Source organism: Monodelphis domestica, chromosome 4 (assembly GCF_027887165.1).
Source record: "Monodelphis domestica isolate mMonDom1 chromosome 4, mMonDom1.pri, whole genome shotgun sequence".
NCBI classification, from domain to species: Eukaryota; Metazoa; Chordata; class Mammalia; order Didelphimorphia; family Didelphidae; genus Monodelphis; species Monodelphis domestica.
The window spans coordinates 25107371-25395728 of record NC_077230.1 but is presented as its reverse complement, the minus strand read 5'-3'; the positions used below and the strand labels follow the sequence as shown (position 1 = coordinate 25395728).

General features: G+C 37.0%; 1 protein-coding gene across 1 annotated transcript; it reads left to right on the top strand.

Annotated features, from left to right (window-relative positions):
- Window positions 1–69496: 69496 nt before the first annotated feature.
- TSPAN7 (tetraspanin 7) lies at window positions 69497–192121 on the top strand. Its single transcript, XM_001366966.5, has 8 exons — window positions 69497–70189; window positions 168201–168389; window positions 171143–171217; window positions 173496–173591; window positions 175912–176067; window positions 182913–182996; window positions 190378–190453; window positions 191062–192121. The coding sequence occupies exons 1-7, from the start codon at window positions 70109–70111 to the stop codon at window positions 190444–190446; spliced, it is 750 nt and encodes a 249-aa protein (XP_001367003.1). The 5' UTR covers window positions 69497–70108; the 3' UTR covers window positions 190447–190453; window positions 191062–192121.
- The last annotated feature ends 96237 nt before the right edge of the window (window positions 192122–288358 follow it).

Sequence of the window (288358 nt, the reverse complement as noted above, 5' to 3'; positions counted from 1 at the left end):
TAATTATCATGCAAATCATTCTTCTGGTTCTTTTTATATCTTCATCAGTTCATGAAGATCTTCCCAGATTCCTCTGAACTATGTAGTAAGATTCATTATCTCTTATGAAGCAATAATATCTATATGCCATAATGTTGTTCACTATATGAAATTTATTGCTGATCAGTTGTTTCAGCCATGTCCTACTCTTTGTGATCCCATTTGGAGTTTTCTTTGCAAATGTACTGGAATGGTCTGCCATTTCCTTCTCCAGTTAATTTTATAGATATGAAATTTGTACACAATATAAAAAGTCATATCAGTTAAAAATAGATGATGACAATAATGTAAATAATTAAAACTAGCAGGAGATTCCTGATGGACAAAGGAATAGAGTTGTTTATATGAGATAAAATTGATGATTTTAATTATACAAAATGGAATTGCAATTTTACAAGTAAAACCAATATGGTTGGAATTAGAAAGGAAATAGTGACCTTTTACTTTATCTTCTATGATAGCCTTTATCCCTTGTCTAGTCAGGAATCCCTCCCATAACCATAATTGTGAAAGATATTTTCTTCTCTCCCCCTACTCTAATTTTTATGTGACTTTTTAATATTTTATGTCCTTCTTTGTCATTTTTAAAAATTCTTTGCTATTATTATGAACCTGACAAACATTATCAAAGATGAATATTTCCCTTTAAAAAGAAGAAAAATAAAAAGCTAGCATATAAAACCATAAATCTCTACCACATAATGCTTACAACACTACTGTGCTTCTCTGTCATTTTGCTTTTTCTTTATTTAACTTCCAACTAATATTCCCTCCCACAAAAAAGAAAAAAAAAATAAAATAACTTCCCTGTAACAAATAATTGTAGTCACATATACAAAATCCCCTCTTTGGCTGTTCCTAGAACATATTTCTCATTTTTCACCTCTAAAATATTCCCCCTTTACCAAGAGGTAGGAAACATGCTTCATCATTATTCCACTAGAACTCTATTTGTCACTATATCTATTATAATAGTAGCTAGCATTTTGAAAAGCACTTTGAGGTTTTCAAAACACTTTTACAAATGTTGTCTCATTTATCCTCACAACAACCCTAGGAGAGAGGTGCTATTATTATCCACATTATTTTTAAACCCTTATCTTCAGTCTCAGAATCAATGCTGTGTATTTGTTCCAAGGCAAAAGAGGGATCAAGGCTAGGCAATGGGGGTTAAATGACTTTTCCAGGTTCACAAAGGTAGGAAATGTCTAAGGCCAGATTTGAAACCAGGACCTCCCATCTCCAGGCTTGGCTCTCTAACCACTGAGCAACCTGGCTGCCCCCTTAATTTCCATATTTTACAGATGAGGAAACTGAAGCTATCTGAAGGACAGACACAGCTAAATGTGTGTTTTATGATTTGAACTCAGGTGTTCCTGATTCTGAGTCCACTGCACTAACTGCCACATACTCCTTAAATCTTTCTAAGTAGATGTCCTTTGCAAAGAAATTGCTCTCCTGGTTCTTCTTACTTTATTCTGTATCATCAGTTCGTACAAGTCCTCTGAGTTTTCTCTAAATCTGTCTTGTTCCTTATTTCTCCTGATACAATAAATATTGTTCAACCATTCCCCATATTATGGGCATTCACTCTGTTTCAATTACTTTGCTAAAATAAAAAAGGGCTTCTTGGCTCTTTCCTGAGAACCACCTTTTATCCGTTGACCATTACCTATTGCAGAATGGCTTTTGTTCTTACACAGAATGGAGAACTGGGCCTTCAGTGCTTATCATCCCATAAGAAGTCCAATGCATTTTATCCTCGTCACTCTAAATGAGAGAGAGAGAGAGACAGAGAGAGACAGAGAGACAGAGAGAGAGAGACAGAGAGAGACAGAGAGAGAGAGACAGAGAGAGAGACAGAGAGAGACAGAGAGACAGAGAGACAGAGAGACAGAGAGACAGAGAGAGACACAGAGAGACAGTGAGAGAGACAGAGAGAGACAGAGAGAGATAGAGAGAGACAGAGAGAGACAGAGAGACAGAGAGACAGAGAGAGACAGAGAGACAGAGAGACAGAGAGACAGAGAGAGAGACACAGAGAGACAGAGAGAGAGACAGAGAGAGACAGAGAGAGACAGAGAGAGACAGAGAGAGAGACAGAGAGACAGAGAGAGAGAGACAGAGAGAGACAGAGAGACAGAGACAGAGAAAGAAAGAGGGAGGGAGAGAGAGAGGGAGGGAGAGTCAGAGAGGGGGAGAGCAAGAGAGAGACAGAGAAATATAGAGACAAAGAGAGGAAGAGGAACAGAAAAGAAGGAGAGGGGAAGAGAAAAAAGAGATCAAGGGAGAGAGAAAAGAGAGAGAGAGACAGAGAGGGAAGCAGAGAGAGAGAGAGGGAGAAAGAGACAGAGATAGACAGAGAAAGATGGATAGAGAGAGACAGAGAGAGGAAGAGAAGAAAGAGAGGAGACAGCCAGAGAGAGGGAGAAAGGGAAAGGGAAAGAAAGAGAGAGAGAGAGAGAGAGAGAGAGAGAGAGAGAGAGAGAGAGAGAGAGAGAGAGAGAGAGAGAGAGAGAGAGAGAGAGAGAGAGAACAGAAAGAGAGAGGGAGAGATACAGAGACAGAAAGAGAGGGAGGGAGGAAGAGAGAGAATGGGAAGGACAGAGACAGAGGGACAGAGACAGAGAGACAGAAAGACAGGCAGAGACAAAGACAGAGACAGACAGAGTACAATTAATAAGAAGAGGTGGAGAGGAGAAGGTGTCTTTATTATGCAGAGTTCCAGCCCAGCAGCCAATAAAAATGTCTTCTGTTTTTCTTCAAAGACACAGGGAATACCTGTCTAAGCTTCATGCTTTTAAGTGGAGAGCTGGGCCCCTCCATACTTAATCATCACAAACCTCCATAAGCAGGCTCACCACACATACATGGTCCCATGATTGGGTCCATATTGGCCAGTCTCTCTACTATATATATTTGTATCAATCTTCTATATATCTTGGATGTCACACATTTATCAAAGAAATTTGTAGCAAAAATATATATTTTGCCAATTTAAAGTTGGCACAGTGAATAGAGGGCTGGTCCTGGATTTAGGAAGACCCGAGTTCAAATACAACCTCAGACATTTACTAATTGTACTAGCCTAGGCAAGTCAAAAACCTCTGTTTGCCTCAGTTTCCTCACCTGGAAAATGGGGGAAACAATAGCACCTACCTCTCAAGGTTTGTTGTGAACATTAAATGAGATAATATTTATAAAGTGCTTAACATAATGCCTAGCACATTGTAAGTACTTACTGGCCCTGTGACCCTGAGTGAGTCACAGCTTCTGTTTGCCTCAGTTTCCTCACCTGGAAAATGGGGGAATAGCACCCACTCTCAGGGTTGTTCTGAGATAACAATTTCAGCCCAGTACCTAGAACATAGTAAGCATTTAGTAAATACTTCTTTCTCTAACTGAAATGATTTTGTTTGTACAAAAACTTAAATTTCATATAATAAAAATTTCTATTTTATCTCCTATGAACTTTTCTTTCCCTTGTTTGGACAGGAACTCTTCCTTTAAACACAACAGTAAAAGGTATTTCTGTTCCCTGATCAGTTTACAATGTGACCTTTTATATGTAGGTCATAAATCCATTTGGAGCATGTAGGTGTGACATTCCATTTTCTCTCCTCCAGTTTCTCTTCCTCCACTTTCCCATGTCAAGTCTTCTTGTCGATGGCCCTTTGGGAAGAGAAGCTACGTCCGACTTTACGACTTCAAAGAGACAGAAACCATTTCTTTTGGTGGCTGACATCAGGAAAGAAGATACTCTGCTAACATATGATGCCAAATAGATCTTTACTGAACTAAGCAGCGAATAATAAGCTGAATTTTAACTGATTCATGCTCAGATAGAAACATTCCATTTCTAATGTTTGCCTCAAACACCCATCCGTGTCTCAAGTATTCCTCCCCACTCACTGAGCTCAAATCAGTGATGGGAGGACATAAACATTCATGACCCAGCCTAGTCTTTGCATGGCGATGACTCACAGCGCACTAAGTGACTGCTTCCCTTCAGATAGGATTACCACCACCAGCTGTTGTGCTAGTAAAGAATATATAGGAAACTGCAGTAGCCTCCAGTGCTCTCAGCACTCCAAGAATGTCTTTCGTTGTTGTTGTTTTTCCATGTAAGCCAAAAGACAACCAAAGAGGCCATTTAATAAAAGCATCTGCCCTGAACCAGAAGAGGAAGGAAACAGGAAGGTGTCAGGCTGCCTCCCTGGAAGCCAAGTCTCCACGGAAAGCCTCCATCAGTGCTTGGAGCAACAGAGGAGGCTGCTGGGGATGGAGTCCACATGGGAGATCTTAGATGAACTGGGCATGATTAGGACAACAGTGATGATAATCATGAGTAGGAAGAGAAAAAACGGGCTAAAGATGTAACGATTAAATTAGTTTCTCTACTAAAAGTGTTATATTTTATAAGGTTTATTAAAGATTACAAAATAAGAAAAGCACGTGTCTAGGAGGGCTGAATAGCCCATTCAATTTCACTTACTACATCTTGAGAGACGCAAGCAGAAGCAGAGAGAGCAAATAGGCAGTACAGTCAGTTTAAATACCCATTTTGTTCTCCGCCCAGGTGAGCACTCAGGTGAGATTATAGGGAATTCTGGGAACTACCAAGGACTTCTGGGAATTGAAGTATGGGGTTCAAATCTCCATTTTTACAAAGCTAAAATGCCTTCCTGAGTGCCTTATTATATTAACATTCAGTATCACACAAATTGGATCTTTAATCTATACTCTATTTACTTTTTTCTTCCTTCATGACTTATTTGTGCTTTTTATTATTTTATTCTACATATCTCTATTTCCTCCTTCCTATTTCCCATGGAAGCTTCTCACTAAGGAAGGAGAAATTCTTCAAAACAAGATAACCATGGTTTGTATGACATTCTGCACCCGAGGTCCTCCACCTTTCTGTTAAGAATCAAGTCAAGTCAATAAGCATATAGTAAAAGAAGGGAAATAGGCTTCATTATCTGTTCTTCAAGACCAAGATTGCTCATTGTAAGTCCAAATTATTTCTTGTGAATAAATGTTATCCTGTCACTAATGAAAACTTGCATAATTATAGTTGTAGTTAGAAAAATTTGTTAAGTTCTTATTATGATAGTGTGCAATTATAATTTTGTACCCCAGGACTCCACTTCCCAGAATCTCACTTTCATCCTCACTTTTGGTCTTTACATTTTGGAGATAAAGTTTGTATAACCCCGCCCTCACTCACTCTTCTCCCACTAACAGGGTCAAAAAATTTCTTTTTACTTGGGTGTTTTACTTTAGTTTTTTTTATTTCCTCTACTCCAAGTGATTATTAATAAATCTTATAAAAATAATAATTGGAGTTATTGGATATTAATTTAAATCTTACAATAGCTGGAGGGAAAATGGATAGAATGTTGGGCCTAGAGTTAAGAAGATTTATCTCTCTAAATAAAAATCTGGCCTCAATCACTGCTAGCTGTGTGACTTTGGGCAAATTACTTACCATTTTTTGCCTCAGTTTTCTCATCTGTAAAATGAACTGGAAAAGGAAATGGCAAACTCCAAGATCTTTCCCAAAACAAACCCAAATAGAATCATGAAGAATCAGAAAAACTGAAATGACTGAACAACAACTATAGACTAGACACTCACCTAAGAGCTGTAAATATAAATATAAAAAGATAGACAGTCCTTGCTCTCAAGGAGCTTATAATGTAATGGGAGAAGCCTAAACACAAAAGAAAAATGAAAATGGGGGAAAGGAGAAGGTGCTTGACACTTAGGGCATGGCAGAGACAACAGCCAGAAAAGTCCCAAAGTAGTTCAGCCAAGTGAGAAAGTTATTATGAAAATGAAATATACTGCCAGGAGGTAGCTAGTGGCTCAATGGATAGAGAGTCAGGCCTATAGGTAGTCCTGGCCTTCATCCCCCATCACCATTCCTGACTTACTAAACTTCAAAACTATCCATCCTCTGCTGCTGGGGCATCTTGGAACTTCCCTAAATTACTGGAGCCTCATCACCTGAAATGCTCTTACTTCCCTGGTAGTCTGCTCAGCTGCGATATCTCTCTGCACACCCCCCCCCCTTTCTTAGAGACTTCTTTGCCTTCATTCTCCTCCTAACCTTGTTCCTGACTTTCTGGACTTCAAAATGTACCTCAGTTCTCAGGACAGCATCGATACTCCCTCTGTACTCCCTTTCCAGCTCCTTTTTGTATGTTGTCTTCCTCCAGTAGAATATGAGCTCCTTAAGGGCGAAGTCTGCCTTTTTTCCCCCTTGTATTTGTATTCCCAGAGTTTGGCATTGTTAAAATTAAATTAGTTTCTCTACTAAAAGTATTATATTTTATGAGGTTTATTAAAGATTATTAGAATTAAGAAATAAAGAACATACAAAATAAGAAAAGCACATGCCTAGGCCCAGAGCCCACTCACAACCACTTACATCTTTCTTTGTTCTTGGCCCAGGTGGGTATCTCCGGTGAGATTTTAGGGAATTCTGAGAACTACCAAGGACTTCTGGGAATTGAAGTCCTGGGTTCAAATCTCCATTTTTACAGCATGATGCTTAATTAGTCCTTCCACCTCCCCTCCCTCCTTCCCTTCTTCCTTCTTCCTTCTTCCTTCCTTCCGCTTTTCTCTATCCACCCCCAACATGGTGCCTCTCTCCATGAATGTGTTGCTCCTGAAAATACTTTGAAATCAATGACAATACAGAAAGAGTGGGATGGTGAGAAAAGGGTAAAAGGAGTCATTTTAAGCACCAAAAGCTGGTAGCAATTACATAGATACCGATTAGAAGGGTAGGAAAAAATGGAAAATGTAGCTACATGGAATCCAAATGTTTCTCTGTTCTTGGGCCTTTCTTTATCATGTCTTATGAATGATCTAAAGGCCAGATCCTCAGAGGATGAATAAGATGTGGCTTTTATCAGAAGCTTTCTAAACTTCACACCCAACAGGCAAGTATGATTCACCTTGCTTTATGACAGAGAACCAAGACATGGCAAAATTAAAAGGCTGAACTTAAGCACAATGACATTTATTTTATTTTATTTTGAAGACTGAGAATCTCCATCTTCTCCAAGGTATAACTAGTAGAGGGACTCATCATGGACCCAGTCCCACTACTGGTCAGTGATCAGCACAATTCTGACCCATGCTAATTAGCTCCTCCTGAACAACTTGATCCCCAGCACCCCACCTAGACCTTCCCCTGGGAGCTCATCTAATGATGTAAAACCTAGTGCAAAAATTCATCAGCATAGCCACTGCATCGCCGGATTCTGGAGCTCCCATCATTCTTCATCTAGGTCACCACCATGCTCAGCTAAATTTTTAAGAAGTGATTTATTCATCTTTTAAAAATCATTTTTATTCATAACTCCCTCATCTAAAAGCTGTACTTATAACAAAGTACAGTTAATCAAAACAAACCAACCCACCACAAATATGCTTCATTCTTGCCCCCATAGCCTACTACCACCTCTCTGCCAAGAGGAAAGGGCAACATTGGACGGTTAATGCTCTGGGGTCAAGGTGGATCATTCAATAACACTTTTCCCAGTGGTAAAAGAACAGAATTCAGATTTGCTGCTCCCTGTCCCTGCTTGAAGTAGCTGATATTTGGAGAGGGAGGCTAAATGATTCATTCACTGAGCATTTATAAAGTCTCTGGAATGTGCAATAATACACTCTTCAAGGAGTGCTGAGTGGCACATAGATAATAACAACTTAATCCGCAGTTCCTGTTCTTCAAGGAGTTTACAAAGATATAAATAATTCCAAGTCTTTCTCCCATCCCCACCCCCAATATCTGGGGATTTCATGTAGGCATAAAAGTTTTGTAGCTCTGGGGCAAAGAGTCCAAGTCTTCAAGGTTACCTTAAAGCCCATTAAATCATGCCTATCAAGACCTGTATAGTCAGAGCGTAGGGAGCTGCAAATATGTAAGAGAGTCATTCCCAGAACTGAAGAACAAGGTCAAACTGGGGGATTATTCTCCAAAGATACCTTACTACCTTAATGAGTCCTCAGCCCCAACTTCATTTCTTTAGCTGGCAGAGAGTCAGAGGTTGTAAATTAATTTTTAATATTAGACAAAGCAAAACAATTAAAAAGGTAAATCTACTGGTGCCTCCCACTATAACCCCTCCTTCCTCTATCCGCAGCACCCCCCCAAAAAAAACACCAATGACAATAATAGCAACAACCCATTACATCGCATTATAAAGACAGCTCTAAGCTAGAGGCAGTGTGATGAAGAATACCACCCTGGGAGTGGGGAATCTCAGAATATCATGGAAGGAAGGAATCTCAGAAACCATCCAAGTCTTTGTGATGCTATTTGGGGTTTTCTTGGTAGAGATTCTGGAGTGATTTGCCATTTCCTTTTCTAGCTTATTTTATGGATGCAGAGACGGAGGCTAAAAGGATTAAAGTGATTTGTCCAGGGTCACATGGGTTGCATATATCTGAGACATGACTTGAATTCAGGTCTTCCTGACTACTGACGTGGCACTCAATCCATTTTGCCACTTAGCTGCTTTCAGAAGTCATCTAGGTCAGAGACAGGAGGTCCTGGGTTCAAATCTAGCCTCAGATACTTCCCAGCTATGTGACCCTGGGCAAGTCACTTGACCCCCATTGCCTAGCCCTTACCACTCTTCTGCCTTGGAGCCAATACACAGTATTGACTCCAAGACAGAAGGTAAGGGTTTAAAAAAAAAATCATCTAGGTCAACCCAAAGCACTCTCCTTCGCACCATCAATGATTTATCCAGCCACCAAGATACTCTAGTGATTAAATAATTCATTTCCTAGAGAGATAATCTATTTGGGTTTTTGTATAGTTCGCTGTCTTGTATCTTCCATTTGGACAAAAATCTTTTTCATGCCACCTTTTACCCTTTACTCTTGCTTATGCCTTCTGGGGTCAAGTAGCATATGCCTCTATGACTTTTGAATTCAACATCCTATTGAATTATCTCTATTGGCCCAAGAAATTGGGAGCTGAGTATTGGGTGCTGTGTAGGTAGAGCAAAATGACCACTGGACTCAGATCTCAGTTCAAGTCCCAGCTCTGCCATTTTGCCTCCATGTCTTCATCTCTCAAATGTGGATAATGGTAATTATGCTGTTTATCTTATTGGACTGTATTCTGAGTCTTGAGATAAGAAGACCTGAATTCAAATTGAACCTCAGACATTTATTTGCTGTGGACCCTGGGCATGTCATTTATCTTCTCTGTGCCTTAATTTCCTCAAATGTAAAATAAGGAAAATAATGATATCTGCCTCACAGGTTTCTTTTGAGGATCAAACAAGATATTTCTAAAGTACTCAGCAGAGTGTCTAGCATAGAGTAGGGGCTTAATAAATATCCCCCACCCCCATTCCTTTCTCTCTAGAATATAAGTTTCTTGAAGGCAGAGCCTGTTTCATTTTTGCCTTTGTATGTTCAGGACCTGTACTATGTGCCTGGAACATAATAAGGGCAATGAGTGCTTATTGATTAATCATACAGAACTTTGTAACTTTAAGAGGGCAATATGGACGATAGAACCACATGGCCAAGAAGCCAGGACAACGTTGGTCCAGTTCTTGCTTCTGACACCAGCTGTGAGACCCTGCGTAAATTGTTTAATCGTATCATGTCCCAGGAAACTCTTGAAGATTACAAATTTCTGACAAATTGTTGATCTGTGAATTGCATTTATAGACTGAATTTTAATTCCAGGGGCTTCCAATATGGAAAAAGTCATAAATTTGGATAAAATGACAAAGTACTATGTAAATGAATGTGGAATATCACAGTTCTAGTGAAGTATTTGTTTCTGAACTATCTTTAAAAAATTCCTCTCTGAGGGATTAGCTAGGTGGCTCAGAGGATAGAGAGCTAGGCCTGGAGACAGGAGGTCCTGGGTTCAAATCTAATCTCAGACATTTTCTAGTTGCATGACTCTAGGCAAGTCACTCAACCCTAAATACTTAGTCCATACTTCTCTTCTACCTGGGAACCAATACTGGTTCTAAGGCAGAAGGTAAGAAAAAAAAAATTTAAGTCCCCTCTGCCTCTGCTTCTCACCAGTCAGGTACCTTGACTCCTTCTATTGTGGCCCCTTTAGTCAGTCAGTAAACAAACATTATTAAGCATGGATGCTAGGCGGTATGCTAAGACCTGGGGATACAAAGATTAATAAAAACAGTCCTGATCTCAAGGAGCTTACTATTTAATGGAGAAAACTATGCAAATAACTATGTATACTCAAGATATACAGAGTATAAATGGAAGATAATTTTGGAAAGCGGGAAGAAACTAGAGGGTGGCAGTGAGGAGGAGGCTTACCATAGAAGGGATTTGAGCTGAGTTTTGAAGAAAGCCCAGGAAGCAAGTTTCTAAGACTCTCAGTTGGTTTTTCAATAAGTTGGCTTGATGATAAATTCTACATTAATTCAACCAACAAATTTATGATGCATATGTTTATTTTTTTCTTTACCATTTAATGCCTCCATTCATCATTAGGAGAAAAAAAATTGCTCATTACAAAGAAAAGAATTGCTTTAAGAAGATGAATGGGATGAGAGTATAGTAAAGACATTTCTCCTTCTCCAAAATTAGAAACATCCATTACCCAATGACTAAGAATATTATACTTTGATTCTAGGAAGACTCATCCTCCAGTGACTAGAAAAGCCCACAAAACACAAGAGTTTTTAAAAGGGGTTTATGTGTCCAAAAGTTCATGAGTCAATTCACCATAGCCCATGATTTTTACTGGTCAATTCATTTACTCCTCCTCCCAGTGTAGGAGAGAGGAGCATTATGTGTGAGAAGGAAAAACTCCTATCAGAAAGTGCATTCAGTAGCAGGATACTAATTAGACTTGGCTCTGTAATGACATTTTTATTCAGCCCTCCACCTGTGAAGAAGAGGTCAAAATATTATTGCATTTGTTCATTGCTACGTAATTCTTTAAAGCATGATTTAAAATTACTGTGTCATAAAGGAAGCATCTTGACAATAAGGCTTCACCTTAGCAACAATTTAGCAAAACCTAGAGAAGCATAAAATGGTTTTGCTTCCTGACTCACTGAGAAAACAAGGAAATGAATGAATTTTCATTTGAAATAGGAAATTCATTGCCATTGACTTCAAGAGCATCAGATATGCATTGAGTGAGGACACTAATGGAATAGAATACAAATTTAGGTTACATATTTCTCTAAAATGAATTGATGATCGTATTGAGTACTTGTTCACAATACACCACACTGGTTTGGGAAATACAGAAGTATTTAGGACTTGATTCCTGCTCTCAAAAAGCTTCAAATCTCACAGACAAAACAAAATGAAATTGAAGAGGTAACAGAACAAGGTAGTGAATGATTAATGCTTAAGGGCTGGACAAAACTGTAATTGCTGGAGTTCAAATGAGGGTGAGAACACTTTTTTCTCTATAGAGGAGGTGGTATTTGAAATGATATATAAAGGCATTCCTAGTTCATCTTAGCAGAAAGGAGCAGAAAGGGGTTTCTCACATTCCCTTTGGCTGACAAAATCTACATGTGAAAGATCAAAGAATTGCCTCCCTCCCTTTAGTTTTATTTTAGGAAAGAAGGACATTCCCAGCTTTGGATACTTAGGGAATGCCATTGAATTCTGGAGTACCAATTGATAGAGTTTCCAATCACAAAAACCTTCTTGGTATCTCCCTCCTCCCATCCTTTGTTAAGTTGAAAGATATAAGACATACATATATAAAGGGAACATGAACCCTTTTTGACACTATGACTCTTTAAAGAGATAAGGAAGCTTGTGAATTTCTATCAGATGAAGAAAACCACTCAACCACTCAAGGTCTTTGAAATTTAAAGTAGACAGGCCTAGCTGGGTCCTTGAAAATATTGGGGTACAGGCTGAAAAGACTTAAAGAAATACTTCTTATGAGAAAGGCACAGGTTTTATCCCACTTGTGTATTCTCCACACATATTCCTTATATTTGTCCCCAATTCCCACTGATTTTCTTCCCAGGTATTCTTTTTAAAAAATATTTTATTTTTGGGGGCAGCTGGATGGCTCAGTGGATTGAGAGTCAGGCCTAGAGATGGGAGGTCCTAGGTTCAAATCTGGCCTCAGACACTTCCTAGCTGTGTTACCCTGGGCAAGTCACTTGACCCCCATTGCCTAGCCCTTACCACTCTTCTGCCTTGGAGCCAATACACAATATTGACTCCAAGATGGAAGGTAAGGGTTTAAAAAAAATTATTTTCCCAATTATACATAATAGCAATTTTCAAGATGTATTTCCCAAAATTATAAGATCCAAATTGTTTCCCTTCTTCCTTTCCCTCCTACTCCCAAAGATAATAAGCAATTTAATCTGAGTTATACATGTATTATGCAAAACAAATGTATTCTTTTTTAAAACAATATTTTACTTTTCCCCTCAACTACATATAAAAACAATTTTTAACCTTAGTTTAAAAAAAATTTTTGGAGCCAAATTCTCCCCCCCTCCTGTCATCTTTCTCCTCCCCACTTTCCTGAGACTGTAAGTAATCTCATATAGATTTTATACCCACAAGTATTCTTGAGACACTGTGCCCCAGTTAATGAAGTAAATATTTTGTTGCTATTTTCATGCAATGCCATTTCATTACCTAACCAGTTTACCCTAATTGTATCCCTTGGCTATTAGAGGTAAACACAATGATGGGAGCTCATGAGCTATTTAGGAGAGAGGTATCAAATTCATGGCCCTCTGGCCCACACTCCTGAGTGTTACCAGAACCAGATTAAAAAATAACTGGGAAATGTTTAAAATAAAAATATAACATAATCTAGATAATGTTGATTTGTGGTTTTCTAAGCCAATATGATGCCAACAGAAATCCATTTCAATTTGAATTTGAAGCCACAGAGAGAGGAAGGCTTTGCTAGGGTATGGAGGGAGGGAAGATAGTGTGGGAAAAAGGAAAAGGAAGAGTAGGATGGAAAAGTTTGTAAAAAGACAAGGTAATGAGGGGACATGTTCTAGGACCAACAAATGGCTCAATCTGACCATAGTAGAGTGTTTATGTGGGAAATTAGTGATAGAGAAAGTTGGAAAGGCAGGTTGGGACCAGATTATAAAGGGTCTTGTCAGACAAAGAAATTATGGTTTTATATTATTAGCAGTGGAGAACTAAATAGGATTTTGAGCAAGAGGATAACATAAAGAACAATGTGTTTTGGAAAAATAAAATTGCCAGTCACCCAACTCCTACTCTGCTGCTTGCTGCCTTTTGCTACAGAAATTACCCTGATTTCTCAGAGACAACATCCATGGAGCATAAGGTCAAACAAGCCCTACCAAAGTATAAAGGTTTTAAGTATATGGATCTGCCTAACAAAAGATTGTATATTAATTGCCTGTGGACCAGCCTGGCCATGTGGAAAGAAGCCATAAGGACTGGCCATAAAGTTTGGTAATAACTTTTGATGTTTTGGGGGGGCACAGAAATTTATTTGCATTTATTAAGTAGAGAAGGGTTGCAATCCATGTGAGCAAAGGGGTTATCTACCCTGAGGGCAGCAAAATGAGTTCAGCCTGGAGTCAGGAAGTATCTTTGCCAAGAAACACAAATGGGATCACAAAGAGTCAGATGCATCTGAAGCAACTGAACAACAACTATCTACACTGGTGAAATAATAAATGCCTGAAGTATTAAGATAATAACCTGGGAGCAATAGGCAGGCCAAGAGGCAAAGTGAAGGATATAATAAATGAATTTGTATAATAAGAGAGCAGATTTCCATAAAAATTTTACTGATAAAATCCAAAACATAATAATAGAGAACAAATGTTTATAAAGCAGGTCTACTAATGAGAAGAATAGAATTCTTTTTAAAAATAATATTTCAATGAATTGGGATTCAAAGTAAGTGTTTCCTATCATTAAAATCAATTCAAAAATTTCTTCTGTTAATGCAGATACATAATGAGATTCTACATATTTTATTTTTGAAAATATTTTTTCACACAGATATGTACTGTCAAATATTGGTATTAGTTGATGAGTATGTGATTAAAACTCCATAAATATTCTAGGTCTAAGACAGGAAAATACATATTTCCGATGGCTTTAGCCACTGAGAAATCATGCTACTTTACAGCAAGATCTCTGAAAGAACGGGGACCCTACTGCCCACACATTGTACTAATATTAGTTACTTATCAGCAGCCCTCCCCCTATGAGGGGCAATGGATTTACCCTGTTGCCTGGAGACCGGACTCAAACTGAGACCCAGAGAGAGCCCTTCCCACCCCCCCACCCCCGGGTGCTGGCTCTGGAAGGGTTAAGAACGAGTCCTGGAGCGGATAACTCCTGGAGCAGATAACTGAGCTGAGTAACCCCAACAAAGTGAAGCCTCAGCTCGAGCTGGAGGGAGAAGACAGGAAGAAGAAGGCAGCATCTGTGGACCCCCTCCCCAGGCAGGACTTACCTCCCACCCCAGCGCTCAGGCTGCCTCCTGCTGGATTAATATTTCTCAACATATAATTAAATATTGTTTTTGTGATTAATCACTATGTTTAAATTATGTTTGATCTGTAGCAATGAGAATACATAATGCATATCAGGTATTTACATTCCAAATCATAACTGTAGCAAAATTATAGTTTTGAAGTAGCCACCAAAATAATTTTTTGGTTTGGGGTCACCACAACATGAGGAACTATATTGCGGGGTCACGGCATTAGAAAGTTTGAGAACCACTGGTCTAAGAGGACTTAGGAAACTCCTTTTTGCTTCCAAAAGAAGTATCCAAACCACTTTGGACTTTCTCCTAGACCTTCAATTAACATAGATATGCACCTCCTAATTCTAAGCTGATAAAACACCTGGATGGTACCTAATCCAATCATCCTTTGCATTCTATAGACCATCCCATATACCCCCAACCTCAAAGAAATTACCTCATTCCTCACTCACCCTATCCCCCTTATTATCCTGTAACCCCTGCTATGAAGGGGGCATAAAATCCCCTTATTCCATCTCCTCAAGGAGGCCAGTGTCAACCCCTGCACACTGTCTCCCAGCCAATTCAACATGACTTTTAAATTAATAAATTTATCTTTTTATTTTTAAGCACAGTTTTGGAGTCTTGCATTCTTGTAAACCCTAAACCTGTGGTTTTTCAACCCAAAGCTCTTCCACAACAATTTTAGTTATATTCATAATTTGGAAGGCATTTCTAGAATTCTTGTTAGATTCTTCTCTTATTATTTGCCTTTTAGCACACTATTATACTGAAGATTAATCACTTACTTTTAAAAGTTCCTCAATTTTACTGTTAAATAGATTTTGCTACATAGAAATTTCTTTTACATTTGTATTAGGGTCCAAAAGACATTGTTGGAATTAGTTTGAACTCAGTGCACTGTGAACTTGTGTGAGAATAGAGATCATATTTCTTGTTTTAATTTTACATCATGAGAGGTTTATATAGCCTCTCTTGTGATTCAAACAATGCTAGTTACCATCAAATTGACTTTATTGCAGTATATATTTCACACATATGCACTATTTTGCCTTGTAATTTTAGGCTGAAATCATCAAGAAACATGATCAAGTCTGCAGCAAATGTTAATTCCTAAAGCCATTCAGTACTCAATAATAGTGGCTGAGGCTAGTTCTTATTCAGAAAAATTTCAATCTCAGTCCTGAGCTTTAAAAAATTGTAATAAAACTTATTTTTTATCTTCCTTTCTTGTTTTGACATGACGGACATGCACTGATAACAAAATAAAAGAAAATGTCATATTACACTGATACATGTGGCATTCAAAACGCTGTTAGGAGTGTCACTGCAATTTGTGGTGTGACCAACCAGATCTGAATGATGAGAGCACCAACATACTGTAGCAACTACTTCCCTCTGAATCAGGAAGGCAGCCATATACAAATAATATGTAAATGAATGAGCATGATAGCTATATTCCAATAAAACTTAATTTTAAAATGTAAATTCTTAGTTTTTAGGTGGCACAAAAAGAGATGAGAATCTAATAAAAATGGTTATTTTTCCAGGCTAATTTACAAATTTGGCATAGTGGGAATAGCAGCCATTAGAATCCAGATTATCTGTGTTTTAATCCCAATTCCACAATTGACTTTTTGTGTGACTTTGACCAAACTATTTAACTTTCCTAAACTCGAGTAAAATGAAAATAAAAATAAAATAAAAGAGTTTGGAATAAGTGATCTTCAAGTGTCTCTTTCTGAATCATAATCCTCCTCTAATCCTCAGTGAAATCTTTCCCTCATATTTGAGAAAGGAGATCAAGATTGATAAAGATGGAAAAAGAGGCCTGTGTAGGACTGAAAATCATTCTGGGTTTTAATTTGTTTCTGAGGTTGACATGGTGAAAACTGCATGGCCAAGTAACCAGCCTTTCTCTTGTTAGATAGGCTGGTCCTTCCAAAGCAGAGACCATACTCAAAGCTTTTCCATCATAGTAGGACCTCTTGGACCTTTCTTTCCACTGCCATATCCTTTGAGAAACCAGGGTCATATTCACATCCTAATGAGTGACTGAAGAGTATTTTGCAAAGGAGAAAATTCTGTAAGATGCCTAGAAGAGGACAAAAACTAATTTAAGACTAATAATAAAAGCTAGCCTTTATATGATATTTTAAAGTTTACAAAGTGATTAAGTTGGGTTTTTTTTAAATAAAGTTTTGTAGGGGCAGTAAGGTGGCTCAGAGGATTTAGAGCCAGGTCTATGGAGGTCCTGAGTTCAAATTTGAACTTAGATACTTCCTGGCTATGTGACCCTGGGCAGTCACTTAATCCCAATTGCCTAGCACTTACAACACACAGTACACAATACACAGTACTGATTCTGAGATGGAAGGCAAGAGTTTAAAAGAAATAGTTATCATGTATGTAATATTATTTATATAATGTTTGACTTATAGAACAATATATAACATATAAATACACATATATTACTCATATATTTAAATACACATATGATAGCACTTATATGTTTTAAAGTTTGCAGAGCAATATATATTCAAGCCTTAAAACATTGTATAAATGCTATTAATACTTTTAAAGTAATAATATACATTATATAATATGCATAGGTTCTTATATACATTTATTCTATGTATATATACTGTGAAGGTAAATTTTGGGGGGCAGGAGTTTGATCAAAAGCTAGTGCACGGTTTATTAAATGCAAAACATTTAGTTTATTATTAGAACATGTGGACAGGAAATAGGAAGGAGGAAAGTGAAAGTAATCTTATAATAGATTATAACTATACCCAAGATCCCAATCCTAACTAAATTTTTCTAGAAAACCCTACATCTATCTGCCTCAGAGGGCAGTGTCTACTGCTAGGCCAAACCCTCGCCTATTCTCACTACTCTCTCTATCTGATAATATAACCACTATCTATCTACCTGTCTACCTAAGTTATTAATAATCAATAAGGCTGTTAATGCCTTATTCTGTTTCTCTGTCTCCAATCAGAGAGTGCTAGCAACACACCCTCTCCCTAAGAGAGCCAAAGACAAAAGCCCTTTCCAAGGGTCTGCAACTTACTAACCACAGTCAGCCACACCTTATAAATGTCACCAATTGTCAAGCAGCACAGCAGGGGGTCTCTAACTGCCAAACTGCACATTAGGGGGTCTCTTACTGAAAAATATTACTGCTCCTTTTCCTCTTAAATATATATATATATATATATATACATATATATATATATATATGTATATATAAAAAAGGAGAAATTAATAAAAACTCTCTTAACATATCCCTCCCTGAGATCCATTGGGAGACAGGTTTCCCCAATGTATCTTTCAAATAAAACTATTCTATACTCTATATTATATACAGGGAGAAGTAAAAAGAGAAAGTAAAAAAACAAAGCAATTCTTGCAACATGCAAATCTCAGATAATATACAATTCCAAATATTTACAGTTACAGAAATTACAATCACAAAATTCACACTATACATAAACCTATTCTTATTATACTTTATAGAAATAAGAACCTAAAGATATTAATTCAAATACACCTTATAATTACTATACACTCAAAAACTTAAACAAGAAAATAAACAAGAACTATACCTCAAGACTTTTGAAAGTTGGTGTTGTCAGACGAATATTGTTAACTCTAATTCCTTACAAGTACTCCACTCTGTTTCTGTTTGCATTGGATTCACAAGAAGCTTATATACATATTATATACCTCTAAAAATAAACAAGAACCTTATATGCAATTAATATATATATAATATTCAATACATATAATGTTCAATAATCATCAATTATCACAAACCTTTGAGGATACATATTGAATAACATACATTGAAAACCATATATATATATATATATATACACATATATATATATATAAAATTTATATATCTAACATGCATATACATTTAATATATCCCCCCTGAGGCAGATTTAATCTCAATATATGCATTTATATGATACCATATATACTAATATTGTTGATTCTATTATTTTACTATAATATTAATATAGAATTATATATTATATAAAGATGTATATGTGTATACATGTATGTATATGTATATCTACATAAATGTGTATATATTTATATACATCTATCTCTCCATCTATCTCTCCATCTATCCATCTGTCTACCTCTTTATTTATCCATCCACCTAGTCATCAATCTTGCTCTCTTTCTCTCCGTTGATCGATCGATCTATCTATCTATCTATCTATCTATCTATCTATCTATCTATCTATCTGTCTGTCTGTCTGTCTGTCTGTCTGTCTGTCTGTCTATCCATCCATCCATCCATCCATCCATCCATCTATCTATCTGTCTGTCTGTCTGTCTATCTATCCATCCATCCTTTCATCTGTCTATCTATCTATCTATCTATCTATCTATCTATCTATCTATCTATCTATCTATCTATCTATCTATTTCTCCATCTCTCCATCCGTCTACCTCTTTATTTATCCATCCACCTAGTCATCAGTCTTGCTCTCTTTCTCTCCTTTGATTGATCTATTTATCTATATATCTGTCTGTCTATCTATCTATCTATCTATCTATCTATCTATCTATCTATCTGTCAATCAAACCTTCACCAGTCTATGGAATCAGTGCTATTATTATCCCTATTTTGCAGATAAGGAAGCCAAGTCTGAGAGAGATAAACTGATCTCTGTCCAGGTCCATACAGTGAGTATCTAAAGGCTGAACCTCAGGCCTCCTTGTGTCTGGGGTTTTGTTCTAGTCTCTGTGCTACGTAGCTATCTGTTTCCGCAAAAGAAAAAAAAATGGCAGAAGTTGAGTTTCTTGTTAGTTCTCTTCTCTGTTCTCTGGGTCTTGAAAGGTTTGTGATTGTTGATGATTTTTGAATTCATAATAAAAAATTTTAAAGAAAATTATAAATTGGAAAGCATAATTAGCAGGAAAATATTATTTTGACACATTATATATCCATTAAGCTATTTTTCAAAACATAAACATGTACCATGATAATTTCATATAACTTGACAACATTATAAAACATCTTCCCTCTCACGTGTTTTTGTTTTCTCTTATTCTTTCCAACTTTCTTTCTATTCATACACATATATAATTATCTAGTATGCAGGCATGCCAACAAGAAGTCTTGGTTGACTTAAGATTTTTTTTTCAGTTATCCTATGTAAACTTTGTATTAGTAGAACACCAAACATTTTTTCCTTAGGTATATTTCTTAAAAATTTTAATTCTAAAAAATAAAAAAAAATCTTTTCTCTGATTTATTTACATTTTAAAAGTCTATTCAGCATATTTTTTCTCTTTTGAAAAATGTCTGATATTCAAAATTCATGTTAGGCTATTCATATCTTGTTACATATTCCTTGTGGGTAACTGAACTGGATTTTGTCCCGTACTTTTTTTGTAGCATACATAGAATTTAGCACAGCGTCTTGCATCCATGAGGTACTCACAAAACACATAATTTATTTAGAAATCATTAGCTTAGATTCTGGAATCTTCTTTCTTTTTTTTTCAAAGTAAATGAACTCAATTGTGTTGTCATTAGACCCAGGTATATTCAGCGTAGTCTTTTTCTCTCTCTTTCTTTAATTCAGGTGCATATGTATAGCTACCTGTATAATAATTAGAAAATAATTCTGATTTTAAGATAATCTTTTGTACAATTAAATTAAAGACCTTAGATCAAGTTGAAGGACATTAGACATCTGAAAAAGTGGTTTTTAAAAATTTCTTCATTTGAGGTTTACATCACAATTATTAACAATTTCTAGTGCATTTTTGCCAACTTCCAGAAAATGTACAAAATCTATTTCAATCTAGAAAAAGTAACATGCGTAAAAAATAGGAAGATGATTTTTTAAACTTAATTCATTTAGACTTATCCAAATCTCTGAAAAATATCCTATTTGAATTTCTCAACACTCTCCAAGAAAATGCTGTATGTTTTTGGTCTTCCTGTTGTAGATAGGAAGGATTTTAATACTAAAAGGATCTGCTTATTCTGTATTTGCTTCGTTTTGACATCTGGGTGCCAGCTTCTCAAATTACAATTTAAATGACATTCTTACTAAATGACTAACTGTGGATAATGAATATATAAGATGTTGGAGCATTCCTCAACCCACCAGTACTTAGACCCTCTCTAAGGATAACTCCTCCCACCCTGGTCCAAATGATTGGAAGTCAATAAATTAGAAGGCTAGGCAGACTAGATAAAAGCTTAATTTGCATCATCTTATGGGTATTGGACAAGTGAATAGTAATGGATATAAACAAAGGGAGATATTTGTATGTATGTATTATTTTATATATAGGGTTTGAGTGTATGTATATGGTTTTATGCAATTTTAGGGAGACATTTCCGGGCAAAGAGTTCCAGGCAAAGTTCAATAAGTCTTTCAGGGGAAGCTATTTGGCCATTTTCCTTATTTGGGAAGTTGAGGAATAGGAACAGGATGTCAGACAATCTGGGGGAGAATGTGTTAACTCTGGAGTCTTAGGAGTAGCCTAAGATTAGGTCTGTTTCAGTGAGATAAAGTTTTCTTTGTCCTTAATCTCATTAGAATGTCCTGTTTAGGCAGTAAATTTCCAAGCTAGTGGAGGCCTCCCTCTAAGACAGAATCAGTTCATGCTCACTCTGTCCTTGCCAGCCTGAGGGCATCTATTTACTAGCATTCACAGTGGTAGAAAACAGTGACAGAGGAGATGAGGAGAGAAGTGTGAAATTGGTCAAGCAGGAGTATAAAGTCACATAGTGTAAACCCTTCCAGGTAGGGTTGGGTGGTTGTAAGATAAAAGCCTAGAATTGAACCCCCCCCTGCCCCAAATCATGCCCTAGCACCTCAGTTTTCTTCTATCATCTCTTCTGGTTGGTTGGATCCAACCTCATTATGTCCACTAGTTAAAAAAACAATTCTTACCTCCTTAAACGCCCCCATACTCCATCAGGTTAGTCTTCTCTCTGTGTAATAATAATAATAATAATAATAATAATAGTAATAAAACAGCAACAATGAGTGATTATAATAATAAACTGGGTCAGGGATTAGTCTTTATTAATTAAATGACTAGAGAGCGATTTATTAATTTATAATATGATGTTCTCATCCCCTCATTGTGTATTCCTTAATTATTAGGAGGCTTTGCTTGCTTTTTGCACTGCTTTCCCTAATTTCCTGGATTGCCAATCTCTGACTCAGAAATCAAGGACACTTGTTGGTAGAATTACTAGTATCTGAGTTGTTACTGGACTGGAGTGGAGGACTGCAAAGGGACTTTGCTCAGGTATTGAAATTTAGAGTGTTTGTAACTTGTAATACTTCTAATTCTTTAGCATGTAGAAAGAAGTGAGTTTATCTTCTAATTAGCAGGATTAATTAGTTAGCTTTTAGTTGTAGCTCCTTTCCTTTGGTTCTTCAACATCAAGTAAGTTCCCTCTCTTGCCCCAGCAGACCAACTCTGAGATTCTGGGGTCTTAGCCCACAGGGCTCAGCATCTCATTGTCTTTTTTTCACTTTATAACTGAATTTTTTTAAAAAAAATTGAGTTGAGAAGACTTTCCATACTGCTTATTTCCATCACATTTTTGTGGAGCTTGTCCCAGAAACTGAATGTGCTAGTTATGCTCTAATCCTTGTCTCTTCACTTCTGTCTTGGCTGCTTTGGCTTCCTTAGGAAGCAATTTACAGTCCCAGCATACACATAATCCTGTGGCAAAGTGGAATGAACACTAGTATTAGCAACAAAGGATGTAGGCTAGAATCCTGTCTCTGCCACCAGTACTTGTATGACTCAGAGAAAATGACTTAACTCCTCTGGGCCTCAGTTTCCTCATTCATTAAATGATGGATTTGGACTAGATGATCCCTAAGGGCCCATCTGGCTCCAAATCCATGATCCTATGAGGGTATTTATTATTTATGTTAGAGCCAGCTTGAAATAGCTGGTGAGAGCTAATGGTTAACTGGATGAGCATTTATACCTCAGGTATTGGGAAGCACTACACATGAGCTTGACTTCTTCCTTCCTTCCTTCTTTCTTTCCTTCCTCCCTTCCTTCCTTTCTGTCTCTTCCTTCCTTCTTCTTACTTTTCTCCTTCCTTCCTTCTCTCCTTTCTTTTTTCTTTTCTTTTTTGATTATATAGTCTTAAGAATGAGTTAAGAATGCAAATTAAACTTAAGTGTGTCATAGGTACCTTTTTTGCCTCTTGGAGAAACAATTGTTAAATATTTACCCTCATACTCCTGGTCTTGAGGGAACAAAGGAAATAGAGCATAATATGTAATACTACAGAAGTGAGATAATTTAAAGATTAGCTAGTCTAAGTGCTTCATTATACAAAAAGATAAGGCTTTTTCGATAGAAAACTGAGGCCCAAGAAAGCTGGGTAAATTACCCTATGTCACACAACTAATAAGCAGCAAAATCAGAATAAGGCCAAGGTTGGCTAATTATTGATCCAGTAGTATTTCCATTACACCATTTTCTTTAAAGACTTGCAATATGGTTCCCGCTTCCTTTTTCAGTCTTATTTCATATTATTTCCTTTCCATATCTCTATTCTGGTCAGAATGTCATATTAGCTGTTGTTCAGTCATTTTCAGTCATGTATGACTCTTCGTGATCCCATTTGGAGGTTTCTTGTCAAAGATACTAGAATGTTTTGCTATATCTTTTTTCAACTCATTTTACAGATGAGGAAACTGAGGGAAACAGGGTGAAGTGACTTGCCTTGGGTCACACAGCTAGTAAGTGTCTGAGGCTGGATTTTAAACCAGTTTTTCCAGACTCCAAACTTTGCACCTTATCTACTATCTCATCTGGTTTCCTGTCATGTTAATTATTCCTCATCAATTATATTTATTCTCCTACCTCCATTTCTTTCCACAGAAGCTTTCTTCATATATGGGATGCACTTCTTCTTTCACTCCTACCTCATAACCTCCCCTGCTGATTTTAAAGCATATCTCAAACACCATCTCTTATCAGAGATCTTTCCTGCTCCTCACGGGAGAATATGAATATTTGGGAATATCGATTAATATAATGGCAAATCTTGGTTCCAGACAGCTAAAGCTAAACATGGTTCTTATTTCATGGTTAACATTCTGATTATTGAATTGTTCATTAAAAGCATACTCTCTCTCATAATTAGAGAAATGCAGATCAAAATAACTCTGAGGTACTACTTTATACATCGCAGATTGGCCAATATGGCAGTAAAGGGGAGGAGATGTGGCGAAATTGGGACACTAATACATTGTTGGTAGAGTTGTGAATTGGTCCAACCATTCAGGAAGGCAATTTGGAATTCTATGCAAAGGCCTTTAAAAGAATGCATGCCCTTTGATCCAGCAATACCACTGCTGGGTTTGTACCCCAAAGAGATAATAAAGAAAAACACTTATACAAAAATAATCATAGCTGTGTTTTTTGTGGTGGCAAAAAATTGGAAAATGAGGGGCATCCATCACTTGGGAATGGCTGAACAAATTGTGGTATATGATGGTGATGGAATACTGTTAGGTGCTCTAAGGATTGATGATCTGGAGGTTTTCCATATGAGCTGGGAGAACCTCAGTGAACTGATGCAGAGTGAAATGAGCAGAACCAGAAGAACATTGAACACAGAAAGTAAAACACTGTCGAAAAATCCAATGTGACAGACCTTGCTACTAGTAGCAATGTAACAATATACACTCCTGAAGAACTTATGTAAAAGAATGCTATCTACATGAGAAATAACTATTTATATAAATATTTTTATAAAAAAATATAAAAAAATTTATATAAATATAAAAATAAATATAAAAAATATATAATATAAAAATGCAAAAGCAAAACATATGACATTACTTGTCACATGTATATATGAGTATATGATTTGGGATCTAGGCTTTTAAAAAACCGCTCGATAGCAAAAATGAATAATATGGAAATAGGTATTAAGGGACAACATTTGTACAACCAGTGGAATTGCTTGTTGGCTCTGGGAGTGTGGAAGGAAAAGGAGAAGGAAAGAAAATTAATCATGTAAACATGGAAAAATATTCTAAAAAATAAATAATTAAAAAAAAAAAAAGCATACTCTATTGAATTCATTCCAGAGAGCTATTTTTGCAAGGATTGGGGAAGATCAGAAAATTAGTCCTAGAAAGATAGTGGCAGTTCTTTTATGAAGACTCAGTTGTTTTCATAGGGGCAATGCCCAAATTTGATTGATCACAGGCCTGTTATTTTATCCCTTGGTTAGTATGAAGAAACATTTCATAAATAGATAATTCTAAGGCCAAATTTTACCCCAAGATTAAAACAGCATTAAAAGAAACTAGGCCATGAAAAAATATGCAGTCAGTCTGTAATTCTCAGTCTAAACTTGGCAAAACATAATCTACAGTAAATCTCTCTAGTTCATCGTCTCTTTCCCTTCCACAGTAAACTAAAATGGTCCTTGAAGAAGATACTTTAGTGCTCTATAATGATTTTTTGTACAGTTATTGATCTTGTTTAAATAGAGAAAAAAAAAACCAAATGTTTGCAAAATCAGAAAGAATTAAATAGACCAAGATATGCCAAAATAATAAATATTTCTTTATGGATACCTAACCACAAGAAGGAGTCACAATGATACCTAAGTATTCTGTAATTTCAAAATATATACAGGTAAGGGTAGAGTTTATTGAGTAAATTAATTAACAATTTACTCACCTGATTTTCACACCTTCAGCCACATCAGTATTTTCTTGCTTAACTACATTGTTATTTTTAGGTATGTCATGTTGTGTGTTAATATATTTGCCAGTTTGTTTCTCCTCAGTCAGTTGCTTAATCATTTGCTTTAGTTGCATCATCTCCTCCCTCATGGCTAAAATCATCACATCCATTTCATTTTCATTTGCTTTTTTCTCATAAATTAGATGCACACCTTTTTTAGGGCATAGTATAATTGGATTAAGAAGAATAATGCTCCAGCATATGTGGGAATGAATGAAATCAAACGATTTACACTTATATTCAGCCATTGCAAACTTTCATAGATCCTAAGCAGAAAATAAATATAATCTGGAATCTTGACAAAAAAATAAGTTGTAAAACATATAAAATAAATGTCCAATCAAGGCTAGCTAACCCATGGCAAGTAATAGTTTCTTTGCCGTCTTGTATCTTTAAAAGCCTTTTGCAACAGAAAAAATGTTTTTAAGTCTGGCCCTTTAAGAGTTGCCTCCTCCCTTCAGAAGGAGTGGTTTCTTTTGGCTGTGGTGTTACTAGGCAGATTAGTTGCAATCAACACTGCTCTCAAAATGGCTACTTTTCACAGTCACACAGGCTTTTGAAATGCATGTAGGCCCGATTTATCTGAAACTTCTCTGACACCTCCAACTGAATTCTTCTTACCAAATTCTTGACAAAATAGGTTGGAAAACCTAGCTGGCTCTGCCAAAAACTGTAATATTTATAGTGGAAAGATGGGTGGATATGAAGAACAGAGGATACGGAAGGTTTGTGGCAGGGAAGGGAGGAGTTGAAGGGAGAGGGAATATGGCTACTGGTGAGGCAAAGGTGAGAGATGCCCCCTGCCAAGAGGCTATTTTTGACAAAATGGGGTGTCTGAGAAATGAGCCACTTATGATAGCCTGTGGGGATGTCTTCTTTATGGACTGATGCCACAGATACCCCAGAGAGGGTAAACACAGACCCTCCTGAGGGACAAGTCTTTCCCCAGACTTTGGTCGCCCAGCAGAAATCTGATAAGTACCCTTTGTCGTTGAATGACTGAACTGAGGTTCAGCTCTATGTCCCCTGAAAAGATAATCCTTTTATCTGACTGCAATATTCAAATAAGATAAATGTTAATAACCAGTTTAGATTGGAGAGGCATCAGGGAAAAAGGAAGAGGAATGTCCCTAAATAAGGTTGGAGTCTTTCTCAGCTTTGGAGCGGGTGGAGGGTTTCCCTTATTCCTGTCTATGCTATATCTGTGCTAGTTTTCTTAATTTCAAAATCTTAGCAGTAGACAGCAAGCAACAAGAAAAGTTCTGACTTTCACAGCTGGTTGGGCCTGTCTCTTCAGGCTGAAGAAAATAGAGGCACCTCTATCCAGAGTCTCAGAACAAAAGCCCCTCCCACTTCCCATGCCAGCAGGAAGTGCTAGTCACAAGACCTGCTGCCACTCCCAGTTTCCCCTTCCCCCACCAACTGTCAGTCTTGTCAATTTCCTCTCTCTCTAATATTCCCACTGTTGTTTGTTCTAACACAGTGGCAGAAAGTCCAGAACTTGTTCTAGTTTCCTTTCCACACCCCAAAAGGACAAGAATAAACAAAGAGGTCAAGAACAGAGGCCCTTTCATAGAGTCATAGGGCGTCAGAGGCGAAAGGGCAACCAGGCTTTTCCTCTTACATCATTGTCTCTCACCAGAAGACATCAATGAATGACTTAATAAAAATTTCTAAAGAAGTTTATAAATCAAAAGTTTTCACATGTTGCACTTAGAGGGTTGCAAAAACTATTAAAACTTCCTCAAAAGAAAATTTGAAGAAGAGCTTTTTTAAGTGTTTTTGGATTGTTTGGATTTTTTTTTTAGGTTTTTGACCTATAGGGAATTATGGGAAAAATTTAGAGAAATGAAGTGGCTTTCCTCTTCTTGGCTATAAGGAAAAAGAAGAGAGGGGAGGGAGATAATGAAAATAGGGAACATCCAACTCTGAGTAAAGTTATTTGAGACTTTAAGGAACTAACTAGACTGAAGTATATATTCTCTTTAGGACTAATATAAATGTTAAGTGCTTACCCTAATGATTAGTAAATAATAAGTGCTATATAAATTATAGCTATTATTATTATTATGCTTAGTACAATACCTGGCATACCTTGTTGCTCTTCCATCTATAATTGGTCCCCCAGTAAGTGGGATTATCTCCCAGATGTTTGTTAGCCAAGGTGAGTGAAGGGAAAACGCCTATCTACTGAACCTCCTTCCTTGTGGAATCTAAGGGTGAGTTGTAAAATAGTCTTACCCCTTTGAAAATTCCTTTTTTCCTTTTCTTGTGCTTTCCCTCCCTAGAATTGCCAGGCTTAAGTGCTGTAATAGTGGAGGGAAAGGGATTAGTCCTTTGATGAGCTCCCAGGAAACAAGTGAAAATAACCACCTTGCAAGGAGAGCAAGTACATGGCAAATGCGAAGTAGGGTGGAGACTAATGAGACAAGTGAGCCATTGGAATATCTTTCTTGTATTTATTTATGTGTGCCTATAAACACATTCCAGTTGCTCTTATCTTTTATCTAACTATTTTTAACAAATCTTCATTAGGACATACCATTTCTAATAGCTATCATCCTATATTTTCCCTTCTTTTCTCCAACAGTCTTGAAAAAGCCATCTACATCTAGGATCCCATGTACATATTCATCATAAATAGATAAAAATATTTGTGTAATTAGATTTTACTTCCAGAGCTTACAGGTTCATTAGGTATTCCATTTTTTCCTACAAGTTTTCAATAAGTTGCTTAAGTTATAATTTCAAAAATAAAATAAAAGCAGAGTCAAGTGATAGGGAAAATGGAATGACATTACTCAATTGAGTATTGAAGGCAATAGAATATGATTAATCATTCAATCAATAAGCATTTATTATGTGCCTATTGAGTGTCAAGCACTATGCTAAGCATTGGGGATACAAAAAACAAAACAAAACAAAAGACAGTCCCTGCCCTAACAGAGCTTACAATCTAAAGGGAGAGACAACACACAAACAAATATATATATATATATATATATATATATATATATATATATATATATATATATATAAGCAAGCTATGTATTTAAGAGAATTATCAGAATTATCAGGAGGCACTGGAATTTAGGGAGGTTGGGGAAGGCTCTCCAAAGAAGGTGAAATTTTAATTGAGACTTAAAAGAAACTATGGGAATCAGTAGTTAGAGCAGAGGAAGGAGAGCATTGCGGATATAGGGGACAGCCAGAGAAAATGTCTGGAGTCAAGAGACAAAGTGTCTTGTTCATGGAATAGCCAGGTGGCCAAGGTCACTGAATAGAAGAGAATGTGTTAGAAGATTAGAAAAATAGGAGGTGAGTAGGAAGATTATGAAGGACTTTATTTTTATTTTTATTTTTTAAACCCTTACCTTGCATCTTAGAATCAATACTAGGTATTGGTTCCAAAGCAGAAGAGTGGTAAGGTCTAGGCAATGGGGGTCAAGTGACTTGCCCAGGGTTACACAGTTAGGAAGTGTCTGAGGCCAGAATTAAACCCATGACCTCCCATCTCTGGGCCTGCCTCTCAATCCACTGAGCCACCCAGCTGCCCCCTATGAGGGACTTTAAATGCCAAACAGAGCATTTTGTATATACTCCTAGAGACAATAAGAAGCCATTGCAGTTTATTGACTTGATATAAACAAAAGAGAAGTCTGTGATTTTTCTAAGCAAATATCTAATATATTATGGATAGCCAAAAAAGAATAAGCAGGATAATCATCTCTTTGACCTGGACATCGCACTTATCTTCATATGATTTATCATATTACACTATTGACTCATACTGAAATTGCTGTATTCTCAGATGCCCAAGAACATTTTCTATTCAGTTTTGTAGCCATACTTCCATCACCCTGTACTTGTAAAGCTGACTTTTTTAAAAACATAAGCTTAGAGCTTATATTTATCTCTAAGAAATTTCTTCTTATTAGATATTGTCAAATAGTATAACTTTTGAAGAACTGTGTGGAGCTTTGTTGTCATCCACTGTGCTAACTATCCTTTTTAGTTTTGTGTCTTTGATAAATCAGAGGAACATACCATGTATTTCTTTATTCAATCACTGATAAAAATGTTGGGCAGGACAGAGCTGAATACAGATGTCCAAAACACTGTACTTGAGACCTCCTTCTAAGATGATATCAAATCATTAATGACTTCGCTTGGAGTCCAGTCATTCAACCACAAAGAGCATATGAAATTTGATCAAATGGCTTGTTAAAATTGATGTAAACCATATCAATAACATCCCCTTGGTTTACCAGCCTAGAAATGCTGCCAAGAAAGGAAATATGGTAGATTTAGCATGACTCATTTTCCATGAAGCCATACTGGTTCTTCATGATTATCTTTTTCTTTTCTAGATATTCATTAACTATTCCTTTTATAACACATTCTAGAATTTTTCTAGAAATAAAAATCAAGCTAGCCAGCCTATAATTTTGAGACTCCATTCTCTTTTTTTTTTTAACTGGGAAGAGAATAAATATTGATTAAGTGCCTACTGTGTGTCAGGCACTGTGCTCAGCACTTCACAAATATTATCTCATTTTATTTTTACAATGACCCTCAGTTAGACCAATTATGGTCTTTATTAAATGAGGAAACTGAGTCAGACAGAGGTTAAGTAACTTGCCCAGGGTTTTATATCTAGACATATCTGAGGCTAGGTTTGAATTCAGGTCTTCTTTACTCCAATCTTAGCACTTTATCCACTGTTACTTAGATACCTTTCTGCAACTTTTCATCACTCTCTTGCTCTCCAAAATTGTACTCTGCTCTTATAACACACATGTAGTATAATGTTCAGTATCAAGAATCACACTTTATGAAGTTCATTGACAACCCAAAGTATATTTAGAGGGTCAAGATGTAGCTCAAAAAACCATCTGAAGCCTTTCCCAATTTTTCCCAACTGCTTGCTCATTGTGCTTACAGCAGAAAGACAATAGAAAGGAGAAAAGTTGAGCTCATGCCATAAGAAAATCACTTAAAGATTACCTGAGAACATTTGGGTGGGGATAGCTTAGGGACAGGGTATCTGTCTTCACATATTTGAGGGGTTGACAGAGGGGAAAAGAATGAGGTTTGATTTGCTGGTACCAGAAGGCAAAACTTGAAACAGTGGGTAGAAATTGCAAAGAAACAATTTTCAGATTATTGTAAACAAAACTGAAACACAATTAAGACACAGAATAATAAGAATAGTTTTAGAGTTAAATGAGTGACCTTCAGAAGTAATAGATTCTAAGTAAATCATACTGATAACATTTCCATTGTGAAGATTAAATTTAACACTCCCCTAATTATAACAATGAAAACACTTAACTCTCCCCTGATTGTGAAGATTAAAGTGTAACCCCTGTCTATTTTTAGAACACGGTACTTAAAAGTTAAGTATGGAGATCTACCCGTTTTTAGATTTAATCACCAAAGGTACAAATACCCCTTTTCACACATTGAGTGGGGAAGGTGGGGAAGACTCACGTGGGTGATAGTGGATGAAATATCAGAATTGACTGACTGCCTTCTGGGCAGCCCTAGAGCAGAGTGTCAACTGTGATTGGTAGACGTAGAATTAGGGGAAAGCACAGGAAGTGACACAAGAGAAAACGTCTTTAAAAGGAGCTGTTACTTCCTATGGGAATTCAATTCTTCATGCTTTCATGGTGAAGAGGGGCAGAAGAATCTGCTGACTGGACTGACACATGGTGAGTGAAAAAGTTGACTCTTAACTGCAGGTTTTTCTCTGAAGATATCGGTCTCAGGAAAGACCTATCCTCTTGAGAAACTTCCCAGTTCCTCCACTTTGCGGAGGCTGGTTGAAACTAATTCTCCCTGCCCGGAGGGCCTGGGAGTAAATTACTTAGTACTCAGGCTAGATATCTTACCTTATCCTCTATCTGATTTCTTGCTTCATTCTTTCTACATTTTGTAAATAAATTGTAAATAAAATCTCTTTGGAATTAATTAAATTCCTGGTGACCACACTCTTAAAATATAAAATCCAACCCTTACACCTTAGTCTACCAGTCTAGAGAAACTACCAAGAAAGGATATATTGAGGGTCTATCACTTCTTTGTGATCAATACTTTCTTTTCTAGGTGTTTACTAATTACTCCTTTTATAACCCAATCTAGACTTTTTCTAGAAATAAAAATCAAATGATTAATAAAAAATATTGAACCCTTGGACCTCATCTCCCGGAATCCTTATCTCTTTGTCCACCTTGCTTTCTCATGTTTGGTAAATAAGCTGTGGGTAACTCCACCCTTTTTCTCTCTTCTGATGGTAGTCTGAACTCGCACAGCCACATGTGGGATTCCAGTAAGCTTTCTTTCTTTACTGAGGCTATTATTTTCCTTATGTGTCAAGTATTCATTAATAAACTTTATAAAATATAATACTTGGAGTATTTGGATAGTAATTTTTAATCCTACATGAACTAACTGGCCTACAGTTGTCAGACTCCTCTCCTAGCACTGGAGAAACTCCATTTAGGTTGAAATATTGTATGATGACTTAAATGGCACAGTAGATAAAGTGCTGGACCTTGAGTCAGAAGAATCTGAGTTCAAACGCCATCTCAGACACTAACTAGTTGTGTGATTCTGTAAAAGTCACTTGGTCTCTGTTTGCTTCAATTTCTTCATCTGTAAAATGGGGATAATATATCTATAATACATCTACACATATATAAGCACGCATATGTAGTAGAAATATAAAGAGAACAAATAAAATAAAATCAAAGTAGCTAACTATAAGTTTGGTAGGAGGGACATTAGTTGGGGTGAAATTGGAAAATGTTTCATGTAGAAGTTGGTACTTGAGATATGTCTCAGAGAAAGAGAGGTGATTGTAAGAGGTCAAACATGAGAAAGGAGTGAGTGTATTCTAGACATGGGAAATAAAACGCAAAGGCATGGGGATGGGAGAATGCAGATTGTCTAGGGAGCACATAGGAGGACAAGTTGGGTGGTCTGAGGACAGGAGAAATAATATTCAGCAAGGCTGAGAATAGCTTAGGGTCAGGCTATGAAGGGTCTTGAAAACTAAACAAAGGAGGGCAAAAAGGAGACTTAGTGTCTTGAGAGCTAAGCCTGGGGCCTGGAGGTTCTAGTTCAATTGTGGCCTCAGACATTTTCTAGTTATGTGACCCTGGGCAAGTCACCTAACTCCCATCACTCTTCTGCCTTAGAACTAATACATAGTATTGATTCAATCACAGAAGATAAGGGTTGAAAAAAAGTGATTCAGAACAATTTATATTTTATCCTAGAGATAATAGGGAGCCAAAGGAATTGATTCAAAAGGGAAGTCACACTTGGTTAGATCTTCATTTGAGGAAAATAATTTTGTTAGCAGGCTGTAGGACTGGAATGAGGCAGGGAGTCAGCTCAGGAGATTTCTGGAATAATCTAGATGAGAGGTGATAAGGATCTGAACTAAGGTATGTGTGTGTGAAGAGAAGGGATAATGAAGGAAGAAGGGAATATGCATTTATATAGCATGCATGACTTACCAGGCACTAGACTTTACAGATATCACATTTGATCCTCACAAAAAACTTGCAAGGCAGGTGCTGTTTTTATCTCTGTTTCACAGTTGAGGAAACTTGGGTGAATTTGCCCAGGGCCACATAACTAATAAATGGCTGAACCTGGATGAGAGAGATGCTGTTATGGAAGTAATAGGAAACGTCTTCCCAGAAAGTAGGGGGGGGGGGGAAGCAATCATCTGAGACTGAGGAAACATATTTATTGGGTTGTGTAAATAGAGCCCCTAAATAAATGTAAACAGAGCAGGATGTCCTTGAACTGATACTTTCCTTGAGGGAGGCCTCCACTAGCCCAGAGATTTATTGCCCAAACAAGACATTCTATGATATTTACTAGAGTCAAAACTTCATCTCATTGGGGCATACCCAGTTTGGGGCAATTCCTAAGTCTCCAAGGTTAATATGTTTTGCCCAAATTGTTTGACCTCCTATCCCCATTCCTCACTTCTCAAATTAGAAAAATGGCCGAGTAGCTTCTCCTAAAAAGTTGCATAAACTCTTTACCACATAATGGTTCCCTCAAATCTCATAAAATCCTATATGTATATGTCTGTTTCCCATTGTTTAGGGCCATCACTATCCACCTGGCAACTGCCCATCAGCTGATACACATCAAACTTTTTCTCTTCTAACCTTGCCTCCTGATTTATTGACCTCCAATCAAATGGGCTGTTGGAGTGGGGGTAGAGGTTTATTCTTCTGCCTTGGGACCCCTGGACTAACTCCCCATCAATGTGGAAGTAGCAATGGCGAGATTTGACAAGTAAGTGGGGCATCTGGGATGAGGGGCAGTGAGGAATCAAGGCTAGATAATGCCAAGATTATGAACCAGGGAGGCCTTTGAAATTCCTACCAACTCTGAGATTCTGTAATGAAGGTCCAAAGAAGAAGCAGGACCAAAGTCAGTGCAAGTCTTAGGTCATTTACAGGGAGGTGCTTAGTAAATACGCCTGGTTACTGCCAATAAAGGCAGACAAAGCCACTTCTATTGGGAATCTAAGAAAAGTCAGTGAGGTAATTTTGTATAGTTGTTCATTTAAAGGCTCAGGACTCACTCCAGGGTCTATTTGCCTCCTAAGAATTCTGCTCTTTCTCCCTCTCTCTCACTCTCTCTGTCTCTGTCTCTGTCTGTCTCTCTCTCTCTGTCTCTTTGTCTCTCTCTCTGTCTCTGTCTCTCTCTCATATTTTACACCCCAGGAAATCAGTAGGGAAGTAGTTACCAATGAGGCATAAAATGTATTTTTTTTTCAGTTCTTTTGGGCACCATCGAATCATAAATATAGAGGATCAAACCTCTTATTACTCTGTTCACATCTTCCCATAGTAGGCAGATGGAGACAAGGTTTCTACCTGCCAAAAGCTTGCTAAGCCTGCATATAGGTTTGGTTTGGTTTTCTCCCCCCAGTATTCTTCAGAATTGGCCACCACTGAAATATACAGACGTGCCAGCTTTGGCTCCCGTGTTCCAGCAAAGGAAGAGTCTCTCCCTTTAACCTGGATTTCAGTGCCAGTGGACGTCCTCTTCGGAGCGGAGCCACATATTGATTTCTTCTAGTGGCTCCACACAAGTATTTAAGAACCCAAACATGTGAGGCAGCTCAGGAACTGACAGGCTGTGAAATGTTTGCTTAACGATATGCAGAACAAACTCATCTCACCTGACAATGATGTTACATAAATACAAAACAGTTTCTTTACTACTGTCATTTTCTAAAAGGAACAACCCAGGATGCAGTGAAATCTTTTCTATAGCTTTTCTTTGCTAAAGAGCAGGGTTGGCATTAAAGCAAATTGTCTCCAGCATCACCTCCCCTTCTCCCCGTTCTCCCTCCACTCCCCCACTCTGGCATGCAAACACATCCACCCACAAATACATTCTACACAAACATCCTCTTCTGGCATAAACGAATCATTGGATCTTGGCAGTGGAAGGGAGCTTGAGGTGATGGGGTTCAGCCTCTACAAATCAATTTACTGCAACAACAATGGCACCAAATGATTAATCAAGTTCTATTTGAATAATTCTCCAAATATGGAAGTCATCATTAGGAAGCAATGTGGGGATAGGGTGATGAAATTAGAAAGACCCGTTTGAATTTTGATTTTGACATTAACTGTAGGACCACAAGCGAGTCTCAGTTTCCTCATTTGTCATGTATCAGAGGTCCCTATTACAGAATGAAGCTTCAAGAGATTATATATGTAAAACCCTTTGCAAACTGTGAAGAACTATAATAATGTCAGCTATTATTAGGTTGATCCAAAGCTGTTTCCATGTAATTTCTACTCATTTGTCCTATTTATATACCCTCTGAAGTCTCACAGAATGTCTAATTCCAGTTCCCCAAGACACTCTTAAAAATATTTGTAAATAGCTATCATTTCCTTCCTAGGATTAGAGGATTCAAAACTAGAAGGGATTTTAGAGATCAGTTCATACAACCCCCTCATTTTTACAGATAAGGAAACTGAGTCTCAGAGAGGTTGTGACTTACCTATGGTCATACTGGAAATAAACAGTTATAGAATGGAGTCATTGTAGGGAAGGGTCTGGTGAATAGTACTAGCCGGGATTTGAGTAAATCAACAGCCTCCAGTAGATTGAGAACATAATCAAAGATTCAATCCAAGCCAGACTCAGTGTCTATGATTGTCTATGATTTAAACTTGGATATTAATGATTTTCCCAAGGAGGCTGTTATGCTGGAGCAGATTGACTGTCTTTCCTTCCTCAACAGCATATCTGACCTGTAAATGATTGATTTTGATTCTGGACTCTGCCTAGAACCACGCTTTGGTATATCCACAAACACACTCTGCTTTATTTACATTCTGGCTTTGGGTCAGTTTTTATGTCCCTGTCCCATCCCAGATATTCTATTTTCCTCTATGGAGACTACTTGGGATTCAGAATTGCCCATGCCATATAACATATATACATATACCATCTCTTGGGGATCTTTTGATATTGTCTCAGGATGCTGGAATTGCTCGATGTAGGAGGGCACTCAGATGCAGTACATTCAATCTCACTGATCAATTGCACAAGCTAGGACTGCCCATCTGTATTATATACACTTAGCCTCATTCTATAAGATAGTCTGGTGGTACAGTGGATAGAGAACAGGACCTGAAGTCAGAAAGATTAGAGTTCTATTTGTTTATTGTCTGTAAAATGAGGATAATAACAGCACCTATCTTCCAAGTTTGTTCTCAGGATCAAATTAGATAGTATTTGGAAAGGGCTTTTTTTGTTGTTCAGTCATTTAGTTGTGTCAGATTTTTCATTAACTCATTTGGTTTTTCTTGGAAAAGATTCTAGAGTGGTTTCCCATTTCCTTCTCCAGTTCATTTTAAAGATGAGGAAACTGAGACAAAATATAGTTAAGTGACTTGCCCAAGGACTTATAGCTAGTAAATGTCTTAGGCCACATTTGGACTAAACAAGATGATTTTTTCTAACCCCAGGACCAGCACTCTATCTTCTGCACCACATCTATCTTCTGCACTGTCCAAGGAAAGTGTCTAAAAACCTTAAAAATTATAAATGCTAGCTATTGTTATCAGCTTCCACTGATGGGGAGTGACACATAAATACACTCAGATGTCAGCTTTCACACAATCTTTTCCCACCCATTACATATCCACATCATATCTATTCTCTCTCCTTTCTCCCTACTGCACACAACCAGGGGCATTAGGCCATACCTATTCCACTGATTACCAGCATTAGAAGAACATAGAGAAAACCAATTAAAACTTGCTTATATTTACATTTAAGTAAATGAATTGCAAGTTAAAATGTTAAGAAAGATTAGAAGAAGGACCTCAGAATATTGAGTAGATCACTTGTAGAAAATTAATGAGAGGACTTGGACAACAAAGTCATTCGACATGATTGGGTTGTGATCCATGCCACTGTAAGGAATACTAACACTGATCACAGATTTTTTGAAGGATCTAAAGTATTCACTAGAGATTGTTCAAGAATTTATTTTTTAAATGTTATCTTTAAGTCTTAAAATCAACCTTATAAAAGGTGATCATGCTATCTTTCCCTATGTTCATGAATACTCATTTGAAATAGGGATGATTTGTTGACGAAAGGATTAAAAGAATTCATTGGTGAGTCCATCTGGGACAGGTCAGTCTTTTTTGTGGTGCATTTTGCTGTGGGGGCAGCTAGGTGGCACAGTGGATAGAACATTAGACTGGGAAATTTGAATATTCATGTTCTTGAGTTCAAATCTGACCTCAGACTCTATATGACCCTGGGCAAATCACCTAATACTGTTGGTCTCAGTTTCCCCATTTATAAAATAAGCTGGAGAATGAAATGGCAAATTACTCTGGTAACTTTACAAAAAACCTCAAAACCAAACACCTTAAATAGGATCATGAAAATTCAGAAATGACCCAACAAATTTTACTGTGTTATTTCTTCTCTGAGATTGTTCTATTTAAATTATTAGTTTTCTGTTGCATCAATTTTGGTAATTAATATTTTAGAGGAAATTATGTATTTTCTTTCATTTCTTTAATATTTTTGATTATATAAATAACTAATATTCACTAATGATAGCCTTAATATATTTTAAGTTTATTTCCTGATTCTTTTGAAATTTTGTTGATTTGCATCTTCTGTCCTTTTTAAAATTAATGTTGCTATTATTCATTTCATTGGACCTTTTGGGGGGAAACAATTTCTGGTTTTATTTACCAAATTAATTATTTTCTTTTTAAAAATTCTATTCATGTCTGCTCTTAGCTCCTTAACAAATTCCATTTTATTATAGTTATTGTTCCAGCCTGTTGAGATCATTTTGGCTCCTGTTTCTGTCAGCTAATGAGAGAGAGAGAGGAAGAGAGAGGAAGAGAGAGGAAGAGAGAGGAGAAGAGAGAGAGAGAGAGAGAGAGAGAGAGAGAGAGAGAGAGAGAGAGAGAGAGAGAGAGAGAGAGAGAGAGAGAGAGAGAGAGAGATGCTCCTTCTTTGAGTGTTCTGGGGCTTAACAAACAAGATATCCAGGAAGTATTTCAGGGGTTAGCAGAATGAGATAATAACTTCTCTGTTAAACTTTTCTTGTTTTATTTTTTTAACTCTTTCTTAAGATTAAGGTCAAGGGCTAGGTAAATGGGATTAAATGACTTGCTCAAGATCACACAGGAAGTATCTGAGACAAGATTTGAATTCAGGTCCTCCTGACTCCAGACCTGGCTCTCTATCCACTGTGCCACCTAAGTTCCCCTTAAACTAACTGTAAGCTATCTTAGAGAGAGAACTGATTCCTGAGCTCTACTTAAGAAAATAAAAAGGTAGTTTTAGGCAGATGGAGTCTCAATTATAAGAAATCAATAGAGTATAAAATCGATTGTGTTGTAGAATCAGCACAAGAGACTCAAGGTTATATTACTTTTGATCTTTTCAAGAGGTTAAGTAACTTGCAATTAAGTGTCTGGGGTTGGATTTGAAACCTGGAACTCCCTGACTAGACCAAACACTATCTTCCGTGATATCTAGCTACTTCCCTGGGGTGTAAATTATGGGTTGGTGCCCATGCCCACCTCAAGGGTTGTTGTATACTAAACAGAATTGGAAGATGCCTTAGAGTCCTCTGGTCCAACCTCCTTCATTTTACAAATGAGCACATTAAGACTCAGAAACATGAAATGAGAGGCTAAGAATCATTCAGATAATAAATCATAACAATAACAATAATCGTTGTAGTATTACCAGAGGCTAACATTTCCACAGTGCTTTAATGTTTTTATAAATAAGATCTCATTTAATCCTTACAAGAACTCTGGGAGGTAGGCACTACTATTATCTTCATTTTATAGAAGTAGAAACTGAGGCAAACAAGGTTAAATGACTTATGCAGGGTCACAAGATAGTAAATGAACTCAGAGAGGAGTCTTCAGGTTCAGTGCTGTATCCACTGTACCACCTAACTGCCCTTCCATGTATACATCTGGCAACTTGGATGCCTGATGGCAACCTGGAATTTACTAGAGGCTTTCCATTTTCCTGGATTTGCTTCTCCTGCTTAAAAAGTCCCACTTATAGGACTGAGCTGAACTTATTTGGTATATCCTTTATCTCTCCTTCCATATTATTCCAATCCCTCTTGGTGTGGTATATGGATGCAAATAATGATTTCTTATCAAATTATAAAAGCCTGCAGATATAGATAAAGACAAATTCATCTAGTCACGCCTCTCTAGATTCAGGGTGGCAATAATAAAAATTCAATTAGTGGTCAGTAGCCAGCGAAGGGTGTGAATTGCTTGTCCAACCTCATCTCCCTGGGCTTAGGCCAATGGCAGCTGCTACAGATTGCAGCCAAAATACCCCATAGTGGTTAAATTATGGCCTAGTTCTCCTGCTGTGGAAATGGCTATTTGATCAACTGGATTCAATCCAGGTATGTCTCCAACTGAATGTCCTGATTCACAGGCCTCAAATGGTAGCACATTTCATCTTTTCTTGCCAAATTCCAATCCAGCTTTCCCCTGTACTCTAAAAGTAATTGCAAGTTTAAAATTAGGAAATGGGAAATCTGACCCTGGCATCAGAGACCAAGAAAAAAATCCATTAAAACTGCACATTCATTTCCAGTTCTAAAGACACAGCAGAGACATAGTTTGTGGCATGCCCAAGCAGTAACTGGCTATCAAATAGCAAAAAATCCATTGTGTCATATTTTAAAATTAGCCTTCTGTCGAGTCCTTTTTCTGATGAATCTTAAATTTTAGATGATGCCTCCTCCATAAGCTGATCACCTGAAATTGCATCACCTTGCAGATTGCCTCAGTTGTAGTTCCTCAACACCTTTCTTGGCTTCTTGAATGGAGGGCTGCAGGGCAAAGCAATAAACTTTTCCCCAAAGGGCTCAGAATTTTCTAGGTAACTTTTCATTTTCTGCCAGCACCAAAGCTTGACCTCCAAGGAACTCCAGGAACATCATGCCCTCATGCTGGTACTCTTTGGTTCTACACCCTCCCTCCTTTTTCAGCTTCTTTTGCTTATTGTCTTCCCTCTTTAGAGCATAAGCTCCTTGAGGACAGAAACTGACTTTCTTTTTCTTATTTGTATCCCCAGTGCTTAGCAAAGTCCCTAGCACATAGTAGGCACTTAAAAAGTGTTTGAAATTGAATTGATTCTTTCTCTGGATATCCAAATGCTATCCTGAGTTCATTGTTACAGTCTCCTTTCTCTGATTCTATAACTTCAGTTCTTTGCACTTATAAAATATTTTTCATGAAATTTTCAAGCTGCTTTGTAAATATTCCTTTATCACAAATTATCTCATGCTGTCTATAAATAAGAGAAAAGGTTGAGTTAAAGGTCACAAAATAAAGATAGAGCCCAATTCTCACTATTGATTTAACTCAAACTGTCACTAACTTCCTCAAATTATTGTTCGAGTCTCCATATTGTATGATCCATGAATAGAAGCCAATGGTTTATTTTAATCTTTTGCCTCATTTTTTTGTTTCTGGAAGCAATTTGCTCTCTCCTCAATACGTGATCTATTTTTTGTTTACTGTGCCTCTAGTCAGCCTTTTGGTGATTGCTTTCATTCCAACATATGAAAGATCTTCTTTGAGGTGTCCTCAGTGGGGTGACCCCCTTCGCTTTACAGATCAGGACCCCGAGACCCAGAGGCATGAAGTAACTTGCCCAGAATCATTCATGCAGTCCATGACAGAATAGACTCTATCATACCTGTACTTATTAATACTCCCATTTTATAGAGGAGAAAACAGAGGCTAAGAAGAATTTTGCTTATGGTCACAGCTAGTGTCTGATGAGTTCAGACTCAGACTTATAATTGCATCTCCAGTTATCGCATTTGATTCTCATCACAATATAATGAGTTTGATATTCTAGACATTTCCAACTCCATTTTATAGATAAATAAAATAATTTATGTCAGTCATCAAATCAAATAATCCACAGGCATTTATGTAATTATGTGTTGGGCCCTAGGACTAGTGGATCACAAGACTAATTATTTTAATTCAGATCTTCACTTGGACATTCATTTTTTTTTAAACCTTTATCTTCTGTTTTGGAATTGTAAAGATTAAAATTTAGTAATATGGGGAGACTGAGGCAGGTAGAAATTAGTTTCTCTCTGCAAGGAGTATTATATTTTTTAGAGGTTTATTGAAGATTAAGGATTAAAGAAAATACAGGTTAAGAAACACGTGTCCAGGCCATAGAGTGGCCTAGACACAACCTCACCTACATTATGAAAAAAACCAGGCCTGCCCCAAAATGGAAGTCCAAGAGTGAGAGAGAGCCCCTCAAAAGCCTTTGAATCAGCTTAAATACCTTCTCGATCTCGGCCCAGGTGAGATTACAAGGCATTCTGGGGAAGTGGAGCAAAGGCTTGTGGGGATTGTAGTCCTGTATTCGAGTCTATTTTTACAGAATCAATAGTAAGTAATGGTTTGAAGGCAGAAGAGCAGTAAGGGCTAGGAAGTATCTGAGATCGTATTTGAACCCAGGACCTCCCATCCCTTTGCCCGACTCTCAATCCACTGAGCCACCAAGCTGCAATCCTCCTCTACCCACACACAACCACTTTCTAAAGTCTTTTAATTCATGTGTTTTTTTGAATTTAGTTTTTGGTCTACAAAGAAATATATCCAGTTTGAATAATTTTTTTTTCCATTCACAAGACTCTTTTGACATTGTGTTTTCATTGGAACTTAATAGTATATCAGTGGATAGCTAGGTGGCAGGGCCTGACATCCAGAAAACCTGGTTTAAACTTAACCTCAGATACTTACTAACTATGTGACTTTGGGTAAGTCACTTAACCCTATTTGACTCAGTTTCCCCTTTTTCAAAATGAGCTGGAGAAGGAAAGTGTGGACTACTTCAATATCTTTACCAAGAAAACCCCAAATAAAGTCACAAAGAGCCAGACAGGATTGAAGTGAATGAACAACAAACAAACATATTCAGTTTCAACTAATTTTGGGGGGCCCCTCTCCAAACCTTAATTCCTCCCAAATTAACAACAAAACAGCAATATTTAGAAGGGCATTCCTTTCCTGTAGCAGTTGGGTTGCCATTATCAGATTAGACTTGGCCAGTGAGGATGGTTAGATGAAGGAGGAGCATCAAGTTCTCTCAGATGTATACTGCTCCTAGGGGTAGCTAGTTGGCTGGAGATAGGAGTTCCTGAGTTTAAATCTGATCTCAGATATTTCCTAGCTGTGTGCAAGTCACTTAACTGCCATTGCCCAGCCTTTACTGCTTTTCTGCCTTGGAACCAATATTTAGTATTCATTCCAGGGATTTTTTTTTAAGTATACTGCTTTTGAGATTCTACCACGTGGTTTAATCAAAAGAAAGAACCAAGATAAATAAGACGCACTGCATTTCAAAATTGAGTCCTTGTTCATCTGATCATGCCAATATTAGAGGAACTATCCTCATTTTGCAGTTGAGGAAACTGAGAGACAGAGGTTAAGAGACTTGCCCAGACAGATTCCACCCATCTAGTAAATGTCTGAGGCTGGATTTGAACTCATATTTTCCTGAGTCCAGGCTTAGTGTTTTGTCTAGCTGCCTCTAGGCTGCAGTGCATCTGATCTCAGAGTTCGGATTTAAAATAATAAGAGAGATCTTGTGAAGGTAGGAGAGTTAGAACTGGGTCAGCCAACAGGAGATCCTTCCATATCCAACAAAGATATGGCAGCACCAGCCCCTTCAATGGCCCCTAGCCATCTAATGTGATGATCCTCTCCAGAGCAATTCCCCTCCCTCCCTTCCCAGCACAGTCAGACTCGGAGAGATGACTATAAAATTTTCCCGTGCTGCTACCATGGCAACAAGAGTCTGCTTCCAAAGTCACCGGATGGGAGGGGGGCTTTAGGGGCAGGAACCCACATTTAGAGTGAGGAGGAGGATCTGAGAGGTTTTTTCAGGAAGAAGAAGCCCTGGTGGAAAAGACCAAACAGGCTGCCACTGGAAAAGATCCCCAGAAACAGAAGGAACCCACAGATTACCCTTCTTGGGGAAATGATCAAGATACAAAGCAGGCCTGAGGGGAATAACGGAACTGGTCCTGAGCTTGAGCCAGTTCTCCAAGAGAGGCATCTGGACCCATGGCTCACACACTGCTGGAAGTGAGAGCCCTCAAGTGCATTGCAAGAACACTTTCCTATTTGTATCCAACTGCTCAGCAGAAAACAGATCAGCAAGTGCCCAATGCACTGAAGAAAAGGGCATGCTCAGCTGCCTCAGGTCCTGGGTACCGTCATCCTCTCCTCGAAGAAGGAAGTGAAAATATGGTTTTTACAGGGGAAAACCTGTAAATGTCACGGCCCAACTAGGGCATTCCGGTGAGGGGCGTAAGAGCCCAAAAAGGATGGTAATGGAATGATGCACATTCAACTTGCTTTTTAAAAATGTTTGTTGAATGAATGAACAGCTGAAGCAAGTGACTGTTGACCACCTTCACACTTTAATCAGGCAACCAAACAACAAGCATTTATTAAGCGCCTACTATATGCTAGGCATTGTTCTAGGCACTGGAATATAGATGCAAAGAATAAAACAAAGGGGGTAGCCAGGTGGTTCAGCCAGGCCTTGAGAGGGGTTTCCTCAGTTCAAATCTCGCCTGAGATATTTCCTAGTTATGTGACCCTGGGCAGGTCATTTAACTTACCCTGCTTAGCTTTTACCATTCTTCTGACTTAGAACCAATATGTAGTATTGATTCTAAGAGAAAAGGTAAGGGTATACAAAATAGAGAGAAAAAAACACCTATTCTCAAGGAGAAGAGAGAAAGAAGGAAAGAAAGGAAGGAAAGAAGGAAAGAAAGGAAGGAAGGAAAGGAAGGAAGGAAGACAAAGGAAGAAAGGAAGAATGAAAGAAAGGAAGAAATAAATCTATAATTACATATAGTATAAACCTAAAGGGAATAACTACAAGGTGGTAAGGGAAGGAGGGCACTCACTTCAGGAAAGACTTCATCCAGAAGGTGGTACTTGAGTTGATCTTGAAGGGAAAGAAAGTTTATGAGAGGAGGATGAAGAAGAAAAGCATTTGGGCATGGGGGACCACCATCGCACAGCCACATATGCTAGAGATGGTAGTCAGTGTTCTATGTGAGGGGCAAGAGGGAAGAGCAGTTTGGCTGAATCCCTAAGTATGGCAGGAAGACTGACATCTGGTGAGGTTGGAAAGAGAGCTCAGAGTCAAGTTCTGTAGGACTTTAAAGACTAAATGGAATTTATATTTGATCACAGAGACAATCGGGAGCCTCTAGAGCTAATTACAAAGGGGAACGGCATGGTCAGATCTGGACTTTATGAAATTATATTTGTAAAATTTATAAAATTATGTTGACAGCCTTGTGGAGGATAAAACTGAATTAGGTGGGAAAGTGGACCTTAAGGAAGGTAGACCAATTAGGAGGTTGTTATAATAATCTAAGGGAGGGAGAGATGATGAGAGTTTGAACTTATAGGAGTAGTTATATAAGTAGAGAGCTGGATGGCAGAGTATTTAAAGGTAGCTTTATTGAGGGTAGTTTTATCACCTTACCATGGGCAACCAGGTGGCCTAGTGGACAGAGTGCCAGGTCAAGAGTCAGGAAGATCTGAGTTCAAAACTGGTCTCAGCCACTAGCTGTGTGACCTTTGGCAAGTCCCTTAACTCGGTTTTCTTTACTATAAAATAAGCTGGAAATGGCAAACAAGTCCAGTATCCCTGCCAAAAAAAACCCAAATAGTCTCACAAAGAATAGGATGTAACTGAAAAATGACTGAACAACATTATCGTCTTACCTTGCCCAGAATCAAGACACAAAATCACTTCCCAGTCACCATTTCCAAAAATTGTTCCCTGCCTTCTGTCCGTTGTTCTCAACCCTTTCAGCTGCTCCTACCAGAACCTTGGATTCTGCCCATGAAACCACCCTGGTCTCTGATGGGTGAGTCTTTGTCTTGTCCATAACCAGGCTTCCACATTACTCCCTGGCCACCATTTCCAAACCAAAGTGCTGCCAGCATACCCTCACAACCTCCCTTTCCAACTCCTTTCATGTGTTATCTTTCTCCACCAGGATAGAAGCTTGAGGGCAGATACTGCCATGCTTTCTTATATCCTCCCACTTGGTTCAGTGCTCAGGGTCTGGAAGCCCTTAAATGCTTTCTCCTTTGTTCATTAAGCAAATGGGAAGGGAGTTGGTATATCTGGGGCATAATTGTTGGCGATAAGGAATGTGATGAGAGTGAGACAGGTTAAAGGTAAGCAGAGCAGCGAAAGGAAGTGTTGGCTCCTGGGTCTTTGTCCCCGGAGCTGCCAGGGTGGTGTGGGGGGTGTTCACTGATGTTTTGGTCAGTCTACAGCTGCAGCTTGTGCTACTACAGATTTTTCATACAGTATGTGTTTGAATTATACCAGCTGAATCTATCTATTCTCAATTTTTCCTCTCACAGGAATAGTGCCCAGGAATAAGCAGAGAGTAATATTCAGAGACCCAGCCTCCACTCAGCTGTGGAAAACTACCAGACCCAACACACTAAATAGGCATAAAGTAACATAGCTACAAGGGACCTTAGAGTGTCATCTTAAGGATGAGGAAACTGAGGCCAAGAGAGTTGATAAAAATCACAGATCCTGGCAGAATTGGGACTAGAACCAATTTTATTTTCTGACTCATTCCAGTGCCTTTTTTTTCACTCCACTCTTTACAGCAAAGCCTTACAACATCTTCCCTAATCATTTCTTTGATATTCTTCAAAGGTGCATCTCAGACAGCTAGGTGGCACGATGGATAGAGTGCCAGGCCTGAAATCAGGAAGACTCATTTTCCTGAGTTCAAAGCTTCAAAGCTTCTTAAGAACAGTGACTTATTCTTTAATTTTTCCACCATATGAAAACAGTAGGTGCTCAGTTGTACAATGGTGATGATTTCAAGCCAAATAGGCAGGGGTAAAATAATGCTTTGAGGACACACTGAAACAACTCCATTTGATGAAACAGCTGCAAAATGTTAGAAAAAAGAGGCTCATGTAATTGGCAAGAAGGCAGAGTAGTTATTTTCTGCAAACCTCTGCAACCCAAACATTTCAGAAAAAGAAGCGAGGCACCAGATATAGGGTAACTAAAGCTGAGTGCATATGCTAAGGAGACAGAAGCACAAGCAAGGTAAAACCTCATTAAAGAATACTGGAGAACTTTATATTCTTAGAGCTCCCACTCAGCAACTCCACACTTCATCTCATTCTACCACTAAGCCTGGATTTGACACCTGATTCTGCTACTTTTCATCCACCTTGGAAAAATCATTTCTCTGGGCCAAAGTTTCCACATCTGTAAAATGAAGGAGTTAGACTAGATGATCTCTAAGGAAGCTTTCAGTTCTAAATCTATAAATGTATGAAAAGAGATTTGAATAAGGACCTGATGTAGAAAATTTTTTTGGTCCTAGCAAACTTTGAGTCTTGCCATACTTAATGAGAGTGCTTTTGATACTGAACTGTTCCTAGTGATCTATCTATCCGTCTGTCTGTCTGTTTCTCTCTCTCTCCTCTCTCTGGAATATATTATCTATATATTTGTCAATACCTATCTATTATCTATCTGTCTGTCTGTCTGTCTATCTATCCATCCATCCATCCATCTGTCCGTCCGTCTGACTGTGTGTCTGTTTGTTTCTCCTCTCCTCTCTCTGGAATATGTTATCTATATATTTGTCAATACCTAGCTATCATCTCTCTCTCTCTCTCTCTCTCTCTCTCTCTCTCTCTCTCTCTCTCTCTCTCTCTCTCTCTCTCTGTCTCTGTCTCTCTCTCTCTCTCTGTCTCTCTCTCTCTCTCTGTCTCTCTCTCTCTCTCTGTCTCTCTCTGTCTCTGTCTCTCTGTCTCTGTCTCTCTCTCTTTCTCTCTCTCTCTCCCTCTCTCTCTCTCCTCCTCTCTATCTGTCTGTCTATCCATCTGTCCGTCTGTGTGTCTGTCTGTTTCTCTCTCTCTCTCCTCTCTCTGGAATATATTATCTATATATTTGTCAGTACCTAGCTATCATCTATCTGTCTGTCTATCTATCTATCTATCTATCTATCTATCTATCTATCTATCTATCCATCCATCCATCCATCCTTCTGTGTGTCTGTGTGTCTGTCTCTCTGTCTCTCTCTCTGGAATATATTATCTCTATATTTGTCAATACCTAGCTATCATCTATCAATCTGTCTGTCTATCTATCTCTCCATCTATCTGTCTGTCTGTGTGTGTCTGTTTCTCTCTCTCTCTGGAATATATTATCTCTATATTTGTCAATACCTAGCTATCATCTATCAATCTGTCTACAAACTACCTAACTATCCATTTATCCATCTTAACATTTTTTAAATGTCTAGAATACTTTTGATCTTTATGTTATGCTTAGTGACTGGCTAAGTATTGATCTTTTTCTGACTCCTGTTTAAAAGTACCTGCTGTTGTCCTACAAACATGTTTAAAAGTCTGTGTAGACTGGCAGGAGTTGCCCATCTTTCTCCTTTCCTGTGGTAAGAAGGAGCCTTAGCTGAGGTAGCAGTCAGTAGTTAACAGGTTATCAGACATCAGCCTCGGTCGCAGATCTGTGAAAATGGACAATCTAGAATAGACGCACCTTTGTTATTTATTTCAGTTGTGTCCAAATCTTTGTAACCCCATTTGGAGTTTTCTTGGCAAATATATTAAGTGATTCGCCATTTCTTTCTCTAGCTTCTTTTACAGATAAGGAAAGTAAGACAAACAAGGTTATGTGACTTGCTGAGGGTCACACAGCTAATATGTGTCTGAGAGAAAAAAAATGAGGGGGCGGGATTGGAGCAGAAGAGGAGAAAAGAAGGGAACGAGAGAGAGGAAAGATAGGGAAGAGAGAGAGAGAGAGGGAGAAAAGAGAGAGGAGAGAGGGAGGAGAGGGAGGGTGTGCACTTGTGTAAATGCTTGATCTGAAAAAAGAAATATCCCTACCAAAAAAACAATGACAGTACTGAAGTGTGTACTTTGTCTCCTCTTCCTTCATCTGACCGTGCCCCTTTCTTCTCTTTTAGCTCTCCCTCTCTGCAGGACTCCCATGCTCTCATCATATATTTATTAAATTGATCAGAAGACTCAGTGTCAGCTTAGTGCCACAATGAATAATGGATTTAAAGTCAGGAAAACCTGAGTTCAAGTTCTGCCTCAGACACTAGCTGCATGACCCTGGGCAAGTCTTTAGATCTTAGTCTTTTCCATTGTAAAATGGAAGCAATAATAGCAACTACCTTATGTGGTTTATTGTGGGGATCAAGCCATAAAGTGCCATATAAAATGCTAGCTGTTATTATTATTATTATCATTAAAGCATATTAGATGTCTTATAGCCAACAAAGTAAAAAGATTTATCAACAAGTGATCCACTCAGAAACATCAACCTGACTGGAAAAGTCAGTCAGAAAAAAATAATGCTTCTTTTTTTAGAAATTTATCTTTACTGATGGGTTGCCTGATCGTCAATGGAACAAATTCCTGTCCCTTGACTGGCCAGTCGTTTAGACACCCTAACTGCAGACACAGCACCAGACTCCTAACATCCATCCAGGTCCAAAGCCACTGAAAGTGAATCCAGTGACGACACTGTCTGCTCTTGCAGTGAGGAGCTCAAGAAAGTGGGACCTTAATCTGAAGGAGGCCACGGAATGGACCAAACGGATGCTACACCTATTTCTAGTGTTTCACCAGAAATCAAACCAAAGATGATTGACCCCATCCATGTCATGGGCTTTGTCAAATATGTAAGAATACAAGCCATTCCCCTATTGACAAATGATCAAAAGATATGAAGAGAGTTTTTGGATGAAGAAGTCAGTTATATATAACTATGTGAAAAGATGTTCTAAATTATGATTGATTAGAGAAATGCAAATCAAAACAACTCTAAGATATCATCTCATACCTATCAGATTGGATAATATCATAAAAAAGGCAAAATGACACATATTGGAGGGAACGTGGAAAAAAGGGGACATTAATACATTGTTGGTGGAACTGTGAACTGACCCAACCATGTTGGAGAGCAATCTGGAATTAGAGTCAGAGTTATAAAACTTTGCATACTTTCTGACTCAACTATACCACAATTGGGATTATTTCCTAAGGCAATCAGGGGAAATGGAAAGGAATCTGTATGCTCCAAAATACTTATAGCAGGAATCCATCCCTTTTCATTTCAGGGTGCCCCAGGTTTGCCAGGTTTGGGGCATCCAAGTGATTCAGCAGCATGTGCTCATGACTCAGAAGCCACCGAATCAAGCTTTCTTCTGTAGGAGTTTAAGGGAATTGAATAAAATGATTATCAGCACAGCACCAGGAGAAGCAATCAGCATACACAAAATGTGTTTCTTTCTCAACATTCTAGGCAAATAGCTGAAGGGCCAAATAACTTCTATTTCAGGAACTGTAAGTGGGAGGGATTACAGGGCCATTTTTGTTCCTGCTTTACTCCTTTTATGCAATGATTTCCTTTTAAAAATTAGGCAAACATTCTTTAGTGTGCTCCTTTCCTTATGGCTGTGCATTTTCCGCAGGTGCTAACATTTCAGGTGCGTGGTTGCCTCTACTCATTTAAGAGAAACATTTCAGGATCCCCTGAGAGAAACACTTCTGCCCAGGGTCCGAGACCAGACATAGTATTCTCCTTCCAACCTCCAGTCCTGATATTTGGACATCAAAATCACTAAGATATCGGAAACTTCTTTAATTCCCTAAAATATTGAGAATTTATTTATTTATGGTGGGAGAATTGATCCTTGCAAATGTTATTCCTCCAGTTCCATTTGCCATATAGAGTAAAACAAAAATAAAATTGTATTTTTTTAAGTTGACATTCCAGAACCAGCCCTTGTGGTATCTACGTGGTCTAGCAGAATCCATGAAAATTTGTTTTGATTGGTTTTCTATTAGTCTGCCTAATCCACTGGGAATCCCTAATTACCAAGATAAGTCTTGACTCCCCACAGCTCTAAACATGCCTCGCTGACTGCCTTGCATCATTATTCTTCCTTCTCATCTATTTCAGCCTAAAATGGGACAAAATGAGCTCCTTTTACCGGGTGCTGATTATGAGCTGACCTGGCAACTCTCCAGCTGGGATTCATGGGGCAATTCATTGCTTGCCCTTTCTGAACTTGACCCTCTAGAGAGGACCATTTTAAAATTCAAATGCTGGGAGATGACTATTCATCATCGTGTTTTTAGCAATGACATAATTGCCCCTTGAAGAAATGACTTGGCAGCCTCCCAAAAGAGGAAGAGATTATGTCTTGGAAGGGAGTTTGCTTCTGCATACAAATCCCTCTGACTACTGAGGCTTTTTTTAAAAAAAAAATTCTGAATAACACTCAAAAGAACACACAAAATGGAGTCCCAGAACTCCTGTGAGCTGGAAATGGAGGGATGGCAGCCAACATCCTATCAACCCAGATGAAGTTCAAAGCAAAGCAAAACATGGTTTTCTGGGCCAAATGAGGTCTCTGAAGCCTTTCCCTCTGAAGTATGAATACTTAAAAAGCCCACTTCATGGTAGGAGAAGAAGCCTATGGTTTAACTGTATGGCCACTGTGTGGGTTAGAGTCCCAGCTCTGCTATAAACTAGCCAGGTGGCCTTGGATTCCTCATTTACTGGGATTTTAATTTCTTGGTGGAGTGACATAGTCAGGAAATCTCAGTTTCCTTGTCTGCTCAATGGGGATAATTTTACTGGCAGTACCACTCCAATAAGATAACAGACATTAAATCCCTTGCAGACGTTTAAATGGCAGCTATTATCAATATTTCTTCCTCTATAAAATGTGGGACTAGACTATCTATCTAAAGCCTTTTTCAGTCCATGGCCACAGTCTCTGAGATGTGAGCCTGCCTCATCCTGTTCAAGACAAAAGCGACATTTCATCTCCATGGTTCTTCACCTTCTTGGTGTCATGAAGCTCGTTAGCAGTTTGGTAAAGCCTATGATGGTGAAACTAGGTGAAGCTGGGCTTAGAGTCAGGAAGTTTCCTCTTCCTGAGTTCACATCTGGCTTCAGACACTTATTAGCTTTGTGACCCTGGAGAAGTCATCACTTAACCCTGTTTGCCTCAGTTTCCTCATGTGTAAAATGAGTTGGAGAAGGAAATGGAAAACTACTCCAGTATCCTTGCTAAAAAAAACCCTAAACTGAGTCACAAACAGGCAGAACCAACTAAATAATAATGTATACAAAAGCCCCTGGGCCCTTTTATAGAATAATGTTTTAGGTTAAAAAAAATTGAAAAAATAATTGTGAATAATTTATAATTGAAGAATTTAGTTGAAGATTAGTGAAAATAAAGATATAATTTTATTTCCTTCCAAGTTCACAGACCTCCTGAAATCTATCAACAGATTGAGCTATGAACCTTTGGTCTAAATGATTTTGCTAGGAACTGGCTTAGCTTTATTACAGGGTGGTGTGATTTCAGAGCTAAAGTGAAAGAAAGCGCACTGGTCTCCCTCCAAACACATCTCTGCCTGCTGTATAATGAATGTTTTGTAAACCTTAAACTAGCTCTATAAAAGTGAGCAATCACAGGAGGTGGCATTGTGCAATGGTAAGAGCAAGGCCCTCGGAACCAAATGACCCATCTCTGGCACTGCTTTGAGTGATTGTGGTCCAATTACTCCTGTAAGCCTTAGTTTTCTGGCATGCAAAATGGGGATAATATTACTTCTTCTTTCATATGAAAGTATGTTATGTCAGAAATTTCACAGAGATTTAGTATAAAATTTGTTTCTTATTAAAATGCAAATAGACCTCTGAGGGGTAAATACCATGACTTCCCTGTTTTTTACAAAGCTTATTGATATTAAGTGCATTCACAATAATTAGACAACAGAGGGATTAAATATTAGTCTTTAATATTTCAGTGTGATTCATTTATATATTTTTTCTAGAAGATTTCAGGGAGGCTTAGAAACACGAAGCCTTGGAGTGAGGAATATAGGAAGAGATACAAGAAAAGTAGGAAAGGGGGGAGATGTAGACAATTAGTGTACCAGACCAATGACACCTCCTTAATGGGTTGTGGGTTGGTGGTTGTTGCTGGTGGTGGTTTTGGAGATGGGGTTCTTCTATCTTTACTGAGAAGGAGGTTCAGGGACTACTCATAGAACCCCATCCCACTAGGATCTGCATAAGAGATTTTGACTTACTCTATTTCCTGCCTCTCCTTAGGCATCATTGGGACCCCTTCCACTCACAGTTGGCCACCATATTGGTACTGGACTTAGTGTGGACACCCAATCAACTTTAATCTTACTTAAGCTCAGAACTTCTAAGGAGTGGAGATTTTAAGTGTTCACCGCTATCCCATATATATATGTGTGTGTTTCTTTGTATGTGTGTTTATATATATGGATGTATATTTACAGATTACTATCCCTGTTATATATTTACATATGCATATATAGGTGTTTATATACACAGTGAGGCCATTGATTACCATGGACATTGAGGTTCAAGGAATAATTTGAGAGGGGAAAAGGAAGGGTCATGGTGTACATCTTGCTGTAACCTTTTAAAAAATATATTATTGTTAAAGCATGTTAGATTAGGATTGGAGAAGGGCACAGAAGTAGCTCCTATAGAAAAATGACCAAAGTTTTGGACAAACAGGCTGAGTTAGACAATGACAACTCCATGATACTACTTTTATCTTTCCTTTCAGGATATGACAAAAAAGAACAAAGAAAATAAATTTCAGACATCCTTTCTGATATGGTATTGAACTCCTGGTCTGAATCTCTGTTCCTGCCACTGTTTTTACTTTTTTAAGTGTCCTCCCCCCCCCCACTTGTTCCAGCACCTTAGATTTCAGTGCTACAAAGATAACTCTATACCAATATGACCTAACTTTTTACTTTATGTTTTTTAACTCAGAATCTGGACCCAACTCCCTCAGGAAGGCTTGTTCATCTTCACCACAGTGTTTGCTTGATTTTTGGCAAGAGGAAGTCCTGCTTAGTTAGAGCGGGGTATGACAACAAGGAACAAAGAAAATAAAATTCATACAGCTATCTGATATAACTTTATGGCTACGTGCATTGGTTAGGATTATGGAAGCAGCCAAAACCAAAGATCAGGAGCAATAAAGACAGATGAGAACGCCTGAACCACCACCACCAGGACCACCACCACCATCACCATTACTACTCATACATACCACAATTGGAACAAAAGAGAATATTTAACTAAAGCTTCAGGGATTGCAGCCAACACACATTTGCAATCTTCATCATCCTCCCCCAACACTCAGAAAACAATCTGCTCACTCCAGTTAACAGACTCCTTCTACTCATTCTGTACCCCAAAATGCCAGCTGGATTCTTTGTCTATTAACCACTCATGAACCAGCTGTCGTCTTGCTTCTTGGAACCCATAAATTCCCCTTTTGGAAAAGCCTATATAAGCAGCCATTCTTCTCTTCACCTATTCCTGTTAGAGTGGTAAGAGCTGAGGAGGGACCATACCCTGCATGCTGTGAACAGCAATAACTGTACCTCTCACTCTTCTAGGCCAAAAACACCCCAATCTTTCAGCAGAAGCCTTATTGCTCTCCCCAAACCCTCTCCTTTAACCAAATTGGAACCTTCACTATCCCTAGAGCATGCCATGGGGCAGTCTCCTCCAAGCTGGCATGGCCCACACCTTCTCTCCTCTTGCTCGTACAACATCAAAGTCATAATTACAGGTGTTGGCCAACTCTTTCCATTTTCATGGGAGGAGACATAAAAATGTGAAAGTACAAGAATTATTATTATCATTCACCTATGTGAAAGCCAGGACTCATCCCACTCAGTACTCCAACTTTAGAGTACCAGGAATACACTATAGAAAGAAGATATGTTCATCCAATTGAAGAATTGTCCATCCTAATATCAGCCCTAACAAATCAGGGGTCTCTATTCTAAACATCTAAATCTTCAAAATACTGTTCCCTGCCCTCCAGTCCCACAAGTGGCACCTTCTCCTTTTAGATTCTAAAGTTTAGAATATAGACTTCTTGATGGAGAGGACCATCCTACTTTTTTTTTTTTGTAATTTTATCCCTAGCACTTAGAAAACTACTTGTCACAGAGCACGTACATGCTTGTTGCATTCACTCATTCATTCATATGTTGCCTATTAATTAGTTCATGTTTTTACAATTTTATAATTTTTTACAGTTTTACTTTTCTGGGGTTTTCTTGTCAGAGATACTGGAGTAGCTTGCCATTTCCTTCTTCAGCTTATTTCACAGATGAGGAAACTGAGTCACAAAGACCTGAATGTTTTTTTTTAATATTATTTATTTTCATTTTTCACAATACAGTCATAAACCAATGATGTCCATGTACCACAATTTGATAGGCATTCTGTGAAAAGTGGAGAGCTATTTCACCCCCACCTCCATTTCTTTATGGTAACAAAATGTGTTGCTATAAATATTTTGATGGATATAGGAACTTCTTTGACCTCTTTAGAGTACAAGATCTCTAGATCAAAGGGAATGGACATGTTAGTCACTTTTTAAACATTATTCTTAAATGTTTTCCCAAATGACTAGATCAATTAACAGCTCCATTAACAGGGTATTAATGTGCTTGTCATTGATCAAACCAATATTGGTTATTTTAATCATTTGTCATCTTTGTCAGTTTGGTGAATATGAGATGAAATGATTTGAAGCAATCATTCCAATGGTTCTTAATAATTTTCAATTCTTTTGAGAACTTCTTTATAAGTACTTGGTCTTATTTATTTGTTTGCTCTCTCTCTCTCTCTCTCTCTCTCTCTCTCTCTCTCTCTCTCTCTCTCTCTCTTTTCAGCCCCTCCTCACAGATATTTGGCTTACAGATTCCTCCCTACCCCACCACCATCCCCCTAGTTGCTGGAGTCTCTTGTTTTTCAATTGCATTGATTTTTGTTGTTCTTATTTAAGGCTTTTTCTTTGGGTCATTTGTATTTTTATCTTGTAGCTTCTTCTGAAGAAAGAAGCTCCATAACCTTCCTGCTTCCTAAATGAAATAGTTTAACTCATTTAACTTTAAGAGACACTGCAGAGTTTGAGAATTCTGAGATTTGAGAAGCAAATCTGTGTTTATCCTGTCTGTAACCACCATGATGGGAATGATTTTGATCCAGTCCTCTCTGAGAAGTATGATGTGGAATCAAAGTGATTGAAAAGATTGAAATTTGATTCCTGAGCTTTTCTGGGACTCAGTTTCCCAATTTTTAAATGAGAGGGTTAGATTAGATCTCTAAAATCCCTTCTACCTCCAATCTCATCATCTCTCAGGCATGGGGGAAAAAATGATACTTTTACCATGCCATCGTATGGCAGATTCCCTGTCCTCTTATCATCTTCAGCTTTATTATTATCTCTTTCTTCTGCTCAGAACCAGAATTGCTATCAGTATCCCCGCTGTAAATCATGTAGTTCTTTACAAGGACAAAATAATATTCTTACCCTGGATTTTTACATCTTTTTTTTTTTAACCTTCACTTTCTGTCCTAGTAAGAACTCTAAGACTGAAGGAAGGGCTAGGCAAAAAAGGGGTAAGTGACTTGCCTGGATCACATAGCAAGGAAGTGTTTAAGGTCAAATTTGAACCCGGCACCTCCTTGCTCCAAAACATCCTACTTAAAGAAAGTCAACATAGAGTAGTGGAAAGAACACTGAACAGAAGTCTAGGGTCAAGTCTCATTTGTACCACTTTAAAACGCAGTTAGGGCTGGAAGGAAACCTCTGGCCCAACCATTTTATATTACAGATAAGAAAACTAAGATCTATTGAGACTAATGACTGACCTTCATTTTGAAGATGAAGAAACAGACTCAAAAGCTGTGGCTTGCCCAAGATCACACAGAAGAACTGAGACTCTAACCTAGCTGCTGAGCCACCTAGCTGCCCCTCCTGTTCACTCTTCAATCCAGGGATGAGACATTCTGTCTCCTCTGCCCCCTATGCATGGAATGTTCTTCCTCCTCATCTCCATCTCCTGGCTTCCCTAACTTCCTGCAAATCCTGGCTAAAATATGACTTTCTGGAAGAAGCCTTTCCCAATCTTCTTTAATTCTGATACCTTCCCTTTGATGATTATTTCCAATGTATCCTGTATATAGCTTGCCTTATACAAAGTAGCTTGTATTTTGTCTCCACTATTAGACTGTGGGCTCCTTGAGATTAGGAACAGGTTTTCTGACTTTCTTTGCCTCCCCAGAGTTTAGCACAGTGCCTGGGGAACCTAACTTAATCTGTGTTTACTAACTGACTTGCTATTAATTGAGTTTAAGAAATATGGTCAACTCTTTTCACAGGATCATAGATTTTACAACTCAAAGAGATCTCTGAGATCTCTTGGCTTAATCCTTTTATTTTCAGAAATGAAATCAGACTGATACAGTACTTTGTCAAAGCCCAAACGATTAGCCTTGTGACTTTACTTAGAATTCAAACTCAGTCCTATGCTCACTGTGTCACAAGTCATCTCTTCTCCATGTAGAGGGGCGGAGGAATGTAAGAACATGAAAACCTAAATACTTCCCGCCTTTGTGAGATCTGTACTCTACGTAGCCCATCATCTCTAAGCACCACGAAATCCGTCCTGGGAGGAAAATAGAATTGTCCTTCCTTGATCTATATTTTTTCTCTCTAACTTTTCCCATCAAAACACTACGATGAAGAGGGAAATGCTCTGTCATCCATGTATCTGTAAATATTTGTCATGTTTTAAAGAAAAACTCTTGAGATCACTATTTTTTGGACCACTTTTCACCTGAACTGTCAAGAGAATGCAGATTTTGCCTCTGGCAAAATGATATGCTCTAAATCTCTCATGAATTAAATCATGAATTAAAACAAACTTTGACACTCTTCCATTAGATATGATTAGTATTATAAATAATTTTTGAGCATTTGTACACTTGGCAAAATGAAGATATTGTCTGTCTTTGTATGGTTTTTTAACAGCTCTGTTAAAATGAAATATTTATGTCACAGAATATAAGATTTCTACTCAGAAATGCACCACCTAGAATTTACCTGCTCTCAAAGAAAAATAAAGAATGATAGTATTGTTTCTCTCTGTTTCTTCTTCTATAAAATAAGGGAGGATGGAATGATCTCTGAGGTCTTTCTTCATTATAAATCTGACATCTAAGAAACTGAGTCTAAAGTATAATTCAGTGTTGTTTTAAAGCAATATTTTGCTTCTATTCATATTCTTGTTGCATAGTTGAATCACACTATACATTAGTTGGTACAACTCCTTATTTAGAGTATAGCAGTCTACTAAGAGTATCACCCCTCCTTTCCTCTTTGGTCATATCCTCCATAGTGTAATTACCACATTTTCTCTCCCTCTGCCCTGCCCCTTGTTCAATGATCTCTGTCATTGTTTCTAAATAGAGTGTGTCCATCCACTTCTTTATGGTCCCATCCTGTAACTTTCTGGTCCAAAGTGCACTGTCCTTGGCCACTTGCCTTTGTGGGATGTTTCCTCCTTTAAAATGCAAGCTGACTGAGGATAGGGTTGTCCTTGTTTTTATACCTATGTTACAAGAGCTTAGCCCTGTGCTTGGCACATAGTGAGCACTTAATAAATTCTTTTTCATTCATTTGTTCACTATTTTTGATTCATCCATTCAATGCCCTCATCTGTATACAAGTTGATGGAGAGACTCTTTCCCTTTCCCTCTTTCTGGTTTATCAACTAGAAGAAGAGTCTTCCTAGAAAAAAACTTAATAAAATATGATTTTGACTCAAAGGGTTGGCTTTATGAAAGGTAGGTTAACTGATGTCATTAACCAGGAATATCTTCCCTAAAACTTATTAGAGGTGACCACAACATATTGTAGGTGAAAAGTAATCATTGGAGATTCATTCCTTTTTCCAGATTTCCATTCATACAGAATCATCCACTACAAATGCAAATAGCAGAAGAATTTTGGCCATACAGACTTGTTCATCTATTCTAGAAAGTCATTGTATAGGTAAGTAAAACAACAGGGAAATATGCTGAGCTGACAGGGTCTTTCCTTGGACAAAGAAAATGATAATTTTAGATGAAAATGTGTGTGTGGAAGGCAGTATTAGAAGGACAAATATAGTTAGTGGCACAATAGAAAATGGCCAGGGTGATGTTTAGGATGCACTATCCAGAGGAGGTCAGACCTGAGTGATTTGGTCCAGCTCCTTCTGAACAGCAACACGATTGTCTTTGCTTTATTTCAGTTACTTGATATCAAATGGTTGTGGATAAACCAGAACTGGGAGGAACCAGTGGGTAGATGCATATGTTTAGAAAAGGAGATCCTATAGCAAAAATGAATAAAAAGCAAACAGGAATCAAGTGATAACATTTGTATAACCCAGTGGAATTGCTTGTCAGCTCTGGAAGGCTGGGAGGAAAGAGGGGAGAAGAGAATAAATCATGTAAAAAAAATCAGAAAAAACATGGCGAGACTTAGATGAACAGATGCAAAGTCAAGTGAGCACAACCAGAAGAACAATGTACATAGTAACAGAAATATTATACAATGATCAAGTGAGGGATAACCACGAGGGACTCATTCAGAAAATGCTATCCATAGCCAAGGAAGGAACTATTAGAATCTGAGTGCAGATCAGAATGTGTCATCTTATACCTTATTTTCTTCATGAGATTTCTATCATATGTATGATATGTCTTCTATCATGACATGAGTAATATGGAAATATGTATTGCATTGAAGTATGGGTACAACCAAAAAAAAGCAAATATTCTTTTTATTCTGAAGTCATTGATAGCTAAAAATATCTTATGATTCTCACATTTTGTTGGTGCTTTTTGCTGAACTCTTTTAACAAAATCAAAGTTAGTTATCAAGTAGCATCTGGAGGGATGGGTTGAAATTATTTAAAGATAATAATTTTAGTTGTGGGTAACATATACTAGTTTGGCAATCAGGAGTTCTGGATTCTAATAATTAACTGTGTGCGTGATTTTAGGCAGTCTTTTAAGTTTTTTTTAAACTATAAAATGAGATTAGAATAGCTACTCTTTTCATTTCTAAAATTCTCTATATGATCTTGATTTGAATCCTAATAAACTTTAGAGTCATCCAAATATTAAATTAATCTTATAACAATTCTGTACCACAGATCTTCCTACTGTCAGATTGGGAAAGGAAGAGTCAAATTTAGTGGTCTGGCTTGCGTTGCATAGGGATAGTTATTAATAGATAAACCGGTTGTATTCATGTGTATATAAAAGCTGGAGGAAATTTAAGACAAGTATTTGATGGTATTTTCTGTTAAATTAAATATGCCAGAGTAAACATTTTACTTTCGTAGACAGGCAATCTTAGTGTGACTTAGCATATACAACAAAGATGATCAGAAGCCCATGTATCCTGTTGAGAGGTAGGACCGTAGAAGGGGATTGAAGGCATGATTTCATTGGTAGAAGAAGCTTCCCAGATAGAAAAACTCTGTCTACCCCTGCAAACTGGCCTCTTCTAGGAAGTCTTAGAGAGTTTCCTAGAACCCTGAGAGGTTGAAATTATCCTAGAGTCTCACAGCTGATGGCAGAGCTTAAACTTTAGATGGATAGCTAGGCAGTGCAACAGATAGAGTGCAAGGAAATTGCACTGGAGTCTAGAAGACTCACCTTCCTGAGTTCAAATCTCTCAAAAGGAGGAATTACAAATATCCCTTCACTCTGAATTGTAAATTGCTGACATAACAATGTTTTATTTCTCCCAGGGACACTTACTTGCCTTTTCACTAGAGCCAAAGCCTTAAACCAAAGGAAATATCTTTAAAGGTAAAATATAAGGCAACTACCAATTAAGTGAACAGATATTTTCTAGAATGTGGGAAACAAAAATGGAAGAGGGAAGGAAGTCACTCTCAGAGATCTACCTCTAAAGACTTTGACTTTTTTTTTAATTAGATGTTTTTTTTTTAAATTATCATGCAATACACACTTATATTGGTCATTATTGTAAGAGCACTAACACCTCAAAATAATAAATTCACTGATGTGAAAGAAAATCTGCTTTCACTTGCATCCATCTGACTCTAACAGGTCTTTCTCTGGAGGTGTATAGAATTCCCCATTATAAGTCCTTTAGGATGTTCCCAGATCATTGCATTGTTGAGAGTAGCCCAGTTCTCACAGTTGATTATCATACAATATTGCCGTTACTGTGTACAAAGTCTTACTGGTTCTACTTAGATTGCTCTGCATGAGTTCCTGCAGGTCTTTCCAGCTCTTTCTGGAATCATCTTGCTTATCATTTCTTATACCACAGTAGTATTCCATCACCAACTTGTACCACAATTTATTCAGCTCTTCTCCAATTATTGGACATCCCCTCAATTTCCAATTTTTTGTCAGCACAAGAGAGCTTGACAGTTTTAAAGATGTGCCCTACATGTGCACTTTCATTCCAACTACTTTTTAAAAAATCCCTTACCTTCTGTCTTAGAATTAATACTATGTATTAGTTCCAAGGTAGAAGAGTGGTAAAGGTTAGGCAATTGCGGTTAAGTGACTTAACCAATCACACAGCTAGGAAGTATCTGAGGCATCCCAGTTTCTTTAAATGTTTGAGGATGAAACAAAATAATTATTTTAGGACAAAATCAGGAATGCCTTTCTTGATGGCCACGCAGCCAGAGAGGACTAGAACCCTGTTTTAAGTTGCTTTAAGCTCACTTCTCTCTAGCCCACACCAAGATGCCTAAGTGGATGGTATGTTTTTGGCACCTCAGCCTCCACTTTTTCACCTTTCCCAGCATGTGTCAAGTATACCCAGTCTCTCTCATTTCCAATAAATTATTTTTTCCATACCTCCTTTTCTTCATCTGGGCATTAGTTACATGACCAGAGAGCCTTCACCCCTCTGATCTGTTTCTCTTATTTGTAAAATAAGGTTTTCACTGCATGATCCTTTCCAGCTCAATTTAAATCCTTTGAAGATTTACTGACTTGGTTCACAATGGTATTGCTTGAATTATGTAATGAATGACTTAGAAATCCTTGGAAAATACAAAGAGGTATTTCAGTTCTAAGAATAATTACATTCTGAGGTTTTAAAATAGATACTCAAGCCTAAAACTGGATAATCAGGGGCAGTAAGAAAAGATTCCATTTCAATGTGTAGCAGTCTGTAACTTGAAGCCTCACCAATACTGCACCATCTCAAATTACTTCATTTCACTTATAAATTTAGTGTAATCTGAAGCCATGAAGCAAGCTGGAAGAAATCAGAAGTTATGATTGCTTTAGTGTTCCAGGTTTTACTTTTCATGTTGGGACAGGAATTAATAACTGTAGCCATCAGATATCTGTGGATAAATTAATCAATTCTGAGTGCTGGTAAAACTGCAGAATGCCCAGGGAGGGGGGGTGGATGACTCAATTTGACCCTGAGAAACTAAATCAAGATAATTAATGCAAATCTTTTTATTTTTGAAATGAATACCTTTCAGTTTTTCATCATCTTCATCTTCAAATTCATCATTCTTCCCCTCTTCTATCCAGAGAGGTTTCTCTTGTAACAAAGAGGAAAAAAATAAATAGAAAGCAGTTAGTGAAATTGTCATACTTCAGCTGAGTCTGAAGGTATATGCTGTCATCTACACCCCTAGATCACCACCACTTCTAAGAAGGAAGTTGCTTTTTTTTTTCATCTCTTCCTCAGGAAAGATACTGACTGATATAATTACACAGCCCTGAGGAGTTTTGTTGATTGCTATTTTGTCTTTTATTTCCCTCCAACAAAATGTAAGTTTCTTGAGAGCACGTGCTGTTTCTTCCTTTTTGGGGGTGGGTTTGTTTTTGTTTGTTTTTTGTTTTGTATCCTCAACACCTACCTCAGTGCCTGGCAAATAGTAGATATTTAACAAATGACTGATGAATTCACAATATTATAATCATTTGTTTTCCTGGTTCTAATTTAGACTTGCAAATTTCATGTCCCTCCATCTTTCTCTACATTCTTTGTGTTCATTTCTTATATCTATGTGAAAGTGATTTTGCTCTTCATGTGGAAATCTTCTAAGATAAGGCATCCATGTGGGAGACAGTAAGCATCTCCTCCGGGAAGGCATCTTCTGTTCCCCAATCAGGTTGTATAATGTTAAGGCAGCTAGATGGCACAATGGATAAACCTTTGGGCACAGAGTCACTTCACCCTGTTTGCCTCAGTTTCCTCATCTGTAAAATGTTTGAGAAGGAAATGGAAGACAACTCCAGGATCTTTGCTAAGAAAATCCCAAATGAAGTCTCAAAGACACTGAAATGACTGACCGACAAAAACATGGGAGGAATATTTATAAACATAAATATTTAAATCTTAGGATTGTGCAAGAATCCTCTTTTTCATGATATAGATTCATGATGTTGACACATATAGTTCTGTACGCTCCTTTGTTCTGTGGAGGATGAAAAACAGAGAGAAGAGCTTTCCCCCTGACTTTCCTAGATTCTCTCTTTAGCTCATGCTTATACCTAGAAACTGGGGAAAATCAGATGGCTGGAACAAAGTTACTTTGCATACAATCCATGGAGTATTTTTCACATAGTGTTGCAGTTGTTTTTTCTATGTCCATATGTTTAATGTAAAGTCAAAAACAAGGACTGTAGCATCTCTTTGTACATATACATAAATAGTTCTATAGTACTAGTATCTAAGGCTAAAATCGAGTATAGGTCTGGGCAGTATGAAGTGGACAATCTGAATGACCTGAGTTCAAATTCGGTCCCAGTGTGACCTTGAGCAAGTCACCCTTTTTGCCTCAGTTTCCTTATCTATAAAATGAACTGGAGAAGTATCTTTGCCCCCCAAAAGCCCCCCAAATGAGATTATGAAGAGTTGGACATGACTGAACAACAAAAAATAGTAGTTAACATTTCTATAGCCCTAGAAGGTTTGCTAAGAGCATTACAAATAGGATCTCATTTGACCCAGACAAGAGCCGTGGGAGGTAGGTGCTACTTGAGGCAGACAGCAGGTTGAAGTGACTTGTCAGGGTCTTAGTCTACATTTGAACTTGGATCTTTCTGACTTTAGGTTGAGCACTCCACATATTTTGCTGCTTCATTGTCCCTATATAACGTGCATGTATGTGCATCAATCCGTCACTTAGCATTTCTCAAGTGTCTGCTATATGCCAGGCACTCTGCAGGAGCAGGAGATAGAAAGACCTCTGCCCTCAAGGAGTTTACATTTGAGTAGGAGATACAGCTTGTACAGATATAGGTATATGCAAAACAGAAAGTGCTTTTGGAGGAGGGATACTGTCAGGGAAATGGGGTTGGGTTAGAGGATTAGGCAAGGCTTAACATAGAGAATGAACCCTGGAGTTAAATCTAAAAAAAGGAATCTAAGGATGCTAAGACATAGAGTCAGTCCAGGAAGCATTTCATTCTCTTCAAGGGGATAGTCACTGCAAAGACATAGAAATGTGAAATTCAATGCCACGTTGGAAGAAGAAAAGAAAGAAAAAAGCAACTGTTAAACACCTACTCTGTGCCACTGTGCTAAGCCCTAGAGAGTATCTAATTTAATCATTTCAACAACCCTGCTAGGTAGATGTTGTCATTAGCCCTATTTTACAGTTGAAGAAACTGAGGCAAGTAATTTCTTCTTGCCCATGGCCACAGCGTCACGCTGAGATTGATTTGGGGTCTTTTCTGACTCCAGGGCTAGCTTGCTATCTGCTGTAATAGCCAACTTTCAATGGAACTAGACTCTAGAGTGTGTAAAAGGGAATAAGGCTGCAAAGGTAGTTTGGGGCCATTGTATGAAGGTCTTTAAAAGCCAGACAGTGGATTTTAGAGGGATCCTAGAAGTAAGCGGGAACTGCTGGACTTGACTGAACAGGGGAGGAACACGGTCAAACCTGACTTCAGGGAAATCACTTTGGTAGATGTGCAGAGACTAAATTGGAATAAGAGGAGACTTGAGGCAGGGTTATAAATTGGTCTTGGCTAAAGTCCCCAGAGCCTGGCTATGTGAATGGAGAGAAGGAAATGGGGGATGGGGATGGTTGTAAATGGAAGCAGATATGGCAAGATGTGGCCACTGATTGAATGGATAGGCTGAGGGAGAGTGAGGAGCTGGGGATAGCTATGAGGTGGCAATCTCTGGTCACTGGGACTGGAACTGGGATGTATTATCTACAAAAATACTTATATGTGTACAGATCCTGAGGGGGTAGTGTGACATGGATAACAGAAGCCTGGCTCTGGAGTTAGGAAGAACTTCCTCAAGTCCTCCCTCTGAAACACGAAGACAGAGACTTCGGTATTTCTTATTACGTATATATATATATATATATATATATATATATATACACACACATATATATATATATATATACACACACACATATAGGATGTGTATATACATGCATCAATCAATTAACAAGCAATCATTCACCTCACTATACTCAATGGCACTTGTCAAGACTTGAAAGTTTCTAATGAGCTGTCAATATGTATCAAGAGCAGAAATAATCTGGACTCTGGGGATGGAAGCAACATGATCTACCACAGCAAAGTACAGAACTAGACACCCCTACATGCCTTATTCACTTCTATGAAGTGGGCATGGGTAGCTTAGGAATGCCCTCTCTCATCTCTCAAGATCTAGGATTTGAACTCAGGTCTTCTTCCTGGTCCAGTGCTCTAATCACTGTGTCATCTAGTAGCCAAAGTTACTCATTTCCAAGCCCCTAGTTCACCTAAAGGCTTAGCTCAGCTGTGTACTTTATCTTCTCTTATTCATTGATATATTTTTTATATTCTCTTAATCATTGCTCTAAGTGGTACAATTTTCTCATTAAATAAGTTTGGAATCTGGCTAACAGATGTAGCCTTGGCACATTTTAAAATGTGATGTACATTTCACAGTTAACTAGTCAGGACTTCAACAATTTTGTTTTTATGCACAAATATATTAGAAAAAGACAACCAAAAATAATACCAGAAATGGACACATGAACCCAACCAAAACCACGGCCCTAGATTTTCCATCACTCTGTAGAGAGAATCCCGGTAAAGATTTCAGATGTTTTTACTTGCCAGAAAGAGTCAGCTAACGCCATGCTTTGAATAAATGAAATCTGGGAAACAGGGCACAAAGGCGGGGTGATTGGCAATGTCAATCTCCAAATCTCCATCAATTACATTCCCTTTATGTGGTGACTATAGCAGATACAACAGGTGCTGTAGTGAGTATAATAAAATACCATTAAATTTGAATAAAAGATTCCTACTCAATGAATATTCATGCACCTGTTACATGTGTTTTCTAGAGCTGGACATGTGCAAGGGATAAATGTCAGCAGGATGCTTCAGCAGCTGCTATGCTGAAGAGTCTTAGACTAATTGGAAGGACAGCAGACAGAAGAAGTGCTTTAAGCTTCATTTTAGATGATGGAACATAATTGTGGAGTATTTGGAAAGAACTGTGGTTGACAGACCTGCTATATGGTAATCAGAGAGAGGGCAGAGTTGTTGGTTTGTGTTTTTTTTTTTTAGAAAAGATGTCAGGACCACAAATAGTGATGTTCCCTGAATATTAGGATAGTCTACATTGTGTGTGCAATTTGAAAAGGACAACTCATAGCAATTAGCCGTGTGCGTACGTGAACATGGCATTATCTTGGTGCCTGAAGGATGATGGAATATTTTCCAAGAAAAGGTTCATTTACCTTTATTGAAATTATGTTATGACTTCTCAGGAAGGATGAGGGGGCAGGGATTTCTGCCCCCAAACAAACAAGCCAACCTTTAGGTAACTCTTCTAGGACATGTTGGTATATATTTTATTTTTCAATTAAAAACAAAAAGTATAAAAGTATAAAAGAATTGAGACTAAGTGTAGATTCTAAGGCAGAAGAGTAGTAAGGGCTGGTCATTTGGGATAAAGCGACTTTCCCTGGGTAACAGCTAGGAAGTGTCTTAGGCCAAATCTGATCCAAGTCCTCTTGACTCTAGCCCTGTCATTCTAGTCACTGTACTACCTAGCTGCCCTTCTGGTATGTATTTTAAAAGAATACCAAAGTTACTAATATGCCCAGGCAGATTATCTTCTTCACCATAGATTACTGTTCTCTCCCTGCCTCCTTAGAAGTTGGAGATCTTCAAAGAATATTCTTAAAAAACAAAACAAAACCCAACAACTTTATTTTCTGAAAATTTTCTGTATGTATAAAAATATTATATACACATATGTGTATAAAATACATATTATGTACAGATTAAGGGGGGCTGTTAAATATTTAACTAGCTCTTTGACACGTGATATACTTCTTAAGTGGAAGCATTGACATCTTCTCTATTATGTTCTTAAGACTAGAAAATCAATAAAACTATAAATCAAGCCCTGATTTATAGTGTTTGTTGATTTCTAAGGTGGAAATATTCACATTAAAAATTTATCAATCAGCTCTCAAAATGTGGTTAGAGATGGCTTCAGAATACCACAATGTACATACACATTTACTTACACATTCATACACAGGGAATGAAACCTCAGGCTTTAGAGAAGATTTTGGGCTCCTTATTTATCACTATTTATCAGGTTCAAATCCTTCCTCAAACAAACTTCCCTCTTCTTCACTTGAATATCTCTTCTCATCTATTTATGTGATAACCTCACCAGGCAGAGACTCAGCTAATTAGGTAATAAATAACAACTAGAGAGATTAAGTTGTTTTTGATATTCAAGAATTCCAGATACCTGAATATTTGTCCCTTTGAAGAGCAAAATGAAAACTTTCAGATGTTTCAGTTGCAAATCTTTCTAAAATGATAATAATATGATTTTTACAGTACATAAAGTCCTGTTACAAATAGGATCTCATTTAATCCTTACAACAATCTTGTGAGATTGGGCAGGACAGATTTTTTTTTTCACTACAGTTTTGGGTATCTGAGGCAGAATGGTTTCATTCATTCTTAACCTTTTTTTTGTGTGTGTCCCAGGCCCTTTTAGCCAACTGGTGAAGCTCATGGACTCCTTAGAATAATGTTTTAAAATAAATAAAACTTGGGGATTACAAATGAAACCAATTACATTAAAATACTGTTATGTTAAAAAAAAAGTTTATGGGTCTCTGGCTAAGGACCCAGTAGATAAAATGGAGACCATGAACTCAGGGACATCTGGATTCAAATTCTCCTCTAATATATTCTATCTATAGGAGCATGGGGCAAGTGATTTCACCTTTTAATGCATGAAGAAACTCTCCAAGATGACAAATTGCTTTTTTAAATTGATGTAAGGAGCTCCCTATATTGATGAAATAACAGATCTGATAGTGCTTCCCCCTCCAAAAAGAAAGGGGGAAAAGGCTACCTTATTTTTTGATAGCTTTAATTATTAAGAAAATTTTCCCTATATCAAGCCCAAATATGAATCTTGGCAACTTGAATTTAGTTCTGCCCTCTGAGGACAAACATTATAAATCTAATCCTTCTACCCCTTGACAGTTTTCTGAATATTTGAAGATGGCTATCAAAGTCCTAATTAGGTCTTCTCATTTCCAGGTTCATCTTCCTCAGTTCTTTCAACCAATCCTTGTCTAGTATAATCTTGAGGCATTTTATCATCTTCCTCACCCTCCATGCCACTTGTCAATGTCCTTCCTAAAATGTTGATTTCCAGAATTGAACACAATCTCCCAGATGTGCTCTGAGGGGGGCACATTAAAGCAGACCGTTCCCCTATAATTTCCTGTACTTTGAGCCCTTCTACCTGCAAGCACTTCATTAAAAAGGCTTCTGGGTACTTATTTTGAGCTTTGATTTAGTTGAAATTTTTCATAGGCACTGCCTCTCCCATCTGGTTGTCACTTATGAATTAGTTTTTTAAAATAAAGGTAGCATTTATATGTATCTTTATTGAATTTCATTTTATTCGTTTCAACCTATCATTTTATCTTAAAAATAAAACAAAATCCAACCTAGTTTTGTGTCCTCTGAATGTTCTCTATATGTGTGTGTTGCACACATGTGGGGCTTTTAATATATTTTTTTGGTTGTTAAAGAGAGCCCAGCAGATCTTGATTCTTCATTATCTTTTCTCTTTTGCCCCACTCCTCCCACTACAATTAAAGGGTTCATTCTGGTAATTACAAAAAAAGACTAGCCAACTCTTTCATGAAGTCCCTGTATTAACTATCGTATCCATTTTGGCTTGGGAGGAAAGGAGGGATATAGAATTTATTTATCTCCTTGTATCTGTCCCTTTACTCTTCTCCCCCCACCCCATTCTGCTTTAGATGGTAAGAATTAGTCTGATTCACCTTTTCCTCAAACAACCTTCCATCTTCCTCACATGAATGTCTTTTCTCCTTGTCTGTTTATGCGGTGACCTCACCAGGCAGAGTCTGCATCTGATTCAGTGATAAATAACCCATAATAATAACCACCACAGCAACCTACTGCGGCAGGCTTTTCCAAGGCTTGTTCATTCTATTTTTACTCCTAGTTAGCTTCATAAAGGGGATTATTAATGTCCTTAATAGTTGAGTGTGAAGCCTTGAACATGCTTCTTCAAGAGTTAATTCCTAGTGGGTTTGTAACAGGTAACATCACATGAGGTCTATCCCTTTCTTTTTCTGCTTAGAACAACCTATAAACCATATTCTCTCTGTGTATAATAGCTAAGAAAAATGCCTCATCTTTTTCATGGATTGATGGATTACCCGCAGGTTGCATTAGGGTGAAGCCTCATCTCTCTTTTACTCCCAGGCAAATGTACTTACTCTCTGATACAAAATGGTGTCTTTTATGGGTAGCTAGGTGCCCATAGACAGCATTTCCTGAATACTTCTGTTGCTTTAATGCCCAAACAAGGAATAATAAGCCGGGCTTGTGCTTGTGGAGAAACAGCATCAATATATTAAATGTGCAACTAAAGGTAAGTGACAACCTCTTGGAGCTTGTTTCTCCATCTGTAAGATTCTGCAGTACCTCCATTACTGGATTCTTGTGAAGATCAAATAAGATCTGGGTTAAAAGCATTTCGCAAACCTTCAAGTGCTTACATAAATGTCACGTAGCATTATCAAAGCCCAGACAGACACTGATAGAGGCAGACCTTGATCCACGGGAAGGATTTAGAACAGGAAAGGACCCAGTCATTTATTCGAATTCCCTCGTTTCTCTAAAATGATGATATTATCATTATGATCCCCTAGCTGTCGTTGGATAACAGCAAGTCACGGAGATTCCTGTTTCTCTCCTCTCAAATCAATGCTCCAACTTTGCTTCCTCTCAACCTATTAAAGGCTGCTTTCCACCAGACCCCTGCTTGGCAGCACCCATTCCGTTTGCCCACTGCCTGGTAGGATAATCAGTGGAAGGAAGTGCCTGCCATGTGAGTAGGGGCCATGAGAAGGCACCTTTGTGTGGGCAGAAATCTAGGCTACATCTACGACCCAATCCCCTGCCAGCTGGTCAGTTTAATACAAAAGACCGGGGCAACCTCCAAATGCAAAGTCCCCGTATGCTCCAGCCCAAGCCCATGGACCGCTGGGATTCAGACCCGCACCTTGTTCTCCCCTTTCCCTCAGGCGCCCCTCCTGCGCCCATTCATGCTGGAGATGAGCAGGCAGGCAGATGCCCAAGGTCGGGTGCCCAGGTTCCTAGCAAGTCATCTGGGCATGCTCAGTGCCACGGAAGGGTTGGTGGGTTGTTGTGGGAAGGGAGATTTTTGGGAGGGGGCTGGCTCCTAGCCTGGCGTCAGCTGCGGGGGCTGCCGCCACAGCCGCCGAGAGCAGGGCCGGGCCCAAAAGGGTGGTGGGGCTTTGGCCGAACCCAGACAGAAAGCAAACATCGGACACGCTGGTGCTTCGGGGAGCAGAGGGAGCAGAGGAGCCCCGAAACCCGAGGGGCGCAGTACCTAGCTAACCACAGAGTTGGGCTCGCGCTCGCGCTTCCCCCTCCTCCCCCTTCTCCCCTACCCGCCGCGCGCACGCGCACACCTCACACACGCGCCCTCGCGCTCCTCCCCCCCTTCTCTGGCGCGCGCGCGCACACACCCCACACACGCGCTTTCGCGCTCGCTCGCTCCCGCCCCCACCCACCCACCTCCCCTCCTCCCGCCCGCCCAGCCGCTGCCCGAGCTTCTGTAGTATGGCATCGAGGAGAATGGAGACCAAACCCGTGATAACCTGTCTCAAAACCCTCCTCATCATCTACTCCTTCGTTTTCTGGGTGAGTACCTTCTCCGCGTCCCTAGCCTTAGGCTCGGGGAGAGGTGAAGAGGTGTGGGGGGGGGCGGGGACGGTGTTGCCCGGTCTGTCCGTCGGTCAGTCCGTGTGGGGCTTGGGAAAAAGGACAGACTCCCGGGGGTGGGGGTGGGGGGTGATAACGGTGCGCTCCGCGCGGGGGCTGCTGCTGCTATTGCACGGGGCGGGGTGGGGGGCAGTTTGCAGCTAGCAGCTTGCAGCAGCAGCAGCCTCGGCAGGGGGTGGCTGCGCTAGCTCCAATACCAGCACCAGCGTCTGGGTGGGTGGCATTTGGGTCGTCTGGCTGCATTTCTGCAGCAGCCGCCGCCGCGGGTGCTCACCTTGTCCAGTGTCCGGGCACTTACGGGGGGTGGACCGAGCTGGGGTGGGGTGGGAGATGGTGCAATACTTGTGGGGTCTCGGCTATTTCCGAGGCTGTTTCTTGCTCCTTTGGGGGAGGGGTGATGGTGGAGAAAGGGAGAGTAAAGATGAGAACAGCACCTCCGGAGAAAGTTACGAGGTTCGATTTTATTCCCTCCACCCCAACCTGACCTGTAATGGACATCCACCGGCGTCTCCGCCCCTGCGTTTGCTCCTAAAAAGCCCCAGTTAGGCAGATTCCCCTGCCCTCCCCCCCCCACAGGAACTGTTCCCTCAGAGAAGACCCTTTTAAGCAATTGTCCTGGGTATTACCGATTCTCGGGGACTCTCGGGTGTTAGAAGAGGGGAAACGGAGAACCTTGGATCCAGAGTAGGAAAAACCAGTTCTGCGGAGCCCTCCTTAGCCGAGGACCATTTGATTAGGGGATTTGTTGTTTTTGTTTTTCCTAGAAACGTTTGCAGGTGCACGTCGAACATCTTCAGTAACTATAAACAGTTACAGTTCATAGACATCCCCGCCTCCGTCCCTAGTCCCTACCTCCACCACCTCCTCCTGTTTTTTTTTTTTTTTGTTGTTGTTGCAAATAACAAAATTTCTCCACTCCTTCCCCATTAATTGCCCTTTTCCTTCCTCCATGGTTAATAAATCGTGGGTCCCTAGTCAGCTGGTGACAGTGGTGGCTTCTCCTTTCGGCTAGGATTGTCTCGGGTGTAATCCATCCCATTCCATTCGGTGCCGCCGGGTTTCAGGGTTTAATGCAGAAAGGTGACGTCATATACGGACTGAGCTTGGGTGCCGGGGGTAGGGGCCGGCCTTTGGAAGGTACACCTCCTGTGAAGCTTATTACAGATGTTGGGGGGTGGGGAGGAGGAGGGGGGGCGGCTTAGTGGCGGTTAGAGCTTATGTCTTATCTCATTCCAATCTGCTCATGTGACAGGTGCAGAGGTGACATTGCAGAGGCGCTTTTTTGGGGGGGGCGGTTCGAGGGAGTAAATATCATCCAATGAGATTTAAAGATTTCACATTTCTTATTTGCTCAGATTCAGAAAGCCCAAACTGATACTTGATGTCTCAAACCTACAAGCTGGCTACTAATAATGTAAAGCTCAATGATTCTTCAATGGGAATAGATGTAATCCGACCTTTTTCTTACTGCAATCTGGGTCATTCACTCTTCCAGGCAGTGTTCTTGTAAATCGAGACTGAAAAAAAGCCAATATTATCATCGATTTGTTTGGCTAACATTCCTCCATCCCCTCCTCCCTCAATTTGTCCTAATTTTGGTTTGTGACTTGGTGCACAAAGATGTATCTGAGAGGTATAATTCAATTTCAAATGAAGAATCCATTATAATGGAAGAAAAAAATATTTGCAATGTATAGAAAGAAGGAAGATACTATGTTGTAATTAAAAAAAAAATCTATCTTCTCCCAGGAATCACAAATCTTTTATAATTGTAATAATCTCTCCTTTAGATCAATGACATAAATGTTACAGCACCCTTTTAGCAGTATCTAGGTGGCACACACTGTCTCTCAGCCCTTTGATAAGGGGGAAAACATACTTAACGGGTATATGGCAAGATGAGCAAAAAATGATTTTGTTTGAGCCCATAAAGACATGTGTTAGACTAATTTTGATAGTTATGTTTGCCCTAATAGCATCATTTAATTTAGTTTCCAGAAATATAGACTTATTGTTAATGTTTAAGTTTATATCAGCCATTTCCTTGATCTGTTTTGCATACATTTGAAAAAATTAGTAAAATTCCTTCTTTTTCCCACTACATTTTGCTTTCAGATTTAGATCTGATATAATTAATTTATGTGGCTGTGTATACTTCCAGTAAAAATAAAATTTATGATAAGATTATTGTTAATAAAGGCATCCTCATAGACTGTCTGTATGTTATTACTCTCTTTTACATTGTATATATAACCATCTTCTCACTTCCTTTAACAATATTTGTAAAATTGGTCTTCTCCCCTCTTTCCCCTACATACTTCTATTCCTTTCCTTTCTGGCTCCATATCTTTATTCTTTTTCCTTTCTCACTTTCAGTTTTGTGGCAATTAATGTCATGTAAGTTATCTAAAAATGCCATTTTAAGTATAATCTAGAAAATTTGAAGATATTTTAATAAAAATGATTTAATATTCTCCAGCTGAAAATAAATCATTATTTAAAACTAAATCATTGCTATTTCTTGTATTTCTTTGCAAAAATGATTGTTATTATTTGCATTTTTTCCTAAAGGTATTTCTCCCCCAGTAGATTTACAATAAGTAGTAGAAGGATTTTACATTAAGTTGTTGAAGTGTCTTCATTTGAGATTTTTATGTGAAGGGTTGGTTTGACTAAATGTGGATATAACAGGAAATTAATAAACAGATATTGCAGTGTTTTGTGTCTTTTTTTCCCCTAGAAAAATGTGGTGAAAAGATTGGTTAGGGTTTACATCTTTGTGTTGTTTGTGAATGTTTTGATCAGATCCCCTTGGTCTTAAAATAGTGTAATGACTCTCAGTGGCATTGGGGAAGTTGAGATCAATGGAAGGGCACTCTTTCATGTGGTTTTCCTACTGTCCTAAATGATTAACTTTCAATACACGGCACCTTTAACAGATTTTTTTCTTCAGTGATTGGCCACCTGCTAGCAGCATCTGACATAGTTATTGTGCCAGCCTGTGTAGGTGGTCTGGTTGAGGTGAGCCTCTGTTATATTTCTTTAGGGCTTGGGATCGAAGCAAAATTTAGCCTTCTGCTCTCAAGTCATTTATTATAGAGATATTTTTTATTTCTGGAAAAAAAATTTAAGAAAACATTTGTGCAAGCTATACTCCATGGCTGGTGTAATTCTTCATTGTTTTTCAAAAACCTTCTTCCTTCAATCAGCTCAGGTGCTCCCATACACCACATGATACTTCTCTGAATCCTCAAGTTTGAAGATGTTATCTTCCCTCTCAGATTTTCCCAGAGCCTTTTGAATGCTTCCTTTGCCCCCAAATTTGTGTTATTCTTTTCTGTGTTCAGGTCATTTTCTACCACCCACCTTTCCCCACCAACATTGTAGGCAGTTGTCTGTCCTTTCATTTTAAATGAGACTGCCAGACTTGCCATCCTGTGTGTGGAGCACAATGGCACTTGATAGATGTTTTTGACTTGGGAGGTAGTACTCATCCTACAGTTAGTACAATCCTGGCTAAAATAATTCAGTTCTGGTCTCACAGTATACAAATATAGCATGCTCTTTAGGCATAGGTGTCAGTGTAGCAAGAACCAGACCTGGCTAGAGTATAAAAGATAATGCCCATGAGTCTTATTATATGTGTGGGTTTGTGTATTTGGTTGCTTGCCTTTTGTAGTTCCAGAATTGAATTGACTCTTGATTTTCTTGGAACTAATTTTGTGTTAGTAGATAGTGTCGTCTTTCATTCAACTCTTCTATGAGATTTCAATCTGAATCAATATTATCAAAATTCTGTACACATTCTGCCCTGTTTGTAGCAAGGTGGAATATATTTATTTTCTTAGGTGGTATGAATGGTTTTCAAGAACTCTCCTTGTGTAATTAGTTTGTGCCAAAGCAGACAAGTTAAATAGTGTTAACAGTTTTTCAGTTTAAATATCTTCTTTACATGCTGTGTTAACTGATAATTTATTAAACTTAGGCTAATAGATAATAAATCTCAGATAGTAGATAAAAATAGGGTAACAGAGAACTCAGGGACCATTTATTCAGATGAAGAAAATGAGTCCCAGACCAGTAAGTAGAAGTGGGATTTTATTTAAACCCCAGTCCAAAGGAAGTGCTCCTTTTGTGGTACCATTTATTTGTGTTTTTGTTTTGATGTTTACTGTGGAGGAAAAACATTCTAATAAAGAGAATAGTTGTATTTAAATACTAACAAATGGCTTCTTATTTATAGTCTAATTTGGCTTATTTATCACAACAGCTTCTGGTTTAGTTCACATCCTTGGGAGTCAGGAGTGATTTTAAATTTTAAATTTTAAAAATAGAATTGATTCCAGTATGGCTGAGGTGACTTAAAGGTGATTGCTACTAGGAGTTTGGGGGATAAAATGACTTTCTGAAAGGCTTTCAATCCTAAATAAGTGATAGTACTAATTAAATGAATGATAAAATATATGATCACAACCAAGAATTTTGTGGAAATCTTCACATAAGTAATTGCTGATTAAAATGTTAATAATTTTTATATGGTTTGATCTAATTTTCAGAAAAATTTTTGAAAATTTTAGGAAAAAACCTCTAATTCCAAACCTCTCATGATTAAGAGTAGGGATTTTAAGTTTCCCAGGACATATGAAAATTTTTGGATGTGTAGTAAATGATTAATATTTAAGGTTTTGCTGGTAGGCATTCAAAATAAAATAAAAATAAAAAAGTTTTGTTTTTAAGGCCAACTTTTTAAAGCAAAATTTTCTATACTTAGACACATTGGTTTCTCCCACCTTGCAAAAAATGAAAAAAATTAGAATAGTCATTGAATTTGAAATGTAATATCCCATGTTCATCTTTCCCTTAAGAAAAATTGATAGTTTTCTTTGGAAGGTCCAATTTTTAAATTAAAATTAAAACTTACTTAGAACATTAGGGAAAGAAAAGCCTTGGTTTCACTTGTCCATCCTTATTTTGTTTCTTTCTAGCCTAAAATATTAGAGTGCATATGTGCATGTGTGTACAAATATTTTATATAGTTATAATTTATCAGATTTTTATCCCTGCTGCATTTTATAACTTTGCTTTTTGTTGTTCCCCTTTTCATGAGAGATTTCTTTTCCTTCTCTGTTGGATTTTTTTCTACTTTCATGTAGATAAAGTCCTGAATGCATTGGGGGATAAAATTTTTTAATTATTCAAGAAACCCTTACCTTTTTGTCATCTTGTCTAGCCTTCTGTTAAGAAACATTCAAACTAAAGAATGTGAAATAATAGAATTCTTGTGTTACAGCAATTTTCTTTTTAGCACTGTCCCTGAGAGGTATGAGAGACTTTCTTGCTATGATGTTGGCACAGAGGTAAGCGTGATTCTGGTGTAAGTTCTAACTACAATCTAGAAAGAGCACAGAAGTCAAGAGAAAAAAAGAGTAGGTCTGATTAAAACCACAAGTTAGTCTTGACTGTAGGTTGAAGGTAGTGTTCCTAGAGGCCCAAATGTATAGTATGGAGGCAAGTAGGGAACAGATTCTGTTTTGTTTGTAAAGAGGGTTCAGAGAATTTTTTAGAGTATGTTTGGGGAACAGATGGAGACAGCGGTGTCTGTTGAAAGAATCCCTGAAGGGGCTCAGACTAATTTCTCATCTCTCTATTCCTGAGTTCCCCAGTGAAATGAAGCTGATTCTAGTTCTAGTTCTTCCTCTAACTGCCACCAAATCGAGTGGGACCAGTAAAATGGTTCAGTTGGACCTCGCAAAGGTACCCTGAAGTCCCATTGAATAGTAACCCAAATTTATAGACTACACCTGTGATTTCATTGGCATGGAGAACTCCTAGGTGAGGACATAGCCTCTTCCATTGTAGATTGGCCCCTTCTCTGCCACTTAGTCTTAGACAGTGGCCTAGACTATTTAGAGATTAAGTTATTGTTCTGTCACATAGCCAGGATGTGTCAAGAGGTAAGACTTGACTCCATATGGACTTTTGGGCCCTCTCTGCATCCATTATATCTTGAATCATGTTTCCTTCATCCTTGTCTTTGACCCAGCTTAAATTCATTGTCCCCATTGAAACTTTGTATTACCCCCCTAGACCACACAGATTTCTTCCTCTCTCTATGAAATGGCCTTGCCTTTTGTACTACTCAGTTAACATTTAAGACGATATTGCCTTTTATTATAGTTTTTTTTTTATTTCTCTAGACTTTCTAGCTAGCCTCTAAGATCCTTGAAAGCAAGGTAGTTTATATTTTTAAAAAATTCCCACAGCTCAGTCACAGTTTTGTACATGCAGCAATTTGAGTAAATACTTATTGAATAAATAAACTGACCTAGACTTTCTGGGGTTATAGCAAACAGGGATAACTACTTTGAGTTGAGGCTTCCTGATAAAGAGATGGGGACTCCCAGCCTAGAAGGATCTTAATTGGAGACCTTTGTGTTTTTTTGTTTGACCCACCAAGAAAGTTGTGAACAGCTGAATTTTTGAATCAAATTTAGCTATGAGTTCTTTGAATTTGAGGATGGGAAGGAGAAGATGGGATGTTGTTGCTCAGTGGTAGGTATTTAAACATTTTCATTTTCCTGTCTAGAATAAGTAAATATTATTTAAATTCTGATGCAATATCTATAAAACAAAGGAAGAATTGAGGATTCTCTTCATAATCCTTTATATTCTTAAGAAAATGCACACAAGAAAAGCAGTGGAGATTCAGTGGGTTAAACAAAATCATTGGATTTGAAGGTAGTGGTACCTCCATTATGACTTGAACAAGTTACTTTGTCTCATTAAGATCCTGATTTTTCTCTAAAATAGGTATAATACTGTATATACTATGTACCGTAGAGTGTTTTGGAGGAAGAACTTTGCAAATTATAAAGGACTATATAAACACGAGCTCTTAATGTTAGAGTTGATAAATGAGATTCTTTTAAAAAATTACATTTTTCCAATCCACATGGAGTGATACTTATTTGCTTGTTGAGGTCAGGAAGGTCTGAACATCCAATAGGAACCATATTTAGGTGATTCAGAATTTTAATTATGTTCTGTGTATTAATCTTCCTGGTCTTAGCTAACCTGTTTAAGAAAATAGAGCTAGTAATTTTTTTAGCTTATATAACATGTCTCAAAATGGATGTGAGGTTTATTATTTTTAGATATGGAAGGACACATCATCATCAAGAGAGAGACAAGGAAGAAAATATCTTTCACAGTTAGAGATAGGGGAAGAATTCACGATAAACAAGAAATAGAGAATCACAGAAGAAAAAAATAAACTTATGACATGAAATTTAAAATTTTTCACACATACAAAATCAATGCAGCTAAAATTAGAAGAAAACCTGTTAACTGTGGGAGAAAAAAACCCTCTGCTGCATATTTCTCTGTTATATATCTCATTTCCAAGATGTATAAGGGATGTATTAAAATTTATATGAACAAGAACCAGATCAAAATATGTGAAAAAGCAATTAAAAAAAGACATCCACACCAAACAATATAAAAATGTTGAAAATAACTAATAATTAGAAAAATTCAAATTAAATAAACTAAAATTTCATCTTATACCTATAAAATTGTCAAAGATGACAAAAATGTAAAATAACAGTGTTGTAGGCAAGGGTATAGTAGAGCCAGTTTGATGATTAAATTTTCAGAGTGAGCATTTACACCTTGGAAATCAGCAAACATTACAAACCAGGACTCAATTTATTGTTTTGTTGATTGTCTATACCTGAGAAAGTGATGGAGAAAAATATTCCTCATGTAGGTTAAACTTACAAGTGTATCATTACTTCAGAGAGCTGATTGTTACAGTACCCCATTACCCAGGGCTTATGAGGCACAATAATGATAATATCTAATATTTACATAGTACGATGAACTAAGTGTTTTATAATCATTATCTCATTTGATTCTCACAACCAACCTGAAAGACAATTATCCTAATTGTACAGACAAGTGAAATGAGGTAAACAGAGGTTAAGTAACTTGTCCAGGGTCATGCAGCTAGTAAGTATCTGAGGCCAGTTTTGAACTCAAGTCTTCCTGAGCCAAGGTCTTGTGTCCTACCTATTGTACCACCTACCTGCCCTCACTATTTCACTGTTGCTTTTGTTTTAAGTATTCTAGAAAACATTTAGTAATTATACCCTCAAAGCCATCAAACTGTGCTTATCGTTTGACCCTCCTATTAGGCATTTATCCCAAGGAGATCAAGAATAGAAAGAAAGGATCCATCTGTATAAGAATTTTTATAGCAGTACTTTTGTTGAGCTGGAGACGGAAAAAAATAGGTACTTATTATTTAAAGAATGTTAAAAAATTTTTGTCAAATGAATATAGTGGAACATTATTTCACTATCACAATGATAAATATGATAGTTTCAGAAAAATATGGGAAAGGTTGTGTGAACTGCTGTAGAACCAGATGAGCAGAACTGGAAGAATAATTTGATAAAAATAATAGGAAGAAAAGCCAATTTTGAAAGAATTTAAAATTCTAAACAAAGCAGCAAAAAATAATGACCTCAGATGTCTGATGGTGAAGCATCCCAATACTTGACAAAGAAGTAATGACTCCAGGTGCAGAATGAGATCTGCATATTCAGATGTGACCAATATGTTGATTTGTGTTGCTGGACTATAATTATATGGAAGAGCTTCCAATGAAGAATTGGATGGTAGCTAAGCTGGTAGGCAATAGAGAATCAGTAAAATATTTTTTAATTTAATTTATTTAGTCAATTTAGAACATTATTCCTTGGTTAAAAGAATTATATTATTTCCCTCCCTCCCCTACCCCCATACTTCCCACAGCTGACGTGCAATTTCATTGAGTATTACATGTGTCCATTGATTCATTTAGTCTACACCCCAACCATATTCCCTCGACCCCTGTAGTCAAGCAGTTGTTTTTCTTCTGTGTTTCTATTCCCACAGTTTTTCCTCTGAATGTGGGTAGTGTTTTTTCTTGTAGATCCCTCCAAGTTGTTCAGGATCACTGCATTGCCACTAATGGAGAAGTCCATTACATTCGATTGTACCATAGTGTATCAGTCCCTGTGTATAATGTTCTCCTGGTTCTGCTCCTTTTGCTCTGCATCAATTCCTGGAGGTTGTTCCAGTTCACATGGAATTCCTCCACTTTATTATTCCTTTGAGCACAATAGTATTCCATCACCAACATATACCACAATTTGTCCAGCCATTCCCCAATTGAAGGGTATCACCTCATTTTCCATTTTTTTTGCCACCACAAAGAGCGCAGCTATGAATATTCTTGTATAAGTCTTTTCCCTTATTATCTATTTGGGGTACAAACTCAACAGTGCTATGATGGGATCAGAGGGCAGGCAGGCTTTTAGCACCCTTTGGGCATAGTTCCAAATTGCCCTCCAGAATGGTTGGATCAATTCACAAGTCCACCAGCAATGCATTAATGTCCCTACTTTGCCACATCCCCTCCAGCATTCATTACTTTCTTTTGATGTCATGTTAGCCAATCTGCTAGGTAGGAGGTGATACCTCAGAGTTGTTTTGATTTGTGTATCTCTGATTATAAGAGATGTAGAACACTTTTTCATGTCCTTATTAATAGTTTTGATTTCTTTGACTGAAAATTGCCTATTCATGTCCCTTGCCCATTTATCAATTGTAGTGTTGTATTTTGTCAAAGGCTTTTTCTGCATCTATTGAGAAGATCATGTGACTTTTGTCGATTTGCTTGTTAATATGGTCAATTATGTGGATAGTTTTCCTAATATTGAACCTCCTTGCATTCTTGGTATGAATCCTACATGGTCATGCTGGAGTCTTTTTGCTAGTATTGTATTTAAATTTTTTGTATCTATATTCATTAAGGGGGTTGGTCTATAGTTTTCTTTCTCTGTTTTTGACCTGTCTGGCTTTGGAATCAGTCTCATATTTGTGTCGTAAAATGAATTTGGTAGAACTCCTTTGCTTATTCTGTCAAATAGTTTGTATAATATTAGGATTAGTTGTTCTTTGAATGTTTGATAGAATTCATTTGTGAATCCAACTGGACCTGGGGATTTTTTCTTTAGGGAGTTCTTTGATGGCTTGTTCAATTTCTTTTTCTGATATGGGATTATTTAAGAATTATATTTCTTCCTCTGTTAGTCTAGGTAATTTATATTTTTGTAAATATTCATCCATGTAACCTAGATTTGTTTGCTATATTTGTTGCCATATAATTGGGCATAATAGTTTTTAATGATTGCCTTAATTTCCTCTTCATTGGAGGTGAGGTGTCCCCTTTCATCTTGGATACTGTCAATTTGGTTTTCTTCTTTCCTTTTTTTAATTAGACTGACCAGTACTTTGTCTATTTTATTTGTTTTTTCAAAGTACCAGCTTCTAGTCTTATTTATTAAATCAATAGTTCTTTGACTTTCAATTTTATTAATTTCTCTTTGATTTTTAGGATCTCTAATTTAGTCTTCATCTGAGGATTTTTAATTTGTTCACTTTCTAGTTTTTTAATTTTCATGCCCAATTCATTGACCTCTGCCCTCTCTAGTTTGTTAATATATGAACTCAAGGATATAAATTCCCCCCTGAGTACTGCTTTGGCTGCGTCCCATAGGTTTTAAAAGGATGTCTCATCATTGTCATTTTCTTCAATGAAATTAATTGTTTCTCTGATTTGTTCTCTAACTGATTTTGGACAATCGTATTGCTTAATTTCCAATTAATTTTTGATTTGCCTCTCCATTTACCCTTACTAATTATTATTTTCATTGCATTGTGATCTGAGGAGGTTGCATTTATTATTTCTGATCTTTTGCACTTATTTGCAATGTTTATTAATTTTTGTGAATGTACCATGTGCTACTGAAAAGAAAGTGTATTCCTTTTTGTCCCAATTTATTTTTCTCCGCATATCAACTAACTCTAATTTTTCTAAGATTTCATTCTCTTCTCTTACCTCTTTCTTATTTATTTTTTGGTTTGATTTATCTAGTTCTGAAAGAGGAAGGTTCAGGTCTCCCACTAGTATAGTTTTTCTATCTATTTCATCTTTAAGCTCCACTAGTTCCTCCTTTAGAAATTTGGATGCTATGCCAATTGGTGCATACATGTTGAGTTTTGATATTTCCTCATTGTCTATACTGCCTTTTATCAGGATGTAATTACCTTCCCTTTCTCTTTTAACTATATCTATTTTTACTTTGGCTTTGTCAGATAGTATGATTGAGACTCCTGCCTTCTTTTTATCTGTTGATGCCCAGTTGATTTTGCTCCATCCTCTTACTTTCACCCTATGCATATCTACCTTCCTCATGTGTGTTACTTGTAGATAGAATATGGTAAGTTTTTGGATTCTCATCCACTTTGCTCTTCGCTTTGGTTTTATGGGTGAGTTCATTCCAATCACATTCAGAGATACGATTACCATCTGTGTATTTTCCAGCATTTTGATTTCTACTCCTAGTCCTGCCTTTTCTTCTTTCACTTTTTCCTTCTACACTAATGTATTGTTTTTAATCAGTTCCCCTAATTCTCTCCCTTATTTTATTTCCCTTTATACCCCCCTCCCTTTTTCTTCCCCCCTTATTTTCTTTACAATCTTTTTAAACTACCCCCCACCATCTCCCTCCCTTATACTGCTTCCCTCCCCACCAGTCCGTTTGTTATCCTTCTACTTCTCTATAGAGCTCAAATCAATTCTCTGCCCCAATCGATTGGATTGTTCTTCCCTCTTTGGGTCAATTTCAATGCACGTAAGATTTGAATATTTCCTATCTCCAACCTCTTTACCCTACCAGTGTATTGATATTCTCCCCCCTCCCACCATGAGCTTCTTTGTGACATATACATTTACCCCCATTTGTTTCTTTTCCCATTTCTTTTAGTATTAACCTGTCTTTTTTAGCTCTAGTTGTATATATAAATATATATACACACACATATGTATTTATGTATACATATATCTATATACATATTTATATCTTGTCCTTTCATCCTATAAAGTTTGTCATTCCCTCTATGTGTAATTCTTCTAGCTGCCCAGGTGATAACAACAGTTTTTAAGAGTTACCAATGATCTCTTTTCTTATTGGGATAAATATCATTTTACCTTATTGGGTCTCTTAAAAATTGTTTTGTTGTTTTATTGTTTTTGCTTTGTTTTTCTTTTTTCCTTCTTTTTAAATTACCTTTTACTGATTCTCTTGAGTTCTGAGCTTGGGCATCAAATTTGCTTTTCTGGTATGGTCTTTTCTTTACAAATGCTTGGAATTCTTCTATTTTGTTGAATGACCATACTTTCTCCTGTAAGAATTTGGTTAGTTTTGCTGGGTAGTTGATTCTTGGTTGTAGACCTAGTTCCCTTGCTTTCCAGAATATCATATTCTATGCCTTTCGGTTCTTAAGTGTAGATGCAGCCAGATCCTGTGTTATCCTCATCTTGGTTCTATTATATCTGAATGACTTCTTCTTGGCAGCTTGTAATATTTTTTCTTTGGTCTGATAGATCTTGAATTTGGCTATAACATTCCTGGGTGTTGTCAGTTGGGGATTAAGTACAGAAGATGATCTGTGGATTCTTTCAATCTCCACTTTTCCCTCTTGTTCTAGAATATTGGGGCAGTTTTCTTGGATAATTTCCTGTAGTATGATGTCCAGGATTTTTCTTTTGTCATGGTCTTCTGGTAGACCAATGATGCTTAGGTCGACTCTCCTGGAACGATTTTCTAAATTGTCTGTTTTGTGAATGAGATGCTTCATATTTTCCTCAATTTTTTCATTCTTTTGGTTTTGTTTTATAGTGTCCCTCTGCCTTGTGAGGTCACTTGATTCTAGTTGTTGTATTCTGGTTCTTAAAGACTGGATTTCATCCCTGGCTTTTTGGTCATCCTTCTCCTTCTGGTCTGATTTCCTTTGGAGCTCATCTTTCATCCTCTTTACCTTATCTTTCATCTCCTTTGCCTCATTTTCAAGCTGGTTGATTTTGGCTTTTAGGACACTATTTTCTCGTTTTAGTTCAAGTGCCTCTGTTTCCAGATGACTTATCTCAGTTTTTAAATTCTTTTCCCAATTGTCTTCATCCTCTTTTAATTGTGTTTTGAATTGTATTTTGAGTTCTTCCAAAGCCTGTGTCTAATTTGCCAGGTTTTCTGTTTTATTCCTTGATGTTCCCTCCTACTTCTCTGTTCTGATTGCTCTTTGCTAATTGCCTGAATAGAAGCTGTTGATTGGAATTTCTTTTTTCTTTTTCTGTTGTTTGTTCATATTTACCCCTTCTTTACTCTCTGCAGTTGTCTGTGCTCTTGCTCCTCTCATTTTTTTTTCTTTTTGTATTGGGCTTTTCTGCCAGTCTTCCCTCTTGGAGTTTTGTCAGCAAGTCTCTCAGTGCAGTCTGTGGGGGAGGGGTATTGGAGCTTGAGCTTCTCTGTCCTCTGGAGACTTTGATTGGATTAAAGTCTAGCAGTCTGTGAGGGAGGGGTGTTGGAGGTTGAGCTTCCCTGCCTTCTGAAGACCTTTGATGGGATCAAGTTCATCTGGGTTGGGGTGGATGTGCCTTGAGGCCAACATTTCCTGGAAAGGGGAGCAATATGGTCTGCTGCTGCAACTAGGCTGCCTGCTCTGCGCTCCTACTCTAATTCCTTCCCCACCGCCAAATATGCCAGATCGTGTTTGACACTCTTATCCTGGCACACCTTTGCCTGCAAGTTACTCCCTCCAAACTAGCTCCTTTGCCCGTCCAGAGGTTCCTGCTGCCGTTGGAGGCTTAGCTCTCTGGGTGGGGGAGGGCTCCTGGGACCTTCCTTCTCCCTTCCCCTTAAACAGGAGTATTCTCGAATTCTGGCTTTTGGGAGGGTGTACCTTTTAAATTGAATCCAGCTGAGGAGTTCCTTGTCTCTGTCTTGTTGTTAGGTTTGATTTTCAGTCCCCCAGGAGCATTGGGTTTGTACTTAGGGTTTTCAGAGGTCTGAACTTTCGCCACCATCTTGACTCTGCCTAGCAGTAAAATATTTTTAAATGCAGAGGAGAAAAAAATGCAAAATGGGACACACAACTAGAATAAATTTATTGCTATTTTAAAAATATTTAGGTGTGTATAAGTACACATACATACATACTTACATATTTTCATATATATAATCAAACTTACATACAAAAGTTTCTAATGCAAGACTTGTTAATTTTTGTATATTGAAATGCTGGTCCTTGTTGAAAATTAAAAATAAAAAAGGCAAGTTATTTTAAAAAAAACAACAAAATGAGGGGGCTTTACTTGCTGACCTCTGAGGCACTTTCAGCTCTAAATCTAGGATCTCACTTCTTACAAATATGGTAGAGATGTCTCAATCTTCAAATCAGAAGTGGATGGCGTCTTCAAATTATAGATTGATGAGTTTGAATTAGATTTCTTCTAACATTCTAGGGCATATAATTGAAGGAATGGTTTATAAATATTGTAGGAGGGAAAAAATAGTGTTTTCTGAAAGCTACCATGGCTTTATGAGGTCATATCAAACTCACTTTTCCTTTTTTTATATGGTTATTAATTTGTTACATCAAAAAAAATGCTGTATGTGTGTATATTTGCCAGTTTCTCACATTATCTTTGTGGTCTGGATAGAGAAATTCAGGCTGATAGTAGTTAGATAGATTTAGAACTAACTGGATGACCAATTGGACCCAAAGCGTATTCATTAATTAATCTATGTCAGATTAGAAGGAGATTCCTTAAGACTGTTCTTGGCTCAATGCTATTTCAACATTTTTAATCCATGACTTGGATAGTGACATGTTTATCAGATTTTCCAAGGACAGGAAGCTGAGAAGTCATTAACAAATTGGATGACTCAGAATCTGAAAATATTGACAGAGTTGAATGATGGGCTAAATTTAATAAAGTTAAATTTAGTAGGGAAAAATGCAACATCCACCTTCTTCCATCACCCTTCCCAATATTTCACAAGTCTTAATCAGTCAGCATATTAAGTGTTTACTAGCCTGAGGAAGCATGACTAAACAATAGTTTGTCTGAAAAAGGCCTACAAATAGTGTTGGATTTCTCCATTCAGTAATTGTAGTAGGACATGGTAACCAAAAAAGCTCCTGAGATCCCAAGCTGTCCCAAGGAGACAGTGTACACTACCTTGGTGACACTACAGCTTGAATATTGAGTTCTGTCCTGGATATCCTGTTTCAGAAAGAGGTTTGAAAAGCTGAATGAATGGAACCCACACATGCAGTTATCTGAATGGTCATAAGATTAGAGAAGGTTCTGCTCTGAGCTAGCCTCATGGGAGGAGATAACAATGTCTTGGAAGAGTCATCTCTACCCTTCTCCAGAACAGAAAAGAATCTTTGACTTTCCTTAAGGTTTAGTTTAGATGCTGTCTCCTACAGTCAACCTATCTTGATCCTCATAGTTTTCTTGTAACTTCTCTTAATCCCAATTAATTAGAAGAAAAACTACTTTGTAGTAATTTTATATAATTTTTTTTTGTGTATGCATTGTTTTCTCCAAATAGAATTTAAATTCATTAACGGAAGCAACTTTTTTTTTTTGGTCTTTGTGTACTTAGCATCTAGCAGAGTGCCTCACATATAGTAATAACTTAATATATTGATTGTTGAATACAATTTTCATTGGGATGCCCAACTTGTAAAACCAATGAATTAATCTTTTTATATGAAGCTGATTACTAGAAAGATATGGTTAAACAGTGCCCTTCTGTTCCATCCTAGTGCTAGACCCACAGTAACTTTAATGGAAACCTATTCTATTTATTTAGAAAGCCTTGAGCCTCTTTCTTGAGAGTTTCCTCATCTCTCAGTCTCTTCATTTCAAAACCCTGGACATTATCCCCCCCCCATCCTTTTCTCCAATCTGTGACAATAAGATGGCCCTTCTCCTTGTCAAGACCCTCCCCCAACATACACCTTTGAGCTCACATCTTTCCTCTCCTTTTTCTTCAGAAGATTATAGCTTCAGTTGTCCTGTTCTTTTAACTTTAGTCTCTCTAAATCTGTGGATTTGGATTGGAAACTATTACTGTTGCATTCAAACATGTCTAAGTCTCATAATCTATCACTAGATATTAGTTATCTCCTTAAACTATCATTCTGTATTTTTTTCCTTTTTTTCAGTCAACTCCTAAAAAAAAAGCTGTCTACCCCATAGTGCTCAAGAAGCTTGTACATCAAAGGCATTTAACAGATATATGAATTGAATTGAATTGAATTTTTCCTCTTAATCACCCCTCATCAGGTTCCCATTTTGTTCTTTGGGGATAGCGATGTTCACATCTTACCCAGACCTTGTGAAAGTTTGTATCTTCCTTTCAGATCTACATTGGTGATTGTTGTCCTTCACTGGAAATGTAGTTATCATACTGTTCATAAGAAAATTGGTGGATTAAATTACTGTAGTCTCGCCTCTGGGTCATCTCCCTCCAAGGCAGCTATTACACTTGGCTCTAGTGATTACTCATTGGGGTTTTACTTCTATAATAAAAGCTAATAAGCTCTTACTGACATGCTTCCCATTAACAGGCAGTCAATACACAAACTTTTTTTTGAATTTTTAAAACATTTATTTGTTTGTTACATTGAAATTCCCAGGTATCTGTCACCTTCCCTCCCTTCCACATACTAGAGAAAACATCATTTAACAAAAAGATACATGTATAAAACTCTCTGGCTATGTTTTTATTATATCAATTCCTTCTCTAGAAGTAGACATACATAAGTCATTCTTCAAAAAATATTTCTGTTGCTGTATGTAATGTTCTCTTGATTCTTCTACTCATTTAACTTTCATGTAAGTCTGTCCATTAAAAAAATAACCTGCTCATTTCTTATATTGCAGTAGTGTGTTCCATTATAGTCAGATGCCACAACTTGTTCAACCATTCCCCAATAATGGACATCCCTTCAATTTCCAGTTCTTTGACACTACAGAGAAAGCATATAGATTCTTTTCCTTTTTCCCTGATAATCCTAGGAAATAAACCCAATAATGGTATTGCTGCAAAAGGAATTTAAAAGGATGGCATAATAATAGTAGTTTTCCCTCCACCCTCCCATAGGGGCAACTCTTCCTAAAATACATTTAGAGCCCATGAGAAGAGCAGATTCAGAAGTAGGTACAGTGATAATCAAGTTCAAATGCAGGGAGCTTGTATGGCTGAAGCACTGTACACCTTGTGGTATTGAGTCTGGAAGTACCTTCTCCCTGATTCAAGTCTTCATGTATCCCCCCCTTGAGCCCAGGATCTTTGCTACATAACTAGATCTATGAGGTCTTCTAAGACTAGATATTCAAGACCAGGTTTAGCTCTCTTTGGAGTGTCCCTAGCCAGCACTCTTGGTTATCAGGGGACATTCCTCAAAGCTACTTCTTCTTTTGAGTGACAGCTTTTTTGTATCCATGTCTCTCTGAGCTCTTTTATACTGTGCATCCAGAAATCTCGCGAATGTAGAACTGCTCGGTGGAGTGTCTCCCACTCTTTTTCAGAATAGTAAGGCCTCCCCCTTCTTCCTCTTACCTTTACAAAGTCCTCCTGACCCTGCACTCCTGGCTTGGAACTACATCTCTGGCTTCGCTGTTACAGAGGCTTATTCAGTTTTTGGTCATCAAATGAGGTTGTTCCCTTTTATTTTATTAGAGAAAGGAGTTCATACTTTGGAAGGGAATATGGCTGAAATGCTACAGTTAAACATATACCTGAGTTGAAGAGAATTTACAAGTTTACAGCCTCCCTTACACTATCTTTATTTGGCAGGCAAATAATTAAATTTAAAGGCTGTTTACAATGAAAATGAATTATTGGATTTTATCTTTATGAGAATTTTATTTATTTAAATGATGACACTGAAGCATATGTTGCTTTGACACAAGGAGAATCCTCAGCTTTAAGTTTGATTATTATTGATGCACAATTATCAACTGGTTGCATTTCTTCTTTAGTAAACAAACGTTGAATACTATATATGCAACCAGTTTTCCATTCGAGTCTGTATATATATGTACATATATGTATATATCCAGATTAGTATTCATTATGGAATTATGTTTTTAATTTGCCTCAGATAGCTCATACACATATCTCTCCATCTATTGTATCTAATCTTTCTATTTTATTCCATTTTATTAATTTATTTGTTTATTTTTAGAGACTAGGTCTCCCTATTTCTCTAGGCTGTAAAGGTAGTGGCCACTCACAGTCCTGATCTCATTGCTGACCAACACAGAAGCTTTATTTAACATGTGCCAATTCTCAAATCTTTTCCCATTTTCCCAAGTATAATGGCCTAGTGGCTTCCCGTCCGAGGGACTGTCTATATTAGTGCTGGCTTTAGCTGATCAGCTTTAGCCCTACTGCTGCTCAGAATTCTAGAACTCAAGGAATACAATTATACCTTGCTCCTTTCTCTCCAGATCCATGCCTCAGAAATGGGGGATGTTGACAAGGGCAGAAGTCAATGAATTGGACATGCAAATCAAAAAACTTGAAAGAGAACAAATCAAAAGTCTCCAGATGAAAACTAAGTTAGAGATCCTAAAAATTAAGGGAGAAATTAGTAAAATTGAAAGTGAAAGAACTATTGAACTTTTGAATAAGAATAGAAGCTGGTATTTTGCAAAAACAAATAAAATAGACAAAGTACTGGTCAATCTAATAAAAAAAGGAAAGAGGAAAACCAAATGAATGGTATCATAGATGAAAAGGGAGATCTTACCTCCAATGAAGAGGAAATTAAGGCAATCATTAAAAACTATTATGCCCAATTATATGGCAACAAATATGGCAATCTAGGTGATATGGATGAATATTTACAAAAATATAAATTGCCTAGATTAACATAAGAAGAAATAGACTTCTTAAACAATCCCATATCAGAAAAAGAAATTGAACAAGCCATCAAAGAACTCCCTAAGAAAAAATCCCCAGGTCCAGATGGATTCACAAGTGAATTCTAGCAAACATTCAAAGAATAACTAATCCCAATTTTATACAAACTATTTGACAGAATAAGTCAAGAAGGGGCTCTAGCAAATTCTTTTTACAACACAAACATGGTACTGATCCCAAAGCCAGGCAGGTCAAAAACAGAGAGAAAACTATAGACCAATCTCCCTAATGAATATAGATTCAAAATTCTTAAATAGAATACTATTAAAAAAAGACTCCAGCAAGTCATCACTAGGGTTATTCATTATGATCAAGTGGGATTTATACGAGGAATGCCAGGATGCTTCAATATTAGGAAAACCATCCACATAATTGACCATATCAACAAGCAAACCAACAAAAATCACATATAGATGCAGAAAAAGCTGCTGACAAAATATAGCATTCATTCCTATTGAAAACGTCAGAAAGTATAGGAATAAAAGGGCCTTTCCTAAAAATAATTAATAGTACTTATCTAAAACCATCAGCCAACATCATCTGCAATGGAGATAAACCAGATACATTCCCAATAAGATCATATTATCACCTCTATTAGTTAACATTGTACTAGAAACACTAGCAGTAGCAATTAGAGAAGTAAAAGAAATTGAAGGTATTAAAATTGGTGATGAGGAGACCAAGCTATTACTCTTTGCGGATGATATGATGGTCTACTTAAAGAATCCTAGAGAATCAACTGCTAGTGTAAATAATCAGCAACTTTAGCAAAGTTGCAGGATACAAAATAAACCCACTGAAGTCATCTGCATTTCTATATATCTCCAACACATCTCAGCAGCAAGAATTAGAAAGAGAAATACCATTTAAAATCACCCTAGACAATATAAAATACTTAGGAATCTATCTGCTGAGAGAAACAAAGGAACTATATGAACACAATTAAAAAACACTCTCCACACAATTAAAATTAGATCTAAACAATTCAAAAAACATTAACTCCTCATGGGTAGGACAAGCTAACATAATAAAATTGACCATCCTACCCAAACTTATCTACTTATTTAGTGCCATTCCCATTGAATTACCAAAAAACTTTTTTACTGAATTAGAAAAAAACCATAACAAAGTTCATTTGGTATAATGAAAGATCAAGGATATCCAGAGAAATAATGGGGAAAAAATGCAAAGGAAGGTGGCCTTGCAGTCCCAGATCTCAAATTATACTATAAAGCAGTGGTCATCAAAACAATTTGGTACTGGCTAAGAGACAGAAAGGAGGATCAGTGGAATAGACTTGGGGTAAGTGACCTCAGCAAGACAGTCTCTGATAAGTCCAAAGATCCCAGTTTTTGGGACCAAAATCCACTATTTGATAAAAACTGCTGGGAAAATTGGAAGACAGTATGGGAGAGATTAGGTTTGGATCAACATCTCACCCTACACCAAGATAAATTCAGAATGGGTATGACTTAAACATAAAGAAGGAAACCATAAACTATAAGCTTGGTGAACACAGAATAGTATACATGTCAGATCTTTGGGAAAGGAAAGACTTTAAAACCAAGCACGAGCTAGAAAAAAAATCACAAAATGTAAAATAAATAATTTTGATTACATCAAATTAAAAAGGTTTTGTATAAACCAAACCAATACAACCAAAATTAGAAGGGAAGTAACAAATTGGGAAACAGTCTTCATAACAAAAAACTCTGACAAAGGTCTAATTACTCAAATTCATAAAGAGCTAAATCAATTGTACAAACATTCAAGCCATTTACCACTTGATAAATGGGTAAAGGACATGAATAGGCAATTTTCAGTAAAGAAATCAAAACTCTTAATAAGCACATGAAAAAGTGTTCTAAATCTCTTATAATCAGAGATGCAAAAAAAAGAACTCTGAGGTATCACCTCACACCTAGCAGATTGTCTAACATGCCAGCAACGGAAAGTAATAAATGTTGGAGGGGATCAAAGTTGGGACATTAATTCATTGCTGGTGGAGTTATGAACTGATCCAAATATTCTGGAGAGCAATTTGGAACTTATGCCCAAAGGACGCTGAAAGACTGCCCTTTGATCCAGCCATAGCACTGTTGAGTTTGTACCCCAAAGAGATGTGTACAAAAATATTCATAGCTGTGCTCTTTGTGGTGGCCAAAAATTGGAAAATGAGGGGATGCCCTTCAATTAGGGAATGGCTGAACAAATTGTGGTACATGTTGGTAATGGAATACTATTGTGCTCAAAGGAATAATAAAGTGGAGGAATTCCATGGAGACTGGAACAACCTCCAGGAAGTGATGCAGAGCAAGAGGAGCAGAACCAGGAAAACATTGTACACAGAGACTGAAACACTGTGGTACAATCGAATGTAATGGACTTCTCCTTTAGTGGCAATGCAGTTATCCTGAACAACTTTGAGGGATCTACAAGAAAGAACATTATCTACATCCAAAGGGAAAACTGGGAGCAGAAACACAGAAGAAAAACAATTGCTTGACTACATCGGTCGAGGGGATATGATTGGGGATGTAGACTCTAAATGAACATCTTAGTGCAAACAACAACATGGAAATAGGTTCTGATCAAGGACACAAGTAATATCCAGTGGAATTGCGTGTCAGCTAGGGGAAAGGTGGGGGGTTGATTGGGGGGGAGGAGGGATAGAATATGATTCTTGTAAGCAAGGAATAATGTTCTAAATTTACTAAATAAAATTTTAAAAAAAGAAATAAGCTATCTGTGTTATTTTGGGCAAGTCAACCTAGCTGATCTTTAATTTCTTCATCTGTAAACTGGAGGTGATCATGGCATAAGTTCAAAGGATTAATTTAAGAAAATTATTTTACTCATCCATTTATGTTTGTATATAATAATTTTATAAGAGAAAAATCAGAGGCTGAAAGTCATTAGTTACTCATAAATGTGTAAATAACAGCCCATATTGTGTTTCTATATAGATACACTCGTAGAAAGTTTGTATAGTTTGTGTGGTGACATAGAGGTGACCAAGACATTTCAAATTGTAGAGCTCCTGAACAACTTGTTTTGTGGACTAACATAAGTTTGATTATTAATGCTGACACAATAGTCAGTTGGTATAGAAAATAATTGTGAGGTTGATTATTTCCAGGTACTTTTTATGTGTAGTTAATATGTATACAGTTTGAAGTTTGCAGTGTATTCAGTTACTTAATATAATTTTATCTTTTAAAATTAAGGTAATTTGTTAAGTAAATAAATAGATTTGATTGAGTGTTTATACTTTTGGAAGATTTTTGTGTAATAAATTTATAATTCAAATCTTTTATCAGATCATATCTTCTGATTCTTTGTTTAGAAAATGCAATTACTATAATTCTACTTAAGATGAACAGTATTTATAATTATTTCAGAAAATATAATTTTTGTTCTGTATATCATTCAGAAAAACAAGATTTCCCCCCTTGATTGCTGCATATTTACTTTGCAATTAGCATGTGCAAAATATTACAGAAGGGAAAATATTTGTCTAAATTCCAGGCATATCTATCATATGCAATAAAGAGTAGAAATTCAGATTTCACAGACATAAAAGCATTTGATTTAGCCCCCAAATCATATATATGATATTTGGAAATAAGACTGGTAACCGGTCACTAAGATAAATGGGTTTTGTTTTTTATGCTATCTTGTGTTTTAGGGGGTATATTTTGAGTTGGCATTTATCGTACAGCTGTGTGGTATTGGGGCCTAAATTTGCATCTCAGTTTTATTACTTTATTGCTTGTGTGATCTTTGGCATTATAAGGAAACTGAGAGATAAGGAGGTTAACCAGGTTTGAGTTGACACATTTTATCTCTAACCATAACAACTCTTAATATATGCGATATGTTGTGAAGTTATTTAAGTAGATTTTTGTACTTTCTTCCATCTTTGTTTCCTTAAATTTTATTTTCTTGTTTTTAGTGCAGAGTATCTGTTGCCTAGGCCGCAGAGTATGACTGTCATCATGTATATCTAGGATAAATTATACAGCTGGACAATGATATAGGCCCAAAGTTGAGTGAAAGGAGGACAATAAGCTGATTACCCTTTAGAAATTTTTGAGCTCCTTCTGTTAATGACACTGATCTTCCCATGAAAGGAAAGGCCCATATTTTTAATGCCAACATTCTACCAGTGCTGATATGGGCAGGGAAATATGGAATGAAAAAAATATCACCCCAAAGTCTGTGATAAGGCTTCTTGTGGGGTAAACAGGCTTCACCATGTAAAAAATGAGAAAATTTGAAGTATATTATGAGAGATGTCCTCAAAGAATAGTAATAGTAAGATAAGATGGGATGGTCATGTAGTTAAAAGAAAGGGGTGAAAAGACCAAAATGACTATTACCTCAAATTTTTACTATATTGATTCTACAATGTAACTGATTTTATACTGTATTAATTTTATAATTATGACTGATATAATTTTATTTCCTGAGATGAGATTAAATTTCTAAAATTTTCTGTTAATTTGAGTATTTTATGTTTTTTTAATATTCCAATTCTTTTCAATTATTAGTTTTACTATTAGATTATTATGGAAGGTTCTGTTGATTCTTTTTAATTTTTGTTTGTATTGTGTATTAAAAAAGATAAAAGCAGGAAGCTTTGTACCCCGAGAGAATTTTGGACTTTCGGTATGGAGAGGGGGAAAGAGAGGAGAACCCCCTTCTCAAAGCAGGGTTCAGGGGAGACATCAGATGTAAGGAGTTGGCTCAGAGAGAGGAGAGGGGATTTGAAGATTTTCCCCCTTCTGCCTTCCCTTCTTAGCTAAAATCACTCTCCCAGATTCGCTCTTGTCCCTCTTGTCCCCCCTCCACTACTTGAAACCAAAGGGTCTCCCCTGGGGAACAGATAACTTTTAATGTTAACTCAATCAGATAATACAAAAGGAATAATGGGCAGGTAAGAATGGGAAAGGGAAAGTGGAAAAAGGGGGTCACTGTCTATCTAAACCCTTTTCGTCTCTCCTCAAGTTTGGGGGGAACTCAGGCCTTGGCAGCCTGAGCCCCCTGAGAGAAAGTCAGGTTGACTCACCCCTGGGCAACAGGAGCTGAGGTAAAGTCTGCTCAGGTTTCTTTTCAGAAATCCCTTCAATTGGGAAGTGTTGGGGGGAAAGATTTCCAGTCACCAGCGGGAAAAGTGGGTAATGCTCAGGAGGAAGTCTTTTTCCCAACTTCTCTCTTCAGCTTCTCAAGATGAGAGACCTCACTGCTCTCCCAGCCAGAGTCTACACCTCCTCAGGATTTCACTCCTGGGGCCCCTCCCCCATCGAGGTGATCAATTTCATGTACTCTTCAACCTGGCACGTTCTCTAGTGCTAGCCTCTGTCACAATTGTCACCTTTTTAATTTTTTTGTTTTTGAAATTTTATTTTCTACTGTATTTTGTCATGCTAGTTATAATTTTATCACTTGAAAATTTTAATAGCTGCTTAGTTTTATTGAACAGTTTTATTATTTTATTATTTTATTATATATTTTCTCTTTTATCCTTAGACTTCTTGATTTTCTTGTTTTCAGTTGCCTTAATCAACCTTTTTTCCATATCTTCAGAGAAAGAATTTTTCTTTGAGTATTACTTTAGTTGTATCCTAACATGTTATCGCATCATATCATTCTATCACGTAGGTGATTTTAAAAATTTGTTCTTTGACCCAGTCATAATTCAGGAAATTAGGACACCATTTACAAATGAAACTTTGCTTGTGTTCTCTGTATTAACTACTTTTAGTTATGTTATTATAGTCTATAAAATGTTAACATGCATTTTATTTAGTTATGATTTCTCTGTTTATAGTTTTTTTCATAAAGGTACTACATGATGCTGAGAAATATGTATATTCTTTAATGATCCCATTCAGAAAATATTATCCTTCGATGTAAATCCTTTAATATTTTGTTCACTTTTGTGTTTTCCTTTCTATTTATTATACTTTCTATTAGATTTGTCCATATTTAAGAGACATTATAACCTACTGTTGTAATATTACAATCTGTCTTTTCCATTTTGGGCAACTTTTTCTTTATGAATTTAGATTCTATGTCATGTAGTACATGTATACTTAGTTATTTATAGTATACTCTTGTCTATACTCAGATACAGAGACATCTTAAACTAAACATGTCAAAAAATTAATTCATTTTCTTTCTACTCAAGCCTTTCCCTCTTCCTAACTTCCTTATTACTATAAGTACCACCATGCTCCCAGGCACTCAAGCTTGTAACTTAGTTGTCATACTTGAGTCTTCATTCTCACCATCCATATCAATGACCTCCTCAAACACAACACATCATTTCCTGACTGAGCATTTTCACTGGCATCACTCATTCTTAGAATGTTTACTCTTCATTTTTGCCTACCAGCTTTCCTGTCTTTTTTTCAGGGCTTAGCTGAGTCCTATTTTTCCTAAAAAGCCTTTCTTAGGCCTCAATCTTATTTTCATATAATGCCTTGTATGTTGTCACCCCATTTGACTGTTAGCTCCTTTAAAACTTGTATTGATTTTTGTTCTTTTTCTTTTGTGATTATTTCCATTTCTTAGCACCAAATAGGCACAAAATAGATTATAATTGACCTACAGACTGGTTCCTTTAAACATAATATTGTTTTTCTTTCTCTTTCTTGTTAATTTTATTATTTTTATAGAGGGCCTTCCCATGTAGCAATAAAAACAGAGGCCCAGTCCATATCCCTGTCCTTATACTAATAGTATGTTTACTATTTTGTCAGAATTTATCTGATGTGTAATAAATTATTTTAGCCTCTCATTTTAAAAATTCACCTTTTTATTTTAAAAATTATATAATTCTTATTAAATCTTTCTTCACCCCTACTGTCCCTTTTAATAAAGAATAAAAAAGAATGGGAACTACAGTCCTGAACTGGCTAATAGCAGTTTTATATGACATTCAGTGATGAACATCTGTAGGCCTTTACTTCTTCAAAGGAGGGGAGTAAGTGACTTCTTATATCTTTCTTGATTGCTTGGAGAGGAAACATTAAACAGCTGATCATAGGAGGACTTCTGGAGAGGACCAAGCCACAACAATGTTGGTTTTTTTTCTTACTTTGCTCCACAACATAGCATCTCTGTGATGATTTACATAGAGTACCTTAGAGGAAACTATAAAATTAATTTAGGCAATAACTTTAGTATAGTAGCTTTACCTAAAATAAGCCTACATAAAACCAAGAAACTACAGCAGAGATAATGAAATTCCATTCAGAAAAAGCTATAGAATATATAAAAAATTTAAAAATCTGCTTACCGAAACAAGCATAGAAAAAGTGTATGAATGCCAATACAAATCTTTCTTTATAGAAATAGTCAAAATAAGGCTAGATATTTTAATTGCTTATGATGTACTCTGTACCAATATGATAAAATGAAATTACTTAATTTCTTCAAAGCTATATCAATCAGACAAATGAAGGATAAATTTAGAAAGCTAGTAAAAATAAGATAATTTTGTAGAAAAACCAGGAGTTAAGAATATCAAGGGAAATAATGAAAAAAAACAAAAAGAAAGAGAGCTGAGCAATACTAATCTGAAACTCTACTGTAGAGCAATGATCACCAAAGCAATTTGCTTTTATTTAAAAATATAGAAAAGTTGGTTAGTGGAATAGATTAAGAACCCACAAACAAAAACCAGGGAATACAATGACATAGAGTTCAATAAATCTGGAAATCCAAATTACTAGGGTAAGGGCTCACTATTTGATAATGTTTCTGAGAAACCTGGAAAGTAGTCTGGCAGAAATCAGGTTTGGACCAGGATTTCATACCATATACTAAGGATGCTTCAAATAGATACATGATGTAGATATAAAAATCATATCATAAATTAAAGGAACAGGGAAGAAAATATTTTTCACAGCTGTGGACAATTAATAAGTCCAAGAATATTGGTTTGGAGGTTTCAGTTAACAAAAGAATACATATAATTACACCATTCCCATTCATTCTCTTAATTCTGGCTTATCAATCATGAACTCCCAAGTAGTTTCAAGTCTTGGAAACTTTATATTAAAATGTGTGCATATGCATATAAATTTAACTAAGTTGTAAAATTTTATTATGTGTAAGATAAGAAGTAACATAGTCAACTTTATACAAAATATGGAATATTAGAATCTCTGTTGTAAGTTCAGGCATATATACCTTATCTGTTACTAATTGGGTTCATGAAGCACTGTGGTTTTAAACGTTTTAATTTATCCTAAACTTGATACCAAAAAGAGAACATTTCCTTCTACAGCATAGGACAAGAAAAGAGACTTATACATGGAGATGCAAATCTGTATTACATACAACTTCCTTTTTAGAAAGTCTATGATAAATTCAGTGTGTTATTTTCAAAGCTTTTCTGTTTACCTCTGTTTCCTTTTGAACTTACTTCTGTTCTCTTGGTATTTTTTTAAAGCTTCAGTGATAATTCTTTTTCCTTTTTCTCTAGTTCTTTTTGGAGCTCCCCTCCATTCAAAAAAAAAATCCTTCTCCCTCAAATGAAAAAACAACAACAACAATATAAACTTTATAGCAAACAAGCATAGTCAAGCGAAACAAATCCACACATTTGCCCTATCCAAACCATATATCAGATTCTACACTTTTAAGTCCATTACTCTTCTGTCAAAAGGTAAATAATAGGGTTCATCCATACCTCTGTAATTGAGATTAGTCAGGCACTAAGTCTATTAAGTGCTTACTTTGGACCAGGCAAAGTGCAAATGAATAGAAAAAACTAAAAGGTCCTTTTCCTTCCAAAGGCAAATAATTTTCAGTCTTGATCCTATCTCTTGCCTTCAGCAGATTGCCCCACAACAACTTCTATTTATTCTCAATTTTTTAATCTTTCTGTCCACTAATTTCTCCCTTATTTCCTTACTAACATGTCCCTTTATCCGTCATTAAAAAAAATTCTTACTTTATATTTTAGGATCAATAATGTGTATTGGTTCCAAGGTAGAAGAGCAATGAGGCTAGGCAATGGAGGTTAAGTGACTTGCCCAGGTCACACAGCTAAGAAGTATCTGAGGGCAGATTTGAACCCAGGACCTCAATCTACTGAGCCCCACCCAACTGCCTGCTTTTACCCCTCATTCTTTTTTTTTTTTAACTTTTAAACATTATTTTATTTGTTCATTTTCAAACATTATTCCTTGGAAACAAAGATCATTTTCTTTTCCTCCCCCCTTCCCGCCATCCCTCCCATAGCCAACTCGCAATTCCACTGAGTATCACATGTGTCCTTGATTCGAACCCATTTCCATGTTGTTGGTCTTTGCATTAGCATCTCTCCTCAGTCATGTCCCCTTAACCCCTGTAGTCCAGCAGTTGCTTTTTCTCGGTGTTTTTACTCCCACAATTTGTCCTCTGCTTGTGGATGGTGTTTTTTCTCCTAAGTCCCTACAGATTGTTCAGGGACATTGAATTGACACTAATGGAAAAGTCCATTATGTTCGATTGTACCACAGTGTATCAGTCTCTGTGTACAATGTTTTCCTGGTTCTGCTCCTTTCGCTCTGCATCACTTCCTGCAGGTTGTTCCAGTCTCCATGGAATTCCTCCACTTTATTATTCCTTTTAGCACAATAGTATTCCAACACCAACATATACCATAATTTGTTCAGCCATTGAAGAAGCTTGAAGGGCATCCCCATATTTTCCAATTCTTGGCCACCACAAAGAGCGCAGCTATGAATATTCTTGTACAGGTATTTTTCCTTATTATCTCTTTGGGGTACAAACCCAGCAGTGCTATGGCTGGATCAAAGGCAGACAGTCTTTTATTGCCCTTTGGGCATAGTTCCAAATTGCCCTCCAGAATGGTTGGATCAATTCACAACTCCACCAACAATGCATTAATGTCCTGACTTTGCCACATCCCCTCCAGCATTCATTACTTTCCTTTGCTGTCATGTTAACCAATCTGCTAGGTATGAGGTGATACCTCAGAGTTGTTTTGATTTACATCTCTCTGATTAGAAGAGTTTAGAGCACTTTTTCATGTGCTTATTAATAATTTTGATTTCTTTATCTGAAAACTGCCTGTTCATGTCCCTTGACCATTTATCAATTGGGGAATGGCTTGAATTTTTCTACAGTTGATTTAGCTCTTTATAAATTTGAGTAATTAGACCTTTGTCAGAGGTTTTTGTTATGAAGATTGTTTCCCAATTGGTTGCTTCCCTTCTCATTTTGGTTACATTGGTTTTGTTTGTACAGAAACTTTTTAACTTGATGTAATCAAAATTGTTTATTTTGCATTTTGCGACTCTTTCTATGTCTTGCTTGATTTTAAAGTCTTTCCCTTCCCAGAGGTCTGACATGTATACTATCCTGTGTTCACCTAATTTACTTATAGTTTCCTTTTTATGTTTAAGTCAATTACCCATTCTGAGTTTATTTTGGTGTAGGGTGTGAGGTGTTTATCCAAACCTAATCTCTCCCACGCTGTCTTCCAATTTTCCCAGCAGTTTTTGTCAAATAGTGGGTTTTTGTCCCAGAAGGTCTTTGGGTTTGTCATATACTGTCTTGCTGAGGTTACTTACTCCAAGTCTATTCCACTAATCCTCCTTTTCTGTCTCTTAGCCAGTACCAAATTGTTTTGATGACCACTGCTTTATAATAGAGTTTGAGATCTGGGACTGCAAGGCCACCTTCCTTCTAATTTTTTTTTTCATTATTTCCCTGGACATCCTTGATCCTTTGTTCTTCCAAATATACTTTCTTATGTTTTTTTCTAATTCATTAAAAATTTTTTTGAAAGTTCAATGGGAATAGCACTAAATATATAAATAAGTTTGGGTTGGATGGTCATTTTTATTACATTGGCTCGTCCTACCCATGAGCAGTTAATATTTTTCCAATTGCTCAAGTCTAGTTTTAGTTGTGTGGACAATGTTTTGTAGTTGTGTTCATATAGTTCCTGTGTTTGTCTCAGCAGATAGATTCCTAAGTATTTTATTTTGTCTAAGGTGATTTTGAATGGGATTTATCTTTCTAATTCTTGCTGCTGAAATGTGTTGGAGATATATAGAAATGCTGATGACTTCAGTGGGTTTATTTTGTATCCTGCAACTTTACTGAAGTTGTTGATTATTTCGACTAGTTTTTTGGTTGTTTCTCTAGGAATCTTTAAGTAGACCATCAAATTATGAGCAAAGAGCAATAACTTGGTCTCCTCCTTGCCTATTTTAATGCCTTCAATTTCTTTTTCTTCTCTAATTGCTACTGCTAGTGTTTCTAGTACAATGTTAAATAATAGAGGTGATAATGGGCATCCTTGTTTCACTCCTATCTTATTGGGAAGGCTTCTAGTTCATCCCCATTGCAGATGATGTTAGTTGATGGTTTTAGATATATACTGCTTATTATTTTTAGGAACGACCCTTCTATTCCTATGCTTTCTAGCGTTTATAATAGGAATGGGTGTTGTATTTTATCAGAGGCTTTTTCTGCATCTATTGAGATAATCATGTGATTTTTGTTGGTTTGCTTGTTGATGTGGTCAATTATGTGGATGGTTTTCCTAATATTGAACCAGCCCTGCAACCCTGGTATAAATCCTATTTGATTATAGTGAATGACCCTTCTGATCACTTGCTGGAGTCTTTTCGCTAGTATTATATTTAAGATTTTTGAATCTATATTCATTAGGGAGATTGGTATATAGTTTTCTTTCTTCGTTTTGGCCCTGCCTAGCTTTGGAATCAGTACTATGTTTGTGTCATAAAAGGAATTTGATAAAACTCCCTCTTTGCTTATTATGTCAAAGAGTTTGTATAGTATTGGGATTAACTGTTCTCTGAATGTTTGATAGAATTCACTTGTGAATCCATCAGGACCTGGGAATTTTTTCTTAGGGAGTTCTTTGATGGCCTGTTGGATTTCATTTTCTGATATGGGATTATTAAGAATTACATTTCTTCTTCTGTTAGGCTAGGTAATTTATATTTTTGTAAATATTCATCCATATCACCTAGATTGGTATATTTGTTGTCATATAATTGGGCAATGTAGTTTTTAATGATTGCCTTAATTTCCTCTTCTTTGGAGGTGAGGTCCCCCTTTTCATCTTTGATGCTGTTGATTTGCTTTTCTTCTTTCCTTTTTTTAATTAGATTGACCAGTACTTTGTCTATTTTGTTTGTTTTTTCAAAGTACCAGCTTCTAATCTTAATTATTAGTTCAATAGTTCTATCACTTTCGATTTTTTTAGTTTCTCCCTTAATTTTTAGGATCTCTAGTTTGGTTTTCTTCTGGGGATTTTTAATTTTTTCCCTTTCAAGTTTTTTGATTTGCATTTCCAACTCATTGATCTCTGCCCTCCCTAATTTGTTAATATATACACTCAGGGATATGAATTTTCCTCTGAGTACTGTGTTCGCTGCATCCCATAAGGTTTGAAAAGATGTCTCACCATTGTAATTTTCCTCAATGAAATTATTAATTGTTTCTATGATTTGTTCTCTAACTGATTTTGGAGTATCATATTATTTAATTTCCAATTAATTTTTGAATTGGCTCTCCTTACTGATCATTATTTTTATTGTCTTATGATCTGAAAAGGTTGCATTTATTATTTCTGCTTTTCTGCATTTGAGTGCCATGTTTCTGTGACCTAGTGTATGATCTATTTTTGTGAATGTGCCATGTGGTGCTGAGAAGGTGTATTCCTTTTTGTCCCTATTTATTTTTCCCCATATGTCTATTAACTCTAATTTTTCTAAGATTTCATTCACCTCTTTTACCTCTTTCTTATTTATTTTTTGGTTTGATTTATCTAAATTTGATAGTGGTTGGTTCAAGTCTCCCACTGATATGGTTTTACTGTCTATTTCCTCCTTCAATTCTCCTAGTTTCTCCATTAGAAATTTGGGTGCTATACCATTTGGTGCATACATGTTGATTAGTGATATTTCCTCATTGTCTATATTCCCTTTTAACAGAATATATTTACCTTCCCTATACCTTTGAAACAGAGTTATTTTTACTTTGGCTTTGTCAGATATCATGATTGCAACTCCTGCCTTCTTTCTATCAGTTGAGGCCCAAAAGGTCTTACACCATCCTTTAATTCTGACCTTGTGAGTATCTATCCGCCTCATGCGTGTTTCTTTGAGACAACATATGGTAGGGTTTTGGGTTCTAATCCATTCTGCTATTCGTCTACGTTTTATGGGTGAGTTCATCCCATTCACGTTCAAAGTTATGATTGTCACTTGTGGATTCGCTGGCATTTTGTTATCTTCCCCTAGTTCTGACCTTTCTTCTTTAGCTATCTCCTTTTGAACCAGTGACTTACTTTGGGTCAGTCTGCCTAGTCCCCTCCCTTAATAAGCTTCCCTTTCTAGCCCCTCCCTTTTTATGCTCCCTTTCCCTCCCCCCTCTCCTTCCCTTCCTTTTTATACTCCCTCCACTCTCCCCCTCCTTAATTTTCCTTTCTTTCTTGCCCTGTTGGATAAGATAGAATTCAGGATCCCACTGGATCAAGATGTTCTTCCCTCTCAGATTTGATTTCACTGAGAGTAAGGTTTAAGTAATTCTACTTCACGCTCTCTTCCTCTCCTTTTCATATGAGAGTTCTTCCCCTCCCCTTCCCATGTTGTATCTTTATATGGGAAAAATTATTCCATTAAGTCCCCCCCTATTTCTTGAAGTAAATCTCAGTATTATCGATGGTTCCCCCCCTCCCTTTTCCTTTCTTTGCTCCCACTTTCACCAAATCTTCTTGATGCCCCAATCTTTCCCTATGCATGTTTCTTTTAACTACTCTTATGATGCATACAATTTTTGAGAGTTACACAAAACATTTTCCCCACATATTAATATATATATATATAATTTGATGTGAATGTAGTCCTTATAGAAGAGAGTTTGACTTAAAGACAAAGATAAGATTTATCTCCTTTTCCCTTTCTTTCATATTTACCTTTTCATGTTTCTCTTGCTTTCTATGCTTGTATATCAAATTTTCCACTAAGTTCTGGTCTTTTCTTAGCAAATGCTTGGAAATCTTCTATTTTGTTGAATGCTGCCCATACTTTCCCCTGGAAGTATATAGTCAGTTTTGCTGGGTAGTTGATTCTTGGTTGGAGACCCAGCTCTCTTGCCTTTCTAAATATCGTGTTCCATGCTTTGCGGTCTCTTAGTGTGTTAGCCGCTAAGTCATGTGTGATCCTTATGGGAGCCCCCTATATCTGAAGCTTCTCTTCTTGGCTTCTTGTAGGATTTTCTCCTTTTCTTGGAAGCTCTAGAATTTGGCAATTACATTCCTGTGGGTTTGTCTTTTGGGGATTTAGTATAGAGGGTGTTCTATGAACCCTTTCTATTTCGATTTTGCCCCCTTGCTCCAGAACATATGGGCAATTTTCTTCCGTTTATCTCTGGTTTTTCGGGGAGACCGATAATTTGGAGGTTGTCTCTTCTTCCTCCGTTTTCCATGTCTGTGACCTATTCAGTGAGATATTTTATGTTTTCTTCTAATTCATTAATTTTTTGGCTTTGCTTTATTGATTCTTGCTGTTTTATCATCTCACTTTCTTCGAGGTGCTTAATTCTGGTCATTAGGGACTTGTTTTGCTTTTCAGCCTTGTCTGCCCTTCTATTGGATGCTTCGAGTTCTTTTTCCAATTGAGCAGTCTTATCTTTCAGACTGCTGATCTCTTTCTCCCATTTTTCTTTCCAGAAGGTTTCCATCTTTTGGGTAAGCTCCAGTTTGAGATCTTCCAGAGCTTGTTGATAGTTTCCATTTTGGAAGGCATGTTCTGTTTTTTTTTTGGATTTCATCCTCATTCTCTTCTTTTCCTTGGGTACTCACACCATAAAAGTTTTCAATAGTCACCTTTTTCCCTTTCTTCCTGGAGGCTTGATTTTGGGCCATGTGAGCCATCCCTTTGGTGGTTTTATTGCCCTTTCTTATTTGGTCTGGGGTCTGGGTGATATGGGGGGGTTTTCTGTGAATTTAGGTTGCCTCAGACTAGTTCTTCCCAGCCTCTGAGGTTTCTTAGAGAGCTGGGCCCCTGATCACAGCCCAACTGCCCAGGTGCTCAGCTCTGCCCAGATAATCAGTGCGTGGTCCGCCCCTGGTGTTTAGCTCCTCCCAGATGCTCAGCGCAACCGCCTGGAGTACAGCTCTGCGGGCCCTCTGTGCTCAGCGCAGGATTCTCTTGTGAAACCGCCCTGAGACGTTGTTTCCTGGCAGCCCCCAGATCCCAAGGACCCTTGAGTGCCCCCCCAGACAAAGATGTTCCCCACTCACTCGCTGTCCCAGTGAGCATTCCGGTAGCTCACTCTGGTTTGGTGGGGGAGGTGTGTGTGTGGGGAAGGGCGGCTCAGTTCACGTTTCTGTGCAAGCTTTTCCTCCTTCTTATTATAGTGTGGAAATGTTCAAACCCCACATACCTTCACCTCTGTGGGATACTGTGGAGTCCTGTTCTGCCAAAGGTGATTTTTATGCTCCTTTGATATAGTCTATTTCGTTTGGTGCCGGGGAAAGGAAGCATGTCGCATCTAGATTGCAGCCATGTTTTTCTCTAGAATATCTTAAAGGAGTTCTAAGCCTGGAATCAGGAAGACCTGAGTTCAAATTTGGCTTCAGAAACTAGCTGTGTGGTCCTGGACAAATCACTTAACCCTGTTTGCCTCAGTTTCCTCATCTGTTAAATGTACTAGAGAAGGAAATGCTTTCTAGCATCTTTGCTAAGAAAACCCCAAAAGGGGTCATAAAGAATTGGACACAATTATTCTTCTGTCTCTCATCCATTTAAAATTTAAAGCTCTTTCTCATTTCATTATTATTAGATTGGATTATTGTTAGCAGTACTTTTTAGGATCCTTTTGGAGGTGAATTGCCGGGAAATAGTCTTCTATTTTGATAGGTCTTAAGAGATTCTCAGTTGCATCTTGGATAAGTGCCCCAAGGAGAAAACCGACTTCTCTCTCAGTGTTCTCAGGTTGACACATTGCAACCTCATTCCATTTGGACAGAGATTCATTTACTACTCACTTATCTTTTCTTTTCCCTTTCCTCTTTCTGGGTAGTCTCTCACCTGAGAATTCCTTTGGCTTTCCTCTTCGCAGTTAGCAGCCTGGAGAGAGTTCACATTTTCCCTCAGAGACTAGCTGTGTTTCCTTGGGCAAGTTACTTCTTGTTTTCTCAGTTTTAACTATCAATTGGGGATAATATATTTACCTGCCCTTGAGGGTTATTGTGAGGATCAAATGAGATAATATTTGTAGCAGTACTTATTTAGCACAGTGCCTGGCAAATAGTAGGGTCTAGCTAAATGCTATTTTGTTATCTCTCTTCCTTCCCTTCTCTCTTCCTTGGCAAAACAAACACCTTCTTACCTCTTAGAAGCCACCTAGCTCCTTTTTCTTTTGGAAAAGTTCACTTTTTCCTCTTCATAACACACTCATCACTTTCTGTCATGCTAAGAATCAAGTTCTGCCACCTTAGAACCCCCATTGCCCTCATGATGATGCCTTAACTCTTTCATCTTCCCTGAGAACCTGGAGTGTGTGTGGAGAGGCTTTATTTTACTCCTTTCACCTTCTCTGGGAATAAAGTCAAAATTAGAGCAGTTACTTGGCATTGGCAGAAATATAAACCATACACATTTGATGCAAATCACAGCACAATTTCCTCTAAGGTTGTTGAGAATTTTAGCCTTGTTTCTTGAAACTATGTGTGAATATATACTCTTCAAGCCTATTTTGTAGCCAGTGATTTTTTTTAAGTTAAAATTTTTACAACCACTTTCCTTCCCTCACCCACCAATCTATTCCATCACTTTTACCTCGTTATTTGTTCTATTTACTTTTTCTTAACTTAATTTACCAGTACTTTGTCTTGGTAACTATCTTCTCCAAATCCTTTATAAGCCTTCCTCTTTAGATTTTACTCCTAAATACTCCTTTTTACACTTTAATCCATTTCTGTTTTGTTTGAAAGTAGATCAGCATCTCTATCTTAAGGTTCTCCTTTAAATTTTCTTCAGTTTCTTCCAAATTTTGCCAAATTCAATCCGTGATCTAATTCAGTATTTCAAACATTTCTGAATGATCTAGATCAAAACTGTCAAACACACCCCACAAACAACACTTCTGAATGTGACTGAACTAGGTTAAATTGTAATTGGGAATACTTAATAAAATAAACAAAAAATAGTAAAACATAGAAAATCTTCATATGTGATTTTCTAAGTCAAAATGCTGTAGGCAGGGATCCTTTTATAAGGTTTTGTGTTTCCAATTTCTGTTTTAGTTTGATGGTACTGACCTAGATGATTTCCTGCTCTTTATTCATTTTAAGTCAGCCTGTCTTCTAGCTGTCTTTCTTCTAAAGAATTAAAAAAATAGACCACTACGATAGCTTTATGTCTATAACCTTGGACATACAAGAGGCCAAGACTGGCAGATCTTTTGAGTTCAAGAGTTCTGAGGTATAGTGAGCTTTTCTTATTTGGGGAGAGGAGAGTCTCTGCACACATTTATTTATTTATATTTTTGCAAAATTTGTTTAGTCAATTTAGAACATTATTCCTTGGTTACAAGAATCAATATTATTTCTCTCCCTCCGCTCCGTCACCCCTTCCCGTAGCCAACATGCAATTTCACTGGGTTTTTACATGTGTCCTTGATCAGAACCTATTTCTGTGTTGTTGATGTTTGCAGTAGGATGTTCATTTTCAGTCTACATCATCAATCATATCCCCCTCGACTCAGGTAATCAAGCAGTTGTTTTTCTTCTATGTTTCTACTTCCACAGTTTTTCCTCTGAATGTGGATAGTGTTCTTTCTCATAGATCCCTCCAAGTTGTTCAGGGTCACTGCATTGCCACTAATGGAGAAGTCCATTACATTTGATTGTACCACAGTGTATCAGTCTCTGTGTACAATGTTCTCCTGGTTCTGCTCCTCTCATTCTGCATCACTTCCTGGAGGTTGTTCCAGTCTCCATGGAATTCCTCCACTTTATTATTCCTTTGAGCTCAATAGTATTCCATCACCAACATATACCACAATTTGTTCAGCCATTCCCCAATTGAAGGGCATCATCTCATTTTCCAATTTTTTGCCACCACAAAGAGCGCAGCTATGAATATTTTTGTACAAGTCTTTTTCCTTATTATCTCTTTGGGGTACAAACCCAGCAGTGCTATGGCTGGATCAAAGGGCAGACAGTTTTTTATCACCCTTTGGGCATAGTTCCAAATTGCCCTCCAGAATGGTTGAATCAATTCACAACTCCACCAGCAATGCATTAATGTCCCAACTTTGTCACATCCCCTCCAGCATTCATTACTTTCCACTGCTGTCATGTTAGCCAATCTGCTAGGTATGAGGTGATACCTCAGAGTTGTTTTGATTTGTATCTCTGATTACAAGAGATTTAGAACACTTTTTCATGTGCTTATTAATAGGTTTGATTTCTTTGACTGAAAATTCATGTCCCTTGCCCATTTATCAATTGGAGAATAGCTTGATTTTTTTGTACAAATGACTTAATTCCTTATATATCTAAGAAATTAGATGTTTGTCAGAGGTTTATGTTATGAAGATTTCCCCCCCAATTTGTTGTTTCCTTTCTAATTTTGGATGCATTAGTTTTGTTTGTACAAACCCTTTTTAATTTAATGTGATCAAAATTATTTTACATTTTGTGATTTTTTTCTAACTCTTGCTTAGTGTTAAAATCTTCCCTTTTCCAAAGGTCTGACATGTATACTATTCTGTGTTCACCTAATTTACTTATAGTAATTTTATAGTATATTTACTTATACTATAAGTGACTTAAAGTAATTCACCCATTCTGAGTTTATCTTGGTGTAGGGTGTAATATATTTATCCAAACCTGATCTCCCCCATATTGTCTTCCAATTTTCCCAGCAGTTTTTATCAAATAGAGGATTTTTGTCCCAAAAGCTGGGATCTTTGGGCTTATCAGAGACTGTCTTGCTGAGGTCACTTACCCGAAGTCTATTGCACTGATCCTCCTTTCTGTCTCTTATCCAGTACCATATTGTTTTGATGACCACTGCTTTATAATATAGTTTGAGATCTGGGAAGGCAAGGCCAGCTGTCCGCATTTTTTCCCCATTATTTCTCTGGATATCCTTGATCTTTTTTTCTTCCAAATGAACTTTGTTATGTTTTTTTCTAGTTCAGTAAAAAAGTTTTTTGGTAGTTCAATGGGTCGGACATGAAATAAGTAAATTAATTTGGGCAGGATGGTCATTTTTACTATGTTAGCTTGTCCTACCCATGAGAAATCAATGTTTTTCCAATTGTTTAGATTTAGTTTTAATTGTGTGGAGAGTGTTTTGCAGTTGTGTTCATATAGTTCCTGTGTTTGTCTTGGCAGATAGATTCCTAAGTATTTTATATTGTCTAGGATGATTAAAAATGGAATTTCTCTTTCTAATTCGTGCTGCTGAGATGTGTTTGAAATATATAGAAATGCTGATGATTTGTATGGCTTTATTTTGTATCTTGCAATTTTGCTAAAGTTGTTGATTATTTCTATTAGCTTTTTAGCTGATTCTCTAGGATTCTTTAAGTAGGCCATCATATCATCTGCAAAGAGTGATAGCTTGGTCTCCTTATTGCGAATTTTAATACCTTCAATTTCTTTTTCTTTTCTTCTTGTTACTGCTAGTGTTTCTAGTACAGTGTTAAATAATAGAGGTGATAATGGGCATGCTTGTTTCACTCCTGATCTTATTGGGAATGCATCTAATTTATCCCCATTGCAGATGTTGTTGGCTCATGGTTTTAGATAAATACTGTTATTTTTAGATAAATTTTAGATAAATACTGTACTAATTATTGTTTTCATTGCATGGTGATCTGACAAGGTTGCACTTATTATTTCTGCTCTTTTGCACTTGTTTGCAATATTTTTTTGCCCTAATACATGGTCAATTTTTGTGAATGTATCATGCTGCTAAAAAGGCATATTCCTTTTTGCCACTATTTTTCTCCACATATCTACTAACTCTAATTTTTCTAAGATTTCATTCACTTCTCTTACCTCTTTCTCATTTATTTTTTGGTTTGATTTATCTAGTTCGGATAGAGGAACGTTCAGGTCTTCCACTAGTATAGTTTTTCTATCTTTTGCATCCTTGAACTCCCCTAGTTTCTCCTTTAGAAATTTGGATGCTATTTGGTGCATACATGTTGAGTATTGATATTTCCTCATTGTCTATACTGCCTTTTATCAGGCTGTAATTACCTTCCCTATCTCTTTTAACTAGATTTATTTTTACTTTGGCTTTGTCAGATATCATGATTGAGACTCCTTCCTTCTTTTTATCAGTTGATGCCCAATAGATTTGGTTCCATCCTCTTACTTTCACCTTATTCATATCTACCTTCCTCATGTGTGTTTCTTGGAGACAGAATATGGTAGGGTTTTGGACTCTAAACCACTCTGCTATTTGCTTGTGTTTCATGGGTGAGTTCATTCCATTCACATTCAGAGTTATGATTACTAGCTGTGTATTTCCCAGCATTTTGATTTCTACTCCTGGTCCTGCCTTTTCTTCTTTCACTATTTCTTTCTACACCAATGTTTGTTTTTAGTCAATCCCCCTAGTTCCCACCCTTATTTTACTTCCCTTTCTACCCCCCTCCCTTCTTATTCCCTTCCTTATTTGCCTTGCAGTCTTTCTAAAACTACCCCCCACCCTCTCCCTCCCTTGTACTGCTTCCCTCCCCACCAGTCCGTTTGTTACCCTTCTACTCCTGTATAAGGCGCAAATCTATTCTCTGCCCCAATGGATTGGATTGTTCTTCCTTCTTTGAGTCAATTTCAATGCACATAAGAATTCAATATTTCCTATCTCCAACTTCTTTATCCTTCCAGTTGTAACAGTTAAAATTATACTTGAGACTGAAAAAAATCTAAATTTAAATGGTCGCCTAGGGAAATCCCAAATAATAAAATACCCAAGTCAGCTGCCAAATTTTTATGGTGATTTAATTGAAACAGGAGGAAGAAAATATTAGAGGGAGGGAGAGAGAGAGAGAGGGAGAGCAGGAAAGGAATTTAACTCAACCACTCTGGCTCAAGCTGAGCCAGAGTGGGCGTTAAGGCCTTGGAGAGCCAAAGCAGGGAAAGGGGTCAGTCCTTATCACTCATGTGACCAGTCTGAAGGAAAACAATCTGCAGGGCTCCTCCAGCCTCAGGCTCCATGATCCAACTGAACTCTCCCCTCCTCACAGGAAGTCCTGAGAACTCCAAATGCTGTTCTCTACCTCACTTCCTGCATCTCACATGTGCCAATGGTGGCTCAAGCTTGACTTAGGACCCCCCAGAGGTCTGTCCTTTTTTGCACATGTCTGTTGACAGCCACATTCTCAAATAATTAAATCTTGAGTTTGCTTCAGCCCGTCCTAATCTTATTACATGTGAGTAGGGTGGAGAATGTAGTTTCCAAGACCTGTTTCTGTTATTCCAAGTATCTCTATTGTTATTGATCAGGAAATAGCTAAATCCGATCTTCTAAAGAATGGTCTTAATAGGATGGAGTAGTTTTGAAATTGACACAGTGTATTGATGTCCCGCCCCCTACCATGTGCTTCTTTGTGACATGTAAATTTACCCCATTTTGTTTTCTTTTCCCATTTCTCTTAGTATTAACCTCTTTATATATGTATATACATATATATATATATTTATGTATATCTATAGCTATATACATATTTATGTCTTGGCATTTCATCCTGTACAGTTTGTTACTGTTACCTCTAAGTATAATTCTTCTAGCTACCCAGGTGATAATAACAATTTTTAAGAGTTACCGATATCCTCTTTCCTTGTAGGGTTACATATTATTTTAACTTACTGAATTCCTTAAAAAAATGTTTTTTGTGTTTTTTTTTTAGTGTTTGTTGTTGTTTGTGTTTTCCCCCCTCTTTCTTAATTACTTTTTGATGATTTTCTTGAGTTCTGTATTTGGGCATCAAATTTTCTGTTCATGTAAGGGCTTTTCTCTACGAATGCTTGGAATTCTTCTATTTTATTAAGTGACCATACTTTCCCCTATAAGAATATAGTTAGTTTTCCTGAGTAGTTGATTCTTGGTTGTAGAATTAGTTCCCTTGCTTTCTAGAATATCATATTCTATGCCTTTCGGTCCTTAAGTGTAGATGCAGCCACACCCTGTGTTATCCTCACTGTAGTTCTATGCTTTATGAATGACTTCTTCTTAGCAGCTTATAATATTTTTTCCTTGGTCTGGTAGTTCTTGAATTTGGCTATAACATTCCTGAGTGTTGTCAGTTGGGGATTAAATATAGGAGGTGATTTGTGGATTCTTTCAATCTCCACTTTCCCCTCCTGTTTTAGGAAATCGGGGCAGTTTTCCTGAATAATTTCCTGTAGTATGATGTCCAGGCTTTTTCTTTTGTCATGGTCTTCTGGTAGACCAAGGATTCTTAAATTGTCTCTTCTAGAACGATTTTCTAAATCGTCTGTTTTGTGAATGAGATGCTTCACATTTTCTTCAACTTTTTCATTCTTTTAATTTTGTTTTATAGTGTCCTGCTGCCTTGTGAGGTCACTTAATTCCAGTTGTTGTATTCTGGTGCTTAAAGCCTAGATTTTATCCCTGGCTTTTTGGTCATCCTTTTCCTTCTGGTATGATTTTCTTTGAAGTTCGTCTTTCATCTCCTTTGCCTTATTTTTCATCTCCTTTGCCTCATTTTCCATCTGGTTAATTTTGACTTTCAAGACACTATTTTCTCATTTTAGTTCAAGTGCCTCTGTTTCCAGATTACTTATTTTAATTTTAAAGTTCTTTTCCCAATTGTCTTCAGCCTCTCTTAATTGTGTTTTGAGTTCTTCCACAGCCTGTATCCAGTTCGCTGGGATTTCTGATTTATCATTTAATGATCTCTTCCCCTCTGTTCTGTTTGCTGAGTAGAAGCTGTCTATTGTAGTTTCTTTCATCTTTTTCTATTGTTTGCTCATATTCACCCCTTTTTTACTCCCTGTATTTGTGCTCTTGCTCCTCTCATTTTTTTGGTTTTGGGGGCTTCTTTCAGTCTCCCCTCTTAGAACTTTAATAGAAGATCTCTCGGTATAATCTCTGGAGGAGGGTTGTTGGGGGTTTGAGCTTCCCTGTCCCCTGGAGGTTTTTCACTGGATTAAAGTCCAGCAATCAATGAGGATGGGTGTGGAGCCTGGGCTTCCCTGAGTTCTGGAGGCTTGATGGAATTAAGTTCAGCTTAGTTGGGCTGGGTGTGCTCTGAGTCCAAAACTTCCTGGAAGGCTGGTGCAAATATGGAGGATGTCCACAGCTCTGGCCAGGCTGCCACGTCTATGCTCCCTCTCTAGCTCCTTCCCTGCCATCTGTGTTGGATGCTCTGAACTTGTCACAGCTCTGCTCGCAAGGTACGCTCTTCAGACCAGTACCTTTGTCCGCCCAGAAGTTCCCGCTGCCTCTGGAGTCTCAGCGCTCTGGGTGGGAGGGGTATGAATCCTGGGACCTTCCTTCTGTCTTCCCCTTAAACCCGACTGTTCTTGGATTCCAGCTTTTTGGGGGGCGTACCTTTTGAATTAAGTCCAGCAGGAGGGTTCCTTGCCTCTGTCTTGTTGTTAAGTTTGATATTCAGTCCCCTGGGAGCATTCAGTTTGTGATCAGTTAGGAAGGGTATTCAGAGGTCTGAACTTCTGCTCCTTCTAGGCCGCCATCTTGACTCCCTACTTTACATCATTTTAAGCAGTGAATATTCAATACATTTTTGTATGTTGAAAATTACTAGGTAAATAAAAATCTCTTTTTCAAAATGGAGAGGGAAATAGAGTATTTTAAATGTCAAAATATACCTATGCTTAATAATTAGAGTAAAATCCTTTCCTACCTGTCTCCCACTTAAATGAATGTTCAATAAATATAGTTGAAGACAATCAAGTAATTCAAAATATATCAGGATACCAGATAACCAAATCCATACTATGTAAAAATTAGGTGAAAAGAAGGTTAAGTGTATATAGATGTATGTGCCTACAAAAATACTTTTTTGTAAGATGCTGTTAAAATAATTATCTTCTTTTAAGCCTTGGAGCAGGATAAAGGCTGTTCAAGTCCTCGTGATTCCCTTCTCTGCTGCTTTTGAGTGTTTATTTTAAACAAAAAATAATACAATCACATTTTCTCTGAGCCCCCAGTTAGGCAAATTCATAATAGGCAGAGTTTTTGCTCCCTGCTCTAATTTACATTTATATTTATCTCTAGATAAACTCCTGGCTTGTTTGTGGTTGAGGCAAAATTCAGATTACTGGAAATATTTGATTAAAGATTCAAGGTGATTGTATTAGTGTCTTTTTAATAAACAAATACCAGACAGCAAAGTTGAGAGAAAACAGCCCTTTATTTAGAATTTTCCTTCACCCTTGGGTCCTCAGGGATAATTGTAATTAGGTAGATGGGAAAATTCACATAGCCACTGAACAAGAGGTGCTGCTTCCTAGAGAGAGGAGACACCCCCCCACTCCCCAACCCCCCTCAGAAGCTGAGAGATAAACCATCCCTGACTATGCTAAAATGCAGCATTGGCTTCTGCTCTTGGGGAGCATGAGCCAACCAGCTGGAGAAGTGTAGGCTTTTCCAATGTGTGGTTAACCAACTCAGGTTTTGGTTCAGTCATTCTTAATGTTAGGAAGTAATGCACAGACCACCTGATAAATAGTAACCTATTTAAACATAAAAAACTTAGGCTCTTACAGTTAGCTTTGATAGATTCCCAGTGTACAATAGGATCCTATAAGCTAGATTTCATCATTGGGCCTGTGAATCTGTTTTTGTTTTTATGAAAAATCTAATATAACTGTATTTTGATATATTTGGTTGCCTATGTAATACTGTTTTATTTTATATATTTGAAAACATTATTCTGAGATGAGCTCTTTAGGACTTCCCAGATTACAAAAGGGATCTATGATTCCAAAAAGCTTAACAACCCCCGAGGTACATAGCACTACTTTCATATTATGTTTTCTTAGAAGCCGGAAGGAAGCAAAGGCCTTATTTTAAAAGGCAGCAGCAATGTTAATGTATATTCCATTACTTCTGTGTTGTGCCCTTAGGAACAACTTACATTTTGTAATCAGCGTCCCTTTCATTGCTTTTCACTTTGAAATTGATCTTGTTGGAAATTTCTGCTAATAGGATTTTCTTTTTCAGTTACGTATCAATTTTATATTTTCTTTTATGAATCTTTGAAAAACTCTTTTCTAGTGGTAGTTGGGATGTGGCATACATTCTTTGATAGTAGGTTTTTTTAAGGTTTTCATAAAATAATATATTTAAATAAATTACTGTAAACCTCTAACCCAGAGCCAGGTTTTCCAACTCAGAATAAATAAATCAGAGGAGTTAGGATTCTTGACTCAGATCAGAGGGGTCAAGGTCTAATTAAGGCAGATCTCTGACTCAGAATAAATAAACCAGAGGAATCAGTCTGTAAATCGTGTCTTTAATTGGACAGGACCAGGGGATGACATCATGACACTGCAGATACTGTTGTTCAGAAGTGGTCAATGGCTGTTACAAAATAGAAATTTTTGAAGCTAAAAACTACAAAGGGGAGTGGAGAGGGAAGCACACAGAGCAGAGTAAATGACATCATGAAACAAAGCACAAAATGATTGATTTACAGAGTTGAGGCACAGGAACCAACCTGATGGTGAATGGCATCTAGTGATCAACCCTACAAGACTTAAGAAAAACTCCTTTGAGTTCTGGTATTGGCAGAGCAAAATAATGGCTCAGACTTTTGGACAGCCAACCAGACATCTTGAAAGATAGTTTGGTGGCAAAAGATAATGCCCAATAATTCCTTTTTTTTTTTTTTTTCACACAAGTCCTCACGGTTAGCAAAATTCCTTGAGGTAGGAGAGCTGGATTTCCAAACAACTCATTACAGACCAGCTGTTATTATGCAAAATGATCTTTCAGGTCTTCTCCCTCCATTTTGTATCAGTTCATAATAGTTTTTGCCATTTTTTTCCTGAAATTGCTCCTATCATCATTTCCTACAACCCAATAGTATTCACAGTTGTATGCCACAACCTATTCAGCTATTGATGAGCATCCTCTGAATTTCTAATTCTTTGTCTCTTTGAATAATTTCTGTTGAGAATGAGATTCAAGCATTGCCTGCCAACCTTCCCCCAATTTTATCCTCCATTTTAAAAGTTCTTCCTTGTGTTCCCCTTTTATGTGAGAAAAATTTCCCCTTCATAAATCTCCTTTCCCCCTTCTCCCAATGCATTCCTCTTTTTTTTACTCTCATTTTATTTGGATATCATTTCAACATAACCAACTTATATACATCTTTCTGTGTATGTAAATCCTTTTTAAAAAAAAAACCCTTGCCTTCCATCTTGGAATCAATAATGTGTATTGGTTCTAAGGCAGAAGAGTGGTAAGGGCTAGGCAATGGGGGTTAAGTGAATTGCCCAGGATCACATAGCTGGGAAGTGTCTGAGGCCAGATTTGAACCCTGGACCTCCCATATCTAGGCCTGGCTCTCAATTCACTGAGCTACCCAGCTGCCCCTCCTCCATAAACTTTTTAATTGCTCTAGTAATGATAAAGTTCTTAGGAGTTACCATCTTCCCAAATAGCAATGTAAAGTTTTCAATTCTTGAGACCCTTATGCTTACTCTTTCATGTTTACCTTTTTATGCTTCTCTTGAGTCTTTTGTTTTAGTGCCAACATTTCTATTCATCTCTGGGCTTTTCATCTGGAATGCTTGAAAAATCTTTTATATTATTTCATTTTCCTTTGAAGGATCACATTCAGTTTTTTCTGGGTAGATTTTTCTTGGTTGTAATTCTAGCTTCTTTGCATTTCAGATATTCTGACCAACTATTCTAAGCCACTAAATCTTGTGTGATCCTGGTTATAGCTCCACAGCATTTGAACTGTTTCTTTTTGGCTGTTTGAAGTATTCTCTTTGACCTGCAAGCTCTGGAATTTGGTTATAATATCCCTGGAAGTTTTCATTTTGTAATCTCTTTCAGAAGGTGATTGGTGGATTTTTTCAATTTCTAATTTACCCTTTGCATCTAAGATATCAGGAAAGTTTTCTTTGATAATTTCTTGAGATATGATAACTAGTCTCTTTCTTTTGATCATCGCTTCCAGGTAGTCCAAAAATTCTTAAATTACCTCTCCTAGATATGTTTTCCATGCCACTTGTTTTTCTGAAGAGATGTGTTCCATTTTCTTCTATTTTTTTCATGCGTTTGGCTTTTTTTTATTACTCATATCTTATGAATCAACTTTTTTTAGTTCAATTCTAATTTTTAAGGATAATTTCCATTAGTTAGATTTTTTTATCTCTTTTTTTCATTTGATCAATTCTGTTTTTTAAGAAGTTTTTTTTTCTTTTTCAGTGGATTTTTGTGCCTCCTTTACCATTTGGACAATTTTGTTTATTAAGGTACTATTTTCTTCAGGATTTTTTTGTTTCTCTTTTATTACACTATTAATTTGCTTTTGATAATTTTCTTGCACTTTCACTTTTGTCTTAATTTTTCCTCCACCACACTTATTTCTTTCTTTAACTTTTCTAGTTTTTGTTGGGTTTGTATTTAATTAGCATTTTTCTTTGAGGCTGTTTTTGGTAGCCATTTTCACAATTCTGACTTCTTAGTTTATGTCTTGTCTTCCACTGTAGTAGCTTCTTATGGTCAAATTCTTTGTTGTTGTTTGCTCCTTTTAACAGCCCCTTTTTTTTACTTTGAAATGTTTGTAAAAGTTGGGCCCTACTCACCTCAGGTGGGAAGGCAGTGTCCTAAACTGTGGGTTTTTTGTGCTGCTGTTTTCAGAGTCAGTTCTAGGAGTCTGCAAGTTCTTAGTGCTTCCCAGGTAATGTGATCCCAGGAGAGGTGTGGTCACTGGTCTTCTGCTCTGCACTCTGGTCATTACCCAAGAAAGACCCCTGATCCTCTTCTGCTGCAAACACTGGGATTCTTCTTGGCCCTAGAACTGTGGCCAGGGCCCCTGCTACCTTTTGACTGAGCCTCAGTGCTCCTCCTTCCCTGTAACTGCAGCCTAGAACTGTGGATAGACAATATAGTTGCCAGTCAGTGCAACTATACCATGTGCCCACATATTGTCCCCTATATTCTCTTTCTGCCTAGTTGTCAGGCCACCTTATTTGCTCTGGATTGATATTTCTTCTATAGCTGCTTCTGGGGCCTCTGCTGCCATGGTCTTTGGTCAGACCTTCACTCTTGTGCCACAGACTTCTGCCAATCTCTTGAGTTTTCTTAAACCAGAAAAATGTCTCTCCCTAACTTTTTGATGGCTTTCCTGCCCCAAAATTTAATTAGAGAGTTATCATTTTAAAAGTTGTCTGGAGATGAATGTTTAGAAATGGCTGACTCTAATCCACCTTCTTGATTCTGATGCATATTTTATATCTTCCTTTATCCAAGTAGTTTTTGTAATCCTGTTGTACTTAGGAACTTCATTATAAGTGTTTGAATTTTTTTTGTGTGTAAAGAGTTAAAAAGCTTAGATGGGAACAAAATCCACAGAACTTCATCTTTTACTGATTTTTGAGTGGGTAGAGAAAAAGGAAAGAATAATATTTTTCTCAACTGATGAATAGCTTTCACTATACATATGATTAAAAAACAGACATAAAGAGAACTTGGGTCTAGGTTGCATTCTGTGCCAGCAGATGAGAGCAAGGATTGATCAAAGTAAGAAGATGGATCCATTAGAAATAATGATATTTTTAAATTTATTGACTGTTGTTCTTAAAAATGCTTCTTACTTAAAGCGACTTCAGAAAACTTTTTTCTGTATTGATATAGTATATTCATATGCAGTGATGTTAGTACAACTCATCTTTAAATGAAAATGTGTTTTGAATTGTTTTTCTAGTGGTGCTGGTTCATGTTTTATTTCTCATGGTTCTCTGCCACATATCCATTTTGTGGATAGGGATAAGGATGTAGTCTGTGGCCTTAGAAGAAGGGTCCTTTTTTGCTGGTTCTACTCCCTCTTTTCCTGAAGCAAATTGGTTCATTAGGGGGTAAAATTTGACCTTCATCAACTAGCTCCATGAGTGAGCTAAACTAACCTGCAATTAAAATTTGTATTTAAAGGACTTAAGGGATACAATTGAGTAGAAATCCAGAAGAAAGCATGTGATATATCACTTATTTATATGGGTTTGTGATTTGGGGTTTTGTTTTTAAATGATTACTCTTTTACAAAAACAAATTATATGGAAATGGATTTGAGTTATAACACACACACATATATATATATATATATATATATATATATATATATATATATATATGTATAATCCAGTGGAATTGTTTGCTAACTCTGGGATGGGGGAAGGATGAGGGGAGGGGAAAACACAAATCGTGTAACCATGGAAAAATTTTTTTAAATAAAATAAAAATTTTAGAAATGAATACAATTGCATTTAAGTTATAGTACCCGACTTTAAGAAACTTTAAAACTAAGTAGATCAAATAAGAGACACATACAAATAAAGTTAGCCCTTAATACATGTGATACAAACCTGCTATTGGTATTCAAAAGAGGAAGAAAAAAAGGTTATATCCAATTTAACAAGTAAACTTGGTTCACCCTGTAAACTGAGGCATAAACGCAGGTCTTTATTTTTCTCCAGAGGGAGTTTAAACACCCTAGGGCACACAGACCCCTAGAGACTTCTTTCCACTTTCCCAGACCAGAAGGATAACGTAGAGATATAAACTTTAAAATCAAGATAATCTTTATTAAGCAAGGATATCCGTGCAATGTGGATTTCCCTAACTATTGCCAGAGGAACTCAGCTCAAAAGTTATATAGTGTCAGATTATAGGAAAGTAAGATCCTGATGATAAACCCATCCTTAACAATCAAAACAATCTTCTAATCAGCATTCTTGATCTTACTGCAATTTAAGATTTGAACTAGTTTGATCCAAAATGTAAGCTTTACACATTGAACTTATTCTCTTTCATCTCATTCTTCAGCCTACAGGAAAAATATAATTAAAATTATTAAGTAATTAATACATTTTGGCTATTTAAGAGGAAAACTGCTCCAGTTTGTGGGAATTTGGGATATAGGAAAGAAAAGACATGAGACAGAAGGTGGCAAAATAGGTTTTGAGGTTCCATTAATAGCAAAGAATCCATTTGACATGAAGGCTTTCTAAAAATGTCCCCCAGGGAAGCGATATATAGATGCACAATTAGATTTTAGCACCTTTTATTCTATTTAATTCTTAAGGACCAGCTGAATTTTATTAAATAATAGATAAGTAAAATCAACAAAAAAGAACCAGATCATACTTAAAAGTTGAACATATTCATAAGAGATCACTATTAGGAATAGGTTTCAATAATCTAACCTACCCAAATTGTCAGCATAGTCTTTTGACAGTCTTTATTTTGTCAGAATACACTCCAGATGCCTTAAATTTTCCTTTTTCCCCCCTTTTTTACTGTTCTGCTAATGGATGGGTGAAAATAATTTAATAGTCATCCTTTATAGAATAACTCTCCCTGAGGCATGTGATGTACTGACCTTAGGAAGTGTAACAGGCTGAAAAGCAGGCAGCAACTTTGAAAACGAATATTGTGTGGTGAAAACATTGATCTTATTATCTTCAATTTTGCCTTCCAATCATAATTAAGTAGCACTTCAATTTTAAGCAATTTGCAAGCTAGGATCAGTTTGGACGGGTAGTTGATATCTACATGGTGGGACTTCACACACCCTCTCTGCAGCCTCCTTGCACTTCTGTGATAATAAAAACAGCTCTATTATTAGTTGGAGTCTATATGGTTTATGTAGCACTGTGCCATGCACATAGTAGATATCTAAAACATGTTTGAATTGAATTTATTCCCTTATGGACCACAAAGACACCCTTGTGAAAACATCTTTGAATCATTATTCATGCCCTTTTTATGTTCTCATAGGTGAGAAAATGATAAAGCCTTCTCTGGTCATATATTCATTTTAAGAACACTTTTTAGGGGTAGTTGTTATATAATAGCCTGGGGTATCTTCTAGGGTTAACTATATAGAATTGTATGTATTGCTGAGATAATAGAATTATCTTAATATATTAATATTCATAGCTATGAATATTCTTGTACAAGTCTTTTTCCTTATGATATCTTTGGGGTACAAACCCAGCAGTGCTATGGCTGGATCAAAGGGCAGACAGTCTTTTATCACCCTTTGGGCATAGTTCCAAATTGCCCTCCAGAATGGCTGGATCAGTTCACAACTCCACCAGCAATGAATTAATGTCCCCACTTTGCCACATCCCCTCCAGCATTCATTACTTTCCATAGCTGTCATGTTAGCCAATCTGCTAGGTGTGAGGTGATACCTCAGAGTTGTTTTGGTTTGCATTTCTTTGATTATAAGAGATTTGGAGCACTTTTTCATGTGCTTATTAATAGTTTTTTTCTTTAACTGAAAATTGCCTATTCACGTCCCTTGCCCATTTATCAATTGGAGAATGTCTTGATTTTTTGTACAATTGGTTTAGCTCTTTATAAATTTGAGTAATTAGACCTTTGTCAGAAGATTGTTTCCCAATTTTTTGCTTCCCTTCCAATTAAATTAAGATTATTTTATTCATTGCATCTGTAACCGAATGCAGTGCCTAGAATAGAGTAGGTGTTGGCAAGTAGTTAGTAGTTATTTAATATGGCAAATATTACTTCAGCTTTTTTCTCTTTGCACTAAAATATCTATTTGTCTTTCTGTCTGTCTGTCTATTTATCTATCTATCTATCTATCCATCATCATCATCATCAAAAAGAGATTGTTCTTAGACCTCTGGCATTGTTGCCACAAGGTTCCTTAAATCAAATAAATATGTAGCATCCCAAAAAAAATGTGATAGAAAAGTTGCAAGCTTTGGATCTTTTTTAGTCGGAGAACCAAGAACTAGTAAAGTTACAGAAGAGCATCTTGCCTTCTGGGTAAAATAGAATAATTACTCTGTTGTTCTCAAAGTAGCGTAAAAGGGGGTCTTATTCAAATATTCATCATCTGAGTTCTTGTAAAACAGTTTTCATTTTAAATCAATGTCAAACTCAAATAGAAAACAATCTCTGATAACCTTTTGTTGACTTAGATTTCTTTTCTTGATGACTCATGCTAACTACATTGATTACTATTTTCATTGTTCAATGATGTATTTTAGAATTTTGCCAGGAATCCTGAAGTCAAACTTACTGCCATACCCAGTGTCATTTGAAAATTTAACACCTCTAATTCATCAACTTTCTACAGGGAATGGGAATCATGCTAATGATAATGTTTCTGAAGTACTGCTTGGTTATTGAATTAGAGTTCTTAAGTCTTTCAAATTTGTTTTCCATTTCATTATAATAGCCTTTGTAAATATTATTTTTCCTCTGATTCTGCTCACTTGACTATATCAGTTCATTTAAGTCTTCTCAAGTCTCTCTGATTCCATCCTAATTACAACTTCTAAAAATTAATAATATTTCATTGCTTTTATATGCCACATTTTATTCACACTTTCTCTAAGTTGTGAATACCTGTTTTGTTTCCAGTTCTTTGCTATAGCAAAAAAAAAAAAGTGCTACTGTAAATATTTTTATACTTATGGATACTTTTCTACTCTTTGTCCTCTTTTGGGGTATATACCTACTATTGGTATTATAAGGACAAAAAAGGAGGCACAATTTAGTGTCTTTGGAAGTATAATTTCAATTTTTTTTTCTAGAATGGCTGTGACAATTCACACCTTCTTTTCCCTAACTCTCATTTCTGCTTACTCCAACAACTTCTATTACTCTTTTTTAACATCTTTATCAATTTTATGGATTTAAGTGAAACCACAGAACTATTTTAATTATAGTTTTACTTTTTAATATGATTATTGATATTATGCATCATATTCTTTGATAGGGAAAGGGCTCTTATTCTTATATATTTATATCTTAACAGACCACAGAATTGTGATTTTTATAATAACTTAAGTATTACTTGGGAGTATGTCACATAACCTCCGGTCCTCATTTTCTACATCTATGAAATGAAATTTAGGGGTTTGAAATCATTTTGTATTTTCCATCTACTGTAAATACACATATATTTACACAAATAGGTACTAATATAGACAGTATACTTAAGAATAAAATAGAAATAGAGACATCAGAAATGTACCATAAAGAACATTAGACATTGAGTCAGGAAGCCTGTATTAAAATTCTGTTTATCATATACTGTATGGATGCTCTTAGGGCCATGTTGGCGAACCTATGGCATGCATGCCAGATAGGGCTGCTCCTGTCCCCAACTCCACATATACCTGAGGACATTTCTCACATCACTCACCCCTCTACCTAGCAGCCCAGTGGGAGTGCGTCCTCTCTCCCCTGTCTGGGGTAAGGCAGGGGCTCACATGAAGTATAGAGGTTGCAGTTTCGGCACTCAACCTCTAAAAGGTTTACTATGGCTGCCCTAGAGTAAATGACTTTCATTTGTTCTCAGTGTCCTTAGGTGCTTAACTAACCTCAAACACCATATACATGACAACTGTTGTGAGAGTATTTGAAAAGTTAATTAAGAAGACAATTTTGAGTTCTCAGGCTTTTCAAAAGCACAGAAAACTCTAAAAGTAGCATGTTAAAAAAAACCTGATGCGCTAACATGACAGCTTTGGAAAGTAATGAATGCTGGAGGGGATGTGGCAAAGTGGGGACACTAATTCATTGCTGGTGGAGTTGTGAATTGATCCAGCCATTCTGGAGGGCAATTTGGAACTATGCCCAAAGGGTGATAGAAGACTGTGTGCCCTTTGATCCAGCCATAGCACTGCTGGGTTTGTACCCTAAGGAGATAATAAAGAGAAAGACTTGTACAAAAATATTCATAGCTGCACTCTTTGTGGTGGCCAAAAACTGGAAAACGAGGGGATGCCCATCAATTGGGGAATGGCTGAACAAACTGTGGTATATGTTGGTGATGGAATACTATTGTGCTAAAAGGAATAATAAAGTGGAGGAGTTCCATGGAGACTGGAACAACCTCCAGGAAGTGATGCAGAGCGAGAGGAGCAGAACCAGGAAAACATTGTACACAGAGACTGATACATTGTGGTACAATTGAAGGTGATGGACTTCTCCATTAGTATCACTGCAATTCCCTGAACAATCTGCAGGGATCTAAAAAAAAATACTACCCACAAGCAGAGGATAAACTGTGGGAGTAAAAACACCGATGAAAAGCAACTGCTTGACTACAGGGGTTGAGGGGATGTGACTGAGGAGAGACTCTAAATGAACACTCTAATGCAAATACCAACAACAGGGAAATGGGTTCGAGTCAAGAACACATGTGATAATCAGTGGAATCGTGTGTTGGCTATGGGAGAGGGAAAGGTTGTGGGAGGGGGGAGGGGAGGAAAGGAAAATGATCTTTGTTTCCAGTGAATAATGTTTGGAAATGACCAAATAAAATAATGTTTAAAATTAAAAAAAAAACCTGATGTACTTTATGTTCATATATTCTGCATTATGAAAATCATTCTGGTTCACTAAAATTTTATATTGTCTGGTAACTCAGAGGGGTTGACTGAGAAGGGTGGACACATTAAATAAATGCCTCTGAGTTATTTAAAATTTTTCTTTTAGGACTCAAAAGATTCCATTTACAAAGAAGTAAGGGTAAAAGCTTTACATTAGTCTTTAAAAGGGCAGGAGCTCCTTTTCTATAGTATTAATTGGGTCATGAAATTAGGTATATAGCAAAAGATAATTTTTTTTATTTTGAATATTTCTAATTTAACCTCATCAGCTGCCAGTTTTCCTTAAGAGGCTTGTGAAAACTGATTTGCTTTATTTATTTCTGCAATTGTAGGCATTGAGGTCTTGGTACATATTGATTTATATTCTTCTTAGAAGAGAAAAGTGATGCTTTTTTTTTCCCTAAAGATTCTTTGATTTTTGGGTAATCCACTGGCTGAATAGAAAAAAAGAAAAGCTAATGAAATGTACTGTAGTAGTTGTATTTTAACATTAGATTCACTATAATATTTCCAAATGGGAAATTAATTCATTCATGTCTGATCGTTTTTTAAAAAAGTTTTTGTTTTGGAAGCAAATTACTCCCCATGGTTCTTGTTCTACTCACATTGACTTGAAAAGAGTGTGATTCTGCCTATTATTATTGTGATTCAGATGCCTGATATAAAAAGATGGGGAGGCCATCAGGACCTCATTCAAGCCAGTATATAGTTGATTTTGATTGTATTGAAATCCTAAAAGCAATTAAGAGAAAACCATTGGAAATAAGGAAGGACGAAGCAAGACCATATGGCTTACCCAGCAAGATACTTACATTGCATTATCTGCAGTGACATAAGCCCCCTTTTTTTTCTTTTTAAAGCCTATTACAGTATTTGATACCTTCTGTGAATGTATGTTCCAAAAAAAGGAAAAAAACAAGTGAGAAACTAGGATACATCCAACTGCTATTAGAACAGCTTGTGATATCTTTCAAGGGAAATGTATATTTATTCATGTGAAGTAAATACACAAGAATTAAGGACATTTGCCATATAGTTATACCAATGGTAAATTATAAACACTTCCAGTTGTACTCATTTAAAAATTGTTGACAAAATAAGGCTGCTATACCCTTTTTAATTTTAGTATTGTTAGTTTGTTGAAGAAAAAATAAAAAATCCTTAAGAATATAGGGTAACCCTCCCACCCAAACCTTGAGACTTAGAAACTGTAGTTTCTTCCTTAGGTTTTACTGAGATAAACAGGCTCTCAAGAGGGTACTGATCATTAAGGTAGGGCATTTCTAATTGAAACTTTACATGGCACTGAATTATATAAGGTCCAGGTCTTTTGGTGTGGTTTTTTTTTTTGTATTTTTTTAAAAAACCCATACCTTCTATCTTAGTATTAATTCTAAGACAGTACAGTGGCAAGGGCTAGTAAATGGGGTTAAGCGACTTGCCCAGGGTGCATGAGGCCAGCTTTGAATCCAGGACATCCTCTCTCCAGGCCTGACTCTTAATCCACTGAGGCACCTTGCTGTCCTGGTCTTATTTTGTTTGTTCTTGTCACAACTAGATATTCTGGGCCAGTGAAGGTACTAAACTCTGGAGTGAAGGTACTGAATGCAATGAAAACTAATTTAATGATAAGAGATTAAAAGAATAAAATTTCTTAAGGATACCACCTCAAATTTTTTTTCTCCCTTCTGCCTCTGTGGTCAGTCATCATCATTGCAGCCAGACCCTTAGTATAGGATAATGGTCCCTGGATGGTAGTATGAGGTTTGACAAAACCTTTGATGTTCCCTCCTGCCATGGGTTAAGCCTTTTATGTCTTAGGCAGAAAGGAAGCCAGATGGCCTCCCTGGGACCTGAAAGGAAGCTGCAGCCCAGCTTCATAGAACAAGAACATCCCACCCCTTTGTGGTAAGCTTCAAAAACTATTTTGGGGAGTTATCTACCACTAACCTAATCTTTAAAGCAACTCTAACATAAGCTTCATTGGAGGCAGAGCTTAATATAAATAGATAATAACATTTCACCACCATCTCAAGTCTTCCTAACAGTGAGGGAGTAAATGTTTTACATTATTGCATCCATAAGATCTATATCAGATTATTTGCTGTCCCAGGTGGTGGGTGAAGGGAAGGGGAGAATTTTGCTCAATCTCAGAAAACATCTTAAAAGAAAAAAATGAGAGAATAATACTGGAAGTAGCCCTCATACTTAAGAGGACCAAAATGGCCCTGGTAATGCCTTTTGACTCACCCATCAATTGGATTTAAGTGAGTCAGAGTTGCACAGAACCATCACCTCACATTCTCTTCCTGTCCCCAAAGTCCAGCAGCAGTGGCTTAAGTTGTGTCTCGGTTGTGTGACCAAACTCCAAGCACTCCACAGCATTTGCTCCTACAACCTGCATAGTTTTTGGCTCATGAGGCAAGATCTTCTCTTCGTAAGAACACCATGCATCTCAACTCCTTTCTCCTCAGCCTATAGAAATGCTCAGGTCTTAAGTAAGGTCTCTCACCCCCATCCCCATGCTTTCCTCCAAAAATTAGGAAGTCCAGATAAGCAAGACAACATAGAATGTTACATGAATATATTATATACATTTAAAAAATCAGTTATACATAAGAGAGATTAGCAGTTTTGCTATTATATAGTTTTGTATTCTTGGCAGTTTTTTATGATTTGGTTTTAAAGTTCAGAATTTTGAAAAAAGACATTTTAAAAAAAGTTTTTAAAAATGAAATACCCAGATTCCTTTGTTATTAAGAGGGAAAATTCTTCATCTGATTCCCTCAGACTGTTATTTTTTTTCTTGTCTTTCATTTACAAACTTTTAATAAGAACATTTGCTTCTTCCACTTCTTTATCCCATACTTGCCTTTCAGCTCCTTAAAGTTTGACTTCCCAAAGCCTAACCCAGTGCTTGGCTCAGAGCAGATGCTTAATAAATACTTGAGTGTTGATTGTTTTTACTTAAAGTATTCTACAGAAACAACTTTCTCTAAGTTATGTTTTAGGGAAAAAGAGAAAAGGAAGCGGTGGTACATTAATTGCTATGACCACAGCTATACAACTTGAAAACTTTTTTTTCTGCTTCTTATTATCTATTTATAATTCATGTAGAAGCTCAACAATTGAATGATTTTTCAAAGAAATAATTTTTAAATCAGACTGAACTACTATCTAATTCATATAAATATGAAACATTTTATAATTAACTTATAAAATATTAGTAATGATTTATATTAAATTCTAATTCATGAAATTATCACAACTTATAAAATATTGTATGTTTTATAGTTGTGTATTATCAGGTTTGTACTCCTAAAACTCTAATCTATATTAATCAAACAAGAATTTTTGTTTGGGGGAATTAAAGATCTTGGTTCCAATCTCTTGATCTCTCACTTTGAGTCTGTCTTTCTTTCTACTTAAGACTTCCCCAATGATCTTCTGCCTCCCTCCAAAAATTGAGAATTGTTATGATATGACAACTTTGCTTTGCCATATAAAGGAAGTTTCTTTTGGTTGAAGCTTCACTATGAGAGGCACTTCTTTAAGGCATATAGTGTTGGATTTAGAGGAGACCTGCCTCCACATCCTGGCATTGGCATGTATTGGATATGTGATTATAGACAACTCATTTATTGTCTGTGAACTTGTTCATTCATTTGTCAAATTGAGATAATAACTTTAGTATCCACCTTTCAGACAATGTTGGAAGATAAGAATAGCAAATGAAAAGTTGAGAAGTCAGGGGAGAGATCACTTTAAGAATTATAAAGTATGTAAGATACACCCACCTTGATTCTTTGCAGAGGTCAGGGGCTATGGGTATGGAATGCTATGTATAATATCATACTTTGCTGATATGTTGGTTAGTGTCTTTTTTTATTTAATAGTTCTTTCCTTCTGTCTTAGACTCAATGCTAACCTATTGGGAATTAAGTGACTTGCCCAGGATCACATAGCCAAGAAGTGTCTGAGGTCAGATTAGAACCCACAAACTTCCATCTTTAGTTCTGACTCCCAGTCCACCGAGCCATCTAGTTGCCCCTGGTAAGATTTAATAAACTTCCCCCCTTTTTATTATTAGGGATAGCTCTTAAGGGTGAAATGATACAGGGGAAATGTAGTTGAATTAAAAACTATATCCAATAAGATTTTTAAAAACTTACAAATTGCTAAACATTTAATTTCTTTTGGCTTCAGTTTTCTTATCTGTAGCATAAGGAGATTGAACTAGGTGAATTCTTTTTTACTTCCTTTTTTATTTAGAATATTTTTCCAAGGTTACACGATTCATGATTCCCCCTGCCCCTTTCTCCCCCTTCCAGGTGCAGACAAGTAATTCCACTGGGTTATATATGTATCATTGTTCAAAACCAATTTCCATGTTATTCATATTTGCAGTAGAGTAATCCTTTAACATTAAAACCCTAATAATTTCCCTATCAAACTATGTGATTGATCATATATGTTTTTCTTCTGAGTTTCTACTCCCACAGTTCTTTCTCATAAGTCCCTCAGAATTGTCCTGAATCATTGATTGCATTGCTGCTGGTAGAGAAGTCCATTACATTCAATTGTACCACAGTGTATCAGTCTCCGTGTACAATGTTTTCCTGGTTCTGCCCCTCTCACTCTGCATCACTTCCTGGAGGTTGTTCCAGTTCCCATGGAATTCCTCCAGTTCATTATTACTTTGAGCACAATAGTATTTCATCACCAACATATACCACAATTTATTCAGCCATTCCCCAATCAAAGGGCATTCCCTCATTTCCCAATTTTTTGCCACCACAAAGAGTGCAGCTATGAATATTCTTGTACATGTCTTTTTCCTTATTATCTCTTTGGGGGACAAACCCAGCAGTGCTATGGCTGGATCAAAGGGTAGACAGTCTTTTAAAGCCCTTTGGGAATAGTTCCAAATTGCCTTCCAGAATGGTTGGACCATTTCAAAAACCCACCAGCAATGAATTAGTTGGACTAGGTACATTTTAAGGTTTCTTTAAACTCTTAAATTCTATGATCGTAGGAGCATAGGTTTAGAACTTAGAGGTCATCTCATATAAAAGCCTTAATTTTACAGATGAGGAAACTGAGGCCTAGAAGGGTTAAGTAGCTTGGGAAAAGTTATATAGATATATAGATATAGATATATAGATATTTATGTGGCAGAGCTCAGCTTTTAGCACAGGCCTTTTGATATTTCCATCCCATGCTCCTTTCAGTTTACCATGCAACTTTTTCCTTTTCACCTGAAGCTTACCCTCCAGTCAGTTCTGGTACCTGGGTATCAATACTTATTCTAGTCTTGAATATACCTGATTTAACACAACAATAACAATAATACATTATCATAGCTAACTCTATATAGCACTTGCTGTGTGCCAGGCACTGTGCTAAGTGTTTTACAAATAGCTCATTTAATTCTCACAACAACCCTGGGAGTTTTATGTTATTATTGTCCTCATTTCACAGCTGAGGACACTGAAGTAAACAGAGGTAAGGTGACTTGCCCAGGGTCATATAACTAATAACTGTTGTGAAGCTGTTAGAGATTACATATAGGGGAGTAATTAAAGTACGCTTACTTGGAGTCACAGAATCTGAGTTTAAAATCTGGTTGTCACTTAGTTGTTTAAAACTCTGTGAATCAATTTCCTCCTCTGTAACATACAGAAGTTGTGCTAGATGATCTAAGGTACTGTCTAATCCTATACACCTATGACTAGATAAAATTCTAGTTTTTGTTCCAGTTTAGGTAATAGTTTTTATTGAGTTATTTTGTTCTGAATTTCTCTGTCCAGTCCCTGGGACTAGTCTTGTGTAAAGCTTCCTTTACCTAGCTTTGCAAAGGAATCTACATTAAACTGATTGGAATGAATGAGCTTCATGCTTGGGTTTACTTGAGATCAGTCCTCAGTTTTTACTGAACTAAAAACCTTTTTTCTCTCTGAAATTCTTTGCTTCCTACCAAGACATTTTAGTTTTTCCTTAATCCATTTTCTCAACAAAAAGCTATTTTAATAATGCTTGTCATTTAGGTAGTAAACATTTATTAATCTCTGTGTGTCAGGCACTGGGGATACACAGAGAGGCAAAAGACAATCCCTGCCTTCAAAGAGCTCATACTCTCTATCAGAGAGTTTGTGTGTGTGTGTGTGTGTGTGTGTGTATGTATGTGTAGCATGTGCACACACACAGATTTAGCTCTATATCAAAGATACTGTACACCAATACTTTTGGGATTTCTATTTTTAAAGGGAAAAAAAAACCATGCCCTTATTATAGTAGTGATGGTGAACCTTTTAGAAACCGAGTGCCTAAACTGCCCCTGTCTTACCCTGGACAGCGGAGAGAGGCTTTTATTTTGTTGCTAGATATAAATTTTTTCTATCCTCTAAAATTCTTAACCTTTTAACCATGTTTAGTTTGTTTTGTGAGCTGAACTGTTTTGAACATATATTTGCTAATTTATCTTCTTTGTATAGTCAAATGTGAATTTCAGTCTTTTTTAGTCTAACTAGTTGGATACTTTTTATGGGAACACACATGTTATACTTCATTAGAAGATATTTTAGGGGGTAGCTGAGTGGCTCAGTGGATTGAGGACCAGGCCTTAGAGATGGGAGGTCCTAGGTTCAAATCTGGCCTCAGACACTGCTTAGCTGTGTGACCCTGGCTACGTCACTTAACCATGCCTTTACTACTTTTCTGCTTTGGAACCAATACATAGTATGGATTATAAGATGGAAGGTATGAGTTTAGGAGGAAAACGAAAGATATTTTAAACCTTTAAACCTTCTGTATTTAAGTAACCCATGTTATACTCTTTTAGGAGCTCCTTTCTAATGAGAAAGTATCACTCAGTTTAAAATCACTTCATGGTAGTACAGTGCTTGACCTAGAGATTAAAGATTTTATTCCTATTCAGTTTTCCATTTTGACTTGAGATTTGATCTGGAACACAGACTTACTTAAAACAACTTGGCAGAAAAGTTCAGTAAGTCCTGAGACTTATAAAATTGTCACTAATTAGTATCTTTAAAGGAGGGGTTCTAAACTTTTATTTTTGTCATGAATCCTATTGGTAGTTTGGTGAAACCTATGGGCCCAAATACTATTAAAAAAACTAAAGGAAATGCAGAATTTTAGTTAGAGGTTGTTTTGTGAAAACAAAGATGTGTTTTCCCCTCATCCAACTTCATGAAACCCCTGACCTGTCTTGGTTAAGAACCCTACTTTAAGGTGCTGCAGGTAACATCTGTACGAGTGGTATCCCAAACTGCTTTTCAGAGTTCCTGCTATAAACTTTGGCAATCATAGGCATAATCATATCAGTTATTAGGAATTATTCGATTTCTGACAAGCATTTTGTAAAATACAATCTTAATTGTCTTATTACTCTGAATCATACTGTTTCACAAGCTATGAAGGGGTCTCACTAAGTCCTTTTTCTCCCTTGGGTTTAAGACCAATTGGCCTTAAGAGAATTTTGCTTTGTGGGATGATAGAGAAAAAGAGATATAGCATAAAGATACATGTAATATGTGAACTATAGTAACAAGAAAGGTCTGAGACTCATTTTCCTACCAAGTGTAATAGGATTACTATCATTTTAGTTTTTCATTAGCATTTCCAGTTGAAAACAAATTGTTTTTCTTGTAGACCTTGAATCTTTGGGTGTAGTGCTAATTAACATAGGTAAATAAAAGTGACATGATTACAATTTCTAATTCTTCTAGTGATGTTTTATCATAAAAAAGAATCATTAACATTTGTTGGGTAAGATGGATCATGAAAGGCAGAACATGAATCTCTTTATCTTCCTATGTCTCTATATTATTCATTGTTTTACAGGAAAAAAAAACAAACAAAACGAAACAAAACATGGGGTCTAAATTCTGCTACCAATTAAAACTATCATAAGAAAAATAAAAGAGGAAAAGCTTGGTTTTTATTATACTTAAGCACAGGCCAAGACTTCAAAAAATTCCTCTATACCTCTATCAGAAAGTTCACGAAACTTATATAGTTTTCAATTACATTAGAGAGACAGAGGAGTAATTTTTTTCCCAGTCATCAAAGATAGGGGAACAATTTCACCCATTACTCTAAGAAAGGAGAAATAAAGTTTTGCAGAGATAAATGAAGAATTACATTTCAAAGCTAGGTTTGTGAGATTTATAGTTGGAGAGTTTTCTAAGGGCAGATTGTGAGGGGGGAGATTTATATGCAAAAAGATAACTACAGAGTCTCAGTGGGTTGTGGATTTATCAATAAACAAAGAGGGAAGATTTTTGGGGGGAATTAACAGCTACCAGGAGGTGCTATAAATTCTGCTTTCTCAGTTCTGGTTCTTTATTGTAGTGTAAGGATAATTTTAGGGTTGTGACGTAAACTAAATTAATTTGGGTCACCAGGGGATATCCCAAATAAAATACCCAAGTCAGCTGGAAATTTATGGTGATTTAATTAATATAGTGGAAAGAAATTAAGAAGGGAGAGGGAAAAAGGTGTAGGATTTTTCCCACCTGGCCTGTGCTAGGGGGAGTTCAAATTAGTGGCTTTTTAAGAGGATAGTGTTGGAAATTAAAGGAGAAAGTATCAGCCTAAACTCCAAAAGGGCTCAGCTAAGATGCCTGAACTTGAACTAGCTACTCAACTTTCCCAATATAGTATCAAGGAAAACTCACCGCCAAACTGGACAATAGCTGCCACCACGCCAAGATGTCGGGATGCTTAGCACGCTGCCAACCGGAGCCACTTCTCCAGGGAAGGAGCCCCAAGAGAGCAAGTGACGCAAAATATATAGGTGGTTTTAGATCACTTTCCTGCATCTCACCTGTACCAATGGTAGCTTAAGCTTGTCTTAGGACATCCCCAGAGGTCTGTCAGCTGTTTCTGATTTGTCATTTGTCATGTCTATCAAAGGCCATCCTCCTAAATACTTAATCCTTATGTATGGGTGTAGACATTACTGATTTTGTTAGACTAAGTAGGGTCGAGTAATATAAAGTTCACAAGACATTCCTGATTTTGTTAGACTAAGTAGGGTGGAGAAATCTAAAATTCACAGTATATTAAAAAAATAAACAAATGACTAAGAATCCCAGCTAATTTTAACACATCATATGAAAGGCCTAAGCCAACCATGTAGCTTTCCAAACAATAATGGTTACTCTGAATTCCAAATAGTAATGTACAATAAAAGGAATTAAAAAAACTGCTATGATAATTGCTACTAATATGATAATAGATAACTCTCTTCAGTCTAAGGAAACTGAAATACTATATAAATGCTGTAGAGGTAGAATTGAAGTAGCCTTCAACCTTTGAGGAGATCTTTAACTTAAGAAGAGACAAAATTCATTCAGAACCAAGTATGGTAAATAAAGTGACTGATTATCTGGATAATTTCATCTATATTCATAATTCCCTCAAACAGACAAATCAGATGTGACTATAAAGTAATGAGTAATTTTATTGAGTGCTTTGTAATGGGCTCTGAAGGCAATTTTAAAGATAAATTGAAAGAAAAGTTTTGAGCAATAATGGCATTGTAGGAAATTGTAGGTATCCTCAACAAGAACAAAAAAAAGAATCCTCATTTTTGTATCTGAGTTCTGATATGTTTTAGTACTTGAATGGGTCTCATAGCTCCATTTGGTAAATAAATTCTGGTGAAAACGCAAACACACCATCCTTTATTTACTCTTAGGATTACTTCATATTTAGAAAGAATCTGAATTTGCTGAGCAGGTTATCAGGTCAAAATTTTAAATCAAAAACATTTTTTGGTCATAAATCTCTGGTATATGGGACTCAAAGCCTATCAGTGTAGCATTGCATAAATATATATGTATATGCATGTACAATAAGGGTTTTAAAAAGCACTTAAGTTGGATGTTTTTGGTCTTGCCTCCATTTAACCCTTCTGAATTTAGCTATCTACTGTGATAAAACAAAAGTCTTTACAGAACTTATCTGCTGCTGGATCTGGAAACCCAAGTATTCATTCCTTTCAGTGTCAGTGATTCTTGCCCCTCCTCTCCCCATCTGGAATAATATTTATGGCAAGGAAATGGGTATGGCATCCAACATTAAAACAGCATCCTGTACAAATGTGAGAAGACGTAAGGATGTGAAAGGCATACGTCTAAGAGAGAGAGGATAAAGTCTTTTCTTAAGTTAGAATGTCCTTAAGCAGAAAAAAGAAAAATAAAAGTAATGTTTTTTAAACTTATTTTGTCTCTGTGATTTCATTTTGCTAATAATTCTGTCAAGTCTAAAATTTTAGATTAATTTATAAGATGTTTGTAAGTCCTTTATATAGCATAAAATGGTTAATATACTCTGCTAATTTTATGGCTGATTTATTGCCTAGTGTATAATTATATTGTAGCTAAATATATAAATAATACACATACATTTTTATTCTGAAACTTGCTAAAGTAATGGCTCTAGAGAGCAACAAACCATCATTTTAAAAAGGGGTAATATACACAGCTTTCCTGATGAATATTGGAACTGATATCTTTATGAGATTATGTTCATTAGTATAGGAATCTTGCTTCTTTTTAGATTAAAGAGAAGGGCCAATCTATTGCTTATTGTATCCATATACTTATAAGAGGGCTTTGTGTTTATAGAATATTGGAATATTCTTAAGATGGAAAACAAAATCAGGTGATTTATGTACATAGTAACCAAATGTACGTTTTCTGAAATGCCTGTCCTATCATATTTTTATATCACAAATATACGATAAAAAATCATTGTAGATATTTAGGACTTTAAAAAATATTTTTCACTTTCACTCTACACTTTCTTCCCTTTTTTCTCCATTTTTGCATCTAGTACTAAGATATCTCTCTACTGAGATAGATTCAGTGACTCTTCTTGGCCCTAAAGCTGCCTTAGGAAGACTTTCTGGTATACAATAAGATCATTCTAGACAGAGAAACTACATCACAGTTGCCTTTGCTCTTGAAGGCAAATGTAAAATATTTTTAGCATCAGTTATAAGACTAATCCCAACTGTTAAATTTTCTTTCAAACTTGATACTTGTTTTGAGAAGTTTTGTCCTTTAATTTGAAAAGAGAAAAATGGCTCTTTGGCTGTATTTGTCTATTACAATAAACAAAATGAATTTTTAGAAACAAAATTATCTATTTGTACAAAATTATTTTCTTTCTTTTTTCCATTAATTAAATTTTCTTTTCTCAAGGATTGAAAACAGAATTACTTTCCTACCTGAATCTTCCAAAATGACTAGATACTCAGATTTTTTTGTGTGTGAGTTTTGAATTCCTATAGTAAGTTTGATATTTTTTTGCACTTATAGTTATTGATGTTTATATGTACAGTTGCTAGGTAGGGATGAGAGTTACTTTGAAAGTTTGGTGAAGCTTGTTGGTTGGGGCAAGAGAACAAATCAGACTCCCCTGCCCACTTATCCCTATCATTTAATAGAAAATGACTTTGTAGTAAGGTAAGTGCTCATACCAGAGAAAGGAAGGGCAGCTGCATGTACAAAATGTGTATGTTTAAACTAAATTTATTGAAAAAAATTTTTGCTTCATAAACAAATGGAAGATAATGTTGAGGCTAAGAATACCATGCTTTTTCTCAGTGTTTACCTGTGTGAGAGTTGTCCTTATTTAACCCATGGATTTCTAAGCACTTCACCAGCTTGCAACGTAGTTTCTAAGAAGCACAACCTTTGGTTCCAGCTCATAGTATGTTATCGTGGTTTTATAGCAACAAAATCATTTATTTAATTTCTTAAGTTTAGGAAATTTTTATTAATTAATTAATTTAGAATATTTTTCCATGGTTACAAGATTATTGTTCTTTCCCTCTCCTACACCTACCTTTCTCCCATAGCCAAAGCACAATTCCACTGGGTTTTACATGTATCATTGATCAAGTCCTATTTCCATATTATTGGTATTTTCACTAGTATGGATCATTTAGAGTCTACATCCCCAATCATATCCCCATTGAGCCATGTGATGAAGCAGTTGTTTTTCTTCTGTGTTTTTATTCTCACAGGTCTTCCTCTGAATGTGGATGGTGTTCTTTCTCATAGGTCTCTCAGAATTGTCCTGGATCAAACAAAATTATTTTCTAATTTTCCCCTGCTAGACAGGAAAAATCTTCATCTCTGATTTAGGCTACTTTGTCTTATTGTTTTTTTGAAATTACATTTTACATATTTTTCTCCTCACTAACACATCTAGACTCATAAGGATAGCTACTTGGGAAAATAGTACATGAGAATGTATATTAACTTAAAAGTTACATTTGTATTTTTAATTTAAATTTAGTGTTTTGGGGGAGGGATAGCTTCATCTGCAGAGTCACCGCTGCAGAAATGAAGATGTCTTCAGAATAGGGTAGGCACTAAACTTTTAACAAGTCAGTGATTACATTATTGTAAACATGCAGTGATTTCCTGTATTGAAAGGGGCTTTGCCTACCTATACAGGGGGTTGTGTTTGCATTGCTTAATAAGGTCAAGAATGCCCCTAAAATATAGGTATAGGAGAATGGGGGTGCTTTCTACTACTGTAAGGTCTTAGATATATTAGACCTTTGAACAATAAGACCCATCAGTTGTTTTCTTGTTTAGCACAATGTCTTTGGCCCTTGATTTAATAAACTAATTTCTGAGCTCTCAGGCATATAGAATTGGTTCATTACTGGAAATCAATTTTTGTAGTAAAATTTCCTGCATTTGTGAAATGGATCAAGAAGACATATAATAGAAACTTATAAAAGGTAACTGATAACAGAAAATACAGGTACCAAATGCTTTTGAATGATTAGATTCCATCGGAAAATCTCAGTTATTTCTAATTTGCTAACCAGAGAATAATATTGGAATAATGAGAGAAATGAATTTATTTACTCTTTTAAGCCTTAAACTTTGCCTTTAATTTTCCCCCCCAGATTCTCTAATGGTTTATCCCAACTAACATCTAATGCATTGCTTCTTATATCATAGGATTGTGGGTTAAGGAACCCTCCCCCTCCCCCCATTTAGCTTGTACTTTACAAAGGTTTCATAGGTTCTCTGTTGGAGTTAAAAGAGTAGACTTAACATTAAGGGCACACCTTACATCAAATGAGTTCCAAAATTAGAACTACCTTAAATGGGATAAATCGTTCACCTCTCAAGTGCCTCTATACCCTTTCAGCATTGCCTGTGGGATGTAGGCTGTATGACTAACCTGCATGTTCCACTTGCTGAAATATTAAATGTGATGAATCCATTGGATAGTTACAAGATTACAGAAGTTGGGACAGTGTTTACTTCATTTACATACAATATTCTAGTTCTTTGTGGTAAGTTTTCTTAAAATGAGCAACCCATGACTATTTTAAGAAAACATGCCTTATCTGAAAGAATAATATTAATAAGCCACATTTGACATTTATGGAGCACTTAGAGGTTTGCAATACCTTTACATATATAATCTCATTTGGTGGTCATTTCCTTTATAAGGTAAGCACTGCAGGTGTTGTCAAGCGCAAAACTATTTCTATAGGTTTGGTTTTTTTAATGGGAAGTATAATTTTTTCATAGTAAAACCATTTATAAAATGGGTCCAGTAGACATATACCAGGAAGCTATAATAAGTGCCATGATAAGGATACAGTTTACAAATGAAGTAGCTGAACCTTGCCTGTGGTTTCACAACTAGTAACTGTCAGAGGCAGAGTTAGAACATGGGTCTTTTCAGCCCTGATTTGGAACCGATTCCACTGCTTTCCACTATATATCATACCATTTCTCAAAAAAAGCCGTATTGTGAAAAGTTTTGTAGAGTAGCAGGCCTTCTGGGGAGCCAGGAAAACCTGGGTTTATGTCTAGGCTCTGACATTTTGGGCAAGACACTTAAAAACCCCTCAGTGTCCCAGGAAAGATTAAAAGGTACAGAGAAGGCACTTACCTGCTTTGGAAGAGGCCTCAGCATGGGCTCCTTAGGCCAGTGAAATCACACATAGAGCCCCTAACCCTAGATCTTAGGTAAATGAACTCAGGGAAACAACTGGAAACAGGAACAAATTGATGTTCACCAGCAGGCCCCAATTGATGTTTAGCTACTAATTCTGCTGAGCTACTTTTTCAGCAGTTCAACCTTATTTACATTTTGTCAGCAGAATGCAAAAATGTGCAATATTTGGTTATTTGGCAATAAAATTAGTCTTGAAAAAGTTGAAATTTAACTATATCATGATTTTTATTTGAAATTCACTTTGGTACCCTCCCAGTGATTTTTATTAAATAGACAAGTATGTATTTTAAAAGCCATGCAGTAACTTCTTCAACTTAGTTTTGAGTTTCTTACTAGTCAAACTAGTAACTTAAGTACCTTGTGATGTATCCTGGTATGTCGTAGTTGGGTCTGGTTAGAAGGTCTTAAAGGGCTAAAGTCTGCTTTCTTCTAATGACCAACCATTTAATAGAAATTCTACTTTTGGGAACAGAACATATCTTTTATATGACAGTCCTTCAATTACAGAAAATTTACTAACCCGTCTTCTTGACATTTTAAACAATCCAACATGAATAAATCAATCAGTGACACTTATTTTCCTTTTTCTCCAAAAAAGGACTTCTTTGAGATAAACATGGAACATAGTCTTCTCATGCTGTGGATTTCAGTTTTAGGAGCTATGAATAATGCATTTTGAATAAGTGTTTTTTTTTTATATTTGTAAGGGTAGAGTCTACCTCAACCCAGTAAAACACTGTGTTAACCAGATGTGAACAAGTTCTTAATCAATTTGAGAATGTAGACCTTTGATCATTGTTTGAAATCAGAAGATGCCACACAGGAAATATTTTGTGATTGCTTGGAGATCAATAGTCATACACAGCTGGCTGCCATGAGTCAAGTAGTTAAGGGAATGTCCCCCTGGGGACAGGAGAGAGATAGAGTTTCTCTCTTCCTCCCTATGACCAGGTGATGACCTTGTAAACTCTGAATAAATTCTGAATATCTGAAATTCCTTTTGGCAGCAGTGTCCCCAAGCAGCAGGGTCTAGTGGCAGGGATTGCATTGGGAGATGAGAATAAGAAGAATAAGAATAAGCTAGAGACTGAGGAAAGAGGCAGCATTAGGGCTCTTTACTAGGGCACCTACACATGGATCCCAGCTTTATATTGTCATTTAAAATTAGAATTTTTAAAGGGAAGCAGTATGGCTTAGTAGAAGGAATGTCAAAAGACCCTATTCCAAGTCCTGGCTTTACTACTGTATCCTTGCACAAGTCACATGAACTCTCTGGGCTTCAATTTCCTTATATCTGTGCCTTTACCTACCTCACAATTTTGTGAAATTAAATGAATTTATTTTATGCAAAAGCATTTTGGAAACTACAAAGTGGAATTATATACAATAATATATAATAATTTTATTTCAGTATCCTTGGTTTTGTTATAACTAGATAGAGGTTCTACACTCTTACATGGGTTAGGCATTCAGAAATTGTATTCTCAGATTAGCATATGTTTGTTTTCCTTATGTCACTACTTCAAATTTGAAGCAAGATCTTAAATTGTCATCTTTGGTGTGCTGATAGAATAAAATTCTCAACTTTGGGACATTGGAGCCAGAAGGCCCTGAAAACTGTAACTTAAGATCATAGATTTTGGGGAATCTAATCTGAGCAACCTTTTCCCTTTTCCTTCATATAATAATAAAAAACACTTAAATGGCACATCTAAGTTTATAAGATGCTTTATATACATGTGTCACTTGGTCTTCACAACAGTGAGGTCAATGCTACTATTATGCCTATTTCAGAGATTGAAAAACATTAGCTAAGAGGAATTAAGGGGCATGACTTCTAATTTGAATTATTAAATGTTCAGAGATCTTTCTTCAAGTTCAGCATTCTCTCTCCTACTCTAAGCCATCTCTTCGACAACATGTTTCTTGGTTACTGTCAAGGATTTCTTTTCTTTTGCCTCTTAACTTGGAGCATAGCTTTTCACTAAGGTAGAGAACACTAAGATAGAGAACATCCACTAATGGAAACGCTCTTATTCTGCAAATTGGGTATAAGTGTTGGAGCTGAGTTGCCCATCCTTTTCTCTTAGTTGCATTACAAAGACAAACTAACTCCCTGTCAGATGCATATCTGTTTAGCAGTTTTATGGGAAAACTGCTGCTAGTGTCCTTGTGTTTCCCTATAGTTATCCATAGCAGATGAATGATGAAAATCAAGTTTCCACTCTTCTGTGAGCTCTAGTTTTATTTATTTCATAGCAAAATGATGTGGCACAAAGGCATTTTGGCCAGCTGTGGGGCATTAGTAATGTAAAACACACCAAATGTCAGTAAACCTTGGGTTGTAGGTATCTCTGTCATGGGGTATTTTATGCCTCCTCTAGCCCACCTTTCCTAGAACACTCAGCATAATCTTGTGCACACATCAGCTTGTTGCCCACAGAAGCTTGCTAAAATATCAGAGAGAACATGTTCACTTTTCTACTTGGCATCAAACATCCTGCATTTCAGGATATAATTAAAAACATTTCAGGAAGGCTCAGCCCAGTGGTGATGACTCTGTAGTAGTGCCATTCACTGTGCTATTATAGCTGCTGCTGAATCATCTCCTGCAAATGCACAGTAATCCTCTTACCCCTCTGGCCAGAGCTGCCTGGCCCACCTGAATGAAAGTCACAGTAGCAATCGGAGATAAGTCTGTAGGTTTTAGAAGTATTTCTACCTCCACAGCTTTAATAGCAATGTAAAAGTACCACTGCTAATGAACTGTACTGTGTTAAAGCAAGTTTTCTCTTTAGAAGTAACACAGTTGCTGAGGCAAAAAGGAGACTATAAAGAACTTTATAGGAGCACTTGTTACCTCTCATGATAATGATAATTTAAAGCCTTGTATTATTCATATTTCTCCCTGTGGAGTATAAGATCCTAGAGGGCAGAGACAGTGTTTTATTTTCTTTGTATTCCCTTTGGTTCCTAGAAGTACACTATTTATAAATTAATTTTAGGCCTCTACATTCAGAGATGGTTTTTGTTAAATAGCCAACTAGTTACTGTTTCCCAAATTCCTGCCAAGCTAGTCAAGCTGTTCCCTTCATTCTGAGTTCCATCTTCTGTCTCTGCCTTTTCGCCTGTTACATCCTTTACCTAGACGGCATCCATCTCCTCTCCCAGAATCTTATTGTAGGTATAGAAAAGCTTGCCGCAGTGGTGAAGTCTTTGGCTATGGTATTCTACAAAACAAAGAAAAACATGTCATAGGCGACTTCTATGATCATGGTGAGTTTGTTGTTTAGTTGTGTCTGACTATGTGACTGTCCACCACAACATGCCAATACTGTCTATGGGGTTTTCTTGGCAGAGATATTGGCGTGGTTTGCCATTTCCTTTTCTAGAGAATTGAGGCAAAGAGAGATTAAGTGACTTGCTCAGGGTCACACAACTAATAAGTGTCTGAGACTTGCTTTGAACTCATATCTTCCTGACTTCGGTCCTAGCTCCCTATCCACAGAACCAGCTAGTTGCTTTCATGGTGAATATCCAGGATAAGTGAGATCACATGTTGGAGCCACCTAACTGTCTCTAGAGCTTTGGAGTTAGTAGGCACTTACATGTTTGAATAAATTAAATTTATTAGTAGGCACTTAAATATTTGAATTGAGTTGAATTTGGCGTTGAATTGATATAATAGAAAAAATTTAGTCGCCTTTTTAAAAAAATTAAATTATGATATTTGAGATATTTTTTCAGTGTCCTATGTGGTTTGTTGTTTTTATGCCGTTTTTGAGTTTAGCTTTTACCTTCTTTTGACCTTGAAGATTGCTAGAGGATATGTATGCCAGGGAAAATTTGGAGCTCTGAAAATCCTTTCTATCTTTTCACATACCCAGGTCTCATTTTAGATGTGACCTAATTATGCCCAGCTTGTATTTCCTTTGCTCTCAGAGTATGAAGTGAAATTATGTGGTCTATTACTTTCTTTCATAGATCAAAGGAAATGAAACTACAGAGCTTAAGAAATTGTTAAGCTATATTCCTGAAACTTTGGTTCATTAACATAAGAAAAATCCTAAGAAAGGAAAAGGTATTGGTTTCTCTACAACAATATGGATCAGAATTTTTAAAAAGGAAAAATGCAATGCAACATTTTCTGTGAGTTTTAGCCATTTCAGCAAACTACCAAAGAAATACCAATCAAGACTAGTGTCAGAAATTACTGGATTCTCTATAGCTAACATTTCATGTACTTATCCTATTTCTACCATAATCCACCTTCCCCCTTCTTCCCACAGTACATCTTTCAAAGACTAGAAAGATTTGGAATTCTTTTGCCTTAAAGAAAAAAAAATATAGATAATAATTTGAATTTGAAGAGGATTCATAGTATGTTTCTTTCATCTTCATCCTTGGTTAGATCTCTGAGGAATATACAAAACTAAATAAACGCTAGCCTCTACCTTTAAGGTGTTTACAATCTAGTAAGAGTTATGAGATAGAAATACATTATTATTATTATAATAGCAAGTGTTTAAAATAATAGAAGGAAATATGTGAGTTTAAGGAACAAAGAGATCATTTCTAGCTGTGGCAGTAGAGAAGTCTTCATGAAAGAGATGGACAGGCATTTGAACTGTGCCTGGAAGAATGGGTAGACATTTTTAAAAGAAAAAAATTTGTTTTCCATTTAAAAAAATTCAATGACATTTTTCTCAATCACATATAATAACAATTTTCAACATATGTTCTCTGAAACAATCTAAACTGTCTCCCTCTCTCCCTTCCCTCCCCTCTCTGGGAGATGGTAAGCAATTTGATCTGGGTTATACATGCATTATCAGGCAAAACATACTTCCATATTAGTCATTGTTATAAGAGAATATTCATATAAAACCCAAACCCCATAAATATACTTATGTGAAAGATAGTATGCTTTGATCTCCATCTGACTCCAACAGTTCTTTCTCTGGAGGTAGGTGTATAACATTCTTTATCTTAAATCCTTCAGAATTGTTAGTGGGTAGAATTTTAAGAAACAGAGCTCTCAGTCCAAGCATAGGAAAAGGCACCAACTTGTTTGGGGGTCAGGGTAAAGTTTATTTTGACTGGAACATAGAACTGTGTGAGTGATATGAGATAAACCTAGAAATTAGTCAACAAGCATTTATTAAACTCCTATCTTGTAACAGGAACTATCCTAGACGGAGCAAAGCACAACAAGCATACATTCCCTGAGAGGAGATAGCATGTACACATATTAAGTATATACAATGTGCACAAAATTAATGCATTTCAGTGGGGAAATTCCACCTGCTGTGGAAATGGGTGAGAATGGGATTAGGAAAAGTTTCCCACCCTTAAAAAAACACTTCCTAAAGGAAAGGCTTCCTAAAAAAGAGAACATTTGAGTTGAGTTCAGAGGCAGCAAAAGATTCTAAGGAGAGATGAGGATAGTGTGAAGTTGTGAGCTTGAGTGACCAGAAGGGAAGGGATGTACTCAACAGGAATAGGAATTTTTGGAAGATGAGTGGGTTTGGGAGAAAAGGTAACTAGTTCCATTTTGGACATGCTGTTTGAAATGCTTATTGACATCTGTCTAGAAATGTTTAGTAGGCAATTGGAAATGTGCAACTTGGAGTGGATCGGATCCAGACTGAACAGGGCCTTGAATGCCAGTCTAAGGATTTTGGGCTTAATGGCTAGGCACTGGGAAGTCATCAACTGTTTTTGAGCAGCCACAAACTGAGAATAATGTTTGGTATCCCATCATGACTTATGTATGATCTGAGAGTTGGCACTTTTATTAAGTAGCAACTGTTATTTAATTTTAAAATTATTTCTAACTCTTTTTGGACATCAACTTAATTTCCAAAAGTATCCTTCCCCTCCCCATATAAGCAAATATATACCAAGAAAACTATATACAGTGATAATAGCTAACATTTTTGTGCCATGCACTGTGCTAAATGCTTTGCTTTTATTTAATTCTCACAAGAATCCTGGGAGATAAGGGCTATTATTTTCCTTGTTTCACAGATAAGAAAACTGACACAAACAGAAAAATTAGGTGACTTGCTTTACAATTACTAGCTTTCCCAAGCAAGTCACCTATTTTTTCTCTTTGTCTCATTCTCTTATGTACTAAAATGCATAAATCAAGAATAGTTAGGATTATTTTTTCCCTAAAGATTGAAATGTTTCTCATAGAAGTGTGTCTCCCTTTTCTTGAATAATTTCCCTTTAGAGAAATGGACAATTTGTAATTTTATCAATTTCATTTTTTTCTCTTTTTGTCTTTTTCATTGTGGTTCCCAAATCCTCACTTCTGTTTTAAAGATAATGTGACAGTTCTGGTGCCAAGTATGACTGGAATATTCATGGATAAGAATCAGGAGCAAATTGTTGCCTCACTCTCAATGGAAACTAGTAGACAGATCACTGATAGAAAGAGTAAATTGAAATACTGTTTAAGATTTAAAAGAAAAATGGGAGACATTCACTAGGGAAACCTTGGATGTGGACACCTGAGGTTTTATTTAGTAAGGTGCTAAACTTTTTTCACCTTTCAGGGTAGCTGGGTGGGGAGCACCTCTTCCTTTGTAAAAAAGCAAAGAAGCTTAATAAGTGTATGAAATTCATTTTCCTGGAGTTGTTTTGTTTTTGTTTTTGTTTGGTGGCAGCTTTGATTCATTTCAACGAAATCTTTGTTAGATTTTCTTTTCTGTTTTCATCGTAGAGGAACATCTTTGTCACAAGAACATCACTGTAGCTGAGTATATCTCGATCCAACACAGCATTTTATCCCTATTCTAAAGAGCAGAATGCCGTGCCCACTCCCTAAACCACCCAACCCCTTCTCAATAAGGCAACTTGTAATCTTCCTTTCCTGGTAGAGGTTTTTTTTTCCTAGAACTCATGCCATTATAGAATGATATAATCAGATTTTTTAAAAAAAGAAAGCCAAACTTTGTTTAACATAAGACAATCCCTACTCCCTTTCCCACCCTTTGTCTTAAGAAATAAAGCCATTCAATTCCTTTCTTAATATCACTGCAGCAGAGAAACTTTTTTGAATGAATCTGTGTGACTACCTCTCTTAGTTTTGGGTTCTTTTATTAAATAAAGGAGAGGTATAACCACTCTAAGAGGCAATATAGTTGTCCAAAAAGTACCTTGCAAAATGGGAATAATTCCTATAATTTCTCATAGGGTCACTTTCAGAATTTTTTTTCATAAACTAAAATGGCATGTAAAAATGAGTAGATGGCACGACCAAATAGTTCCAAACTCATCTTGGGAAAAATAAAAATGTCTTTTACTTGATTGTAAAATCTGATAGCTCTAGTATGGAACTCTGAAGGAATTACATATCAGAAACTTTTTCATATAGTTGCTGTAAAGCCTCTGTATTTCCACGAATAGACAAATGAGTGAAAAAGCATTTATTAAGTGTAAAGCACTGTGGTGCTTTGGGGAAACAAATAGGCCAGTGTCCAAGCTGCTCTCAAGGAACCTGCATTGTAATGGGGGGAGGGGGAGACACACAGTTAGGAGGGTTTTATAATACTAAGCCCCCGTGGTGCCTAATAGTTCGTTGAATTAAATTAAATGAGTTAGGGAATCACATTTCACGTAACTTAGTCAGAACTAGTTTCAAACCTACCTAGGATTTCACATGGATGGTAGCTTTCTTTATAAGGGAGTTGAATTTAATGAATAGACTAAACTACTTTAGTTTTAGAATGCATTGAACATCTGCTACATAACTGACACTGTTTGGTAATTGTTTCACAAAGTCATCCTGCTTTCCAAGAGCTCAAAACCCGCTTGAGAAGACAGAGCATGAAAGGTACAAGACGGTATACAATAAAGGGCTGAAATGATTATAATCAGGGGCCAAAAATGTGTGCTGTCATCAGTACTGTAAGCAGTCTGGAAGAGAAGAGACACCAGTGTTGATTGTGGTTTTTGAGGGAGGCTTCCTAGAGGTGAGACTTTAGCTAAAACTTGGAATTGTGACTAGAATTTGTATAGGTGAGAACGGGGAGAGAAGTCATTATAGGAATAGGTTAGGTAAAGATGGGCAATTAGATACCATAAACATGAGATCTTCGGGAAAGAGAGCACTTGATATGAATGATGGCGACAGAAAGAATATTGCCACATAGTGGAAAAAATAAATGCTCTTCTATATGTCTCACTGTAGATTTTTACAAATGCCTGTGTGTTCCTTGTTAGGCAAAGGAGTGAATGAGAAACTGTATCCACAAAATCTAATTAGAGATTAAGGGATGGGGTCTAACTGTAGTGAGTCTGTTGATGTGTTTCAACAATCCTTTGAAAGGAATGGAGTTTCTCTTCCTTGTTTTTCTTTATAATTTAGATTGAACTGTAGACAAAGACTCCCCTTCCACACCCCTAAAAATAACGGTAGGTCACGATTATAATGCTGAGGAATAGTGATTCCTATAACTACCATTTCCTGTGTCAGAAAATGGAATTTATAGATATTGTCTTTGGTATATTCTGAACTATAGTATTTCATTGGTATAGAGAACTCACAATAAACTTAGCATATTTGGCAGTCACCCAAGGTAGTTTTCACAAGGTAGTTTGCAGGAGATCATGGAGGAGTACAGGAAAGTCTGTTTATTTCCAGAGCTTTTCTGTGAAATGTTGGTAAGTTATGAATGTGATTTTTTTGGGGAATGCTAACACGTTAAAAAAGGCGGCATGAATATCAGTTTGGAGTTTAGGGATAAGGGATTGAAGATCCCCTAAATATCAGACCTGAGGCTCTTTCAATTTCTACAGTAGGTACTATTTTCCAAGCCCTTAATTTCATTTTATAAAGTTTTAATAACTTTTCTTGCCAGTAGACATTTACCTGCATGGCATCTGTTTCTAAATCTCATCAGTTAAATCAGTGCTATGAACTCTATCCTGCCTGATTTAACCTTCAGTTTTTCACTTCCTACTTTGAAATCTCTAGGCACTTAGGGAAATGGAAGGGAGTAAGTTTGTTTGACATACATAAAACATTTTGTAAACATATATAAAATTTTTGTAAACCCTTATGATTATTGTAAATCAAAAGCAAAGCTATAAAGTAATTTGAATCTTCTTTTGAAAACTTTTAAATGAAACATTAAGATCAGGAAGCTCACACAATAAAGTAACCCAGAAAAATCCACCTTGATTTAACAATGCACTAATTAATATATTAATAAGACTAATGTTGTTGCATTGTGCTCATACTACCTTTCATCAGAAGGCTCTTAGGAGGGAAAAAGTCTTAAAAGTAGATGAAAGGAGTGAAGAGAGATAGGGAAATATCAATGGCTCAAAAATTCATTCAGGGTAATGGAGAGAAAGAGGGCAAACTAAGAGCTTAGATTTAGAGCTAGATTGGACCTTAGAAACCATCTAATCCAACCAACTCTCCCATTTTGTGAGGCAGGCTTCTAGAGAAAGGAAATCATCTGTCCTCAGTTACACAAGTGATATGTCAAGGAACTAGGAGTCAAACTAAGGGCTTTAGACTTCAACTAAGTGTGGCATTCTTTCCACTCACTGGGGAGATGCAGTATGATATAGTAGACTAAGCCCTGGACTTACTAGCTTTTAAGTCCTGTATCTCCCTTCTGCTAGCCAGGTGACTTCAGGAATTTCCCTTCTGAGTGTAAATTTCCTAATCTTTAAAACAATGATAATACTCAGTAAACATTTATTAAGCACTGAGGATACAAAGAAAGGCAAAAGACAGGCCTTGATATACACTAAAAGACTACTTGTTCTTTGATCCAGCCATAGCACTGCTGGGTTTGTACCCCAAAGAGATAATAAGGAAAAAGACTTGTACAAGAATATTCATAGCTGCGCTCTTTGTGGTGGCAAAAAATTGGAAAATGAGGGGATGCCCTTCAATTGGAGAATGGCTGAACAAATTGTGGTGTATGTTGGTGATGGAATACTATTGTGCTCAAAGGAATAATAAAGTGGAAGAATTCCATGGGCACTGGAATGACTTCCAGGAAGTGATGCAGAGTGAGAGGAGCAGAACCAGAAGAACATTATACACAGAGACTGAAACACTGTGGTACAATTGAATGTAATGAACTTCTCTACCAGTAGCAATGCAATGATCCAGGACAATCCTGAGGGACTTAGGAGAAAGAACAGTATTCACATTCAGAGGAAAATATGTGGGATTAGAAACACAGAAGAAAAACAACTGCTTGATCACATGGGTCAATAGGGATATGATTGGGGTTATAGACCTTAGATTATCACTGAAGTACAAATATCAATAATATGGAAATAGGTCTTGACTGACACATGTAAAACTCAGTGGAATTGTGCGTTGGCTATTGGTTGGAGTTGGGGGGAGGGCAGGGAAAGAACATGATTTTTGTAATCCTGGAAAAATACTCTAAATTAATCAATTAAATAAAAAAAATACCCTAGTGTTAAAGGGATTTTCTTAATCTCTTTTCCTCTGTCTCTTTAAGAGGCAGGAACAGTAAGAGCAGCACAGCTGCAAAAAGTGTTTGTGGGAGAGCTGAAGATTCCATAAGGTAGGAGATGAGGGCATGAAAGGAAGGGATAGTTGGCAGTTTGAGGTCTTTTATCTTTGGACCTTGAGGGAGCAGAAGTCTGTCTCTGAGGAAAGGGGCAACTGGCAGTTTTTACTACTGACAGTTGGGATAGGAAAAATTGATTTAAGGAGGAGTTTGTAGGTGATGGATGTTTATTTATTAGTATAGGTAGGTAGTTAGTGAATAAATTTCTAGGTAGAGTAGGTTAGATTAGGTCTGACCTGATCAGGCAGAAGAACCTGTCCTTAAAGACAGAGTATGATTTGTTTAGAAATATTAGTTAGGATTAGGAATTTAGGTATAGTCATAAAGTATTAGAGTAATAATCTCTCCTCCTTAATATTTTCTATCTGTATTTCTTCTCAAATTTAATTGTTTTTTCAGAAAAATAAAAAAATAAACATATTTTTGGCCAGGTACTTAAGATATATAGGCCAAAAAAGGAAACAGTTCTTATTCCAAGAAACTTAGATTCTACTGGAGGAGATAACATATAATAAGTATAAAAATATAAACAGAATCAATGCAAAATAAATACAAGATGAGGAAGGAGAGGGTACTAATATTTAGTGGAGTCAGGAAAAAACTTCTTTTTATTTCTTTTTTTTTTTTTAGGAAAAAAACTTCTTATAGTAGATGATGTTTCTTTGAGTTGAGGAAGAAATAACTATATGGGACCAGTGCAGAGTCACTGGAAAGAGAGATGGGATGTTATTAGAGAGATAGAAACCCGTTTAACTGCACGTTAGACCGAGGGAAGGAAAGTATCCTATAATATATAAGCCTCAAAAGATAGGTTAGGGCTTTGTAGGGCTTCCCTATATAGGTGATAGACAGCCACTGGAGTTTAGTGAATAGGAAAGTAATAGTGTCATATTTGCACTTAAGGAAAATCACTTTGACAAATGTATGGAAATTGGGTTAGAGTAGGAAGAGACTTTGAGGCAGAAAGACCAATTATTAGGATATTGTCCAGGCAAGAGATGACGAGTATCTGTGCCAAGGCTGAGGGTAGGAAGGGTGACTGTTAGGGATGTTGTCAAGGCAGAGGTGGCAAGATTTGAAAAGTGATTGTTTACATAGAATGAGGGATGCTAAACCAAGGATAATGCTGAAGTTTTGAATCTGGGAGACTGGGAGGATGAGTGTATCTCTTTATGTAAATAAAAAAGCTCAGACAAGATGATCGTTTTTTGGGAAAAGATTATAAATACTATTCTAGACATATGAATTTGATGTGTCTATAAGATATCTAGTTTAAAACGTTAATAGTTGGTAATATAGTCCTGGGACTTCAAGAAAGAAACTGTACTCATCCATATAGAGATGATCATCAAACCTTTGGTGCCTTATGAACCATCAAGTGAACAGACAAAGAAAAGAAGCCCCAGGACAAAGCTTTGGTCTATACTCCCATTAGAGGGTGTCATATAGACGGTTAGGCAGCAGCTGAGATGGAGAAGCATCAATTGGGTCTATGTGTTAAGGCCCATGAGCCACATATGGCCTATGAGTTAAGTGTATTTTTTTCACTTAAAAATTAAAAAAAAACCATTCTTAGGTAGGCTAGAGTTGGCCCTCAGTGAGGTCTTCAGCTGAGAATCAGGGATGAGAGAAGGGAAGACTTGGGAGACATAAGTAGAGAAGAAAATTGATAGCCTTGTTAGGAAACCTTAAATGGCATCTTGAGAAATGGGAACTTCTTGGTCTGGCATTCAAGTTTGGGACACTATCCTTTCCCAAACTCATTCCTTATGCTAACTATTGTACCCAAATTAGTTTTCTCACTGATTCCACACAGATCCCACTCTTGTTAGTCCCTTGCCTTTGTGTCATTAGTCTCCTGCCCCCAAGCATGAATGAGGAAGGAAAGAATGGACAAAAGAAAAATTGAAGGAAGGAAGATGTATTAAGTACAATGTGCCATGAGTTGGATAGTAGCCTGGTTGCTGAGTGTTGATGGGTTTATATACACTTTCCAGGATCCATGGCACGATTGATTTGATTATGGTTCCAGGAATCAAAAGGAAGTGGGTGGAGGGGATGTGAGGTGGCACATCCCTATAGCTGCTGAGAAGATGGTAGTGCTGGTACTCAGTAGAAATCCAGCCTCCTCCCACAAGACGCCCTTGGCTGCTTTTATTAAAAATTCGGTTTCATCGAATGTTTATTAAGCCACCACCCTTTTCAGGGTGCTGTGCCAGACACTGGGGATTCAGAGACTAAAGGGACCTGTCCCTGTGTCAAGGACCTTGCATGCCACAGGGGAGGAAACAGTATACAGTATACACAGAGATATAAATACGAAGTTCTACCAAATTATTTCAAGAAACAGAACATTGACCACCAGGGGGACGAGAAGGGGGGAAAAGTATATGAGATGGCATTTGAACCTAGAGATTTGAAAAAAGATGAGGGGGGATGCATTCCAGGAATGTAGGCCCCCTGTGCAAAGGTACAGACATGGAAGAGAGAGTTGTTTCTCAGGGACAGTTAGCAGTCATTTGACTGAAAATCAAAAATAAGGGAATAATATGAAATAAACCTGGAGAGGTAGCTTGGAGTGCAAACCTTTAAATGCTGAGCTGAGGGCTGTCTTACCTCAGAAGCAAGAGGGAATCTCTGAAGATTTTTTAGTAAGGGAGTATATACTCCAATTTGCATTTTAGCACTTTGGAGATTGTGGGAAGGATAGATTGGGAATAGGGGAGACTAGAAGCAGGGAGACCAATTAAGCTATTAGGATAGTTCAGGCCAGGCACAATGAGGACTTGAACTTGGATAGAGGCTATCTGGATCTGAGAGGTGGTGGTGCTGATAGTTCAGTCTTATCTAACACATACCCATTTTTAATCGATTTTAATGGTATTCTTTATAGAAAAATTATTGCTTTCCTATATAATTTTATATCTGTGTGCATGATGCTTATTTCCTCAAACTTTTATTTGTTTATTTTGCATTTACTTCTCATCTCCCTACTAAACTCTGAGCTCCTTGAGGAAAAAGATTGTCATTTTTCACCTTTCTGTATCTCCTGCATCTGGCAAAGTGCCTTAGGAACAGGAATCAGGGCATTGTGAATAGAGAGGAGAACTCTATGAGGAATGTTGAAGAGGAAGGAACAAGATGCAGCAACTCATTTGATTTGTGAAGTGAAAGGAAGTGAAGAGTGGAAGATGGCACTGAGTTTTTGAGGACCTGAGTGACTGAAAGAATGGGAAGTTTGAAGGAGGGGTAGGTTTTTTGGGGGAATTAATGTAATTTTATCTTGTATATAATATACGTAATATATAATATAATAAATATATGGAATGTAATAGATTAATAATAGATTATAATGAATTTCTGTCCATCTATCCTAAATAATTAGGCATGTAAAATGAGTAAGAGAGGATTCAAGTTTCACTGATCACTAGCTTGAAGTGCAGAATCTTCAGCAATGACATTACCCGAGGGGCAAATAATAGTAGAGGTGTGGCCTGTTAGCATTTGTTCAGCTTCTGAAAGTCTTGGTAGACCTTGAAGGAAGGGCCCCCACAGGGCTCAGAAATGGAGAGATTGAGAGACTGTAGGAACAGATAGATTACAGTAGTTTACTAGACCAGGATAGATCTAGTTGAGTTGTAGATAAGCCTCATGACTGACAATTCCACATTGAAGATGGGATCTTCTCACCCTCCATATGCTGCTTGTACTCGGTTCTTATTTTGAAGACTACTAATCTAGATGAAAAGTTTTTCTAGAATCATGTCTCAAGATTATTTCTGTTCTCTCTCCTATATATACATACAATAGCTAAGACATAGTCAGGACATGATAAATATTTATTGTCTTAATGATAAATGAAATTCTAGACTATTGTCACAAGAACAGCTGTGCAGAAGAGTGTAGATAAATTAGTATTTTCTCAAGAAAAAACCCTCAAAACATGTCCTGTTAATATGGGGTTAGAAACATTACCTTTGTATATAGAGGACATTTTTATGATTACAATGAACAAAATAGCTCATCTTTGGAAGATTATATGAAGATATAAATGCAATTATGAAGGCTACTTCATTGAATTTCCTATACTTTTTTTTTTGGTTTCTTGTTTAAAGAAAGCATTTAGGAAGCCCTTTATTTTTAAAGTTAAATTTATTCAAATTTGTTTTTAAATAAAGTCTATAGTAGTATAGCTTTTGAGTATTCCATAATTTTATTTGGTCACACTACCAAAGTGTAACAATAGACATATCAATAAATTTTGGGAAATACCAATTTTCAATTTTTTAAATAAACTATTAGTGGAATTCTTACATTTTAAATGTGCTACATTTAAGCTAAAATTGATTAAATGTTAAAGAATAAGCCAAAGATCCTGAAAGGTTTTCCTTTATCTTTATTTGATCTTCATTGTTTCTAAACTACCTAAATAAAATGGAATTTGTATAACACAGGAAGATTTTTTTTTCCTTCCTCTCTGCTATAAATTGGTTGGAGAGACACATATGACCTTTGCTTTTTTTAAAAATCACCATTTCCAGGAATATATGCAATATAATTATTAAGATTACCAGTATATTTTTCACATATTTCTCACTTTGGAAAATAAAAATTGCAAAATGATCTGGAAGTAAAAAGAACTTCATAATATTGATGTGCATAGTATAGTAACTTGAGTGCTAATTAAATGACCCACAAACCTCCAGAGACAATTAGACTATAGCTTTCATTAAGCCATTAGAGTTGGAATCCTTTCGTTCATCTTTTCAACTTGAACATGCATTTCTGGCTTAAGGTTTCTGTGTGTTATCATTTCTACCCTTACACAGCTTCTTGTGGGTGTATTTTCTTGATAACAGCTCCAGGCTTTCAAATTGACCTCTGCTTGTATTTATAGTTCTGATATTTTGAATTTCCTAAATGCTATATTTTAAAAATAAAGAAAAGGATGTAGTGAAATATTTCACATGAACTATAGTGCCAATGTTAAGATTATTTCTGTTAAGTTGTAAACGAATCAGTATGTATGGTAGAGAGAGAGCTGATCTTGAACCCCATAAGACTTATTTTGGCTCCCACCTTTTGGTATATACTGACTATATGGCCTTGGATAAATTGTTTAATCTCTCAGTGTCCTAGGTAACTCTCTCCAAAACCGAATTCATTATCTGTACCCCTGACCCAAGGATTCTTAATTTGAGTCAGTGGGAAGATTTCAGGGACCTTATAAACTTGGGTGGGGGAAAAATCTTTATTTTCACTAATCTCTAACTGAAATTTAGCATTTCCTCTACTGTGAAGGGGGGAGTGGGGCAGGAAACATTCTGAGAAGAAATAGCAGATGGCTAACTGGATCCATGGCACAAAAAAGGTTAAGGATCCCCACCCCAAATCTTCTCTTCCAAGTTTATTTCTGTTTAAGGCACCACCATCCATCTAGTGCCTCAGGTTCCTAATCTAGGGCAGTGACGGCAAACCTTTTAGAGACCATGTGCCTAAACTACAACCCTCATGCCGCATATGAGCGGCTTCCTTACCCCAGCCAGTGGAGGGAGGAAGAGCTCCCATTGGGTGGCTGGGCAGAGGGGCAGCCCATGTAAGTAAATGTCCCCAGAAAAGTAGGGAGAGGAGGAGGGGAGAAGCCTTTCCAACATTCATGCCATAAATTCACCAACACAGATCTAGGGATTACCCTGGACTTCTCCCCTTCCACATATATCAAATCAGTTGCCAACTATTACCATGTTCAAGTTCAGCCCTTTCACTTCACTCTTATGCCTAGCCCCTATTCAATATGTTATTGCTTCTTGCCAAGTCTTTCACCCCTTGGGTGCATCCTGTATTCTGCCAAAGAACATTTTCCTAAACCCTGACTATGTGACTCCCATACCCACTGATCTCCTGTATTATGCTTCCTGTTCCCTGAAGGATAAAATACATATTCCTCTGTCGAGCTTTGTAGCCTGGCCACATTCTATCCTTTCAAGCTTCACTTGGACATTGCTTCCCTTCCTATACTCTGTGATCTTGTTCCATTGGCCTTTTCTTCTCTCTGTTCCTTAGTCATGGCACTTCATCTGCTACTCTGTGCCTTGGCACTGGCTGTCTCCCAGCATGAGAATGCAGCCCCTTCTTATTCTGGCCTCTCTTTTAGATCTACTTTCTGGGGATGCTGTACGCCTAGAGCCCTTACTTCTAGGGAGACTGAAGCTGGTGGATCCCAGAGGCAGACACCTCCTCAAAAACCTCATTTTCCCCATTCACGTTGGATTTCTCTGACTTCTCCACCATGCCTTCAGGAAAGTCCTCATTGGGAAATCTAATCATCTTCCAGTCTTCCCAAACCTCACTTGTAACGTCTGCCTCTCTGTTTAGAGAGTAGAGCTGTGAACACTCCATTTAAGGAGGGGAACATGATTGAGATCTTCTCAGACATCTTTTCTACTTCTCTGGGAACAGACTATTGACTGTCCCTGGAGTTCAGTAGGGCTAATGCCAATTAGGTATTTACATTAAGTCCATCACCTATTGGTGGTGCACCACTAGGATACTAAAGGAGGATGAACTGGCGGACCACAGAAAAACAGAGCAAGGTTAAGCTTCTGTGCCAGTTGGTATTGGATTTGTCAGATGAGTGGCCAGTATGCCTCCGGCCTGGCGAAGCTAGGGATATTCAGTTGCAAAACAAAGAAACTAAAAAGATATATTTTCTTCAAGAAGCTTTTCCTAATGAATACAACTGCTCATGTCCTATCTCCAAAACCATCTTATATTTAACATATATATACACATAGACACACATATGGACATATATACCTATATATGTCCATATGTAGTGTTGATTTCATACTTTGCATATGCATTTGTCTCTTTTATTAGCATGAAAACTTCTATCCAATAGGAATGATTTCATTTATCCCCAACTCCTAGCACAATGCCTGGGACATAGTAGGTGTTTATTAAATACTTGTTGATTGATTGAGTTTGCGAAAGGATTGTGTTTCCTCAGGGGAAATTCCTCATATCATCTAAAGCGCAACTCCTAACTAAAAAGAAAAATTATTATGGCAAACAACTTTCATGTCAAATAAACGGCTTATAATACTTATAATATATAGTATGACATATAAATATATATTGCTTATAAGACTTTATTAAAATCATCTTATGTGGATATGGTAGAGGGGAAATATTGATCCCATTGGAACTTAAAAGAATATGCGATAGAGAGGTCATGGAATCTTCTATAGCATTTCATCATGTACCTTGACCCTTGATGAGATGGAGTATGGAGTAAGAGCAGTTGAGCCAGAATATTAAAGCATAAGTAACTGAGAAATAAACAGTCCCACCAAGTATAGCTTTGAGACTTTGGACAGTTTGCTCATTTCTAAAATGAAGGCATTGGACTCAAATGATTTCCAGAGTCCTTCCAGACTTAAGATTCTCTGATTCTGTTCATTATTTCCCTGGGTCACTTATCAACTTTTTGTGTAACCATGGTGTAAGGAATATTATTATTGAATAGTAAATCACATATGGCCTACACTAAGTGAAGCTATATATTATATATGTGATATGTGTAGATATAAACGTGTGTCATAAGATATACATAAAATGAACTGAAGCAAAAAAAAAAGCCATTTTGCTTCTCTACTTGGCACTCTGCCATCCCCTAGAGTCCCTTTTAAGATTAAAATTATTCAATCCAACCTAGAGACTTTTATAGCAATCTTTGAGACAGATAATTGGAGTGTTGCAAAACTTGTTATTTTAATAACTATATACAGACATTCCCAATTGTTGGTCTAGCTGTTTCTGCAAAGGAACACTTTCTTTTTTATAAAATTCTTCTTGGTCATTAGACTTACACTTAAAATAACCAAAGGTGATCTAGTAACCATAAATTTTGAGCTGCTGCCATAGATGGATGTATGTAATGATGAAAAGAATAATGGGTTTGGAATTAGAAAACCTGGTGAAAATCCTTACTCTTCTATTTACTACCTTTCTACCTACTTGACTTTGGCTAGGTTCTCAGATCTCAGTTTACTTACTGCTCATGTCACTTTTAGGACCAAATGTATATATAAATTCTGAAGTATTTACTAGACCAGAAGCTCTTAAATCCATGAATGTGTGTAAAGAAAAAAATACATTTTAATTTTCACAACCTTTTACCTGAAATTTAGAATTTCCTTCAATTAAGAATATAGACAACAAACTATAGTAGTAAATTTCACCAGATTGCAAGAAAGGACCATGACATACACAAAAGATTAAGAACCTGTGCACTAAAGGTTGAACTAAAACCATTAGAGAGTTGAATTAAATGATCTCTTCTAGCCCCAGTGCTCTGATTCTCAAAGATGGTAAACCCTTACCACTGCTGTTGATGGATAGTTCTATTAGATGTGGTGACTTGTGGTTGACTCTAGAGGTTGTAAGGTGGTAATGTTTTACCAGGCCACATAATGTGGTTTACCTTATGTCTCTGCTGTGTCTTTGAAAGCACAGTTTTCTGTGTTTTCTTTGATTGGAAAGAAAAGTAATTTTTTTTTTCTTAAGAAAAAAACCTGGCATAGTTATTAAAATAAAGTATATTTACTTATTTGGAAAAAAGTGTGTATTTTAGTCCCCAGCAAAAACAATTGTCTGACGGAGTTATAAAGCCTGTACTAGTAATGGAAAGCCAAAAAAAAATGTCCATTCCATATCCGTGGCCATACATCTAGCACCCCAAAGCAGAGAGTATTCTCCTTGAGAAAATGGATGTATTGCAGAGAAGGAAAAGGAAAATGAACAGTTCACATGCAGATGACAAGGATGACTATTCTTGGGACTGGGGGTAGAGATAAGGACTGAAAGAATGTGTTTTATTTTATTGTAGACCTAAGAAACAGACTAAAATCAGCTTGAAGGTAAGAACAGGGAAGCATATTGTCTGATGACCCAAGAACAGCAATGACTATTCTAAACCTTTTCTTTTCTTCTCAGTGCTTCTACAGCACCTACTTCCCTCCCCTTAACTTAATATACCCTTAACTGAGGACTTCACTATAGACTATACTAAAACACCTGAGGTCATTCACTGAGAGGCTCCCTCTTTCCCCACCTCCCCACCTCCCTCATGTCATTCAAATATCTTCCTCTACTATTTTTAATTGAGCCCCATTATTTTATTTTATTTTATTTTTTAATTTTCATTTGTTTGTTTATTTATTTACTTTTGGTTACAATGATCACTTTATTTCCCTCTCTCCCCTCCAGCCACCCTTTCTGCAGCCAACACGCAATTTCATTGAGTATTACTTGTGTCCTTGATCAGAACATATTTCCATGTTGTTGTTTGCACTAGGATGTTCATTTAGAGTCTACATCCCCAACCACATCCCTTCTATCCATGTATTGAAGCAGTTGTTTTTCTTCAATGTTTTTACTCCCACAGTTTTTCCTCTGAATGTAGATAGTGGTTTTTCTCATAGATTCCTCCAAGTTGTTCAGGATCACTGCATTGCCATTAATGGAGAAGTCCATTACATTTGATTGTACCACAGTGTATCAATCTTTGTGTACAATGTTTTCCTGGTTCTGCTCCTCTCACTCTGCATCAATTCCTGGAGGTTGTTCCAGTCCCCATGGAATTCCTCCACTTTATTATTCCTTTGAGTACAGTAGTATTCCATCACCAACATATACCACAATTTGTTCAGCCATTCCCCAACTAAAGGGCATCCCCTCATTTTCCAATTTCTTCCCACCATAAAGAGCGCAGTTATGAATATTCTTGTACAATTCTTTTTCCTTATTATCTCTTTGGGGTACAAACCCAGCAGTGTTATGCCTGGATCAAAGGGCAGACAGTCTTTTAGTGCATTTTGTGCATAGTTCCAAATTACCCTCCAGAATGGCTGGATCAATTCACAACTCCACCAGCATTGCATTAATGTCCCAACTTTGCCACATCGCCTCCAGCATTCATTATTTTCCTTTGTTATCATGTTAGCCAATCTGCTAGGTGTGAAGTGATACCTCAGAGTTGTCTTGATTTGCTTTTCTCTGATTATAAGAGATTAAGAACACTTTTTCATGTACTTATTAATAATTTTGATTTCTTTGACTGAAAATTGCCTATTCATGTCCCTTGCCCATTTATCAATTGGAGAATGGCTTGATATTTTGTATAATTGGTATAGTTCTTTATAAACTTGAGTAATTCCACCTTTGTCAGAGATTTTTGCAATGAAGATTGTTTACCAATTTGTTGCTTCCATTCTAATTTTGGATGCATTAGTTTTGTTTGTACAAAACCGTTTTAATCTGATGTAATCAAAATTAGTGATTTTACATTTTGTGATTTTTTTCCTAGCTCTTGCTTGGTTTTAAAGTCTTTCCTTTTCCAAAGATCTGACAAGTATACTATTCTATGTTACCCAAATTTGCTTATAGTTTCCTTCTTTATATTCAGGTCATTCACCCATTCTGAGTTTATCTTGGTGTAGGGTGTGAGATGTTGATCCAAACCTAATCTCTCCTGTACTGTCTTCCAATTTTCCCAGCAGTTTTTATCAGATAGAGGGTTTTGGTCCCCAAAACTCTGAAGTCATTTACTCATAGTCTATTCCACTGATCCTCCTCTTCTCTTAGCCAGTACCAAATTGTTTTGATGACCATTGGTTTATAATACAGTTTGAGATCTGGGACTGCAAGTCTTCCTTCCATTGCATTTTTTTTCATGATTTCCCTTGATATCCTTGATCTTTTGTTCTTCCAAATGAACTTTGTTATAGTTTTTTCTAATTCTGTAAAGAAGTTTTTTGGTAGTTCAATGGGTATGGCATTAAATAAGTAAATTAATTTGTGCAGGATTGTCATTTTTATTATGTTAACTCATTCTACCCATCAGCAATCAATGTTTTTCCAATTGTTTAGATCTAGTTTTAATTGTGTGGAGAGTGTTTTGTAGTTGTGTTCATATAGTTCCTGTGTTTGTCTCAGCAGATAGATTCCTAAGTATTTTATATTGCCTAGGGTGATTATAAATGGACTTTCTCTTTCTAGTTCTTGATGCTGACATGGGTTGGAGATATGTAGAAATGCTAATGACTTATGCGGGTTTATTTTTTATCCTGCAACTTTGCTAAAGTTGTTGATTATTTTCACTAGCTTTTTGGTTGATTCTCTAGCTTTCAGTAGAACATCATATCATCCACAAAGAGTGATAGCTTGGTCTCCTCATTGCCAAATTTAATACCTTCAATTTCTTTTTCTTCTCTATGTGCTACTGATGGTGTTTCTAGTACAATGTTGAATAAAAGAGATGGTAATGGGCATCCTTGTTTTACTCCTGATCTTATTGGGAAGGCTTCTAGTTTATCCCCATTGCAGATGATGTTTGCTGATGGTTTTAGATATATACTGTTTATTTTTTTTAGGAAAGGCCCTTCTATTCCTATAATTTCTAGTGTTTTCAAAAGGAGTGTTTGTTGTATTTTATCACAGGCTTTTTCTTAATCTATTGAGATGATCATGTGATTTTTGTTGGTTTGCTTGTTAGTATGGTCAATTATGTGGATGGTTTTCCTAATATTGAACCATCTTTGCATTCCTGGTATGAATCCTACCTGGTCATAGTGAATAACCCTTGGGATGACTTGCTTTGAATATTTGATAGAATTCATTTGTGAATCCATCTGGACCTGGGGATTTTTTCTTAGGGAGTTTTTTGATGGCCTGTTCAATTCTTTTTCTGATATGGAGTTGTTTAGGTAATCTATTTCTTCCTCTGTTAGTCTAGGCAATTTATATTTTTGTAAGTATCCATCCATATCACCTAGATTGCCATATTTGTTGCCATATAATTCGGCATAATACTTTTTAATGATTGCCTTAATTTCCTCTTCATTAGAGGTGAGTACTCCCTTTTCATCTTGGATACTATCAATTTGTTTTTCTTCTTTCCTTTTTTTAATTAGACTGACCAGTACTTTGTCTATTTTATTTGTTTTTTTCAAAGTACCAGCTTCTAGTCTTATTTATTAAATCAATAGTTCTTTGACTTTAAATTTTATTAATTTCTCTTTGATTTTTAGGATCTCTAATTTAGTCTTCATCTGAGGATTTGTAATTTGTTCACTTTCTAGTTTTTTAATTTTCATGCTCAATTCATTGACCTCTGCCCTCTCTAATTTGTTAATATATGAACTCAAGGATATAAATTTCCCCCTGAGTAGAGCTTTGCCTGTATCCCATAGGTTTTGAAAGGATGTCTCATCATTGTCATTTTCTTCAATGAAATTATTAATTGTTTCTATGATTTGTTCTTTAACTGGTCTTGGAGAATCGTATTGTTTAATTTGAAATTAATTTTTTATTTACCTCTCCATGTACCTTTACTAATTATTATTTTCATTGCATTATGATCTGGGCAGGTTGCAATTATTATTTCTGCTCTTTTGCACTTGTTTGCCATGTTTTTATGCCCTAATACATGGTCAATTTTTGTGAATGTACCATGTGCTGGTGAAAAGGTGTATTTATTTTTGTCCATATTTATTTTTCTCCACATGTCTACTAACTCTGATTTTTCTAAGACTTCATTCACTTCTATTACCTCTTTCTCATTCATTTTTTGGTTTGATTTATCTAGTTCAGATAGAGGAATGTTCAGGTCTCCCACTAGTATAGTTTTTCTGTCTATTTCATCCTTGAGCTCCACTAGTTTCTCCTTTAGAAATTTGGATGCTATGCCATTTGGTGCATACATGTTGAGTACAGATATTTCCTCATTGTCGATACTACCTTTTATCAGGCTGTAATTACCTTCCCTATCTCTTTTAACTAGATTTCTTTTTATCTTGGCTTTGTCAGGTATCATGATTGAGACTCCTGCCTTCTTTTTATCTGTTGATGCCCAATAGATTTGGTTCCATCCTCTTACTTTCACCCTATGCATATCTACCTTCCACATGTGTGTTTCTTGGAGACAGCATATGTTAGGGTTTTGGATTCTAACCCACTCTGCTATTTTCTTGCGTTTTATGGGTGAGTTCATTCCACTCACATTCAGAGTTATGATTACCAGCTGTGTATTTCCCAGCATTTTGATTTCTACTCCCAGTCCTGTCTTTTCTTCTTTCCCTATTTCCTTCTACACCAGTGTTTGTTTTTAATCAGTCCTCCTAGTTCCCACCCTTATTTTACTTCCCTTTCTACCCCACTCCCTTCTTATTACCCTCCTTATTAAAAAAAACTTTTTTAAAACTACTCCACCACTCTCTCCCTCCCTTATACTGCTTCCCTCCCCACCAGTCTTTGTTACCCTTCTACTCCCCTATAGGGTTCGAATCTATTCTCTGCCCCAATGGATTAGATTATTCTTCCTTCTTTGGGTCAATTTCAATGCATGTAAGAGTTGAGTATTTCCTATCTCCAACCTCTTTTCCCTTCCAGTGTATTGATGTTCTCCCCCCTCCCTCCATGAGCTTCTTTGTGATATAAATTTACCCCATTTTGTTTCTTTTCCCATTTCTTTTAGTATTAACCTCTTTTTTAGCTCTAGTTGTGTATATATGTATACATATATATAAACATGTATATGTATTTATGCATACATATATCTATATGCCTGTTTATGTCTTGTTATTTCATCCTATACAGTTTTTCACTTGTTCCCTCTAAGTGTAATTCTTCTAGCTGCCCAGTTGATGATAATAGTTTTTAAGAGTTTCCAATGATGTCTTTTCTTATAGGGATACATATCATTTTAACTCATTGAGTCTCTTTAAAAAAAAGGGTTATTTTTTTGCTTGTTTTGTTTTCCTTTCCCCCCTCTTTTTAAATTACCTTTTGATGATTCTCTTGAGTTCTGTGCTTAGACATCACATTTTCTGTTCTGGTGTGGTGTTTTCTTTACAAATTCTTGGAATTTTTAAATTTTGTTGAATGATCATACTTTCCCCTCTAAGAATATAGTCAGTTTTGATGGGAAGTTGATTCTTGCTTATAGACCTAGTTCCCTTGCTTTCCAGAATATCATATTCCATGCCTTTTGGTCCTTCAGTATACATGCAGGCAGATCCTGTGTTATCCTCACTGTGGTTCCATGGTATCTGAATGACTACTTCTTGGCAGCTTGTAATATTTTTTCTTTGGTCTGATAGATCTTGAATTTGGCTCTAACATTCCCGGGTATTATCAGTTGGGGATTAAGTACAGGAGGTGATCTGTGGATTCTTTCAATCTCCACTTTTCCCTCTTTTTCTAGAATATTGGGGCAGTTTTCTTGAATAATTTCCTGTAGTATGATGTCCAGGATTTTTCTTTTGCCATGGTCTTTTGGTAGACCAATGATTCTTAAATTATCTCTCCTTGATGGATTTTCTAAATCTTCTGTTTTGTGAATGAGATGCTTCATATTTTCCTCAATTTTTTTCATTCTTTTGGTTTTGTTTTATAGTGTCCTGCTGCCTTGTGAGGTCACTTGATTCTAGTTGTTGTATTCTGGTTCTTAAAGACTGGATTTCATCCCTGGATTTTTGGTCATCCTTCTCCTTCTGGTCTGATTTTCTTTGGAGGTCATCGTTCATCCTCTTTACCTCATCTTTCATCTCTTTTGCCTCATCGTTCATCTCCTTTGCCTTATCTTTCATCTCCTTTGCCTTATTTTCCAGCTGGTTGATTTTGCCTTTCAAGACACTATTTTCTGTTTCCAGATGACTTATCTTAGTTTTTAAGTTCTTTTCCCAATTGTCTTGAGACTCTCTTAATTGTGTTTTGAATTGCATTTTGAGTTCTTCCAAATGTCTGTATCCAATTTGCTGTGATTTCTGATTTATCGTTTGATGATCCTCCCTCCTCTGTTCCATTTGCTCTTTGTTCGTTGCCTATATAGAAGCTGTCTATTGTAATTTCTTTCTTCTTTTTCTGTTGTTTGCTCATATTTCCCCCCCCCTTCTTTACTCTGCGTATTTGTCTGTGCTCTTGCTCCTCTCATTTTTTTTTTGTTTTTGTTTTTTGTTTTTGTGGTTTTCTGTCAGTCTCCCCTCTTGGAGCTTTGACAGATGATCTCTCCATGCAGTCTGTGGGGGAGAGGTTTTGGAGCTTGGGCTTCCCTCACCTCTGAAGACTTTTGATGGAATTAAGTTCAGCTGGGTTGGGCTGGATGTGCTCTGAGGTCAAAACCTCCTGGAAAGGTGTATAAGGAGGGTCTCAGCTGCTGTGACCAGGTTGCCTGCTCTGCGAGTCCTCTCAAGCTCCTTCCCCACTGTCTGTGTTTGACACTCTGAGCCTGGAACAGCCCTGCCCACAAGGTACACCCTCCACACAAGTGCCTCTGCCCTCCCAGAGGTTCTCGCTGCCATTGGAGGTTTAGAGCTCTAGTTGTGGGGGGAAGGGGTCCTGGGACCTTCCTTCTGCCTTCCCCTTAAACCTGAGTGTTCTCAAATTCTGGCTTTTGGGGCATATACCTTTTGGATTGAGTCCAGAAGGAGGGTTCTTTGGCTCTTTCTTGTTGTTTGGCTTGATTTTCAGTCCTCTAGGATCATTTAGTTTGTGATTGGTAAGGAAGGGTATTCAGAAGTCTGAACTTTTTCTGCTCCTATGCCGCCATCTTGACTCTGCCTGCTTGAGCCCCATTTTGAAAAGAGGCAGCTCTTCTCCTGCCAAGTCCAGCCCCTCAAAATGCTTGCTTGGTCCTATCTGTTACCATCTCTAAGAGATTTCCCCACTGCTTCCTACAAACAGATTCATTTTAGAAAATTGATCTACAAGGACACAAATAAAACCCAGTGGAATTGCACATCGGCTATGGGAAGGGGTGAGGAAGGGGAGTGAGGGAAAGAATATGATTCTTGTAACCAAGGAATAATGTTCTAAATTGACTAAATAAAATTTTCCAAAAAAAATTTTTAATTACTCTAAACATCCTTACGAGCTACCATCCTGTATATTTCCTTCCCTTCTGAGCTAAACTCCTTAAGAAAAGCAATATATTTTAGGTGGTTCTATTCCATCCCTGGTCACTCTCTTTTTTAATCCTTTATAATCTGGCTTTGGAGCTCATGATTCAACTGAAATTGTTCACCAACATTATCCCTGCATTTTTAATTACTAATCTCATAACCATTTTTTCTCAGGTCTCATCCTTCTTGACCTCTCTGTAGCCTTTTGTCAGTTGATTACTCTTTCCTCCTAGATACTCTCTCCTTTGTAGATTTTTATGACACTAGTCTCCTGGTTCTACTTCTACCCGTGTCATTTCCCCTGTTCAGTCTCCTTTGTTGAATCTATTCAAATCATGTCCACTAAGTGTTTGGCATGTCCCCCAAGGCTCTGGATTGGGTCCCCTTCTCTTTTCCCTTGTTACTATCTCATTTGCTGATGTCATCAACTCCCACGTGTTCAATTAGCATCTCTATGCAGATGATTCCCAGAACTATATATACAAGGTGTCCCATCAGTGTTAGTGCAGTTTTCTATATTAACAAATTTTATATAAATTCATTGGCATAGGTAAATTTTATGAATTAATGTTATAGCTGTGACTGGTTATTAGTATAAAGTATAGGTTACTTTATACTCCATGTGTACCTAAGTTTGGGGCAGAAATGGTGACCTTACAGAATTTGAGATGAACAAGACCCAAGTTTTATGTAGTCCAGTGGCCTCCTCAATAAGACTCCCCTTACTGCTTGAAGCAATAGTCCAGTCTGTACTTGAAGGTATCCATTGATAAGAAATTTACTGTCTTCTGACATATCTAATTGTCAGCAAATATTTTCCTTATATTCAACCTGTATTTTATTAATATCTGTAGCTTTGTAGCTTTGGGAGAACAAGTATAATCCTTCCCCATATGACATCCTTTCACATACTTGGAGATTGCTATTATGCACCACCTTATGTCTTCTCCTGTCTAGACTCAACCTCCCCAGTTACTTTAACCAATCCTCATAGCTTGCTTCATTTTGTCAGTGTCCTTCTGTAAATGCAGCGTTCTGATCTCCACACGATATGCCAGCTGTGATCTGACCTAAGTAGGCTATGGCAAAATTGTTTCCTCAATGTGGACACCATGGCTCTCTTAGTGCCCTCCAGGAGCACACTGTCTAACGGAACAGGGCTGAGGTCAAGCTCTCCTCCCTGGAGCACTCCTCTGAAGACCTCGCTCTGTGGTGACATTGATTGACATGGAGATCCTACTATTTAGAACCATTTGAATTAACTGATCCCAAACCCACTTGAACCTGTTGTCATCTACATCTCTACGTTTCCTCACTTTCCTTCACCCCAGTATTCAGACAATTGCAGATCTTGCCATTTCTACTTCCACAGCATCTCTCACCCCTTCTCTCCAGGTCTTCATCACCTCTCTTCTAGATATTGCAGCAACCTCCTAATAGATCTTCCAGGCCCAAGTCTCTTCTTACTCTGCTCCATTTTCTTTAAATAATTACCATTAGATCAACCTTGTCACTTGCCTACTTAGTATATTCCAGCTGTTCTCTGTTGCTTGTGGGATAAAATAGAAACTCATCTGGTTAACGCTTTATGATATATGAACCCATCTTTCCAATTTGGTTAAGTATTTCTTCTTTTCCTCCATTCTGTGGTCTAGGCCATCTGGAATTGTCTTTGTTTCTCTTGCACACACAATGAAATCCATCTCCATATCTTTGCACTGGTCTTCTCAGGTGTCTGGAATATACTCTCTCCTTACCTCTGCTTTACAAAATCCATCACTGCCTGCAAGCCATCAACTACATACTGTTGCATTTAAACTTCTATGTATTTCTTTTGTATGTATTCTATGTCCTTATGTATACCTGTATCTTTCATTTTTTGTATTTGCATTGGCACAGTTTGTAGCACATTGTTAAGTACTTAATGAATACTTGTGGATTGATTGGTCTCTCCATCTTGCGCACAAGAATATTGAGAGAGACTTTTAATAAATTCATTTTAATAATGCCATATTAGTGCCAAGTATGCACTATCTATGCAATTCCCTTGACATATATCGAGTACATTACTGAATCATTGAATATTAAATTACTGTACCATACATCAAGTTTTCTTGATTTCTCAGGACATTGATCTGATTTTGGAGTAATTCACAGAAATCCAAAGATATAAATATAGGTGTAGATAAATGCATCTATAAACATATATATACATATATATATGTATATGTATATGTATATCTATATATATATACACACACAAACACATATATAAATACATATACATATTCATGTACACAAACACATCTACTGTCCTTTTGTATCCAGGTCCCAAGTATATCTTACCTTTATGGTAACTCCAACTCATTTCTTAAATACTGTATGTGAGAGAATATAAAATGTTATATTTTCTTTTAATAGGTAGGTATGAATGGGAGGAAAAGAGAAATAGAAATGTTTTCTATTTGTCCACCAGATGTCAGCAGAGAATGCCAAACAGCATCATTTGACTTCTTTCCAATGCCCATTTCTCTATTAGTAATAACAAAACACCATCAGCAATAAGATTTATGTGTTCAGATGTTTTTAAAGATGCCATATCACCACTTCCATCTCTCCAATTATGTTCCAACTCTTCTTCCTGAATATCATTGGCTCCTAATAAAAAAGGGCAATGGACATGAATAGTATAAATATGTGTTGCTAAATTCTAGAATTTATGAACATGCTCTAGCCCTCATTTAGTAATGCATTTCTTGGGTTTCGGCAAATACAAGTACACCTTGTCCAGAAGAAGAATTCAAATTCTTCTTTTATCTTAGAATTTTATAGTATAGAATATTGCCTAAAAAAGTGGGGGAAATAGTCTGTCAGTAGGGCTTAGACATTCTTTTGTATAGAAATTTTTGTTGTAATGGTAATTTTGTTAATAACATTTAACCTAAAAGAAAAAAAAAGGCCATCCAGTTCTCCAAGGAATAATAATACTGTAGCTGAAATTTGTTATCATTCAGATAAATTTCATCCTCAAAATAGTCCAAGGGAGTGGGATCCTTGTTTTCTTGTTTTACAGAAAAAGTCTTATTTAGGTTAAATTACTTGCCAAAGACCTCATGTTGTTGTTCTGCAGTTTTTTTCAGTTGTGTACAACTCTTTGTAACATCATTTGGGGTTTTCTTGGCAAAGATACTGGAATGATTTGCCATTTCCTTCTCCAGCTCATTTTATATATGAGGAAACTGAGGGAGACAGTGTGACATGACTTGCCCAGGGTTACACAGCTAGTAAGAATCTGAGGACAGATTTTAATTTAGGGAGATGAGTCTTCCTAACTTAGGCCAAGCACTTTATCCACTGTGCCACATCCTGTCCTGCCTAAGACCTCACACAGTAAGTAAAAATCTAGGGTTTGAACTCAGTTCTACTATATCAGGAGAAAATCTTGAATTTTTACATTTACTGGTGTTGGAGGATTGGAAGTAAATGTCAGTGTGAGAAGGAAGTTATTAGAGAGAAGATTTTGACTTGTAACTCCTATGTGTATTTTGCAAAAGTAAGAACTGAAATATCTTTTTGAGCTGTTTTAATCATTAGAAAACCATCATCAATTTCATACATCATGGTTTGGCATTGGATGTAAGAAGGGTTGAATATTTTTAAAATTTGTATTTGTTAAAAAATTTTAACACATTATGATTTGCCAATTCTGGAATCATGGCCGTGATGTCTTTAGATATCTGACTTTAAAAAGCAAAATTGTGTTGTTTTATATTAATCCTAACTCTTTCTCTTAATTAAATTCTACCATTTTTCTTTTCCTCTCTTTTTCAGATTACTGGTGTTATTCTTCTGGCAGTTGGAGTCTGGGGCAAGCTTACTTTGGGCACATACATTTCTCTTATTGCAGAGAACTCCACCAATGCCCCCTATGTACTCATTGGGACTGGCACCACCATTGTGGTCTTTGGCCTATTTGGATGCTTTGCCACATGTCGTGGAAGCCCATGGATGTTAAAACTAGTGAGTGTGTCAATGATGTGTGTTGTAATATTGAAATTGCTTGTACTATCATTTTTTATTTATTAATTTATTTTTTAAACCCTTACCTTCCATCTTGGAGTCAATACTGTGTATTGGCTCCAAGGCAGAAGAGTGGTAAAGGCTAGGCAATGGGGGTCAAGTGACTTGCCCAGGGCCACACAGCTCGGAAGTGGCTGAGGCCAGATTTGAACCTAGGACCTCCTTTCTCAGGGCCTGGTTCTCAATCCACGAAGCTATCCAGCTGCCCTGGGTAGCTATCATTTTTAAAAAAGTACATAGACAAGGAATGATGATTCTTTGAGCAGAATTCTCAAAATATCAAAATCCACAGTCTCATTTAGTCATTGCCTCCTCTCTAAATGCAAAGCAAAATTTAGTTTTAGCTAAACCTAACACAAAGAAGTGGATCCTCTTTGCGAGACTGGCTGGCAAAAGTTGTTGCTAGGGAATATAAAGATGCCCTTTATAATCTCATGGCAAAATGCCCTGATGCCGGCTTTACATTCCATACTGGAGATTTCCTGCAGCCTCATTGCAACTCAGAAACCTGACCAGCAGCTTCCCATTTGGAGTGACCTCCATGTCTCCCTTTGGGAAATCAATTTTCTTGTCTCAACCATGGCTGCACTTGGCTATTCACCCGTCTCTCTAAATCAACACTGTCTAGCCACAAACCATGGAAATTCAGCTGTGTTACAGAGCACAGCTCAAGTGAAAGTTTGAACAATGTCAGGTTGCCTTTTCCTGGCCTAGAATTACTGCTGGGCTTTTTACCTCTTAAAAGCTGTTGTGTTATCTTTCCTTACTGCCCTTATATTTAGAGAAATGTGAAGGAGTAGAGGCAAAATTATTAACAATAGACAAAATGTGATTCTCTCTTCTGAGACATTAGACTCACCTTCCCTTTGCTTACTTGAGTTGCTTTGTCACTTACTATAGTCATAAAATAACAGCTGCCAGGACCAATGTTAAAAGTGTGTTTCCAGTATAGAAAGCAGAAAGGATGGTTAGACTTTGGAGTTGGGATGTTGCTAGTATTGTTAGTGTTTTGACTGGCCAGTTGTCTACATTTTGTGCTCAGGGTGCCTTTCATAAAACTATTCATTTCTGAGAATTACTATAGTAGTTTTTGTAAATGAAAGGAGGTCAGGGTCCCCACTTTATGTTAAATTTTATTAAATGGAGCCTAGTCTGCCTCACATTGTTGGTCTGACTTAATCCTGCCAGGTAATGACCCAACATTCACTGCTATCTGATGACCCAACATTCACTGCTATCTGATGACAGGACTTGGTCTGAATTCAGTTTACTTTGAAGAAACTACTTTGACAAATGCTATTAATTGGTCTCTTTGTTGTCATCCTTCATAGGAGGGATGAAAAGGACCTCATCCACCTTCCCTACTTTTACTTTAGGAGTAAAACATACAAAGAAGGAATGAGACTAGGGGCCAAGATACATTTACTAATGTGCTATGTCTTCTACATATATGAGAGCATATGTATATACTTATACTATTGTCCTTTGTCCAAAGTGTACTACCTACTATCCATCTGTAGGATTATAGGACATCCATATAGGATTATCCATCTAGTGCTTCTCAAAAATAAGGTTTTCAAATGGGATCGCATCCAAATTTCTAAAGGAGAAACTAGTGGAGTTGAAGGAGGAACTAGATAAAACTATACTAGTGGGAGACCTGAACCTTCCTCTATTAACTCTAGATAAATCAAACCAAAAAATAAATAAGAAAGAGGTAAAGAGAAGTAAATGAAATCTTAGAAAAATTAGAGTTAGTAGATATGTGGAGAAAAATAAATAGGGACAAAAAGGAATACACCTTCTTTTGAGCAGCACATAGTACATTCACAAAAATTGACCATGTACTAGGGCATAAAAACATGGAAAACAAGTGCAAAAAAGCAGAAATAATAAAAGTAACTTTTTCAGATCATAATGCAATAAAAATAATCATTAGTAAGGGTACATGGAAAACCAAAACAAAAATTAATTGGAAATTAAATAATACGATTCTCCAAAATCGGTTAAAGAACAAATCATAGAAACAATAATTTCATTGAAGAAAATGACAATGATGAGACATCTTTTCAAAATCTATGGGATGCAGCCAAAGCAGTACTTGGGGAAATTTATATCCTTGAATAAATATATTAGGGAAGGCAGAGGTTAATGAATTGGGTATGCAAATCAAAAAACTTGAAAAACGAACAAATCAAAAATTAGGTTTTTTTTTTCTCTTAATATGTCCAAGGACTGGGAGAGTATTGACTTTGGACATAAGGAGAAAGGAAAGGGGGAGAAAAATCATATTTTCAAAGTGATAGTTACTACCCTCATAAAAGAATTTAAGCCTGGTATAAATAGACCTATAGATCTATGAAATTACCATATGGCCCCTTCCCAAACTGTAAAACCACTAAATACTATTCTAAACCTATACAACTAGAGATAATAAAATTTGGGGAAAGGTTCCTTTGGGACAGGAAAGAAAAAATGCGTATATTAGCCATTAGAACTACATTCTAGTCCCAGCTCTGCCTGTATCCTTGGGAAAATTATGCCATCTTTCTGGATTTTAATTTTTTCCTCTTTAAAGTGACAGGAGGCAGACTAGGTGAGTTCTAAGACCTTTTTAGCTCTTTATAATGCTAAAGAGAATTTTTTAATGAATTTTCATTCTTCACATTTGATATTGTCCCTTTCCCCCCCAGTATGCCATGTTCTTGTCCCTGGTGTTCTTGGCTGAGCTGGTGGCTGGAATCTCAGGTTTTGTGTTTCGTCATGAGGTAAGTGCACACAGATCAGGGGATGGGGTCTCAGGGTTTTTGGAAGAGAAGGGTCATCAGAACTCCTAAAAGTGTGCAAAGCACATACAAAACACTAAGTTTGATCTGTTTACATTGAGTCGTGGTAGTTTTCTAGCTACAGTATGGGCTGAAATTATGATTTCAAGTGAACAGATTTGGACAAAGTTAGGATCCTTAGTTATTGGATTTTTATTCTTAAGCAGTCTCTATGCATCCATCATGAAAGGCCATTCTCTAGCCCTGTTACAATGCTAAAGCTTATAATAATGAATAAGTGTACTTTTAAAACATAGATCTTTCTTTTTTTTTAATTTTATAGTATTTTATTTGATCATTTCCATGCATTATTCATTAAAGACAAAGATCATTTTCTTTTCCTCTCTCCCACCCCCCCCCCCGTAGCTGACGCGTGATTCCACTGGGTATCACATGTGTTCTTGATTCGAACCCATTGCCATGTTGTTAATATTTGCATTAGAGTGTTTGTTTAGAGTCTCTCCTCTGTCATGTCCCCTCAGCCACTGTAGTCAGGCAGTTGCTTTTCCTCAGTGTTTCTACTCCCTCAGTTTGTCCTCTGCTTATGGATAGTAAAACATAGATCTTTCTGTAAGATGTATAGATAGGTTAACAGAGGGAGGATTTCCAAGGCTGCAAAACCAAACTGAATTAGTTTCTTCGTTATATTGCAAATATTATATCTTCCCCAATAAAATACATATAGATAGGTGTGTTTAAGGTTTTAAAATCAATAAATTAAGCTATACCAAAAATTCAAAGTGGGGAATTGAAGAAAAATCTTTTCTCTACTTTTCCCTAAGTGTTGGTCAGTGAAGTCTATCAGTCTTTTTTTTCTGAGAAGTAGTAATTTCCACAGCTGGTTTTAATATCCCCTAAAATGACCTGTTCTTTAGAATTCTACTTCAAGAGTGAATGAAAATATGGAAGGGAACACAAAGTCAAATCATATGGTTTGAGAAACTAACTAGACCCTGACTTTAAATGTAGTATTCTCTTTATCTTGGTTCAGCTTTTCATCCACATAACTAATACTATCCCATCTCTGACGGTCCCCTGCTTCCACTTCATTAAATATCTATTCACATCTAGATGACAGAACCATGCCCCTAGTATTCCCAGGTGGTGACAAGAGGTATTATTTTAGTAATAGATCATTTTCTTCAGTCAATTCACTACCCTCAGCACCATCCTGCCCTAAGTTATGCTTTTCAGATGATTAAGTGAATCTATGATTCTATCAGTTTAGATATCCCCTCCAGCAATACAAATAGCAACCTATTCATGGCTACCCATCCTGTAAGACTCTTCTTGTTCTGGATCTCCCATGAGTTTGCTACTAGGGTCCCCTTCCTCAATATACGGTGAATCTTCCTCCCCTCCTGTCATCCTCCTCCTTAACTAGGTCATAAGCTTTCTCTTTCTGGCAGTCTAATGACATCTTTTTTCTCTTCTTCATTGAAGTTGTTCCTTGATTCACATTGCACGCTGCTTACTGTTCCATACCTCCTCTCCCCCACACCACACACACACACAGTCCTTGACTTTTTAAATTCATTTTCAGTTCTTATAAGATTTGTGTTCAGTGTCTCTCATCTAGACCAATAATGCTAGTAGGATTTGGATATTAAAAAAGATAGAATTTTGTTTCTAGAAGAAGCTTGGAGTATTTAAAGGAGTTTTTCAAATCCCTGAAGATAAATTCAAACTACTCGTCTCCTGTTTAATTCCTGGACCAGCTTGTCCATTTGTATTGGCAATACCAGACATCCATGCTTATACAACTCATGAAACAAAGTAAAGCTTCATTCTAATTTGTTTTTTTTTTTATATTGCAAACAAAAAATTCTGGTTATAAAAGACTTTAGGGGATCTCTCTAGGCCTTAGTTCCTTCCTATTTAAAAAGAAGAGACTCAGATTAAGTGATTTCTGAGCCCCCCTGTCCCCTCAAGCTTTAGGCATTTTATAATTATTTATATTGGGAAACTGCCAATAAACCACAGCTCACAGGAACAAAAGCTTACACACACACACACACACACACACACACATCTATATCCATCCCAAAAGGATGATCTTGAAATGAAAACTAGCATGTTAACATAAATTTGCTTTACTTTGTGTCTCCAGTTTTTAGCATGGTGCCCAGCACATAGTCATCACTTAATGAATACTTGTTGTTGACTGAGCTTTTCAAGCAGTGAGATGACATTGTGTTTCCTGTCTGTTTTCCTTCCTTAGATCAAGGATACCTTCCTCAGGACATACACTGAAGCCATGCATAATTACAACGGGAATGATGAGAGAAGCCGTGCAGTGGATGATGTTCAGGAGAGTGTAAGTTTAAAGTGGCAAGATAGAAATTTAAGGAGAGAACTCTCTGCAAAGTCAGTCACCACTTGCAGTTTCAAGTTTGTGATGTGCTATTATTATTAATTATACAGCCTTCTCAGGTGTGGGTATTTGCTATTATTTGGTGATTTTTTTTTATCATGTCATTGCTTGAGAGAGAAAAATAGCTCAGATTCTTAAAGATTGGCTTTCAACAATTTACTCAGATATTAACTCCACAGAAAAAGCAAATCTCTCTTGGGTCAAATGCCTTTGTAACTAAACACATGCCTTTCATTCCTGAACACATACTTTAATAATAGCAGAATTGTTACCACTGGAAAGTTGATGTGTCCAATATGCAGATGGTTTTGTGGGGATTTGAGCTCCAAAGAGAATCTAGAGCTAACTATATTGATCTAAAGGTGATCAGAATTAAAGTGACAATTTAATCCATGGGAGCTTTTAAATTCACCAAGAGTAAGAGAAAAGAGCACCCAGGATAGAGCCTTGATGTATACCCAAAGTTAACAAGTGCATAGGGATGATGATTCAACTAAGGAGTCTAAGAAGCATTAAATTGATAGATAGGAGGAAATCAAAGGAGAATAGTCAGAAAAATCCAAAAGGAGAGACCTTCCAGGAGGTCAATGGAGGCAACAGATTAAAAAGGATGAGTATAGAAAAAGACCATTGGATTTATCATTTAAAAGATAATTGGTAATTTTAGTTGACTGATGCAATCAGAAGTCAAAGGATTGTGAAGTGAGGGAGAAGAAGTGGATGAAATGACTAGACAGCTTTTTCTCAGAGATTGGTTAAGAAAGGGAGATGGGATGCTTGAGGGATTGGTAGAGTCAAATGAATTAAGACTTGGGGAGACTTGGTTATATTTGAAGTCAACATCAAAGGAATCAATAAATAGATATATCAAAGATTAGAAAAAGGAATATAATTTTGAAGGTAGTCTTCAAAAGAACATGGAAAGGATTGAGATCAAGTGTACATGTAGAAAAGGTGGTCTTGGCAAGGAGAAGAGACTGGGAGATGATATCAGAGGGTTTAAATATGAAGAGGAGAGAAGAGGAAACTCAACGAATGGCTTTAGTTTTCTCACTGTAATTTTGCTATAGAAATGTTGAAGAGTATAGTACCAGAAAAACTTGGGGATAATTCTGTAAACTGATGCAGAGTGAAGTGAGGATGACCAAGAGAACAATTTATTCAATAACAACAATATTGTAAAGATAAAAAACATTTTTGGAAGACTTAAGAGTGCTGATCAGCCACAGTTCCAGAAAACTCATGGTGAAACATACTACACACCTCCTGAAAGAGAGATGATGGGCTCAGATTGAAATACACATATATTTTTTGGATATGGCCCATGCTAGAATTGTTTGTTTGACTATATATGTTACAAGGGTTTTCTTTTTTTTTCTTTCTTCCATAGGGTGGGATAGAAGGGAAGGAAGATGGATTTTCATTATTTGAAAAAAGAAAAACTTAATTAAAAATTTCTCATGGAAAGATAGGAAGTGAAAAGAGAATGTTTGGAATAGTCTCTATGGGGAAACAGCATGGAGAATCAATTAGACAGAAGTAAACAGATTACCTTGCCCCAGTGAGGATGCAGTTACTTATGAAATAAATTTCTAGTGGACCTGGTTAGCATGGTTTCTTGAATTCCTCCAGCCCCATTCAGCAGCATTGAGCAAAAGGGGAGAATTCATATGGTCGGTGTAATCCAAGGTTAGGATTTGGTGAGATATGAGCAGCAGTGGAGCAGGGAAATTAGGAAAAGAGGAAAGTATAGATCCAAACTTGTTAATTGTAGAGTTGGACTGTGTAAAGTCAGAGCAGGAGTAGTGGCCCAAGACAGGACTGGAAGTCTCAGTGATGAAGAATCAGGTCAATGAAGGTTTAGAGGGAGAAAGATAGACTGATAGGCAGTTAGTAAATAGGATAATATTCTGGCTCTTGTGTATTGTGTAAATGAGGGAGATGTAGGCGTGACCATTTCTGGGCCTGGATGATGTAGAACAAAGTAGTAAGTTATTGAATTTGAAGAGATTAAGCACCCGGGGGATTGAAGATGTTTTGAGGGAGCAGCAACATGTATGCTGAGAGTCGTCCCCATTACAAGCTTCAAGAAGAAGAGAAGAAGGTGGTGAATGAGGTATTGACTGACTGTGGAAAAAAAAGAAGGGAATAACCAACTACTTTGTGATTCTTGGCCTCCCTCTCTTTCCTCTAGACAGTTAGTACAGAGGTGGCAGTGGGATCATGATGCAAGTATTTTCCCAAATCTTCTTGTTCTTTGTAGCTGAGCTGCTGTGGTGTTCAGAATTATACTAACTGGAGTATCAGCCCATACTTCGCGGAACATGGGATCCCTCCCAGCTGCTGCATGAATTCCAGTGATTGCAACCCCCAGGATCTACGCAACATGACTGTGGCTGCCACTAAAGTCAATCAAAAGGTTTGTTCCCTTGATGCCCTCAGAAACGTTAGAACTTTGTCACTCGATGTAGTGGTTTCAGAGCAGGGTGGAGGGGACGTTTGTTTAGGATATTTTCCCGTGATTGTGGGAAAGACATTAGAATTAGAAACCAGCTCACAAAGTAGTCAAAGCCCTAATGCTTTGGTTCCTTATTCTGTTCTCATTTTCCAAAACTTTGGAAGCATAGGAATCCATTACTCAATTTAGATTCCTGTCTTATTGCCACAATTCACCAAAAAGTTACATAGCCTTAGATTTACTGAGTGTGTACAGTTAACCCTATTGTTGGTGTCTGACAGTGAATGTCATTTCTCTTTCTACATTTCTTTTGCAAACATGAAAGTTTTCACAGCCAGGGGCCAACCCTTAGGCAGAAAGTAGGGAAGGGGGCAGGGATGACAGACTAGTTAACTGATGGATAGTATTGTGGTTCTTCATTAAGTGTTATCCTTTATGTTAGTGGACTCATACTACTGTAAGAAGAACAAACCAATTAAACCCACTCCCCCAACCTTGTAAAATTAGAAGAAGGAAGATTACTACAAAGAAAAACTAGGAAAAGGCAGCACAAAGTAGTAATAAGGGAATTTAAAATGCAAAAATTAAAAGAGTGGGAAAGAGTTTCTGTACTGCAATTTACCAAAAGATGTGACCGTGCTAAAGGAACAGTTCACCAATGTTCTTATCCATTTTAATTTGTGTAAATCTTTTTTTGGTAAAGCTGCAGGAATGAAATTAAACTACTTTTCAAGGTGTCTTTATTATGCCAATATAAGCTTTTTATTCATCCTAACATACATTTTTTTCTGGTTTTAATTTGTGTGTGTGAGTATGTGTCTATATGGCATAGAGCAAGAAGGAGAATGATAATAGCTCCCACTTTTGTCCTGATTTATAGTTTATAGAGCACTTTGTTCACAAAGTTCAATGAGGTATGTGTTGTGACTATTATTGTCTCAATTGTAGACACGGGGAGGCTCAGGTTTTAACCTGTTCAAGTTCACACAACTACATAAGCATTTATTAAGAATCTAGTATGTTTAAAGAACTATATTAGGCACTGGGAATGCAGAAGACAAAAAATGTAACCATTTCTCTTCTTAAGAAGCTTATATTCTCCAAGGCATGGAGAGCTACAACTTACCTACTGATAAGCAAATACAAAACATATATTTTGTTATTGGAGCATATACATTTCCACAGAGTTACTGGAAGTAGCCAAAGTTACCAGATAGCAACTTGGGAATCAGAGAAGGTCTTTTGGAGAAGGAAAAAAGGAGCAAAGGAGGAGAGAAAAAATAATGAATCAGAAAATAAAATCTACAAGCCTAAGACAAAACAAAAGAAAGTTTTGGAAAATGTGTGCTTGACATAAAAGAAAGTTTCTAAAAGTTAACTCTTTGGAGGGGAGGTGAGGAGGGGAAGATTCTGAGCTACTCAATTGGACAGGGAAAGAAAAGGAACAAAAGAAGTAGATAAAGGAGGAAAAAAATGAACAATTTAAGTCTTTAAAAAAATCACAGAACTTGAAGTAGTGTAGGCATTCTGGTGGTAGAGAAGCCAGGGTAATAACCAGCATCAAAGTAATGTAAGTTAAACTAGTACCAAGGATAAAAGACTGACTTAATATAGAGGATAAAAAGCCCTGTATTCAAATTCCATTTTTCACACTTGTTGCTAATGTGACCTTTAGCAAGTCACTTAAAAATCCTGGGTTCTAGTTTCCTCATATGTAAAATGAGATGGTTGGCCACTGAGGTTCCTTCCATCTCCAAATCTAGAATTCTGTGACCAGTGAGACCCACTGCACTATCTTAGCAAAGATATGTGTCTGGCAGTCAGCAAGAGGCCAAAGCATGTCTCCAGAGAATTGGCCAGAGACCAGGTACAGTTCTGTGGGAGATGCCCTAGATCAGGAAATCAGGGGTTCCTAATTGCTTCTTTTCTATTTTGCAAATAACTAATTACATAAAAATGTGACAATTCTGAGAATTAGTTAATTTTACTTTTTTATCCTACCTGTTGGACTGCTAAAGTATAGCTGTTCTTAATTTTAGCCAATTTCAGTTACCCTTAGGTAAGCTTTGATTTAGAGCAGTTCTGAGACAAATAAATGCTTTTATAAAGTGTAAACAGTTCAATATAGTAGAAACCAGTGGACCTAGATGAAGAAGCCTGTTAGCTCTCTAATTCGCTTTCTGTCTGATCTCAGAAAAAGTCACTTAATCTTTATATTATGATAGTTGTGTATATTGTTTTGCTTACTTAGTAGAGTCATATGCCTCTCTTGCTTCTCTGAATTCTTCATATTTGCTATTTCGTATGAAGCAGTAATATTCATGCACCACAATTAACTACTCTCCTAGTGGATGAGCAACTCCCATTCTTCCCTCCTATAAAAAGTGCTGTTTTGAATACTCTGGTATGTTTCTAGCAGTGGGAACTCTGAGTCTCAGGGTATCAACTTTATTAATTACAGATTGCTTTCCAGGAGAATTGGAGTAATTCACAGCTATACAAATAGTCTCCAGTTGGCTCTGTCTTAGCATAGTCCCTACACTTCTCATTTCTGAAAAGTCCTTTCCTCTTTCTGCTCCTTCTTTGATCTAACCTCGTTCCCCCCTTCCACAATAGAAAATCAGAGTAAGATTATGCCCATGCTTATAAAAGTTAAAAGCCAAATTGCTAACTATAAATTGAGTTTGAACTTCACAATCCTGTGAATATTTCAATTATTCCCCCTAAAATTTGTATCAGATAACTAGGGATTATAGTTTGTCAATTGCAGTGATGAAAACACAAGTCATACAGTAGTTACTAAGTGAATGTGCATTTCCTTGAATTGATTGTGGACATGTAAAATACAAATTGTCAGGAGATATATAACTCAGTTGGAATTTTCACACACCCCAGGGAATGTGCAAAATAAGGGGGAAGGCAGTGAAAATGTTAGCCTGGCAAATTGCTAGGAGCTAAATTAAGATAAACTAGAAAACTGTGCTTTTCTTTGCTTTAAAATTAGATGAGTTATTTAAAAATTTGCTCAACACCATGCTTTTTCTGTTTTAACTAGAAAAGCCTTTAGTCTGACTAATGAATTAATGTAACTGTTAGTTTTTAGAAGATGTAAGATCTATAAAACTGAGTTGATAGCCTTTCAAGAGGAGAGGAAAAATACCAAGTCCTAATACCCTTTCAATTTTTAGTTTGAAAAAAATTGATTCTAAAATGAAGATTGTGATATTTAACTTATTAATTTTGCACTATATAAACCATAGAAGAGTAGTTATTTAATGAAATAAATGGAGTGATCTCAAGTGAACTAAAGAATATGGCACTGTTTTTTTAAATGTGATTAGTGCCATATTAATGCTAAAAGAGTTTTGTGTTGATTTGTGTCCCTGCTCCAGCATAATCCCTATCAATTCATATATTAAATAATTTTTAAAAATTTCCCAAAGTCACTAAACAATGCATATTTTTGACCCAGCAATATTCCTACTTGATTAATACCCCAAAAAGATTAAAGGCAAAGGGAAAGAATATGTATAAGAATACGAAAATATTCATGGTAGAACTTTTTGTGATAGCAAGAGACTTTTGGAAATTTGGTGGATGTTGATCAGTCAGAAAATAGCTAATCTGATGATATTGTATTAATATAATGAAATATTACGTATTTATTTATTGTAATAAATGACAAAAGAGATGATTCAAAGAAACCCAGGAAAACCTTCATATGAACTGATGTACAGTGAAATGAACAGAAGTAGGAAAATAATTCATATCGTGACTACGGCATTTTAAAGAAAACAACTTGAAAAGACTTGAGAACTCTGATTAACGCAGTGACCCAATAATGATTCCAGGGGACTGAAAATGACAATACTTCCTGCCTCAATGCCTAATATGTGGATTTGTTTTGTGCAATGGGGCTATTTGATCCAAGGGAAGGTGAAGGGGGGGCTCTGTGTGTATGTGTAATTAAGGGGAAAGGGAAACTTTTTTTTTTTAAAAGAAAAGAAGCAAAAAGTTCAGAAAGGCATCTTGCCAAATTTACATGTTGAGGGTCCTGCTAGGTAGCTCAGTGGATTGAGAGTCAGGCACAGAGATGGGAGATCTTGGGTTCAAATTTGACTGCAGACATTTCCTAGCTATGTGACCCTAGGCAAGTCACTTAACCCCCATTGCCTAGCCCTTACCATTCTTCTGCCTTGGAACCAATACACAGTATTGATTCCAAGATGGAAGGTAAGGGTTTTTTAAAAATAAGTAAATAAATAAATGAATTAATTAATGAGTGACTAAATAAATTAATTAATTAATTTACATCTTGAATTTTAAGATGAAAGTTATTTTTCATAAATATTCATGGTTTCATATTCATATTCCTCTTTTAATCACCTTTCCATGAAACCATGTCAAATTTACTGTTGTTTGTTAAGTATATAATGATAACAAAAATAAATTTTAAAAGAAGGCAAGGTAATAATGTTTTTTTTAATAATTATTTTGTTTTGGTAGGTTTCCCATGGGCCATTCACAAAATTTGTCTCTTTGACCTCCAACCAGGTTCATGTGGAAAATCTAAGAAAAGAATAAACTTTGTCTTAACTAGTGGCATTCTTTTCACTTCCAAACTAGCTACCTTTAAGATCATTCATTTAGGTTTATCAGTCATAAACAATCAATGTTAAAAAATGAATAATTAATTAAATCCTGTTCCCCAACCCATCCCCCCACCTCTCCTCCAACAATACTAAGCAAGCCACACAATCATTTCCTTTTATCTATATTGTGAGGTTTTAATTCCTTAGCCTGGCATTTGAGACTTTCATAATCTGTCACTGTCCTTCCCATCCATAAAGTTGTAATCCTTCATTCTATCCACCTTAGGCTAGCTTATCTTTCACTACTCTCTAATATGAACCCTTTATACTAAAAAAGAGGACCTGGGGTCAAGTCCTGACTCCTCTATTTACTACTTGTATGATCTTGTGCAAGTTACTCCACCTCCACAATCTGTAAAATGAGGAAGTTGTACCAGTTGGCCTTCAGTGCCACTTCTAGCACTAAATCCATCATGACCCTTTAAATAACATCCTTAGCTAAGACTTAACTTTGCTCAGCTCTGGCCTCAACCTGGAATGCCCTCTCTCTTCTTTCTAAATCCTACATCCAATTACACAGTCCAAGTAAAGGCTTAGCCCCACTCTGAGGACTATTTAAACCTCTGTGATCTGATTTTTCTCAATTCCTACAGCAACTCTAAAAATGTAAATATATTTAAGAATTTTTATTAAAGTTTTACCTATAGGTTGGACATTAATTAATTGGTGAGGGAAAAGCATAGAACTAGAATGTGATGTCTCACTTTAAACTGAGAAAGCTTTTCTGCCATTGCTACTTTTATAAATTCATGGCTTTTAATGTACCTAGTATAGTGTTTAAAATTCATTTATCATTATGTGTCTACTATAAGCAGAGCACTTTCTGTCCTGGTAGAAATGCAAAGATGAATAAGATATCTTTGCTGCTGTTTTCATTGACCTTATACTCTATCATAAAGAAGGATTTTACACATGATAACTGGTGCACCAGAGTGACTATACTATGAAATGGGATAAACTCTTAACAGTAGCAAAAATATTTTTTTTTTAAGTCAGGAAAAGGAAGGCTATTTCCTGAGTTGAGAGGGTGAAGGATCAATAAAGGCTTCATGAAAGATATGATATGGCTTTTGAGTTTGACTTGGAAGGTCGGAGAGTAGAATTTGAGCAGTAGGAGAGATGGGCGACAGGTGTATTTCTTTATGTAGGAAAAGATCTGACCAAAAGCACAAAAGAGGAGAAAACAGGAGATAGGAAGTAAGATTAGTCCAGTACCTGACACATAGTAGGCACTTAATAAATGTTTATTGATTGATTAAATATCTGTTTTGTGCAAAGAGAAGTAAATGCTATACACTGAGTATCCAAAGGCCAAAAACACACACACACACAAAAAAAAAAAAACAGTGCAAGAAACCTATTTTCCAGAGATAGGAATCTGAATTACTTAGATTCTGGGTTCTTTGACCATAAAACTTAAATAAATTCTCTTTAAAAATTAAAATTAAAAACCATTTAAATATAATTCTAGAATATATGAGTAGAAAATGAACTGTAAGAACAAAGAATTGTGGTTCTTTACTTGTAGTCGCTGTGCAGAGGTACACAATTATTTTTGGAATATGGGTCTGTGCATATGTGTATGTGTTTATGAGACAGAGCACGATTCCTAGTATAGAAAATATATCAAGTGTAGAACTACTTCTCAAGAGACATCATGGTATAGTGAAAATATCTCTACATGTGGAATCAAAATCTCTGATTTCATATCCTGACAGTACTACCTAGAATCACTGATTTAGAGGTAGAGGTCATCTTTTCCTTAACCCTCTTGTTTTACTGATGAGGAAATTGACACTCAAAGCAATGACTTAAGATGCACTCAGAGCACATAAACTAGCAAATATGGCACAAAATATTCAAATAATACTTTGATGAATCTGTGAGTTTGTTAATATGAATACTGCCTGAAGTGATAGATTTCATGTTTTAAGAGAAATAGATTTATTAATTGTCAAGTATGGTTTTAAAATATTATTTAATTTTAATTCAGTTTGATGATCTGTTCAGATAATTATTTTCTTAAAAAAAACTTTACTGTTTCAAATGGTAAACACTGACTAGAACATTGGTCATAAAGTGTTCAGGAATTAAACCAGATCCAGGATCTCATAAGCCCTGTGTCAAAAAACATTATCTCTCTTTTTGCCCCAGGGTTGTTATGATCTGGTGACCAGTTTTATGGAGACGAACATGGGAATCATAGCTGGAGTGGCTTTTGGAATTGCATTCTCCCAGGTATGGTATATGCTCATTTGTTCCATGGTTTAGCTACTTGTTGATTAAATGATGGTTACTCTGCTCCTTTACCCTCATTTCTTATCCAGCTTTCTTGCCACTCTTTCAGTCTTTACATTAGGAAAGGCTGATGTAATGGGGATAGAGCTTAATGCTTATTAGTCCTTAGGTCATCTGTTTATTGATTTTCCTTTTTCAGCTTAAATGAAGTTTTTCCATCAAGGGAATATCGGTTACAGTTCAACTAATGACTAGCTCTAGAAAAACAACTTGCCTTTCCATTAGGTCAAATAGAGGTTAACCTAACAAAGCACTGGCTTAATCAGAACATAAACAACTCAAAACATCAAATAACTGATGCATATTTAGGAAAGGCTTTTTCCTTCTTTTGCTAGTTGACCTGCTCCCCTTTGTTACTATGGTATTTGTGGCAGGTCTCCACCATTAATGGGGCCAGTTTCATTTCACATTCATTCCCAGTATTAGTTGCTATTTTCTTTTTTTCCTTTATCATCTGAAATGTTAGGTAAAATTTTTCCTGTGCCCATGTTCTAAAAAAAGCCCAACTTTTCATTTAGGTAGTCCTGTAAATTAATTTGGACTTCAGGCCCCAGGAATCGAAGAAGATTAAAACAACTCTAAAAACGTAAAACATATTCAAGGAAGCAAACGAGCTGCTCCCCTCCTCCCCAATATTTCTTAAAACAAAGGGCATTCATTTAAAAACCTAATGGAGGCTCAATTATTGCAGATGTATTCTTGTTGCAGTTTTAGAATTCCTTATTTTACAATTATAGTTGAGTTTTCCAAGCCTTTTAACATACATTAAGCATTAGTAGGAAATCACAGAGAAGCCAGAAGTGATCAGAAACAAAAGTGAATTAAATGCTCCTAGCATTTCTGATGTGATATCTCATAAGTATTATAGGTGGGTTACAAGTCAGGGATCTCCTAATTCTAGCCCTTTCTGCTCTATCATAGGGTTATTGTAAGTTGTAGTGTACTTACAGTACAGAACTTCAGTAACATCTTGTCTACTAGGGTGGCACAATCTTCTAAAGTGGATCCTGAATACTATGGGTGATGCCAATAGGTAGGGTTCACTGAATGGTCCTTGAAATGCAGCCCTCTCTGGATTATTGAAAAAGAGCTAATGTTTAGCATACTGGTAGTGTCATGCTGTATTATTCAGGAAGGGCAGATTTGAATAGGTATTTAGTACCAGGGAGCTTTTTTCCCTAGGAAAAAAATGTCTATTTTGTTTAATTTGCCCTGATGAATAACCAGAGAAACAGTATAGGTTGGTGGCTAGACAGCTAGACCCAGTGTTATGGGAAGACTTATAGTCAAGTCCTGCCTCTGACACACACTGGCTCTATGACTGGAATCTTAGTTTCCCCATCTGAAAAGTGAGAATAACAATAGCACCTACTTCACAGATTTCTTATGAGAATCAAATAAATTAATGTGTATATATAAATATATAACATAAACACTATATAATATAATGATACAATACATACTTATGCATATAGTTATATACATATACTTACATGTATCATAATTATTATTCTATTATTCCTGTTCCATTTTTTAAATCTTATTCTTAAGAAGTTTTCTTCCATATATGAAACTGAAATCTTCTTTCCTCTATTCTCCCCATTTTTCCTATTTCTGCCTTCTAGGGCCACAAAAACATCCCACTTATGCCAAACTACAAGATACTTGAAACCAATATGTCTCATCCTTTCTCTCCCCAACGAGCTTTTTTCCCCCTTTCTCTTCCTCAAGCTAAATGTCTCTAGTTCCTTCATTCAGTGTTCCCTTTATCTAACTGTCATGCTATTAATATATGTCAGCTTGACTGTCCTTTCTAAAATGTAATACCCAGAACCCAGTACTCCAAATATGCTCTAACCAGGCAGTCAAGTGGGACTATCATGTCCCTTATTTTGGACGCTACTTCCATTAATGTTACCTGAGGTCTTCTGGAGCAGCCATGCTATATGTAGTAAACTTGAAGTATTCAGCTAAGTCACTGAATGTTTGTTTACCAGCGCCTACCCCCTTCCCTTCCAGACCCATATAAGCAATATAAATGCTTAAAATTCACCTGGCACTTACTTTTCAGGAGGCACTGATTGGGAAAGGAATTAGACCACCACAGGTCTTCATTCTGGATACTTCTCCGTAGTACCGAGAAAAGAGAAAGTTGGGATACAGTCCTCACTTTTTAGCCAGTCATTGGGAAGAGTTTCTGCCATAACTAAGCCAGTAGAACTCACATGCCAGGGATGAATAAAAGATAGCAGCTCTCTGTAAACCTTAAAGCATTTATATATATTTACTTATTGATGTGTACAAAGTGGTCCTCAGAACAACCCTGTGAAGTAGGTGTGCAAGAGCTGCAGTCTGCGTTTTATAAGTGAGGACACTTTGAGGTGTGCAGAAGCCATCAAATATAGGAGAGACCTTCATAAACTTGGACAGAGAAAGGAGGATGATCTCCTTGTTTTCTCAGTAACACTCTGGCAGTGTTTACAGCTTCCTATTACCGATATCAACACTGGGATTTGGTGTCCTCTGAAATGATTTCACCTTCCCCCTCCTTCAGAGAATTCTGATGTGCGGACTACAGCAACAGTGGTGCCCATTGCCCAGCGCAGCCAAGATGGATCACTCAAATGGGACTGATGTAAAATAAACATGCTAAGTATGTGGCCAAACTAAAATGTTCCATTATCTGGAATTGTGAGCTTTGGTCACATATGTTAAAGTGGCGCAGACTCCATGCTCCAAGGAGGCATTGCCCACTCTTGAGCCTGTCCCAACATTTCAACATTACTCTCTAGATTAATAAATTTCCCTTTTTATTTTAAGCTAAGTTTTGGAGTCTTGCATTCTTTCAAAAGGTGCCTGTCCTGGACCCAGGGCTCACCTCAAATCACCTTACTGCACCTGGAGAATAGAAGCATTCACCAGGAGGAAATTAGAAGCTTTCTTGCCATCTGAGGGTCTTTGCTGGTTGGGTTTATGCCATGACTCTTCTCCCTCTGGTCTATAGCCTTCACTCTTGCCTGCTTTCTTAACCCTCTCTATGTTGATTGGTTACCAGTCATTTTCATTGCTCCTGTGCTGAAACGAGTGCCCCTGGGTGGTTCTAAACAGTGTTATAGCTGGGGCTAGAGGTGAACCTAGAGCTTGTTCCCTAAGGACTAGTGTCAACAGGCTTCCTTTGATGTGAAAAAGCTCTTTCCTCTTCCATTTCCTACTTGCAAAATAAAATCTTAAAGGTGCATAGTTCCCCAGAGAAATTACTGATGAGAAGAAAGGCAAAGATGTGGACAAGGCTGATGTTATAGTATTGTTTTGTATTATAGTATTGTTTTGTTGGTCATTCAGTTGTTACTAATTACAAAGTCCTTGTTCAACTAAATATAAATAATGACATGAATCTCCCTAACTAAATTGTTCGGGTCAGGGTCCCCAAGAAATCTAGATGGTCAAGGGGCTTTGGTTTTACAGCATAGAACAGGCTCCTTCTTGTCTTTTGTATTTCCTTATTTTCAAGTAGAGCTATTGTTTTATTTTGCAGTCTTGGCAATAGTATGTCAATGGGAACTTTAAGGAAAAAGATTAGAGTACTTTGGTAGATTTAGGCTATATTATATGGTTCTAAATAAAGAAGAGCAATGATATACAGCAGTCACAGGGGCCATCTCCCAGTTTGTAAAATAGAAATGCATTCTGTGTGTGCCAGTTAATCAGATACTTGTCTAATCTGAATAAAGATGGATGGAATTTCCTGTATTCAGGTTAATAAAGTCTGGCAGTCATGCGTTGTTTATTGACCTGGGTTAAGTGAAAGGACAGATACAGTCTGCCTTCGTGTATGGAACATGACTTTATTTTTATGAAGATAAAATATTTGGTGTTAATTTTTTATCATAAAATACCTTGAACAGCAACATCTCCTCCTTTATCCTACTTTGATAAGTAAGGAACATTGGGAACACAATTATTTCTCAACTAGAGAGAAGAAATACTGATTTGATAGAAATCAAATGTCTCCACTTGTAGGAATAATAATTATTATTCAAAGCTGTGTGAATGAGTTGCTAGAACTTGTTTCTGGTAGTATTGAAAATCTCCATTTTATAAGAGGAGGCAATTGAGTTTCAGAGGTTAGTAATTGACTTGTTCATCATTACAGCTAATAAGTGATAACAATAAGTTTGGGAGCTGGGATTTGAATCTAGATCTCCTAACTACCAAGTCCAGGCTTTTTTTTTTTTTTTTGCTATGTCATTCTTCCAGTACAAAAAGATCAGCTAGAGATAAAATATCCCTCTAAGGTCTTCAAAATAGTGAATCTCAACTTTTGTTGTCTAAAATAAAATCCAATGCTAAAGCAAGCTCACATAGTTTCATGTGATTTGAATAAGCTTCAATTTTAGTACAGTTTTTGGGAAAGCAAAATTCTTTTTACCGGAAGATATAAAATAATCAGATTGTTTTCTTCTAGGCAGATGAGAATGTTTATGCTTCAAAAACAAAGAGCAGAAATGAATTTCGAATGAAAAGCATTTTCCTGCCTGTTTTGTAGTTATGGTTTCAACGATAAAGTTACTAGGTTCAATACTTAAGAGCTAGATGTCTCCTACTTTTCTAAAAAAAAAAAAAAGCAGAATTGTGTATTTCCCTGAAGGCCATGGATTTGCATATCAAGAATATTTAACATAATATTCAAGGACTTGTGTGCTAAAATATTTTTCATGCTAAATGTCTAAAAACTACAAAACATGAAGTTAAAGGATTATATTATGAGTATGCAAACATATGTGATGACAGAGAGAAAAGGAAGCAAATGTCAGAAGATATATCTGGTGAAGAAAAGATTGGGGGCTTTTAAGAAAAACAATTTTAAAAAATCTCTATAAACCTTTTGTCAAAAATTAAATAGCTTAGGGGCAGCTGGGTGGCTCAGTAGATTGAGAGTCAGGCCTACAGACGGGAGGTCCTAGGTTAAAATCTGGCCTCAGACACTTCCCAGCTGTGTGACCCTGGGAAAGTCACTTAACCCCCATTGCCTAGCTCTTACCACTCTTCTGCCTTGGAATCAATACACAGTATTAATTGGCTCCAAGATGGAAGGTATGGGTTTAAAAAATTAAGTAGCATATAATCTCTTGAAATTCAGTGGCAAGATAGAATCTAGATCATTACAGGGAGGTGATAGCCTATAAAGCAAACATATTTTTTTTGAAGTAGCATGTCTTGCAGTAGTGATTCCAAGAGCAGAAATCATTAAGATAGAAATGGGTTTTTGGAGAATAAGTTTGTAACCCAAGTCTCTTAAAACCAACTCTCTTCAGCAGGAGTGATCTGTGTCATCCTTGCATGATAGGTGGGATGGAGTTGATAAGAGCAGGAAAGAAGAAAGAGAAATCTGGTCTTGTGGATCTCTTCAAGGGCTTCTATCTTCTAGTTCGGAGAGAGAAGATGAATGATGCCACCCTCTCATTGTGTCACTATGGGGAAAAAAACTGACTTAATAGGAAAAAAGTATGAGAGGGGCTAGTGGTCTTTATCAGGCCAGCCCCCCCCCCAGTCTTTCTGGAGTTTCTTTCTAGACTTTTCTAGCCTAGCCAGAAGCCCCCTAAACAAACTAGAAACCAGATCTCTACACCTCTTGCTTTCATTAACTCTGCTTCACCCATCATACAGAAATGGGACATTGAGAACCCCATACCAATGGAGCTCTGGTCATAAGTGTAGATAGATGTATAAGAGAGACGAGGAGATTCTTTGGTTGACAGAATTATATTCTTGTTAAAGGGGGAGGCAGAACTGGTTAATAATGTAGGAAGCAGTTTTGGTTGGGGCAAGATAAAAGGAATTAAGAGGCTCAGGCAAGATAAATGAAGATTAAGAAGAAAAGGATGTAAGTATAAAACACATTCAAAGGGATAGACTTTTATATATTGCTTCTTCGTTACTTTAAAATCCTTTTCTTTTCCTATATTTTCCCCTAAAAATTCTCTCCTTCCAATTCCTGTTTTGATTACTCAGTCTATTAACTCCTCTGTTCTTTAGAATAACTGAGCTTTGCTCTTCCACCCTTTCCTCAACACATATTTTTTTAGTCTGTAGCAATTAATTCTGTTATTGGTGCTCTTTTTCTCATTTTGTTTGTGACCCTATACTTATTGGGGATGCTGCAGAGAGGTACAGGTTTGGATCCAAAGACCTAGAGAGACTGACCATTCAAGAATAAATGTGCTAATCATAAGTAAAGGAAGTATAAGATTCAGATCCCTTGAAATATAATATCTCTTTCCCATTCTTCTCCTTTTCACTGCCCCCCACTCCCCTTCCCTTCAGGTTGCATTTGTGTAACCAAACTGGGCCAATCAAGGCCAGAGGTGACAGGCTTCCTCTGCTTAGTGCCACCCCTCAAGAAGAGAAAAATATAATTGGAAAATGCTTAACAAAATAAATAAAAATAGAATGCAACATAAATAATGTTAATTTGTGTTTTTCTAAGTCAATATGCAATTTCCAAATCTCCTTTTCTGTTAAATTTTAATTCCACTGATCCAGGTCATCTTGATTGTATGATGCCTGATCATCACTAAGACCAGTAAGTGGCAGGAGGATGAATATGTGAAACACTGTACAACATTCTCTCTGAATTACAGTTACCCAATTTTATAGAATATTATGAGTGGCAGCTGAAGCCAAGAACTGTCATTAAACATAAAATGAAATAATAAATGTGGTTAAATTGTTTAAACAGTAGGTGTTTGCTTGGCAGAAAAAGAGGAATGGGCTTTGAGGAAGAAACATTATATTACAATGTTATCATTGTGCTGCCACTGTAAGGATTTTGCTTTTCCAGAGATAACAAATCAAAATTTGCCCAAGAATTCTTGGTGTCACCAGTTTTTTATCCGATTCATCCGTGCCAGAGCATGAATAAAGGACCTATTTCTCCTACTGAAGCAATATTAGCACATGACATGTTTTATTTTATTCTATCTTAATTTATAATTTATTAACATGTCTTAATATTTTTATGAGTCAGGATTGTACTTGAGTATTTTTAAATTTTCTTTCGAGAACTAAGCTAGAAATCACATCCAAAATTTCAGATGCTCTGATTTCATTTACATTTAGGAGCATCAGTGACCGTGAAATCAAAGTATTTGCTATAACCTCCCATTATTGTACCTGTTTCCTTTTTTTTGAAAAACAAGCCAGAGAAGGGAGTATCCAAAGTAAAGTGGCAATGGTGTCTATAGGCCAGAATCTTTTAAAGGACATGGAAGAAATCTATTTGAGTGTCTTGATTCTTTTGCATTTTTCTTCCCTACAATAGCTGATTGGTATGCTGTTGGCCTGCTGTCTGTCCCGGTTTATCACTGCCAATCAATATGAGATGGTGTAATGAGAAGGCAAGTTTTATTTATATTTATTTTTATTTGTGGGTAAAGATACTCCTCTACATATATGTATGTGCCCGATAGCCATTGCCCTCGAGGTTCAGTTAAGAGGCAGATATCAGACTGCCAAGTGGAGGGTCGACAATAGGGAGTGGCCTTCATCCCAGTTTTGATGCCATGAAGGCAGCATTGGGAGGGAAGGCTATCACGGATATTTCGTAAATGTTTTCCTTTACTCAGTCCATGTTTAGACAAACGTATTCCTTAAATGGCTACTTTTGTCAGGCCTTATGCTGATGAATAGATCCAGCTATTAGTAAGCACTTCCTGTGTGACGGGCGTTGTGCTAAGTGCTGGGGATACACATGTACAGAAACGGGGAGGGGAGAGAGGGGCAGGGGAGAAGGAGAGAATGTGCGCACATAATGGCCAAACGGAGTGGATGGAGAAGAGGCAGGGAAGGCAGTGAAGTGACCGGGAGAGTTGTGAGTGCCGGGCGCTGAAGAGAGAAAATGGAAGTGGGGCTGTGCTTGATTGCCATCAAACAGCTCATGACACAGAGCCACGATTCGGCGTTACTGCCAGACCGAATGAACTCATTCGTTGGTTTTCTTCCTTAGTCTTTCAGGGATGCTGGGGAAAGAAGAAGCCTGTTTCCAAATTGGAAGTTGCCACAGTCTAGGAAAAGTTTCAAGGAATATTAGAGCACACTACACACACTACACACACTCACACACACACACACACACACTCGTGTACACTCATGTACACTCGCACGCCAACAAACACAGTCTCAGCTCCACTTGTCAAATCGTCCCATGCCTAGAGTTCCATTCTGTGAAGTACTGCTGTGCCACAGAGAGTAGCCCAATCATTGTACATCTAGTGCTGTACAACACTCCATCTTCACAGGCTCTGCATACGATGGCGCTATGGCTGTGCCCTTGGCCATACTGTAGTCGCCTTGTAAGTTAAAGGTAATCCATTAACAGCGTTGATCAGACTCTGCATGTAGTGACTGGAGGGCATCTCTAGCCTTCCACCGATGAATAAATGTTGCACATGTTCATCTAAACAAGTATATGAAATATATCTCTTGGTTTAATCTTTGTTTTTTGTTTCACTGACTGCTTTACTAAGGACTTTTCCTCCCTCTCCTCAAACTATCCTTATCCTAGAAAGAAATGCCAGTAATTGACCATGAAGATACTCAGAGGGAAATTTTTGAAAATGTCATGCTTGAAGGAAATTGTTTTTCTTGATTTTTAGATGATATCTTTGATTATTACTCTGTTGTATGCCTAGTATGTATATAGACTGTTAAGTGAATTTTTGCCTCTAACTTTGAACCTGTGTAGTACTGTTATAAATCTGTTATTGCTCACTATGAAGGCAATAATGTCACCTCTTTTTTCCCTGATGATAATATAAACTAATACTGATTGTGCTGTACTTTGACTTTTTTTCTTTCTATAATTATATTTCTTTCATGCATTGATGTTACAGTTGTCAAGAATATCATCAAATTGATTAAAAATGAGTATAATGGGAGGAGCAAAAAATTCAAAACCTTTAAGAAATATAAATTTTTAAATAATGCCTCTGTCTAGCATGCCAAGAATGCATTGATATTGTGAACATTTGTGATACATGTGTTAATAAATGGAGCCATTATGGATATATTTGTGTTTTGTTTTGTTTTACTTTTATTTACTTTGCTACTTCCCGACTTTATTCCCCAACTTACACGCACCCTCTCTCAAAACATGAAGCCTAACTATGGAAGGTTTGATTTCTCAGTAAGTAGTTTGAAAACTTTGGAGACCTTTGTTAAGCAGATGTTTTTGTATGAAGAAAAAGAGTTGCCAAAATGATTTTAAATCACCACCTCAAAATCCTGTGAAATGAATGTGAACAATTTTGGTAGAATGAATTGCAGGGTCCCCTTCCCTCTTTCTCATCATGTGGATAAAGTTTATCCAGTCTATGGACAAAGATGTATTATTCAACTATTCTAACATCCAGATAATACTTTGCACAGTTATACTAAAGTATGAATTTCTTACACTTGATTAAAGGAACATTTTAGTTTAAATGAGTTTCAGTGATGGTAAATGTGTAGAACTCATGGGGGCTCAGTTCCTACATAAATGAAAAAGATGGCCAATAATATCCTCACAACCTAGGGAAAGATGAAATTGTTATTTCTGAGCAGCCTATAATTAGTAAATAAAGAGGTGGGTTTCTAAGCCAACCTAAGAATTTATTACCTGTATCTCTTCATGAAAAGTTACAGAATTTTATACTTTTACATAAATATTCTCATTAGTTCCTTATAAGCCATAGCCTTATTTACAGAGAAGGAAACCAAGGCTTACAATATGGGTTTACAAAGTACTTGTCCAAGGTCATTAAGTGAGTAAATAAATTTAAAAAGTAAAAAGCATAGCCAAATCATAAATCTTGGTCTTGTGACACCTAACCCTACTTTTTGCACTGTAATACTATATACAAATAATTAGAAAGTATAACCATCCTCAGTTATAAATTATGTACCCGTTAGGGAGCCAATATTTTTAAAGGGCTGTTTTTTTGAAACATCTATTTCAAAACTGTCCCAATTTTTTACAAAAGTACACAATTTTTGTGGAGTAAGAGAATTTGTATAGCAATATAGATTTTGCAAAATGCTTTACATGTTATCTAATCATTAAAAACTATTATGCCCAATTATATGTCAATAAATATGGCAATCTAGGTAATATGGATAATTATTTACAAAAATATAAATTGCCTAGACTAACAGAAGAAATAGAATATTTAAATAATCCCATATCAGAAATAGAAATTGAGCAAGCCATCAAAGAACTCCCTAAGAAAAAATCCCCAGAGCCAGTGAATTCTATCAAACATTTAAAGAACAATTAACCCCAATGCTATACAAACTATTTTAAATAATAAGCAAAGAAGGAATTCTATCAAATTCCTTTTATGAAACAAACATACTGATTCCAAAGCCAGGCAGATCAAAAACGGGGAAATAACTACAGACCAATATCCTTAATGAATATAGATGCAAAAATCTTAAATAGAATACTAGCAAAAAGACTCCAGCAAGTGATCACGAGGGTTATTCACTATGGTCAAGTATGATTTATACCAGGAATGCAAGGATGGTTTAATAACAGGAAAACGACCCACATAATTGACCATATCAACAACCAAACCAACAGAAATCACATGATTATCTCAATAGATCCAGAAAAAGCCTTTGGCAAAACACAACACTCATTCCTATTGAAAACACTGGAGGGGGCAGCTGGGTATCCCAGTGGATTGAGAACCAGGCTTAGAGACATGAGGTCCTAGGTTCAAATCTGAACTCAAACACTTCCCAGCTGTGTGACCCTGGGCAAGTCACAACCCCCACTGCCTAGCCCATATCCCTCTTCTGCCTTAGAACCTATACACAGTATTGATTCCAAGACAGAAGGTAAGGGTTTTGTTTAAAAAAAAAAACACTGGAAAGTATAGGAATAGAGAGACCTTTCCTAAAAATAATATACAGTATATATTTAAACCCATCAGCAAACATTATCTGCAATGGGGATAAATTAGAAGCCTTCCCAATAATATCAGGAGTGAAACAAGGATAGCCATTATCACATTATTTAACATTGTACTAGAAACACTAGCAGTAGCAATCAGAGAAGAAAACCAAATTGAAGGTATTAAAATAGACAATGAGGAGACCAAGCTGTCATTCTTTGCAGATGGTATGAGGATCTACTTAAAGAATCCTAGAGAATCAACTAAAAAGCTAGTCGAAATAATCAACTTTAGCAAAGATGCAGGATACAAAATAAACCCACATAAATCTTCAGCATTTCTATATATGTCCAACCCATCTCAGCAGCAAGAGTTAGAGAAATTCCATTTAAAATCACCCTAGACAATATAAAATATTTAGGAATCTATTTGCCAAGATAAACAGGAACTACATGAACACAACTACAAAACACTCTCCACACAATTAAAACTAGGTCTAAATAATTGGAAAAATATTAAATGACCATCCTACCTAAACTAATTTACTTATTTAGTGCCATACCCATTGAACTACCAAAAAACTTCTTTACAGAAATGGAAAAAAAAACAGTAACAAAGTTTATATGGAATAACAAACGATCAAGGATATCCAGGGAAATCATGAAAAAAAAATGCAAAGGAAGGAGGACTTGCAGTCCCAGATCTAAAACTTTACTATAAAGCAGTGGTCATCAAAACAATATGGTACTGGCTAAGAGACAGAAAAGGAGGATCAGTGGAATAGACTTGGGGTAAGTGACTTCAGCAAGATGGTCTATGATAAACCCAAAGATTCCAGCTTTTGGGACAAAAACCCACTATTTGATAAAAACTGCTGGGAAAATAGGAAAACAGTATTGGACAGATTAGGTTGGATCAACACCTCACACTGTACACCAAGATAAACTCAGAATGGGTGAATGACTTGAACATAAAGAAGGAAACTATAAATTAGGTGAACACAGAATAATATACATGTCAGGTCTTTGGGAAAGGAAAGATTTTAAGAGCAAGCAAGAGTTAGAAAAAATTACAAAATGCAAAACAAGTAACTTTGATTACATTAAGTTAAAAAGTTTTTGTACAAACAAAACTAGTGCAATCAAAATTAGGAGGGAAGCAACAGATTGGGGAAAAAAATCTTTATTACAAAAACATCTGACAGTTCTAATTACTCAAATTTATAAGGAGCTAAATCAATTGTACAAAAAATCAAGCCATACCCCAGTTGATAAATGGGCAAGGGATATGAATAGGTAATTCTCAGTCAAAGAAATCAAAACTATTATTAAGCACATGAAGAAGTGTTCTAAATCTCTTATAATCAGAGAGATGCAAATCAAAACAACTCTGAGGTATCAACCTCACACCAAGCAGATGGGCTAACATGACAGCAAAGGAAAGTAATGAATGCTGGAGGGGATGTGGCAAAGTAGGGACCTTAATTCATTGCTGGTGGAGTTGTGAATTGATCCAGCCATTCTGGAGGGCAATTTGGAACTATGCCCAAAGGGTGCTAAAAGACTGTCTGCCCTATGATCCAGCCGTAGCACTGCTGGGATTATACCCCAAAGAGATAATAAGGAAAAAGACTTGTACAAGAATATTCATAGCTTTGCTCTTTGTGGTGGCAAAAATTTGGAAAATGAGGGGATGCCCATCAATTGGAGAATGGCTGAAAAATTGTGGTATATGTTGGTGATGGAATACTATTGAGCTCAAAGGAATAATAAAGTGGAGGAATTCCATGGAGACTGGAACAACCTCCAGGAAGTGATGCAGAGTGAGAGGAGCAGAACCAGGAGAACAATGTACACAGAGACAGATACACTGTGGTACAATTGAATGTAACAGATTTCTCTACTAGCAGCAATGCAATGACCCAGGACAATCCAAAGGAACTTATGAGAAAGAACACTATCCACATCCAGAGAAAGAACTGTGGGAATAGAAACAAAAGAAAAACAACTGCTTGATCACATGGGTTGGTGGGGATATGGGATGTAGACTCTAAATGATCACCTTAGTTCAAATATTAATAATTTGGAAATAGGTATTGATGTAAATTTACACATGTAAAACCCAGTGGAATTGCTCATTGGCTGTGGGAGGGAAGGGAGGAGGGGAAGAAAAGGACATGATTCATGTAACCATGGAAAAAATATTCTAAATTAAATAAATAAACAAAAAAAAGAAACCCTTTTCATTGAATTAGGGTTCATAACATTGAATACTTTTTGCAATTACTATGTAGATCAGAGCTACAATTTAAGGTAGATGGTATAAAATGCTTTATTCTTCAAGAAAATTTCATGTAATAGTACACACATTGGAGAAGAGCCATTGAGAATAGTAATGGCATAGATAATTCAAATAGCTTTGAGCCTGGAGATGATCCCTAATTTATCACTGTTTCAGATACTCCTCTCTTAACAGAGCCCTTATATGAAATAGTGATATCGGTGTGTGTGCTAGGGTTGGTAGGCCATCAAGGCTGGCTGGCGACATGCTGGAGAAGAATGGTAGAGATAATTGGACTATTAGAGACCAAAAAGCCCAGTACCTTTTAGGGTAGATAGGAAGTGACAAGGGTGCCAACCTTACATGACAGGTATATGCTGCTCATAATCTCTCCCTCGAGAGTTCCTCCATTCCCATCATTTTTAACTCAAAATGTCTAGAGCAGAACTCCTATCCACTCCTTCCCTAAACTTTCCCTTCCTCTATATTTATCAATGGCGTCGAATCAGTGCCAGACAGAGCCAAGAGTAGAAACCCTCCCCTTCACCACCCTCTCTAGAATTGCTGGTCTTCACAACCACTGGCTGGACTCACCATTGGTGGTGGCTAACTCCCGCCATTTTTTATTCTCTCAAACTCTGCTCCAACAGGGTTGGAAATGTTTAAATAGCAAGGATCCCCGGCTCCTGCCTCCTCCAAGCATCAGCTCAAAGCCCACTCCCTCTGACATGGCCCCACCATAGATATCCCAGATAGGTCTTTGCACTAAGCTGTTTGGATGTCTTTCCCATTCAATTGTGAACTCCTTTGGCCATTCCATGTAGTGATCAGTTGAGTGTCTTAGTAAGTCCTCCAGCTGACCCCCAGACTATATAAAGAGCTGCTCTTTCTTAGGTTCTCTCTTTAGGAGTAGTTTAGGACCACAAAGCCCTTCAGAATTTCACAAATGCAACAAAAGTCTACTGTTTCTATTCTGTTTTAGAAGGTGTAACACATATTAAATAAACATGCTATGAGATGTCTGCCTCGGTTTCTTCCTCTGTTAATTGAGATAATAATAGCACCTGCCTCCTAGGGCTGTTCTATGGATCAAATGAGATAATATTTGTATAGTACTTTATAAATCTTAAGAGTGATATCAGTGTTCGGTTTAATGTTAAAAATAATAAAACTTAAAAGTAAGTAGCTACTGTATATGGATTATAATATTAATAATAATATAGTAATTATTATCCATGTATGTGAATAGTAACAATTATCATTTTTTAATTAAAAAAAAAACCTCTTACCTTCTGTCTTGGAGCCATATTGGCTCCAAGACAGAAGAGTGATAAGGGCTAGGCAATAGGGGTTAAGTGACTTGCCCAGGGTCACACAGCTGGGAAGTGTCTGAATGCAGATTTGAACCCAGGACTTCCCATCACTAGGCCTGACTCTCAATCCACTGAGCCACCCCCTTAGTTCTACTTTCTTGACTTTCAATCAATTCATATAAGTCTTGGTATACTTCTCTGTATTTTTCATTTTTAACATATGATATGGAAATATTATCTTAGATTCATATACCACAATTTGCTTAGTTATTATTCTCACTGTTTTTAATTATTAGTGGAACTAATTAAAATACTATTATTCTTATGACTCCTACAATTCCTCCCACCAACAAACCTCCCCCCAAATCCCAACTACAGACCTCCAAACACTATTTTAATTTTTATGGTATATCAGTTAGATGTCAAAATACTTGGTAAGCCTTGGTTTCCTGGGAGATGGCTGGATGAAATTGTCTAGATTCAGATGGAAATAATATGTTAATGAAATGTTTCCTCATCCACCAATCAGGGTAGTTCATTCCCAGTGCAGAATTTCAGCCATTAACTCCTTTAGGCTGTGTGTGTGTGTGTGTGTGTGCATTTGAGGGAGACAAAAGAATTATTGTGGTTGGTGTCCTATAATTTAAAGACAGATTGTGGAAGATTTAAATGTATAGATAAGGAATTTATACTTTAAAAAGCAATGCAGTCACTAAAGATTTATTAGTAGAGAAGTGACAAGCAAAATGGGCATTAGGAACATAACTTAGGCAATGATATAAAGGTTGAGTTTTTAAAAAATGATACTAAAGACTGAAAGACCAGCTAGGAAAGTACATCAGATAAAAAGGCAATAAATATCAATAATATCACTAGAAATAAAGAAGGAAAACACATCATCCTTAAGCATATTCTGTGGAAAATAATATAAAAATATATGCACCAAATTATATAGTGGCTAAGTTCATTTAAAAAATAAAGCAAGAAAAGTTAGGAAAATATAAAAAAGTCATTCATAGGAACAAAATAATAGTAGGGAAATATAACATTCCTCTATCAGAACTAGATAAATACACAAAGAAATAGATGGAAACTATAGAGCCAAATGCTTTATTGGGTAAACTAGATTTGATTGACCTATAGTCATTTCTGAATGGGAATATTAGAGAGTATACATATTTCATACCTGTGCCTTTTCAAATAAAGATCATGTGCTACGACATAACAGAATTGCAAACAAATCTTTTGCAAATAGCAATGCATTCAAACAATAATTGATAAAAGAAATATAAGCAAAAGATGTTCACCTAAAGTTACCACTAAATAATGACATTTTGAATAATGATTGAGTGAAAGAACAAATTTTAACAGTAATCATTTAAAAAATAAAGTCATCCTCAAATTTTCATGTTTTGTGATTTCAAGGATTCACAATTTTATTAGTAACTTCATTTTCACTTTTATAGTGACAACCATGAACATTTACAGCTATGCACAGTAAAGAAAAAAATGAGAGTACAAAGCAAGTTTATAGCTGCAAAAAAGAGGAAAGTATTCATAAAACTGTGAATCTACTCCAGAAACTGCTAAAATAAGCTCTCAAATATAATGAGATAATTAGGGAAAAAATACAAACATGGCTAAGCTTGTGAGTAAATAAGATGATGATTACTCACCCAACCCATGCTCACAAGTGTCCCACTAATCTTGCTGTCAACCTGCAGAGCTTCTGATTATCCCACTTCCACTGCATCCTGGCACACAAGAACCATTCATTACCCAGGCAGAAGTTCAGAATTCATTGTAATGCAACACTAAAATTACATGCCCAAACTTGTGTGACATAACAAGAATATTTCTCTGACAAAAATATTATTTTTGAAAATTTCTTTTAATAAAATTGAAAAAGATTATTAGTGAATTGTACCAAAAAGCCTAGTACCACAACGCAGGAAATAATATAAAGGAATCCCTCAGAACTTCTGAGCATAAAAAATTGAATTCCAGCTTGAAGAATTTATATATTACTTCCAGAAAAAAATTCCAGGGTACAAACTCCAAAGACATAGAAATTATATTTAACAATTCAATCTGAAAACTAGATGTTCTATAAACTATTAACAGAAAACTTTACATACAAAAGGAAATTAGAATAACACAAGACTATTTTTCACTTCCTGAAAAACAGTAGGGAATGAAGTAATTTGTTCCAAAGAGGAATGAAGCTCAGGATTCAATCCAGGATAACTTACCCTGCAAATTTTATCTTAACCACAAACGGGGGGGGGGGGGGTTGGGGGGTGGGGGTGGGAGAGATGGTTATTCAATAATAAGTAGGCATTTGAAACAGTTTTCAAAGGAAAATCAGACCTGAAGAGATTATTTTCTTTTCCAACATCCCAAACAACAGTATTATATTATAACATGGAAAAGTACATAAAAGGGGTGAGGAAAGTATAAGTACAAAGAGGAATGTGTAATGTGCCCAGGTCAATGAGCTAGCAATGAAAGGAATATGTCTCTGGTGGTCTCAGTAAAGAAGATCTTGGAGGTGGAGGAGGTAGAGAGAATAAAAAAGATGGGGGAAAAGGAGGTTTTCTTTGGTTTTCACTGATGTAATTATCTAGGAAGGGAGAAGGTAACTCTATCCTGGATGTGATGTGGGAATTTGGTGCTTGAAAAGCTTACTTGTCCTAATTTAGGAGGAAGGAGTTAGAATTCCTAGGTACAATAAGCACCTTAGAGAATAGGAGAACAGGAACCCAAAGAACTGATTTTGAGCCAAATGGGGGAAAAGATAGCTAGGGAAGCATATAGATCAATGGTAAGATGCATGGGGCACTATCTTCTCTGACTCCTACAATAATTGTTATTGTTCTGGGACTGAAACAGTGGAAAAGGGAAATCCATGGTCTAGTTCCAGCAGGAAATGACAGAAAGTAGTGCTTAGAATGGATTATTTGGAATTTCTCAAAGTATGAGGAATGTAGAGAATAGATTAGATAATAATTATAGGGATCATGAATCCGAGAATGAGAGTCTTAAGGATATGGAAAGAAAGGATGGATAAGGAAGAGTAAGAAAACTATTCTTTGGTAAGAGGCACAAAATAAAAAAAAACACTAATGAATAGGACTATTTAAAGGGAATTCATAGAAGGGGAATCTAAATAACGGAACAAAAAAAAGAGGGAGAAAAACTATATACTTAGTTAAAAGCAAGCGATAAAGGAACTAATAGGCAAAACACCTAATGAAAACATTAACAAATGGGAGGAGGGAATCGAGAATGAGGAGAAGACAGCAAGTGAGAATAGATGTACATTAAAAAGAGGTTAGAGTAAAGGAACATAATACTATGTTTATAGCAGAAGAGGGGAAATTTTATAAGTTGGAAAAATCCCAAAAACAGATAGAGGAAATATAAACCTGAGTCTCATAACTTTAAATGTGAATGGATTAAATGAAATAAAATGAAAAAGATTGACAGATTGGGTAAGAAAACAAAACACTACAATCTATTGTTGACAATTAACACATTAAAAAATAAAGACATGCAAAAATCTGAAAGCATGGAAAAAATTTTACTAGGCTTCAAACAGTTAAAAAAAAACAGTAATCTGACAAAGAAAAAAGAATGAAAAAAGGTATAAGCAAGGAAACCACATTATACTGAAAAGAATCATAGAAAACAAACCAATATCAATAATATACCTACATGTTCCAAAATGCCTTAGGATCTAAATTTGTAAAGGAAATGTTATCTAAGCTACAAGAAAATTTGGACAGTGACACATTAGTAACAAGAGACTATCCCTCTCCATTGTGAATAAGTCTATAAGGAAAAAAAAGATAAGGAACTGAACACATTTCTAGGGAAAACAGAATTTAAAGACTTTTGGCATCTTCTAAATAAGACAAAAAATAATATACATATTTCTTAGCATAACGTGGAACTTTTACAAAAATTGACCATATATTAATGCACAGAGATTTTACAAAGTCATATACTAAGTATAGAAATAATTAATACATCCTTTATAGACCACAATGCAACAAAAATAGCAATTGTTCAAAGGACCACAAACAAAAGCCACAATCCCAAATGGATTAAAAATAAAATCCTAAATAAGGAGTGAATCAAAAAATAAATCATAGAAATAATAACTATTGGACTTCCGGGTAAACATGGCTGCAATCTAGACGCGAATTATTTCCTCTCCCCGGCACTGAATGAAATAGACTACCTCAAAATAGCATAAAAATCATCTTTGGAAGAACAGAGGGACTCTCTAGTACTCCACAGAAACGAAGGTACATGGGGTTTGAACATTACCACACTATAAGAGGAGGAAAAGCTTGCACAAAAACATGAAGTGAGCTGCCCTTCCCCCTCCTCCCCCATTGAACCAGAGTAGGGGCTCAGAGCTCTCACTGGGACAGCAAGTGAGTGAGCTATGTCTCTGTCGGGGGGGGGGGGGCACACCAGGGTCCTTGGGATCTAAAGGCTGCTAGGGAACAACCTCTCAGGCTGGTTACACGGGAGAACCCTGCGCACTGGAGAGCGAGCAGACCATGGGGCCCCTGAAAACTGAGAACAGTGTGGAGTCTCAAGAATCTCTATAAACTGCCTAAGGCTAAAGCACCACTCCTCCCTGTAGTGGGGGGGGGGACATGCCAGGCTCCCTGGAAACTGACAGGGGCTACCAGAGATCCACCCCTCTGAGTGGTTTTACAGGAGATTCCTGCGCACCAGTGAGAAGAGACCACAGAGCATGGGGGTGGGGGGGGTTGCTCTAACAAACCACGGAGGCTGGGAAGAACTAGTCTGAGGCAACTTAAATCCACAGAAAACTGGCCCATATCACCCAGACTTTGGTCCAAAAAGGAAAGGGGAAAATAACCACCAAATGGGATGGCTTACACTGCCCAAAATCAAACCTCCAAGAAGAAAGGGGAAAAAAGTGACTATTGAAAACTTTTATGGGAGGAATACCCAAAGGAAAGAAGAGAAAGAGGATGAAATTCAAACAAAATCAAAACATGCCCCCCCAAAATGGAGATTATCCACAAGCTCAGAAAGAAATCAAATTGGAGCTTATCCAAAAGATGGAAACCTTCTGGCAAGAAAAATGGGAAAAAATTCAGAAAGAGGTCAGCAGCCTGACAGACAAGACCTCACAATTGGAGAAAGAGCTGGAAGCCTCTAACAGAAGGGCAGACCAAGTTGAAAAGCAAAACCAGTCCCTAAAGACCAGAATTAAGCAACTAGAAGACAGTGATCTTGCAAAACAGCAAGAATTAATAAAGCAAAGTCAAAAAATTAATGAATTAGAAGAAAACATAAAATATCTCACTGACAAGGTGACAGAGCAGGAAAACAGAGGAAGGAGAGACAACTTGATAATCATTTGGTCTGCCTGAAAAACCAGAGATAAACTAAAACCTCGATGCCATACTACAGGAAATTATAGAAGAGAATTGCCCCAATGTTCTCAAGCAATGGGGCAAAATAGAAATGGAAAGGGTTCATAGAACACCCTCTATACTAAATCCCCAAAAGACAACCCCCAGGAATGTAATTGCCAAATTAAAGAGCTTCCAAGCTAAGGAGAAAATCTTACAAGAAGCCAAGAAGAGGAGCCTCAGATATAGAGGAGCCCCCATAAGGATCACACATGACTTAGCAGCAAACATGCTAAGAGACCTCAAAGCATAGAACACGATATTTAGAAAGGCAAGAGAGCTGGGTCTCCAACCAAGAATCAACTACCCAGCAAAGCTGACTATATACTTCCAGGGGAAAGTATGGGCATTCAACAAAATAGAAGATTTCCAAGTATTTGCTAAGAAAAGACCAGAACTCAGTGGAAAATTTGACATCCAAACACAGAGAACAAGAGAAACATGAAAAGGTAAATATGAAAGAAAGGGAAAAGGAGATAAATCTTATCTTTTCCTTTTATTCAAACTCTCTTCTATAAGGACTACATTTATATCAAATTATATATATAAATATGTGGGAAAAATATAATGTGTAACTCTCAAAAATTGTATGCATCATAAGAGTAGTTAGAAGAATCACGCATAAGGAAAGATTGGGGCATCAAGAAGATTTGGTGAAGGGGGGAAGAAAGAAAAAGGGAGGTGGGAATTGTCGATAATACTAACATTTACTTCAAGAAATGGGGGTGCTAAATAGAATAATCTTTCCCATACAAAGATACACATGGGAAGGGGAGTGGAAGAATTCTCATATGAGGAGAGGAAGAGAGCGTGAAGTAGAATTACTTAAACCTTACTCTCAGTGAAATCAACTTTGAGAGGGAAGAACATCTAGATCCATTGGGATCTTGAATTCTATCTTATCCAACAGGGTAAGAGAGAAGGGGAACTTAAGGAGGGGGATGGGGAGGGAGTATAAAAAGGGAGGGAAGGAGAGGGGGGAGGGAAGGGAACAAAAAAGGGAGGGGCTAGAAAGGGAAGCATATCAAGGGAGGGAACTAGGGGAACTGATCTAAAGTAAATCACTAGTTTAAAAGGTTATATAGCTAAAGAAGAAAGGTCAGAATTAGGGGATGATATCAAAATGCCAGGGAATCCACAAGTGACCATCATAACTTTGAACGTAAATCACTAGTTTAAAAGGTTATAGCTAAAGAAGAAAGGTCAGAATTAGGGGAGGATATCAAAATGCCAGGGAATCCACAAGTGACCATCATAACTTTGAACGTGAATAGGATGAACTCAACCATAAAATGTAGACAAATAGCAGAATGGATTAGATGTTGTCTTCAAGAAACACACATAAGGCGGGTTGATACTCACAAGGTCAGAATTAAAAGATGGAGTAAGACCTTTTGGGCCTCAACTGATATAAAGAAGCAAGGAGTTACAATCATGATATCTGACAAAGCCAAAGCAAAAATAGACCAGATTAAAAGGGATAAGGAAGGTAAATATATTCTATTAAAAGGGAGTATAGACAATGAGGAAATATCACTAATCAACATCAACAAATGGTATAGCACCCAAATTTCTAATGGAGAAACTAGGAGAATTGAAGGAGGAAATGGAGGAAATAGTAAAACCATATTAGTGGGAGACTTGAACCAACCACTATCAAATTTAGATAAATCAAACCAAAAAATAAACAAGAAAGAGGTAAAAGATGTGAATGAAATCTTAGAAAAATTAGAGTTAATAGACATATGGAGAAAAATAAATAGGGACAAAAAGGAATACACCTTCTTCTCAGCACCACATGGCACATTCACAAAGATTGACCATATACTAGGTCATAAAGATATGGCATACAAATGCAGAAAAGCAGAAATAACAAATGCAACCTTTTCAGATCATAAGGTAATAAAAATAATGATCAGTAAGGGTACATTGAGAGCCAAATAAAAAATTAATTGGAAATTAAATAATATGATACTCCAAAATCAGTTAGTTAGAGAAGAAATCATAGAAACAATTAATAATTTCATTGAGAAAAATGACAATGGTGAGACATCCTTTAAAACTTTATGGGATGCAGCTAAAGCAGTACTAAGAGGAAAATTCATATCCTTGAGAGCATATATTAACAAATTAGGGAGGACAGAGATCAAGGAATTGGAAATGCAAATCAAAAAACTTGAGAACAAACAAATCAAAACCCCCCAGAAGAAAACCAAACTAGAGATTCTAAAAATTAAGGGAGAAATTAATAAAATTGAAAGTGATAGAACTATTAAACTAATAAATAAGACTAGAAGCTAGTACTTTTAAAAAACAGACAAAATAGACAAAGAACTGGTCAATCTAATTTAAAAAAGGAAAGAAGAAAGGCAAATTAACAGCATCAAAGATGAAAAGGGGGACCTTACCTCCAATGAAGAGGAAATTAAGACAATCATTAAAAACTACTTTGCCCAACTATCTGGCAATAAATATACCAACCTAGGTGATATGGATGAATATTTATAAAAATATAAATTGCCTAGACTAACAGAAGAAGAAATAGAATTCCTAAATAATTCCACATCAGAAAAAGAAATTCAACAGGCCATCAAAGAACTCCCTAAGAAAAAATCCCCAGGGCCAGATGGATTCACAATTGAATTCTATCAAACATTCACAGAACAGCTAAATCCAATATTATACAAACTATTTGACATAATAAGCAAAGAGGGAGTTCTACCAAATTCTTTTTATGATACAAACATGGTACTTGTTCCAAAGCCAGGCAGGTCAAAAACAGAGAAAGAAAACTATACACCAATCTCCCTAATGAATATAGATGCAAAAATCTTAAATAGGATACTAGCAAAAAGACTCCAGCAAGTGATCAGGAGGGTCATTCACCATGATCAAGTAGGATTCATACCAGGAATGCAGGGCTGATTCAATATTAGGAAAACCATCCACATAATTGACCATATCAACAAACAAACAGACAAAAATCACATGATTATCTCAATAGATGCAGAAAAAGCCTTTGATAAAATACAACACCCATTCCTATTAAAAACACTAGAAAGCATAGGAATAGAAGGGTTGTTCCTAAAAATAATAAGCAGTATATATCTAAAACCATCAACTAACATCATCTGCAATGGGGATAAAATAGATGGCTTCCCAATAAGATCAGGAGTGAAACAAGGATGCCCATTATCACCTCTATTATTTAACATTGTACTAGAAACACTAGCAGTAGCAATTAGAAAAGAAAAAGAAATTGAAGGCTTTAAAATAGGCAAGGAGGAAACCAAGTTATCACTCTGCTGATGATATGATGGTCTACTTAAAGAATCCTAGAGAATCAACCAAAAAGCTAGTCGAAATAATCAACAACTTTAGCAAAGTTGCGGGTTACAAAATAAACCTGCATAAGTCATCAGCTTTTCTATATATCTCCAACACAGCTCAGCAGCAAAAACTAGGAAGAGAAATCCCATTCAAAATCACCTTAGACAAAATAAAATACCTAGGAATCTATCTCCCGATACAAACATAGGAATTATATGAACACAACTAAAAAACACTCTCCAAACAACTAAAACTAGACTTGAGCAATTGAAGAAACATTAACTGCTCATGGGTAAGATGAGCCAATATAATAAAAATGACCATCCTACCCAAGCTTATTTATCTATTTAGTGCTATTCCCATTGAACTTCCAAAAAATTTTTTTGCTGACTTAGAAAAAACCATAACAAAGTTCATTTGGAAGAACAAAGGGTCAAGGATATCCAGGGAAATAATGAAAAAAATACAAAGGAAGGTGGCCTTGCAGTCCCAGATCTCAAACTATATTATAAAGCAGTGGTCATCAAAACAATTTGGTACTGGCTAAGAGATAGAAAGGAGGTTCAGTGGAGTAGACGTGGGGTAAATGACCCCAGCAAGACAGTATATGACAAACCCAAAGAGCCAAGCTTCTCGGACAAAAACCCACTATTTGACAAAAACTGCTGGGAAAATTGAAAGAGAGTATGGGAGAGATTAGATTTGGATCAACACCTCACACCCTATACCAAGATAAACTCAGAATGGGTGAACAACTTGAACATAAAGAAGGAAACTATAAGTAAATTAGGTGAACACAGAATAGTATACATGTCAGACCTGTGGGAAGGGAAAGACTTTAAAACCAAGCAAGACATAGAAAGAGTCACAAAATATAAAATAAACAATTTTGATTACATCAAGTTAAAAAGTTTCTGTACAAACAAAACCAATGTAACCAAAATGAGAAGGGAAGCAACCAATTGGGAAACAATCTTCATAACAAAAACCTCTGTCAAAGGTCTAATTACTCAAATTTATAAAGAGCTAAATCAGTTGTACAAAAAAAAATCAAGCCATTCTCCAATTGATAAATGGGCAAGGGACATGAATAGACAATTTTCAGCCAAAGAAATCAAAACTATTAATAAGCACATGAAAAAGTACTCTAAATCTCTTCTCATCAGAGAGATGCAAATCAAAACAACTCTGAGGTATTACCGCACACCTAGCAGATTGGTTAACATGAGAGCAAAGGAATGTAATGAATGCTGGAGGGGATATGGCAAAGTCAGGACATTAATGCATTGTTGGTGGAGTTGTGAATTGATCCAACCATTCTGGAGGGCAATTTGGAACTATGCCCAAAGGGCGATAAAAAACTGTCTGCTCTATGATCCAGCCATAGCACTGCTGGGCTTATACCCCAAAGATATCATAAGGAAAAAGACTTGTACAAGAATATTCATAGCTTTGCTCTTTGTGGTGGCCAAAAATTGGAAAATGAGGGGATGCCCTTCGATTGGAGAATGGCTGAACAAATTGTGGTATATGTTGGTGATGGAATACTATTGTGCTAAAAGGAATAATAAAGTGGAGGAATTCAATGGGCACTGGAACAACCTCCAGGAAGTGATGCAGAGCAAAAGGAACAGAACCAGGAAAACATTGTACACAGCGACTGATACACTGCAGTACAATCGAATGTAATGGACTTCTCCATTAGTGTCAATACAATGTCCCCAAACATCCTGCAGGGATCTAGGAGAAAAAAACACTATCCACAAGCAAAGGACAAATTGTGGGAGTAAAAGCACCGAAGAAAAGCAACTGTTTGACTACAGGGATTGAGGGGTCATGAATGAGGAGAGACTCTAAATGAACACCCTAATACAAATACCAACAACACGGAAATGGGTTCGAATCAAGGACACATGTGATATCCAGTATAATTGTGCGTTGGCTAGGGGAGGGGTGGGGGGGGGGGAGGAAAAGAAAATGATCTTTCTTTCCAAGGAATATTGTTTGAAAATGACCAAATAGGGACTTCTGGTTAAGATGGCGGCTTAGAGAAAGCTAAAGCTCAGATCTCTGGAAAACCCTTCCCGACCAATCTCAAAATATAAGCTCCTAAGGCGCCGAAATTCAAAACGATCAACAGCACAGACCCTGGGAACCCTCCTCCTGGACCTGGACCCGGTTCAAAAGGTACGGCTCCCCTCAAAAGCCAGAACCCGAGATCACTCGGACCTCAGGGGTAGGAGCGCAGAGTCCAAGGCTCCCGGAAGCTGCAGCCCGGCCGGGCTCAGAGAGCAGAACCCTCAGGGCCTTCTACCGGAGTCCCAGTGAAAGTTACTGCCTGGGGCCTCCGCTGCAAAGAGCTGGTCTGTCCGGGTGAAAGTTACTGCCTGGGGCCTCCGCTGCAGAGAGCTGGTCAAAACAACAGCAACCCTCAGGGCAGGCAAGACAGCCTCACGGGCTGGATCCTGCTATCCAAGTCTCAGTGAAAGTCCTTGCCCTAGAGCTTGGGAAAGCTGCAGCCCATCCCCCCGAAGGCCGAGGAAACAGCCTCACGGCCAGCGATTCTGAAGGCAACTTCCTGAAAGCGAGCTGGGGGGAGAGTGTGGCCTCGTGGTCCGACCCTTCCATTCCAGCTCCAGTGAGGCATATTCAGTTTAACCCAGGGAAAGCTCTTAGAACCAACATCTGCCCAGGACTAAAGCCTCGGATCACCAGAGATAAGAAAAGCTAATCCTCCACATTCAGAGATGACAAACTCCACAGAAGCACAGAAGCCCCAAAATACCAAGAAAAATAAGAAGAAAGGGGCGACTTTGGACACATTCTATGGAGCCAAAATACAAAATAAAGAGCAGATAGAAGAAGATATACAAGAAAATTCTCCAAAATCTTCCAAAGGAAATAGAAACTCTCCACAAACCCATGAAGAATTTGAATCAGAAATGACCAAAAAGATGGAAGCCCTCTGGGAGGAAAAGTGGGAAATAATGCAAAAGAAATTCATGCATCTACAAAACCAGTTTGACCAAACTGTAAAAGAAAACCAGGCTTTAAAGCAAGAACTAATAAAGCAAAGCCAAAACACCAAGAAATTAGAAGAGAACATAAAATATCTCACCGACAAGGTGATAGATCTGGAAAATAGAGGGAGAAGAGAAAATTTAAGAATAATTGGACTCCCAGAAAAGCCAGAAATAAACACCAAACTGGACATGGTGATACAAGATATAATCAAAGAAAATTGCCCAGAGATTCTAGAACAAGGGGGCAATACAGCCACTGACAGAGCTCACAGAACACCTTCTACACTAAACCCCCAAAAGACAACTCCCAGGAATGTAATTGCCAAATTCCAAAGCTATCAAACAAAAGAAAAAATCCTACAGGAAGCCAGAAAAAGACAATTTAGATATAAAGGAATGCCAATCAGGGTCACACAAGACCTTGCAAGTTCTACTCTGAATGATCGTAAGGCATGGAACATGATCTTCAGAAAGGCAAGAGAGCTGGGTCTCCAACCAAGAATCAGCTACCCAGCAAAACTGACTATATACTTCCAGGGGAAAGTATGGGCATTCAACAAAATAGAAGACTTCCAACTTTTTGCAAAGAAAAGACCAGAGCTCTGTGGAAAGTTTGATACCGAAAATCAAAGAGCAAGGAATACCTGAAAAGGTAAATATTAAGGAAAGGGGAAAAATGTTATCTTCTTCTTTTACTCAAACTCTCTTCTATAAGGACCACATTTATATCAATCTATGTATGCTAATATGTGGGGAAAATGTAATGTATAAATAGGGGGTAAAGAAAGACCAAATAGAATAATGGTTCTCACACAAAGATTAACATGGGAAGGGGAGGGGAAGAAAACTCCTAAAAGAAGGAGAGGAAGAGGGGGGGGGTTACTTAAACCTCAATCTCAGGGAAATCAACTCTGAGAGGGAAAAACATCCAGATCCATTGGGATCTTGAATTCTATCTTACCCAACAAGGGTAAGGAGAAGGGAAAACCAAGGGGGGGAGGGGAGAGGGAGAACAAAAAGGGAGGGAAAGAGAGGGGGGAGGGGGAGGGAAGAAAAAGGGAGGGACTAAAAAGGGAAACATCAAGGGAGGGGACAAGGGGGACTGATTCAAAGTAAATCACTGGACTAAAAGGTAGAGCCGAAGAAGAAAAGGTTAGAATTAGGGAAGGCAATCAAAATGCCAGGGAGTCCACAAATGACAATCATAACTTTGAACGTGAATGGGATGAACTCACCCATAAAACGTAGACGAATAGCAGAATGGATTAGAATCCAAAACCCTACCATATGTTGTCTTCAAGAAACACACATGAAGCGGGTTGACACCCACAAGGTCAGAATTAAAGGATGGAGTAAGACCTTCTGGGCCTCAACTGATAGAAAGAAGGCAGGAGTGGTAATCATGATATCTGATAAAGCCAATGCAAAAATAGACCTGATCAAAAGGGATAGGGAAGGTAATTATATTTTGTTAAAAGGGACTCTAGACAACCAGGAAATATCATTAATCAACATGTATGCAGCAAATAATATAGCACCCAAATTTCTAATGGAGAAACTAGGCGAATTGAAGGAAGAAATAGACAATAAAACCATACTAGTGGGAGACTTAAACCAACCATTATCAAATTTAGATAAATCAAATCAAAAAATAAATAAGAAAGAGGTAAAAGAAGTAAATGAAATCTTAGAAAAATTAGAATTAATAGACATATGGAGAAAAATAAATAGGGATAAAAAGGAATACACCTTCTTCTCAGCACCACATGGCACATTCACAAAAATTGACCATACATTAGGTCACAGAAACATAGCACACAAATGCAGAAAAGCAGAAATAATGAATGCAGCCTTCTCAGATCACAAGGCAATAAAAATAATGATTAGTAATGGTACATGGAAAACCAAATCTAAAACCAATTGGAAATTAAACAATATGATACTCCAAAACCATTTAGTTAAAGAAGAAATCATAGAAACAATTAATAATCTCATCAAGGAAAATGACAATGGCGAAACATCCTTTCAAACCTTTTGGGATGCAGCCAAAGCGGTAATCAGAGGCAAATTCATATCCCTGAAAGCTTATATTAACAAACAAGGGAGAGCAGAGATCAATCAATTGGAAATGCAATTGAAAAAACTCGAAAGCGATCAAATTAAAAACCCCCAGCAGAAAACCAAATTAGAAATCCTAAAAATTAAGGGAGAAATTAATAAAATCGAAAGTGATAGAACTATTGATTTAATAAATAAGACAAGAAGCTGGTACTTTGAAAAAACAAACAAAATAGACAAAGTACTGGTCAATCTAATTAAAAAAAGGAAGGAAGAAAAGCAAATTCACAGCATTAAAGATGAAAAGGGGGACAGCACCTCCAATGAGGAGGAAATTAAGGCAATCATTAGAAATTACTTTGCCCAATTATATGGCAACAAATACACCAATTTAGGAGAAATGGATGAATATATACAAAAATACAAACTGCCTAGACTAACAGAAGAGGAAATAGAATTCTTAAATAATCCCATATCAGAAATTGAAATCCATTAAGCCATCAAAGAACTTCCTAAGAAAAAATCCCCAGGGCCTGATGGATTCACCTGTGAATTCTATCAAACATTCAGAGAACAGTTAACCCCAATACTATACAAACTATTTGACATAATAAGCAAAGAGGGAGTTCTACCAAACTCCTTTTACGACACAAACATGGTACTGATTCCAAAACCAGGCAGGTTAAAAACAGAGAAAGAAAACTATAGGCCAATCTCCCTAATGAATATAGATGCAAAAATCTTAAATAGGATACTAGCAAAAAGACTCCAGCAAGTGATCAGAAGGATCATTCACCATGATCAAGTAGGATTCATACCAGGGATGCAGGGCTGGTTCAACATTAGGAAAACCATCCACATAATTGACCACATCAACAAGCAAACTAGCAAGAACCACATGATTATCTCAATAGATGCAGAAAAAGCCTTTGATAAAATACAACACCCATTCCTATTAAAAACACTAGAAAGCATAGGAATAGAAGGGTCATTCCTAAAAATAATAAACAGTATATATCTAAAACCAACAGCTAATATCATCTGCAATGGGGATAAACTAGATGCATTCCCAATAAGATCAGGAGTGAAACAAGGATGCCCATTATCACCCCTACTATTTGACATTGTACTAGAAACACTAGCAGTAGCAATTAGAGAAGATAAAGGAATTGAAGGCATCAAAATAGGCAAGGAGGAGACCAAGTTATCACTCTTTGCGGATGACATGATGGTCTACTTAAAGAATCCTAGAGATTCAACCAAAAAGCTAATTGAAATAATCAACAACTTTAGCAAAGTTGCAGGATACAAAATAAACCCACATAAATCATCAGCTTTTCTATATATCTCCAACAAAGCTCAGCAGCAAGAACTAGAAAGAGAAATCCCATTCAAAATCACCTTAGACAAAATAAAATACCTAGGAATCTATCTCCCAAGACAAACACAGGAACTATATGAACACAACTACAAAACACTCGCCACACAACTAAAACTAGACCTGAACAAATGGAAAAACATTAACTGCTCATGGATAGGACGAGCCAATATAATAAAAATGACCATCCTACCCAAACTTATTTATCTATTTAGTGCCATACCCATTGAACTACCAAAATACTTCTTCACTGATTTAGAAAAAACCATAACAAAGTTCATTTGGAAGAACAAAAGATCAAGGATATCCAGGGAAATAATGAAAAAAAAACACATACGATGGGGGCCTTGCAGTCCCTGACCTAAAACTATATTATAAAGCAGCAGTCATCAAAACAATTTGGTACTGGCTAAGAAACAGAAAGGAAGATCAGTGGAATAGACTGGGGGAAAGCGACCTCAGCAAGACAGTATACGATAAACCCAAAGATCCCAGCTTTTGGGACAAAAATCCACTATTCGATAAAAACTGCTGGGAAAATTGGAAGACAGTATGGGAGAGACTAGGAATAGATCAACACCTCACACCCTACACCAAGATAAATTCAAAATGGGTGAGTGACTTAAACATAAAGAAGGAAACCATAAGTAAATTGGGTAAACACAGAATAGTATACATGTCAGACCTTTGGGAGGGGAAAGGCTTTAAAACCAAGCAAGATATAGAAAGAATCACAAAATGTAAAATAAATAATTTTGACTACATCAAACTAAAAAGCTTTTGTACAAACAAAACCAATATAACTAAAATCAGAAGGGAAACAACAAATTGGGAAAAAATCTTCATAGAAACCTCTGACAAAGGTTTAATTACTCATATTTATAATGAGCTAAATCAATTGTACAAAAAATCAAGCCATTCTCCAATTGATAAATGGGCAAGAGAAATGGATAGGCAGTTCTCAGATAAAGAAATCAAAACTATTAACAAGCACATGAAGAAGTGCTCTACATCTCTTATAATCAGAGAGATGCAAATCAAAACAACTCTGAGGTATCACCTCACACCTAGCAGATTGGCTAACATTACAGCAAAGGAAAGTAATGAATGCTGGAGGGGATGTGGCAAAGTAGGGACATTAATTCATTGCTGGTGGAGTTGTGAATTGATCCAACCATTCTGGAGGGCAATTTGGAACTATGCCCAAAGGGCGACAAAAGAATATCTACCCTTTGACCCAGCCATAGCACTGCTGGGTCTGTACCCCAAAGAGATAATGGACAAAAAGACTTGTACAAAAATATTCATAGCTGCGCTCTTTGTGGTGGCCCAAAACTGGAAAACGAGGGGATGCCCATCAATTGGGGAATGGCTGAACAAACTGTGGTATATGTTGGTGATGGAGTACTATTGTGCTAAAAGGAATAATAAAGTGGAGAAGTTCCATGGAGACTGGAACAACCTCCAGGAAGTGATGCAGAGCGAGAGGAGCAGAACCAGGAGAACATTGTACACAGAGACAAACACACTGTGGTATCATCGAACGTAATGGACTTCTCCATTGGTGGTGGTGTAATGTCCCTGAACAACTTGCAGGGACCCAGGAGAAAAAAACACCATTCATAAGCAAAGGATAAACTATGGGAGTGGAAACACCGAGGAAAAGCAACTGCCTGAATACAGAGGTTGAGGGGACATGACAGAGGACAGACTCTAAATGAACACTCTAGTGCAAATACTATCAACAAAGCAATGGGTTCAAATCAAGAAAACATCTAATGCCCAGTGGACTTACGCGTTGGCTATGGGGGGTGGGGGGGAGGAAAAGAAAATGATCTTTAATGAATAATGCTTGGAAATGATCAAATAAAATATATTTTAAAAAAAAAAGAAAATGACCAAATAAAACAATGTTTAAATTGGGAAAAAAAAACAGAAATAATAACTATTTAACAATATAAAAGCAATGAAACATCATACTCAAATTTCTGGGATGCAGCTCAAATAGTACTCAGAGGGGGGAAATCGGGTATGCAAAGGAAATAGAAAAAGAAAGGATTAAGAAATTGAATATAAATTTTTTAAAAATTAGAAACATAATAGTTAAACCTAAAATAAATACAAGAGAACATATTAAAAATTACAGGGGAAATAAATAGAAACAAAAAACTACACAACATTTTAAATAAAATTAATACCTGGATCTTTGAAAAGAACAATAAAATTGATAACCTCTTAGCTCATCTGCTTAAAAAGAATACAACAAAAGATAAAATCCATAAAATAGAAAAAATAAAATCACAATAAAACTAGAAGAAATAAAAAAGGATAATTAGATCATTATAGTTACGAACTAACAAAATTCATAAAAAAAAGAAATAGGGGCAGCTGGGTGGCTCAGAGGATTGAAAGCCAGGCCTAGAAACAGGAGGTTTCAGGCTCAAATATGACTTCAGATACCTCCCAGTTGTGTGACCTTGGGCAATTCACCTAACCCCAATCACCTAGCCCTTACCTTAGAACCAATACTTAGTGTTGATTCTTAGACAGAAGGTAAGGGTGTTTTTTTTTTTAAAGGAATAAAAGAATAACTTTGAATACCTATCAAAAGGTCAATTAGACATCTTAAATAACCCAGACTCAAGAAAGGAAATGGATCTAACTATAAAGGAACTACCAAAGGAAGAAAAAAAAATCTCCTAGTCCAGATTGATTTCCAGGACAATTCTATTAGCTTTTAAAGAACAATTAGTACCCATATTTCACAAATTATGTTCAAAAATAGAGAAAAAGAAAGCCTCTTCCAGAATCATTTTATGAAACAAATTTAATCCTTATACTTAGCCCAAGGAAAAGAAAGAAAAAAAAACCATATAGACTAATATCACTAATGACTCTTAACTTAAACATTTTAAACAAAATCCTGTCAAACAGTCCATATCAATTTATCCAATAAATTTTTTAAGATCAAGTGGGATTCATACCAGGGAGATAAGTATGGTTCAATATTAAGAAAATGATAAATATAATTTATTCATATTACAAACTAAAACCTCCAAAACCATATGATCATTGCAATATATGAATAACTTTAACAAAATATAACATTATTTTATGCTAGAAATTCTACATAGTATTGACAGAGAGATTTTTGTTAATATCATAGAAAGCATTTTCATAAAACCAAAATAAGGGAAATAATGAAAAAAACAAAACATAAAGGATGGGGCCTACCAGAACCAGATCTAAAACTTTACTATAAAGCAGTGGTCATCAAAACAATATGGTACAGGTTAAGAGACAGAAGGGTGGATCAATGGAATAGACTAGGGGTAAATGACCTCATCAAGCTAGTGTTCTGTAAAGCCAAAGATTCCAGCTTTTGGGACAAGAACTCACTATTTGACAAAAACTGTTGGGAAAAAAAAAAACAGTATGCAAGAGATTAGGTTTAGATCAACATCTTACACCCTATAATAAGATAAATTCAAAATGGGTAAATGATTTAAATATAAAGAGTTGAAATCATAAATAAATTAGGTGAACATAGAATAGTATACCTATCAGATCTGTGGGAAAGGAAAGAATTTAAAACCAAGCAATAGATAGAGAACTTTATAAAATGCAAAATGAATGACTTTGATTATAACTAAAAAGCTTTTGTACAAACAAAACCAATTCAACCAAAATTAGAAGGAAAGCAACAAACTGGGAAAACATTTTTATAACAAAACTCTCTAACAAAGGTTTAATTTCCCAAATATATAAGGAACTAAGTCAAATTTACAAAAAAAAAAAATCAAGCTATCTCGCAATCAACAATGGTAAAAGGATATGAATAAAACCAAAACAAAACATCATAGCAATGGGGATACCCTAAAACTTTCCCCAGTAAATACCGGAGTGAAACAAGAATTATTTAGCTCTTCCCATGATTATTAGATATAATTCTGGAAATGCTAGCAACAGAGTAAGAGAAAAGTATTAAAAGAGAAAAGTATAAAAAGGAATTAAGATAGGTAACAAAGAGAAAAAAACTAGCTTTATTTGTTAATGATATGATGGTCTACTTGAAAAATCTGAAGGAATGAGCATATGTAATAAATCAAATAACTTCAGCAAAGATTCAAGCTGATTAATAAGTCCTCAAAAATAATACCATTTCCATACAATAATTATAAAACACAAGAAAGAATAATAAAAAGGGAAATCTCATTCCCAACAACTAAATGATGCATTAAATATCTAGAGATAAACCATCTAAAATACACAAAGGATTTGTTTCGATTCATTTATTAAATGTGCCTGAAAAAAAAAAGTTGGAGGAATATACAATGCTCATGGCTAATAATATGCCAATAATATATTGTATAATAATAATATAATATAATATGCCAATATTAAGAATACTGCCAAAATTAATTTATACTGTTAATACTATGCCAATAAAATTACCAAAAGAATACTTTATGGAACTTGATAAAATAATTTAAACTCATTTGGAGAAAGGAAAGATTTAAAACATCAAGGAATGGACAAATAGAAGTAGGAATGAAAGAGGTATGGTACTCCTTGACCTCATACTGTCTTCTAAAACAGCAGTTATTAAAAAAAAAAACACAAAACATCTGGTATTTGTTAAAAATGTAGAAATAGATCAATTGAACAGACTACATGGAGAATCAGAAGCGATAGAACTTAATAACACAATTGTTGATAAAGAAGAAAACAAAAATTACCTAGAGAAAAACTTGATAGAAGTGTTACTTGATCAAAAAAAAGGGAAACTAGAAAACCGTCTGTTAGAAATTAGGTGTAAAGGAACACTTTACACCATATATTCCACAATACATTCTAAAAATTGCCATAATACTAAAGATTAAGCTATCTAAAAAATTGGAAGAGAAACAAATCATGTACGACTCACAGTTTTGGATAGGAAATTTATTAGTAATGAAATAAGAGATATAGATAATTATAAAAGATCAAATAAGTAGCATTTTAAACTGTAAAACTTTTTCACAGACAAAATTAATGCCCTCAAATTAAGAAGGGAAGCAGTTAAATGGAGCAAAAATCTTTGTATTTAGTTTCTCTAATAAGTGTTTAAGATCCAAGATATACAAAAAATTAATATACATGTATACACATTTAACTAATAGCCTTTCCCCAATAGATAAGTAGTCAAAGGATATTAACAAATAGTTCTTGAAAGAAGAATTACAAAGTACTCACAACCACATGAAAAAATGCTCCAAACTATAAATAATGGGAGAAATGCAAATAAAATGAAAACCTTGAATTTTTACTTTATGCCCTATAAGTGGATAAAAAGGACTAACAAAATGTAAATAGTCAATATTAGGGGGATTGTGGAATGATAGGCACACTAAGCTGTTGTTCATGGAGCTGTGAATTAGTACAACAGTTTTGGAAAGTAATTTGGAATTATGCAAAGTGACTAAAATATTCATACCCTTTGCAGCAGAGATTCCATTAGTGAACTTATACTCTGGAACAATTAAATTTAGGTTTTTACTCAATATGAGAGTTAAAAAATAATATTTATATCTATTTATTTATAATTTTATAAATTTATATTTTTATATTTATATAATATATTTATAAATTTTATAAATTTATTTATATTTATTTATATAAATATAAATATAAAAACATTTATAAAATATTAGCCCCCTAAGTTAAAATGACTGTTAGCAGCTTTTATTTACAAGGAAGAGAGTGAAAGTGGGAAATATAGGAAGGAGACAAAGCCTTGTCTAGTCTACCATCCCTAAGTGCTACTCCAGTGAAGTCTGGCTCAGCCCTAGCAGGGGTTTCCACAAGGCCCGATCTCCACATGGATTTCCTGGTAGTCCTCAGGCAGAAGTCCCAGTGGTGTCTTCAGCCAGAGTTCCATCAACACAGAATGTTTCCAAGGAAAAGCATGTCTCTTCAGCTCTACTCAGGGATGCAGATTCCAAGGGAAGAGCCTCTCCAAAAGCCAAGGAAGGAATGGTCTCCAAAGAACCAGTCTCTCTAAAAACCAAGGAAGGAAAGAGAGCCCAGACCCTGTTGGTCTCTTCTTTTATACCCCTTTTCCCACATCATTTCCTGTCTCTCCTCCTATTGACAGAAACCAATTGCAGTCTTTCGATTTGCCTAGCACTGTCCAGCTGAGGGCAGTGGCCTTTGGAGGTGTGAACTTTCTCCAGTAAGTGAACTCTCTTACTTAATGGTTAGCTAGTTACTAAGTAGGGGTACCTTAAGTTCTTGATTTGATTAACTAAAGCTAGACAAAGGGATAGTTTCTTCTATCTTCACAACTCCAAGGCCACTATCAATGAGAAGAAATTCCCCATATTACACCACAATACTTATAGCAGCACTTTTTGTGATAGTAAAGAATTGAAAACAAAATCAATTCTCATTGAGGAATGGTTTAACATATTGTGGTACATGAATATATTGTAATATTACTGTACTATTAGAAATTATGTGTGTGAGAAATAAAGAGAAACATTTAAAGATCTATATGAACTCATGTAGAGTGAATAAATGGAGCTAGGAAAATAACACGAACAATAACTACGACAATATAAATGGAAATAACAACATACCAAAAAAACAAAATGAATGTAACAAAATGTAAAGATCAAGCAATACTCAAATAAAGAGACACGAGAGGACACCTTCAACATACACTTTCCCCAAAGGTGGAAGTCCCATGGGGTGGAATACATGGCACATGTTTTTATACCTTTTCGATATATTGATCAGTTGTCCTCATTTTTTCTTCTTTAAAAATACTCATTGTTATATGAATTGGCTTTCTGAGAGAAATGTGAGGAAAACTATGATGACTTGAAAAAACAGAACACAACAATAACATTTTATTTTTTAAAGTTAATGGTATTATTTTGACTGATTTTGCATAAATGGGAAGCATACTAATGGATACTACAATGGAAAATAGTAGGAGTATGTACACTCCTCACCCCACACCACACACACACACACACACACACACACACACACACACATCAACACAACACACCAAGGTTATCCCTGGTGAAAGAGAGCTTGCACAGTTATTGAATGGTCATGGCTATATCCAGTAAACTCTCTTTCCTCTATCCATCCACTTATCGAAAGGAAAAAATGGTAAAAAACAAACAAACAAAAAAACCTCTACTCAAACTTTCCAGTATAAGGGCAAATTGAGGTGAAGAAGTCAGTTCAGAGAAAGAGAACGTGACTATTAGATTGGAAGTTATGCTTATAGGCTACATTGTCCCGGTGTTCATGGTCCTGCAAGAGATACTTTCAACATATCCATAGTGTTTCTAAATAATAATTTGCCACGAGTGACAAGAGGCTGTAGATAGTTTCCTGTTAACTCTTCAGCAAATGTCTCAATCAATTTCTGTGCCCCTCACCTTGTATGGTGGGAACATACTATCCTAACCTCTACTCCACAGGAATTAGGATAGTTGTTTGGTTGTTTTCCTTAAAGATACTGAAACCATTCTTAAGGCTTAATTGACTCAGGCTCAGCTGTTAATATTATTTCTTGATCAAGGGAATACAAAATAGCCATAAGGCAATCCAGACATTCTGATATTTGGCTGGTAGACCACTATGTACATCTTAGAGGCAGAGAAACTTCCCTCATAGAATCAACATGCGGTGTCCTTAATGCATATCCTTTTCTTGCTATGGCTGCATACATATCATTGTGTTAACTAGTATAAAATTAACAAAATGTTGTTAACTAGTTAAAAATCCATTGAATAATCTACCAGTGTTTCAATTCATTCCTTTGAATTAAGCTAATAGGAGACTAGGCAGACCCAATTCAGAACACCTTTGTTTCACGTCCATATAGTTTATATTCTTATTTGCCTCGACAAATTCCTCTTTCAAAATGTCTTCCCTAGGAAAGATTTCGTCACAGTTTTACTCATGTAGACATGTTCATCTGGTAGGTAGAGAAGGATACTGTGGCAGAGGTGTATCATGAGCAACATAAAAACAATGGTCTTCCCTGTATTTTGTATTATAAACTATAAGACTTCTTCATACTTTCTTGGAAATGGGAAATCTAGGTTTCCTAGGGGCATAATCAGTATTACAGAATAATTTGAAAAAAAAAATTATTCTCATACTGATGCTGAAATGGCTACTTCTCTCTCATTTAAGAAGAAAGCACAAATTTAGGATGTCTACTCTCTCTGAAGGCACGTCCAGCATTTTCCTCTTAGTAATCTTCTAGCATACACCAGCTGGGCTGCTCATCCTGAAGGAAAAAGGAACTATAAACAAGTGATGTTATACTTTTTCCCACTTCCTTCCAATATTCAGCTGAAAAATAAATTTTGAAAGAGTCCATCTTGAAAGTCCAGCCATAAAGAATAAAAGAAATATACCATGCACATCCTCAGTTCTCAATTATTTCCTATTAATGGGTGATTAGTTCAATACATTTTGTATCTGTGTTGTCATTAGTATGCATGCTCTCTTCATCAGTGCCAACTCATTCATGCTTTTGCATCCGGTGGGATTTTTTTCTGTGCCCTTTTGTAAATCCATTGTCTAACCAGACACGACTGTGCTGGGTTTAATAACTGGATTTTCTAAAAGCAAAATGTGCATGTGATCTTATCAAGGAGGAAGTAGAGGTAATGTATGAGTGATATCTATCTACTGTCCATTCATCTACCTCTCTATCTATTAGTCCATCTATTATCTAGGTATAGTATTAGACACACAGATAGATAGATAGATGATAGATAGATAGATAGATAGATAGATAGATAGATAGATAGATAGATAGATAGATAGATAGATAAATGGATGGATAGATAAATTGATAGATGGATGGATAAGTAGGTAGGTAGATAGATAGATAGATAGATAGATAGATAGATAGATAGATAGATAGATAGATAGACTGATCAAACCACATGGCTGACTGGGTAGATAAAAGATTTACAAAAGGGTGTAGATAAAGAGATATAAAAGCCTTTGAGTACTAGATAGCTGGGACAGTTTTACATTCCAAAAACTTATCTCTTGGGGGAGGGAATCTTCTGTAGAGGAAATGTTCATTTCTGTAAAGCATAGAGATCAAACAGATCCTTCTTATGGAAAGAAAAGTCGCTGAAGATTTTCCCTCCTTAGTCCTATGATTGGGTTTGTAATGTCCCTGTTCAGAAAAAGAGTTCAATGAAAAATCCCTAGGAATTAAGTTAAAGGAGAGGTGGCATATCCCACTCTTTCTTTTATGGGAAGGAGGGAGAACCTCAGTGAAGGATGATTGAAGCCAGAGACTGGAAGCTCTTTCTTCACAGCTTCATGTCCAGGTGAGCCAAGGCTGGCAGTTACTAGCAGCAGTCACAGGACTAATGAAACAACTTCAAGTGATCCACTTGAGACCAGTGGTGACCAATGACCAATAGAAACTACCTGCTATGCTCACACACCTGATAGAGACTATGCTGCAACCCAGAATGGTGGAAAGCAAGCCTTGTATGATGATACAGTAAATCTGCAGGGGATGCATTCCAAGACCTACCAGGGATGGCTGCAACCACTAACATGAGCAAACACTTGCTGTTAACTGTGGGGTAACTGAATCAGCAGATACAGGGACACAACTGCACTAGGAGGACCATTACTCTGGTGCTTTGGGGCCATTATTACAGTAAATAGCTTTCTTAAACAAAATTCCTGCAATAACACTACAATGAATGTGATCAGACACAATCCAAAAAACAGACCAGAGGAAAGTTTTGTATGAGAGTGTGGGTATGAGGCACAGGGGAATAAGTGGCCAGACTTCATGTTCATAACTGCACTCTTAGTTGGTGGTTTAAAACTTATGAACCATTTATTTTTTTATTTTCTAGAATTCTCTAAGTTTTCCACTCTCCCCCCCCCCCCCGCCCCCCGCCATGGTTAACCAAGGGGAACTGAATCAGTAGATACTGAATCAGGGCATATAGGGGTGCAATTATACTATCAGAAAGCATTAGAAACCCTGAGTTGTAAATTGTCTCTATATATTCCCTAGCCACACATGTCCTCTATATTTATTCCTTTTCATGTATGCTCCAGCAAAAAATGTCCCCCAAGGTTGTACCTCTCTATACACATTTTTTACATGTGACTATTTTTCTTATATTGTATATTTTCTTATATTGTATGAAGAGAAGGTGCACCAGTTTTGTTGGAGAAATGTTTTATTGTTATACTATATATATATATATATTTCTTATGATAATATTTCATCAGAGGCCTTTGTTTTGAATTAATATTGTCCTTGGTTGACTGTAAATTTAATCACATTAGTGGGGACTCTCAAAAGATGAATTTTTTGGTGGATGTCGACCCACAGAGTGACTTCTCTGTGAGTTAGAGGACATCCCCAGATACTACACTGTTCATAAGGCATAGGATCAGCCCCTCTATAGGTCAGCTAGCCCCATGTGGAAAAATAAACATGGCTGCTAGAGTGGAAAGAGACCTGAATGTGAAGTTAAAATAGAAAGAAGGAAACAAACATGCATAAAGCACTTACTCTGTGATAGGCACTGTGCTGAGTACTTTGTAAACTTTATTTCTTTTAATTTCCACAACAGCTCTGAAAGATGGATGCTATTATGATTCCCGTTTTATAATTGAGGAAACTGAGACAGATAGAGGCTCAGTGATTTGCTCAGGGTCTCATAACTAGTAAGTATCTTGGGCAAGATTTGATTTACCTCTCCATGTACCCTTACTAATTATTATTTTCATTGCATTGTGATCTGAGAAGGTTGCATTTATTATTTCTGCTCTTTTGCATTTGTTTGCAATGTTTTTGTGCCCTAATACATGGTCAATTTTTGTGAATGTACCATGTGCTGCTGAAAAGAAGGTATATTCCTTTTTGGCCCTATTTATTTTTCTCCACATGTCTACTAACTCTAATTTTTCTAAGATTTCATTCACTTCTCTTACCTCTTTCTTATTTAATTTTTGGTTTGAGTTATCTAGTTCAGATAGAGACAGGTTCAGGTCTCCCACTAGTATAGTTTTTCTATCTATTTCATACTTGAGCTCCACTAGTTTCTCCTTTAGAAATGTGGATGCTATGCCATTTGGGGCATACATGTAGAGTACAGATATTTCCTCATTGTCTATATTGCCTTTTATCAGGATGTAATTACCTTCCCTATCTCTTTTAACTAGATTTATTTTTACTTTGGCTTTGTCAGATATCCTAATTGCGACTCCTACCTTCTTTTTATCAGTTGATGCCCAATAGATTTGGCTCCATCCTTTTACTTTCACCCTATGTGTGTCTACCTTCCTCATGTGTGTTTCTTGTAGACAGCATATGTTAGCCTTTTGGATTCTAATCCACTCTGCTATTTGCTTGCATTTTATGGGTGAGTTCATTCCATTCACATTCAGAGTTATGATTACTAGCTGTATATTTCCCAGCATTTTGATTTCTACTAAAGATCCTGCCTTTTCGTTTTTCATTATTTCCTTCTACATCAATGTTTGTTTTTAATCAGTCCCCCTAGTTCCCACCCTTATTTTACTTCTCTTTCTACCCCCCTCCTTTCTTATTCCCACCCTTATTTTCCCTGTAGTCTTTCTAAAATTGCCCCTCACCTTCTCCCTCCCTTGTACTGCTTCCCTCCCCACCAGTCTGTTTATTACCCTTCTACTCCCCTATAGGGCTCAAATTTATTCTCTGCCCCAATGGATTGGATTGTTCTTCCCTCTTTGGGTCAATTTCAAAGCACATAAGAGTTGAGTATTTCCTGTCTCCAACTTCTTTACCCTTCCAGTGTATTGATGTTCTCCCCTCTCCCACCATGAGCTTCTTCGTGACACATGAATTTACCCCCATTTGTTTCTTTTCCCATTTCTTTTAGTATTAACCTGTCTTTTTTAGCTCTAGTTGTATATATAAGTATATATACACACAAATGTATATGTATTTATGCATGCATATATTTATATACCTATTTATATCTTTTCCTTTCATCCTATACAGTTTGTCATTATACCCTCTATGTGTAATTCTTCTAGCTGCCCAGGTGATAACAACAGTTTTTAAGAGTTACCAATGACCTCTTTTCTTATAGGGATACATATCATTTTAACTTATTGAGTCTCTTAAAATTTTGTTTTGTTTTGTTTTTCTTTTTTCCCTCTTTTTAAATTACCTTTTGATGATTTTCTTGAGGTCTGTGCTTGGACATCAAATTTTCTGTTCAGGTCTGGTCTTTTCTTTGCAAATTCTTGGAATTCTTCTATTTTGTTGTATGCCCATACTTTCCCCTGTAAGAATATAGTCAGTTTTTCTGGGTAGTTGATTCTTTCTTGTAGACCTAGTTCTCTTGCTTTCCAGAATATCAAATTCCATGCCTTTTGGTCCTTCAGTGTACATGCAGGCAGACCCTGTGTTATCCTCATTGTGGTTCCATGGTATCTGAATGACTTCTTCTTGGCAGCTTGTAATATTTTTTCTTTGGTCTGATAGTTTTTGAATTTGGCTATAACATTCCTGGGTGTTATCAGTTGGGGATTAAGTACAGGAGGTGATCTGTGGATTCTTTCAATCTCCACTTTTCTCTCTTGTTCCAGAATATTGAGGCAGTTTTCTTTAATAATTTCCTGTAGTATTTTGTCCAGGCTTTTTCTTTTGTCATGGTCTTCTGGTAGACCAATGATTCTTAAATTGTCTCTCCTTGAACGATTTTCTAAATCTTCTGTTTTGCAAATGAGATGCTTCATATTTTCCTCAATTTTTTCATTCTTTTGGTTTTGTTTTATAGTGTCCTGCTGCCTTGTGAGGTCACTTAATTCTAGTTGTTGTATTCTGGTTCTTAAAGACTGGATTTCATATCTGGCTTTTTGGTCATCCTTCTCTTTCTGGTCTGATTTTCTATGGAGGTCATCTTTCATCCTCTTTACCTCATCTTTCATCTCTTTGCCTCATCTTTCATTTGCTTTGCCTCATTTTCCAGCTGATTAATTTTGGTTTTCAAGACACTGTTTTCTGTTTCCAGATGACTTATCTTGCTGTTAAAGTTGTCTTCAGCCTCTCTTAATTGTGTGTTGAATTGCATTTTGAGTTCTTCCAAAGCCTTTATCCAATTCCCTGGGATTCTGATTTATTGTTTGCTGATCCCTCCCCTTTTGTTCCATTTGCTGTATAGAAGCTATATATTGTAATTTCTTTCTTCTTTTTCTGTTGTTTGCTCATATCCACCCCTTCTTTGTTCCCCGTCTTTGTCTGTGCTCTGGCTCCTCTCATTTATTTGGTTTTTGGGGCTTCTGTCAGTCTCCCCTCTTGGAGCTTTGACAGAAGATCTCTCAGTGCAGGCTATGGGAGAGAGTCATTGGGGGTTTGAGCTTCCCTGTCCTCTGGAGGATTTTGAATGGATTAAAGTCCAGCAGTCAATTAGGGAGGCATGTGGAACCTGAACTTTCCTGAGTTCTGAAGACTTTTGATGGGATTAAGTTCAGCTTGGTTGGACTGGGTGTGCTCTAAGGCCAACACCTCCTGGAAGGCAGGAGCAAACATGGAAGATCTCCACAGGTCTGGCCAGGCTGCCAGCTCTATGCTCCTTCTCTAGCTCCCTCCTTGCCATCTGTGTTCAATGCTCTGAGCTTGGCACAGCCCTGTCTACAAGGTACACCCTCCAGACCAACAGCTTTGCCCGCCCAAGAGTAGTCCCTGCTGCTGCTAGAGACTCAGTGCTCTAGGTGGGTGGGGAGAGGGGTCCTGGGACCTTCCTTCTGCCTTCCCCTTAAACCTGAGTGTTCTCGGATTCTGGATTTTGGGGGGGTGTACCTTTTGAATTGAGTCCAGCAGGAGGGGTCCTTGGCTATGTCTTGTTGTTAGGTTTGATTTTCAGTCCCCTACGAGCATTCCATTTGTGATCAGTAAGGAAGGGTATTTAGAGGTCTGAATTTCTGCTCCTTCTAGGTCCCCATCTTGACTCTGCCCCCTTGGGCATGATTTGAACTCAGAGTTTCCTGTACCCAGGCCAAGTATTCTATTCACTAAACCACCTACTCACTTCTAAAAGATTTGCCTCAGTAACCTGACTCATGTTCATGTCTCTTGTGGTCTTAGAAAGTCACTCCCTAAGTCTCAGTTTCCTCGTCTATAAGGCGATGTGGGCAGGACTAAATGATCTCCAAATTCTCTTCTAGCTCTAGATCGAATAATATGGTTCATAGAGCCAAGAAGATTTAAATTCAAATCTGGCCTCAGAGGCTCACTAGTTGTATGACCTGGGCAAGTCACTGAACTCAGTTTCTCATCTGTAAAGTGGGAATAATCATAGCACCTACCTCCTAGGGGGGATCAACTGAGATAAGAATTGTTAGGTACTTAGCCCAGTGCCTTGCACATAGTAAGTGATATATGTGTATATGTATATCTACACACACACACACACATTATATATATCCATACATATGTATATTTATATTTGTGTGTATAGATAGATATGAAAATTTGGAAGATGATTTACATTTAGAGAAAAGAAACCAGGCTCATTTTTGGATCTATTCTATTTAAGATGCCCAAAGACATCCAGTTGGGAGTGTCCAATAGGCCTTGTGAGCCAGCATGATGTGAGGGGCAGCAAGGTCAGCTCCACTTTCTGCTAAGTTCTCCCCGGAGGTCTCCAAATAACTTTGTATTCACATTTGATATACTTGATGTTTACTTCTCCACTTACACGTTTCCACTCTGCCTGTCTCCCGAACCCTTTCCCATTTCCTTCTAAATTTTCATATATAAATATACATACACACGCCAGCCCTGACAATCACGAAATGTGGGCTGCGCGCCACCAAGAAAGCCAAGGGGAAGATGGCGCTATCTCCCTACACTCAACCCAATCACTATTACTAAAAGCAGTTTCCAGTCTTTCAGTCACTTTATCATCTTTGTGCAGGAAGCGGGGATAGAATGAATGAAGAATGGCTCCTCCTGGGCAAATAGGGGCGTGGTGAGGACTTGGTGAATTTTCTGGGAGCAGCTGCTCTCATTCATCTGCGGGCTCATGACAGCAGCCAGCTCTCATTTATATGCAGTTACTTCACTGCTGAATATCTTTGATTCAGGATTAAGTCACTAGAAGCACCCCGTGCCACTAGCCTACCCACCACTCGTCTTGTTCAGGGTCAATTTATTTTATATGATTGTATGCCGTGATTTATCCGGGAAATTCCTAAAGGAGAGGAAGCCTCATGGGTAACTCCGCATCACTGAGGGAGGTAAATAGAATGGCCTGATGCATTTCTTAAGCAGGAAAGCAAACAATGGGAGATTATTCTGAGGAAGGGGCTGCCATGGAATGAGGTGAGAGGAATGGAAGTCACCTCCCCATCTTTCCCAAAGTTGATTTTATTGTAGCTACCACCTGTCCTAAGGTTGTTTTTATGCCTTTTGCTAGTTGGTCTGTTTTTGTTCAAACAACCTTTTCCTCACCCTAAAAGAAGAGGAATGAGGGCTCTAATGGACAAGTTCCAGAACTTTCCGCCTTCCTCAGTGCCAAAATGCTTTGTTTTTTCCTGGGTCTCTCTCAAGTAGTGCTGATTCAAGACCCACCCCTCATTGAGCCATTGGTCAATGGGACGGGCCTGTCTATAGCTGTAAGCAGGAAATCAAAGCCTGGAAATTACTTTACAATTCTATGGGGGAGGGGTGGTCAATAAAGTTAATGCTGGCACTCACTCCAACTGCACACTCTTTCCCTTATTCTTGACGGGGTTTTCATGTATCTTACACTTATTGAAAAGAAATGGGCGAGCTGTATATTATGATATAGTCTTGGGAGAATTCTTTTGTTTTGTCCTTTCTCCAACAAAAATGAATCTTTTGGAGCTCAAAGACACTTGGAAGGAAGGTGAATTTTGAGCATAACTTTTCCTTTTTTTTGGACCGATATTTAGTAAGCAACCACCAAGAGTCACTGTGCTGGACATGGGGATACAAAGACCAAAGAGCAGCGGAAGTCCTGCCCTCCGAGAGATTATATTCTCTTGGGGAAGGGGGTGAGGAGGAGGGGAGGACAGAGGGGAAAGTAAATGTAAAGTGTATAAAATGTAAATACAAAGTCATTTTGAGACTGTAGGGGCGAGAGAACTTATTAGCAGAAAGCGGAACTGACCCTAGAAGAGAGCTAGGACTTTAGAAGGTACCAGTGAAAGGGAGATGTGTCTCACTGCCTTCCCGTCTGATGACTCATAATGCCTATTTGGACACTCGCAATTGGATGTCTTACGGGTATCTTAAAGAGAATGTATCCAAAAAGAATTCTCTAAACCCAAATCATCATCCAAATTTCCCTATTTCTGTTCAGAACGCCACTAGGCTGCCGGTCATTTGGGTTCATATCCTTGGAGTCAACCTCGACTTCTTACTTTCTCAAACCATAGATCAATTTTAGTAATAATAGCTACCATTCGTGCTAAATGTCCTGCAATTATTATCTCATTTGATTCTCACAGCAGCCCTGGGAGGTGCTTGTTATTAATTGCCTTTTCAGTCATTTTTGTCTCTTCATGACCTATTTAGGATTTTCTTGGCAAATTTTTGAATCTTTATGTTCTGTCATTTCCTTCTCTAGTAGATTTTACAGATGAGGAACTGAGGCAAATAGGATTAAGTGACTTGTCCAGGTCATATCATAACCAGTGTCTGAGGCTAGATTTGAAGGTGTGAAGATGAGTATTCCTGATTCCAAGCCCATTGCTCTATCTACTGTGCAACTAAGCTCCCATACCATGAGAGGCAAGTGCTATTATTATCCCCATTTTACAGAAGAGGAAACTGAGGCAAACAGAGGTTAAGTGACTTTCCAGTCGTCATACTGTTAGTATGTATATTGATTTTTAACTCAGGTCTTCCTGACTCTAGGTCTGGCACTCTATCTGCTGCACCCTCTAGGTTCCTTTGAGAAAGAGACCATAAGGGGGGAGCAAAAGACCTAAACTTTGCCCTCTGTTGCTTCATAGAAAGAGGTTTGCTACTAACCACATCGGTTTGTTTTCTTACTGGGAGGAGTCCAAGCCATTAGTGGAGAATTGCAAATTTTGAGGCTTGTACACATCTCTGGGGTGAAAAGTCAGGGTGCAAAAGATTTGCTTCCCTTGAATTCATTTTATCCTGTGGAAAATTGGAACATTGGGTAGTGTTATTAGCCTATGTAAGGAAGGCTCTCTATGACCCCAGGCAAGTTACTCAACCCTGTTGAGTGTCTTCAGTTTCCTCAGTGTAAAATGAGCTAGAGAAGGAAATGGCAATATATCACTGGGATAGATTCCTGGTAAAAGAAGAGTATTGTATGGATTGTGGGCCGCTCTGAGTCTTTTTATATTTTTGTTTCTTTTACATTTTCTGTGGGGGCAAAAAAAAAAAGTTGTCTTCTCAACATTATGGTTACTTATATAAGATCTAGAAATTCTTTTTTGTTTACAACTGTGGTAACTCAGACCTGAGCTATATTTACATCAAATTCCAAGATTTTTCCAGAATTCATTTAGAGTTGGGGCAAAAGATGCCAAAGAAAATGAATAGTGACCTGAATGTTGAACCAAGCTATGTTCTGGCTTAAATCTAGCTACTTTTCACTTCTTCTTTTCTTTTCTTTTTTCCCTTCTCCCTGTTATTCGAATTTCAGACAGTTTAACCCTGTTTTATCCTTTTGCTGGAGTGTGATGGAGAGGAGACCAGACTTGAAGACAGAAGACCTTGCTTAGAATCTCCACTCTCACAAATACTATCCATGTGATTTGGGGCAAGTCTTAATCCTTGGCTTTACATTCTTCCATTGTAAGATGAGGAGTCTAGGCTGGAGGAGTCTCAGGTTCTTCCTAGAACCAATCTCTACTATTTTAGAAATGAATCAAATGTGCTTTCTGGCCACTGGAATATGCTATCATGAACAGCTGCTCCACGCCAGGAAGCCTAATGCATATGTTACCAAGGGGAAGAAGTCCTATCTTCTTTGTGGTACTGCTGGGCAAGTCAACTTCTACCCTATCCTCAATTTTGTTAAAAAACCTGCCTAGTAATGTAGTTAGAGGAATGCTGGCTTGACTAAATTCCAGTGGCATATTTTTATTTTTTTAAACCCTTACTTTCTGTCTTAGTAACACCTCTAAGTCAGAAGGGCAAAGGCTAGGCAAATAGAGTTAAGTGACTTGCCCAAGTTCATGCATGTGTCTGAGTTCAGATTTGAATCCAGGATCTCCTGACTCTAGATCCACTGAGCCATCTATTTGCCCCCCCACTGACAAGCTATATCACCGCTGACTCAGTTTTGTAATTAAAATGAGTGTATTGGTCAAGATAGCCTCTTGATTCCTGTCAATGCTAAAATTACACATATAAATACACAAAATGTTGAAAGCTAAAGCAAGCCTCACTTTCCACAGATATTTTTGTGTAATATGTCCAGAAAGAAAAAAAAAATTATGCAACAGCTTACATAACTGTAATAGCAACTGTTCCTTGTGTATAGATGTGGAAAGACATGTGAAGAAATAACCTCTTCTTAAGATTTATATTGTGTGTTATGTAATCCTTAATTCTTTTATAAAATGAAAAGTCATTAAATACAAAACTGAGGGTTAGAATCATGGGTGTCATTATAATTGACAAGTGTTTGCACAAAATTAATGAGAATAAGGAACCAAGGTTAGGGTCAGGTGGATATAGGGAGACAAAAAAGGGAGCCATTTGGAGGAGTTAGGATTAGAAACACTGATGATTCCATCCATTTTGGAGAAGCGACTTTGAGTGGCCAGGAGATTGTATGACTTGTCCAGTTTGAAAGGAGGGAAGAACTCTCTAAGATAATCTGTCTAGGTAGACCAAAAGGATCTTGAGAAGAACATAGTTACAAGGAGCTGAATGGAAAAAGCAGGAAAATATGCTAGCACTGCAAAGAGAGATAGTGACCTAGAAATGAATGAATTAATAAAAATAACCATTATTTATATGCTATATATATATATAATGCTTTATAAATATATAATGCTATATAGTCACATGTTATATTTGTGTGAAGGAAATTTTCTCTTCCTCCCTCTCCTGTGTTGTACACTTGACCTCATCTCCTTTTGACCTAGAGACTAGGACTGTGTGCCACAAAATAATTGGGTGAATTGAGTCATGAGGGAAGAACAGCAGGCAGAAAAATGCAGTGACAGAGTCAAGAGTCAACAGACAGGGGGAAGGATGTTTTCCCCTGCACTGTTCCCCTGGGTTATTCCCCCTGGGTGGCCCAGGCAAAATATAAAGCCATGCTTGGCTCCTGAGACATGACGTGTAAGAATTTTGGGGCATAGAAAAGATTTGATGAACTGAGGCAAGAGCAGATTTTTGCTTTCTGCATACATGCACCAAATGGTATAGCTTCCAGATTTTTTAAAGTAGAAATTAAGGGAATTTAAGGCAGAAATAGATAATAAAACCATATTAGTGGGGGATCTCAACCTTATCCTATCAGAATTAGACAAATCAAACCAAAAAATAAATAAGAGAGTAGTAAGGGAAGTGAATGAGATATTAGAAAAATTAGAGCCAATAGATGTCTGGAGAAAAATTGAACAAGGGTGAAAGGAATATAGCTTCTTTTTAGCAACCATGATACATATACAAAGATTGAACATGTACTAGAGCCTAAAAACATTGCAAACAAATGCAGAAAAGCAGAAATAATAAAGTTAGCTTTCATTGAAGAGAATGACAATGAGGAGACAACATATCAAAATCTATAGGATATAGCCAAAAGCAGTAGTCAAGGGAAAATTTATATCCCTGAATGCTTATAATCAACAAAATAGAGAGGGAAGAGATTAACAAATTAGGCTTGCAACTTAAAAAAAATCTAGAAAAAAAAAACAAATTTAAAAACTCCAGTACAAACAAAACCAATGCAACCAAAATTAGAAGGGAACCAACAAAATGGGGAAAAAATATAGAAAAAACTTCTAACAAAGGTCTAATTACTCAAATATATAAGGAGCTAAATCAATTATACAAAAATCAAGCCATTCTCGAATTGATAAACAAGGGACATGAATAGGCAATTTTAATATAAAGAAATCCAAACCTTCAAGAAGCACATGAAAAAGTGTTCTAAATCTCTTATAATCAGAGAAATGCAAATAAGAACAACTCTGAGGTACCACCTTATAGCAAGCAGATTGGCTAACATGACAGTAAAGGAAAATAATAAATATTGGAGGGGATGTGACAAAATTAGGACATTAATGCATTACTGGTAGAGTTGTGAATTGATCCAATCACTTTGGGTAGCAATTAGGAACTATGCCCAAAGGGCATTAAAAGACTGCCTGCCCTTTGATCTAGCCATAGTCCTGCTGCATTTATAGCTCAAAGAAATAATAAGGAAAAAGACTTGTGCAAAAATATTTATAGCTACACTCTTTGTGGTGGCAAAAATTGGAAAATGATGGGATGCACTTTGATTGGGGTGGTATTTATTGGTTATGGATTAATATTGTGCAAAAAGCAATAATAAACTGGAGGAATTCCATGTGAACTGGAACAACTTCCAGGAATTGATGCTGAGTGAAAGGAGAACCAGGAGAACCTTATATACAGAGACAGATACATTGTGGCATAATTGAATGTATTGGACTTCTCTATTAGAAGCAATGCAATGGTCCAAAACATTTCTGAGGGACTTATGAGAAAGAATGCTATCTATTGTATCTTTCTAGAGAAAGAACTATAGGAGCAGAAACATAGAAGAAAAACAACTGCTTGATCACATGGTTCGATGGGGATATGATTGGGGATATAGACTCTAAATGATCACCCTTGTACAAATATCAATAATATAGAAATAGGTCTTGATCAATGACACATGTAAAACCCAGTGGAATTGAGTGTTGGCTATTAGAAGGGGGTGGGAGGAGGGGAAGGAAAGAACATGAATCATGTAACCATGGAAAAATTTTCTTAATTAATCAATAAAATAAAATTAATATTAAAAATACCCAGGTAAAACTAAATTGGAAATCATAAAAAATCAAAGGAGAAATTAATAAAATTGAAAGTAAAAGAACTGTTTAACTCATAAATAAGACTAGGAGTTGGTTCTTTGAAAAAACAAATAAAATAGACAAAATATTGGTTAATCTAATTTGAAAAAAAGAAGAGAATCAAATTAACAGTATCAAAAATAGAAAGGGCAGTATCAACTCCCAGGAAGAAGAAATTAGGGCAATTATTAAGAACTATTTAGCCCAGTTATATGACAAGAAATATGACAGTCTAGGTGTAATGGAGAAATATTTAATCCCATATCAGAAAAAGAAATTGAACAAGCCATTAAGGAACTCTCTTAGAAAAATCCCTAGGGCCAGGAGGATTCACAAGTGAATTCTATCAATTTAAGAACAACTAATTCCAATACTATACAAACTATTTGACAAAATAAGCAAAGAAGGAGTCTTACCAAATTCTTTTAATGACACAAATATGGAACTAATTCCCAAGCCAGAAAGACCAAAAACAGAAAGAGAAAACTATAGACTAGTTTCTCTAATGAACATAGATGCAAAAATATTAAATAAAATACTAGCAAAGAGACTACAGCAAGTTACCACACTATGACCAAGTGGAATTTATACCAGGAATGCAGGGGTGGTTTAATATTAGGGAAACCATCTCCATAATTGACCATATCAACAACCAAACTAACAAAAATCACATGATTATCTCAATAGATGCAGAAAAAGCCTTTGACAAACTACAACACCTATTCCTGTTGAAAACACTAGAACGTATAGGAATAGAAGAGCCTTTCCTCAAAATAATAAGCAGTATTTATTTAAAAACCATCAGAAAGTATCATGTGTAAGGGGACAAGTTAGAAGCCTTCTCAATAAGATCAGGAGTGAAGCAGGGATGCTCATTATCACCACTAGTGTTTAATATCATACTGGAAATGCTAGCAATAGCAAATAGAGAAGAAAAAGAAACTGAAGGAATTGAAGTAGTTGATGAGGAAGTTAAACAATCATTCTTTTTTTTATTTTTATTTTTTTAACCTTTACCTTCTGTTTTGGAGTCAATACTGTGTTATTGGCTCCAAGGCAGAAGAGTGGTACGGGCTAGGCAATGGGGGTCAAGTGACTTGCCCAAGGTCACACAGCTGGGAAGTGTCTGAGGCTAGATTTGAACCCAGGACCTCCTGTCTCTAGGCTTAGCTCTCAATCCACTGAGCTACCCAGCTGCCCCCTAAATAATCATTCTTTGCAGATGTTATGATGGTATACTTAGAGAATACAAGAAAATCAACAAAAAAGCTATTCAAAATAATTAATAACTTCAGCAAAATTACAGGTTTCAAAAACCCAAGCAAATCATCAGCATTTTGATATATTTCCAACAAAACTCAGCGGTGAGAGATAAAAAGAGAAACTCCATTTAAAATCACTCTAGATACTATAAAATATTTGGGATTCTATTTGGCAAGACAAACTCAGAAATTGTATGAACACAACTGCAAAACACTTTTCACAGAAATAAAGCTAGATCTAAACAAGTGGAAAAGCATTGCTCATGGGTAGGATGAACTAATATAATAAAAATTACAATCTTACCTAAATTAATTTACTTATTCAATGCCATATCTATCAAACTTCCAAAACACTTTTTTATAGAATTAGAAAAAAAATAAAACAAAGTTGATCGGGAAGAACAAAAGATCAAGAATGTTAAGGGAAATAATGAAAAAAAAATGTGAAGGAAGGTGGCCTAGCAGTACCATACCTAAAACTCTACTATAAACAAATCATAATCAAAACAATATGGTACTGGCTAAGAGATAGAAGGGAGGATCAATGGAATAGACTATGGGTAAAAGATCTCAGTAAGCTAGTGTTCGATAAACCCAATGATCCCAGCTTTTGGGACAAGAACCCACTATTTGACAAAAACTGCTGGGAAAATTGGAAGACAGTATGGGAGAGATTAGGTTGGATCAACATCTCACACCCTATACCAAGATAAACTCAGAATGGGTAGATGATAAATATAAAGAAGGAAACTAAGTAAATTAGGTGAACATAGAATAGTTTACCTGTCATGTAGCAGTCCACCCCTATCTAGGGACAAGGGAAACAGTTAGAATGTACAGAGAGGCTTAGAAGAGAGCATGCTCAGTCTTGTGCATGGGTAGGAAAGCCTCTGACCCTTGATCCTAGCTTCCCCCAGGTTAGGCGGGAAAACCGGTTTCTTTGTGTTCACCTGGCTAAGAAAAACCACACCTATACCTTGTCGTTAACCAATGATAATCATCCCTATGTATTGTGTATATTTGCATATCAAAGAGATTAAAAGGAGAGCCACAGCAGTCTCCGACTTCTCTTGGATCTTAGCTCTCATTGATGTCTGTCTTTGCTGGAGCTTGGCCAAGCTCCGTCTTTAATTGCTTTCCTTCTCTATCTTTCTCACCTGGGACCTGGCCTTCAGCCAGGCACTTTCTTTTCTCTATCATGTCTCCGACCTGTGTGGTATTAATCTTGGATCACTGGACGGAATTAGCCTTTCTGAAAGAGGTCCAGATAGATCGGGGTTCTGCTATGGCTCCATTGTAATCAATTTGCCCTGGTTTCTGATTCATTTCTGCCATCTTATATCTGTAACTTGGCTCCACTATGCCCCTCGCGGAATCCTAAACTACTATCCTTTCTCTATCTTTCTTACCTTGTGGCTTCTCGCAGGCGAAAGGCTACATGTCAGATCTATGGGTAAGAAAAGAATTTAGGATCAAGCAAGAGTTAGAGAACATTACAAGATGTAAAATGAATAATTTTGATTATATTAAATTAAAAAGGTTTTATGACAGACAAAACCAATGCAACCAAAATGAGAAAGGAAACAACAAATTTTGGGGGAAATTTATAACAAAAAAAGTCTGAGAAAGGTCTAATTTCTCAAATCTATAAGGAATTAAGACATATTTATAAGAAATCAAGCCATTCCCCAATTGACAAGTTGGCAAGGGACATGAATAGGCAGTTTTCAGCTAAAGAAATCAAAACTATCAATAATCACATGAAAAAGTGTTCTAAATCTCTCCTGATTGGAGAAATGCAAATCAAAACAACTCTGAGGCACTACCTCATACCTAGTAGATTGGCCAACATGACAATAAAGGAAAATAATAAATATTGGAGGGTTGTGGCAAAATTGGGACACTAATTCATTGCTGACAAAGTTGTGAATTGATCCAACCATTCTGGAAGGCGATTTGGAACTATGCCCAAAGAGCTTTAAAAGAATGCATGCCCTTTGATCCAGCAATATCACTACTGGGTTTGTAGATAATAGAGATAACAATATAAAGAGATAATATTGAAAAATGTTTGTAAGAAATGTTTGTAGCCATGCTCTTTGTGGTGGCAAAAAAAAATTGGAAAATGATGGCTAAACAAATTGTGGTATATGATGGTGATGGAATACTATCATACTGTAAGAAATGATGAACTTTGATTTCTATATGAACTGGAAAGACCTCCATGAACTGATGCAGAGTGAAATGAACAGAACCAGGAGAACATTTTATACAGAAACTGAAACATTGTAGGATGATCAATGTAATTAACTTTGCTACTAATAGCAATGCAATGATCCAGGGTCAATCCCAAGGAAGTTATGAGAAAGTATGCTATACACATTGAGAGAAAGAACTGTGGGAGTAGAAACACAGAACAAAAACATATGATTTATCACTTATTTATATGGGTATATGATGTGGAGTTTTGGTTTTTAAAAGATTACAAAAATAAGTAATATGGAAATGGGTACTGAGTGATAATACACATATGACCCAGTGGAATTGCTTGTTGGCTCTGAGATGGGGTAGGGGAAAGGGGAGAGAAAGAAAATGAAACATGTAACCATGGAAAAATACTTAAAAATAAAGTTAAAAAAATTTTTAAACAACAAAAAAAAGAAAAGTGTCTATTTGGGGGCCACTGCGTGGCTCAGTGGATTGAGAGCCAGGCCTAGAGATGGGAGGACCTAGGTTAAAATATGTCCTCAGACACTTCCTAGCTTTGTGACCCTGGGCAAGTCACTTAATCCCCATTGCCTAGCCCTTTCCACTCTTCTGACTTAAAACCAATGCACAGTATTGATTCTAAGTCAGAAGATAAGTTTTTTTTTTTTTTTTAGCGTCTATCAACTTTAAACAAAGGAGTTTTTAAAATGCTGTAAAATAAGTGTACGATTTTGTGCATGAGATTTTTAAAAATTCCTTTGTGTATATAAATGTTTGTTTTTGTTGATGATTACTAACTTTTAGCAACAGAGATGACACCTCCTATTAAAAAAAAGATATTGAAGTGGTTTACCATTTCCTTCCCCAGCTCATTTTACAGATGAAGAAACTGAGGCAAAGAGGGTCAAGTGACTTTAGACAAAAAACAGATTTTAACTCAGGAAAAAAAGCTTTTAAGACTAGAGAGAATATTTAATTCATGGAAGCAAGGAAACCAACATGCAAACAGAAAGGTGGCTATGGTTAAAACTAGTTCGTGTAAAACTGTGATGAAATGGCCAGAAATTGAGCCTTGGCATCAGTTTTAACCCTGCCAACTGAGCTAGCATATGCTTTTTTTTTAACAAAGATATTTTATTTTTACCAATTACACATAATACATTTCCACATAAGTTTTCAGAAATTATATGTTCCAAATTGTCTCCCTCTCTCCCTTTCCTCTTTCAACTCATCTACTTTTTGGACCACAACTTTTTCATTCCTAAAGGAGGACATTTTTTGCAACAGATGACCTATAAGGTTCTTTCCAGCTTTAAGCAGTCATCTCTGACTTAAACCTGTTTGAAGTAATGAGAGTGCCTATCTGTGTAGAATTTGTGCCCTGAGATTTAGTTACAGTGAGTTAGGAATTCAGTGGAGTCCAGTTCACCATCACCTGCTGATTAAAGATGATCTCTGCCCAGAAATAGGACCAGTCCAGACAAACCTGGGTAGGCTTCAAAGGTTGTTGGAGGCACCCTTGGTCTCCTGGTTCAGCATCCTTTCTCCTTTCCTTTTTCTTCCACCCCCACAAACTTACACATCCTCTTGATTCTTTTATCCTCCTCCTCTCATTAAAACCTGCTCTCAGGAAACAGACCAATATACCCATTCACATTAGGGTATATAGAGATTTAAGGATTCTGAAAGCTTAATGGGTTACCTTTCCCAAGAGTGCTGGCTCTTTAGCAGGCTGTCAAAACCTGAGACCAAGGAGATAAAATGCTTCGTTTCCTCATCTGTAAAAAAAAATGAAAGCAATAATAATAATATCTACTCTTAGAACCATTGTGAGGATTGAATGAAATAATATTTGTCAAGTGCTTAGCCCAGTGCCTGGCATATGCATTTTTCAGTTGTTTCTGACTCTTCGTGACCCTGTTTGTTTGTTTTTTTGGCAAAGATACTGAAGAGGTTTGACATATTTTCTCCAGTTTATTTTACAGTTGAGGAAACTGAGGCAAACAAGATTATGTAACTTGCCCAGAGCAGATTTGAACTCAGGAAGATGGGGTCTGACTCCAGGCCCAGAATCCCATCCACTGTGCCACCTAGATGCCCACTGCCTGGCACATACTAGATGCCTGTCTTATAACCAATACTGTATATTGGTTTCAAGGTAGAAGAGTGGTAAGGGCTGGGCAATAGAGACTAAGTGACTTGCCCAGGGTCATACAGTTAGGAAGTATCTGAGGCCAGTAATAGATGCTTAAAAAATTATTATTTCATTCTACCTAGGATGTGTCAGATGCTGTACTAGGTTTTGGGAATAAAAACAAAAGGGAAAACTGGTCTCTGTTGCTACTTTCCTATGTAATTCTTCAAAAATTGCATGATATAGGCTGCTCCCCCCATCGTTTTCTCCATTAGCATCTTGAGGACCTTGACTTTTCAGAGCCTTTCTTATATTCCATGACTAAAAGCCATATAGCACGACCAGAAGAATATTACTGCTAAGAAGAGGAGTCTTTGTTTCAGGGAGAAGCTTAGAGGACACGGAAATATTGCACAATTTCCCTAAAGTGATCTGGCTCATCTTATTTCTGTTCAATTCCAAGTCTTACCACTAAGTGGTATCTGTTGGAGACATTGGTACAAATTAGTCAGAGTTCTGTGGGGCATTCAAAAATGAAAATAAGGACTTCCGGGTAAACATGGCTGCAATCTAGACGCGACTCGCTTTGTCTCCCCAGCACCGAACGAAATAGACTACATCAAAGGAGCATAAAAATCACCTTTGGAGGAACGGAGGGACTCTCCAGTACCCCAAAGAGGTGAAGGTACGTGGGGTTTGAACATTTTCACACTATAAGAAGGAGGAAAATCTTGCACAGAAACATGAACTGAGCCGCCCTTCCCTCCCCCCCACTTCCCCCATCAAACCAAAGTGAGCTATCAGTGCACTCACTGGGACAGCGAGTGAGTGGGGAACGTCTCTGTCTGGGGGGGCACACCAGGGTCCTTGGGATCTGGGGACTGCCAGGAAACAATGTCTCAGAGTGGTTTCATGGGAGATTCCTGCACTGAGCACAGGGGGCCTGCGGAGCTGAACTCGGGGTGGTTGCACTGAGCACCTGGGCAGAGCTAAACACCAGGGGCGGACCACGTGCTGAATATCAGGGCAGAGCTGAACACCTGGGCTATTGGGCTGAGAACAGGGGCTCACACTCTAAGAAACCTTGGAGGCTGGGAAGAACTAGTCTGAGGCAACCTAAATTCACATAAAACCCTCCCATATCACCCAGACCCCAGACCAAAAAGGAAAGGGGAATGGCTCACATGGCCCAAAATCAAGCATCCAAGAAGAAAGGGGGGGGGGAAGTGACTATTGAAAACTTTTATGGTGGGAGTACCCAAGGAAAAGAAGAGAATGAGGATGAAATCCAAACAAAATCAGAACATGCCTCCCAAAATGGAAACTATCAACAAGCTCTGGAAGATCTCAAACTGGAGCTTACCAAAAGATGAAAACCTTCTGGAAAGAAAAATGGGAGAAAAAGATCAGCAGTCTAATAGACAAGACTTCACAATTGGAGAAAGAGCTGGAAGCATCCAATAGAAGGGCAGACAAAGCTGAAAAGCAAAACCAGTTCCTAACGACCAGAATTAAGCAACTCTAAGAAAGTAAGACCATAAAACAGCAAGAATCAATAAAGCAAAGCCAAAAAATTAATGAATTAGAAGAAAACATAAAATATCTCACTGAAAAGGTCACAGACTTGGAAAACAGAGGAAGAAGAGACAACCTCCAAATTATAGGCCTCTCCGAAAAACCAGAGATGAACAATAACCTCGATGCTATTCTACAGGAGATTATAGAAGAAAATTGCCCACATGTTCTGGAGCAAGGGGGCAAAATAGAAATAGAAAGGGTTCATAGAACACCCTCTATTCTAAATCCTCAAAAGACAACCCCCCCCAGGAATGTAATCGCCAAATTCAAGAGCTACCAAGAAAAGGAGAAAATCTTACAAGAAGCCAAGAAGAGGAGCTTCAGATATAGGGGGGCTCCCATAAGGATCACACAGGACTTAGCGGCTAACACACTAAGAGAACCCAAAGCATGGAACACAATATTTAGAAAGGTAAGAGAGCTGGGTCTCCAACCAAGAATCCAGCAAAACTGACATATACTTCCAGGGGAAAGTATGGGAATTCAACAAAATAGAAGATTTCCAAGCATATGCTAAGAAAAGGCCAGAACTTAGTGGAAAATTTGATATCCAAGCACAGAAAGCAAGAGAAACATGAAAAGGTAAATATGAAAGAAAGGGAAAAGGAGATAAATCTTATCTTTTTCTTTAAGTCAAACTCTCTTCTATAAGGTCTACATTTACATCAAATTATATATACAAATATGGGGGGGAAATGTTTTGTGTAACTCTCAAAAATTGTATGTGTCATAAGAGTAGTTAGAAGAAACATGCATAGGGAAAGACTGGGGCATAAAGAAGATTTGGTGAAAGTGGGGTCAAAGAAAGGAAAAGGGAGGGGGGACCATTGATAATACTACGATTTAATTCAAGAAATGGGGGGGGACTAAATAGAATAATCTTTCCCATATAAAGATACACATGGGAAGGGGAGGGGAAGAACTCTCATATGAGAAGGAGAGGAAGAGAGCGTGAAGTGGAATTACTAAAACCTTACTCTCAGTAAAATCAAATCTGAGAGGGAAGAACATCTAGATCCAGTGGGATCCTGAATTCTATCTTATCCAACAGGGTAAGAAAGAAAGGAAAATTAAGGAAGGGGAGGAGGGAGGGAGTATAAAAAGGGAGGGAAGGAGATGGAGGAGGGGAAGGGAGCATAAGAAGGGAGGGGCTAGAAAGGGAAGCATATCAAGGGAGGGGACTAAGGGGACTGACCTAAAGTAAATCATTGGTTCAAAAGGAGATAGCTAAAGAAGAAAGGTCAGAACTAGGGGAAGATATCAAAATGCCAGGGAATCCACAAGTAACAATCATAACTTTGAACATGAATGGGATGAACTCACCCATAAAACATAGACAAATAGCAGATTGGATTAGAACCCAAAACCCTACCATTCATTGTTTTCAAGAAATACACAGCGGGTTAATACTCACAAGGTTAGAATTAAAGGTTGGAATAAGAGCTTTTGGGCCTCAACTGATAGAAAGAAGGCAGGAGTTGCAATCATGATATCTGACAAAGCCAAAGTAAAAATAGACTTGTTCAAAAGGGATAGGGAAGGTAAATATATTCTGTTAAAAGGGAGTATAGAAAATAAGGAAATATCACTAATCAACATGTATGCACCAAATGGTATAGCATCATAGCATCCAAATTTTTAATGGAGAAACCAGGAGAATTGAAGGAGGAAATAGACAGTAAAACCATATTAGTGGGAGACTTGAACCAACCACTATCAAATTTAGATAAATCAAACCAAAAAATAAACAAGAAAGAGGTAAAAGATGTGAATGAAATCTTAGAAAAATTAGAGTTAATAGACATATGGAGAAAAATAAATAGGGACAAAAAGGAATACACCTTCTTTTCAGTACCACATGGCACATTCACAAAAATGAAAATAAGGCCCATTCTCTTTTTCCAGAAGCTGTTAGTCAGACAATCTAGACTTTTGGAAGTAGGTCTCTTGCAGAAGATGGAATTTAGCTTGAATATTGAAGGAAGTCAGGAAAGCAGAGGCAGAAAGGAGCAGGTAGAACATTCTAGGCCTGGGGGACAGCAAAAGAAAGGCATGGAGTGAGTGTTATGTGTGAGGAGCAGCAAGTGGGCCAACATAGTTGGGTCAAAGAATTTTAGAAGTGTGTAAAGCGTAAAAAAAGACCAGAAAAGTAGGAAAGAGCCAGGTTGTGAAGGCCTGGAAAATACCAAATAAAGGATTTGACATTGGATCTAGAACTGCAGTTTATTGATTGAGGAGGTAGGATACATGGCCAAACTTGCACTCTAGGAAAATCACTTTGGGCAACTGAGTGAAGGATGGATTAAAGGGGGGAGACAAAGACAGAGAGAACAATCTGTAGGCTACAGCCCGATTCAGAATGTGGGTGGATAAAGACATTCTTCTAATACTGCCACCCACAAAGTATTTCCTAGCACACCTATACAGACTTCTCCCTCCTCTGGAGCTACATTGAGGTGATGACATCATGTCATTGGCCCTTTAAAAGATCTGATGAGGGTCCTTCATGCCCTCTTCTTCCAAAGGAGCCAGGTAATGACTCTCTCACCTCCATCCTGGGACATCCTTGGATTATCATCAAATCAGTGAGGGAATATCCCCTTTCTTCCAAAGAGATGCATAGTCACCATAGTTATATAACAATGTAAATTTACCTCTCCTCTAATGTAAGCAAGACCAAAAACTTCCTATACTACCACCCTTGGTCTTAAAACCCCTTTCTGGGAAGGAGTGGTCAGGACCATCCAAGAGGAAAGGAAATTTGCCAATTGAGGGGGACCTGAGCTATTTCTCCAGGATTTAAAGTTGTCTCTGAGGAATGCTGACATGTTCCACAAAAAGCAGGCTGCTAGTAGGCATCAGCAAAAAATTTCCATTGATCTTGTCCCTGAAGGAGAGAGTCTTTGATCATTCAGTCTCTTATTTTCTCCAGGCCCTACACTCCTTGGCCAAATTCATGATCATAGCTTAAGATGTGTAGCTTAATATCTTAGTCTCCGTATCCTTCAAGGGTCTCTCGTATGACCATGCCACCTGAGATACATACTTTGAACATGGAAAATGTAGACTTTATTTTAGTTGACCATAATTATTTTTTTAAAATTGTATTTTCCTTTTTTCTTTTTTTTTCACTTGGGAGAGAAAGAAAGAAAGAAAGAAAGAAAGAAAGAAAGAAAGAAAGAAAGAAAGAAAGAAAGAAAGAAAGAAAGAAAGAAAGAAAGAAAGAAAGAAAGAAAGAAGGAAAGAAAGAAAGAAGGAAAGAAAGAAGGAAAGAAGGAAAGAAAGAAAGAAAGAAGGAAAGAAGGAAAGAAAGAAAGAAAGAAAGAAAGAAAGAAAGAAAGAAAGAAAGAAAGAAAGAAAGAAAGAAAGAAAGAAGAAGAAAGAAAGAAAGAAAGAAAGAAAGAAAGAAAGAAAGAAAGAAAGAAAGAAAGAAAGGAAGGAAGGAAGGAAGGAAGGAAGGAAGGAAGGAAGGAAGGAAGGAAGGAAGGAAGGAAGGAAGGAAGGAAGGAAGGAAGGAAGGAAGGAAGGGAGGGAGGGAGGGAGGAAGGAAGGGAGGAAGGAAGGAAGGAAGGAAGGAAGAAGGAAAGAAAGGAAGGAAGGAAGGAAAAGAGGATCATTGAAGCATTTGAAAATTGTGTGGGGCAATGACAGAAAGAAATTCAGAAAGAAACAAACAGGAGAGATTGAAAATGATATATAGAATTTATTATATACCTAAAAAAGTAAAGCAAATAGAGTTGTCATGGTTTCACAAATGGTACTCTTTCTCTTTTCCACTTATTACATGGAAAGGTTCTTGTGGGGGGAAATATCTATAAAGTTCAGATTTTAAAAAAACTCATTAAAAAAGAAATTGTCAAAAAACATTTAAAGAAATGTCCCATAATGCCCAAGGCTATTTCAGTTTTGATCTGTAGCCAAACCCACAACCACACCAAGTCAACCAGGAAGCCAACAAAAGCCCTTGGGTCAAATCTATCTTTTTAATCCTTTGTATCTTTTTCAGCCATCCCTACCCAAGTTCTCCCTACTATTTGAGCTGGGGGGAGAATTTTTTTTTTCAGCTCCTCAAGCTAGGTGACACAATAGATGGAGCACCAGGCCTGAAGTCAGGAAGACCCAAGTTCACATTTGACCGGGCCAGACACTTAGCTGAGTGACCCTGGGTATCTCTTAACCTTGTTTCTTCAATTCCCCATCTGTAAAATGAGCTGGAAAAATAAATGGCAAAACACTCCAATATCTTTGCCAAGAAAATCCCAAATGGGGTCAGACACGACTGAAATGACTGAATGAAAATAAATGTTTTTCTGAAAGGGCCTTGTACATTATCCTGAAACTACATTTTTAGCAATCCTGTTGAGGGCTGGGTGAAGCTGGCATTTTTTCCCCTGCTTTCATAGAGTTTCATACAAATCCTGACAGCTCTCCTTCCTTCTTGTATTTAATTGTTTGTTTATAGATTTCTGGTTATTTGACTACGAAGAGATCTCCCAAGGTGGAGAGACTGGAAAGTCAACTTATTAATTGTCAGTGTCTGTGGAAGATTGATCAAAAACAAAGACAAAACCTATCTGAAAGTATGCTGTCAGCCAATGCAAAAATGATCACGTTTAGGCAAACATTTCGCAGAGCTCTTTTTGGGGAACGTAGCTTTTGTTTGAAGCCAGCCACAAGCCTATGTTTCTGAGGCCACCAGTAGACTATCCCCGGATGTGCTCCTAGGGAATAAAGATCACTCTAGCTGCCTTGTATCATGTACTGCCAGAGGGAATGCACAGAATCATTTTCCAAGTGGCCAATGCATTTCCCTGGAGTGATCCCTGTCATTGGTCTGACTCCTCACTTAACATTTCTATTAAAAGAGCCTCCCAGGATCCAGACTGGTCAAAGGAAGAGCCTGCACTGTTTGTCATCCTCTCCACTTGGCCGTTGCTCTGAACCTAGCATGTTTCTTCTTGGTAAGCCATTTTTGTTCCAGGCATGATTGTACTTTATTCTGCCGTTTGCTCATGGCTCCCAACTGTTTCCCAGTGGGGCGATAATGCAGAAGGAAAAAAAAAGGAAGAAGAAAAATCTATTTTACATTTACATTGCAGTGCCATGGAATCCAGATGTCACCATCCTAATTCTTTCCCAGGCCCACAATAATCCACCCTTCCACACACACCTTCAAGTAAACAACATTTCTGGCATTTCCCGAAGGAAACCCTGAGAAAAGGAAAGGGTCATTAATAACCCCCTAAGCTGGGGAGAGGGAATAAGGACGAATGTGTCCTTTCCAGAAAGTCTCCAGAGATGTTGGGGGAGATATTGCTTGGAAATCCAAACAGCTTCATATCAAAATTAATCTAGACTGGCAAAAAGACGAGCATCCGTCAATCAATTGCATCTGCTCCCTTCAGGCAAACAGCTTGAAGCTTTTTCATAGGAAAGCAAAATTAGTCTGAAAGTTACTGATACCAGCAGGGATATTTATCTTAATTCAGGGATATAGGATAAAGAGGCTGCCAAATAATGCCTCCTTGTGTACAATAGGGTAGATGGTGCTGCTGGAGAACTTGAAATAGGTTGAGGGTTTTTACCCAGGGTACTTTGATAAACACAGGAACAGCATTGGAGACCAACTGCCTCAAGTCTCTCAGTGTGGTATGATGGAACAAGCACCACTTATGACCTTGGGAAAACCACTTCCTCTCCTCAGGTATCAGTTTCCTCAATTACAAAATAAGCAAGTAGAACTGAATTGCCTTTGGGTTCCCTTCTATCTCTGTCTTTATGGCTAGAGAAGGAAGAGTAGGAGGATTTGGACAAGTTAAGTGTCTCTCCATGAAAGAAAAAATTAACTAAGGAGAATGAAACATTGCTGTTTTCTCCCTTAGGAAAAATAAGAGCTTACTTATTCATTTTTGGCATAAATGACAATGAGTTACCATAAACCTTAAGGTCATTAAATTCCTACAACAGGAAAGATGTTTGTAGCTCCACTGGAAACTATTCACGTGGGCTTTGCAGCAATCATAAGCTTACTCTGAACCATTTTCCACGAAGGTGGATATGAGGAAATAATCAGCTAGTGGGAAGCTGTGCCAATTATCATTGTTCTCTTCTATAATGATAATATTACAAATAGTAATTCACATAGCACATTAAAGTTTGCAAAGTATTTTACAAAAATCTCATTTTTATCCTCACAACAATCCTATGAGGTGTTGTTATTATGACCATTTTACAGATAAGGAAACTGAGGCACAACAGAGTTTAGGTGACTTGCTCAGGTTCATACTGCAAGTGTCATAATCCCTAGATCACACAGCTCATAAACTTCTCAAGGCATTTGTGGAAGAACATACACATACACTACATATAAAGAGAATAAATGCAAGTAAATGAAAAGAAATTAAATGTAAAGTAGTTTGGGAAAATGGCAGGTAGGTGATGTAGTAAATAGAGCCTGGAATCAGGAAACCTTGAGTTCAATCTGGCCTTGTACTTTTATCTAGCTATGTGACTGTGATCAAATCACTTATCCCTGTTTACCTGAGTTTCTTCATCTGTAAAATAAGCTGGAGAAAGAAATGGCAAACCATTCCAGTATCTTTGCCAAGAACACCCCAAATGGAGTCAGGAAGAGTCAGACCCAATTGAAACAATTGAATGACAATAACAAAAAGTTTGGGGAAAGGACACTAGCTCAGGAAAGGCTTCATGTAGAAAGTGTTACATGAGCTGTTCCTCGAAAGAAGAGAATATTTCTGTGACATGGAGGCAGAGGTAGTACATTCCAGACATGTATGGTGTCCACAACACATGTACCAAGATGTGATACTAGTTCAAAGAGGATTAGCACCCCTGGCACGAGAGCTTGCCATGTCCTTTAGAGGGCTGCTCATCCACATTTGATGTCCATCTAGCTGGCACTCAACTCTCACTTGTGACTCCAAGAAGCTAAACTACCTTGACAGAATGGCAAACCCAGGTTGAGGATAACCAATGGTCCACAAACCCATCAGTGAGTTTGTGAGGAGTTTACCCCAAGCACATGAAGATTTACTCTGGTAGAATGGGTAGATGAGAACAATTTGTTCCAATAGCCATTAAGGTGGCTAAAGCAGGTACTTGTATAGTGCTTAGAGCTTGGTCAGATATGGAAGATGCCAAGGTCTCCCACTGCCACCTGGGCCATCATCAGTTGTCCAGACTTTTATCTTGCCGCTGGACTTGGGTGACTCTGGAAGAGAGAGTAAAACTGATGACTTTGTGCAACTCTGCCTCACTTTAGTCCAATTCACACACAAGTTAACATGTCACTCCATGCTGTCATTGACCCTATTCAAAAACAGACAAAAACAACAATAACAACCAAGACGCCAGTAGGAGTATGAAGAACATAAAGAAACATAGTCCATCTGGATCACAGAGCATGGGAGGAGGATCGCTTACAGTGAGACTGTAAATGTAGGTTGGGAAGGATTTAAAATCTAAACAGAAGAGTTTATACTTAGTCTTAGAGCCAAGAGTTCGAACCACTGGAGTTGACTAAGTAGGAGAGCAACATGGTCAGATGTGCACCTAAGGAAATTCATTTTGGTAGCCTTATGGAACATGGACTGGAATGCAGAGATCTGGAGCAAACAGAGGCTAACGATTCCCAGTTCCTTCTCTTGAGCTTCCTATGGCACAGTTTAAAGGTCCTTCATTCTCTTTGTTACATTACTCTCTGGATGCTTTTCAATTTATCTATCTTCTTCCTAAAATGCAGTGACCAGAACTGAACCAAATTCGGGGACCATCTTCATCCCAGAACTATGCATCTCAGTAGAGACCAAACCTGCATTAGCTTTCTTGATGGAATCCTGTTGCCTAATAACAGGAGAAATGCTCATTAAAATAACTCTGAGGTTTCACCTCACCCTTTGAAACTTGGCAAAAGTGATTTTTAAAAATGAAAAAGTCCATTTAAAGAGGCTGTGACAAGATAGGCACACAAACTCACTGCTGATGGAACTGTGGATTGGTCCAGTTGTTCTGGACAATAGCCCAGAAGGAGGAGAGAAAAGTCACTAAACTATTCCTACCCTTTGACCCACCAGCCACACTATTGGGTATATATCTCGAAGAGGTGAAAAACAGAGAGAAAAATGTTCTCTATATACCGAAATATTCATAGCATATCAGCAAGGAACTTAAAGAAAAGAAAAGAAAAAATGGTTGCCATTCAATGAAGGAACATCTGAACAACTTGTGGCTATGAATATAATGGAATTCTATTGGGCACTTGGCAAATAAAAGCAATGGGCCAAAGATAGAATATGTTGTTGTTGTTAATTTACATAATGCACACATCCAAGGTATTATTTGAAACTATGTTCCAGAAGGCAGTTAATTTCCTAGTTAACCATCTGATTTGCATATGACTAATGATTTCAAATAAAACAAAATAGTCTTATTTTGTCATGGGGTTTAGGGATAATGCATTCATGATGTTTCTGTGAAACAAAATTGATTGAAAGGCAATACTATGCTATGCTATGTATGTATGTATATCGATCTATCTATGTGTCTGCATCTGCCACGTATGAGTGTAAGCAGGCAAGGATGACTTGAGACCAAAGAAGAGAATGGATATAAAGTACTTTGCAAACTTTAAAGTGTTCTATAAATGCCAGTTATTGTTAGAATCATCAGGCTGATAATGCCTATTCTCTGAGCCTCCTATTGCACTTTTGCTGAACTCCAGCAATGTTTATAGAGTAAGCAAGGAGAGTCAACAACAAAAAAATAAACCAAGCCCTGATTAGTGGAGATTGTGGATTTCTGAGGTGTAAATGTTCATGCTGAAAATTTAGCTATCAATTCTCAAAAGTCAATTAGAGCTGGCTTCAGTATACCTCTGTCTGTCTATCTATCCATCCAGCTCTTTATCCTTGTAACTATATCTATCTATCTGTCTGTCTTCTTTCTGTCTGCTTGTTGGTCTGCCTGCCTATCTGCCAGCCAGCCTGTCTGTCTGTCTGTCATCATTCTCTCTGTCTCTGTCTCTCTCTCTCTCTCTCTCTCTCTCTCTCTCTCTCTCTCTCTCTGCGTATATATATAATCTGAGGCAGCTAAGTATGACACTTGAGAGAGTATTGGATATGAAAACCTGGGGGAGATCTGAGTTGAATTTGGCTACATTCTAGGAGGCAGGGAGGGAAGGTAAATAAGATGTTCATAGATACACATATAAACATACACAATAAGTATAAAGTGAATAGAAGATTTTAAAGGAGAGCTAAGAGTTCCTAAAGTCAGAGGCAAGGAAGGAAAACTTTTCCAGTATGGAGGACAGCTTGTGCAGAGGTACAGAGGTGGGGGATAGAATGTGGTGCATGGAAACAACAAATGAGAGAATTTGGGTGGAATATTGATTTCTTGGCAAGGAATATCATATCATCAACCATCCTGAAAAGATGACTTCAATTATGAAGGGTTTCAAATGACAGAGCACTCGATGCTTGATTCTTGGTAGAAAGCTACTCCACCTTCTTGAGGAGGGGAGGACATGATCAGATCTGCAGCTGAGTGTAAGATACAGTGTAAAGAGGAGAGTCTAGGTATAAGGGAGGCTATTGCAATAGTTTGGGTGACAAGTGATGAAGGCATCTTCTCAGGAGTTTGTGGTGTGAGTGGAGAGAAGAGGATTGATCTGCAAAAGTGTGAGGAAGGTAAAATGGGCAAGAATTGGCAACTAATTGGGTTAAGGGTTGGGGTGAAAGAGTGAAAATCAAGTATGATAATTACAAATGTGTGTGACTTGAAGAATGGTGGTACTTTCCCCCAAAATAAGGCAACTAGCTGGTTCAGTAGATTTTGGGATGAAGGAAAAGGAATTATGTTTTGAAAATGTTAAGATGAAATGGCTATGGGAATTATCAGTGGAGTAAACACTTGGAGATGTGCGGGGATGTGTGTATGTGTGGGGATGGGGTGTGTGTGTGTGGGGGGAGTGATGATTTATCAGTCAGGGATCTGAAAGAAACTATATGCATGCTTTTTTGTTTAATATGCATGTACTTCTGTAAATCTAGAAATCAATAAATAAAATCAAGTCTTGATTTATAATAATTGCTGAAGAAATGCTCATACTGATAATTCAGTAAATAGCTCCATGCCTGACACTGGCTTCAGCATGCCTCTATATATGTAGGATTGAAACTCCAGAGAGAGGTAAGGGCTGGATGTGCATATCTTGAGAGTTACCTGAAGAGAGGTATTAGCTGAATCCTTGGAAGTTGCTAATATCAACAAGAGAGAGTAAAACACCTACCTAAAATAGATTCTTTTCTCTTTCTGGCTACAAAGGTTAAATGCACAGTTCAATAAAAAATAGCCTTATGCAGTCAATTCAATAAAAATTAGTAGTAACAAGCACAAACTTCAGGGGTTCTTAATTAGCCCTGCTGTCTTGAAAATTAATGGTACTTTTTACTGTATATCTAAGGAATGTTCTATTTGATAATAATCCTTTTCAGATGAACATAAAATCAAAACAATATTGTTTGAAAATGCAGACCACAAAAAGTGATCATCGGGGCTAAGGTGAAAATTATGGAATATGGAATTAGTTAGAGAAAGAAAAGCCAGTGAAGAGAAATGAGGGACCATAAGATAGATAGTAGGTAAACCCTCAGAAACTCTCATAAGACCTAGATGAGAAAAGCATCCAGGAAGAAAGGGTGTCAAAGGCATCAGGGTGATTAAGAAAGATAAGCCTGAGAAAAGGTCATCAGATTTGTCAGTTAAGAAATCATTGGTAACCCTGGAGAGAGCAATTTCAGTTGAGTGATGAGGTCAAAAGTCAAATTGTAAAGGACTGAGGAGTTAGTGAGAAGACAGGAAATGGAGGTAGTGAGTGTAGGCAAACTTTTCAAAGAGATTGGATCAGAAAGATAGGTGCAGAGCTTGATGAAATGGTAAGGTTTTATCATTAAGGTTTTATAGGACTGGAGAAGACTTGGGCATGTTTGTAAGCAATAAAGAAGGGGTCTGATAGTTAGGGAAAAGTTGAAGTAGAGAGGGAGTCGTGATTAAAGATGCATCTTTCTGGAAAAGATAGGAGGAGATGCAATCAAATGCACCATAGAGGAGTTTGCCTTGACAAAGAGAAGAGCCATCTTTTTGTCAGGGAGTGATGACAGTAGAGTGAGAGATGTGATAAATGAGAGAAAAGAGAGCTTATGTTGAATGACCTCAATTTTTTCCCCAATAAAGTAAGAGGTAAGGTCCCTGAATGAGAGGGAGAGGGAAGAAAGGATGATGGAGTGGGGTTGGGGGAAGGTGTAAAGAAAGGATGAGAAAATTTGAAATAGTTTCTGGTGGGAACTTTAAAGGAAGGAATAAAAGGATGCCTGTGGTACAGCAAGAGTCCAGTTGAGGTTAGAAATAATGTGAAATTGTAATTTACCCAGGCAGCACAGTTCTGAGATTTCCTGCAGCTTTCAGTGATTCATAAGTAGGATTGGTAGAGGTGGATCACAGAAATAATCCAGAACAAGAGAAGATTGGTGATAGGACTTGGAGGCAAGAGATTCAAGAACTGAAATCTGTGTAAAGGTGAAATGGCTCTACTATGTAGAGGAAAGTGAAGTCCGAGAATGTAATGGCCAGAGAAAGTAGAGGGGTGGCAAGAAGTGGATGAGGGGGAAGAAGAGATGTAGGGATGAAACATGGAGGGTAGTAGAAGGGGAGGAGGTCTTGTCAGAGAAGGAAAGTGGAACACCTGTCGGGCATGGCAAGATTTTCCCATGTGTAACCATCCTGATGTGTGACTGGGGTAGAGTGAAGGAATAGGTTATAGAACTTGAGGAGTCTGAGGAAATGGGAGGTTAAAGAATTTACAGGCACATCTATGTGGACACTAAAGCCCCTTAGTATAAATATGGGAGTATATAAGGGAATATACATACACATATGTATGTACATATATATACTTAAATTAAGATATATAAATATATGTAGATTTTAGATAAATATACATGTATAAGGGAATATAAATATACATATAAACACATAAAATTTATTTGTAGTATATATAATATGTATTTTATAAAAATATACTTTTGCAAAATAAACACATCCAAAGGGAATTTAACTACAGTGTGAAGAAAAAGAGCTCCACCCATCTTCCAGGTATCCACCACAACCTGGCGTTCCCTGGGGCAGTTGTCAACATAAGTCAGGATAGAGGTCAGAGCTAGGAGAGTATATCAGTGGTAAACAAGGAATTGGTCTGTTTTTTCCTTCCTTCCATGTTGGTGCTAGCAGGAGTTGTTGCAGGTCAAGTAGCCAAAATGGGGAAGTTCTCTCTCTCTCTCTCTCTCTCTCTCTCTCTCTCTCTCTCTCTCTCTCTCTCTCTCTTTCCTTTCCTTCTATTGATAAATTATAATAAAAGCATTAAGTCTATGGTTAGACTCATATTTTAATCTAAATAATATGCACATGTAAGAGCAATATAAAAATATATTTAAATACATATTTTAGAGAAATTTATTTCCCTTATAATATACTTCCATGGATATAGACATGGGCTATACTTCTACATCTATCTATATTTTTATGTATTTCCTTTATATACTGCTCTCTCTGTCTCTCCCTATGTATCTGTTTCTCTCTTTCCATGATTCTCTGAGTTTATTTGCCTACAAGGACAGAGCCTTGTCTCTGACTAGGTTAGAAGATAAGGACCACACAAATGCAGGTGGAAGCATTCTTAGCAGAAGTACACAAAAAATTTAAGCATCCTCAAATCATTAGGGCATAAAGCTAGACAGATGTCCAAGCCACACTCTAGTTTTCTTACTGGGAGGTACGAAAAGTCAGAAATTTTTAACTTTTAGTGGTTTGGAGAGATTCCCTTTGAGTTCAAGATAAAATTTTGTTTGCTTTTAAGTTCTGTTGTAAGCCAGGAGAAGGAATTAAACTGTTCATTATTACTTTTCCATCTGTAATACTTTTGGTCTATTTTGCTTCTCTATCCTTTTATTTATACACAGACACACACACTTAGGGAGAAATATTATCAAACACAGATTGTTTCTTCTTTTTATTCAATGAAACCAAGTATGCAGATAAACATCCCAGTTTTCCTCTCTGGCTACCTCCCCTCTGACCCAAAAACATTATTTCCATTTCCTATTTTGTTCCTGAGAGCAACATGAGCATGTATGGAGAGCCAGTCGAGCTCAAGATCTCAAATTCAAATTCTACTTCTGATTCATATTGGCTGTGGGATTCTGGGAAGTTATATAACCTCTCCATGTTCTTGGTGACACTCTAAGACCCTAAGTTGGCAAGCAGGTACCAAAATGCATCAGCAAAAGCAGTTTCTCTATCAGGAGTACCCTATACCAATCAAGTCACAAGTCTATTTCCATCCTTCTGTTATTGACACTCAGGATAGGATAAAAGGTTTAGAGTTGAAAAGCTTCTTAAAGAGAATTTAGAGGAACTCCTTTAATTTACATATAAGGAAATTGAGGCCAAGAGAGGTGAAGCTCCAGGTCACCAGATGATAAATGGCAGAGCTTATCTCCAAATCCAAGTTCACTGACTCCAAATCTAATGCTCTTTTCATTGTGACATTCTATTCTGGGTACTATTTTTTAAAACTTCTCTCCTGAGAGAATAGCATAAAGAATGTGGAATCCATACTGTCATCAAGCTTCAGACTAATCTCTCTGAAATGTGGACACATGGGCGATTTCTTACACACCATGTAACTTTCCAGAATGGCTGATTCCCTTCATCTCATTTTATCCACATCCTATGAAATAATAGTGATGGTTAATATTTATGTAGGGTTTTAAGGTTCACAAAAAGTCTTTACATGTATTATCTCATTGGATCCTGACAATGGCCTTTGTGAATTGCGTGTTATTATCATCACCACATAAGTGCTGTGATTAAAATATTGAAGAGACCGGTTTGGGGGTAAGAATATCAGTTAATTGATTAGGCCAGCATTTAACCAGTAAATGAATAACTAGGTCAGTAATCCTCTAGATGTACAGACCAGGAAGTTCTTCCATGCTGGTCTATAACTACAATTTGGGAGCTCATTATTCAGTCCTTCTCTCCGTCATTCTGAAAAATCTATGATTGGTGAATACTTAATAAGGAGGTTATTCATTAAGACTCTTAATCCCTCCCCACCCCACCTAGAGGTTGGGGGTGGTAAGAAGAGCCATATCTACAAGTCAGATTTTATTGTGGGGCAGGGGAACATTTTTGGAGTTCTAAGAACAAAGGGAATATGAAGTCAATAGACAGGTTGGAATTTCTCTAATCCAGAACCTTGACCCAGGCATTAATATAGTACGTAAAAAATAAATCCTCACAATGGTTGGGGAAAATGAGGTTTGGGGGAGTTACAGGAATTGCTGAAGATCACACAGCTAGAAGTGTATCAGGTGAGATTCAGATCCAAGGGTTTCTGCTTTCAGATCCAGCCTGGCCTGTGCTGGGGCCAGCTTGAACTGGTTTAAGAGAGTTGATTGTTAAATTATATCTCAGAAATTGGAAAATGTTATAGATCAGAGCTTGATTTGTTTTTTAAATTATAGAAACTTAAGAAAATAAAGAGAAAATGTTAATGATGCAGATTAAACATAAAAAGTACAGTGTGTGCTATTTTTTTTGAAAGAGGTTGTTAAACATTTATCAACACAGCATTGCTTATGTCCCAGACAAGTTAACTGCCAAAGAATACAATTCAACAACAAAATGGGCAGTACCTTAAAGGAACAGAATCTTATACCAAAATTCCAGTTCCTGAAACCTTGGCTGACCACAGACCCACTAAGCTCTGTTTTTGTTTTTAACTAGGTCTAAGAAATTCATTTATCAAAAACTCCAATGTGATTCTCCATATCTATCAGTTTTCCCCTTCACACAGTCTGGAAAACATCCCACCAGAGAAGTTGGTACATCGCATTAGTTTCATAGAGCTCATCAAAAGCCTTTTAATAATCCTGCCCAGTAAATGACAGAGGGCATAATGCCTTTCATCACGAAATGTGAAATCTGCAAAGTGCACTTTGAGGTATTGCTTAGTTCAATCATCTAATTTTTAGATATGGAAACTCAGCCCCTGAGAGGTGAGAAGACTGACTTAGTTCTTCTAATTCCAAATCCAATTCACTTCTTTTACTGCACTGCCTTTCGTGCATCATTAATGCACTGATTACAAATTATGAAGAAAATAAATATGATATGATATAATATGATATACAGCTAAGTGGCACAGTAAATTGCAGACCTGGAGTCAGGAAGACTCATCCTCCTGAGTCCAAATCTAGAGATAGACACATATTAGCTGTGTGACCTTGGGCAAGTCACTAAATCCTCTTTAGTTTTCTCAATTGTAAAATGTGCTGGAAAAGGAGATGGCCAATTACTCCAGTATCTTTTCTAGGAAAACCCCAAATGGGGTCCTGAAGAGTTAGTTGCACATGGCTGAAATGACTAAAACAACAACATAATATGATATATAGTAACAGAACACAACAATGTAGTATATACCATGATATATAATAACAATAGCAATAGTCCTTGCCTTAGATGAATTTACAATCTAGTTAAAGAGAAGAAAATTAAGAGGAAAGATGTGATTAAGTGCTATTTGAATAATTTAAACAAGAAGTACTTTTTTTTTTCTGGGTCAGGTGTGATCTGTTGAAAAAAATGCTCAAGAGGTCAGACTTGCTCTGGGCCTTGATAGTAGTAATAACATCTACATTTACATATTGCTTCCCAAAAGCTTTAATGAATTTTAAGCTTTTCTAGTTTAAGAATACACTAAGGCTTTTGAAACATTTTGCATAATGCTTTAAAAGTTTTCCAAGCACATTATATCCATTAATTCCCATTATGTAATTTGAGCCTCCCAGAAGTTCTCCCGGATATCATTCTACCCATTTTACAGATGGAGAAATGGAGTATTATACATTATGTATAATATGCCCAAGGTCACACATTTAGAAAGTATCAACTTCCTGACTTAAGTTCTGAGGAAGGATACATAAAGGGAACCATGTAACAAAGACATGAAGAAAGCATTGTGTGTTATGCATGAGAAGAAAGTTAGGAGCCCAGAAAAGAGGGAGTGAAGGATTTCTATTTGGGAATATGCCATGATGTTTTGGGAGGACATTAACTAGATTAGCTTGGTTAGAAAATAGAATCCTGAATGGGGAGGGTAGTGGTAGGAAATAAGGTTGGAAAGTTAGATGATGGAGACATTATGAAGGAGTCTGAATGCTTGGCCAGGGAACTGCATATAGGCAGTGGAGAGTTTCTGAGCAGGCTAGAGACACCATGGAAATGGGGTTTTAGAAAGATCAATCTGACAGCTCTGTATCTCGTGTTTTCCCTGTTTAGGATAATCTGGCAGGTGAATTTAATTTTTGTTTCCAGAAAACACATTTTCTCTGTTTCTTCTTTTCTTGTCAAATCTTCTGGTAACTATTATTTTATTCCTAACTCACACAAAACGAGAAGAATGACACCAGAGGAAAGCTTAATGTATGAAATCATATTTCTTTAGTACTTTTTCTTCTAAAGACTCAGAACGGGGGTGGGTGGGTGGGGGCAGCTGGGTAGCTCAGTGGATTGAGAGCCAGGCCTAGAGATGGAAGGTCCTGGGTTCAAATCTGGCCTCAAACACTTCCCAGCTGTGTGACCCTGGGCAAGTCACTTAACCCCCATTGCCTAGCCCTTACCACTCTTCTAAGAAGCCTTGGAGCCAATACACAGTATTGATGAAGTGGTGCCGTTTTCTACATTCTCACTGTTTCTCAGGAAAAATCATGCAGAAACAAACTTCAGGTTATGTTCAATTTGTTTCATAATACAGACATCTCTTACTCATTGTAAGGGTGCAGCTCCGTCATGATCTGGGAAAAAACCTCATAAAATTTTTTGGCCTTCCCCTTTGTACCTCAGAAATGTGATTTTTTTTCTTTTTCTTTATGAGATAAATATAACAACTTATTATAAAAATTTAGATTAAGTATTTGGCCATATATTATATGTAGGCCAATGTTAGGACATCTCTACATTTGTAGCTCTGTGTGTCCTCTGATTTCCATTCTTTTCACAAACTTTAACTTTTTACTTATTTTAACCTTAAAAAGGAAATTGTATATATTTATGGTATTAAAAGATAAAACCTGTTGATATTGTGCAATACTATACATATATTTTATGCATTTCTGAGTTTTTTAACTTTATCTGAATCATCTGCTGGCCTTCCTGTGCTTCTTCAAAACCACTAAAAATTTCCCATTTTATTTCTTGTGCTGACCCACAAAACATGGAGACTATGATGGGGAAAATTGTGATGCATATCAGTCATATTAGAACAAATATCTATTTTGTATCTTCAAAAAAAGCATTATATTAAAATATTGTCAGTGTTATTCAGTCATTTTAAATGTAGCTCACTTGTTGTGACCCCATTTGGAGTTTTGTTGGCAAAGATACTAGAGTGGTCTGCCATTGCCTTCTCCAGCTCTTTTACAAATGAGAAATTGAGGCAAACAGTGTTAAATGACTTGCCCAGGATCACACTGTTAGTAAGTGTCTGCAAGATTTGAACTCAGAAAGATGAGTTTTCCTGACTCAACGTGGCACTCTGTACCACCTTGCTACCCTATTGGGAAGTGACTTTTAAACAAATAACACTGCCGCCAAGTGGTTCATCAGAAAGCTCTGGATTTGGAATCAGAGGTGTTAGATTCAAATTCTGACCCTACTATTTAACCTGTGTGTCAAAAGCAAGCCAGTTAACCTATTTTGGGTCTCAGTTTTCTTAACTGTAAAGTGAAGGGATTAAACTATATGATCTCTAAAGCTTTTTCCATCTCTAAAGGTGATCATTTGGATTAGGGTCAACAAACCACAGTCCATTGATCCACTGTCTATTTTTATAGGTCTTGCAATTACTTTTTTTAAGGATTAGTGTAAAAAAAAACAAAAGAAGAATAGGTTTTCATGATGTGAAAATTATATGAAATTCAAATTCCAGTGTCCCTAAATAAAGCTTTATTGAAACAAAGTCACCCTCATTCATTTATGCAGAGTTAATATGGCAGAGTAGAATAGCTATAACAGAGGCACTATGAAGGACTCTCATCTATCATTCTGCTGCTCCTTGTACTGTGAATTGCTGAGATGTACTTATCAGTGATACAGTTGATTTTGATAGCATTTGGATTGCCACATGTATTGCTACACTATGAGATTTTTAGATTTTTTTATTACAAATGCATAAGGGGAAAAGTTTTATTAATAATTTTTGAGCTGATGCCTGAGATTGAAATTTTTCTGAATGAGAATTGCCTTCAAGCACTATTACCGAATATGGAATGACTGGAAATTAATTTTATTGCAGATTTAATAAGGTTCCTTAATGAACTCAACCTAAAATCTTAAGGCAAAATAGTGCTAATAAGTGGCACATACTATAGTAAAGTCAGTTTGAGAACAAGTAATATCATTCAAATCATATATTACCAAGCTACTTACTTTTTGTGTTTTCAAAAGCATAAAAGTTTCAAAAACAAATCAAGATTTCCATTCCCACACATATTTGAAGCAGATGTATTGTCTGAGCTCAAACTACAGTTCCAGCATTGTCTTTTGAGCCTTGATACAAATGTAAAAGAAACTTCTGTGTTTTAATATCCATTTAACTGTGCAATTGAGGAGCTTCACATAACTTTTATTCGAAAGTGATTTATGTGCTGTGTAATCACATATTAAAAGGCAAATTATCAAGAGAAGATTAATAGAATTCTATAAATAACTTCCAAGTGGTGAATATGCTCAATTAAAATGGTGTGCTCATGGACTGACTTCAGTATTCGGTAGTTCCTATTTGTGTGTAAAGACATTTGCACATAGTAATACTACTCAAATATGGAAAGTCACACTGTAGATTAATATTAAGAGATGAGTATTTGCAATTATCTTGATGGTAAGGAATATTAGGCATGAGCCCTAAGTAAGCAAAATGTTATTCCCTCTAAAAAAAAGAATTCCTTTCTTATTAGTAGACTTATATTACAGAAAAGATATTCTATTATTATTTAAATAGCAAAGAAAATTTATTATCTCTGTTTTATATGGATACCTAGAGCATATTTTCAATTTTGCCTGCCAGCAATATCAGAAATATTAACTATTTGTCCCTTTTCAGAAAAAAAGCTTGTCAATCCCTTATTTGAGCTGTGATTTTAAAATTTAATAAGTATATGAGAGGCTTGAGGTGAGAAAGGCTTTCACCAAAGAGGTAAAAAATGAGAGCATTATGGGAAATGTAGCCTTTAAGGTGGGGTTTAAAGGGTAGACAGACTTTCAATAGGTGAACGTGGGGATTGGTGGTCAGAGTTAAGAAGTGAGAATGGACCATTCCAATTACTGGGAATTCTATAAACCAGAGGTATATATGGAGGATGCCAAGTAGTATAATTTGGCAAAAGTAGAAGATAAAACTGGAAAGGTAGATTAGAGTTCAGTTTTGAAGGACATTGAATACCAGTCTAAAAACAGGGGAGATTAATTCAAGGGTTTATAGGTAAGAATGGGAAGCTATGTGGCTTGGTGGATAGAGTGCTAGTCCTGGAGTCATGAAGACTTCTCTTCATGAGTTCAAATCTGGTCTCAGACACTTATTATGTGACCTTGGATAAGTTGTTTAACCCCGTTTGCCCCAGTTTCCTCATCTGTAAAATGGGCTGGAAGAGGCAACGACAGACCACTCCAATACCTTTGCCAAGAAAAACACAAATGGGCTCATGAAGAATTGGATGTGACTGAAACAACTGAAAAAAAAAAAAGTTAAAGAGTAGTATTACCAAGGAAGCATCATGGTGGATAGAATGCTTGACCTGAAGTTGGAAAAATGTGAGTTTGAATCCTGCTAGAGGTACCTATTAGCTTTGTGACTGGGCAAAAAACAACTTTTTTTCAATTTCAGTTTTCAAATCTGCAAAATGAAGTTAAGTGATACATCATCCTCCAATGGTTTTTCTAAGAATTCAATGAAAATATGTATAGAATATATACATATTTATGCATATACACATATTTTATACAGGTGCTTCACAAACCTTAAAATACTATATAAATGTTCATTTTTGCCAAATCGATATTAGCAATTATGTGAAATAATTTACCTCCATCCTTCGACACCCTAATGGTGGGTGTTACAGAATAACATCACATCTAATGGCCTGATGTGCCCTGACTTTAGCGTCAGGGTGTGACATCACCATGGAGGGAGGAGCTAGTGGGGTTTAAAAGGTAAGCTTGGAAAGGAGAAGGACCCTTTTAAAATTTGGCTCTTGAACAGACTGAATGAACCATGTTGGGCTGAAACCTGGGACCAGTTCTTACCTTAAATTAGTAAGGCTACAATCTCTGTCTGTCTGTCTGTCTCTCTCTCTGTCTGTCTCTCTCTGTCTCTCTCTCTCTTTCTCTGTCTGTCTATCTCTTTCTCTCTCTCTGTCTGTCTGTCTCTGTCTCTCTCTCTGTGTCTCTTTCTCTGTCTCTCTCTCTCTCTCTTTCTCTCTCTGTCTCTCTTTTTCTGTCTCTGTCACTCTCTGTCTCTGTGTCTCTCTGTGTCTCTGTGTCTGCTTCTGTCTCTGTCTCTTTCTCTCTGTCTCTCTCTGTCTCTGTGTCTCTCTCTGTGTCTCTCTCTTTGTCTCTGTCTTTCTCTGTCTCTTTGTCTCTCTGTCTCTGTCTCTGTCTCTGTCTCTGTCTCTGTCTCTCTCTCTCTCTCTCTCTTTCTCTCCCTGTTCCCTTCTCCTTCCTTCCTTTCTCTCTCTCCCCCCCTAATCTTTTCCTCATTTTAAAACAAATGCTTATAACTCTGGGTGGACCCCTTTTTTCATTACACACAATGTTGGTAGGGCAGTGTTATGAAGGGTGAGTAGTAAAAAGGTGGAAGGATCGCTTTGGAGGCTGTTGTAATAATCTAGCAGAAGAGCAGTATGGGCTAGGCAGTTGGGGTTAAGTGATTTGTCCAGGGTCACACACCTAGGAAGTGTCCAAGATCAGATTTGAACTGAATTCATCCCATGTCCAGAACCAGCTCTCTATCCACTGAGCCACCTTAGCTGCCCTTTAATTCAAGTTTAAAACTAGACTAAGACTTTTGAGATACCAGGTATGCAGCAGGTGATGATAATGAAAAGGGTCCCTAGAACCATCAGGATTTGAAAGTGAAGGAGGCAGAAGAGTCCAAGATGACTCCATTTCTTCAGATATGGAAAGAAGGAAAGAAGGATTTACTAAGTGTCTACCCTGTGCCAGGTGTTACATAAATATTATTTCATTTAGTCCTCACAACAACCCTGAGAGCTAAATGTTATTACTAACAGAGGACACGAAGGTGGATGGAGATCAAGTGACTTGCCCATGGTCACATAGAGAATTAGGGTGTTAATTCTTCCTGACTTCAGGTCCAGTGCTCTATCCATTGGGCCACCCTTGCTGTCGGTGGCATGAGAAACTAGTAGAAGTCTATTGCCACTCACAGAGGTGATTAAGTCAGAAGTCGGAATAGAGTCTGGGGGAAGGAAATTAATGCTTGTTGCCAGGCAATCTGAAGGCAAGCCCTGCTTCTGTGTGAGCAGAAGGAGCTTTAGCAGCACATTTTTTTTATGATTCCGTCCTCCCTTTTGGGCTGCATTAGCATACTTTTCACCTCATCATAAGAGTTGAGAATTGCTCTGTCTTTCTGCCTTTCCTTTTCCCTCTCCTTTTCCTTAATGCAGCTCAATCATCTAGAAAGAAGTGCAGTGGCATTCACAGACAATGACTGGCATCAGATTTCCCTCATTACTCTGTCATAGAGTCAGCCCTGAAATCGATGGGAAACCAAGTGCAATCACCTGAAATTGATTGCCATTTGGTTCCTATTGATTAGGCTGCCAAATCTATGACAGAAAAAAGAAGCTGCGCTCGATGGCAAAAAGGTACTCGGGCTGCCATCTGGAGTTGCCTGAAATGGCATCTGTCAATTGATTTAGGGCACGTCTTCTGGATTAAGAAAAAGAATGGGAGCCAGCGGAGAGAGAATCCCTGTCTCTTAGCTCTGGTTCTTGAGTTTGTCATTAGGGCCCCCTCTCTCTACTTTTTAAAAGCCGAAATCTTTGCTGTGTACAGGGTAGCTCAGACGTCTTTGTCCGGTTTGAAATTTTAAATGTCAAAACCACATTAAAAGGCAGGTAGGTGGCTCAGTAGATAGAGAGCCAGGCTTAGAGCTGGGATGTACTGGATTCAGATCTGATCAGAGACATTTCCTAGCTGTATGACCCTGGGCAAGTCATTTAACCCCATCTGCCTAGCCCTTACCATTTTTCTAACTTGGAACCGATATATAGTATTGATTCTAAGACAGAAGGTAAGGGTTAAAAGAAAACTATATTAAGACAACCACTATGGGTATGTGTGTACATATTAGTTATGGAAACATTTACAAATTTCATAACAAATATATACATATGTGATAATATACATATGAATATGCACACATACACACACATATATAAAGTTTATAGATATAAATATATGTGTATATATAAAGTAATTTCAGGCAGAAGGGTACTAACAACTAGAAGAACAAAGCTAGCTAGCTATAGCAACAGGTGAGTGGGTTAATCATAGCAACAGTATGTTTTGAAAAATACAGGTAAATTAAAAGACAGGAGGAGGCCCCCCAAAATTCTATATCAAAATGTATTTCTTTACGGTAAGACCTCCCCCCTCCCCGCATAGTTAATTCAAAAATCAATCAGTAAGTGTATATTAAATGCCTCCAGTGTGCCAGGAACTGTGCAAGTAGCTGGGGGAGAGACAGGCAAAAACATAGTCTTTGTCCTAAAGAAATTTGAATATTCTTTAAGGGCCTGTTATGTGTCAGACACTTTTTTAGGTGTTAGAGATGCAAATAAAAAAAATTTGTTAGTGCCCTTTTAGGAGTGTTGTATACTTTTACTCTACTTGAGGGAAACAAGATATATACAGATAAAGAAAACACATACACATATTGGCATATGAACATCTATGCAGAGGGACAGCTAGGTGGCTCAGTGGGATAAGAGCCCTAGGCTTGGCATCAGAAAGATCAGAGTTCAAATTTGACCTTAGACACATACCAGATGTGTGATTTGGGGCAAGTCACTTACTTTGTCTTCATTTGCATAAAACTGGATAAAGAAATGGCAAGCCACTCTATTATTCTTGCCCAAAATAACCCCACATGGACAGTTCCACAGGGTCATGAAGACTCAGACACACCTGAATGATTGAACAACAAAATCTATACATATATCTATTTGAGTATATCTTTGTGTACAAACAGGCACATAATTGTATATAAAATAATATTTTATTATTACACATTGTAAGGAATTAAATTAAGAGTTTGACTAAATATGTGAGAATTCTAATATGGTGGTCACCAATTTAAAGTATTATAGTTCAAGTTAAAATGACTTTGAATAGCTTTTATTTACAAAGAGGTGGAAAGAGTGAAAGTAGAGGAATACAAAAAGAGGTTAGAGAAGATGACTAGACTATCACACTAAATATTGCTCCAGTGTTTGACTCAGCCTGGCAGGGCTTGTTAACCCTCAACAAGAGGACCCAGTGTTCCACCCACTAGGCCTCCTCCTCCAAGAGGGGAAAGTCTCTCCTGGAGCTAATCTCTCTCCAGAAGCCAGGAAAGGAAAGTCAGCTACTCACTCACTGAAAAAACAGGTCAAGAGCCAAGGTGCCAAGAGGAAGCCAAGGTCCAAGTCCCAAGTCACCTCCTAAAGACCACTCCTGAAGATGGCCTTGAAGACAACTCCCAGCTGAGGAAATTCAGAACTTTTTATAGTCACTTCTTGTCCCTTCCCCTCTTCACAGGGGTGAATCACAGCTTCCAAATTGCCTAGCACTGCCCAGGGGGCAGTGTTTGTGGGATCTACTTCTCATCCTCTGAAGGTGTCAACTCTTATCAAAGGATTCATAAGTTTCTGATTAAAAGGGTGGAGCTCTCTAAGTAAGTGACTTGTGAATTCTCTTACTTAATAACAAAGTGTAAAGTAGGGATTGATTAGGAGTTAAGTGGTGTTAACTCAAAATAGACAAAGAGAATAAAGAATTCCCTTTTAGAACATATGTGTATATATTATAAAATAATAGTTTTATTATTATACATGTATGCATATAATACATACATATTGATTCACTGATTATTCAATTAAACATGGGGAAAGATAAAGAAAAAAGAGCTCTCAGTAAAGAGAAAAAAGTTTGACCTATTTAAATAAACTATAACTACTGATCTTGTTTTTCATTTATCTATATATGATATGTAGGCATATATGATATATGAGTATATGATAAATATATATGCATATACACATGTATTTGCATGTCTGGTAGGTGTATGATGATACATACATGTGTGCACACACATATGTGTGTATACACAGAGAGAGAGAGAGAGAGAGAGAAAGCAAAAGACCAAGGCAGCGAGAGACAAAGTCAGAGACAAAGAGACAGACAGACAGACACACACACAGAAACACACCTATTTGTTGTTACACCCTCTATGTCATTTATGATAGATAAGAGAAAAGACATCAATTTAGAATTAGTAGTCGGGTTCAAATATGAACTCTGTCATGATCTGTTTGGCCATAACAGCTGCAAAGAAGGATGTCAAAGGAAAGACTATGTGTACTTAGGAGAAATGAAATTAGAAGAAAAGCTCTGGGAAAAAAAAGAATTAAAAGTTGAATAAATAGCTTAAAAGAGAAAGTGGTAAACTTTAGGAGGGAGAGAGGTAGATACCAAAGGTGGTTGAACAGCCCTTAAAAGGACTTGGCAATCCTTCAAACCCTAGATGCTTGTGCTCCTTGAACTTTCTGTTCACTACATAATCATGAAAAAAGGAGAAAGAAGGAACTGAATTAGGCACATGAGGAAGGAGTTAAGGGATCAGGCATCAAATGAACCTTACCATTTTTGAAAATGGACAAAGGAGTGTTGAACACCCCCCCTGCCAACACACACACACACTCACACACACAGAGGTTTGGTATAGAAATTCATGAGGGAAACAAACAGTGATGGAGATAGGTAAGTGTTATTAAGAGGAAGAAGATTAGACAGGGAAGAGCAACAACAACACAACAACAACAAAACCAAGGTTCCTGGTTCTAAAAGAGTGACTACAAGGTTTAAAAAAAAAAGGAAACCATAATTGAAGAATGGTTGAAGAAATTGTGTTATGTGGATGTTTGGGGACTGTAGGAAATGATTGAATCAATGGTTTAAGAGACTGTTAAATAGTATGAATGGAATCAAAGAGAGGTGAGGAGAAGGAGAATAATATATAGATTAATAACAACAGTGTTAAGAAAACTTTGATTGACTTAAGAACCTTGTTCAATGCAATGACCAACTACGTTTCCAGAGGACATGTAATGAGACATGTTACCTACTGGCAGAGACAACTGAAAATACAGAAAGCATACGTTTTTGGACAGAGCTACTGTGTGAATTTGTAAGGCTTGACCACTTATTTATTACAAGGGCATTTTATATCTCCTTTCTCCCAGTTTTTAATTGGTGTCTGGGGAAGAGGGTTAGCAATAGTGATGCCTCCGCCCCACCAAAAAGAAGGCCTCTTCTTCCCACAAGCTTTTCAACTTCCCTCTGTGTATTATTTTCTCCCATTTGATTATAAGTTTCTAGAGATCAGGGACTCTTCCAAAAATTGTTTTAAATATTTGTATCATCAGCACTTAACATGGTGCCTGATACATAGTAGGCATTTAATAAGTGTGTATTGACTGACTGATGAGATAACCAAGCTAGATAGTATAGAAAGAGAATAATATAGGGACAGATAGACCAATAAGCCCACAGGAGTACTCTCACCCTACTGGATTGGTGACCAGGATAACTAATGATTCCTCAGAGGAAACTGGAGAAATTATTATTTATGTAACCAAATGATAATGATAATGTTGACCTATGTAACATGTGCTTTATATATAATTGCTTGTTTATGATATATGTTAATTATAGCACACTTTGTATACATTTCTCTTTTATTTTATTGATAGTGTTTATTTGTCCTTGTGTTAATATTGTGTGTTGTAATTACATTAGGCTGTTAGCTATGCATACTTTTGTTATTTGTTTCTGTGAATATGTTGCTGCTCTTGCATATTTTGTTATTGTGTATATCTATAGATATTATTTTATTTCTATCTTGAAATTTTGCATATTTATTAGTATTCTTTGGACATGAATATACTGCTAAGATATATACATATTTTATGTCCTAAATATAAGTTAGAACTAAATATGCTAGGAATAGTGTTAGGACTATTGTAGGTATTTTTCACATAAATTTACTGTGAATGGCACTTGTAATGATTACCTGGAATCTTGGTTAATAATCCTTGTTCTGCAAGAGGTACTGTATGATTGTATTAGAAAACCATTATGCTATAAGAAATGATAAGTGGAGTGCTTTTAGAAAAACCTGGGAAGTTATATGAATTGATGCAAAGTGAAGTTAGCAGAACCAGGAGAACATTGTACATAGTCACAACAATATTATACCAAAGATCAACTGTGAAAGGCTTAGCCATTCTGATCAAGATTCCAAAGGACCCATGATGAAAATGCTATCCACCTCCTGAGAGAGAACTGATGAAACCTGAGTGCAGATTAGAGTATACTTAAAAAGCAAACAACTCTCAATATTTAAAAATAATTTTGTGTTTCTTTTACAACATGGTTAGGAGTAATCTTTCATGTGGTCTTGAATACCTTGCAATTCTTCTGAGAACTGTTCATATGCTTACTTTTTCTTTTACAGATTCTCTCCTTCCTTCAAGTCCCTTCATTGAGAAGTCAAGAAATATATATTTATAATACACTGTTCATATCTTTTGCCCACTTATCTTGGAGAATGGTGATTATCTTATGTATATTAATTGTTTATATGTTTCAGATACCAAATCCTTACTTGAGAAATTTGATACAAATACCCCCACCTACCCCTTGATTGTTTCCATCTTTATCCTAGGTGCATTAATTTTGTCTGTGCAGAAGCTTTTCAGTTTCACATAATCTGTTGTCTAATCTTTTATAATTGTCTCTTTCTCTTGTTTGGTTAATAATACATGTATTCATAACTGTGAAAAGTATATCATCTGTTTCTCTCCTAATTAAAAAAATAATATGATCATTAATATTAAGGTCACATATCCCTTTCGAGTGTATTATGGAATATAATGTAAGCTACTGGTCTAAGACTAATTTTTGTCAGATTCCTTTCTAGTTTTCCTAGCTAATTTTATCAAAGAAAGAGCTTTTTCCTAGGTAATTTATATTTTCCAGGTTATATTATGTTCTAGAATCTCCGATTCTCCCTTATTTAGTCTATGCCATTGATCTGTCTCTATTTTTTAACCAATTACAGTAAGGTTTTGATGATTGTTGCTTTATAATATGATTTGAAATCTGAAAATACTCTACGCCACTCAAACCTTCCTCTGTTCATTTCTCTTGATGTTCTACATCTTTTGTTTTTCCAAATTAATTTTGTTATTATTTTATCAAGTTCTGTAAAGTATCCCCTTTACAATTTGATAGGTATCGAATGTAAATTAATTTTGGTAGTATTGTCACATTCATTATATTGACATGGTTAAGCCATGAGCACTAAATATTCTTCCAACTATTTAGTTTGTTCTTTATTTCTTTAAGGAGAAATTTGTAATTGAATATGAATAAGTCTTTTATGTGCTTAGGTGGATTGATCTCCAGATAGTTTATGCATTTTGTGGTTATTGGGAATAGTATTTCCCTATTATTGCTTCTTGTGCTTTGTTATTATTATCTAAAAATGCTATTGACTTCTGAGTTTATTTTGTATCTCTCAATTTTACATTGTCTCAATTAGTATTTTTGCTGATTCTTTTGAATTTTCCAAGTAAACCATCATATCATCAGGGAATACAGATAGTTTTATCTCTTCTCTATTTATCTTTATTCCTTTAATTTCTTTCTCTTTATTGTTGCCATTAGTAGCATTTCCGGAATTATATCAAATAGTAGTGGGGAGATTGATGTCTTTATGGGACAGTATTGATCTTCTATCTGACTTGGAACAGATGGAGAGATTATTGTGAAAAAGATACGTACTCTGGCACAAAGTGCTAGTAGGAAATATAAAGTGAGTGATTGGCACAAAGGGCCAGAGAAATGGAAGGAACACTCAATACTACTGAAGCCACTATCACCACCAGGAATCTAAAATATATTAACACCTCCTCCTAGGAGGAGAAAAGAGGAACTGATTGTTTGTGTTTGCCAAGAATTATGTTAGTGTTGCATTCCTTCTTCCCTCCTTTTGTCAAGTCTTTATCCCATCCCAGGGAGGTTGAATTCTTATTTCAAAATTTTCCTATTCTTTAAAAGTCCACTTAAACTTTCTGTTAAATTAGTAACAATACTGACTTAGATAAATATGTGATTGATCATAACTAGTATGGTTTAAATGCTTCATTATTTGTGATTGCAAAGTTGTAAAGGAGCAGGACAGTGATTTGTACATTTTGCAGGAGAGAAATGAGCAGAGAAAATAAACTCTCTTCATCTGAATTTTTACCAAAGTAAACTCGTTGGGTGCTCAGGTACTTAAAAAAGAAAGAATATTATTGGTGTAGGTTTTCTATATAAACTTCCCAAAGTAAGGCAAGCCTGTGACAAGTAGCAGTTGGCAGCAGGGTGGACGAGTTGGGCTCTGTTACATCTTGAGGCTATTTCCATTCTTTGAAAGTCTTCACATCTACCCCACCCCTAACACCTCAATAACCAACACTTACATGATTTAGTAGAGGAAACTCTCTTGAAGAGTAGAGCTAAAGATGGTCATTAGAGAATGTCTTGCCTAGTGGGAAGAAAACGAGAGTAGTTGGAGAGTAACTCATAGCCCAGTGTTGGTAAACCTATGGCATGTGTGCCAAAAAGGGCATACAGAGCCCTCTCTGTGGGCATGCTTGCAGTTGTCCATAAGAGTTTGTTATTAGAAAGCCAGAGGGACTCGGGTTAGAACTGTTCCCCTTCCCCTCTCCATGTACCTGAGGACATTCCTCACTTCCCACCCCTTTTCACAGCAGCCCAATGGGAGTGCTTCCTCCCTCCCCTGTCTGAGGTAAGAGGGGGTGAGCTGGTCTCCAGTGGGGGCAAGCACAGTACTAGGTCTGGTGTTAGGGGATGGCACTCAGACTCTAAAAGGTTCATCATCACTGAGAATTTTTTCACGTTTTACAGATAATCTTTACAGATACTTAGCTACATTTTAATTGTCTTCAACAAGAAATTCTTGAGACCTACAGGTTTGCAAAGCACTTTATATACATCAAAATTTTCTTCTCATGATAACCCTATGAGATTCACACTATTGTTATTATTTATCCCCATTTATAGATAAAGAAACTGAGACAGGAAAATTCAGAGGCTTGGTAGAATTTGAATGCAGTTCTATCCTAACTCTAAATCCCACACTCCAGTCACTAAACCATTTGGCCTTATCATTGCACTCTACTATACTAGCTGACTTACTTGGCATTTGGCAGGAATATTTATTATCCTAGTATTTCCCAATGTATATGGTACAATTTAATTGATTATTATGATGACCTTGAGCCACTGGGAATATCTTAAAGTCCTTTCTGTACCATCAAAGAAAGATAGAATTTGATTCATTAAGGGTTTTTTTTAGGTACATTTCATCGTATATAAACTTCTTGAATATTGGAAATCCATATATGACATATATAATAGATCTTTTTTAACTAGAATATTTGATTAGCCAAAGGATCCTATTCCCTGAACTAGTTGGATTATTATACTCTGTCGGTGTGTGCATATGTGTGGACTTTCTTTTTCTTCACTATATGCAAGCAAACTGTCTTCTCTCTAAGCCTAATAAATACTTTCCCTCATTCTTCATGCTTAACTAAATTACCTCTACTCTGCTGATTACAATAAGACCACCTCTACTTTTATGTTACATACTAAATTTTAATTCAAAATGTAGACAGAAAATGAAAGGATATCTAGCTTAGTGGCTAGATTGTCGGGCTTGAAGTCAAAAAGACTTAGATTCAAACTCTGTCAGTTATTGATTCGATGATGTTGGTCAAGTCAACCTCAGAGAACCTCAAGGAGCTACCAAAGACTTATAAATAAATGAATGAATGAAAAAAGCATTTATTAAGTACTTGCTGTGAACAGAGCTAAGGTGACAGAGATACAAATAGAAACTAGGACAGTCCCTTATCCCTTATCTCAAAGAACTCATATTCTCATGGGAAGAGACAAGACATACAGAAGATTTTTATCTGCAGGTCAGGCAGAAATGTCCCTTGGTCCTTAGGGTACAGTAGCAAAGCAAATCTTAATGCATGTTCTTCAATGTCATTTCCACTGATAAAACCACATTAGTTTATGATATTGACAGTGCCAGGGACTATGTTAGTAAGAATCTTCTTTTCTGGATTTGCAGTATCTGCAACAACAATTCCTTCCCATGATTCCAATGATTGTTATAGAACTAATGGTCTAGAGAGCACTATGCTCTCTATTTTCCAGGGCTCTCAGAGTTTTTTACTTTCTTTGTCAGAGTCTAAGAAGAGTTGGTGGTAGATGTGGGGATGGTGGTGATAGTTTGAGGTGCTTGGCACTTGTTACATCCTATCTTTTCTTCAGGGTACCTTGTTTCAGATTGATTTGCCTACTAAGTTATAGATAAGTTTCCATGGAAGAGGGAATTCCCACACAAGGATGTAAGAAGAATTGAGAGAAGAACAGGGGGAATGGAAGGAGAGAGGGAAATGGGGAGAGAGGGTGAAGAGATTCTTCTTCCCTTCTCTTTTCTGGGAGAGAGGTAGCCAAGTCTTGTCTCTCTGACAGAGAAAATGTCTCCGAAAGGATAGTTCTGGGAGATGGAAGACAAGACCTGGAGAGATTAGTTTTGGTAAGATGATCCACTGCCTCCCCTTTGGTCCCAGCTATTGTTGAGAGGCAGGATGGATTCTTCTGCCTCTGGTCTCCTTAGGGACACCCACTATCACTTCCCTTCAGAAACCTGGGGTCACCCCACTATCAAGGAGAGATGTTGTTCCTTGGGTTAGGCAGTTTGGATCAATAGGATCCTGAGCTAACCTTCCCCTTTTTGGGAAAGAGATGGGATTCTCCCCAAATCTTCTGTCCCCTTTCCTAGTGTCAGAAACCAGCCAGATCTAATTCTCAAGTAGTAAACAATTGATTTGGGTTCACACAGGGAAGAAGAGGTAGGGTTGTTAGGCAAGGAAAGTGGGGAGTAGGGAACCTTAACACTGGTCCTTTCTGGCAGACTGCCTCCCAAGTTCTTGGGGTTCAAGGCCTTGAACCCTCCTCTGGCCAGCTGCTGGTTGATCCCTATTCCTCAGCTAACTAGCTTTTAATTCAGGAGTCTAGGAACAGGTCAGGGAGAGAGAGAAATCCCAGGGAAAGATCTGGATGGCTCTGGCCAGTGTGAGTCCAAATCCAAAACCTCCTTGAAAATTCTGGTGGCTGTTCTTGAAGAGTCTTAATTGGAGGTGTTTTGGGGCCCCAGAAGGAATAACAGGTCCCAAACTGATGGTCTCTTTCTCAGCTTCCAGGAAAAACCTCTCTCTCTCTCTCTCTCTCTCTCTCTCTCTCTCTCTCTCTCTCTCTCTCTCTCTCTCTCCCGCCCCCCCCCTCCTCTGCTGCTCTTCAGCTGATCTCTCCTTCAGCTTGGCTTCTCATTGCAATGCCCTGGATCTCTCTTTCTTACATTACAAGGATTATAGAAATACCTTTGCATATAAATGAAGTATAAACGTTTCTATAAAAAGAAGCTTTTGACAATTTGATATAGAATTCATGGTATAGGTAGAAATATAATGATAAGTTATTTGAATAGTTGGACCCTTTTTTGAAAAAGATAATTTTCTTTTATTTTTAAACCCTCATCTTCTGTTTTCAAATCGATACTGTGTATTGGTTCCAAGGCAGAAGAGTAGTAAGGGATGGCAATGGAAGTTAAGTGACTTGCCCAGGGTCACACATCTAGGAAGTATCTGCAGCCAGATTGAAGATCATCACTTACATAATTTCTAACCACCTCAATGGTATTTTAGGGAAAATATGTATTTCTCTAATATCTGTTCATCTTTGGAAGTTCTGGTTAGCTTAGAAAAAAGACTGTAGTTTTTATTAGTTTCTATCCATTTTTAAGAAGATGATTTCTGAAACCAATTTTGTGACTTACTTTCTTACTAATTTATTTTGCACTTCAAAAATTAACAAAAGTATTTTTATTCATTTTTTGAAGGGAACATCTGTGGGCAGAAGTATATTGATAAGCATTTAACAAGTAACTCTCCAGAAAATAAAATATAACAAAATATAATGCACTTTTAAGATTAATCCCCATTAGCAACTTTCTCCATCACTTTCTTAAATCTAGATCTTTTTAAAAATGAAATTTGTTATTATTTTTTCAAGTTCTTTAAAGCATACCTTTGGTAATTTGATTAAGTAAAGCATTACGAATATAAATTAATGGGGGAGCTAGTTAGCACAGGGTAGAGAGCCAGACTTGGAGGTGAGAGGTCCTAGGTTCAAACCTGGTCTTAGACCCTTTCTAGGTGTGTGACCCTGGACAAGTCATTTAACCCCAATTGCCTACCCCTTACTGCCCCTCTGCCTTGGAACCAAAACTTAGTATCAATTCTAAGACAGAAGGTAAAGATTAATATATATATATATATATATATATATGTACACACACACACACACACATATATATATAAATTGATTTTGGCAACATTGTAATTTTAATTACATAATTAATAAAATAATAAATTAAACCCTGATTTGTAGTTTTTGCTAATTTATGAGGTGAATGTAACAATTCACTCTTACAAGAATATCAAAGCTAGCTTCAGCACATCCCTGTATGCAAGTTATTCTTTGTACCTGTGGTTTTAACCTGCTATAGCAAGCAAACACTTGAAGAAATCTGCTTACTTATTAGCAGCAGCTCTAACGCAAAGCATTTTAAATTTTGAAGTCGTCTCTGGGCACAGGTGGATAGGATGAATCGTTACCAGAAAAACACAGTCTACGCAGAGGTGGCAAGTCCAGAGGTAACTCACATTAGGTCACGGCACATGTGGGCCCTTTTGTTGGAGGCCACACAGAGTTGGCTGGCCACTGTGACTTGGTTCCTTATTACAGACTCTCAACTTTAGGTGTTGGATCCCGAGGAACAGAGACTTGTTCTCCCATATCACAGCATGATTTGACAGAGCTATTTTGTGATTAAAGGGAAATAAATTCTTGTTGATTGAATAAATGCAAGGCGCCATTGCCAGCACAGTAGGGAGGTGAACAAAACTTTGGACGCATATTGGAAAGTCTCCTGAGACATTCTGGGAGTTCTGGGGATAGTTAATTTGATCAGAGCTATCTCGAATGTGCCAGATAGTGGTGATCAAGCAAGTGTGGAGAATGGATGAGTGTGGGTCTAGAGATCGACTGAGGAGGGGTATGTAGGCAGCATTTGAGGTTTCAGGACCTTGGGCTTTCTTGCCATGTTTTCCTGGGAGGGATTTAGGATGGGGATGTCTGAAAGGATTCTATTGGTCTGTGTTTGTGGCTTCTATGTGTGACCAAAATGAAGAAGCAGCTGAGGAAGAAGCTGTAGGGTCAGGTGCAGCCCAGAGCTGTTTCCCTTATATATGAGTGCGAGCTGGAAATGTATGTACTACAGGTACAAAAGGGGAAGGAGGAAGTTTTAGAGGGCTCCTCATCACTGTGCATCAACTATAAGAAGGGAAGCAAGAAAGACAAGTTACAAGAAGATGCAGATGGCAGTGGACTAAGATGGGTCTTAAGAATCTGTTGCAGACTGGCCAGTCCAACATTTACCTGGACTGTTTTGTTTATCGGTGATCTGGCAGCTAGGTGGCCCAGTGAGTAGAGAGTCTGGGTCTGGAGTTAGGAAGACTCATCTTCTCGAGTTCAAATCTGACCACGGACATTTATTTCCTAGCTGTGTGTCACTTAACCTTGTTTGTCTCAATCTCCTCATCTATAAAATGAATTGGAGAAGGCAATGGCAAACTATTCTGGTATCTTTGCCCAGAAAACTCCAAATGGAATCAAAAAGAGCCAAACTACTGAAAAATGACTGAACCACAATGGAACCACAATGGCAAGAAAGGAACTTGATAGACTCTAATCCAGGCATGCTCAACTTTTTTATGTCATAAACCTCTTTTGGCAGCTGGGGGAAACTTATAGATCTTTTCTCAGAATAATGTTTCTAAATGCACTAAGTAAAATGAACATCACAAAGGAAACACAGTTGAAATATAGTTATCAAGATATTAAATAAACAAATTCATACACTTAGCATTAAGAAATCCTGTTCTAGACGGTTCTCCTCCCCCTCATCCTCCAAGATGACTCCGAATTCTCCATCCCTAGAGAAGGGTAGGCTCTGTGGTAGGCTCTGGGACCCTGTCACCTGGGGTGCATTTACAGGGCTATGCCTGACTGGGCCCAGATCTTCTTTTCCTCATCTATAAAATGCGAACGATCCTCATTTTCCATCTCTGAGGGAATTTATGAAGATGGATGAGAAAAGAACAAGTGTTGAAATGATTTGCAACCCCCATATTAAAGGCACCCAAAAAGTACAAAATCCTAGCCTTAATTCTGAGCTCTAGCTCAGGGTGCGCTGTAATTTATGGAGGTGCTGACATACTAAAGGACAAAGAGATCTGTAATTCATAGTCACGGCACTGAAAGGCTGCATAAAGTACATTACTCTTCCGGCTCACCCATCTTGGTGACTGCTGGGGGGCTGGCAAGGCGCTCTCCTCTGGGTCTCTTTCTTCTGCTCTGGTTTAGCCCCTGCTCTCAGACTCAGCCCACTCTGCAGCTTTTTGGGATGCCCCAGAGCATTGGGTGAGGGGTGGGAAGCAGAAATTATAGAGGAAACCAAAACCAGATTGTAAATTAATGGATGAAGGCAGGAGAGCAAATTAATAATTAATGAAGATGTAATTTATGTAAATAATGTAAATTAAGTGATTCTCCAGGTGAATTCTCTGACTGGGGGGGGAGGGGGGTGCTGTCAATGAAAAGAAATGGACAGTTTTTCTTTTAGTAAATTCTCTTTAAGTTATATATACACACACACACACACATATATATACATATAATATATATCCTCTCTTTGAGGTAGATAGGTTATTCTCGTTTTACAGATGGAGAAACTGAGTCTGACATCAATTAAATGACTTCCCCAGAGTCACACAGATGGAAAAAAGTGTCTGAAGTTGGATTTGAACTCAAACCTTCCTGATTCCAAACCCCAGCAGTTTATTTCATATACTACTCCATTTTCCCAATATTCCTACTTTTTAGAACCTATTGGTTTTCCTATCTTGTGAAAAAAACTTGAAACATTTTATAAATCTGACTATTGAAATCAGATGATAGAGATCACAGAACAGAAATAAAACTGGTTCTGGTCCCTATTTTTGACCCTTGCCAAACCTGCACTTTTACTTTAGCCAAGCAAAGAGTTGGCAAAGCATAATTTTGATTGACTTTTATGAAAGGTACAATCCTTCTCTGTCAATTCTCCTAAATTTTAGAAAGGTCCCCCATCCCACTGAGTTATTGGCATCTCCTTAAAGCAGGGGGTTTCTTAATGTGGAGTCCTCAAACATTTTTTAGTTTTCATTTTCTTACAGAATCCAAATTGTCTTCCTCCCTTCTTCTCTCCCTCCTCTAGTAGCTGACAAACAATTTAAGCTGGGCTAAAATTTATCTTTTAAAATAAATTTGATAATTTTAGTGTAGGTGTTTTCTAATCCTCTGTTTTGTTTTGTTTTTAAAGACTTGCCAAAAGGACCGTGATACACCAAAACAGATTGAGAACCCCTAAAAGTTTTGAGGTGATACAAAAAAATGTTGTTAGATAAATTTGAGACAACACATGTCCTAGATTTGTAGGTAAGAATATGTACTGCTGGGGCCTAAAGAAATGGTTATGGGACACTTGAAAATTTAGGTTGCCAATAGCCCAAGGTAGGATTCCCAACTGGGACCTGTGTCGTCAAAGGGATATCTATAGAGAAATGTCCCTCAAATGACCCAATAAGATGTGGTTCTCTGCCCTTGGCCACAGGATAGTGCAATGAACTCCAGATTTGGGACATTAGATGCAAAGTCCTAACTTTGTCACTTAATTGCAATATGATCTATGCAAGTCATTTAATCTCCTGAAGCCCCAATTTTATCATCTGCAAAAGGAATGCCATTACTTCCCTCATTGGATCATTGAGAGGAGAGTTCTTTGAAAATCTGAAAATGCCATATGGATGTGAGTGGTTGTTAAGGGGGTCAAACTATGTCTAGAACTTGGTAAGTCAGCTCCAAAGTCATGGAATCTTGAATTTGTGTCCATTTTTCGATAGGAGACCAGAAGGGAGGAATCTGAGTACATGTACTCAGACCATCGCACTTTCTCAGAGAGGAAAGAGGGAAAGCGGGGTACATGACCATAAAAAGGGCGATTATTGCTAGTTGGGGAAAGATCCAGCTGGAGAAAGGAGGTTGCAGATGTCTGGTTAATTCTTTCATAGGGCACCAGAGGGTTCCTCCAGTAGTAATACTAGGTAATAACACTAGATGGCAAAATGGTGCCATCTTTATAGTCATTCTCAAAAAAAAAAAAAACAACCGCATTTCTAAAATTCCACTCAATCTATGGAGTTGCACAAATTCCTGAGTCAAATACAAAATAGGTCTGGGTAATTTTTTCCTTGAACATTTAAATAAATAATATTATTTAGAAAATGTCCATTTGGAGTTCTTCCAAAGCTACAAGGTTTTGATAAGGAGGTGATGCGCATTTTGTTCTTCTAGTGGTCAGCTGGTTACCCTCTAACTCCTAATCAGCCAGATAAGTCCTGGAGGCTACCACAAGATAATAGAATTAGAACACAGTGTACTTTCACACTGGCAAAATAAATGTGACCCTGACGTTCTATACAAATATAATTTGCCTTCTATATTTTTGTTTACATGAACAAGAAATCATGAGGTGAGGTTTATGGATGGAAGGAACCTTAGAGACTTTCTAGTCTATTCTTTCTTTTTTTAGATGAGGAAACTGAGTCTTAAGGAAGACAAATTCTGGCCCAAGGTAATACAGATAGTGGAAGAGCTAAGATTTGAACCCAGATCCTCTGACTTTAGATTCAACATTCTTGCTCAGTGATTTAGGAGATTAAATGCTGGACTTTGAAGTTAGAAAGACCTGAGTTCAAATTTTTCCTCAGCCATTTTATCAGTTATGTAACTCTGGGCTTAAATATCAATTAACCTCTTTCAGCCTCAATTTCCTTATCTAGAAAATGGGAAAAATAATAACCCCTATATCTCAGGGTTGTTATGAGGACAAGATGAGATAATACATGTAAAGCACTTCTGTAAGCCTCAAAGTGATATATAAATACAACTATAATTATTAAGCCACAGATGAGTAGGAGGAAATCTAGTTGGCATTAAATGATGTGTGTCTGTGTAAGCCAGCAATTAGGAATTTAGTCTTGTTTCCCCTTCATTTTTCTATTTTCCATCCTTAATCTTTCAGGTCTTTCCAGAAACAAAAGATAATTGCATTGTTATACTCAGTTTGACACCACTTTAAAAAAAAAGTGTATTTCTTCCTTATATTAACATCATAGAGCCTTAAGTAGCTATGTGGTTTTCAAAAATTTCCCCCTTTCTTAATTAACACTCACAGAATTTCAGAATCAAAAGGACCCTCAGAAACTATTTAATCTAATACACACTGAACCAAGTGTCTCCTCTAAAAGTTACCTATTAAATGATCCTCTAGATTTTGTTCTCAGATCTCCAGCAATGAGAACCTACTACCTTCACTAAATTTAAGTCCTGCCATTTTTCAGTGTAGAGAAAAGAAAAGTTTTAAAATCAAAGAAAAAAGACACTCATTTTAAATGAAGAAACATTTATTGATCACCTTCTGTGTACAAGGAATTGTACTAAGTTCTTGATCTATAAAAAAAAAGAAAGAAAGAAGGACTTGCAATCTTTTGGGGGTAAAGCAAATGAATCTACTGCACAGAAAATAAAATTAAAAGTATACACAAACTAATAATACTTTCAGTCTGTCTCTACTTATACGTGAAATTATTTCAGATAAATGACCTTCTGATTCTTATATTCATAGCTGCGCTCTTTGTAGTGGCAAAAAAATGGAAAATGAGGGGATGCCCTTCAATTGGGGAGTGACTGAACAAATTGTGGTATATGTTGGTGATGGAATACTATTGTGCTCAAAGGAATAATAAAATGGAGGAATTCCATGGAGACTGGAACAACCTCCAGGAAGTGATGCAGAGCGAGAGGAGCAGAACCAGGAAAACATTGTACACAGAGACTGATACATTGTGGTACAATTGAAGGTGATAGACTTCTCCATTAGTATCAATGCAATGTCCCTGAACAATCTGCAGGGATCTAGGAGAAAAAAACATTATCTTTAAGCAGAGGACAAACTGTGGGAGTAAAAACACAGAGGAAAAGCAACTGTTTGACTACAGGGATGGAGGGCATATGATTGAGGAGAGACGCTAAATGAGCACCCTAATGCAAATACCAACAACAAGGAAATGGGTTTGGAGCAAGGACACATGTAATACCCAGTGGAATTGTGCGTTGGCTAGGGGAGGGGTGGTGGGAGGCGGGGGGAGGAAAAGAAAATTATGTCTGTTTCCAATGAATAATGTATGAAAATGACCAAATAAAATAATGTTTAAAATTTTTTCCTTTTATTATTATGAACTTTATAAACAACAATAATATAAACATTCCTTATACAAAGAAGAAAAGAAAAAGGAGATAATATGCAGCACTGTGAATGCATTTCATAAAGCATAGGTTTTTTAAAAAGCATATATTAAATTTTACATGGTTGTTTCTAACTTACCCTACTTATCTATGTCCTCCTTTCCTTCTCTTCTATTAAAGAAAGTTTGAATGGCTTTTAAAAAATATCACTACCACAAAAGCGCCATTCCCCATGACTTTTTGTCTATCAGAAATAAAATCTCTCCTCTGGAACAAATACAGGTAGTCAAGCAAAACAAATTTACACACTGGGAATGTTTTAAATATGTATGTCTCATTCTACACCTCCAGTCCATCACTTCCTGCAGAGAGATAGAAAGCTTAGTCAATCATCTGTCTTCTGAAGTCAAGATTTGTCATTGCATTTATCATAGTTCTTAAATCTTTCATAGTTGTTTTCCTTTATACTGCTTTAGTCATTGCATGAATTGTTTTCCTGTTTTTCTCTCTTCAGTCTGTATCAATTCATACTACAGCTCCTAGGTTTCCTTGGAATCCATCCATTTTATTACTATTTTTGCAACTATAATCTATCATATTCTGTATAGCAATTAATTCAGCAATTTCCTAACTGATGAATACTCATAGTGCTTCTAGTTTTTTGCCATAACAAAAATGATTCTATAAATATTGTGCATACACACACACACACACATATCTATCTATCTATCTATCTATCTATCTATCTATCTATCTATCTATCTATCTATCTATCTATATGGATCCTTTACATTTATCCTTAATTTGAGGGGTTTGGAGCTTAATAGTGTTCATAGTGTTCTCAATGGGGGAAAAAAGGGTATGCATAGTCTAGTGACTTTGGGAGCAGTTTCCCTTCTAATTGTATTGATTTTATTTGTACAAAAATATTTCAATTTTATGTAATCAAAGATGTTCAGTATTGTGAACTTTAGATTACTCCACCCTACTTAGTCTAACAAAATCAGGAATGTCTACACCCATACTTAAGGATTAAGTATTTAGGAGGATGACCTATGACAGACATGTGCTAGCAAATGACAAATCAGAAACAACTGACAGACTCCTGGGCTGTCCTAAGTCAAGCCTAAGATATCATTGGTACATGTGAAATGCAGGAAAGTGATGTAAAACCGTCTCTATATTTTGCATCACTTCCTCTCTCTTGGCTCTTTCGGCAGAGAGGTGGCTCTGGTGGCAGCTTGCTGAGTGTGTCGGCATCTTGGCATGGTGGCTGCTATTGTCTGGGTTTAGCAGTGAGTTTTCCTTGGTACCATACTGGAGGAATCTGGTAACCTACTTCAAGTGAGGCTCTTCTCTGAGACCGCTCAGAGTTTAGGCTGATTTTTCTCTCCTTTACCTTCCAAACACTAGCCTCTTAGAGAGAGCCTCTAATCTTCAAAGACCTTGTGGTGAACGACTTTGAACTCACCTGGCACAGGCTGAGTGGGAGAAATTCTCTATCTTTCCCTCTGTCTTCTCCTTGATTTCTTCCCGAGAAATCCTATACTTTCCCCTCTCTCTTTTCCTTGATTTCTTCCCTATATATTGATTAAACCACCATATATTTCCAAACTGACTTGGGTATTTTATTTGGGATATCCCCTGGTGACCAAAAATCAAACTTAGATTAGGTCACAACCCTAAATTATCCTTACAGTATATCATCTCTATCCCTTTATTGGTCAACAATTCTTTCTTTATCCATAGTTGTGAAGTCATATAATAATTTACTATATAACATTTTATATGTAGGTCATCTATTATAGGTTTATTGTGGTATGTGGTGTGAGATGTTTGTCTAAGCCCATTTACTGCCTGGCTGCTTTTTTATTTCTTTATTTTTTTTAATTATTGAAACTCTTTCCTTTTTATCTTAGAATCAATCCTAAATATTGATTCCAAGGCAGAAAAGTGGTAAAGGATAGGAAATTCCAGCTAAGTGAAATGTCCAGAGTCTCATGGCTAGGAAGAATCTGAGGCTAGATTTTTACCAAGGACATCACATCTCCAGGCCTTGATCTCTATCTACTGAATCACCTAGCTTTGCCTGCTTTTTCTTTAACCAGAAATTTTTGTCAAATAATGAGTCCTTACCTCACTATTTGTGCCTTTGAGTATACTGAATTATGTTACAATTTTGAATTATTTTTGGATCTTGCATATTGAATTTATTCTGCATCAATTTTTCTATGTTTTAACCACAACCAAATTGTTTTAGATGATTATTACTTTGAAGTATAGTTTTATAGTGTTAAAATCACATCAATCCTACTTTTTTACCACTTCTACAAAATAATCCATTGGTAGTTTGATTGGAAATCAAACTTTGAATAAGGAAATCAATTGAATAAGGGAGTCAATATTAATAGGTTTGTCATTTTATTATATTATATTGACACAAATCAACTGTGAAGAATTAATTCCTCATGAATTAAGGTCTCCTTATATCTTTAAAGAGTGTTTTGTAATTTTAGTCATGTAATTACTATCAGTAATTTTGACTCTTGTATAGTTAATACATTTTGTAGTATTTTAAGAGAAATTTCCTTTTTCTAACTATCTTCTAGGTTTTATTATAGAGAAATATAGAGAAAAACTATTTTTTTAAACCCTTACCTTCTGTCTTGGAGTCAATACTGTGTATTGGCTCCAAGGCAGAAGAGTGGTAAGGGCTAGGCAATGGGGGTCAAGTGACTTGCCCAGGGTCACACAGCTGGGAAATGTCTGAGGTCAGATTTGAACCTAGGACCTCCCGTCTCTAGGCCTGATTCTCAATCCACTGAGCTACCCAGCTGCCCCGAGAAAAACTATTTTTGTCTATTTTATATCCTACTGAATTAAGTCCGAGCTGACTCTCTATGGAAAGAAAGATGTTATAAAGGAAAGTGTGTCCCTGTGGTGTATGTGTGTATGTGTGTGCACACATGTGTGTATCTTGATATATCTTCAAAGTAAATATTCCTTTGTAAATGCTATTTAATTTTAATTAGCTATTTTGATTACATCTCAAAAGTTTTGTTATGGTGTCTCATTGTTTGCATTTCATTTTATTATTTTTTCCTGACTTTTTCCCATTACCAATCTTAGGATTCAATTCTTAAATCCTCTTTTAAGTTTGGGTCCTTTCTTCAAATGCATTCGATTGTTTATCATTTTAATACATTTGTTTTCTTGCCTTGCTGCACTTACTGTGAGGTATTCAATAGTCAGTTTCTATAGGTGAGCATATTATTTTCTATTCCCATTCATTAAAAAAAACAGAGTTCTATTATAGCAGCTATCTTAAAAAGTCTATTCATATCATTTTTCTTACTCATATTTCTGTTAGGTTTGTCTGAAAGAACCAGAACGATATCACTATTATAATTTTGGTGTCCATTATTCCCTATAATTTGATTAATTTTTTCTTCTAGAACATATATCTATGCCATTTGATATATTTATTAACTAATGATATAGCTAAAATTCTATGATGACTTTTAAGAATGACATAATTTCTTTTTTTCTTACCATTTGTTTTTACTGTTGTCTAAGATAATTGTCTAAGATAAGAATCATGATTACTCCCCCTCATTTTGTAGAATTGCCTAAAGCATAATAAATGCTTCTTTAACCCCTTGCTTTATTCTATTATAAATAGTTAATTTTTAAGAATTTCTCATAAGTAACATACTTTTGGGTTCTGATTTCTAATCCAGTCTACAACTCTCCTTAATTTTATTGTTTAATTGTATCAATAGTCATTCTATTGAGATTCATGGTTATGACTGCTAATTATTTATTTCTCTTCTTATCTTTTAGCCTTGATTTACCCTAAAATCTTCTTTGCAAAAAAGGCTGTGGATTAAGAAAAAAAAATTGGCTCCTCACCACCCATCTATTATTCAAATGGTCTATTGCATCCTCTCTCTTCCACCTGTATTTTGTACTTTCACTGTTAAGTTTGTTATTTATGGACAAACTGAAGCACTAATCCAAATCACCCTTTCTGACTCCAATTCTATAAATAACTTTTATTTCTCTCCATCTCCTACTTTTTAGTTCATATTTTCATATTTATGTTCGAATTTTTTCTAGTTGATGATAATAATGATGATAATAAAAAATTATTATAAAAAATAAAAAATAATTATTAAAAAAATTAAATCCACCGGAAACCAGTATCAAATATCCCATACTTTTTTCCTCCAACCCTTCATAGGTAAACTGATGACTGGCTTGTCCCAACACTTTTTTTCTTCTTAATGGTTTATTATGATCCCATGGGATCTAGTCTCTTAGTCAGATATACATCATTCTTGCAACATGAGCCATGCAGGGCCATTTTAAATAATGGATTTTCTCCAATACATCTGTTTCTCCTGACCTTCTGCAAAGGTCCTGGTTTGTCCTGTGATGTTATAGAAAGGTTGCCCTCTTCATTTTTCCTTTGTAAGCTGAGCGACTGCAGGCTTCTGTTTTTTGCATTTTGTTTTGAACCATCATTCTGATGTGAAGATCATCATATGGAGCATTGTACAGCAAAATATTTTTCTGAACTTTAGGGACCTTTCTTCATCAATCAATGTTGGGCAACTGCTACTGAAAGTAATCCAGGTGACTTTATATCTCCTGGTCTATACTCCCCTCTGTCCATGATATTATCTTGACGGAGAGTCTGACTGACATATATGTATTCCACTAACCCTTCCGCAACTTCAGAGGACAGATGGGTCGATTGGCTTAGAGATAAACTTTGATAAAGCAAGGTAGGTAGCAAATGAACAAGGAACTGAATTGCAACTGAATAAGGCACTGAAATATCTGCTTAGAGATAGAGGAGGTTGTTCATATAAGCAGTGCTGAAATTCTGCCAACCAGAAAGAACTACCCTTCAATTAATTTCATGCAGGACAAAATGAGCATCTCTAGAGACCCCATTGATGTTTGACAACTCTTGTCGGAAGAGAAGCAGGAAGTCACAAACAAAATATACATATTAATTGTGACTGGAAATATTTATTTATAATAAATCCTTATATTATTTACTATCTTTTACTGTCAGAAATTTATAACTAAATGAATTTCCTACTAACACTACTATTGTTTCTATTCATATTAGTCAGTAGTGGGGGGGATATTGAACCCAGATCGTTTCTTCCTCTAAAAATATTCCAGTTTCAGAGGCTCTTAGAGAACAGAGAATATCCAGAAGCCACCTTCATGCTCACCCTGATTTCTGTCTTGCTACTAGACTCCTATGACTCTGAAAGGCAATTTGAGGCTAATAACTTTGTTCAACTCTGCTGCACTTAAATCCAATTCACATGCAAGTCAAGAGTTATCCTGTGATGTCATTTGGTTCTCTTAAAAAATGCAGGATGAACAACAGCTAATGTATAATTGTATACAGGAACATATTTTGCTATATAAGCTAAATGGTATATATTGTATGTAATGCATTTTGGTCTAAGTGTATATACCGTAATTATAGATACTTTTGATTATATACTAACTTCTCTAAGAGTTTATGTTTACTACATTAACATTTGGCAGTTATAGGACTTTGTGTACTGCTTTTTGAGCTATCCTATCCATGTTAATGTGGCAAATCAAAGATATTTAAGTTTACCCCAATATAATTTTTTCATGCAAATTGTTTATTGGGGGAGATCGTGAAGAGAGAAAGTTGTGAATTAGTGCTTGGGAGAAATGGGACAAAAATTACAAAATTTTTTCACTCTTCTCCATCCTCCCAGGCCTCTATATGTGAAGTTAACTTACCAGTTTCATCCATCTCCTTTTCTCTTTATGTAAATACATACTTGGAGATGTTGCTTCAGCTAGGGAGTAGGATAAGGGCTAAGACTTCTGACAACAATTCAGCTGGGAACTGAACTGGAGGACTTAAATTTGGTTAGATTTTGTCCTGTGTGTTAAAAGAGGACCAAAATGGCATCACTGGTGATATCTTTTGACTTGCCATGAACTGGATTTAAGTGAGGCAGAATTTCGCAAAGTCCTCAGCCTCAGTTTCTCTTCTAAAGACATCCAAGCCCAGTGACAAGATGACTGGTAATAATTTGGGATGCAATCAATAACTTTGGCCTCTTCAATGTCCAACTAAGTTCTAAGTGCTCCACAGCATCTGTTTCTATTGCTGAAATGGCCATTGGAACAAACGGTTCTCATTCTCTCCTTCAGCTCGTGGAAATCTTCACATTCTTAAGATAGACATGCCCCTTCCCACCCAACCTGCCAACAGGCTTGAGGAGTGTCAGTAAACCTTAACCTGGGTTAGCCCCTCTGCTGAGATGTTTTTGAGGTTTTGCCTCTGTGCAGGCTACAAATTCTTGAATCCATAAGCGAGAACTGGGTAGTAGGTGGACATTAGAGTCCTAAAAGGGCTCACCAAGTCCTCATAGCAGAGGAATTAGTATTCCTAGAATACCCCATACATCCCAGACTTACAGTAGACAGTCAAAAAAAGAGTAGTTCAAGGAGGAATTCCTGGGTATGTTATTTTCTGTTAGCAGCTTAGATGGAAAGAACTTCATAACTATCAGCTGAGAAATCTGGCTGAAATAAGACAAAGCCCGCCCTTGAAGGAGAAATGTGAAGTAACCACAACATCCCACCAGTAGATAGAGAACCATGTTGCAGGTGATGCTAATGGTAATATCCCAGATGAACATAAAGTCTTACGCATGCATAGTTGGAGTCAGAAAGAACTAACTACAGGATCCCTAGTGGATGCTGGGCCATGATATTAACTGATTTTGAAGATTGCTGGATAAATGAACACCAACTGCCAGTGAGAAATGTTGCATTTCAGAGAGAAGCAGAAGCATAATAATTGGTGGGGAGCTCAGGAGCTATTGGTTTGAGACGGTTCTGAGTTGCCAAGCAGCCAGTACCTTGGATGGCTTTCTGGAGCATTGGTGGAGGTGGGGGTGAGTTTCATATACTAAGGAGGTCCCGTGTACAACTATCAAAGTAAAGACCAATGGGTTTCTATGAGGTTCAAATGGAATACTTTGTGCAACACTCTTTACAAACTTTAAAAGACTACATATGTAAATTCCAGTTATTATTGTTTTCCGTATACTACCTTGCATATACACCCATCACTTGCCACTTCTTAAATGACTTTTGGGTCATCTGAAACTTTGATTATGTCAAAATTATGTTGATTCAACTTTTACAACTATGCAGCATCATGAAGAATAGATTTGAGTTTTTTTTTTATTTAAAGGAGAGCTCTTTTTGGGGAGAGTGGTGGTGTTCAGGAAACGACTTGAGGTCATTAAAAAGCACTGATGCAATACATTCCACTGTCTTTGTTCCATTGAATTTACTGCCCCACTCATTATTTTCCAGCTGTGTGTGACAGTATGAAAGTAAGAGTTTTTATCTATTTAGTTTTTTAACTATATGATTGTTATTCTAATCTCTTGAATAATTAGAGTTCATTGAATCCTTATAATATTAAAAGCCTTGATGCAAATAACACAATATCATCTCCAAACTTGAGCATTTGAAGGATTTCTACATTTATAAGGAATTTCAATTACATTCAGACTTTATGCAGAATATCTTCCAGCATGGTTGCAAATAAATTTAGGAAGCACGCCTTCCTTTGCTTTGTACTTTTCTTGGTATTACTAATTAGAGAACCATTAAATAGCTTTCTCTATGGTTACATTTGCTTAGGAAACCTAAATAATTTTAATATATGCCAAAAAAAATCCTTGTTGGAGGAGAAGACTTTAAGACTATGCTTTGCTCCTCCTCCCCAATAATCAATAAGCAGTAATCACAGAATCTTATATTATTTAACCCTTTCCATCAATTAAGTTACTGTAAAAGTATGGTCTTTGATAGAGAATCATTTGCAAAAGCCTGCCTGTCCCCCCTCTCAGATTTTGATCAAAGATATCTTTTCTACACAAATATTACTCTCATAAAGATTTTAATAGAGATAAAACAGGAATATGGCTTGGTTGTTATTGTTGTTATCTCAACCACAATTTGGGAATTAGTAGTAATTGTCCATAAGTCCCTCCTGTCACTCCATTATTTTACTACTTTTTCATCCCTGAGATATTTGCTAAAAACAAAACTTTAATGTTTTCAACAATCTGTCACTTTTAGACCAGATTTCCTTGTGGATACTT

Excerpts from the sequence above, each read along its gene's own strand:
- TSPAN7 (XM_001366966.5), top strand. The coding sequence starts at position 70,109 with ATGGCATCGAGGAGAATGGAGACCAAACCCGTGATAACCTGTCTCAAA. Across the intron at positions 171,218-173,495 it reads GTTTTGTGTTTCGTCATGAG|ATCAAGGATACCTTCCTCAG; the intron begins GTAAGTGCACAC and ends TTCCTTCCTTAG. Across the intron at positions 173,592-175,911 it reads TGGATGATGTTCAGGAGAGT|CTGAGCTGCTGTGGTGTTCA; the intron begins GTAAGTTTAAAG and ends TGTTCTTTGTAG.